Consider the following 265,673-nt stretch of genomic DNA (forward strand, 5'->3'; position numbering starts at 1 on the left):
CTGAGTTACTTAGTATAGTAAAAGAGTAGCTACACATTTGATAGAAACATATAAAAACTTTGGTTTGCAACGTTAGCGCCAGAACTGTTTTGACCATTGCATAAATCTGCCTGGTATAACTGGCCCACGTTCTGGCATCACAAGTCAAAACTCGGTCTACGCTGCAAACACGCTTTCTGAATATTTTCAACGCACCGCAGAAGGAGTTTTGCAAAAGTTTTCAGTGACCTAAAACTGAGGCCACAAATGGCAACAAAAGCCCACAACACATAGAAAGAAGCAAGGTTTTAAATCATAAACATGTACCTGTGGACAGGACTGAAGCATCAGTCGCTGTAGGGTCTTCTACATACTTGGAGGGGAGAGCGAACTGGTTGTAATCTGCTACTTTAACACTAGATGCCACTAAATCTCACATACTTGAGTAAAACAGTAAAAGTATGGAAATCCTGGCAACAAACTCATTAGATACATGTGTTCACTGCCCTGCAAACAAACATACAGTACATACATATTATTATTGTGTCACACATAAATATTCAACTACAAACACTGCAATAATAAAGTACACTCTATGTACATAAAGTATGCCACGTATACAGAGATCTTCCATTATACAGAGCAGACTTTTAGGTGCAGCAATGCTGGAACAACGCATGTTTACTGTATTTATCGGGACAACACAGTCCTATTTTAATCATACACTCACTAAGATCAGCTGATGATTTTGATGCAATAAACAGCAAATATTTTAACTTGAACATAAGCCGTGTTCACGGCGTTCCCCAACAATCAGTCCTCTCTGAGGCACTGAGTTCTCCACTTCCAGTTGCAGAAGCCGACATAATGAACAATTAGGAGTGCCAATCATTAGATAACCTTGATCATTACACCATGTTAACTGCTTGATTTCCTCGGGGGCTGCGTCTGTGTGGAAACACCTGCTATCAATCGACTTTGTATCTTAGTTTTTCAAGCATTTCCTTTGTTCTAATAGTCACCTGAGCTTACCAAGGATTCAGTTTTACTCCTCTTTGGTTTCTTTAATTAGTGTTGTAAATGTGCTCTATGATTATTTAAAAATACAGCCATTAGGCTATATCACTCAAATTTACAAGTGGGCTCGCACTATATAAAACCGTATCATCTCTACTGATGAAAATGTGCTCTTTTCAAGTGTCAGTTTGCTAGATGTGAAAGGATGAGAGGATCAGGACTTCAGAGGAAAATAGACAAATTTAAATCAATGGAGGTGCATTCACTAAAAACAGCGGCCAAGAAGAACAAATTATGGTCTGCAGCCTGTGTGGTTTAGAATCAAAGGGAATATCTGCATCTTTTAAACCTTTAACTTCTCAGTCTTTTATGTTTCCTTATCATTCACACCAAAGTGAGTAATCCAGATGCAGCTGTTGGAAACACAGTGACAGAGCAAGGAAATGGAGCTGAGCTGGACCGGCTACTGTGTACCAGAGTGATACAAAACATAATATGGGCATTGATTTTTTTTGGGGGGGGAGGTGGGACTTACATTAAACACATTGCTATTATTTTTCATAACAGTCCAACAACAGACACATAAAACATTTCACATCAATAAAAACACTTTATTGGGATGATTTGATTGATTAAAACAGACTGGAGGTTCGTTTTTACTGCAAACAGATGGCTGTTTCACAAACTCAGAGGAGGAGCGTGATTTGCTCTTAACTCAAGTGGATGATGTGTCAGTGCTGCTTTTCAAATGCTGCAATAAATTTAAACACGCTGTTGCACTTGTACACACACAGGCATGTAGACATGCAAACACACATAGTGAGGCCACACTTAGTCTTTCCATACACTGGTAGCAGCAAGGGATAATGAATAAAAATTATGTTCTGTCCTCATCAGCTGCTGTTTACAAGCCAGAGGATCTCAAAGATGAGGCTTAACAGGTAGGTTTGTGGTATATCAGGATGTGAACACCTTCTTCTGTCCCAGCAGGTAAGACGACTTAATTAGATTAATTTTGCACACAAATATGCAAATGCAGCATCTGCAGGACGAAAGGGTAAAATATCTGCTTTGAAGTTTTCATGTAACTTCATCTTACACACACTCATGTTCCTGTTGCTGACTGCCGATGTGCGCCACAGACCACATTCAGAAGGGGAATAAGCCCATCACAGGGAGTGAACAGTGAGCCCATTACAGACATCAGTGTGTGTCGAGTATGGATGCCCTCAAACTCAACTCACACTGAGCCCCTGTAACCAGCCAATTAGACTGATGTACAGTGTTTATATTTGTGTGCACACCCTCACTCATGCAAACACAGTCTGAAAGGGTGGTTTCTTATTTAGGATGTGAATCTGTGTGGAGCTGTAATCCCATCCACACAGTAAGGCGGTCTTTCCGAGGACTTTCATCGACATAATGCATTTTTTGGCCCCTTGAGTCTTGATTAGACTCCCATATGAACGCCATGGACACGTCACTGTTGTTTGGGCCAATTCCTGTTGTCTGCATTCGTGTGTCTGTAACGGTGATGGGAATTTTGTTATTCACCAAAGTCCATGAGAATTTGCGAGAACCCCTCTGTGGATGTTCATGTGTAGCCCAAAAAACTGGCCATTATGCATGTACCAGAAAATGTCACAGCAAGTCTTTCAGAAACAGTTTGTGTTTCTCTGAGTTTAACTTGAGGACTGACGCAACTGACAGACATGTGTCTATTGAAGTATGAATAGAGCTGCATGGCACGTTGGCTGTCAACTTTAAAAATCCGCAACACTCTCTACATAGGAATGTGGAAACCATGAACTGGCTTTGATTGCACTACTTTGTAGTCTGCTTGAAGTCTGGAGGGGTAGAGTCCATTCCTTACATGCTCACTAGGTCAGCATCTATATATTCTATGCATGAACACGACTGCAGAGCACATGCACTACTGCCCTTGTGAAGTAAGTTCCGCATGGACACAAATTTTGGTCGTGGACATCTGTAGGGTGTCCAAGCAGACTTTCATTGACTTGGCTGATCCCGAAATTTATGTATTGTGGACTGTTGTGTACTCACGGACACAGAAAATGTAGTACCGGCCTTACTGTACCCTTAACCATCAGAGTTAAATCCATCCATCCGTTATCTATACACCACCTAATCCTCACTAGGGTCGTGGGTCAGCTGGAGTCTATCCCAGTTGACAGGGGACACCCTGGACAGGTCACCAGTCTATCACACACTCACAATTTAGAATCACCAATTAACCTCAGTATGTTTTTGGACTGTTTGCATGTTCTCCCCGTGCAGTGTGGGTTCTCTCCGGGTTCTCCGGCTTCCTCCCACACAGTCCAAAAACATGTTGAGGTTAATTGGTGATCCTAAATTGTCCCTAGGTGTGAATGTGAGTGTGCTTGGTTGTCTGTCTCTAAGTGTGGCCCTGTGATAGACTGGTGACCTGTCCAGGGTGTCCCCTGCCTTCGCCCTGAGTCGGCTGGGATGGGCTCCAGCCCCCCCGCGACCCTAATGAGGATTGAGCGGTGTATAGATAATGGATGGATGGATGTTTTTGGACTGTGGGAGGAAGCTGGAGAACCCGGAGAGAACATGTAAACTCCATGCAGAAAGATCCCAAGGTGTCCTAACCCAGGACGTAAACTCTTCTAGCTCATCTAGCTGTGAGGCGACGATGCTAACCACCGAGCCACCGTGCAGCCCATCACAGCTAAATGCCTAATCTAAACCTAATTCTAACCTTAAACCGAAAACAAAGTCTTAACCCCTAAAAAGCCTTTTGAAGGGGTCTGAGAAAGGAAGGACTGGAGTGTGGGTGCTCATTCTTCCTGGTTTTCAATCAAATTAAAATCTAAACTGGTTTAAAGATAGCTGGACACATATACAGTTGCATAGTTGTGACTTCCAATTAATTCATCAATTTCCTGGAGAATGATTCTAATCTTAACCATCACTATTTCTTGTCTACCCCTTAAACATGCTTTCACCTTAAAATGTAATGACTTACACAATGGAGACTTGCTATTCATAACCATGATGTGTCTGTGTAAAGGGATTTAGGTCCCCACAACATGAGTAATCCCTGGACAACACACAGACACACAGCACATGGATGTGTGCAGACAAGAGGAAGCGACAACAACACAGGAGTAGAATATAGAAAGCACGCATACACTGAACGCACAAGTGCTCCTAATCTGAATTGCAGATGTTTTTTGTGGCCCCTCTGTCTGCCAGCGCCGTGATGATGAGCCGTCCTCGTTAGCATGGAGACTTTTAGCTGTAATTATCTGGTAATGGCACTTAGCCCATCAACTCCTCCTCTAGTGTGTCCCACTGCAGGCACAGTCCCTCTCTCCCTCTCACACATATCCAGACACAAACACACATGCCGCCATGCAGATAGGCAGACAGACATGTACACATACAGCTGGGAGGAAATCCATGAATACAGACAAGGAGAAGCACACTCAGACAAACAAACAGACAAATGCCGACAGACAAACATGAGTAGCCACGCTCAGTCAAACAGAAATCCATGAATACAAGCAGATATACCCAAACCCAGACAACATACACAAACACACATAAACACACGTGCGGAGCCGTTTCCCTGCTCCTCCGTCTGGCCCCCGTGGCTAATCTGTGCAACTTATTATCCAGGAGATAATAGGAACTGTCATCCATGAGGCAGAGGAAAGAGAGAGAAAGGGCAGAGGTTCACTGTGTCTTTAAACAGAAAGAGACTTTACTGCGATAACTTTATGAGGCCAGATGTGGCGTATTAACTGCTACCTTTACAAAGTTGAAACACCTTACCACTGCAACAAATGGTGCCACAATGGGAAAGTGTTAAGGAACAAAAGTGCTGATAGAAGTAAAAAGAAATGGACCGAGAGAGAGAGAGAGAAGGAGGGATGTGTGGGAAAAGCTGATGCAAATGGAAAAAAAAAAAAAAAAAAGGCTGAAATGTGAGACTTTTTACAATCACGTTTTATTGCAGCGGTTGTGAAACACTTCAATTGTTAATTTTGCAAAATCGTTCTCACACAGGAGCGCCATAAACCTGCTTCTCAGAGGCAGCGCAGATTCAACAACGGAGAGGGCGTTAATGAGAGAGAGGAGGAAATAATGGAAAGGGGGAAGAAGGAGACAATAACGGAGAGTGATTAAAAGGGAGTTACTACAGCAAAACGTAAGCACAGACTCTGCATTATGTCACAGTGTTTCACAGAAAAGTGCTGCGCTCTGAAAATAAAATGCCAGATAAAGGTTTCTTGGATGAAAAGAGGCAAGCAGATTAGCTGCCTGTTTGGGTTTTGGTGTGTTGCTGCAGTCACAGTTTTTGATGGTGGTAAGTGTAGTGGGGATGTGCAGCCAGCAGGGGCAGCAGAGCATGCAGCCGGTGTGAGGATGTAAAAGGGAACATGGATGTGGAGGAGGGCACATTGAAACTGAATCTACACAAATGATTTCTGGCCACTTTTTTGTTTGTGCAACCTGTTAACACAACCCACATCTAGTGTGATATAGAAGTTAAAGGCCCCCTCCAGTAAAAATCAAGGTTTTACCTCATCAACATGCCCGTATGGGTTTTTTTTATATGCTGGAAGACACATCATTAACAAAATAGGCAGTCAAAGCCAAGGCTGAGCATTTCCACCTTGAAACTGCAGCGTACTCAGAAAACATGGATTAAAACACAACAAACCTGAGAAACCAATTCTGTCAAAGTGGAGCTTTCTCTATCATTATTTTTCTCCTTTAATTGGTTTCCAGGTAGAACAGAACAAAATTCCTCCATTATTATAACTTGCTATGGTGTAGCATGGAGTAGTTTTATAGTGTTTGAGCAGAGTCGTTGGTGAGCGGGTACGCTCGAGCTGCAGTGAGTAGAGAAGGGTGAGTTGAGAGACGAGCAGGGACTTCGTAGATCTGCACATTCGAAAGGAGACACGTTGTACAGTAGCTACAGTTATGTCATTTTAAGACAGAAAAGGATTACTTTCATGGAAAAAATGAAAAATGTCACTTGAATACACAGAGATAAATTTAGGGGTTGAACTAATAATGCCGCGAGAGGAACTCTAATGTGGCAAATGTGTGAACAAACAGTTTTGTATGCACACATTCAGTAGACACATTCTGGCCACCTGATGAAGGCACATTTTGTGAGTGAGTATTTGTCAGCACCACCTTAAACAGCTGGTTCTATAGCTGCTAAATGCTAACGTTGTCTGTGTGATTTGGTGGATGCATATGGTGCACTTCATTTGAATGTGGACGTCTAAATTTCTGAGTTCTCAGTTGAAAATTTCATCAACATCACCTAAAGTCAGATTTCCAACTCAACAACCCCGAAACCTCAAAATCCAAGATGGCTGCTCAACTCATCAACTATAGCAAAAGCTGTAGTAATACACTGTTTGTACACATGCAACTCTCTGTGAAGATGTTGTTTTGGTGCTTTTATACACAAAATACAGCATTATGTGATATTATTAACAGCAACCTCTGAGTCTGAAATGAAGTTAGCGCAGGAATGCCAAGAAATGCAGTTCCTCAAATGGCCACTTGAGGCAGCTTCAAAAGTGAGTCAGTAGTTATAGCCTGTATGTAAAGGACTGATAGCTACTGTGATTAGAAACTATTGGTTGGTGGACTACTGTTTTGAAGCTTTGTGTTTGCTACTTCTTGGTCGCCATTTTTTGAGTTTTTCAAGCGAGAAGTGACCATATTTGGGGGGGAAAAAAAGGGCAGCTGTGAAGAGGAACACGGGGCGGGACGGATAACCTGATATGATCACTCCTGACCAGACATGTCAATCAAACTCAGCTTCAACTTCTGAGGTAAATGGAACACAGCAAAAGCACTGGATGCATTCACTGAAAATAGCTTGATGTGTTGAGAGTGAACTAAAACCAGGCCATAAAACCAAACAGTGAGCTGAAATGCTCCATAAAGTCTGAGAGAAAGTGGAGATTTGGGTGATAAATCTTTGTGGGTCCATCACCATGAGTCACCCCTTTTACAATGCTCGTGCTTTTAATCTTTTGTTAATACAGTTTAAACACCTTGATTGGAGCAGCTTCAACTGGGTGTGACATTATAAGCTTGTGCAGTGACAAATCTTGTGCCTATTTCAGTAATTAAAAAAAAAAAATGGTAGCATTTATTGTGCACACAATGCACAAGAATAAGCGAGGAAGCCAATTACAAATGCTTTGTGTGTAGGTGTAGCGTTCAGTGACTTTGAAAGAACAAAAAAAAGTAGTGGCATTATTGTTACTAATTACAATTATATATATATATAAATGCAACCTGATCAAAAGGCATAAGATCTTTTATGCTACATATAAAAAGAACAAACGGTAATGTGTGCCAAAAACTGTGGCACAATTCGAGACAGCACAGCCCTCTGAGGAGGATGAGATGAGCACACTGAGGTCAGCTCTGCTATTCCCAAATCATTTTCATAAGTAGAGTTGTCATGCCAGGCACCGCAAATATTTTATTCATTTTTAAATGACAGGTAGAGAGAGAAGATTTTTCTGCACTCAGCCACCTGGATGCCCTACTAACTCCAAATGTTCACTAATAGAGTCCGACATGAGCTCCGTTTAGTAGCAGAGGAGAGGAAAATAGTTGCCGAGAGAGAGAGAGAGAGAGGAGTGAGAGGGATGGAGTGCAGTCGTGGAGTGAGGCTGGATTGCCACCACAGGACTGTGAAAGTGGACCGTTAGAGGGACTTTAAAAAGGGTTGAACAGAAAAATTGATTATGCTGCTGTATGGTAATGTGAATAATGTGATTCTGGGTGTTTTCTCAGTGACGGCACGGCTTTTCAGACAGTTCCTCGGTCTCTTCCTACGATGCAGATACACGTCTGCTGTCAGGTGGATGGATACAAAACTCTAAATTTCCCAGAGGTACTGATGTGTCAGTCAGTGTTGGACCAGCTAATTGTTTGGAGCATCTTCCCACCTTCTGCCACTTTCTGGAATTGGCACCAGCCCCTGGTGACCATGAAAAGCTTTAGCTATATTCGTGATTGTGGAATGATTGGTTTGGTTTAGAAAGTCAAGCCTGAAATTGGATATAATGACCTCAACAATATCAGGCGACTTAGGAAAGAAACATCAGCAGAGACGTCCCGATCCTGTTCCTCTCTAACCTGAACCAGATTACATCAATTTATGTTCTTATTTAGGGACATGACTTTTATTCTCTGGGAGGAACTAAAGAAAAACTATCACACACTTCTGAGGTGCTTGAAAGAAAAACAGGGAGCTCTAGTTCTACAATTTAAAGTTTTAAAAGCATCACTTTCTTTAATATGACAGTGAACGGTCACCTGACATCCATCCATCCATTATCTATACACCGCTTAATCCTCTCTAGGGTCATGGGGGGCTGGAGTCTATCCCAGCCGACTCAGGGTGAAGGCAGATTCACCTGGACAGGTCACCAGTCTATCACAGGGCCACACTTAGAGACAGACAACCAAGCACACTCACATTCACACCTACGGACAATTTAGAATCACCAATTAACCTCAACATGTTTTTTGGACTGTGTGGGAGGAAGCCGGAGAACCTGGAGAGAACCCACGCTGCATGTTAAACCGGGGCGCGAACCGGGGATCTTCTAGCTGCGAGGCAACAGTGCTAACCACCGCGTCACCTCACAGCCCAGTCACCTGAATTAGAATTTGATTTACAGGTGTTTTAAATCACACTTCTTAACCTGAACATAGAACCAGAGCTCATAGAGGACACTAACAGCCTCTGTTGCATACTGGATGTTGGCCATGTTGTCATGTTGCCCTGTTGATGAGACCTTTCTTAACAATGAATGACTTCTCTATAAACTCTATTTCTCAACATATGATCGTCATCACTTGCCAGAGAAACTGGTTTGACATGTTTCCCTAATCTTGCCTGAAGTGGATGTAAACCTGACTCTATTTAACAAAGTTTAGACAGCAAAAGTGGCCCAATTCATTGTTTTTCTGTACTTATATGTCACTCAGATGTTCATAAACAGCACAAATCACATGGAATCTGACATTTTCAATTCTGATTCAGGCCACTTATGCAGTCCAAAGTCAGACACAACTCTGAACATTCATTGGAACTGACGTGACTTTTAAGTCACTTGCCTGAACTGAGTTTCTTGCCGGAAGAAGGGTGCTGACAGACGTTGCCTTCATCATCTTGAAATTTTGGATAAAAATCTGTTTCAGTGAATCCGAGTCACAGTCCCCCATCATTTCAGTACAGAGTTAGAAGCCACTGCTCCATATAAAGCCACAATTTAAAAATGTCTGGCTTTTACTGCACATCAACTTGCAAAGAAACCATAAACTATGAATTCAGTGGCCTCCGTGTTTAGTTCAGTACAACAGCATGACGTGTGGGACTTCTTTATTCGTGTTCTTTTGCACATGCAGGTTATTTCAAGATCAGTTTACATAGAATCTGATATTTACCACATTTAAGAAAAAGTAGTTTTGAGAGAAATGAGATCACAACAAAAACAAATCGGATCCGTACAATAAATCTGACACGAGCATTCAGACCTGCAGTGTGATCATAGTCTTTATTCCCATTAACTTTCTCGATGCTGTTGTTTTTATTTTTCTTGCTGCATGTGGTCATTTGCATTCCCTCTGTACCACAAAGCACTTGTTGTTTGGATAAGTGTGACACAAATAAAATAATAGTCATGACTATTCATCCCAAACCAGGCGATATACAGAAATATTGACTTCTACAACTTGAAATAAAGATGTCACAGCTTAAGTGCGCAACTCTCCCATTCTTCCTTTAATTCTCTTTCCAGTAAGAGTCGTCCTTATGAAGTATTATTCTACAGAGCCTCTGGTCAATTGTCGATTTAAATGGTATGCATGAACAAGTGTGCAAACATATATCAGATTAAATGCTGAATGCTTAAAAACTGCTCGCTGCATTAGAGGAATTCATCAAGTGTTAGTGATGAATTATCAGTTATGTAGCATCTCACAAACAGTTTCAGCAGAGTAGGACAAGGACCTTAGATTTGTGTGTCAGTTGTCAAATGTTTCAACTTTTCTATCAACTTTTTTTTTTTTTTTTTACCAATTATATATACAGATCATGATTAAGAGAGAAATTATATAAATTCCTCCACTGACACTTGTTCTGGAAAATAGAGCCAAGAGAACTTTTCCTACCAAGTTTAAGATGTAACCTCTAACACCGAAATCCCCTTCGGTTATCATGAATCTTCAATGAAACCCCTGAGCCGTCCTGACTCGTGTAATGCTCGGGGAGATGACAGTGCAGGGTGCAGGCAGGCTTGAATCTTCAATGAAGAGCAGCAGCAGCTCTGGAACAACACGTAGGCCAAAGAGCACCCACATCCTGAGCCAACTCTGCCTGCCAGCTCATCCATCAAACCCCCAGCAAACTGTCACTCCGCACAGCTCTCCAGGGACTACAGACGTCCCCCGTCTCCTGTCACTTTTTTTTTTCTCCCCTTGCCTACACACTGAGTCTCTTTCACCCTGTTTCTGCTAACCTTTACTGTTACTTGCCTTGTCTTTTTCTGTCAGGGCTTGAGCAGCATGAAGAGCAAATAAACAACGAGGGCACATGTCATCTTTATCCATCATCAAAGAGAGGAAAAAAATATGATGTTCGGAAGATTTGGGACACATGGGACACCGTGTCCCTGGACGATCACTCACGTGGATGCTTCAGGTGAGGACGTGCTGTAATAACTCATATCTTGAAGTTTAGCTTTAAAGGTCAAGCTGAAAGAGAAGTTGTCTTTGATTATATCAAATGCACAACAGGTGCACTTCCTCTGAGTGAGCTGATTAGACAACAAAAACACAACAAATGGCCATTTCAGTTGTCAGATGTCTTTTAAAGATCTGAAGCTCTGATCTGATGAAATCAAACACAGGACAGCTGTGCTTTTATGAGTGAGCCGCTCTGTTGAAGTCAACACAGCTACCAACTCCGGCAGTGGCACGGCAAAAACACATAAAATGTCATTATGGGCTCCGTTTACGTGCCATGAAAATGGTTCATGATGTGTTATTGTGGTGCAGGATCTTTTGTTTAGCATCATGAAATAGAGACAATCTGAGGATACTAACATGAAATTGTTCTAAAAAGGAACCTATAGTTATACTAATAACACTTCCTAAAAAAACTTCAGTTTTTTTTACTTAAAGTATGTTCTGTAAAATTATGTGAGAAAACTTAACGAGGTGAGAAAAGTCAGAAACCTATTCCGGGTGGGCGAGTTGGGGAATGTTGCACAAAGATGTAACCTTAAGGTCTTATCAACACATTACATTGAAATGGCACAGACGTCATTTGTACATAAATGCAGCCTTACCTTATGAAAACAGACACATCTTTGGCTTTTCATCCCCTGCAGAACAAATATCGATGACTCTATTGGGGCTACCACAGTGTCGATAAACTATGATGGTCCTGTGATACCTGGGGCTAACAATAACCTCTGACTGCTTCCTTCTGGATTATAAGCAGTTAGGACTGTGGCAAATTCTACCTCAGTCTGCAGGAAAGAAAGCTGATTTACTGGACATCCACAGACGAAGACTGAACTCTGTATTGATCTTCTTGTTAATAAATATATATAGAAAGTTCAAAACTGAATTGATCTGATAAACAAGTGTTTATGGAAATCAGCAGGAGCCATAGCAAAAGCAATCACAGCACAACAGTATTTGTTTTATGTATTCTATGGAAGAATAAAAGGAGTAACAAAGAATCATAAAGAAGAGAAATGCAGAGTGAACATTCAGCTGAAAGGCAGAGCTCCGACACCAGACTCGTGTTCAGACGTCTGACAAAAAACAAACAAGACTTAAAGTAGCATCTGTCCTTCAAACGGCACAGCTTCACCTTTCTCATGCAGATAGCAGGGACTCCTGAGATGAGGAGTGTAAATAACACGAAGCGAAGTCAAAACCAGAATGCAGTCAAAACCACACGATGACAACGGTGAGACCAAGGTTATGGTTGTTACGATACGGTCTCCACAAGGAAAGTTAACAGAAGGAAATGTTACTACAGCAAGGACTGTCTGCGTAACCAAAACCTAACGCAGGCTGTTGTCCAGAAGCTGTTAAAAACTTACCGATGTCCTTACAGTGGGGGATATCTTTCTTTATGACAATGAACGTGTCATTTTGGAGCTGGATGAATCCAAGAGCTCATGTTTCATCTGTTCAGGCAGAACGCCATCGTTCACATTTCTGCTTTTGTCTGCCGATGCCAGGATGACGAACACGGGAACTGTAGTTTATTTTGTGCTGCTCCTATAAATCCTATAAATAGTGCACCGTGTGTGTATGAATTAGCAGTAACATTTGCCAAAAGTTAAAGTTGCTTTTAAAAAGACTGAAGTTACACATTTCAGACTAAGTTTTTAAGATATGCATCCACAGTAGGAACAAAGTGAAAACAATGGTGATGCATTTTTGATTTTGATCTTCTCAGTGACAAAAATAGAGTCTTACCACGGTCATCCTTTCGGTCAGTGGAAAGCTTCCAGAACAAAATGTGTCGGCAAGTGAGATAGATAGCCCTCATGGAGTTTCTGTTTAAATGCTAGAAGATCTCATGAGTGGAAAATCTCCACCCTGCAACTGCAGCGTAGCGAGAACCATCTGAAAAAAACTGAATCAGACCTCTGAGGTTTCATATGTCACAACTTTAAGCAACCAATCCCGTCAACTTGCAGGGAGGGACTTTCTGTATCAGCATCTCCTTGTTCAGAATTAGTTTCCAGACATGTATGGCTGAGTTATTCCAACTTACCGTTATGTGGTGTCCAGGATTTTTAGTGTTTAAGCAGAGTGAAAGGTGAGCTGGAGTGCTCGATGTGCTGCAAGTGGGGAAAGGTGGATGAAGAAAGAAGTCATAGATCTGCACATTCTAGAGGAGGCAACAGTGAAGAGTTGCATCTAAGACATTTTAAGAAGCAAAAAACAAAAGTCATTGATACACAGTGTTATGACCCTGTGCGGGTCATCTGTGGTGTTTTGTGCTTTTGCTGCCTGTTTCTGTCCTCAGTGTGAGTGTGTGTGCATGTGTGTGGTGAACGAATGAATTAGGAGCAGGTGGTGACCCCGGGTTGGCTGTCTCACCTGCTGCCGCGCCGGATTCCAGCCACCCAATTGGTCAGAGGGCGGGCCAACCCACTATTTAAACAGCCCGCCAGCTGTACTCGTCCTCCTCACCACCTCCAGCCTCACCACCTCGGAGAAAGCCAGCAGACCCTCGCAACTGCACCGCAGGAGGATGCAGCAGTCGTGTGTTTGTTCCAGAATCGTTTGAAACAGATCCCGAGTCCTGTAGTGACTCTTTGTAAACTTGTAGTTAGAGAGCAGAGTAGGAGGTAGAGGTCTTTTTCTTTTGAACCTTTTCTCCTGTTTTTTTGTTCTTAGGTCGGTAGGTAAGATTGTTGTCTTTTATTTGCGTTTTCTTTTCTGATAGTCAGGGTTAAGGGAGAATAGGTTTTGTTTGTTGTTTTGGCCTATGTTTCCCCTCTTCATTATAAAAGTAACTGCTCGTTTTTGATACCTGACTTGTCTGATTGCTGGCCTTCTTTGAGGTGGAAAGTCTGGTGTGGAGCAATATCATGTTATGCTCAAGGTTCCCCTAGACCGGGGCATAACACACAGTTTTTAGGAGCTTAATGAAAAAGTTTAAGCTCCACGTTTCTTTGGTAAAAAAAAAAAGACAGATTGTGTGCGTATTGAATGTAAGGAGACACAAATGAGACGCCATCAACACGAGAACGTTGGACAGTTTTTATAAATTTAATATATCAATATATAGAGATATTTATCAACAGCTTGATTTCATAGAAACGTGAGTGAGACCATTTTGGCATACAGTACAGATATTCCATGTAAGTACAGAAGTTGCTAAGTTTTTAACTCCCCCCCTCCCCCCCATCCCACCCCTTCCCTCACCCCCAGTTAACCCTCCACCCCCCCACCAGCCCTCCCACAGACACAGAACACAGAGAAAACAGAAAGAGTAAAAGTATACAGGAGCACAAAACAAGGCACCAATAAATTAAAACCATAACCCCCTTCTTTCTTTCTTTTTTTTTCTTCTTTTCTTTTTTAAAAACACACGACAGCAAAATTAAATTCAACAGAATTAAATACAGTATGAACACTAAAATCCGCAATGCTGTTAAAAAGCAAAAAAAATAAACAAACAAACAAAAAAAAAACCCGACAACAAAACAAACGGAACAGACGGGAGAAAACGTAAAATAAAAACACTTTGGCAGATTATTAATTTTTAGTTACAATCAAGTAGTAAAGAAATCCAGTGCTCTTGTGTACAAATAAATTCATATATAGTCTACACTCCTTTTGACCCCAGAAGTTTATTTACATCGTTGTTTTTTTTTGTTGTTGTTTTTTTGTTTTTACAGATACATTTAAAACATTATCAAAAAGTTTTTGCTGTATGAAAACGTATTATTTACACGTCATGATTCAAAACCATTGGACTGTACCATTGGACACCCTCCCCTCCCTTCATCCCCCCCCGTTTTTTTTTTATTTTTTTATTTCCTCCCCTACTAAGAACGTTATCTCTTTACACAGTGCAGAAGGCTTCTTGAAAAGTTTTTGTGCAACAAACAGCGTAAAAAAATGCCTGTCATATGGCTGAGGAATGGACAGAGCCCCCGAATGGATTTTGAGATGTCCTTGCAGGCAATGACACATCAGCAACATTTTGAGAAAATGCAAGTGGACAGTTTTCTTTTGCAGCCAAATTGTATCTGATACTTGGAAGTGAGGTTTTTTTTTTTCCACCTCGATCATCTGGTGAAGTCAAACGTCCAAATCTGTGATGTGATTTATCAAAATGTTGCCCCTTGTTTATCATCATCCCAACCCATAAAAAGATTTACACAAAGTGATTTCACAACCTCCCGATCGCCGTTTTTCACCCCCCCCAACACAACAACCTTCGTTTTACACTGACTGGTAGAAAAATGTAGGCGACTGAACACTGCCCTTCAAGTAATCAAACATCAAGTAATATGAAACTGGGAATGGTTTGGCGAGGAGAGAGAGAGAGAGAAAGAGAGAAAGAGAGAGAGAGCAACATCTACAACTCACTTACAGACTCACAGTCCAAAAGAAAACACATGATAAAAAGAGGAACCAGTTGATCAAGGAAAGTCACTGGGTCAACGAGAGCTAAATGCCAGCCAAGTAGAGTCACTGAGGGTTCCTTCCACAAGTCCAAAACTGTAGCTCGAGGGGGAGGCTGCTTCTCCTGGATGAGTGTTCGCCGGTTTGCTGGTTCGGGAAGGGTTGTTTTGTTTTTTTTTATTCCCGCTCTGGGGGTTTCCTTGTTGTTTTTTGGGGTTCCAGGTTATCTCCTCCAGTGTTTTTCCTAATTCTTCCAGTGTGTGTGTGTGTGCGTCTGTCTACCCAAAGACCGAGAGCCCTTGCCAAAGGAAAAGATATCGATAGCTGAGATGAGGATGGGAGGGCGAGAGGATGAGAGCGCACAGAGACAACAACGCTGACGAGGCTCTCCCGAGCTAAAATTCAGTAGCGTAACAACCAAAGAAAGACTTGAAAGCTCACAGCTGGTGTTACGTTCGATAAAGCGCGAGGAGGTGAAGTGATGGGGTGATGTGAGTGATATTAGAAAGCGTTCTGGTTAAAGCAGCACATTTCTCTGCTCGGGGAAAACGTCGAAAAAACGATTGCAAGAGTGCAGAGAGGAAGGGAAGGACGAGCGACAGTAGAGTTAAAACGGAGCACAAATCAGGAGCAGTGTAATTATAGTTCTATTAGATAATGGGTTATCAGGGCTGTTAGTATTTAGCTATGATGAGCTAATAAAATTAACAGCTCCCTCATAAAACAGATGCCACAGATGGCATTTAGTTTGACCTATTTTCGTAGTAACATGTCCATTATGCATTAGGATTTGTTAGGAATTCATGTGTGACTTTAAATGAGGAGTTTAATATTTAGATGAATCGGTTTACACAAGGAATTAAACTGAGCATGTGTATTCAATACGCATCCTGCACTGTAAAAGCATTTTCTTTGCAACCCTGTCTCTTAGAAACTGCAATTTTTGTTACTAATTTGCCCCAGCAACTCCATTTTGTAAAAAATGTAACGCCCCACGGATCTCATTTTCTATCAGCTTAATGAAAAGTTCAATCACAACCTGTTTCATTTGTTTTCTGCCAAACCAGCCGGTGTTGTATGACCATACCTACTTGTACAGCATGAATAAATGTTATCATGGCTAAGTATTGGGGGGGAAAAAAAGGTCTGGTTTAATATAGCAAAAGTCTGCGGTGGCTTGAGACAGATGGCGTCCATTAGCATTTAACCAAAACCACCATCTATTCCTACCGCTAACCAGAGTGCCTAAAGCCACAACCACCTCACCACAGATCAATCCTATCTCCTGGAAATATGGCCTCTTTACAGCTAAACTCAATTCTCAATGGTGTTTTGAGTAAAATGTATTATATATATATCGGATGGGGTGGGACCTGTCGCCCAGGACAACCCAAGAAATAGAGGAGAATCTTCCAATATGTTGGGTTATATTTTCACGATATTTTCTTAAATCTAACCAAGCGTCAAGCATAACAATTTGAACCCAATGCATGATATTTTTGTAAACCTCGATTTGTAGGTGCCTAAACCTCACCAATCAGTGAAAATGAAAGAGACAACTAAACCTCAGCATGACCAAACCCCGGTCTGCTGGAGGAAAGTCCTGCTGCAGACTTGTCTCCACCTCCTGACTTGGACTTTGTGGCTTTTTCTTTCGAAGAGAAAATAAACTTCTTTCAAAAACATATATGAGAACTGTGTGGGAAAGTAATATTTATCAAACAACTGATTCAGAATGTAAATCCTGCACTCAATAGATGTCGAGGTTCTGTGGCTTTGTATACCCCAAATCCACCCTGAACTCTTCCCTGCAACTGTGGTGCAGTACTGAAAGTAAACACTAGAAGCTATGGTTTAACTCGACAACAGAACGTAATCGGGAATTTCTAGGAGACAGGATTGATTTTCTGACATCGAGTAAAATTCCAAGTTGTTGAGACTTAAGCACACATTTCCAAAACAAACCTCGTCTGTCTCTTACTTCACCAAAGAAAGTGAATCACAGTAACTCATGATCTCAGCTCATTACAAAGTGAGAACGTTCTGGCAACAAGTATTCTTCAGTTACAGAATCATTTCAGAGCTTGTACAATTCACAAACTGACTGTCGAACTGATCACTCATCAAGTTTTTCAGAAACATCAGAACTTTACCAGCACACTCTTGTAGTGTTCTGCTGTAAAACTGGCATTTCAGAGTCTGATCAATTGAACATCGGTGCACTTGAAATCCAATTCGAGAAACACCAGCGTATTACAAAAAGATAGTCGAGTGTTAAGTAACTGCAAGACATCACGTTGCATGTTGGTTCTCCAAAAGCAGCAATACTGACCCAGTTCCCTGTTTCTGGGTTAACAATGAAAACTTCACTGGAAAACACACACATGCATCTAGTAGCTGTTTTACAATAACTGAATAAGTCAACATGTGTACATTACCACGTGAGGCCTATAAACGACTCCTCGACATTTTCAGCATGAGTGCTCAAATTGATCCTTATAACTGCGGCCAGTTGTTTATGAGCCTGACCCACCGTAAAACTATAATGATGGTGACATTATAGTGGCTAAATGATCTCTGTAAATATGGAGCAGCGGTGCGGCAGGTGTCTAGAAAGCATACGGTCGCAGCATGCCCCGTACCACCACTACGATTACTACCTCGTAGAGTAAAATGATGAAATCCCACCGCTGGACTTTCTCCTTCAGTGTAGACTGCTGCTGTCGAGGTGGACCAGCCAATCTGCCTTCACACTGTAGCAATAATAACTTTCCTATAATGCCACGCTCAGGCACCTCAATAAATAAGCAATTTATTCTCCTAACTGCAAACCCTCAGCGTGGAACTCCATTAGACCTGAAGCAGGCACGGACATGAAGGAGTGCAGAGCTGAGTCAGCTCAGGGCTCAACCCAGCAGCGGCTCTGTCAGTTATTTCATCTTAAATCCACCAACATGTCTGACCTGTGGCATCTGTCTTGTAACGTTACATCACTATTTTTGTCTCTCTTTAACACACAAGAGGTTAGAAAATATGATCTTATAAGCATCATAATGATTCCAATGCAGTACAGACGGGTGACAAATTAAAGAAAAAACCTTGACCTCTGAATGGATCCAGTGGCTCTATTGTTCTGTGGGGGGCGTTTTTCTGGAATGGTTTGGGTTCACCAGTCCCCTAGAGGAAAGAGTAACTGCAAATCAATACAAATTTGTTGAGTGATCCCCCTATGATGAAACATTTTATCCTGATGGGAGTGGTCTCTTTCAGGATGTCTGTGCTCCCATCCATAGGGCATGAGGGGTCACTGAGTGGTTTGATGAAAATGAAAAGGATGTGAATCATATGACATGACCTTTCACAGTCACCAAATCTCCACCCAAATGAACATCTGTGGGAGATGTTGGGCCAACGCGTTAGACAGCTCCCTCCATCAACACCATCAAAACACCAAATGAGGGAACATCTTACGGAAGAATGGTGCTCATTTCTCCAGTAAAATCGATACACTGAAGCTGTTTTCACCTTACAAAGAGGTTTTTCCTTTATTTTGCCACTGTCCATGACAACCCTCAATCCTGCCTAAAAACCAAACACTGCAAGACGCTACCAAACCAGTCAGTCATGCTGAGATGAGTCACAGTCTTCCCCACACTGCAATGCATGTTATTTTGCTTCATCTCTACAAGGTCAAAATGAGGGGAGATGACCTCGCTCTCGTGCTCATACCTCCTATGTTGGCTAGACGAGGGGGAGTTCGCTGCAGGAGAGGACTAGAATTTACCTGTCTGGCCTGCCACTTGTCACATACAGTAAATACCAATCGCCCACGGTGCATCATAAACTGGGAAGCGAGAGCAGCACCGTCTTTCCGGGGGAGGCGAGAGGAGCGAGTCTCAAAATACCGCGACACAACATTGGCAGAAATCCGGCAAAACAAATGACCCACCATTCATCTTCCAAGCACAAACCTGCTCGCATATGGTGTCATATAAATCCTGGCAGTCGCGTCCTGCCTACCTTTGTCTTTGTCTATTCTCACCATCTCCCTCTCTTCTTCCCTTGTGGTTATCCGAGCTCCCACGCTGAGCAAACCTTTCCAAGAGAAAGCGAGATCCATGAATAATAACTATCATTAATCAACTGCGGTTGCATGAATGCATAATCTGAGACTAGACTGAGAGCATGTAAGAAGACTTCAGTGTTTGCATTATATCATTTTTTTTGCATGTTATTCAGCGATATTAGGATGAACGTAACAAAAGCACATCTGAAACGCAACACTGTTCAGATTTTTTACTCCAAGAATGGAAGACAGGTGTTGGATATGTTGTCTAGACTATGAAAAACCAGCATTATACCAAATATAAAGCGCTATATGTGTGCTTAACATTGCTAAAAATGCCCTAAATGACGTCCACAATATAAGTGCTGTTAATCGGTCACAACTTCTTGTAACAGCGATCATGCTATTCTGTCACAACGGCCTCTAGTAATTCACTATTCAACACAACATGAGCAATTACTGCAATATTCACTGGGCATAAATTCCATCTGATTCAATGGGCTGGAAGAATGTCTGAGGCAAGCCAATGGAAGATCACCTCTTCACGCTGGTTTACACGTTTCCTCTCCATCCAGCTTTCAAATCAAATCGACGCTCGACTCAGTCAGCCTTGGCGTATTACTCATGCGCTCATACAAAACAAGGCCGCTCGCTACCACAATGAACCGCCGGTGACAGCAGAAAGTCATTTCTCCACAAAATGTGGGCTCCTTTTTTACATCAGCTCATCCAGAAAACACACATTGTTAAAAAAAAAAAAAAAGAAAAAAAGGGGGGATGAAGGAGATGAAGTCATCATGCCAAAAAAGACCAAAACCAGGCCGATGAATTGATGTTTACTGGGTCGCTCAAGTTCCAATACTGCTGATATTGAGCAGCAGCTAAAAGATCATATATTTAAGTTATGTCACACCAAAGGAAAAGTGATGGATGAGGAGCTGTGCTGGCCCGAAATACAGCAATTACAGATGAAAACTCACACTTGACAGTTGTTGTGTCTATCAATACTTGTGTCAGTGTTTCAGTCTGTCAATAAAGGAACACCATATCCATTTGTTCAACTTTCTCTTGCTGTCCAAGACAGTATATGTGGAGTATATGTGAGCACATGTTCTCTTCTTGTCTACATCGACATCTGTTCAAAAACCTTTCATTAGGCTGCAACTTATTAAACTAATAGTCAAAAACGGCTGCTGATCTGCCTTTGTCTTCCTTCATTTTCTTACTTTTAATTTGTATGTGCAACTACGCATTTAGACGTATGCAGATCCGACCACTACATGAGACAAAACACCCCACTGACAGCCATGGTCCAATGTTTTCGAAACGTGATATAACAATGAATAATGAATGATTTCATTTGGTGTATTCTCAGCTCCATATCCACATCTCAAAACAGTCACAGGAGGGTGTTTTGTGGAACTCTCCGCCGTCTGTAAACGATGTTCTACCTTTGAAATTATCGATGCCCGCAGACGTGAACACAAGCAGATGTCAGAGGCTCCTAACACCCCCACTGTAAACAAGCAAACAATCCCAAGTTCATTATCGACTCTGCGCATACCTCTGATACCAGGAGAGAGGATTACCCATAATCCTTTGCCTTTTCTGCCCTGCTGCTTTTTTTTCTTTTCTTTTTGCCTTGAGGCACTACCCTCTGGTGGCACAAATCCCCCGCAAAAAAAAAAAAAAAAAAAAAGCATCCTCCCGTACTCTTTCACCCCAAAATCACCTCCAAGTGTGCAGACGACCCCATCATTTTCATCTGTCCTTTCCCCTTGGCTATATTTAGCTTTAGAGTATGTCAAGGGGCAAATCTGAGGGGCTGGCAGGGAAAAAAAAAAAAAAAAAAAGGATGACATTCCCCCTTTCAAAAAATATGTCTTGTCAACTTCAGGGCAACTATGAAGAAACATAGCGTCCTTGCCTTCCACTGCACTATACTGTATATCCTTGCAAACTTTGTCAAACCTGCCTTTAGTGCTGTGCACCCAGAGATGCTTATAGATATTTACAACAGCAAACACATACAAATAAATAAAAACTCAAGAAAAAGAGGACTTTAAAATTATGCATGCCGGCTTTTTCTGCTTGTACGGTGGCCAGAAAGCCTTCTATTTACAATGTGCACTGAGACAGCCGAATGAGGTTAGTGTGAACAATATCATCAAGCAGCATTTCACACACCACTACTGCTAAAGAAGGAGGCAGAGAGAAGAGAGGAGTGGAGCAGAGGCTACTAAACTAACACTAGCGGTGGTAGTAGTAGTAGTAGTAGTAGTAGTGGCTAGTGATGGTAGTACTGTTACTCCAGTGGAGAAAGTAGGAGGGGGATTTTACAAGATGTACATGTCATCCCTGCTCCTTATAAAGGAGGGGGGGGGGGAGGCAAATGAGGACTCCTTCTCTTTTCTCCTCTGCGTTGTACTGGCCTCACTGTAGTGGTGTAGAAGCTGTGGTGAGAGGAGGGGGCCGGGATGCATCCCACCCCCCCTCAGGGATAGCCATCATCCTCCAGACTGAGTGCCACGCGCTGCAAACAGCAGATAAAAAGACGGTTACCACAGCAGGCTGGTGAAGGAGACAGAAGTGAGATAGAACAGAGTACGGAAACAGAGCAGGACAGCGGAGGAAAGGAGATAGAATCAAGTCTAGGTGGAACCCGAAATAAAAACTGCAGCTTCACATGTTTAAACTCCTCTCCTGCTTTCCCTGACCTTCCTCTTCTCCTGTCTCGAATTCCCCTCCCCACTTGTTCGTCCCCTCCTTCTCTGGCTGTTCCTAGGCGAGGAATTCAGGTTGCTTGCCTACGGCTGCAAATGTCTGGCCCACATAATGCCAGCCTGATTTCTCTGGCTGCCTGGAGTTGCCACGCTGCTACAAAAGCATAGAAAAGTTAGGAGAGGAGAAGAAAGAAGAGGAGGAAAACAAGTAAAAACGATACAAGACAATGAGAGCAATTTGTACGGATGTAAATAATAAAAATGGTGAGACGAGAGTGCGGTCCCCTCTCTCCAGCCCTTCGCTGAGGGCGGCTGCTACTTCGACCTTGAATCTTAATATGACTCAGCCGTGCACCTGTTCCGTGTGTGTGTGTGTGTGTGCGCGCTTCTAGCCTGTCATTGTGCCAGTGATACCCAGAATTCTTTGCCTTCTTTCTCTCCGGAGCAACACAAAGAAATCTGTGTTACCATGCCAACCGATCAAAGCGCTAGACTCCCCTCCTCTTCCCCACCCACCCCTCGCTCCGTAATCCTTTTTGGCTGCCCTTCCCCGCTCGCTCTCCGACACCCAAAACAACAAATATATTCAATAAATGTCATAAGTGTCTGGATGATGCACTCTCTCTAGATTTAAGTGCATTTCACTGCGAGTTACAGCTGGTATTGATTTACGGCATTCGTAGAGAACGCGGCTTTAAGCGATCCTCCAAACTGCGTCTGAGTCAGTGTGAAATCAACAGGGTCGTCTGCAAGTCATGACGTGGAGATTCACGGTTTCTGCACCTGCACTCGAGATGGAAAACGAGATAAACTCGATTTTGGACTGTCCTTCGTCCTGATTTGTGCTCCCTTTTTTATCTCTTGTCTATTATTTATAATACAATAAAAAAAAACACTAGTGCAATGACGGGATGTAACTAGCAACTTAGAAACTTATTTCATTTGTAGAACAGTCTGCCTCTGTGCTTTGTTGTCCTTTTAGTCAGCTTTCAAAGTAAATCCTCTTTCTTCTCAAAAGAATCACAACACTTAAATCATTTTTGCATCAACACAGCAGTAATTATTCAAGACTTGCTGCCCCTGGTTTGGATAATATCTGGACAACCCTTTCTTATCAGTTTTCCGCAAACAAAAGTAATAAACATCACAAGATTCCTCTGTGACAGGTACGCTACCTCGTGGCACACACTTCCTGTTATCTACTGGAGACATCACGATGAAAAAAATGAACTTTCGCATCTGCTGCTTCTGTAAACAACACAAACCTTACGTGGGGAGTTTTGTCAGGAAACGGGTACAAACACGTCAACGACCAGAAACACTCACACAATGTACAATTTAATGGGATGGCAGGTCGGCAGCAGGGATGTGGTGTTGATCGATGTATGTGCTGTGTGAATATGGTCGGTGAAGGTGAGTGAAATGTGAACATGGTGGTGGAGGGCTTAGATGTGTGTCTGATTGGTGTTTTTACTGCAAAAATGATACGTGAACATGTGGACGTGTGCAAGCCTGTTCTTTCTTTCCACCAGGCCGACATGTACAACAAACGGGCTTTTCCAAACCCTTGCGCATCCTCCCATTTCCCAAATAAAACTCCTTTCTTTCCTCTCGCGGCTTCCCTCATTTGCCGCTGGAGAGCATCGGCGCCCCTGAGTACCAGTGAGAGTTGCTGTCTGTGATGCCGCCCCCTAGAGGAAGCGCTATGAAGGGCTGACTGTGGCTGCCACTCACAGCGGGGTAGACGTGACCGATGGACTCGCTGTGGCGGCCGATGTGGATCTCGTCGTCGTCGTCCTCCGTGGTTTTGCGATACACCGGGTTGTCGAAGTTCATGCTCTTGGTGTTCTTGCGTCGCCAGTTGCGCCAAACCAGATATCCGCCGGTGCAGAGTAATCCAATGACCACTGTGGCAAGGATAGGGACTGCATGTGTTTAACACACACACAACAACAACACACGGCGGGAGCGTTAACACAGCCCAGGGGACACAGAGCGGCGCTTTAAGCACTCACGCACACAAGCACACCTTGCACAGTTTCATCAAGTGAAGGCTCATTATTTTCTCTTTCATTATCAAAGTGACACCTCTAAGAGTTTTTTGGTGGACAAGAAATCAAGAGAAGAAGCGATAGTACTTAAAACCAAATAAATACAGGAATTTATCTTTGTATTTATTTTTTAAAGTGTTAAAATTTGTATTATAAAATATGTTTTTAATAAGAATTTGACTAAAAAGACATAATTTACAGAAGGCGTACTTTATAACTATACTTTTGATTTACATACCTGGACACAATTCACTGTAAATACATGTTGGTGATCAACAAATGAGAATTAGAGTCAGTTCTGACTTTAACATGTTAAAATTATTTTTTTCTTTTTTAATGCTGAGATTTAAATTTGGGAGATTTTTGACTTTAAACTCAGAAATCTGATTTTAAACTCTGGAATTTTGAGGAAAAAAAGTCAAAATTTTGATTCTTTTTTTTTTTTTTTAAATTAAAGCTGCAAGCCAGATTGGAGCATGTACAGGGTCGTTAGACACGCTTCCTTTTTGATGGCGAATCATCACAGTTCAGAAGGCCACCATTGCCACGCTCTCAGACTTTTGCGGAGCGTTTTGATCACTTTTGATCACCAAGCCCTGTTCTATGCGCTGGCCGAATTTGAGGTGTGTAGGAGTTAACCCCTAGGAGGAGATAGATTTTGAAAATGGCAAAAAATCACAAAAAATTGCACACTTGTTTCAAAATGGCAGACTTCCTGTTGAGTTTACGGTATGGGTTCAAGAGGCTTTATTGTGCGTCCTTATGTGTTACATATGCTTAACAAATTTTGTAAACATTGGCTAAATGTCCTGCGGGGGCTAATCGATAAATCGATTGGAGCATGTACTGTGTAGTTACACGGTACTTCCTCTTTCATGGCGAACATCAGAGGGCCGCCGTGGCCACACCCTTTGACCTTTGCAGATGATTTTGATAACATTTTACCTTCAAGGCGTATTCTACATGCTACCCACGTTTCAGCGCTCTGTGACTTACCCCCGAGGAGGAGTTTGCTCAGATTGGACAAATAATCAATCCAAAATGGCGGACTTCCTCTTGGGTTTAGGGTATGGCTGTCACTGACTTTTTTGTTCGTCCTGACCTCCTCCATATACCTACCAAATTGTGTAGGTCTGGGTCAGACATGCTTCCGATGGGACTCTGAAATTTTCTAGGTGGAGCTGTGGAGCCATTTTTCTATTGAGGTGTGTATTTCCCCCTATTTATAAAATTTTTCACCAGGTCTGATGCGTGTGCCAAATTTTGTGAGTTTTCGAGTACGTTTAGGACCTGAAAAACACGTTTATTTGTGACTAAGAAATAATGACGTAGCAGTTCCAATAGGGTCCTATGCACTGTAGTGAACTCATGCATATTTTTCACAGTCACCTAATCCTCTTCTGTTGTAATCAGTATCTTCCTGCAACAGAAAGCATTAAAATTTTGGATGCTTAAGAACATAAGATCCACAATCAGTATGTGTTATGGCCCCTGCAGTAGTTTGCATCACCCCGGCTGAAACAAAGACAACTTTAGCTAACATTTTGAAGCGTTCATTCACTTTTAAAACATCAAGCTTCAGGTACAAAGTGAAGAGGTGGCGTTTTGGTGTTGTAGCAAATTCCAAATCCTGTATGCACTGTACAGCTGATACGCAAAAAAAAAAAAAAAAAAATCATAATTTTTTGTTGTAAAAATCTACAAAAGCTAAAAACAATGAGCCTTCATTTGGTGTATAAGCACTTACTCCGTCACATTCCCTCTCAGTCTCAGAGAATGATCAAAACACATGTAAACATGCACAATGTGCAACAATGAATGCCTGCATTCACCATCATACACATGCTGTAAACCCCATTTCCTAGACATACACACTCACACAAATACATGCAAATACAAAGACTGAACTACACAGATTTTTTTTATTTTTATTTTTTATATTAAATCTTGTAGCATTCAGGCCCTGAAGCCACTGATTAAGCTCTTGTTTTTGAATAAAAGCCCAGCAAGGTTGCTCAACTGTCATCAGAGCATTATCCTGGTACTCCATTTGGACTATGATTTATAATTTTGCACTTGCCTAGGCTGAGAAATTAAACGCTATCTGCAGACGGCCTGAGTCTGGTGTTTTTTGGATGGGGTTATGAGAGGAGAATGGAGAGGGGAAGAGGCGGAGAGAAGGCGGAGAGAAGAAGGAGAGAGAGAGAGAGAGAGAGAGAGGGAGAGGGGGGTTTGGAGGATTTGAGATAAGCGCTGTCTCTCTCCTCTCATTACCATATCAGCACGGCTGCCTAACTGCCCTGTAGGACCTGCGTGTCTGCAGTGCATGTATGAGAGTGTATATGTATGTAGAGTGAGGGAGCACAAGCCGAACCCGAGGTGAGTCAAGGAGGAGAGATAAAACAAGTGTGGGTGTGATTATGTGCGCCTGCATCCACAGATGTGTTTCCATCCCCTACGGAAGCCCCATCTAATTGTGCTTTTGTTGGATAGACGCTTGAGAGCCCTGTGTGGCTGGGCTGGAAACCCCAGATCCTCCTTTCTTCTTCTCTAAATGCTCACTGGTTTAAAAAAAAAACAAAACATCAGCTTTTGTCTCATTTAGAAATTTTCATTCCAATTAGAGAGCAGCATAACAGCCTGACTTTGGCTAAATACTGATAATCATTGTTGGGCTGCTTCCCCTCGTGGAGCTGCGGGTGGGCGTGGTGCCGCGCTGGATGCGAGCGGAGAACCGGGGTGCACAAATCCGGCCCTTGTGGACCTCCGACAATAATTAAAGTTTCAAAGCTGCCAAAAAAATGCAGAATGAGGGGATTTGTGGCTGCAATGAATGGCAGAAGAACAGAATGAAGGATGAAGTGGGAAGGGTTAACAGTCTTGGGGGTTGTTTTAATGAGCTGATAGCTCAACTGTTGAGAATGAAAAGAGGAAAAAAAAAATTGCCTTACAATGTTTTAGCGCTCCCATATATTATCAAACTACTCCATATTAGGGATGAAAGAGATCTCAATTAGCGGCATATGCTGCCACTATAAGGTCATTTGCACATTCAGCTGATTTTTCAGTTAAGTTAAGCATGAAAGTCTTAAATATTTCCATAAAATTAGATTTTCATTTTAATCTGAACTAATAGAAAAGATTAACTTTACTAAGCGGACTTGATTGTAAGAAGTTGAATTCTCTTTGTGTGCCTGTATTAGTATGTATGGAAGCAAAGAGGCCTCGTAGTGATTTTATTTTTTATTTTTTTACCCTAAATAGACAATGATGTTATTTCCTAGGTCATAAATTGGATGCCTCTAGGTCAAAAACACAATTTTATCTTATTAATCCCTTTTTGAGTCCTTTCATATTTCCTCCTCTTTAAAAAAAAAAAAAAAAAAAAGATTCCAGAAACTGCTTAACCCATTCTCAGTACAGTTGGTCACAGAAATAGGTCAGAGCTGTGAATTGATTGCAGTGTGAGCATACTATATAATCACAGTGGGAACATGAGCTTAATGTTATAACAGCTGGTCAAGTGTGATGACAAAACACAAACTGAATTTCCCATTTGCTCGAATCTCATTAATAATGACATAATGTGCACATTACAAAGGCCTGGCCATTCTCTGACTGACGAGCTTACTTCCATATAATGGCTTTTTGTAGCCGCGGGCTACGAGGCTATTGTTGTATAATATCACAGCTCAGTACATTTTCTCAATTGCTAAAATATTATTTTGCGCTCTGACCTCACTGCTGAGCCTGATGCAGGCCTTACATGTTGAAAATACACAAATTGTTATTATTAAATTGAGTACATTTTAGACTTAATCAGCCAGGTGGGAGTACAAACGCTCTAAAAACCAGGCAGCACACACACGTGCTAATACATAACCACACTCATACGGCCACACACAGCGTGCAGGACTGAAGCAACAAGCAGAGATGGAGAGGCAAGGAGGGAGAAGCAGGCAGGCAGAAAGCAAAGACAACACAGCGAGGAAGTCCAGAGTACTCACCGATAGGAATGACTATCCCCAGAACAGCTACTGTGATGTTGTTACCTATGAGGTAGTGATCACTGGCGGCTGAGATGAACAGACAGACAGGGAGAAACAGAAAAGAATCAAACTAAGCCAAAAGTTTTGTCACTCCCCCATATAAAATAAGAAAAGTAGTTTTGCTGCAACAGAGGAGCATCAAGATGGAAAAGCATATTTGCATAATGTAACAGCAGAGAATCCATCTGATTCCAGTTGGGACTGTAGACTTTTTTTTCAACAGCATGTGTAAATGAAATGCGGATGAATCATAGCAGGATGCCATAAAAAAGCAATGAGATGCGTTTTAATACATGCAGAGACAAATGCAATTCCAGAAAGTAATGCATCAGAATTTCTGCTCCCATCAGTCAAAACAAAATTTGGATTTAGGACGCAATAAACAATTCACACCAGGTCTGAGACACGTTGGAAGACATCCACATGACCTTGAGCATGAACACATGGTCTTCTTTTTCTTTTTTTTTTAATCATGTGTCACAATACAATGCAACACAGTGTGCATTTATTCCAGACATGTTTTGTAACCTTGCTCCCCTTCAACTCTCACCCCAACAGGTCCGTGTGCAGCTTCGACATTAATCCTGCTCCCGACTCTCCTATTAGCAGCAGGCTAGCCATTAGCCAAACTGTGATCAGATGGCTATAATGAAGTCTAGTAAGGAAGATTAACAGAAGAGATCAAGCCACTGGGCCTGCATACTGATTGGCTCTGTCTAGAAAGAGACAGTGTTGCTCTTTGCATGGTAAAGGAGGCGCAGATGGCACGTGATGGATGGGACATACAATTAAGGCGGTCATTATTTCTCATAGATGCAGTCATATAGAACGCAAAATACCGATAAATGCACACATCATGGATAAAGTAAAACAAGCCACCACATGCACACGTTTGTACGGCTGTCTTTGTGAGGATCCTGCTTAACATAATGCATTCTCTAACCACTTAGCCCAACCTTATCTATCACATGTAAGTGCCTACCCCCAACTCTTCCTCCTCCCTAAATGTAACCCTGAATCTTCAAGCGGGTGTGAAAAAGTGAGAATCGGCCAAAGTCCTCTCTCTGATGGTGTAAAACTCAAACTGGTCCTCACAAAGACAGACAGTAAAGCACGCACACACTCATGCATACAGTGTCGACAATGCCGTAGAGAAAGAGACACAAGAAGGTGACGTGACTTCAGACTGAGCAGCGAAGCCGGTGAGCCTTGAGTCAGCAGAAGTGAATGTGGCTTTTCTTAAAGTATGAGTGACGTCCAATGGGCACTAAGACTCGAAAAGGCGGATTATTAGAATCTTATTAAAGGAGCTGTTATGAAAGAAGTAGTCCTGGAGAGCCAAGGGAGAGAGAGAGGAAGTGAGAAAGAGGAAGGAAAAAAAAAAGAGAGACAAAAGTCTCAATTTCATTACGACCATTACTGCCGGAGGGATTTTAATTTCAAAAAAGAATTTTCTGCCTCTAGAAGAAAACATTCCTATTTATTTCTCTATATTTGGCTTTGAATATGACGGAAACTGGAATTTTGTATGTTAGTTGTTAAAGTATACATAGTAAACAATAAAGTGTACAAGCACTAGGAGGGCAACAAACCTTGTAATCACTCCTCCTGCTTATTCTGGACATTAAAACATCCCTTTTGTGCCTCTAGTGTAAGTTTTGGGAAGCAAAATTCTCAGTCCAAGATCTCTGTATGTCTGTCTGAAGCTTCAATGAGCATGAACATGTTAGTCTTCTTCTTTATAATTGCAAAAGAGAAGCCTTTTGAAATGTTGCAAATTAGGTTTGTTTCCATTCACTGCTTTGGAACAAATAAACAAGGCAGCGTAGCATCAAGTCAGAAGATGTTGGTTTAAACTATGTATAAAAAACTAACAAAACTTTAGCCTCCAGAGTTTTAATCACCCACAATGTGTAGTAACTCTTCTCCCAAAAAAAAAAAACTACCTGAAGTGAGCGTAAAAAACTTCTTGCAAATGTTGTGGGTTCTATTAACTTCCTCTAATGCACTTCTTGCAAAGAACAAGGAATATGGAGTTTGGATTATACGGCAGGCACATTAGGAAGAGAGCTGTTTAAGGCAGGAATGAGCACAACAAGGAAAACCTGACTATTCCTTTAAGACAGATTTGAAAAATGATGATCCTATCCTTTAAGACAGCGTTTTCTAGCCTCGTCGAATGTTGCTGAAAGCCTGATGAATAATTGCTGATATCAAGAGAAAAGGTTTAAATTTATAAGAGGGGACTGTAGATGCATATGAACTTTGGGAACCAGCTGTTGTTTATCTTTCATCTCTCCCCCCCTCCTCCTCTCAAACTCCTGGTTCTCTCCCCGGCTCCACCATGGCAGCCCCAGTGCCGAACATGTTTAACAGCTGATGCCGGCAAACTTGACAGTGTGCACTGAGTTGAAAATGATAACACATGGCCCGTGGGTTTGGAGACACGTCTTGTTCCTGCCCCATTTTCTCATCCGTGTCTGCTCCACCTCTCATCTGGAGCAGTCGTTGGTGTGGTGAGGCGGCTGACAACTTCAGAGACCGGAGGAAACACGTTCTTGCTTCTTAGTAACTCTGAAGAAACCCAGGCCCCCCAAAGTGATGCAGCAGGCATTCTCTTTAATTCCCAGAAAATCACATTCTCTCCTGCCTCTCTTCCATCCTGTCGTTTCTTATCCTCGTAAATGCTGGTTTTCCTCTCCACTTATTTTGCAGCTCCCCCCCCTCCCTGTTCAAAAGCCGGACTGTCATGTTCTCCTCTGCTCTTTGTTCACTCGTCTTTCTCTGTTGCCTCTTTATTGTCGCTCACTGTACCTTTTCATTTAACAGTTTTTACTTTTACTCCTCGCTCATTTCCCCGTCCTCCCTTTGTCTCCAAATTCCTCCTCCTCCTCCAGCTCCCACAACCGCTTACAACTTCCATCGTCTTTCGCTACTTCACTCCCTTCGTGTAGCTTTTTTCTTTTACTCTCCTGGTTTCTCAATGAAATGTCTCTGATGCAAAGGCATTACTGTAAAATGATGTGTTTGAGAGTTCAAACACAGTACAGCAGCTCGCTGACTGCCTCACATGCCATGCAGTCTTTCGTTTTTACTTCCTTCTACTTTTCTATTCCATCTTTTATTCTCCGCTCAGCAGTGGCCTACATCATTCAAATAAATAATTCACACAAATTACTTGAATATGTGTTAAGTGTGTAAGTAACTGTCATGTTTTTTTTGTTAGTATTACACTGTTAGTCTTTCCTTCGTGCCGAAAAGGGTTTTAACAGTGCCTGCGTTCATTTTAATACATCTTCTCTCTATAAATAACACTGCAAATAACATTTTAAGAGCCTGAAAGGGAAACTTATTTGAATTAGTTTTTATCTTTCTACTGTTGTACGGAACAAAAGACATGAGGACAAGGTGCTGCTTTGGCAGTTTGACAGATACAACCATCCTGGGTTAAAGTCTCAATGTAGCAAAGGCTCAAGGAAAGCTGAAAACACTGATTTCTGCTACAAAAAAAAATAAAAAATCCCACATCATGTGGTGTGCAGCACGGCGGTTTATCAATTTTGTTTTGTGGTTGCTGTCAAGGATTCTTGTCCGCTTTCCCCAAATACAATTTAAGTCTTAGCGTGGCTTTGTAAACCATTGTTACTGCTGTTATATTCTGCTGTCATGGCTTGTCTGGGCTGTAAAGTGGTATTTTTCTTGCACGCCAGTTAAGCTTGATTGGTGTAAGAATGAAGAATGCTGCCAGTTTTAGAGAGTGAAAGAGAGAAGGAGGAGATAGAAGCAGCAGGATGGAGAGAGGGAGAGACGCTGTCAGAAAGTGAGGATGACTGAGAGGTGGAAGGAGAGAGTGGAGGGGACTGTCGTTTGTTAGCTCTGACACCTCCGCTGGACTCCGGCCGTGAGGGACCAACAGCAGACTGAGATGCACTACTGAGTGTGTGTGTGGGTGAGAAGAGGAGAGGGAGAGGTTGTACACTAAATAGATGATCAGACAAAGACAGGAGGTGAATAAAAGTCAGAGAAAGAAGGGAAACTGATGTAAGTAGTGTTTCTCGGCTCCCTGCTGCTTTAATGGCAGGTGACGGCAGCGGAGCGTTACACACACTTCACACACATTCCTATGCACGAACCTGCTCACAGCAATCCTTACCTCTGTGGGAGAGGTTGGCATTGCTCTCTCTCTGGATGCTGTTGGGAGCCACCGGGCCCAGCAGGGGAGTGTGCGTGGACGTGGACGTCTGGCCGGTGCTGCTGAAGCTGGTGGTCTCTGTGCTGGTGGCGGCGGGGGTCCGAGGGTGCTCTGTGCTTCTGCCGCTTCTGGTGGTCTGGGGAGGCGTCGGCGTCGTGAGGCGCCTGGTCGCGGGCCTCTGCGTGGTGGCGGTGGAGGTGGTGGCGCTGGTGGTGGTAGGAGGGGTCGTGGTGGTGGCCACGGTGGTGCTCCTCGTGGTGCTTGCCGTGGTGGTGGTGGTGGGAGCTGTGGTGGTGGTAGTGGTAGTGGTGGTGGTGGTGGTGGTGGTCGGGGCGGCTGTGGTGGTTGTTCTGGGTCGAACTGTGCAAGAGATAAAAGTACGTTAGTACTTGGGATTTTAATTCAAGTTGCTTACATGTGAAGAAGTTTGAAGCATGAGAAGATTTACATGTAATATTTGTGCGTATCCATATACAACTTGTACCCAAACTGAAACGTGATTGGAACATCTTCTAGACTCCCCAGAGTTTTAAACAGAATTTTAAACACAGCTGAAACTAGAAGGGCCCTCGGAGAGCACAGTCCTTCGGAAAGGCCAATGCCCTATCTTGCAATTTTAACGAAAGTGGATCTGCAAGGAAAATGTAATGGAGACTTCATGTGACCGTGTCCCACTTCTGCACCAAGTATCATGAACATCAGCCTGGTCGTTTTTGTGTAATCTTGGAGACAGACAGACTGATGAACGGAAACTGACATACCGTAATTTCCAGGCTACAAGCTGCTACTTTTTTCACACGCTTTGAAACACTGTGGCTTAAACAATGATGCGGCTAATTTATGGATTCTTAGGATTTTTACGAATTTGCCTCGAGACATAAGTGACATTGAGAGCGACAACGAAAGAGAGACTGAGGAAGTGTGTGACAAAGTCATTCTGAGGCTGTTCAATTCCAACACTGAAGAAGACGACTTTCGTCGTTTTAGTGCGCAGGAAGAAGATGAAGATATCGATCAATGACTTTTCCTGGTAGGCTATTGTATTTTTTATTTTTGTAACCTGCTGTGTTACAGGCACTGTTCTGAAAAAAAGCATTTATGGTACATATTTGTGTAAGTTATCGGTACATATTAAATTAAAAGTTACAAAAAAAAACTTTCTGTGTAAATATCTCATGTTACAATGTGGACACCTGCAGCTTATTGACAAGTGTGGCCTATATATGCGTAAAAAAAAAAAAATCTGTTTAAGGTTAATGGGTGCGGTTTATATTCAGGTGTGCTCAATAGTCCGAAAATTACGGTAATTAATACTTCTGTTCTCAGTTTACAGTAAATCATATGTGTTCTGATGCTTTTAAGTATTATTCTGCTTGGAATCATTAACTGGGACAGAAATTTAAGAAGAATGCCTTTATCTTATGTTAAGTTTCTATCACCCACCTCTGTGTGTTAACACTGCTTTTATCAAATGCACCACTGACCACCTTCCTGTTTGTGTAAAAACTGAATATAACAGCAGATTTGTTTGAGGGTCACAACATATGTTTCTTCAAGGTTTTTCAGCTGCTGCAAAAACTGACAGTTTTTTCCAAAATAGAAATAAAGTGCTGAGCAATAACGCCAAGCAGACGTTATTTATCATACTGAGCAAAATGCTCAGCAGAAATGTGTGTGTATTACATTAGGAAGTCCACAAGTTGGAGTGCCAATGTTCTCTCCCTCTCTGTGGATGTGTTTGTGCCTTCGGTGCCCATGCTCCCTCTCCTGTCCTCCCTCAGAGGGATTCTCTGAATGGTGGCCTACATACATCATCATCAGCTTTTTCTCCCCTCTCTCAGCATCAGCTGCTTTTGCCTCACCTGTATAAACATGAGGTGTAAAAAAAAAAAAAAAAGAGTGGGTCTATTAAGGATAACAACTTAACAAATGTAGTGACTCCGGAGAGGTTTGGGACAAGCTGAGCGGTGAAATAAGGACGGTAAAGTAATGGCGGTGTGTTGGGAGCACAGGCAGAATCCTTGACCCACTTCCTAAGACAGCGCTACGGTAAACACAGGTTTCAAACTCTCTGAAGGAGTTAGCTTTTGAATCCATCACAACCAACATAATTAGATGTGTGATAATTTACTATGCTTAGAGCCGACACTGGCCATTTCTGGATTTAGATAAAAGCTGCAATATTCAAGAGGTATTTTGTAATGATTTCAGACAATTATGAATGGGTATGCATATAAAAGCTGTATTGCGCAGAAGAGCATCATTTTCCCTCTAGCTAGAATATGTTGTCAGAATCATGTGCTTTTATACTTTAACACATTTAGCACTTTTTTTTGCATATATTTTACAATTTACAATTTTAAAGACGGCAAATAAAGATTCTTTTCACTGTAGATTAATCAATTAGTTGTTAGAAATCGGTGTAAAATGTACATCATTGTTTCCCAAAGCTCAAGATGACATCCTCAGATTTCTTGTTTTGTCCACAGCTCCATTATATTCAGTTTAAAGTCATAGAGGAGTAAAGAAATATGAGTTTAAGAAGCTGGAATGGGAGAGTTCGGACGTTTTCTTTTAAAAAAAATACTCCAACAGATGAACTAATTATTTAATTTGTTGGTAAAAAAAAAAAAAGCAAATCGTTGACAACTAAGCGATTAGTTGTTGCAGATCTAGAGATCAGCTACAACTCTAGCACTGAAACCTATAAAGAAATGCATGTCTTTGGAGAAGATGTAGTTACAGAAGAATCTACATTATAGCTGATGTGACAAAACCAAAAAGCCTAGATTTACTTTGTTTCAGCCTTTAATGGCATTGGATGTATTTCCCTTAACCATTAATGTATAAGATTGGAAAACTGAACTACGCTGAAGAGCTTAAAGATGAACACTTGTGTATAGAAATGCATGAATACGTCATTATGAGGTAGACTCCAAACCAGTTTAATATCCTCATGGTCTGGCACTCCATCTGCGATTACAGCAGTTTGGTATCTCGTGCGGTGTTCGTCAGCACAATTCTTGTAATTATGCGTGTCTCTGGACTGTGTGACTTATTGGTTTGGTTCGGAGCGTGGCTTACTCACCTATAGCACAGCGCCTCATGTCCGGGCCGAGCTCCATGCCGTCAGGACAGGCGCAGGTGTATTTGGGGGAGTGGTCTGTGATCTGAGGGGCCTTCAGGCAGAGATACTCGCAGCCACCGTTGGGCAGGCTGCCCATGTTACAGGTGTCGGGGGCTTGAGGGACACAAACAGAAACAAAAGGAGCATTACAAATCTAACACATGATTCATTTGCTTTAAAGATTGCAAAACCTTGTATCTGCATTAAAAAAAACCATAACCATCATTTTTGACATTTCTAAACATTTGGTGGTTTTCCCAAATGTGTGCAGCAAATTGAAGACCCATGTCAGTGCCAGGCTGATGAGCACAGAGGCTGACAGACCATGTACTGTAGACTGGAATAGCTAAGAGGAAAATAATATTAAGAAGTGGACTGAACCCCTGTTTAAGAAACAGCAAGTCAGAGCGAAGGAGCTTGAACATTTTTTAAAGCGAGTATCAAAGTCAGAAATGTAGCTGAAAGTATCTAACCAGCAGAAAGGTTTGCACTTCGGACTACCAATAAACCTTAATGTGTTCAGTGCAGCAAAACAACACAGATGCTAGATTTAGAGAGCTATATTTATTCCATGCCTTACTTTCTCGTGGAATTTAAAGATGCTTAGGTTAAGGCAAGGTGGTCGAAACTCTCGTCTTTTAAACTCTGCACCCAAATAAAAAATGTACATGTGGCATCTTAACCCCTAGATGCAGCCTCGTAGAAAACATTGCTCCACTTGTCATGCGGGGAAGCACCAGAATTAGGTCACGTTGTGGTCGATTCTGCCTCCTGATTTATTATGTAGTTTTAGAGAGCAGCACATTAAAGGAACCCTCGGCTGTCAGGAGAAGAAGCAACATCATTCACTGCACATAGTGAGTTTTTAATAAGCTGGGAATACGCTAATGCTTCATGTACAGTATCGCAGCATAACCAGTGTGTAATAAGAACAGCTGTCTAATTTTAATTCTTCAAAGCTACAGATGTCTTCTATACCTGCTTTGCATATTAAGAAGAAATGGAACTCTTTCTTTTTTTTGGGTTAAATCAAGTCTTGGTATGACATAGTATGACAATACAATTAAAATCCTCTGCTGGGAGAAGAAAGGGGAAGAAGGGTAGAAGAGGAGGAGGAGAAAACAGTGGATAGGAAAGAACAATGAAAAGGGAAAGCAGGGGAGGCAACAGAAAAATACACGAAAAAAAGATGAGAAGGAGGAAGATGAGGATAGAATTTAAAGGAAAAGAAAGCAGAAGATAGGAGAAGCACTGAGATAACAACAAAATGAATCTGTTCTAAAGTTCCTAAAGCTTCACTTTCTCTCTCCTTCTGTACTGCTTCCATTTGGTCTAGAATAAGAACTGAAAGTTGGAGCCTAAGCTTCAAAGCATTGCTGGAAGGACGAAAAAAAAGAAAAAAAAAAGATGGATAAATAGCCCAATGGAAAAGATGTAACTAAGAGAGGATTGGAGAAGAGGCTCTTTTGAGGAAATGTGTCAAAAAAAAAGAATACATGTTGAGTATCACAAGCTGTTAAAGACATTTTGCAAAGTGTGGAGGTGTATTAAAGTAAGCAGTGATTAGAGATGACATTCCCTTTGTGGGATTTTGTTGTTCACACGTTCATTGATGGAATAAAAACAATATGAAAAGCAAAGAGAGGAAATGACAAATTTGTGTAAGAAAGGAAAGAGAGAGCTGGTTGACCTTGGAAATTACGTCACTCAAGGACACATTTGATCAAATAATTCCCTTTTCAGCATCATTGGTATCTTTACAGGGCAGCTGGAGTTCATCCAGTGTGTCTTCATTTAGCCTAGTTGGGCCTGCTTGTTTTATGTCTTGCTTTTGTTGGCATTTTGAAGGAAACATGTTCAGTTCTGTGATATCTTTTTGAACAGAACTCTTGATTTATTAATGAGAGAATGCAATTAGCTCCCTACTGGCACACAGACAAGACTGCTTTGAGCGCTGAGTGGGGAGAGAAAACAAAGCATGAAAACACAGGCTCACACAAACAAATTGCTGGCACACATCGTCAAACACACTGAAGTACGCACACAGAGGCGTAAACTGGCACACACACACATACACACACACCTTGGGAATGCATCCATCCTGGGAAAAATAATAAACACATCATTTGACATGCCCAGCACAACCATCAATCTAATCACACACATCAGGTTATTTGTTTAGTGTTTTAGAGAGTTTTACTAAGTGGATCCTCTGGTCTGAATGCAGATCATTCCAGTCTTTGTTAGCAGGGAGGCTGATGTTGAAGGGATTCTTTTCTAAATATTTTCTTGTTTGGGTGTGCATATAGACTCACCGCTAATTATACTGACCGACACTGAGCAAACTCTAGCACAAGTTTTTTCACATATTCGGTCTGAACACACCTGAGGCCTGAACTACGAAGCAAGTTTAACATACCCAGGATGTGTTTTCGTTTTCTGGCTTCACTAAACCAAACCACACAGAGCTGGTTTGCAACTCGGCAGGTCAACCCAGGTTTTCTGAATCTAGCTATGAGCATGTTCCCGAGAGCTGCACATTTCTCACAAGAAGAACAAACTATAGTTCTAAAGCAATAAAGGTGTGGACAACCCACACCTGAATCAGCTGTGTATTCTATTAAATGTGTTGCAGATGCATTTTCATGGCATGTAAGACAGTATTAGCCTTATTCTTTCAGGTGCAACCCTGGCGGTGTTAAATGATCACTGAAGCGAGTAAAGAGCAAATATAAAAAAAACATCATTCAAACCGGGTAAGTAGGCTTACTGCAGATTTTATGAGGTCAACAAATACGAGGATTTAGTGGTTTGTCAGTGGGGTTATCTGCTTTGGGAGAGACCTATAGTAAAATAAAGTGGCTTTGAAATTTCTTACAGTCAACGGGAAAATAAAATAGTGGAGTGACCTCCATAGAGAATCTATATCTGTCATATCTGTAGTCAGTTGGGAAATAATAAGGGTTAGATCTTTAAAATTCTTGTCCTCTACAGAGATCCTCTCACTGAGCTCCGCAGGATCCTCCATGGATCTATTTTCCAAGACAACTGATTGATCACTATGTAGTGTTTTAATATGTGTTCACCTGTTATCTTGAGCATAACCTGTTCCAGAGCAGGTTCGCTATGCAGCATAAGCTACCTAGTAGCTGGGCAAGAAGTGAATTTTGTTGTAGGTGTAACAAACCCAAAGTTGAACCTGAAGTCACCTTGCTAACCCCAAACTATGTCTTGTAGTGCAGGCCTCAGCTCAAAGTGAAGTCGGTACAGCTCGACAATCAAAGCACGTCACCTGTAGCACCTCATCTGATGCTGTGGCTGCTTCGTCTTTTACTGTTCAGCTCGGGGAAAAACTGAATCATCCAACCTGCTGACTTTCTAGACACTTCCTTTGACTTGCTTTCATCTGTGTGTCTTACCCTTGGGCTGCCTCTGTTCATGAAACACCACCAGGTCCAGAGGGTTGTTGAGGTGCTCCGCTACCTTTGACACTTCATGTCCTGTCAGTCGGTTGGCGCTGTATATCGCTTCATCTTCCAAGTCTGTCCAGTATATGCGATCCTGGATTAAAAGAAAGGACGGAAAGATTAAAAAAACACCTAAGGAAAAGCCTCAGTAATTCATAAATACAAGAATAAACGGTCGAATGTAAAAAAAAACGGAGGATGGATGTGAAATCCAACAGACACCTCAAAAATGTGAGTCACTTGTTGTCATTGCGAACCTGCAGCATTGTTTATATTTGCAAGATTTGGGAAACCACAGCAGCAATCAAGGTTAATGAAAGAGGAATTTTTTGTAGAACATGTGAACTGCAGTTGTAAAAGCGTCTTCTGAAGCGAGCTAGCCCCCCGCCTGTTTTAAACAGAACCATCTGTCAAAGCCTTCTACAGAAATTGTCCCTTTAGTGTTTTATTAAAGAGCATCAGTGTTCAGAATTCAATATGCAGACAAATACGATCCAGTTTTGTTTTTGCTACACTGAATGAAAGTTTCCCTCCCTATATGTACTTGTGTAATTTAAACCCATGTGTCCTGCTCTCCTGCCATCATTTCCCAAGTGAACATTTAATATCAACTGCAATTCATTTATTTATAGTAAATGTCATTTATTAATGTGGTAAACTGTATTTGTTCACGGAAATCCTGCATTGCAAAGATTTTTGATGATAAAAGGGTATTTAAAAAAAACAAACAAAAACAAAACAGTGCAGTTTGTTGCAGAGAAATGTGCTCATCCCAACAAGGGCTGCTTGATTAAATTTACATGCACTTAAGCTTAGTTCTGTTTGTCTTATTACTGCTCGGATGGAAACACCGCCCTGGAGTGTAAAATGGTTACCCTAGTTTAACCCAGTTTACTGTGGTCAAAGTAGAAGTACAACTCTCAAAGTCTGATTACTTTTAGTTGTACTGATTTACAATTTACACAGCAGGAGAAAATCATTTGTAAAGATGTTAATCAGTGGTAAATTTAATTTAAGCATGTAAGAAATGAAGTAAAGCTGGATGATATAACTGAAAAATGTATCACAATAAAATGCTGAATTTTAGTGGATATCAACAATTACTGATCATTTAATCAGCTATGTTTAATAAACCAGGAGAAAAAAGGGATTCTCAGTAGGTGAAGCCACCAAACCACGTTTGAGGTTGAGGTACTGAGTGGCAGGCCAGGACCGGGTGTCTCTGGATGGGGGCTGCCACACAAGATTGTGTTGCTTAGACGTAGTTGGTGGAGGATGTGGGGTTATCTGGATGTGAGCAGGGCCCAGACTATAGGGTGCTTTAGTGGACCTGTCTTGCAAGGGCAACTGCTGGTCACCGGCAGCAGCAGCCTCCACCAGGGGAGGTCTGAACAAACAACACCTACACAGCAGGACGTCAAAAGCAGACCACACCCTGTGGTACTTACTTTCTTCACGCTGTTGTGTCGCATGTCAATACAACACAACACGAAATGGAGTACGCGTGCCACTCAAAGCACACTCCATTATCAGAAAACAGGCTGTTTATGATGCAGGGAGGGAGGACAGTTGGAGTTTGTTCATGCAACAGAATTTTGCATTTTTGTTCTTTTGTGCTTTCACAGCAGTTTCCATCTAACTTTCAATCCAATTATTTAAGTGAAACTACTGAATATTCTATTGAAGACTTTTCTTATTGCTATTGATGAAGTGTCTATTACTGGAACTATTGTTTCATTGCATAATTTGAAGACTATTTAAAACATACTTTGGTGAATGTAGTTAAATAGTGATGGGAAACTATTTTTTTATTTAATTATTTAGCTATATGTATCATCTGACACTTTCAGCATCCAGCACTCAACTACTACCAGACGAAGACATACCTATTTGTGATTTTATTTTTGTTTTTTTGGTTCTGTTCCTTCTTCTCAGAGAAATCTTAACAGAATGTAACATTTTTCTGGAGCAATAAGCATATGCAGTCTTAAAACACTGATGCATTATGCCATTTCAACTAATGAGGAAAGTGGAGGCGGCATTCTTTTCTATATGTATTTTAAGCTATCCTAGTTATAATGGCTATTTAACAAATTTAATGAGACAGAAGAGGTTTGGCATCTTTTGAAGTTGTCTCCTGCTGTAGTCAAAACAACTTGCCTTCTCAGTGCTCAGTGGATAAAAAAAAAGCAAAAAAAAGAAAAAGTGTTTACTACAAAAAAGTAGCTTTTATAGTAAAAGCATAGTTTTAATTCTGTGAGGAGGCTGTTCTCTTGAGAAAAACATCAGCCCTGGTTGTTTGATGTAAAAGCCTCTGTTCCTCTGATGGTAACTTCTGTTCTGCTCAGTGCCAAAGCAGGAAGTAGTGAGTCTTTTGGCTGAGCGTACAGTGTGTTTGCAGCCTGAGACGTAACCCAGGGCAAGTACTTTTAGCTGCCTGTGTTCAAACTGCTGGTACCACAGGGGTTGTAGCAAAAAAAAAATAAAAATACATAAGAGCTTTGTCGGAGGACGAACTGTATGCAGGAGGCTGCAGCTTTAATGATCTGAACAATCCGGTAGAAACTGTTACAACAAAACTAGAGCCATGACATCTATATGGCAACTGGACTGGAAGATTTAGTTAAATATTATTGTTTTGAATTGTGAAAACTAATTTTTTAACCTGCCGGGACAATTCCAGTAAATGCTGGCAAGCTTCAGGTGGACTAAGTGGCATCATTCTAGTCAACTGGGGGTATTTAATGATATAACTACCTCCACATTCAGTGCCTCTTTGCTTGACACCATAAAATGATTAAAAAAAAAAAAAACATACAAAGTCTCAGGAAAAAAAATGTAAATCTCTACAAGTCTGGCTCATCCATGGGAGTGATTTCTAAATGCCTGATAGTACCGCATGCATCAGTACAAACGATAGTACTGTGTGCAAGTATAAACTCCATGGGACCACGTAGCTGTCATACTGCTTTGTGTCCTAGAAACAAACATACTTTGGTGCAAAATGTGCAAATCAATCCCAGAGGAAAGCAAAGGAACTTGTGAAGAGGAAACAGGTATAAAAATATGTGCTGTATGCCCACAGTGAAATGAGTCCCACATCAACGAAACCTGCTCCAAAATCATCAACCAAACATGACTACAATTTCAACTATTTGGCCATCTTTGTATTTGGGGGAGAAAGGGTGAGCTTTGAAAGCTGAATCATTCCAACCATGAAGCATGGTGGTGGCAGTATCATGGTGTAGGGTTTGCTTCGCTGCATTTGGGGAACTTTACATAATAGCTGGTATCCTGGGGAAGGAGAAGTATATGGACATACTAACGCAACAGTTTAATCAGCATCAGCCAATATGTTAAAACTTGGTTGAAAATGGGTCTTACAACTGGACAATGACCTAGAAAGAACTGAAAAAGTGTGGAGGCCTACAAACCTGACTTTACCAATGTTGTCAAGAGGAATGGGCCAAAATTCCAGCAACTTAATGTGGAAGCTTGTGAAAGGCTTGACCCAGGTAAGTAATTTAAAGGCAATGTTGCCAAATACTAACAAAGTGTATGTAAACCTCTGATACAATGGGAATGTGACTAAAGAAGTAAAAGCTGACATAACTGACCCAAGACAGGAAATGCTTACGAGAATGATATGTCAGAAAAATGTGTGAGAGTAAATCAAGAGTAAATTTATTTGCCTAAGGTGCATGTAAACTTCCACTTTAAACTGTTTACACACAAACATAATGGAAATGAGGCTTTTGACATACTGTAAGCCTGAACCTGCTACATCTCTCTCTCTCGTCTTTCTTTTTATTATCTGTCTCAATTTCCTCTCTCCAACACCTCTCACAATTCCCTTTAGAGATACAACAGGATATAAGTGGTCATGGCACTTGGTTTCCACGGCAACCCCAGATTGCGCTGTCTACGCAGGCACGCATCAATTAAGAAAAACACAGAAAATGATGGCACGAGAAAACAGAGATGCTGGGATCATAGGAAGGTTAAAAACAAATGAAGAGACAATTTGAAAGGTGAGTGCGAGACAGAGAGATGAAACAGAAAAGCTACAGTAAGTCACGACGGCTCCTGTAAGATTTTTTTTTTTTTTCCATTACAGAGGCTGGGTTTTATGGTCTTTTTAAAAGCAAGAACCTGCAGGGGTCCATCTACGGATTTGCAGGATGTGAAGTGGGTATGTGTATCTGTGTGTGGGGTTCAGTCACAGCAGTTATTCTCGCCTTCCATTCGTGCTGGATTATCAGTGGACTTAACCTTTCTCGCATCTTCCCCTTTTCCATCGCTCACTGAGCTCTCTATCGCTCCATCTCTCCCTGAGATTCAGATAACCTTTACTCATACGACAGTAGAGCTGAAACAATGAAAGACAAATATCAGCCATGCTGATAAAATAATACTCAAATCTATTATTCCATCTCCCCCCTTGCCTTTCTCTCTCTGTGGATATCGTTCTTGATCTCTGGCAGTCTCTACCTCTGTTTTTGTCTCTCAGCTTCTCCACTGTCAATCTCAGCATATGTCACTTTTTCCGACCTTGAGAGCTTCAAACGGCAACGCACACCTGAGGAGGGCAGCGCTCATCATTGTAGGATCAAGGTGAATCTTTCATGTGTCGAAAGACAGGCTAGAACTTATACACAAGCTCCCCCGAACACATGGCATTGCATCACATCAGTCAGAGCTGTGTCTCTCGAGGGGATGGCAGTACATTTGAATGGATATGGAGCCATTTTGGGGTCGAGGGCAAAGCAGCCCTTGATGATTTTGTCATGATTTTGTCCCTGAAGAACAAATGTTGGGGCTGTCTGACTGACACATCTGTCTGATGAGCTTTAGGTGCCTCCTGCATACTTAGATGTCATGCCAGAAAACTACAAATAAAAGCTCAGACAAAGCCAGACGACTCAACTTTTGAAGCCTTTTGATTTTGGGGGAGATTTGATTTGTATTCTTTGTTACATCAAACCAAGTTATAAAAAATTAATATGGACTTGATATCTGCAGCCAATAAAGTTAGACAGTTTCTATTTAGCTCCAATAAGCTGCAAAGGAAACTTTTTGGTTAAATCCTTGTTACACTAACACAGATATTTCTAGTTATTGTTCTGATCTGTACTGTAGGTGTGGATGGATATTGCTTGATTGACATCACGCTCACGTTTTTAATAAAGCTGCAGTCACATACGCTCCAGACTCCACTAATATTCACATCACTTCTCATTTAATTGACCCTCTGTTAGTGCAGAGCCTTTAAAAGCTGTTAAAGTCCCCTTACACTTTTGAGTTCATGGCAGAAGGCCAAATACGTATCTGAGGACTATTATTTTCCTTCCTGGCAAATTAATTTCCAGTGTCTATTTTTTTTTTCAGTCACCACCCTGTGCTTCTTTCTTCCCAAACCCATCTCATCTTCTCTACTGTCCCCTCTAGTCAAACAAAGCAGGGATAAAAAGTAAGGCAATGATACTAAAGCTAGAGAAAGAGAAAACATTACTCTCTGCATGCCTCTGCGATCTACATTTCCTCAGGGCTTTCTGTGCAGGCAGGGGGTGGACACTGACTGGAAGGGTTTGTGTATATGTGTGTGTCTTTGTATGTGTGTTTGCTAGCGGTGGTGTGTTCTGACTTTGATATAAGAGCCCCGAGTCTTTCCTCTGCAAGTGTTAGGAAATATCCGTAAATCAGTATCGGTGTGAAGCTTGCACATGGTATGCTCAAGTGGTATAACTTGTAACGTTTACTGTGCATCACTCAGGAATATGAGGGGTTGCAATAAGCCATAAAACACGCTCGGGACAACTCATATCAAAAGGATCGCTCTATGGCGATGTATGTATGTGTTTTTATGCTTGTACACGATGAAGTGTGCACGAGAAACATTTTTGTGCATGTGAGTATATAACTGGTGATACAGGCTAAACATGGGGTTTTATAGCTACGCAACCCCCCAAACATTTCCTGTTCATAATAATATGATAATAATGGTCTACAAACAGCTACCAAACATGTTATTTTTGTGGTCTTCTAACTCACTAATAGACAGATTGTGGCTACACTATTATTAATTATAGTTAATCGTTAATAGTAATATCACTAAAAGGTTTAATGATTACAAAAGCTGTCTTGTTTTTACTTTTTTATGTCTGACTAATTAAGCTATGCTGAAATATTAAAGAACCAACTGCTTAAAAAGTGAGTATTCATTAATGAGACTCCATTCTTGTCATCATCTTCAACAACAGATTCAATCCTCCTGGGCATGGATGGTATCAGTTTCACACCGTGTATCTGTTTGAATCTACTCTGCCAGTCTTCACACATGATTCCTTTTTGCTCCTCTGTGCTGGAGGGCTTTATTGCTCCGCTGTCCACTTTAAAACATTCCAAATGTGTTCCATTGCAAGTCAGGGGACATACTTGGCCAAGTAACAGGGCTGGGTTGGGTTTGGGCTGTTTGTCATGTTGGAAAATCACTCTCCTGCAAAGCTTCCTGACACTGATAATTATCTCTTTATTCAATATTTGGTTCTACAAACTTGCATTCTGGTGCCATCTGTAACTGTCATCATCCTTATACTTCTTGCACCCATGTAACCTCATATCAGCACAATCCCACCTCCATGTTTCATGATCTACACTATACAGTCAACGTGGTTGTTCGGTTCAGGTCCATGTCGGTCCCCGTCTGAGCTGGAGAAGTGTATTTTGGACACAGACTTCTTTTCACTGTCCTTTGCACCAGAGCAGACCCTGAAACATCAGTCTCCACAAAGAGATGTGTTTTTTTTAATAAAAGGTTGAGTAAATAGCAAACTGAGCACGGTGTCTTTTTTTTAGAAGATTGGCAATGCACCTTTATTGGTGCTGTGTCTCACCCTATTGTTAAGATGTGGCATATGGACCTTCTGATAACACTGATTCTGGGATCTAAGCCTCTGCTGTGTTGACTGAGGCTGCCGTTCTGTGTCCCTTGTTGTTTGAATAAATCTGAATCCAAAAAAGCTATTCAATTGTCTTTCTCCTACCTTCCTTCGATGCATGCGTTCCACATCGGTGCGAGGAACAATTTTCCTACCCAAATCGACAAGGCGATATCATGCCACTTGTCTCTGCCAATTTGGACACTTGCAGGTTCTGACTGGCCGTCAGCTGCACAACTATGTTGAAAACAATTTCAGCCTCACCCTAAGACTTTCAAAGGCACTGCCAGTGATGTGTTTGTGTCAGAAACATAGCTGTGGTTTGTAGTGGTCTCAGAATACTTCTGTACCCGGCCAGCGGGTGTCATGTTAACTAGCCGAACTGAAACAACCCTTCAAAACCTGGATGGTACATATTTAGCGTTTCATCTTCATTAAAGTTAAGAGTTATTGCAGTCCTGTATGTTTTTGTGTACTTAGAAAAACCTCAGTGAGACCATGGTCTGTCATCTTTTTTTGTTTTTCTTAAGGTTATTATTTTTGGCCTTTGTGCCTTTATTGGATGGTGCAGTGAGAGAGAGAGACAGGAAAATAGGGGAGAAGAACAGGGGAGGCCATGTGGGAAAGGGCCATGAGCAGGATTCGAACTCATGACCTCCACATCGGGACTGCAGCCCTGCACATGGGCCGCCAGCACAACCAGGTGGGCTATAGCGGCGCCCCATGGCCTGTCATCTTTAAGCCCGCTACAGACTTTGCGATTTTTGGCCGTCCCAGATTAAAGATAACAATCGTGAGAGAATCGTGGCGATATCTTTGGTCCTGGCTCTAAATCGGTGGTCCTACGTCGCACTGTGAGACAGGTTCAAGGACGGCCGTCGTCATGGTCTTGTGACCAAAGACAACCTGCGTAAAAATACAGACAGTGTCAGAAATTTGGGGTGAGCATCTCACAGTTTGACTGCTGCTGCGACCTATGACGACTAACTACCCAATAGATATGCAATATGAAATGACGTACTGATCAATGCGAGACTAACAAAATTGGCATCCCAAGTTGCCCTCTCTTTCTGAGCCACTCCATATTCTCCTCCTCCTCCTCCTTTTGTTGGGATTTCACTCTAAACACATAAATTCCACAAGGGCGACGGCTCTGTTCATGCTTCGCTTGTTTCTTTTTCGTGGATGGATGGCGCACGCTTATAACGTTATATTCTTGCGCATTCATGTACATCGTAGGCTGCGATTCAGCTTGCGTTTTCATTGTGCAATCTGCACACAGCAAACTTCATGTTGTGCCCAAAGTTTATTAGATTCACGTCGTACAGTGTAGCTAGCTGTGAACTTACAAGATTGTTAAAATCGCACAGTTTGTAGTCGGCCTGAGACATCAACTAGCTAGCTAGCTACTAACTGCTAACTTCTATCTCACCTCAATCTTATTCCCTTTTTCAAGAATGCAAAGACTCTACCTGTGATTGTATCACTTGGGGGACCAGCTCCACTAATCATCCTTTATAACCTTCGATGGTGCCTCACAGTAGAAGGAGATGATTTGAAAAGGAAATCATGACGTTACGCATTATGTCAGACTTATTCGCCACTGTCGCAACTACGTTTTGGCTTAAGTTCAGTAGCACATTGATGCTGTTGCATTTTGAAAAGTCTCACATTTATTCCAGTAGTTTCATGATTATTCGCACATTTCTTTACTGTGATGAGCCAACATGATTTAAATGGAAAAAAAAATGGTTCAGTGGTTCAGTTCACAACTAGAATCAGCCAACTCTGAGGCAACAAACTTCCCATTATCAGTCTGCTGGGACCAGGACAACCTCCTGCAACGCTAAAGGATTTTTAATTTGGTTTGTATCATAACCAGAACAGAACAAAGACCAGAGGAGCTGAGGGCTATTAATCTCCAGGGTTGAACTTTCACTGCTGCCTGAAGCATGGGTTTTCTTCTTCTCTTTTACACACACGCACTCGTATATATCCAACACTAGCGCACGCTCTCAGCTGGACATGATGGATGTCCCTTCTTCCCTTTGCTTCTCATCATCACAGTGTGTGCAGCAAAGAGAGAACTGGAAGAAAGCGCTTCTCACTGATCACATTTCACCTCCTGCTTTCTCCACCTTCATCCTTGCTCGGCTCTTCTCGGCTTCTGTTTTTTCCACTTCCCACACCATCTACACCTGATTGGCTCCAACAGACTGACTCCCTTTCACCTCGATAAACACAACCACATTAGATTTATTGATTGCTGTGCTCTACTGTGACTCTACACTCATCGACGGGTGAAACGATAATTCCGGCTCTGGGTTTATCCTGCAACTTTGAAAACATCTGGATTTCTCTTCAGTCAATCTCTCAGTCGGTCAATGTTCCTCCACTGACTTATCTCTGTTCCTCTACTTCTTAAGCATCCAACACTCCCTGGTATACTTCAAAAATACCCGTATGTGCTTGATACAGTATACAAGCAATGACGTATAGCGCTCATCAAGAGCGTACATATGTTCATTATTTTTAGTCCCTGACAAGGAAGTTAGCTGAATATCAGCAAGCCTAGTTAAAAATAACATAATAAGACTGCAGCAAAAACTTATCTTTGGCTCACAGAAAGTCTAGAAATACACAATCGTGATGAAAATCAACAAACAAGATATGAGAGTGTCACCCTGGAGGCAGCGAGAACTGAGCACAAACCTATTTTCCTGTGTGTATCTACAGTATCTCCAGGAGTTCAAATAAGGACGTTAGCATCTTGTTTGCCTTTCAGGTAGAGACCTCCAATAAACACAGCCAGCAAATCCATGCCAAGTCCCAGAATGGAAAGATAAATGAAATATGCTGTGTATATGTGTGTATATGTATACTGTATTCCAAGGTTATCATTCCCCCAGTTTCTTTATAAATTTTGCACTCAGCTTTATTTGAGCTCTTCAGGCAATCTAATTTGCAATGAGGGTTTTTTTTTTTTTTTCATCTTTCATATTTTCTTGAATTAAGATAACCTTTTATCGAACCAAACAAGGGGGATTTTGATTACATTTTCATAAAGCAAAAAAAAACCCAGTGGTATATATTTCACATGCTTAAATGCCTGACTGTTCAAGGAGATTTGGATGCGTATCTTATCTAAAATACATGACCACATGATGATAATGTAATCTGATGAAAGACATAAATTATGTATAACCACATGCAACAGTCTCTGTGACTTGTCTATCACAATATTGACATGAACTAAAAGCATATGACAACTTAGAAGACAAAAAAAGGAAGAAAATCTATTTAGAAAATATCTGATATATGCTGTGGAAAATGTGCAAGATTGAAGAAACAGCACAAGCTATCTGTCTTTAATGGATTAATGCAGCAAAGTACGTTGTCGTATTTAAAGGTGAACACGTGTTGCTGCTTCATTTAACCCTCTGAAACCCAAAACCTGCCGGCAGGTTTGAAAGGAATGTTATCTTTAAAAACTAAAAAGACAAAATGATATAATTTATTAGAGCCAGAAACTCTACAAACAGAAAGAATCACCAGATTTTTAATGTTCCAGTCAACTATTAATGTGTTCCACTGCAATCTTAAAGTCCCATTTCATCCAAATCACTTTATTCTAAACGTCTCATTTTAAAATTGTCCAAAAAAAAAACTGGTTGCTCAAACAAGATTCTGTAAAAAAACAAAAAAAAGTCTTCACACCTCAGCTTAACCGTGAAGTCATTAGTGATTCAGCTGCAGCCAACAGTCACATGACAAAAAAAATCTGCAACTTTTTGGCTGAATTGGGCGAAACTGCAAGCTGTGAACTGCAAGCGTACACACACATAAATAATCAAATTCAGCTTAAATTTTTTTCTTTTATGATTTATGGCATTTCAATTTTGCTATACTGCACAAAACCTGCTTTGAGTTCTCTCTACTTATAACCATGAATTTGCTGTTTCCATAGAGGCGCAGTGAGAAACGAGACCAAAGTTCAGAGGGTTTACAAATCAGACTAAAGCTCTCTGGAACCGATGGTTTTACTGATTCCTCGAGTGTAATCGCGACTCAATCGTACCTCGAAGACAGTGAGGGCGAAGGGGTGTCCGAGGTGGTGGTGGGAGGACAGCAGCACTTTGCGGTTGTCTCCGTTCAGGTCCACACTGGACAGCAGGTGCAGCTTGGAGTCCACCCAGTAGAGACGCCTGTTGGACAAGTCTGAGAAAACGTAGAGGGGCGAGAAAAAAAGAACAAAACCGAATGGGAAAGGAGAAAAGAAGGAGGGAGAGGGAGGTGGATGGAGGGAGAGAGAGGTCACACGGAGAGAAAAGGCCTAGGGTGAGAGGTATATGAATGTAATGGCCCAGTAGCTACACCATCAATCTTCTTTGACATGACGGCTGAGGCCCTGCGCTGAGAAAACACAGATGTGATTGTAATATTGCCGCTTGACTTCTTTGCTGGGGGAAAATATATGTGCCCTTGAGCAAATTCATTAGTCTTGCTGGACCTATTCTAAAGGAACACTTTGCTGTTTTACAATTCTATAATTCCCCTTGTATCGGTCCCCAGTACTATTTACATTAGGCCTGCATCATCTCTGTGCCCTTGCTATGGGCGGCGGAGTGGAGCTCTGGGTAACTTGAAAGTTTACTGATTGCATTGAACTTGACAGCAAAGGACATAATCCTGCAGTGACTTCACTTTTACCCAGATTACATTCACAAATGAAGAAGTTTAGGCAAAGAATCAGCATGAATGAGGATTACAGGCAAGTATTTTATATATATATATTTATAATTCATACACGGGGGTAGGAATAATGGTTATTCAAATTAATTTAGCTTCTCAATTAAGAAAAAGAAACACTTAGCAGCTAGTTTGTGTTTGCCAACAAGTTCAACCACTTAACCCTCTTTTAAGCTGGACAAATTTGAAGAAAAAAAGGAAGAAAAGCATTTTTTTTCCTTTTGGCTGTCACTGGCTAAATTCAATTTTCTGTTTGCCTAAAAACATTCAGGCAACATTTTAAACTGGCAACGTAATGGAAATCTACAAGAATGCTGCCAATGAAAGCGGGCATTTTGTCACATGCTTTGACAAATCAGCAGAGTAAACGCGAAAACATTATCATGCCAAAGAGAAACAGAAAAAAAAAAAAACCCCAAAACAACACATAGTAATTTTCATTCACCTCTACTGACTCAGACAATCACCTGCTCTGTTTGCTTCTCTGTCTGAAATCAATGACCAGGGGAAAATAATCCACCCCTTCTCTCACAGCAGTGCGGCGCAAGTCTGACCAACTCTCTCATTCGCCTTATTCTAAAAAATAATTTGTTTTCATACAGATGCGGCGACACCTCAATTCCACAGAGTGTGGCAAGTGTGTGCTTCTATTTCTCCTCAGGCAAGGGCAGCTGAGAGAAATTGGCTGGTGCTGCAGAGGGAGTTGAAAGGGATGATGGGAGGTATCGACAGCACAAAGCGTCTGGCTTATTAATTCGTAGACCCATACTCGCTGGCTTGATTGATGAGAGCCAGACACAAACTGAGCTACAACAATAAGAGCTACTTGGGTTGCAGCACCTCCAGACTATTTTCTTCTCGCAACTCTTGCTGTTTGTCTCTCTTTGTTTCCCTCCATCTCCGTTGTTGCCTTTTTTCTTCGCGTTGAATTTACTCAAGCCGCTTTTTCAGACTTTCTAAAAGCAATGTCAGCATTATAACTTTGTTAGTTCAGAGCTGATTGACATATCTGTCTGTGTCTACTTTTGTCTGCCCTCTACAATGAGCCTTGTGTACTAAAAGTGAATTATTTGCCTTACCCAGAGTGATTCCATTGGGCCACTCGATGTGCTCATACACCAGAACTTGTCGGTCCACTCCGTTCATTCCAGCCTTTTCAATTTTGGCCTGACCTCCCCAGTCTGACCAGTACATGAACCTGTGGAAACATTCACAGAGGAGATAGTAACAAAAAATCAGTGCTAAGAATAAAAAATAGTCTCTTTTCAAAAACAGTGAGCAGCTTTTAAATTACAATTTTTCATCAATTTTCAGAGGATAAAGAAGAACTAATATCTCACTGAATACTCTATCACAAAATGTTCCCATCTGTCTCCGCTTTTATCACATATTTCTCTCCAAAATGATCTAGTTTCGCTACTGAAACAGGCTTTGAAGACACTAAAGGAAAAGCAGATACTGTGCAACACAGAAAGTACTGGAAACTTGGACCGCTTCTGAACGCGTCTGTTTATGAGAAACCTGCGAAAGCCTGGCTTCATTTGCATGCACTGAGCTGGGAAAAGACTCCTTTGGGGAACGCAAGACATCCGAGGCAGAAAGAGATGGGAAAGAGTCACATGGTATCTCTAAATAATTGTTAAACTGCCTAATCTAACAGATCGGTCCAGCACCACAAACAGTCTATAATAACACTGGCTCTACACTATACAAAGAACGACAATGACGGCCATGGGCTTATCAGGCCAGTCTCTTATTCCCTTCTTCCTGCCTTTTCACTCAGTTCCACTGCCATCCTCTCATGCTTTATCCATCTGGCAAACACTCCCCTCACCCTAAAACTCCTCCAACTCACCCTTGGTGTGGATCCACTGCGATGGCCCGTGGCTCGCTCAGCTCAGTGGCTATCAGCACTTTCCTCTTCCTGCCATCTCCTGTGGCCACAGAGATGCTCTTGTTGCCTGAATCCGTCCAGTAGATGTTCTTATGGACCCAGTCGACAGCCAGGCCCTCAGGGGAGTGGAGCGAGTCGATGAGCGTCACCTGCTGCGATGAATCACTGGCCTTGTTGATGTAAGCACTGGAGAAAAGCAGTGTGGCAGTAAGTAGACTGGATATTGTGAGATCTCCAATAACTCAGGAACAGGCAGAAGTAGGGAGAGAAAATCACAAAGGCTCTGTCTATTCTGTTTTTCTTTTTCTTTTGAAGAAGGATTTGATCATGTGGGGAGGGTACCTTAGACCTTGGTTGGGAATAGGCATTTTCTACCCTATTTGGGTGTGGTGAGGGGCAACTCAGATGGAGATCTCTATTTACCCTCTTAATCCAAAAAAACCTGCTAGTGGGTTCAAAAGGGACGTTATTTCTTAAAAGTCACCAAAATGACACCATCTACTAGAAGCATAAACTGTAAATACCAGAAAGAATTGTCAGATTTTCAACTTCCCGGTCGTCTTTAAAGTCATCCTCCGTGACATGGCGCTCCATTAGGAAAACTCAACCTAATCTTGAAACAAACTCATCTCATTCTACATATTTTATTTCAAGATTTTTCAAAAATAAACAGTTTGCTCAACTAAATTATGAATGAATGAATGAATGAGGGCTGCAGGGTGGCGCAGTTGGTAGCACTGTTGCCTCGCAAGGTTGCCGGTTCGCGTCCCGGTGGGGGCACCGGAATCTTTCTGCGTGGAGTTTGCATGTTCTCCCCGTGCAGCGTGGGTTCTCTCCAGGTTCTCCGGCTTCCTCCCACACAGTCCAAAAACATGTTGAGGTTAATTGGTGATTCTAAATTGTCCGTAGGTGTGAATGTGAGTGTGCTTGGTTGTCTGTCTCTAAGTGTAGCCCTGTGATAGACTGGTGACCTGTCCAGGGTGTCCCCTGCCTTCACCCTAAGTCGGCTGGGATAGACTCCAGCCCCCCCGCGACCCTAGTGAGGATTAAGCGGTGTAAAGATAATGGATGGATGGATGGATGAATGAATGAATGAATGAATGAATAAATCTGTGACTCATCTGCGGATTCTGGGTTGAACTATAGGATGAACTGCAGGCTGTGCTTACACACAGTAAATTGTCTATAGTATGTAGAGACACAAACCATTTTTTTTCCAGTATTGGCAACAAATGGGAGCCCTTGGAAAAATGCTCTACATGTTGAATTCCAGTAATTTTTTTCAAAATAAATATTCAAAGAAATGAAATTTTGTTTTGTGTTTAGGACTTATGGCATTATACCTGTGCACAAAACACATTTTGTAGACATTCTACTTCTAGCCATGGTTACGCGGGACTTTATATTGGAGTGAAAAATGAGCTCACAGTGAGTTAAAATGCAGCAGGAGGAAAAAAATATCGCCCTGGGGTTCAGAGGGTTAATGACCTCAGCCCTGCTTCCAAACAGCACCTCACAAAGAGAATGAGTCTGTCTTTATCTATCAGCAGCATACAAAACAACTTTCTCTGTTTGTGTCACTCTCCGTCTCGGTGTCTGTTCCTCTCTTGTCTCCTCAGTTTCTTTCATTTTCCTCTGGCTGTCACTCAATTTCTGTCTATTCCTCAGTCTCTTTTTTTCGTTTTCTTTCTCCCCCTTCTTCCCTCAATTCCTTCACCAGTAACACATGATGAGATGCAGGCACGTTATTATTTTCACTACATGACAAATCAGCCTCGTTAGAAGGCTGGGAAAAGCTACATTCCAATTCACACAATGCCGTCACATGTTAGCAAAGGGTACACAGGAATGAAGAGGACGAGTATGAACGGGAGGAGCATGTTAACTAAAGGAGAAGGCTGGCGACGGATCTGGAGCATGAGGTTCGGTAGAGATGGATGAGACTGGGACTTGGAAGCAGATTGTGTTGTTAATTGACTGTGTTACTGTTTGCCACCCCAGACGTCTTCATCGTTGTAGGCGGGGTGTGGTGATGGTGGAGACTGTGTTCCTGTGATAGATAATCTAAGGCTTCTCTCTTCTCTCTGGTGCCTCAGGGTTTATAACATAGATCCAACACCTGTCTCTCCCTCAGGGGGCAAATGAAGATGAGGGCTGAAGCAAAGTGGACGTGGATGAAATCCCACATGTTATTGATGCACGAGTGGTCTATTTAGGAGCTGAACTGTAGATTAGATGACAGTGGGACCAAAATCAGATTTTACACAAATTCTAAAAACTAAGACAGCGTTATCTTGTGTTACGATACTGTCTGTCCAAAGTAAAACACATCTCCATTAAATCCTACATGGATGACTTTTAAAACATTCTAGTGCGACACATTACGCACAAACTGTTCATGTAATTTCTCCAATATTTAATCGGTGCTTGTACAGACTACTGGTATGATCGTCGTTATTTTTAGTTAAAAATCTTCACTCAGACTGGGATAAACAGGTTGGAGGGATGAATGGAGGCCACAAGCTGCAGTGAAGAACAAGACAGAGACAGATGAGTCCAAGACCACTGAGCAGATTGCATCTTTAATTGGCTGTACTATTGTCTGCACTAGACATCTCCATCACGGGGAGAAGTTAACAAGTCATCGACCCGTAGCATGCTAATCACTGTGAATTAGCCTGGAAAACCACATCATCACGGTGAGGGCGAATGAGGAGGGCGCGCTTTAGAATGCCTAGCTATTTACATTACGATAAGACACATCTAATTGCTTGAATGTAGGGTCATTTGTTCGTATTAAACAGAACACCACAATGTGACAACACACAACAGATTTTGTTGCTAGAAGCATCTGAGTATGAAGAAATACGCTGATAAAGATAACTTTGGACTCTTCATGTGACCTAGTGAGCTCCAGCTGGTCAGTTGTCTCCCTAGTCAAAGTAGAGAACCATCAATAACCTGGCTTGTGTAGATAATGTGGATGGAGATCTATCTGGACATGATGGATCTGTTACAGAACAGCAGAAGACAAACACATAGTAATATCAAATAGACTGGATATTAGTGGTGTAATGGACCTTGGCTGGTCTGTGTTCCGCATAGAGTCACAATTCAGCATGCACAGATTTATTGTAAGGTTTAGCCATCAAGTGAAATACAATTTTATTGCCACTGTCATTTCTTAAAGTAACTAGCAGGGCCTTTGGAAAGCTTGGTCCCCTGCTTAGGCCCTTTCTTGAAATTTTAAAGAAAGTGTTTTAAATTTAATTGGCCGTGCGTCACCTCCCCACCAAGTGTCATGAATTATGACCCGGTAGAACAAACCGCACCGCAAATGATGCAGATTTGCAATGACAATATACAAAGCACATGAACAGGGCATGTTAAAGCAGCTGAGAGTGACAGTCACGGCAGTATTTGCCTTCCCCTCCTTTTTTTTGTTTTTTCTGCTTTAATCCGATCCATGACTTACAAGCCAGGAAGCCAAGGAGGTAAGCACAACCCCGAGTAAATTAAACTGTACAACTTCACTTGTTGCTAGAAGCTTAAAGTAACTGCGTACGCCTGAGTTTATTTACCGCTTCGAAAATAGACTTCATCATGAAGAATGAGTTCATTTGTCCTTTCTCTGTCACAAGCCCTTGAGTGTATCACCAAGTTTGTGTGGGAAAATGTGTGTGTATGCAGATGAGTAATGGCGGTGATTATTGAGGCAGTGAAATTAGAGCGAGCATATGGCTCAGCTGAGATGATAGAAGGCCCCTCCCACTACCTGCCAACCATCAGGGTGACACCGACACACACACACACCTCCATACGAAGCTGTGATACACCCACATAGCCGTGTGTAAACGTGTGCGTTCACATATGTGTGTGAAGGACAAACAGCTCCACCTTTTGCTGTCAGACAGATGACACAGCCCTCCAGGTGTGTCTGCCTCGCTCCCAGAAGGTGTGACAGGATGAAGCAGAGAAGATGGATGGATAGAGGGGAGAGATAATGACAGGCTGGCTGAAGAATGAGGAAAGACAGCTATCCAAACTTCTAAGGTCCTGGCACGATACGCCCCCTTTCCCGGATCTATCATCAACCTTTCACACACTCGCAACAAGATCAAGCGTAACTACTACAGAAAGGTATTCCCTTACACCTTTGCATTGTTCCTCATAATGGTCTTCTAATTACTGAGATGATAAGTGAAGCAGTAAAAGGTTACCAAGTTCTACTTTTCACCTCTCTGTAGCAGTACTTAAGGCTGTATGCACTCAGAAAATATGCAGCCAAAAAGTACATCTGATGAGTCACTGTGTGTGTGTGTGTGTGTATGCGTACCTGTATATTTTGCGATGATACAGATCACACCAGAACATCTTGTTGGTGGAAACGTCCACATCCAGGGCCACGGCATTCTTCAGCGTTGGAACCACTTGTGAGTATTCGCTCTTCAGCAGGTCAATGCGGCGGATTTCGTGACGGTTGGTGAACATCAGGTACGGGCTCTTTCCTGATGGAGAGGGCAAGACATCTGAGTCATGATCACCTACAAGCTGAAGAACATTTTCAGCCACTGATGTACTGTTTCACATTGAGACGACTGAACAGACGTCACAAAGCTCAGGATTTAAGTGGAGGCTCTATCTATGATTGTGACCCCAAAAGAAGGTTTTTATCATCTAGTGACACGGGGCATTATGATTACTGTTATTTGTCAACCTTGACAATGAATGATAAATTGCACAACACATCCCAAACCTGTACACGAGTGTTTCATTTGAATATCTTTACCACTGCTAATGTGTAATCCACACTATTCCTGAGGGTGAGGTACACATGGTCACAGTGACTGTCTGCCAGAACTTTTCATTGGCAGCACATAATGTTACCAGCAACAAGACCTTGAAATTGTTTGATATGAAAAATAATAATGATTAATTATGCAAAATTTGAGTATCACTGAACACAGAAACATTCTTTCTCTTCACTTAAACAGTGAAGCAAAGATGACAAGGGCATACTGACAGGGCAACTTCTGCCCTTGACTCCATTAGGCAATACATTTAAAATCAATTATAAAATAACAATTGTACAACTATGTCAGTTTGGCTAAATAGTGACCAGAATCAATAACTGTTTCAGTAATAAACTGTATATAAAAGATGGACATAGCCACTATAAAGTCACCAAGTAGATTGTGAACTGCTACGCTGAAGCCTTGAGCTTGGCATTTGGCTGTCGCCATCTTCGTCTTTTGACAACTGAATGTAACAAGCGAGGGTTGATCTGAATGAGAACCCTACATCAGTGACCTGTCGATCACAGGGTAGCTCTCATCTAAAGCATACACTGCTTTACTGTCTATTTAATTCTAAGTGGGAACATAATTTACAAAACAAACGCCATGCTGTATTTAGAAAGTCCCTGAACTAGCAATTGAGGCCGCAATCTAACAAAAAAAATGTTTACAGAGTTCACAAGTCCAGTGAGAAATAGGCTCATTTTCTCATAGACTTGTATACAATAAGCCTTATGTTCGTAACCAGAGAAATCACCCCCTGCTGGCTGTTAGAAAGAATGCAGGTTTAAGACACTTGTAATTCGGTTGTCGTGAAGTACTGGTAATAGCCTTCATACTGCTGTCTACAGAGATACCACGAGTAACGCTGAGTGTTGATTCTTATTCCCAGGATGGAACATAATGTAAGCCAACTTGTTGTGCACTTGTGCTATTTAGGTCCTTAAAGCATGTATTTTTGATGCTGTGAGCATAAATAAATCATCTTATGCAACCTTTAAAATGAAAATGTATTCTATCTACACTCGTTTTGGCACATCGTGTTATTCACCTAATTTTTCACTCAATTATGCGTCACCAGCGAGCAACACATGCATTATGTGATTTGGCCCAAACAAAAAGCAAAGACGAGGTAAAAAGGCCACATCCATTCAAAGAGAAGTGTCTCTGAATATTCATGTGAGTGTATATCTTGCTGCTGAATAACAAAAAACAGTATGCGTGTGAATAAAGTAGCCTAACGCACAGATGTGACAGATTCTATTTTTAGCCCAACTATGCGTCAGAAATGTATTTCTGGGTTCTCTTCTTCAGGTTCATACAATATGTGTTGTTCGCTGGCACACTGGTTTACCTGGGGCACATTTTTCAGCAGGCTGAAGGTGAGCATGACTCACACATTTGAATAATTCTCGTTTAGTCGACAAGGTCAACTTCATCTTTACACACAGATCCCCAAAATAGTTTGTGTGCATGCCAGCATATGGTAGCGACACCTGAATGCACACGTGAGGCTGCATTTTTTCCCCCCCAATGTCATTCATCAAACTACACTCCAACAATATCCTTTTAGTTTGGATGAAAAATGATGCTTTGTGCTACATTTGTATTTTTCTTTCTTTACCACAGATCCCTATCCATTTCATTTTCAAGCTCATTCTGCTTCATCTTCACTTTTCTCTCCTGTCTGTCATGAAACTCTTGACTCTCCACCGTCCAGAAAATACCACACACACACACACAAAAAAAGAAAAACACACTTAAACAAGAGACAAAGTTGGCCAGCAGTCACACTCATGTGCACGCACAAGCACAAACTCATGCTTTTCACACAGAGCCAGGCACGCCTCGGCAGGTTTCCTCAGCCCCAGTTTACTACGGGCCGCTGCACAGGGAGAAAATATTACATTTCCACTACTGTTTGGATACAATCATTTTCCTCTGACTACTGGGTTTGTAACCATCAATTTCACCTGCTGAGAGATGGAGATGGAGAGAGGAGAGAGGTGGAGAGAAAAGGAACGAAGCAAAGTAAGAGACAGGCAGAAGCGAATGTGATGGATGCAGGTACAGTCATGGAGAAATGAAGAGTAAGATGATGTAATTAGGAAGGGGGAAAGAATGAAGGAAAGACATCAACAGATCAAGTGACAGCAGGGGAAGGAATGTCAGGTGGGTGGAACCAGAGAGAGGGAAGCGAGAAACAGGATGAGCAAAAAAAAAAGAGCATGAATATTTTGAAGCATGTATAATGACAGAGACAGATCTAACTTCTCTTGCATCAATCCCCCTGACTCACTTCTTTTAGACAACATCTCTTATCCCTCATCACTGTTGGCGCAAAAAAAAAAAAAAAAAAGCTGAGTCACCGTTTTCCTCAGGCCCCGGCACTGGAGATGTCATCAAAAAAAAGAGCAACAGTCCCACAGAGCAACAGTCAGCTATCTTAACAAGAACACGGTCCCCCAGATACATTTTAATCTGTACCGCCAGTTCAGAGCTGCCCGGCCCTGTTAGCCAATTAAGATAAAGCTGTGAGAAGATAAATATGGGCCGGGGAGAACGCCATTAGGAGCTGCAGGAGCATTGATTTGATTCGCACCAAAGAAGATGTTGATGTTATGAGATTTGCAAAGTAATAAAAAAAAAAAAAAAAAAAAGTCCAACATAAAGCCAGTCGGAAAGGTCAGAAATAATGGTGAGAAATTTTGCAGGCTGATGGGGATGTTCAGTTTGCAGCCGGCGCGAATGAACCCCAGCCCGAGGAGGTTAATAGGATGATGTTATGTCTGGAAGAAGACACACGTGTCTAGGTCAGCTGTGCTTGTTAAGACACACAGACCATATCATATAATGATGAAGAGATGCAGCCAGCAGAGAACAGAAATGAACTTTCTGTCAACAACTTGTGTCAAAAGTCATCCAACTCGCTAACTTTCCTCATGACAAAGCAAGTTATATAAGACATCATTATCTCCGTGGTGAAAGGCCACCGTCTCCATGAGAAACCGTTGAAGTTCTTCTTCTAATAACGAAACAAAAAGAACGTTTCTGTGCACATACATTTTAAAGTTGTGACCGTTAAAAAGCTTAATAAATCACTGGAGGTATAAATACGAGAATGTAAATGACACAAGTAGAAATGTGTACCCTGGATTAATATCAGTAATATCCCTGCAGGCAGACACAATAAAATGGGTTACGACTTCTGAGATGAATTTTGACAGCATTCCACAACACGTCGGGTCCCATGGCAAAATCTTTTGACAATGGGGAAAATCTGACCACTGCTTTAAACCCATTTTGAAAAGTGTGTGCTCAAACTGTCAAGTGTTGCACAAACTGCTCTTGGCACTGTGGTTAAGCCTGCGGTGCACTGTAGATGAGGGAGAGGACAAGCAACAAGGGAAGGAGACGAGAGCTAAAGAAAAGAAAGCAGCACTTTGGTCCAGAGGCACTTTGTAAATTTCCTCTGCGTTGTTGCGACAGCGTGTCCTTCTTTCATCAAACAGTTAGCGTGTTCCTGTACCTGTGATGTCTTCCCACTGCTCTGTCACATCCGTCTTGTTCTTATCCTACCTGAGAATTTCATCAACTTGTATTAGATTCTTTTTCGTCCTGCACAGCCAGGCCGTTCGCTAGTGACACAGCGCTGTGTAGAATCATCTGTCTGCCACTCATTGCCATGCATGTTTGTATTTCTTTTTTTTTTTTACTATATTTTTTTTTTTTTAGCTTTTTGCCCTTTATTTTAGAGCAGTAGAAATAGGCAGGAAAGAGGGGAGAAGGATAGGGAGAGACCTGCAGCAAATGGTCGCGAGCAGGAGTCGAACCCACGACCGCTGCGTCGGGGAACTGGAGCCCCTGTTCATGGGTCGCCCACTCATGTTTGTATTTCTTTAAACCAATCACAGTGATCATGGGTGGGGCTGAGAACAGTATAACAATGATTTTAAAAAGTCTTGCTTTATTGCAAGACTCAAATATTTAGCAAAACTTTACATTTTCCGCGTGTAGGTCACTGTTTGTGTTTCCCATATTGAAAACGGTACTGTACAGATTGCTCAAGAGTGAGAGAAAGCTGTGTGAAATGCACAGCCAATAGCAGGCTTCTACTTGCAATGTACATCCAGTGAGTCAGACCAGATTATTTAAACCCTTATGCAACCGAGACATTCAGCATACAACGACTACCAAATGGGCTTCGTGAGCAACCCAAGAATAAACTACTGCATTATGAGACACAACTATCATAGTAAAATATTAACTGTTTCCTTCTCTATCTATTATCAGTTATGTATTTAATGTCATGTACAAATTATTTTTATTTCAGGAAAATTACACGACATAAGAAAGGACATAATATATGCTTTCCTTCAATACAAGCTTGCCATTTTTATCCCAAGTATAGTTCACATTTGTACTTAAAAGCTTATTTTCTGGTATAATTTTATTTTCAGTCATTTTATTAAACAATTATTTGTGTTGTGTTTTTACATCTCAAGAGCCCAGCAATGACAAATATGTTCAGTCTTAGACTCTCTTCCATTGTTTTCTTAAATAAAACAACACTCATCCAAAACAATATTATAGACATATATTGTACATTTATTACATAGACATGTTGAAGCTCTGACAAACTCCTAAGATCTTCCTCCGTCTAGCACTCTCCCTCTGCAGCCTCATAAACGGTTGCGTTTGTGCATTTCCCCCACACCGACACATGGCTTGGTGGTTATTTTTACACCCCGCCTCTCCATCCCTCTCACACATACACTAAATTCCCACTCTTTCTCTCTCTCTCTCTCTCTCACACACACACACACACCAATAATAATAACTCAACTTGACAACTCAGTGAGTGGCATCACATCATAAAGGTGTAAACACAAAAACAATGAATGCAATTAGTGTAGAGCAAAACTTTCTTCAGAGGACTTAATGGATGCTGCCATGTACTGATACAAACACTTGCGCGCGCACGCACACACACACACACATACACAAATACCAGCTTAGAAAAGCAAATGCAACCTGGGACTCTACTTTTAATTAGCATTGCTTGTGTAACAGTTGTGTATTACTCTGAAATTAATCTGCAGAGCCATGAACCACGTGCTAGGATTAGAATGGAATACACTTTAGTATACATTAGAGAGGTTTCACTGAGCTTTCAGGAACTCAACAATTATCTACATAGGCTGAACTCACAACAGCAGCAGCAGCAGCATATCTATATGTAGGATTAGCTTGAGACATGGCTTGAGGTTGACAGGGAGGCATTTTTACAGCCTGAACTTCAATATGTGATATTGGCACTTGGCACGTGTCACATCTCATCACAGAACGCGACATCCCTCCTGACCGGTCGGTCACGGGGGGAATTGCATCTGTACAGAAATTAGGATGTGACTCCAAAATAACAACATGTGTGAGCAGAATGTAAAGTGTAGACGTATGCTGATTCCCACGGGCGTGCATGTGTGTGAGATCGGGTGTGTTTAGAAATGAGTTTGTGGGCAAGTGCAGCTTCATTAAATCCACATTACCTCAGGTTCACAAAGCAGGCATCTCTCTATTTATGGCTCCGTCTCTATCTGCTACTCTGAATAAACAATAATCCTGTCACATTTCAGTCTCTTCCTCTGTCTGTCTCCTTTGGCGTGCTATAACATGTGTAATCGTGAACTGCACGGATACAACGCAGCGCCGCATTGACGAGCGGGGAGTTATTCATACAACCCATCCGTCCTTTCATCTATCTTTTTTTTCTTCTCAGCTTATCTATCCTCCTCTCTAATAAATGCCTTAGCCTCTGACAAGGACTGTTTGCTCTGCCTAACAGTAATAAAGATTCACACAGAGAGACATGAAGCAATCAATGGAGGTTTTTATGCCACTTAGCTTAGGAGTGAGGGTCTGTTTTCTGCTTAAAGCTCTCTCATTACCAGACCAGTTCACCCTGTAATGACTTAACCTAAGACCGTAATTACTAATAACGCTCTTTTCTCTCTCTTTTCTCGCCCCAAAAGTTAATTTTCTGCAGGAGTCAATCAGTTAAATGTTCCATTTCGAATTTATCTCTCTGGCTAGTTCTAAGGAATTAACACTGTCAGAACATGAAGCTGTTTTTTTCAGTAGAACCACAATGTATGGATAAAACACCGAGTATAGTTTCCAATAGAGTCTTGGTTAGCAGGTACAGCAGGTACCCGTCTGTTCTAGGGCACACTGTTGTGCATTGTACACACTTCTGACCGTCACTTCTCAGTACTGTTAGATGTCAAACATATATAAACACTACGCGCAGGTGCTTTAAAGTTGGCGAACAACAACACTGTTATCGGTAAAGCCAGCTGTAACGAAGTGAAATCTGGAGGGGGCTGATTAAAAACACCCAGAATTCACTTGGAACTTTTTCAAAAGGCAGTCTCCGGTGCAACTAATAAGCTACAATACAGTTGCATGTTCACTTCTGGATTAAAGAAGACCATTTTTCAATAACACTTTCGCCTAGTGCAGCTTGGAGGACAAGATTTTATTTTCATTCATAGCACTGCTCAGAGTGTTTGCCCTGGCCAACAAGGGGTAGAGACCCTGCCTGTAGCCTATAGTGCACCCTCCCTGCACAACATCCTTCTCTTGACACTCGAGGGAGCGCGGAGGCAGCTGGCTGCAAACTTTTCATTAGTGAGGACTGCAGAAAAAAGATGGCAAATATTTATCTTTGCACAGATTGCTGTGCAGAGCCTGCATACAAAGCGAGCCTCTCCTTTCACAGAGTCCCACTCTGTGAGAATAGCGTAGGATGTGAGGGGTAGTTAGGGCTGCTGGAATGGGAGAGTAATTTATAATGCGTATGTAAGAGCGGGTCTTGATGTGTGTTTCTTTTCAAGTAAATGTGTGCCCATGAATGTATTTTGGTGAGATCATCCATCTATGACAGCGAGCGTCCTCACCCATACATATATGTGTGAGCATGTGTGCGGCTTACCCACGGCTTTGCAGGTCTTAGAGGCGGGATCCATCTCGTAGCCTTCGTAGCACTCACACTTGTAATCTCCTTTGTAGTTGATGCAGATCTGACTGCAGGCGTCTGGGTTCTCACACTCGTCTATGTCTGGTGAGGGAAACAAGGCAAAACGACAGGAAGATTGAAACAATGTGCTACAGAGACGCACAAAGTCATTCTTGTGTTCGGAGTAAGAAGTTACACATGTACATCTTCAGATTTTAGCATGTTTCTCAAGAGAATCTTCAACTGAAAAAGCGTTTTTGATTCTTCAAAAGTCATTTCATTCATTGTAGAGTTTCAAAATAAATGATAAGATCTTAGTTGGAGAAATGTAAATGTAATCTTTTAAACCATCATTGCTTTTCTGAATATCACAAATCATTTTAAACAATTTGTAAACAATTCTGCCCCAAGAAATTCGCTTGTTCACCAGACAAACATCTATAAACATCTTGCAAATAACATAAATGTGAAACATAGCAATGTTTAAGAGTCCTTTAAACATTTCTTTTTTTAGTAAATAAATAAGAACAAATCTGCAGACCACACTAAACAGAATCTCCAGCTACAGCAGGTGTTCCTATAAACCCCTACTGATAATAGGGATTAGTCAAGGAACTGTAGTGAAGCAGTAAAAAGATATAACATAACAAGTACAGTGTACGCTGATCTGTTTAAGATCCATCCAACATTCTGGACTGGCAGCCTCACTATGACGACGGCTGCTATATGAAGACATAGCTGCTCTTGAATCCAAAGTCTCTGCATGTATTAATAAGATATAACCACTAAAGTAAATAAGACAGCTTCAGAATTGTTGAAGGAGGAGGTTTTCAGCAGAGTTCTTCTCCAATGCTTTGGTTAAGTTATTACAGACCTACAGTATTTTTGTTACTGTACACAGAAATTGCCAATAATCTTAAAGACCTTTGTTAACATTTCCATGTGGGGTTTTTATATGCTACAGACACACTGTGAGTGAAATAGGTTGTCATGGCTGAGAATTTCCACTTTTAAACTGCAGTGCACCAATAACAACCTTTAAAAAAACACAGATTCAGACAGCCTGGGTTTTCTTTGTAATATACGCAAGAACCAATCCAGCCAACTTGCAGTTTGAAGCTTTGGCTATCATCGGTCTTCAGAATTGGTTTCTGAGTTGACCATGTACTTCAACATATTACAACTTCCCATTCTATAGCGTAGAGCAGCTTTGCAACGTTGGAGCAAACTTGTAGCTGAGCAGGTGGCTCCGAATGTAGAAGAGTAGCAGAGGGTCGGCTGGAGGGAGAGGCGGGGACCAATTTGCATATTCATAGATGTGCACATAGTAAAGGAGGCAAACATGTAGAGGTACATCTAAACCATGTTCAGGCAACGAGACATTATTTTCATGAAAAAAACTTTTAAATGTTTAATTTTGATACGCACAGATGAGTTTTGAGGAGTTTAATCAATGACCAGAGAGGGACTTTAAATGGCGGTCTTGAGCAAATCATGTCAACCTTGTGGACAAGGTTAATAGTTCTGTGTCTGATTGAGCTCAAGGCAGAAAAGAGTTGATCAGGTTTTGTCGTTCCAGCCCTGATAAGATATGATTTCACTTTTCTTTATATGTTTAGGGCTGTAAATTTGTTGCATAACTTGTTTTTTTTTATTACCTCCACAAGTCTTTTTGTCCAGAAGTTTGTAGCCGGAGGGACAGTCACACTCATAACCAATTCTCCGGTCCCTGCAGATGTGAGAGCAGCCACCATTGTTGTCCGCACACTCATTCAGGCCTGCAGAGAGAGAGAGACGGAGAGAGAGAGGCAGCAGGATGAAGGACGGAGGAAGGGACAGGGATGGGATGGGAGGAATAGGAGGAAGTAAAGAGGAGTTGACTGCTGATGAAAAAACTCCTGCAGGTTTTTGGACGGAATAAATTCCGCCTGCATATGACACAAAGAAAGAGCTGGACAGAAAGACGAAACACCCCACATGGTCAAAAGTTTGTGTGTGTGGATAGTTTTCATCATCCTGCCAGTTAAGGTATTTTTGTCCTCTATAGCGTGTCTGTATACATCAACGTTTCAAAAAGCAAAGACAGTGAGCTTAAAAGCAGCGGGAGGAGAGAGACAGGGATTTGTGTGTGTGTGTGTGTGTGTGTGTGTAGGACATTCATCTTTGTGTGCGTTCGTGGCCCACAGGCTCCGTCGCAGCCAAACGCACCTGGAACTGATCCATTCTCCAACAGGGAGCTCGGCCTGTACCAGGTGCCACTCCACCATAATGCCTATTGTTACACAAGCACATGCTCTCCTTCATCCTCTCATGTCATTCTCCTCGTTCTCTCCTTGTTTTTTTTTTTTTCTTTCTTTTTTAGCAGAACAGATCGGCCTCCCTCTCAGTCATCCTTCCTTTCCTCTTTTGTATCTGTTCCTGCACCTCCATTTATCCCTTTGTCTTTCAACGACCCTCCTGGGAGCGAGGAGAGATCGCTGCAGAAAGCTAAAGCTGGTACTTCATTACCGGTTTACATTAAAGATTTAAGCTTCAAGGCTACAGGTACTGCTGAGAGACAGAGACTCTGGGAGAGAGAGACAAAGAGAAAGGGAGAGAACGACGGCGAGAATGGGAATCGAGGGGAATCTGACAGGGAGAGAAAGTGGGAAGTAAAGACTCTGACGGATGAGTATGGCATTCAACTAAAATTAAAGCTGTAATTTAAAGTGTGGCTGTTGTATTTTATCAGATAACAACACACCAGCTCAGTGTTAGCTTGGTCCTCGAACGCAGCTAATATAACAACATGTGTTAACCGACATACTGGAGGTCAAATGTGTCTTCTGTCCACATTTGTATACTGTTGGTCAGGGGTTATTTTTTTTATGGTTTAGTTCCAGGAAAAGGGAGCTCACATGCAATGACATTTAAGAAAACACCATGGACCCAATAAAACAACAGTTTAGGGAAGATTCTTTCTGATTTTAACAACAAACTCAGTCTAACTCCGTTGGGATGAACCAGAATGCATCCAGCGTTGGAGCCTGATTACAGAGTTTTGCACAACAACAACAAAAAAAAGCACAAAGGTACAGCAACTTCTTCATTCTCAAGATTTTTGGAATGAAATGTTTAATATGCTTTTATTATGTAACATTCATTAAGTGTTCAAATAGGTTTAAATGTGTTATTTTATTTGCATTTATAGATATTGACATGGGCAGCAAGAAGGTCGCTGGTTTGCATCCCAGTGAGGACGCCTGGGATCTTTCTGCGTGGAGTTTGCATGTTCTCTCCGTGCAGCGTGGGTTCTCTCCAGGTTCTCCGGTTCTCCGGCTTCCTCCCACAAGGTCCAAAAACATGTTGGGGTGATTCTAAATTATCCGTAGGTGTGAATGTGAGTGTGCTTGGTTGTCTGTCTCTAAGTGTAGCCCTGTGATAGACTGGTGACCTGTCCAGGGTGTCCTCTGTCTTCACCCTAAGTCAACTGGGATAGACTCCAGCCCCCCACGACCCTAGTGAGGTTTAAACGGTGTATAAGATAATGGATGGATGGATGGATATTGACAAACTGAGTTGTGTATTTTTTTTGCTTTTCTTCTTGTTCTAACTTTCCCCCTGCTGCGTGTAGCCTCACTGTGTGGCTTCATGTGGTTTTGTTGCCTTCTGGGTATCCTGCTTTGCTTTGTCTGTCAAAGAACTTTATAAACCCTTGTTTTATTTAAAGTGCTAAAAAACAAATGATTAATATTAACATGAAACAGTTGTGCAAATTTCAATCCTTCTGTTGTTGAGCTGTTATTGACAAATGCTGCATTTTTCTGTTGTTGGCTGGATCATGTTTCTGGTGTGTGAATAAAAGGCAGTTGCCAGTTACACAGAGGACGCCTTCAAATACACACAACATCACATTTACCATTAATGACATGGTTACAGGGGGACCTCATTACAGCATATATCCATCTGCTTGGAGAGCAGTGCCAGCTAAAAGGGCAGCTTGCTCACATATAATCTTATGCCCACGTGACCGATGCGAGAGCTCTCCACTTCAGAGTGAGGCCGCGGGTGAAGTGCAGTTCCTCCGAGTAACCTCAGAGACTTAAACTTGTACATGCACTTGAGCAAAAGCTCCCTGTTACTTCAATTGCAATTACATGAGCTTCATTAACCTTGATAGATTTTATTAAAAGGTGCTCTTTTTTTTTTTTCTTCCATCAACTGCCTCAGTCTGTTTGCAGAGGGATTGCATTGCTTGTGATGTTGAGATGTGTGACCGAAGCTCACTAAGTGGTAATTATCTATGGTGTGGGGATAATCTGTGTGGCTCCTTATGGGTAACGTAGTCCAGTCACGTTTTTCTGGCTAAGATCGCACTAGAGGGTAGAGTTGCTCGGCTCTTTGATCATAACAAGGGAGTTGAGAAATGTCCTAAATTTACACTGCCTTGATCAAATGAATCTGCTTTTACCGAAGAGAGCGACCACCCACATTTAAACAAGTTTATGATGCCTGAGAACAAGGGTGTGCATCAGTGATATTGCATTAGCATGTATATTCGTCTGTGTATACCTGAGGTGGTGAAAGAACTAATGAGCATCTGGGTATGTGGGTTTGTTCTTTTTTTTTTTTTTTTAAAGGAAAAGCAGAGAGAAGTCATCTTACCACACTCCTTCATTGGTTCATCAGACCAGTCCTTGCAGTCTTTCACATTGTCGCACACTTTGCTGCTGTCAATACACTCTCCGTTCTTGCAGCGGAACTTTCTCTGTCCGTCGCATTTCGTAACTGTGGTGAAGATGGAACAAAGTTAAAGATTAGATTTTCCTCATCATTTGGTAATGGGCCATGTTGTCAACCTATTATACAGTGAAAATTGAACTGAAGCAGGGATTACATGACAAATCAAACCTCTCAGATTAATCACAGTTTAACCATGAAACTTTCATCCCAAGTTACTATTGATTTGCATTCAAAATATTTAACTCGAAAAATACTATGTAACATGTATTTGATGCCATCCAAAAACAGAAAGAGATCTGAGTTGGAATCAGATGACACTGACACATTTCAGAGGAAAACAACAGTTTTGGGCTGATCAGGGTAAATGAACATGAACATCAGGGCTAAGATGCAAAGAATATTTTCACAATTATAACTTAATAGCAATTCTTTATTATTAAATGACTATTTTGCAGAATATTTGTATCGACTATGGATTATATCCACTCATATGGGGTGACATAAGCAGTAGATCTAGAAAATGAACCCTCAGTTGTTCTGCTGTTGCCTAAAACACTGAAATCCCTACAATTAGTTTTTTGTTCTGTGTTTGGGATAAGCTACAAACACACAATGGCTATGATCTATATGTGGGTATATATAGTATATTTATTTGAACTAAATCTGCAACACAATAATTTCATCCTAGCAGGACCCAAATTTCATTTCATTTTTGGTTATGACAAGATTTTGTTTCACACTTTTGTTAACAATACTAAACATTTGTTGTAGTTTGCGGAGCTACTGAGCCACTATTTCTCCTCAGTAAGAGGCGTTAGGCAGTGCTTGATAAACAAATTGATTAGCTCTATAAATATCATTGGGCTGGGGGGGGAGTAAGGCTAGAGATCGCTTGAGGTTTCCATTGGTCAAGCTGATTGAGGAGAAAGCACAGACAAGCCGATAATATGTAAATTCAAAACAATGATAGACAAGGAAAAAAATAACTGAGTATCATATATAAGGTAACTCACTGGACAGATAAGTCAAAATAGAGATACAGGCTGAACAGAAAATGTATGCATGGCATGGTTTGAACTACAGAGGAGTCAGGGGCAGATAAGCTCCCCAGACTTTAGCTCCCATGAAAGCAATGAAAATGTGAATATGGTAAAAAAAAAAAAAGAAAAAAGAAAAGGGTCACATAGTGTAGTAGACGTGACATCCTCTGCATGGTAATGTATGAAGCGATTTAACTGATATTGATTTCTATGATACTTATCTGTTCTGCGTGAGTGGTCATAGTAAATAAAAATACCTCCAGCTTCTTTACAAATGTGAATCATGCCTCCCTCATCCAGCACTCTGGAGAGTCAAGTGGAGTGCAATCAGCGGAGAAACATAACAAAACACTTTGGATACTTTGGCACTGCAACCTCTCGCAAACCTCTTTTGTCTTTCTTCCTTCCAGGGTGCTGAAATTTTCGATTAAAGTTTCTCACGGGGGCAGAATCAGCCGCCTGTGCTGCTGTCTAGCACGTCTCCGGCGAATCGCGTTGCAAGCTTTCGCTTACCTACGTTATCTGACAGAACGGCGTATTGTTCCGCCGACAGCCAGGAAGCTGTTTGTATTTCACACGCCCGTGCTCGTGTGATGCTCACCGTTGAGGCAGCCAGCTTCGTCGCTGTAGTCTGGACAGTCGTGAACTTTATTACACTGCTTGGTGCCGTGGATACAGGAGCCGTCGCCACACTGGAACTCATCGGGTCGACATGTGAGCAGGGCTGGGGGACACAAACCACACACACAGTAGAATTTGCTCTATTATTATTACAGTAGAAATATCACTGATTAGTCTCGTGTATGAAAAGATGCAATGCTGGAGGCTAAAAATGAAGATACAGAGCATGTTCAACAGCACACAGTCGAATTCAGCCCTTCATTTCTCTGCTGCTCTGTCATCATATGTGTGTACAATTTTTGTTTTGTTTCTCATCGAGGTAATTCCAATTCAATCCATCATTTACAACTCTCACCTTCTCACAAAATCCCATATTGAAATGGAAGCCATGCAGACACTCATACAGCATCTGAAGAAAACCCACATGCAGTGACCTATTGAGAATGCGAGTGTGTATGAAGACATTTGTTTGTGCTTGCTCTAACGGCGTAGGGCAGATTTATTTAACTCATTCGTCTTTTTAACTGGCTGTTTAATTATTCATGTGTTGTGTTTTGGGCTGCCTCTGCCAAGGGAACGGAGGCAGACATGATCAATGGCTGTGGCGCCTACAAAAACGCGTGGCACCACAATCACTGTATCAGGAAATATGGCATGAAAACACACGCCCTGTTTCAATAGGTGAGTGGTCACGTACGGGCACGTCAACAGACCAGACCTTTAATGCAGATGTGCGCGCATTTACATTAACTGAAAGGAATGCTGACTCAGACTTCTTATGCTCAAGCAAAAAAATAAAAAAAATAAAGACAAACATGCGCTAATGCTAAAATCAGCAAAGTGCGCGAGACATAATCCTGTGCCATCACAAAATGTGCTGATTCTTTCAGCCAAATGATTGGGATCTGAGCTCAGCTAATTATGATAAATCCCCAGGATGAATAGTAATAATAACGGATTGCCATCTGCAGAAATGTTGGCAAGAGGAAACGGACAAAACCAACTTAGATACGGTTTGACCATTTCTCATTTACATTAACCTGCTGTCACCCTCCTCACAGTCACTTGTCTCAGCGTGTCTGTGAAATAACGCCGGATTATTGAGACAGATGTTTCAAATAAGATAGGAGATAATAACTCAGGGACGGGTCTGTGGGAATGAGCAAAGCCTGACGGGATACAGGAGGAGGAGAGAACAAACCGGGTATGTGCAATGATTCTCATATTTCTCATTTACATTGAAATGTTGCACCTCCCTGAGCTGCGTTCTACACCCTCATTTACATTACACAGACATCCCAAACTATTACATCTTGTTGTACACAAACCTCCACCCGCCCACTTTTTTTTCCACTCTGTGATTAGCATGCACACAGTGAAATACGTACAGCACACACACACACACACACAAACAAACACAAACACACACTCACACTGCTCATGTCTCACCATGTAAAGAAACAGTAAGGATGCTTGAGATTGCATTAAGGTAAGACTGCTTCATCGGATAGCAGGTCTAATGGTATTCAATTATGTTACTGATCTATTTATTTTCATTTAACTTATTATTTCTAAAAAATATATATAATAGTCCTGGAAAATGGAATTCTTAACATATAGTTGAAACCAGAAGTTTACATAAAAAGACACAATATTTTTTTTTCTCAGTGTCTGACATTAAATCAGACTAAACTCTTCCTGTTGGTCAGTTAGGATTACCAAAATTATTTCTATCTGCTAAATGCCAGAATAATGAGAGAGAGATTTTTGTTTTGGATTTTTTTTTTCATTACTTTCTTCAAAGTCAGAAGTTTATATACATTTCCTTAGTATTTGGTAGCATTGCCTCTAAACTGTATGACTTGGGTCGAATATTTTGGGTATCCTTCCTCAAGCTTCTCACAATAGTTTGCTGGAATTCTGGCCCATTATATGTCTTTTTATACAGTGTATGTAAAATCTGGAAAATGGAACTCTTAACATATATCATACTATAGCCAGATAGCTAGGAGATAGAAGAGCAAGGAGACCTATAAGTAATATTTGGAACTAATACACCTTAGTAGTATTAAACAACAGAATTTTAAATAACAATGCATGTAGTTGAAATGCCTTTGTTTAGTTGTGTTTTCAAAAGTGAACTTTTACATTTATCCGTCATTGCTGATCTCTTGTGATGCTTAACAGTGGTAACTACAGACAGAGGAAGCCGCATCAGAGCCAGAGTAGCTTCTAATTAACTTTTATTGAACTGTTCTACTGACAAGGAGTTAAACATCCTCTTTGAAGGGTGAAAATCTAATGTTTTACCTTGTCAATATGCTGTTTTTTATTTGCTGGAAGATACATCACGAGCAATATAAAATACCATGACTGTGGAGTATCTTAATATTAATCAATGAGAAGACAGGCTTTAAAAAACACATAATGGTACCAATAATCAGGAAAATGTCAATTATTTCAGGTCTATCTACCAACAAGCAGTCAAAATAAAGGACTAATGACAAGAGCCTACTATACCGTCTGAAAACTAATTTTATGCCCTGCCTTCTACCCAGCATGAGACTCTGCTTTATTGTTTTTACTGTTCTTATTGTCCTTTTTAATGATTTCATTATACTTTTATTGTATTTTGCATTTTAAATGTTTTATAATTGTTTTATATTCTGTGTTCAGCACTTTGTTTCGACTTTTGTTGTGTTAAAGTGCTTTATAAATAAAGTTGAGTAGAGTTGAGTTGAGTTGAGTTGAGTATACCTAAAATTAGCTGCTAACATGTGTGAGTTCATTAAAGGTAGCATCATAAAAAAGGAAGTAGGGATGTACATTTTCTGTTACCTGGAAGCTTTGAGATTCTTTCCTTTGTCTGTGATGCTCATTTTGATATAGATTTTATTTTTTCTTAAACTTGTTGCTACAATATAATAATATCAAAAACCATCTCAAACCATCATGCAGTTTTTTAATCTTGTTTACAAGAGAACAAATGATCATCACTTACTGGTCTTTTAAAATTGTGTCAGAGGCACAATCACCATTTCGTGGAAAGACGGAGGGCTTTGAGGAGTATTAATATACAGACTGGGACATGATCTGTAACAGCATCCTTGTGGTTACACCTTTAAACCAACCTTCTGTGACTGTGTGATCATTTCAGCTCCTTTGAACGTGACGATTTCCATATCTGCGACTGTAGGAGCAGGTACACTCTCCATGAGTGTTTGCATCTGGCAGGAGTTTGTGAAAGTGTGCATGTGGCTGCGCAGTGTGCTTGTATCATGTCTTATGTGTGAGGCTGCTGTCATCTTACTGAGTGCTGTGTGGGAGTGTGAAGAGGAGACCAGATGGGGGTCTCGTTTGATGAAGGACCTTCACCTCCCACACATGCACGCACACGCACACACACACACACTCGCGAGCATGCTCACAAAAAACACATACGGTCAAAGTTACACTCAGAGTTTCTCCTTCTGCTTGTACTGATCACATGGTTGCTTGGCAACACACTCATGGATCATCACGATAAAGTTAGCATTGATCTTCCTTCAGTCATTTGGTGGCACGTTTGTCACATCGTCGCCGTAAACAGCATGCGAGCCTTCTGAAGTCGAGCCCCTAGTAGAGGGAAGCCACACACGTACTCATTGTTCCATAACACAACAGGCATTATTGTTGATAGCCGTTAATTCCCTTCATTAAAGGCTACGGCTGCTATTAACTTTTTATAATTACAACACCAACCAACAATGAATTTACCCTCCTAACAAGTTCTGTGCAAAGAGAGGATAGATTACATAAAATTGTAATTGGATGACATATTTCATAATTACAAATAACACAAATGTAATTCATTATTCTCAGTGTACAAAACTAGTGAAGCCGCATCCTTCAGCATGAGCAGTGACATCAGAGCCACCCTCCACACACTGAAAACACAGTCACATTGTTGAGAATAAACTACGCCAGGCTGTTTTTGTTTTAATTAAGGAACAAGTCAATGGTAACAACTCCATTTTTCTAATTGCTTTGAACAACGGTGATGTTGTGTGGCACTGGGGGAATGTTATATCACGCTGTGGCACAGACAGTTCCCGTTAGCAGGATAAATCTGTGAGGTTTGTTTGATAATAAGTAAAATCAAAGCGGCACTATCTTTTTACGAGTTCATTTAGTTTCACACTCGTTCGTAGCCTCATTTATCCACCCACTCATCAGTCAAACCGCATGAATACAACGCAGCTGACTTACGACAGTTTGCCTCGTCAGATTTATCCTTGCAGTCCGCGTCTCCGTCGCACTTCCAGTTCATGTGGACGCACTCTCCGCTCCCGCACTGGAACTCGCCCACCGGGCAGCGGGGTTTCTGGGGCTCCGTCCTCCGGCTGCAGCGCTCCATGGACTCGTCCGACTTGTCCTTGCAGTCCGGGTCGCCGTCGCAGCTCCACAGGGCGGGGATGCACTCGGAGTCGTTGCAGCGGAACTCGTGCTGGCCGCAGGTCGGGGCCGAGCACTTCTGCTCGTCGCTGGCGTCCCCGCAGTCGTCGTCGCCGTCGCACACGAAGATCGGCGCCACGCACTTCCCGTTGCGGCACTGGAAGTCTTTGGAGGGGCAGGCCTTGGCATCTGCATGGGACAGGTGGATAAAAATACAAGAGGTTGATTTTGTGTATATAGTGCATATACAGCATAATGTAGGATATAAATATAATTTTATATCATCACAGATTTGTAAATATTTTAATCCAAGAAACTCAAGTCAGCTGTTACATGAAGCAGAAATTCAGTCGAACTCATTTTGGAAGCTGTGTACGTAGGAGTAGATCAGAGCCAATCTGAATAAGAGGACAGATGCAGTTAACTTATCACAGATTTTCTTTAAACTCCTTCGGGGAGTAGAAATATATGCAGGAACGTCTTTCCCTGGTTTCTTTTTTTTTCTTTTTTTCTTGGAGATGGAATGAAAAAGCAGTGCTGGTGTTAAAATCTTAGACTTAATGAGCAGAAGGTGATTCCAGAGCTACTTCTTTTGCTCTTTTGGTGTCTGGAAAGAGCAAAAGAAACAGCTTGATCTAAAGTCAAACTGGTGCGACTGTTGCGTAGCGCTGAAGTGCACCTCTTTAAAGCACATATCCCTTGGAAGTCGTGACAGAACAAAGTGCGGCAGGTGCAGGAGCACAGAGAAGATACGCGGGAACTGTTGAATAACTGGGGATCAAGGAACGGGGAAGAAACACATCAGCCTTCCTCGTGGGAAAAGCATGAATGATTTAGAACGCGCAGAATCTAAACCCTTTCGCAAATATTATCACGCTGAAATGCAACAGACAAACACCACGCTGACCACGTTTAGCACAGGGGTTGAGAACACGTGTGCAGCAGGGGTGCAGTCTGGGAAAATGGGTGTATAATGAGCAGAGTTGGGTCACAGCTGCAGGTGCATGCCGCAGTGCAGAACCCCCCCTCCAGGAGCTTGTTTGCATACGTGTGAGAGCATTTGCACCAAAACACCCTCAGCGGCTGAATATTCATGTCCAAATCTGTCGTTTGATTTCTTCCACATTAGCTAAAGACATAAATTATCATTAAAAAAAGCGTGATAATTTGTCAGCTTTTAATGCCTGCCGTCTGATGGGGCGTGTTTGTGTTTTTTTACTTTCAAACTGCGTGTTTCCTCTTTGCCATATCAAAGCAGTGACATTATCAAATTCCAACCAGGCTGGACAAATCAATTTGAATCATGTGTACTGATATAAAATAACCAACAAGCAAACAGTTGCAACACTTTGATGCAACGCTCCTCTCTGGGCGACCGACATAACTGCTTCATCCTCTCTCTCTCTCTCTCTGTTACCTTCCCACACAGCGCGCCAAAGGGACTCATTATGATAATAGGCTATTGGATTCCCTGCTAGCTATTACAGCTAGCATGCTAATCATCCCCCACTCAGATCTAAGTAATTTAATTAACATGAGCACATAAACAACATCAGCAGCATCCCGGTAGAAACTCAGGTGGTTTGGGGGTCGTGCGAGGTGTTGTGTGCAAACAAACACTTGGGCAAAGTTGCAGCGTGATTATTTCCCAAACTTTATGTACAAACAGCATTAGGCATTTTGCTTATAAAAATCATACACGGATTGTACTTCATCCCAGGCGAGTCAGACTAAATACTTCAGTTTTTCATGCTTTAAAGAGTTTTTCATTAAAGCGAAGAGCCTGGTCAGCCAGGTGTGTTGGCTACAAACAGCAAGGCAGGGATAAAAAAGCTCGTTAGTATGCTCCCCACTGGGATACCCAACAACAAGAGAGATAGTTTGTTATCAAAAGCTTTATTTCCACTACAGAAACAGACAGAGGGGTTGGAATTCATCTATTTTCAGTGGAGTTTGAAACTCTCAGGCTGTATTAAAGCCATTCTTCAATACTTTAAGAGCAGCAGTGAGCTTGGGGGGGAGGGGGGATCTATTCTTATTCTCACAGTTGTTTCCCTTCATTCCTACACAAAATTGTCACAATTACACCATTTATCACAGCCAGAAAAAAACAGAGAGAATTATTGGATTTCAAACTTCCTGATGGTCTCTGAACTGTTTATCTCAGACGGAAAAAAATAATCTAAGCGTCAAATCGTGATATTTAATCAAAATCACTTTAATCAGCTTGTCTTCGTTTTTTAAAAAAAACCCCACAACAATGTATCGTAAACAAACTAAAAAAGACAAAAAGAAGCTGTCCACCTCGACATAATTTTACAGCCACTGATGATTCAGCTGTCAACAATAACCACGTTAGGAAAATTTAGGGACTTTTCAGCTGAACTTCAGACTGTGTTTACACTGAGCAGACAGGAAACAAGTACAGAAACTAAACTAAAATGTCAACACTAAAACCTCTACAGTATACAGATACATATTTTTTCAGTCTTCCTAACACCCGTCGGTACAAATTTTGTGCATGCTGATTTAGGTTTTTTCATTTTTTGCAGGGTAAATAATGGAAAAAAATTCAAATTTGTTTCAGTTTTCACTTTCAGTTCTCTCGCATCTTGTGGGGCGCTACCATGCAGCCCTGATGAATACATGCCAACAGTGGTCCAAACAGGAGCAAACCATGAATCAGCAGATTTATCCAGAGTGTTGCTGGAACATTCAAAGTTTTCTCTACATTATCAAAAAAAACTTTGAGAGTTTCATTTTAGTTTTACTAAACCAGGCTCAGGCTCTTTGGTAACTTAATTGAAAAAGATCTAAACCCTCCTAAACTTCTAAACATAATCCAAATAGGTAACTTAGTACTTTTTAAAAGAGACATTTTGATCTTGCATCTAAAAAGTTTTTGGTTGAATGCATGCATATCTAGTCTTTTCTCAAATTTAAACTAACCACTAGTACCTTACAAGAAGCAGATTCATTTCTTCAAATCTTCTCCAAGTATTACGACCAAATTTCCCATAAGTTCCTCCTTTATGACTCAGAGAGGATATTGTCTCCTCCAGCTCTATTTGTGCTTGTTGCTTTTACTGTGGTTTTACTTCACCAGCTTGCATCTGCAAAATGCAATGCAAAATCTTCTAGATGACAATATTTCCCTTAGTGACTGTCCACTTTCACATATTTATATAGACATTATAGATATTGTAATCACTTTGAGTTTGGCCAATTGTGTAGCTGCTTTTAGCATTCCTTTTTGCACTACATACACAATCTTCCATTTTCTTCTTACATTCATTATTGTATTTTTTGTGTTCCTTATATTTGTTGTAGTTTTTATTTATATTTTAATTTTGTCAGTATTTCTGCTGTTGTTAACATCCACATTTCCCCGAAGAGGAATCAGTTCATTACTTTATCACTTTGTAAATGGCAGTTAAACATAACATCCTTAAAATGAAAGCAAGTTACTGCTATTAGAATGCCACATTTGGTACCTTTCAGCACTAAAACATCACCACATACAATATGCAAATCTTTTAGACAGCTATTTTTACATTCTTATCCTTTATGTAATAGCACCAATAATGAATGTGACTGGCCATAAACTCATTATAGAGCATGAAAACAACTCCAAACATCTGTCTGGGTGTTCTTTTCTGTTTATTGCACTCTGAACAAAGTTCAATGATAAATAAAAAGCAGAACTTTTGAAACACAGAGTTAAGAACTTTTGCACAGTGCCGTATGATATCCTTGAGTAAAGGCCTGGTCTGCTCTGTGTTTGTTCAATCCCCTGATCCTGTCACTTGGCGTCGTCAAATCTGACACACAAGAAGAAGACTGATGGATCAGTCAGTGTCGCCGGTCTCTCGGTTAACGCCGGCCTAAACCAATCCTCAGGAACCAGGGGGGGACAGGAGAGGAGGCAGGTGCTCAGAGGACCACATGTGGTGGCAGATCTATTGACAGAGGGGTCAGTAGAAAAGCTTTCCCACCCATTCCCAGAACAGCATGAAAGCTTGATTTAATAGCGGATAAAAGCGGGCAGATACTCAGATGTGGAGGGATTACAGTCGATAAACTGTCACCTGTATGGTACAAAGAAAATCAAAATGAATATATTTCTGCTAAAATAAATTATGAATGGTTTGTGGATGTCTCAAAATACTGAAAAACTCAACGTATAAAAAGTCCTTCTCTCTGTAGGATTGAGCAGAAGACAAATGTAAAAAAAATAAGTCAGAGTCTAAAGGAATCAGATTGGAGGTGGACTCCTGACTGTTAATTAAACACATCCATCCAATGGATTATTCTACCAATTACAATTTTAAATAGGTAATCAGTAATCTCTACCTGATTACATCTTGACGGTAACCTCCTCCCTCGTAAGTGAATGTATTTAACTTGGGGTCAAAGCTTTCTATCCATCCATCCCCAGACCCACCACTGGACAGCTAATAGATGGAGCAGCGAGATAGGGCACAGCTTATTGACCTTGATCTGAAGGACAATTGAACTCTCTTCCAGCATAGACTCGTACATAGCAAGCAGCTATGGACACACACACAGTGGAAAAGATGTACAATCTCTACCAAAACACACTTGACCAGAGGCACAAATGTACAGATAGACAGTAAAAGACCCGAACGAATGGAAAGCGCAGATACGAGATAGACACACACATGCACGCACACACACTTCATCTCACTGCTTTTTCTCTACGAATCACTGACTTTAATGTTTCTGGAGCGAAGAATCCAATCAGACCCTGGTCCAACATGTCAGCCGCTGAGCCGTGGTGTGGGAGCATGTACATGTGTGCGCACACAAGCACCTAATCTCACCCACTTGTCTACAAACCTCAGTTCACCAGGTGTGCGAGCAGAAAAAAAGCAAGCTGAAGATCACGGATCAGCTCTTAACAACTAGAAACAGAGATAAAATATTTACTTCGCAGCCGCTGCGTAAAAAGCTGCATTTAGCTGAACAGAGCAGAAGCGCGCTCGCTCTAGAATCTAAAACAGACAGCAACACCTGAAGGCATTTGATTGGTGAGTAGACTTAATGGGCCGAACAGCCGACAAGCAACATGTTCATCTACTCCGTGGAATATCAATATGCATGCCTCATCTTTCACACGAGAGCATCGATAAAAAACAAATCCGTGTCGAGTCGGGCATGTACTGTCAGAAACATGAAGGTAATTGCAAACATATCATCTATATTCATGAGAATTGATGGAGGGAAAATACAAAATCAGAAAAAGGAGGAACATTTTCTGTTCAATTATTCAATATTCGTTAAAAAGTCAAAACTATTTTATGATTACCTCGTGTGCAAACAACATATCTGCAGCACTGTGCAGATTATTTGGATTTGTATGCAACATCCAGTACTCGCTAAAGGGCACTTTCAGACTGGCGTTGCATGACCTGTCACTTTGACCATCTCCATTCACCATTAAAAACCTAACTTGCTAAAGCAGGAGCCCCCTCACCTTAACAAAAGCAAATGCCACGGACTCAGAAAAAGTTAAATGCCCTTTTCAACAGAATGGTCCTTTAATATCAAATACAGAGAGAGACAACAGGGGAGTGTTTGTGTCATATATTTGTACAAATTGGTAAAGCGACAGAGCTCTCGGTCCAGGTTTCACTAACAATGTCTGGCCCTCTTCAGTGCTTTCCCTGGAAATATATATATATATATATATATATATTCAAAGTTATTTCTTTGGCCTTTTTGCCTTTATTTTGACACGACAGTAGAGCGAGAGACAGGAAAGTGGGGAGAAGAATGTGGGAGGGACCTGCAGCAAATGGCCATTGGCTGGATTCGAACTCACGACGGCTGCGTCGGGGACTAGAGCCCCAGCACATGGGTCGCCAGCTCAACCAGTTGAGCTATAGTGGCGGCCCCTGGAAATACATTATTAAAGGAAAAATGACACGATGAGACGCTTTTTTTGGGTCACCAAGGAGCAAAATTACAGGTTGCCAATTTGTGAATTGCATGAACGTGACATTAAAATGACTGGGCACATGATGAATAAAAAACCTGACTTCACAAAATGTGCGTTATTTTCTTGCATTTTCTTGCCACAACCCTCAAGACACCTCTTCCTGCATCGGATAAGTGTTTTTGGTCCAGGCAGCTAATGTAGCATTTGCTAGATATCAGGCACCATTACCCTTGAAATCACTGAAACAGCAAATCGTCAGAGGAAGAAGAGCGCCTGAGGCGATGGCGTCCCCGTATTACCTGTAACCAGGTGGCTGTGTGTTGCCCAGGTTTGGAAATGCTAACCTGCCACTTTGTTTGAGTCTAAACACTGAGGAGTAGAGGAGAAAGAGGAGGAGGACAAGAGGGAGGAGAGGCAGTCTTAGATCATCCTTTTGATGCAACCAGAGTGTGTGCGTGAAGACAGACAGACAACTTGACATGCAGTCCCTCTCCAGGGTTCTCACAAAGTGTTTATCAGTGCTTTGGCTACATTAGACCTTTGAAGCATCAGCAGAGAAGGATAGCATTCATGTGCACACACTCACACACACTCATACACACAGTCATGACCAGCAGACAGACAGGCCCCAGGCCCTCAGCGCTTCAACTTACTGTAACATAAAAGTGATCCTCTTTTCCTAATGGAATAGACAGTGAGGAGAGATGAAATTCCGAATAGATTTATCACTGACTGACAAACAGAAGGCAGCTTCAGAAGAAATTCACTTTCCACCAGCTCTGGCCAAATGGGGTTTAACAGGCACAGAGCTGACACACTACATGTTTGGAGTGCTGGTGGGGAAGCGCCATCACACATGTCAGTCATCTCGTTTGGATGGAAGGAAAAAAAAAAGAAAAAAAGGATGGTTCTAGAGAAGCAGTTTTGGATTTTCAGTAATCTTAAACTTTTGTAGTTGTGTAGTTGTGACTGATTACCGTAGCCGACTGTAGCTGTCTTCATCCGCTGCTGTCAGGGATAATGTGCTCATAAAAACACACTCCCTAAATAGTTTGGAGATACGGTGTCAATGTTTCACTTTTTGCATTTGAAGTTTTCCTTTAAGCTCCATTATTTGAACTGAGATTTGTAAATATCCATCCATCCATTATCTATACACTGCTTAATCCTCACTAGGGTCACGGGGGGCTGGAGCCTATCCCAGTTGACTCAGGGTGAAGGCAGGGGACACCCTGGACAGGTCACCAGTCTATCACAGGGCTACACTTAGAGACAGACAACCAAGCACACTCACATTCACACCTACGGACAATTTAGAATCACCAATTAACCTCAACATGTTTTTGGACTGTGGGAGGAAGTAGGAGAACCCAGAGAGAACCCACGCTGCACGGGGAGAACATGCAAACAGAAAGATCCCAGGTGTCCTAACCAGGACGCGAACCAGGGGTCTTCTAGCTGCGAGGCGATGGTGCTAACCACCGAGCCACCTTGCAGCCAGACTTCAAAGATAAACTTATTAAAAAATATTAAATTGTCAAACTCCTGCCCAAATCAGGTTTAGTCAAACCTAGTTTTATACCACCTTTGGCGCCCGTGTGCTTTCAGACCTCAGCATGATTGCAGCAGCTACTGCAACACCATAAACAATAAAGTGATACAGTGAAATAAATCTCATAAAGCACTGGAGAGGCATTCCAGCTTCCTGTCCATTATAAGATCTTCCAAATGGAAACCTTTTGTTCACCTGCACTGGTGAGACTGTCTTTAGCTCAGAATAAAAACATGTCAAACTGAGTGTGAAAAGCCAGTGAAAATAAGACCTCGATGCAGCGTGGCGGCACAGCCCGGGGAATCCAAGCGAAATGGCAGCTTAGATGAAGAGAAAAATGGCACAAAATTCAGTGAGAGACTGAAACTCTCGATGTAACCTGATTGGTATCCACCAGGGAAAGACTTCTCTTAACCACCTTCATGATGAGTGGAGACTGTGGGGACTGAACACACATACAATGAGCACAGACACACACACACACACACACCCCAACAGGGATGGTGTACTGAATAGAGCAGGCTATTTTAACAGCTCAATCACTATACCATCTGACAGCAGCTTAGAATTGAATATTAACTGCCTTACAAGCGCAATCACAGTAGACTGGATGTGTACGTGTGTGCAGCTGCTGTGTGATGAATGCCCTTGTGTGTCCCTATATACATTGACATAATGTGTATTGTGGCTGCCATTAGTCAAAATATTTCACAAGATTTCAGCCATTAAAATGTAAAATGTGTCATGGTCAACGCTCCATTCTCGTGGCTCCACACGGTTTTAAATCTTATCGGAGCGCTCGCCCCCTCCCGTACCCACACAACACACATGAACACATGTACATGGACGTGCCTGTCTGCATGCCTGTCTGGAAAATAATTGTGCTCCCACCCATAATTGTCAAGCAGTAAATCTATGAATACATTAAAAATAGGTCACTGTGATTAAGTGTGATGATTGCATCTCCACAATAAATATATAATCATGCATTTTACCATGCACGCTGCATAATAATGACATAATTACCATTTTAGATGGCCTCATCATGACAGAGATGTTGTCATGTGTAATCTCTCCACAGTTTTAAGCATGTTTCCTAATCCATGACACAAACTGTCGTATAACTATGTAACAGGCTTCATCTTCCCTAGAAATCCACAGTTACGCCCTGCTGCCAGAGCAGCCTCTGGTGCAGAAGGTTTGATAGTGTCTGTTATCAGTCTGTCTGAAAAGAAGGATTATTTTTAAGCTAAACGGTCATTATTCGTTCCACGACTCCAATGAATCTGAGGCTGTTGGGAAATTTTGTAGGCGGGACATAGCATGGTATAGAAGTGGATGTGAATGAATCGAGAGAAAACACATTTTGTTTTTTAAAATCCACGGTTATTGTAAAGCTGTAGGTCTCTTTCATGAATGAAGAAAAAGAAAAAAAAAAACAGGTCTAGATAAAGAAACACATAAAAATACTGAGATTTTGACATTTCTGGGTACAGTGAGTAGACAATTACTTAAACTCAATTGGTTGGTGGATACTAAGCAGTAACGACTGTGGCTGAAAATAAGGCCAACACACGATTGTCAAAACCTGCAGTTCCTTAAATGACCACTTGAGGCTGGCCTTCAAAAGTGAACCAATTTCCATAGACCCTCTAAAAGCTAAATGTCCAACTTTACAGCACAAATATACATGTTTACATCCTGGTACGAATGGTTTTGGTTTGTGTAGCTAATTTCCCCATTCATCATGGCTATATGAGGAGTGAACTGTGACATAACTCACCAATTTAAATTGTATTAAGGCTAAAAATTATGCATAGTGAAGGGCGCAGCCACAATGAGTGATGCGTGGGCTTTGTCATAGGAGACATTAGCAAGACTTGCTTGTTACCAGCAGCTGTCGCTTTAGTCGATAGTAGCCTGCAGTCGTTTAGGTAACACTATGGACAGGAAAGGCAGTGCATATCTCCAAACATTTCAGGGAAAGAAGTCAAACCATTACAGAGCCGATATGTTCCGTCTGAACATAGACAAATGCATGCCATGCCATCAAACTCTAAGGAGATTAGTAGTAACTGCGTAACAGTGAAGCAACCGCATTAGCTTTATACGCAGTCACACAATACCAGGTAGTACTTCAGAAGGCAGCAGCCATTTAGGGGATAATGTTGACACCGTGCACGTTTCTCATCTTTTCAAAGAGGCTGATACAACACTCTTGTAACACACAGATGTAATGGAAAGGGCTCTAAGTACACTTGATTGCTTGGGAAGTGAGGTGGGTCTGTGGCTGTCAATAGTTTAGTGGTCAGGGAAGCAGCAAAGTGAAAAGATCCTTCCTCTCTGACTCTTACATTCTGCTGCATCTCCCCGAGGCTGCAGCCAAGTTGTGTTTTCATGTTGGCCAACTTTAAGACAAGCTGGTTTTTAACCGTCATCCCCATTTGATACCGAGAGCGTGTCTGTATGTGCGCATGGAGAAGGACGGAGTTGGGGGTGAAGGAGGAATGAGTGATGTTCTGTAAGCCATCGCCGGAAGAAAACAGTCTGCTTGAGTCTGAAGTGCAACAGCCTCTGGGTGCCCACTGAGCCTGCTTGTGTGCCGGCGCTCCATTACATTACACCTACGCACACAGTGAGAGCAGTCAAAGGATTATAAATGAAGGAGAACATAATGGGAAGAAACTCTGAGACAAGAGGCTAGCACTCGATGTCTATGCAGTCACCTCTTCTCGCGGAAATGTGGGTGAAGCAAGATAAAAGCGGCAAAACGCACCACCACAACCGCACACTTTTTTCGATGGGTGAACTCCTCTTTGATCTGCTATCAAATAATAGAATCAAAGTTACATTTACTCTACAGCTACCTGTACTAAAGATGCTATATATTGCATGTGTGTAGGCTTAGAAGAGGGAACATGCAGGTTTTTTTATTTCCGTGTGTTATAGTTTGCATCTCACTCAGGGTGTTTACTCCATGTCGACAGCACTTGATAAACTTGTACATTAAGATGTGGAGCCGTATTAACTCCCCCTCCTGTTACCTCCTATGAGATTAACACACACATACAGCACACACACAATGCCTCCCTCTCCTCCGCCCCTCTCTGCCCTGCAATAAAACACCAGCTAACATATCCCTGGTGGGCATCGATTCGACTGCTGTAATGTAACATAGCAGCACAGGCGGACGTGAAAAGAGCAACAAGTCCCCAGAGCCTGCAGGAGCCTCTCTGACTACTGTCCATCCCCCCTCCTGTCTGTTTCTCTGCTTGTGTTCCCTTCCTGTCTGTCCAGGTCAACAGAGTGCTGACAATGTCTGTGGTGCGAGTGTCGGCAAGAGAAGAAACCAAACTTTTCCAAGTAAAGACAAAAAAAAAAAAAAGAAGCATATAAAATTGGCAAATAGGCAAACTTGCAATGGCTATTGTTTGTAGGTTTGCAGCAAAAAAAAATATGTCTTGACTGTACTGGCACAAAGTTGGTAAAACAACCGCAAGACAGTGTACCTGTTACAGTGACTTCACTTTCAGATAGTGGTGTGGCATGTCAGGACTCTGAAGCTTGGCCTAGTAGCTTTTGTATAAGTGGCCACAGCTCATGTTTTGGGTTTTTCCGTGGGCTTTGTTGTAGCTTCCTCTTTGTTGTGGGGCGTTTTGGTTGTCTGGTGAGCCTTTGTTTGGAGGAACCTTTGGGGATGCTTCTTTGGTTTAGTTCTCATGTGTTAATTCCAGGTTTTTTTTTTTTGTCTGGTTGTTTGAATTCTGTCAAAGCAGAGGGTGTGGTGATTTGTTTTTTTAGCTGCAGGGCATGCCTTGTTGGACAACTGTGATGAGCTCTGGTGCTTATTCTTGGATTAACATTTTAATTAAGCCTACTCGTTTTGTGAGGTCAGAGGGAGAACTCTATCTCCCGTTCACCATATTCCTTCATTGTGTTTCTGTGAAAAAAAATAGGATCTGCAGGTTGAGGTGGTGCTCCGTGTCTCTCTTTTTACCATCCACCTGGCATCAACTATCTGCCTTTTGTGTTTACAACTTCCACGTCCATCCACTGCTCGCTTTGCCGACTTCCATTGTTGTTGTGTTTTTATACATTTCCTGCCATTTTTATGTATTTTTGATATGCTATATTTAGAGAACTCAAGATGCTGCATTGTTACATCTTTCAAAAAGCAACAAAATACTGAACAGGGATACGGTAAAAACAAAAAAGTGAGTAGTAACGAAGATAATAAAGCAGCATTTTTAAAACCTAATAAAAGGAACATCTAGTCTACTTGTGACTAGATGTGTACGGTAAACTTTTGACATTAGCCAACGCACAAAGCAATATATTTTTTGTGTTGCAAGACTGATGCATCACTAATCAACATACTTCTGTTAAATGAACCTACAAGACTACAGTGGTTTGCTGTTTGCTATACCGGCCTTCTCCTGTGGATGGTTTGGGGGGCTGGAGTCCACTCCAGCCGACATTGGGCAAGAGGCTAGTTACACCCTGAACAGGTCACAAGAGAACACACGAGAACATGCAAACACCAGAAAGACCCCAAACAACCAGCAGGTTCAAACCCAGAACCTTTTCATGGCAACAATAGCACAGAATAATTCACAGTAAGTATGCAGTATGGTGATTCTGCTTTCCTGTACTGTGTTACGTGAGCCCAAATCTTACTTATGGAATTTTAACAGTAGGCTTAAGTGGGAGCTATGTAGCTGCAAGCTGATTTAAAAAAAAAAAAAAAGTAAATCCATTATAGCTCGTATATTAGCATGCTAGTCACATTGGCACGATTACAGTATTTTCATAGCTCTAAGGATCAAATAGCCTGGCTGACTGTGATACAGCTAAGCTGCTCCTGGTAGCGGGTTAGCACAGATGAAAGTACTAGAGAGAGGGAAAGGATGCAATGAGCGGCTAAGAAAGACAAGCAAAACTAAGAGGATTAAAACACATATAAAGACGAAGAAATTCCACTTTCTTTTTTCCCCAGGTAGTAATGACACGAGCGCAACACATTTAATTGATATTTGGAAGAATTCATTCGCTTGCTTGTGGACAGTTTAATTAACTCAACCTCTTAATTTTAATTCTGACACACATCTTTTTTTTCCTACTTAACAGGCATCCAGAATACATTGACAGGTAAAAGGGAAATTCTTCATTGTGGATGATCTTACCGGGTTTGTGGAAATGTAAACTCTGTGGTGATCATGCTTTAAGCAAGCTGGATCCTTCCTGTGCTCGCCAAATTAGTGCCTCAATAGGCCGCACACATGCATGTAGGCACACACATGCTGCATTAAGCTGCACTAACCAGTTTATTAAAATTACAAGCTGATTGTTGAGGAGGTAAATTACATTTTTTAACTATGCTTTGTTGTAAATTCTTCCCTAATGAGGAAAAAAAAAAGCAAAACTAGTATTCAACAAACAAAAGGGAGGTCATTCGTCTTGCAAACACCGACACTATTAAAACACAAAAACATGATGTTTTACCTACACACACAGACCCTGAAGCATGCAAATACACAGCTCACAGCGACTGTGGGCCTAAACAAATGCGATTTCATATTAACATAAATTAAAGGCTCATAAACTTTCTTCAGAGGCCTCCTCTAAATGTAATAAAGAACCTCTCTTCCTGGATCCATGTTTTATTCAACATTTGGATATGCTCAATTAGCAGCCCTAATTAACGTTAGCTGTACTCCAATTGTAGCCGCTCACGGAGGGAGGGAAGGAGAGCCAGGAGAGGAGATCAGAGGTGGAGGAAGGTGGCGACGGAGGTGGTGAGGATTATGGGATGGATGAAAGCAGCACATTTCAAAGGGAATGTATATTTTCACAAACACACATTGATGAGAATGACGATGTGTTTGTGGATGAACAGTGCTATTATGCACTTTTATGTATAATCTTATGTAGAATCTTTTTTTTCATGAAAACAGCATGACACTGTAAACCAATTTAACACGGACAACAAGCTCCCAACAAAACCTGTGCACCTGTTGTCTAGCAACTGTCTTGCTTTTTTATTTTTTTTTACGAAGGACCTTGATGAATGCGCTGCAGAAATGTTGGCATTATCAGAAAGCCAGTATGACGGTTCTATTAAAACATTATTCAGCAACCAGCTGTTATCAGACTGCTTTGTTATCAGCACATACTACACTCATTTGTTTTCTTCTTATAATTGTGTCTGGAAAATCATGTATAAATCAATCTTAGAGAGAATAATAAAGAAAACAGCAACGGCATGATTAGGTTTTCTGCTGCTCCAGATGATTGTTGGTCTGTTTTATCTTTAGAAATCTTCTTATTTAATACAAGTGACACGAGAGAAAGGAAGAGGATTTATACATCTGATAAAAAGTTTATGCATAACTTAAAATGATGAAACATTTGTTTATCGTTGGAAAACATTTGCATTACTCTTCTGTGCTGTCTAAGTGTTGCACATTTTGAAATATTTACTTTGGTGAAAAGTATTTGTTCGATATATTACAAATATTGTATGCATTCATAAGTTTGACATATAAAAAAAATGTAGGAATTGTTTTTACAGATATGTCGATAGTATTCTCTTCCTGTTCAATAATGTTTCAAGAAACGGATCAACTTATAACCTTTGAGAAATGTGAATACAAACTTTTAGACTTCCGACAAGAGTTGTATGCCAGAGGGAATCCACCATCCAGTCAAACAATCAGTCAATTTGCAGACAACTGACCTAGCAGTTACACTAAACAGAACAACTAAATCTCAAAACTCCAAGCATATACACGACTACACTCACAGTGCATATCACAGAGAAAACATTTCAAAGTCAGTTTCACAAAACTGTAAATGGTAGCCTTCTTTAAACATACAACATAAACGACAATCTTGATACAGGTCCCTAGAGCCAGTTGGCAGCTGGGGATTGGACAGTCCAGTCCTGTCGTCCAATTCACAATGCACCAGAACCCTATGGGCCCTCCTTCAGGTAGTAGGACCTCTGGAAAGCCCACAAAGGCCCCACCAGTAGGCTCTTGCCCTTCAGCGTCTCTAACCTAGGAAAGGTATGTCAGTTCTGTGATTTTCTCCTCATGGAAGTCTTTGAAATTACATTTCATCTGGGCTCTCAGCCATGGGACACCTTACCCTACACTCAGAACACAGCTCTTGGGGTCACTCAGGTCACAGTAAGGTGGTGATTCATGGAGGTTTCTAGGGATGAGTGCTGGAAGAGCCGAGGGGGAGGTCACTGGACTAGCCGATGTACTGGTCAGTCTACATTCCTATGGTCATGAGTTGAGGATAGTAACCGAAAGAATAAGACTGCAGATATAGTCAGAGGAAATTAGTTTCCTCCGACTGATGTCTACACCCACCCTCAGAGACAAGGTGAGGAGCTCAGTCAGTGAGAAGGACACTGAGTAGAACCGCTGCTCCTCCGCATCAAAAGGTGGTTCAGGCCTCTGTCTAGGATTTCTCCTATGTGAGCGGTTTCACACATGTCAAACCAGGAGGAGACCTCATGGCAGACCCAGGATGTACTGGAGAGGTTTTGTCTCTCAGCTGGCTTACGAACGCCTCGGTATCCTCCTGGAAGAACCGGAGGTGGCAGGGGGGGAGAGGAAGGTCTGGGCAGATATGTTTAAGCTGTGCCCCCCCGTGACACGGAAAAGCAATAGAAGTTGGATTCACGGATAGATACGGATCCTTTAGATTTGCTTTTGTATTTTTCTGTGAGGTCAGACAATACGGGTCTTTCTCCACAAAAGGTGAACTTCTTAATATTCATCACTTCTTCCTTCATCTCTAAATGATAAATCAAAAGCCGATCTCTGCAGGTTATTATAACAGCGGGACTCTCGTAACACCCCATCTACACTCAAACCACATCAGGCAGTAAATCAATTATCATAACCCCCTATGAAATATTTCACAGCCTGTATAAACCACTTTATTTTTCACTGCAGTAATGGATAGAGGCCCACACAGGTCAGACAAATGAAAGGCAATAGAAAGAATGTAAAGTCTCTGGTTGACCTTTGTGTCAATACGCGGAAATAAAAGAGAATAAAAAAAGTGCATGAGCTAAGCAAGGATGGAGTGAAGAGAGGAAGAAATCTTGTTTTTGCAGTTACACAGTTTACACGATACATCAGAGAGACAAAGATGGCATGTGAACAATACAGCGGCAGCTCGGGTTACATGACTAAGTCAACAGCGGCTGTTGTTTTCATTAGGTCATGGCCACCAACTCCCTAATGTGATCACTTTGTGTACCAGCAGTCTGCAACTCACAAACAGAACGGGAATGCATGAACGCGAGGAGAGACGCAGAGAGAAATTTTTAGACATACCGAGCAGTCGAAGAGAGTACACAGAAAATATGGAAAAGATAAGTGAAGACACATCCATCCGTCATAAAGTGTTTTTTTGAAATGCGGCAAGATTGTGACAAATTGTAGATTTCATGTGTTTGCATCAGTTGGGTTGCCGTAAATAAGATTTCTGAATGTCATAACATTTACTCTTGGAAAATATAACCTTTAAAGAGCAGATTATTAGGCAGCTTATGTTCCTAAGTTATAATGTTGATCATATTTTTTCAGAGATATTACCCTGTACATGTACAGCAAGGCCTTCACAAGTTGTGACAAATTGAAGATAATACCAAACCTGCATTATTTCTTCAATTTCAGTCAACATTCATTTAAAGGAAAGTGTTTCTGGCACATGTAAAACTAAATCTACTGCGCTACTCATATCTAACTGGTATGAAAACTAATTCCTTGGTGACTACAAAAAAACTGTGCATCAGAAGCTGATGTAATATGAAAGAAAAAGAGAAAGAAGAAGGATGAAGAAAATAAATATGGAAAACAGGAGACGGACAAGGAGGTTGAACTCTTGATGTTGCAAACCACAGGATCCCTCAGCGGAAAACAAAGATAATTGTAAAGTGAAAAATGACCTTTAACAATGCAGAGGAAGCATGCACCGTGCTTTCAGTGCACCCCTGTGACTGGTGTGGTGAGGCAGTACTCGTGATTTGAAAGTAGCATGTTACAGCGAACAGCAACAGCTTAATATTGGTATTTTGAATACATGTGGGTGTTTTTTTGTAGTTTTTTGCTGTTAGATTACTGTGCCACCCTGAGGGTTTGAAAGTGAGGAGATGGCACGACTCAAAATGAATTAAATTTGTAGTACCACTTTATTAGAAGGAATGCATAGGACTGTTATGGCACAACATAATTATTATATGACACCTGTTATGAGCATAGAGGAGGCTTTCTCAATGTTTATGATTCATCGTTAGTCATAAAGTAGCATTCAGCCCTTTATACAATTTGTAATGCCCAGCTGACAAATGTCTTTGCTGTGACAACTTGACAGTACCTTGGGGCTAGTAGGAGTTATGGCTAAGGCTGTATGACAGTGGTTTGGTGACTAGTCCAAACAGTTTCAGAGATGTCATAAGAGAGACTCAACACTTCAAGAATCCAGAGCAGAACTTTATGGGACAATCCCACAATGCCAGAGACATGGTTGTATGACACATGTCCCGCTCCCCTCAAAAAGCCGTTTTTACATCCCAGTGACCATTGAAAATGCACCTTTAGTTCTCGCACCGCATTCAGAGAGGGACCTCGTCCAAAATAAGTGCCCAGTGGTGTTACCAAGATGGCTGAAGCATGGCAAGACTTACCTGGAAGGACTTTCCTTGTACCACCGTGGTTGAGGTAAATATTGATGATAAAATGAAATATTAACGACAACCAATGTCAAACCAACCCCATATGACGTATTAATGTAATCATAGCTGTTTATTAAAAGAGGCCAGTAGCCTCCAGGTCTGAAGAGTAAGACCTTTGCTGAAGTGCTATAAACCTGCATTTTTTCTAACAGCCAATAGAGGGCAGCACCTCTAGTTACAAAAAAGACGTCTAAATGTATACAAGAATATGGGAAAATGTGCCTTCATTTGCTCCACTAGTAAGCATATTCCGGATGAGTTTATGTTCTCAGTCACAAGTGTCAAGTCTCCCTAAATATATACAGCATGATGTTCATTTGGAAAATCAGTCTCATTTAGAGTAAAACAGACAATAAAGCAGAACATGTTTTAGAGTTACTTTGTGATTGACACGTAGCTATTGTATCAGCATGCCAGATGTCCTTGAATTTTCAGTCACATCCACCACTTGGTTGTTACATCTGCTTTCAAAAGAGCAAGATGATGAAATGCCAAAGTTGAGGCTTCAAATAAAAATGGCAGTCCACAAATCAGTAGGTGACATTACCGTTGCTATGTCATTTGTTCATATACAGTCTATGAATGTAATGGATCTCACAGTTCAGTAGTTCCTTCAAGTTCGATCACTGGGCTTACTTTGTGGTGTTTATTATAGGTTTATAGCAGGTTATGTTGTCTTGGTTAATGGTAATTTGCATTTAAAAAATGACACAATTAGCCAAATAATGATAAATCAAATATTCATAGAGAATTCTCCATGTTTATGAAAGTCATGGCAAACTTGTGCACATGCCATTTAAATAAAGCGTTACCGGAATTGCCTCTGCACTCGATCAGGTTCATTAAAAACACTGAGAGACTTTAACAGTAACCGGCAGTCACCTCACACTACATGTTTGTGTAGTCATTAATTATACATGCATGCACACGTCCTCGCACTTCACTTTCATGAGAATGTATGAATGTCAAAGTGCCTGAAGGAAACATTATGGAAACAGTAAGATGCCTTACACACATTTACCGTAGTTCTATTTTTACGAGGACTGTTCCTTTGTTACATTTGCTCCTCACTTTAGCACACTGCACAAATACCAATAACTGGCCAAAATGTCTTCACCTTCACTCGATTAAAATGAAATGACTCTGACAGACCGACAGTCAATTTTGTTCTCACACAGACACCCCATATACAGAAGTTTGCACGGAAACTCAGAATACACACAGGTTGGGTAAAGGGCAACTCCTAAATCCAATCTATATTCTTTGGAAAAACGCTGCGTGTGCATGTGTAGCATTTGTTTCGGGTTTAGAAATCAATAATGCTATACGCCAGATGTTTACGCTGATGAAAATCAATGCCCCTTTTACAGCTTTGATACCAGCTGTAAGGATGTAGGTTAGGAAATGTGAAAAGAATGCATGTATGACGACACAAAAAACGTGATGGTGCCGACGGTTAAGCAATATGTGTGTGTGTGCAGTTTGCTGACAACACTGTTCTATAATTTTTCAATAAAGCTTCTTAAAAGCATTGTCTGTGCACATTAGAAGATTTCAAACTCCATGATCACAGAATGATTGTGTATTTGTGTGAAACTATGGCCTCTGTTTCCATGTGGATACATTGTGATTGAAAGTGGACGACAAGAGGAAATATAACTGGCTACAATTCAATTCTTTGGTTTCTAACCAAACCAATGATTTACACGAAATGATTCTTAATTGCAACCTGCTTGTGCACCGTGCATGCACCAAATGTTACATGTAAAGTGTGCCGCTGCCACCAGCACACCCTCCACATGATATATACTTTGTTTCTTAACTCACAAATCGACTAAATGTGTAAGACTGTGGAATGTATGTCAACCAAAGTAAACACCAGGGAAAAGTGGTGCATAGGACTCACCTTGAAACACTGACTTCTCCACATTCAGCTAATGGAGCAACAGCCAAGAACAAGGACAAGATCATAGGGAGCTATATATATATTTCACTGTTTGGCAGCTGGTTCTGGTTGCACTTTGACCCAGATTTTACCTGAATCTTCCCACATGCGACTACCCAAAGTGTAAAGAAAATTTCCATGCTTACTTTGCATCGCCACACGTCCCCAGATTTGACACTTTTTTAAAACATATTCTTTTAGACGTAAACTTAAAATTGATCTTCACCCCAGGATGTGAAACAAAAAAAACCTCAGCGAAAACACATCCGACAGTTACTGAAACAAGAGGTGCCATAACACGTTAGTAGAAATAATGTCACATGGGACCTACAGCTTTTTAAGTTACTTTTTTTTATTTCCTGCTTCTCACCTCTGACATCACCAATTTCCGTCTTTTCACTTGTTTTCTGTTGAACTTTGCTATTTCTGTCAACTTTGAAATCTTCACACATTTCCTGTCTTACAAAAAAAGCATATGCAGGGTTTTGGGTTTGCCAGAGACAAGTGCTTCGCAGTACAACTATTTGTTCAGTGCTATGTGTTGCTTTCTAGTTATTTAACATCTTCTTCTAAAAGTAAATTAAGTGATTACATTTAAAAAAAAAAAGAAGCTGAAGCTATGCGTCACAAGTCCAATTGTGATTAATTAAAACTTCTTCAGAAAATACTATGAGAACAAGCAGCACAAACAACAGCAGATGAAGCTCAGAATTGGACGCTGCACTCTGTCCTTTTATTTCCCCCTCCGTTCAGCATTTCCACCTTCCACCACAGACTTACCTGCTGCGCACTGCTCCTCATCTGCCCCGTTCTCACAGTCTCTCTCGCCGTCGCATCGCCATGACAACGAAACACATTTGCTGGCAGCGCCTCCGCAATCAAACTTCTCTGGTGGACAAGTCTGTCGGCCTGTTGCGAGAGGGCGGGGGTAAAAGACAGCGAGGGAGAAAGAGCCAGCGAGAGAGGGGAAGACAGGAAGAGGGGGGGGAAATGGATGGAAGAAAAGAAAGAGTCGGGGGGGGACGGGGACGCAAAATGGGACACGGAATAGGGAGGAGGCAAAAGATGGAGAGAGAAGGGACAGCCAGTCAATGAAACAGTTTGATAACTTGGTTATCTTGTAGCTCAAATCGATTCCCCCTCAAAGGCCTGCAATTAAACTAGACACACAGCGACAGTGGAACAAAGAACCAGAAACACTGTGAGGCGAGACACAAAGCCGAGAAAACACACACACAACAAAAAACCAAGAGGCACACAGGAAAAACAAGAAAGACAAGCACCACTTTGTGTGTAAATGTTGCTTTGTATAAACTAGTACTGTTTATCAAATAATAGATAAAATAATAAAAAAAAAGAAAGGTTAGGTCAAGATCCTATCTCCAAATAACTTCTAAATAGACTCATTTTTTTTCCCCAAACTGCTTTCCAATTAGCCTCTAATTCACTTATTTATAGAAACACACATAGCAGCAAACTGTCATGCTGAACCACCTGGAGCTAAGTGGTTTTATATCTTGCCCAAGGATACTTCAACATGTGGGATGAAGAAGTCAGGGATTTAAACATTCTACCTGCAATGACCTCCTGAGCCCAACTGAAATATTAATAAACCCTGAAAATAATCAGTAGCTGAGCTTCAAACACACAGCACATCTAAAGGGATCTTTAGATAGATGGATCACTTCAGATAGATAACCTGATTGTCAAGGACACATGCATAAAAAAACAGTGCACTAGAATGAAATTTCATTGCATAATGCTCTCAGCGACAGTAAACAAAAATACAATCATCGGCCATAAAAGTGCTTTTGAGTGCACACAATAAAAAAAGGTCTGTAATAAATATATATGAACAAATAGATCAATAAAAAATTGGAAGTAATAAAAAATAGTTCAACAAGGCAGCAATTTTGGGTTCGTTTTTTAGGAGTTCAGTAATCTTATGGCCAGGGGGATGAAACTGTTGCAGAATCTGGATGTTCTGCTCTTCACTCTGCGAAACCTCCTGTCGGAGTAGTTACAGGATGTGATGTCACATTGGTTAAAATAGTTGTTTTTGAGGGAAAATCTGTAAAAGTGAATGAAGTGGGGAAAGTACATGTTACAGATTGCCAAGCACACTCCCATATACACACTGTTTGTGAGTGAGAAAGTGGTCCCTGTAGGTAAAAGCCCATTACAGTAGAGACGGCCATTGTTCCTCCACGTGTAACCCATGGGGTTAGTGCAGGGAGGAAAAATACAGCATTCTAATACATCAAATTTACACTGAGTCCCCACAGCAAATCCCTGTCCCTTCTTTCTGCAAACCACGACACGCCCTCGCCCTGCCTCGCTCCTCAATGCCTCCCACACACACACACACACACACACACACACACAAACTCCTGAACACCACAGAGACTCGAGCCCCAGATTATATTACAGTGCTGTGTCAAACTCAACTCCATCAATTATACATATTTGACCACCAGCATGCTTCTTGGCAACAAGCCTGTATTTTTGCGTGTGTTGCAAGCCACAGATCAATAGCCCCTTTGGGATTTGCCCATTCTGGTCTCAATCTCTATTTTATTCATCTCGTATTTCTTTGTTCTCATTCTGATTTTGAACAGCGCTGTATAAATTGCTGCCATTCAAACGCTGCCCCTCGTGGAGGGAGGCTGGGACTTTCAGTGCTGTCGATACTGATTGCCAGAATTTTCTCCAACTGTGCAGTCTTGGTTGCCAGGTTCTATGCTGCTGGAAAAAAAAACAAAAAAAAACTGGCAACTTGCATTTTAGCTTTTCCTGTGGAACTGGATTTAGGTTCAGGGCTTGGATTCCACCCTTCTCCTGTTTTTTTTTTTTTTTTTTTTTTTGCTGGCGTTGATCTTTTGGATGACCACTTCCCCGCTCCCCTCCAGCTCTCTTCCTCCTCCTGAATATCAGGCCCTTGTGTGAGCATCTTTTCAATGTGTCCCCCCTAAATGAGGTTTCCCCTGTCCTTTAAAGAATAAAAGCCTTCTGCAAATCCCCTTTAAGAGCGCGAACGAGAGAGCACCATATCAGCACGGTCTGGTTATTACTGCCAAGGGGACTGAATGGACTGTGTGTACAATAAGTGTGTGTGCATGTGAGAGTGTGTGTCCATGTACTTTTGTCTTTGATGCACAAAATGCAGCTCCTCTGGCCAATGCGATGGTGTGAATACCAGTGGGGATTGTGTGTAGGCATGTTAATGGGCAGATTGTCTCACATCTGGCTCACTGCTCAATCAATTTAAATGTGCATCTTGGAGATACTGGACTATATAGATGATAGTGAATCTCATCCTTTACATTATCTACATTATTCTAAGTGTTAGTATGTATTTGGGTGAACCAGTGCAGTCCACGGGCTACTGTGGGAGACTTCCTTCTACAAATCCTCACACAGAAATACCCCCCCAAGGGCTTCAGTCCACTAAGTGTCTGAGTGACAGCTGGGTTAAAAGGATGTAATTTGTCTGACTGACCATTTCAGGCCCTGGGAGTAGGGAAGGCATAGTCATGGATCAGCTGCCAATCAAATGACTGAATGCAGATGAGCAAGAACAACAGAGAGTTCCACTGACATTGATTATGACAAAACAAATTAGATGATTTTCATCCCGAGGGTAATAATTTTCACTAAATGAAAAGGTCAATTTGAATTTCCACCCATTGTACGCGTTAAATAATAATCTGTAACTAATGAAAAGTCTGTTCAGCTGCTCTCTGTTGGCCTTTAATATAACACAATAGCAGCTCTAACAGTACCAATGCAGTCCACAAAAGCTTTTTCTATTTGCTGCCTCGGCCATTTTGCACACAATTCCCAGAAATAAATAGAAGTGGTAGTACATGGAGTAATTAGGATGGTCAACAACAGCCACCATCTCTGCACAGACAACAACGAACAAACAAAAACACTGCAACTAAGGTAAGTAAAACTAGTACGACTTCACCTCTACATCACGTAAACTGAGCGGAAAAGTACATCTAAAAAAACACCAGCGCGACACAAGCCAATCATTGTGGAATCAAAAGTGTGTATTTTTATCCAGCATGCTGTATGACAATGCCAGCACAGATGGAGACGCTTTTGATAATGCAGTTGCAATTAAGGTATTATTCACAGAGTTTTGAAAGTTCGTGCTGAGCACAAATTTGTCCTCTCTCTTTGTTCTCCTCTCACTAAACGCTGACAGGTGTAACCCACAGCAGAGCAGGGACTGTGGAGCATTGATGGGCTTATTGGCAGTACATTGGGGAAACATCCGTGACTCCAGAGACAGTGCACACTATGTTCATGTTCTAAGCCGAGTGCAATATCCAATTCTAGCACCTTACTCAGAACGGTATGTAAAGGTTGAATCTTTACAAAACCACAAACACAATGACATAAAGTGGTCACAGAGCATTCTGTACACATACCGTGAACACAAATGCACAGTGTCTATGGAGACAACGCACGCACATAAAACTACTTAGAGCTATAAATCTTCTTCTCAGCTGCCAGTCACAGGCCTTTAACTGAATATACTATTCTCAGGACTTTGAACTGAATGAATATTTCAAGAGCTATGAAACTCCTGGGGCACAGAGACAAACACTGGGCTGTTAGCAGCCAACTGGCCTGCTTACTGCCAAGGCTTACAGCAAATAACAGCTGAGGAACTGATACTAGCCATGCTCCAGTGGAGCTGCTTGGTGGTGGGCAGTAAAAGATGGTGGTTCAACACAGCAGCTCCCAGGTGGGTGTATGCATTATCGAAGGAGTATGAGGCTGGGTCAAAACGAGTGTGTGCAGTCAGTGAATACATCCAGGATGCATCAACGTAAAGCACCCTTGGCTATATGATCAGGTCACACCCTGCTCCTCAACTTTAATTTCTGTGACATATACAGGCATATAAACGTCAGAGGATTCCGCACTCAGACTGTAACCTGTTCGCATATTTATTCCACAATCGCTCTGAGTTAGCAGTAATTTTCCAGTCAGAAAGTGAGGCTGCTTTCTCGGTATGAAAATGCCATTAGAAAATAGCAGATGCTGGGGAAAATGCATGTAATCATCATTATAACATGAAAAACAGGGAATACGCTGCCAGCTCAATACTTTATTACCATGCTAATGCCCTTATGTTTGCGTCGAATATATTGGATCCCACAAACATCAATATCTAATGCTATCATTGCAGCAGCTGGAGGTATGCAATAGCTAAATGTGGCAAACAGTTAATTTTTCTGAGCAACCTCAATATCTTCTTGTGCATATTACATTAGCATCTTACATTACCAAGCTTGTGTTGCAGCGTGAAGGTGAACAAGCTCAATTTTCATTTGCTTCAGGAAGCATAGTATAGAGAAAAATATAACATTAATGTAGGACAGAGTTCAAACTTTGCCAGTTTGTTATCATAGCATAGTGCTACCTGTCATGATACTAATTAAATCTTCCAAATGTTACATCATCATTTTATATGGTAATGGAAAAATCTTTTATCCAAAGTTTAACATACATATAAATTCATAAAAAAACAATGTTAATATCCCTGCATATATCTAAGTTGTGGCAACACATCTCTATGTCTTAGTGTACATTTGAAGTTAAAACTGTCCTTCAAAACAGCCATTTTTTCCCCCCATTCTTGTTCTCAGTATTTTGCAAATTGTACGCTGGATGTTAAATAGGTTTTGCTGGTCCTGGGGTCAGAAAACTCATTTGGCACATAGGGTACTATGCAGTCTTTTAATTCAAACAAGTCCACAACCAGAAGTGGTACAGACTTGTTATTCCCCTCACATGCCCTGCCTAAGCGTCTATTATGAGCGGGGTATAGGGGTGGACTGAGCAAGGCGCTGTATGCTAATGAACTTTTGATTAACTACCTTCTTAATTTCCCTTCACAAGGAGGGAGGGACTGGAGCATTGTAGCACGGCACCATGTCCACTACCCAGCTGCCTAGCATCAAAGCTAGCCTCCCAGGTGATAGATTCAGAAGGCTTGAAGCCCTACAGGCTAATGGTAAGATAATTTATTTATTATGAGGTGTGTGTATGAGGCCGGCTAATATAACTCATCCTTAAGTCAATGTCTGTCACACTGAGGCACGACGACAAAACAAAGGCATAGGGGAGGGAATGTGATAATATGACACATGATAAATGGAGGGGAAGGGAGGCTTATGGATGTTTTACCCTGTACTGGCACTAAGGATTATAGTCGCATGGATTTAGAATGCTTAAAGGTACACTCAATTCCCCTGCAACTCGTGACAGCACCGCACTGATTGATGAGTTACCCTGATTCAACGTCTTTTTATGCAAACACCGAAGAAACATGTCTCATTACATCAGTGGGATATTATGAATGCCGGAATACTCAGCAACGCCGTGAATATCAATTAGTTCCACATGCATGAAACAAAATGTGTGCCTAATGTTAGGCATTTCAAATGTTTTGTGAATATGTGGTATAATTACAAAGTTCTGAGACTGTTTGCATTCTCAGACTGTTTGCTGTGTGCATTGTCACGGTCATGTGCGAGCAGTCACAAGTCAACAGACTGCAAGGCATTGTGCTATCAACAGCAAGACCTGTGTTACACACATTTCTGTGATCACTGGCAGGTGCCTATTTTTGATTTCTCCATAGACCGCAAACTGGAGCAGAGAAAAAAAAACCATCGAATTCTGTCAGTGGGCAGCCTGGGATGAGCAAACCTCCATATCAAGGATCATCACTGGTGATGAGAGGTGGGTCTGCAACTACCACCAAGAGAAGAAACAACAGTGGAAGGGCTGCAGTTTTCAAAATCGGACAAGGTCAGGAGTGCACCAGGAGCAGGCTCTGTGTTTTCTTCATATGGCTGTGCACCAGGAATTCATTCCCCAGGGTCACACTGTCATGTCAGTATTCCACTGTAACGTAATGAGATATTTGAGAGCGAGATTCTGGTGAAAACGTCCTGAACTGTAGAAGAATGGCAATTGGGTACTACTTTGTGCTGTTCTTTTAGGCACAACAACCCAATCACCACTCTCCAACTACTCTACATGCAGAATTTGGCTTCCTGTGACTTCCGTCTTTCTTCCTGAGCGGTCTGGGATGGGAGGAGGACAGAGAGTCTGGGGTTAGGGAGTTGTCGTCTCATATGATGCCTCCAAGGAGAGGGAGCTGGGCACTAACTATCCTTTGAGCAGTTTGAGCGAGGTGTGCTCTTTGGTCTAATAGGTGTTAACTGCCATGTTGTTATCCCTTCCTGCCTAATCCACCAATATTGTGGACAAGGCCTATCACCATGGTATTGTCTATGAACTTGATAATGACATTGCTGCCATGGACAGGTGTGCAGTCATGGGGAAAGAGGGAGTAGAGAAGAGGACTCAGTAAACAGCCTTGGTGGATGCCTGCACTCAGTACCAGTTTAGATGTGTGTGGGTTTAGTTTTAGAGGGAGGTGCTGATGCTATGGTCGCTGAGTTTGAAGGAGTGTCTCACATGTCCCCATAGTGTGTCATAAAGTTGTTTTTTATTTTTGGCTAAAAATAATGCAAAGATGGTTCGTTTAACAATGACTGTATAACCCCTGGTTTTAGGGCTGTTCTGTATGGGTAGTTTTGCTCTAAAAATGTATGAGCTACTGCTGGTCTTGCCTCCTACAGGCAGGATGACTGGGTGGCTGTTGGTTAGTTAAGTGTGACATAGCACCTGGGTCAAATTCTTTCTCACTTGTAAAGCTTGGGAGGCTAGCTGTGGGTGGATAGCTAGAGGAATGGCAGAATTACATATCCTAACAACCCTCATTTTACACATTCAAGGTTATAACAACAGCATACAATAAAAATTGATTTTTTTACCATGTGGGACCTTTAAATGCTGACCAGAAGTCTATAAACACCTTTGGGTGCCAGGGTGAGGTGCAGACAGTGTCCTCTGTCAACCTACTGCCATGTTAAGTGAACTGATGTGGTACTAGTGTGGACAGTGGGCACATTTTCAGGGTAGCTATGACTATCAAAACACTTAAAGAGGAGATGGTGTTAACACTATAGGATGGAAGTTGTTCAGACTCAAGGCAGAGGTGGTCTTGGACACCAGCAGCCTGGATCATCGACCGATTGTAGATGTGAAGAAAGGCGGCTGCTAGCTGCATGCCACAAAACTTCAGTATGGGGCCAGTGATGCCTCACATGTGTTCACCCAGCTCATTGCAGATGATGCATCTATTGGGGAATGTGTAAGGTTTATTGTTGGCAATTGACACTTGGTTGATGACGGCTCATGTTGAAATGAGATTAGAGGTTATCATTAGCTTGTCCAGGTACGAAAGTCAGTGATAGAAAGGAGTTGTTTTGTGGTTATAACCAGTGATAGATTGTATTCCTGCCACATGTGTCGTAGGTCAGAGTCGTTAACGTGAGAATCTCTACAAACTGTACCACAATATGAACATCTTACATACCAGAAATAAGCACAAAGAATGGGTTTGAAAATGTATGTAAGAATGTATGAAGGGAGAGAAAATAATCTAATTTCCTGCATGTGTTTGACAGACCATCAATTAAGTCTGACTAACAGGGGGTCCATAACACCTGATCATCTGTGAAATAGGATAATTAAAGTTTCAGTCATGAGGTTGCACCATAAATTGGTGAGTGCCTGCTTGAGAACAGTAAACTTTTATCGCTTGGCTACTCTGTGCAGTAAAAACAGGGCCACGGCATCTCCTGAATCAATACACAACCAGGTACTGGGGCTTCCTGGTTGGTCAGTCTGTTTATATAAAGGCTGTATAAAATTTGATCTATTTAATTTTGGACAATTAAGTATATGAAACTACTGGCGTTAACATATCGCAGTTTGGATTCATGGACAATGAATTAAATAGGGAGAAATGGGTGAGAAATATGAAATAAGGCAGAGCATAAAAAGGACAAGGAGTGAAACGTAGGAGGGAAAAATGAGGTCAAATGTTGGTCGCGGAATGGAGAATATCAATATGAGGATAAACAGGGACTACGGCAATTAGAGGGAGATACTGGAACGCCAGAGAGGAATTGGGTTGGAATCTGATCAAATTGGGGCTTTTGTGACTGGAGGGCCAAATGCACACAGATAAATCTAAAACCCTTGTTTGGTCGCTCACTTGTTCAGATGTGAAACAAACAGCCAAAATCAACTCATAAAGAGATAAATGTACACATTAATATGCAATCAAAAACATAAAATTGCATGCTAAAAATCTCCTAAGGTTATGCTGTAAAGTATTTAGAGATGTAGGCTGGATTGCATCTTAATTTAGAAAAGATTTAGAGAAGTGTTCCACAGTCAATATACTGTTCTAATTTTAGAGTCTGCAAATTAATTCAGATAAGTGGAAGGATTGTGGGGGAAGCACAGTCAATCTCTTTCAGGGATTGCACTGCATGCAGTATGAATGGAACACATTTCTTCTGGAGCTGCAACCTTTATTAAAGGAGCAGGAAACAGTGGGGTAGACAAAGGACAGGAGGCAAGCGAGCCTTAAGCTCACAGAGCATCAATGATTCATGAAAGACCAAGACATGTATGGATCAGCCAATTATTTGGCTTGTAAGGACTTTTCAAGTCCAACGGTTTGATCAGTTGCAGTGGGTCATCATCGCGGTGACGCTCATTAACCTTGTTCCCACCAGTGGTCATACTTTCAAAGGCTTGTTAAATAAGTTTAGTCTCACAATGCTTTGTATGCAAGTGTGTGTGTGTGTCCACCGGAAATGTGTATCTCAGGGTTAAGAGAGTGAGGGTGGCTCCAAGGGGCAGATATTTTGATATGCAGGTACACATTTCCTGGCCACTGACAGGGGTCTGTAATGTGGTCAGGTGACACCGAGTTTAAAAAGTAATACAAAACAGTTTATGCTCTCACTTCAGCAGTGATCTTTTATATACATATTAGAGCTGAAATGATTAGTTGATTGATCAGTGACCAGGTTAACATGACTGAAAAAAGTTTGGATAACTGATCAATTCATTAGTTTTAAGGAAACGCAGTAAAAGAAAAAGTAATATTCTCTGGTTGCAACATTTCAGATGAGGAGGCTTTTTCATTTTCTTTGTCATTTTTCACTGTGAACTGTTTTGTATTCTTGGTTGAACAAAACAAGACATCTGAAGACGTCACCTTTAGTTCTGGGAATAAGTTTTTCTCTACTTGTTTGGCAGTCCTTAAAAGAATTAATCAACAAATATCTGCAGACTAATAATAATTACACCTCAAAGTGTATTCTTGTGTTCAGTTCTTTGCCTCTCTTGTATTCTGTAGAGATACATTTTAACTGAAGGCTACTGTCTGCTGTATTTGGATAAGTTAGAAAAAATAAATATGACAACCACCATTGTCCTGCACACAGTTTCTAAAAAGGTCGATTTTTCTCCATGAAAGCTAAATACAACATATGATGCCCCACGGGGTTTGTGTGAGCTGTCAAGTTAGGAAAATACTTAAACGAGTTGATGAACCCAAATGATATGTAAATCAAACTTAAATCTTTATGGTGTTAAATCAGCCTAAAAAAAACAATGCATCACTCACAAAGGAAAAGAATGCCTTCTCCAGCATACGCTCGCTTCACGGACACAATTACTTCACATGAGTAATTCTGTGGACAGAGTAAGTGTGTGTGTGTGTGTGTGTGAGTAAGCATGTACAGTACGCGATTCCATGTGCATGTACTGTAAGTGTAGGGATGGTTACATGTATTTGTGTATGCATGAATGAGCGCGTGGTTGTTTGTAAGCATGGGTACATAATGAATGTGTGAACATACGTGTGTGTGTGTGTGTGTGTATTTTGCATATCCCCACATTGCCCACCGAGAACTGGAGCGTGATATTTTATGGCAAACACGACAAGGGAAAGACCACTTTGCTTGGTTGAAAAAAAGCCAATTTCATAATCAAGTTAAAGCTTTCACCCTAACTTGTCCCAGTTAACTGTTCTCATTTCCCTGACTAGCTGAGACATGTACAGTAATTGAACTTATTTCGGGTAGATTTGTATTTGCAGTGTAAGCTAGATGGTAACCTCATCAAAACGTTGTAAGCCTTGTAGAATTAACCTCCATTTGAATTCATCTTACTATAAAGGAAGGACAATCTGGATGTGTTCCAATATCCACACTACAATACTACAGAGCACAGCATATAACAATACATAGTATGTCAAATGTAGTGCTGCCGAAAATACCCCAATGTCGTACTGCATATTGTCAGATGTTGAACGATGCAAGCCAGTGTGGTTTTCTGGCTATTCTGACCCACAATAATATTGCACATTTACAGCCCATACACCGCCGTGTTGCACCAAGTACAACAAGTTGCTAACAGATGACAGCTCATTTCACACTACAAACTGTGACGGTCAAAGTTTAAGGCGCATTATTATGATTCTTACTAGTTAATGTCACATATCTGAACTGCAATGTTGTTGAATTACTGCAACCAAACCAATTGTGCATTTGCTGACATTCCCATTCCTTCTGCAAGTAAATGACTTCAATCGCTGCAATCAACCCATTCTTCACAGGCCAGCTGGTATCTAAGCCTAACTACTCAAACAGACTCTCAAAATTTAGAGATGTCTCCAAAGTAAACTGACGGTACATCGATACCCCTTCGCATTACTTTTTTGACTCTTCAGTTTCGGTGTATTTGGTTGACCCCTTGGCACTGAATGCAAATCAGGGTCAATTTTGACGTGGATTCCGAGGCCAGCTCACGAAATCTTGCCTGAAACTTTGCCGTATTGCCAACTCCACCCGCTGTTGTCCTTCAGATGTGAAATCCAATTTACGGTAAGGGCGTATGTGGTTAATATCAGATTACATTTTAAATGAAGGTTAGTGTTGATTAGTGGCTTTCATTGGAACGCTGATCTCCAATTACTGCAGCCCCGATGTGGAGAGAGGGGAGAGTGTGTTGGAGAGAGAACGATCAAAGTCAAGGGAAAGGGGAGGAAAAATGATGAGAGTTGACAGAAAGGAGGACCTAGTTGAATGGATTGGAACAAAACATCGGGGAAAATCTGAAAAAAAGTATGACCCTCTGAATGAGAGAGGCAGAAGTCCAGAGGTAAACTTTGAAAACCAAGCTGTGGGTATGGACATCCAGCACAGGAGCCTGTATGGATAGAAACCAACACCTCTGCAGCTATACATCCACCTTGAACTAAGTTCTTTCAGTTGTTTTTTTCTGAGCTGTCTGGAAGCATGTAGCAGTGAGTGGCAACATGACATGAAAGCTTATTATACAAACAGATGAAACAGAAGCAGGTACCACAACATTATTGTTTATTAGGGAAAAAATCAGTTTCCATCTGTCTTACTGCACAATTTTTTATACGCACAAATGAAAGTGGTAATAAAGGCAGGTGGCAGACTTTTCTTCGTCTGAAGCAGAAGCTGCCATAAAGTTAAACTACAGATGATGTCCTCCCTCCCTCTTGTTCTCTCCCTCTGTATCTTTCTCACTCCTTAGGCTGTGTAAAGGAGAGAGAACTGGCTTGTTAAATGTGGAACCATTAGCACAGTCTAGACTGGGTGTCTGGCAGTGCCATGGGGGGAAGAAATACAGCGCGACACCGGCGCTCTCATAGGAAATTGCCACTTTCTTCCAACAGGGTCCTCTAAATGGTTGTTTAGTAGACGACACATTGGGCATTAAAAATACCGCCAATGGCCAGTGCCACATCTCAACTAATGAGAGATTGTAGGATAGGGAGGCAGACAAAGGAAAGGAGAGGGACAGAGTCGTGGCTGGGTTTTGGGAAGGAGAGTGTGAGGCTGAATTTGACGGACGAACTTGAAGCTTATTTCATCCATGCCAGTTTATTTAAACCCTGGATCAGGGCACAGGGACAGGGGTACAAAGATTAAAACAGGCAACTAAATTATGAGCAGAGAGTAGCTGACTGCTTAAGGCTTCTAAATGGGCCTTTTTTTAATATTATGATATAACTCCTGGCTCTGTAGCGTTGTCATACAAAGCGCAAGGTGAGCTCAGTTAAATTATACGCTTCTGTGAGGTTAGTGGCTTCAAAAACAACAATTATGATTCAGTTTTGCAAAACAATTGCCTGCACAATTAGACTGAGTCATAGCAAATAGGAAAATGGAGCCCCGTGGAGAAGGTTTGAAAACAACAACTCTTTATAGGTGACATCCTTGAAGATGTCTGCACAAATAATACATTTATTAAATTCATCTACTGCAAAAGGAAGCTTTATCGTGATGCCTGTTTCCATTTGGCTGAACTTTACACACATAAAGTTGCTTTATATTTTACCACGCACATCTCTCAACACCTGTTAACTTATGTTGCACCAGCATTAGGATTACTGGTGGTACATTTGCTTTGATCGTGGAAACAGCTGCTCTTTTCTTTGTTCTTGTGCTTCTAGTTCAAATTTAATTTCTGGATCGCTCATATTGATCCGTACCGTTATTCAGCTCCTGCCATGGACATTTTGATGCATCGCACTTGGGTATAATTAACCCTATGAGCTCGAGGCTATTGTCAGGGTATACCTTTACTTTTAAGCTTTTATCTTGGTCATTAAAAAAAGAAAGCCATACAGGTTGTATATTGATTTTTTTTTCTTCAGTGCTGTCTAGGTTATTTAGGGCTTCCATGATTTAGTATGATAATTATTGCAGACTTTTTCTTTTTTTCGTTTTTTTATTAGCCATTATGTCGAGGACATAATATTTTTATTTTGTAGATATTTTATACAAATATTTATATATATATTATATCTCACCATAAAATGAAGGCAGGAGAGACATGTTCTCATAATTGTGTAGAGAAGATTTTCTGGAATCTGGCAATATCAGAATAATGACAGTGAGATACTGTATGATGTAGAAAACTGGGAATAGATGTACTTAGTACCTAACAGGTAGAACTGTGATTTAATGAAGTATTCACATATAGTAGGTCAGTAGAACCACCTCAAAATAAGGTGACCTGCACTTGTACATATAACATATTATAATAACATATCTAGATGCAAACAAATCAACGCAATGACGACTTCATGAGTGATTTAAACAAGAGTAATGGGTGTGGAGATGGACGCAGAGCTGTATGGAGGCTGTGGCCATGCCTACATTCGATGTAAAGCACAGACACGTAAGTAGGAAAGGTCTCACTGTGCAGTTTTATTTGATATGAGCTAGACCTTGCTGCACAAAATACTTCAAGAGTAATTCAACGTTGCTAAAAATTGACATGATTTTAGACAGATGCAGACAAATAGCTGCAATCCATTCACTGTAGGTGTGGCAGACTGTGTTCAGATGGACCAAATTGTTGTTATTAAAGGCTGAAGTTGTCTGTGCTTTTCCTGCTTAGACAATTCAAATGTCTTCTGTGAGAAAGGTCCATTTTGTCCTCACTGACTGTTTCTGCTCTGAAGACCATCTGCTGCCATCCTACTACTTCCCCCATGTCTTAGCCTACAGCAGTGGTCAGAGGTTGAATTCATAAAGTCTAGTTTTTTACAACACCTGTTCCGTCCCCTGAGTCTGCTTTTAAATGCCACATTTGTAATTCAGTGTTCCAGTTTAGGAAAAATTATATAAAGAGAATGTAACTCTTCCACAAAAAGCTGCATTTTAGCCCATTCTGGATGAACGAATAGGGAAAAAAAACATGATGAAAACATAAATGTAATTATGCATGGCTCTTTACAAACGTGACCGAGAACGCAAGCGAAAGCAATCCCATCAGGCTGCTCCAGCTCCACAAGACGCCCTCTGTGAGCAAAACATATTGACCACCAATCAATTGTAACCAGCCAAGAGCAAGGGTCACTAATTGAACGGAAGAATGGAATTGACAAATAAAATCACACGGTGGCGGTTGCTGCGTAGGTGGTTTTCTCTGTTTGATTGCCATGTACAGTGTAAACAAGAAAGCAAGTTTGCTGTAAACAGCTGTTTTCACTTTGCACAACCACAGCACTGTTCATCGATATCAGAAAATGCTGATTTGGGGAAAATGTGACATTTAACTGACTGGAAAACAGAATGATAGGTGATAAGATGCTGTTATGGGCTGTAACCTAACCTTAATGGTTCACTGTCCAGTATAATAGTAATATTCAATAATGAATGCCACCCCCATCATTTCCAGAAATCCGTTAAAAGCTCCTCCTCCAGCAGTTCAATGCTTCATTAAATGTACTACTGAAATTATATGCTACATTGATAATGACCACTTACAAGCTCTGACAAATTATTGTTTATTAAAGCTCCTTTATTTTACCTTTCAAGGCATTATTACTGCAGAATGTGGGCAGGTAAAATGCAATGTGCAGTTTCAAGTACAGGTTATTTCCTGATGTGCATGTTTCTTGTGCCGTGTGCGTTATGATTAGTTAGCTATTCTGAGTTTTCCTTCAGGGATAAATATGCTTTTATATAACACTGATACAAAGCGAGTAAATGACATTGCGCTTCCATAAAATGCTACAGGATACAGTAGGTGAAGCGGAACAGTGCAGGGCTGAGATGAAGAGCTTCCAATATGAGTAGTGAGACATTGAGGAAAAGAAAGAAGGAGCAGGAGACGACCTTTACATTTTTCTTTTTAAGTAACGTGAAAAGTGACATTGAATTCAATTTCTGTGTTGTATTCATAGGGCTGCAAGGTGGGTCAGTGGTTAGCACCAATGCCTCGCAGCAAGAAGGTCGCCGGTCATCCCAGTAAGGACACCCAGAATCTTTCTGCGTGGAGTTTGCATGTTCTCCCCGTGCAGCGTGGGTTCTCTCCAGGTTCTCCGGCTTCCTCCCACACAGTCCAAAAACATGTTGAGGTTAATTGGTGATTCTAAATTGTCTGTAGGTGTGAATGTGAGTGTGCTTGGTTGTCTGTCTCTAAGTGTAGCCCTGTGATAGACTGGTGACCTGTCCAGGGTGTCCCCTGCCTTCACCCTGAGTCAGCTGGGATAGACTCCAGCCCCCCGCGACCCTAGTGAGGATTAAGCGGTGTACAGATGATGGATGGAGAAATGGATGGATATTGTACTCATGTTGAAAATGCTAGTGGGTGGATCTGGAATGGTTGCTATTAAACTTTAGTCAATTTAATTTTCAAATGGACCATGACGTAGCCATGTTTGTTTTGAATCTACTGTATAAGGCAGTTGTGAGGCTTTGGTACTTATTGTGTATCCTGCATCCTGTGAAAACCTGTGATACCTTGATACCCAGTCACAACTCTGAAAACATGACGGTACTTTGTTTTTTTTAAGGTACCAAAAGTACTGAAGGTACTGAAGATACTTTAGATAACTTTGGTTCTTAAAAAATACTGTACAATAACAACAACACGGAATTGCAGCGGCAAGTGCAGGCACAGCAAGTTGTGGAGAAAAAAAACAGTGGAGTCATGTTTTGCAACTCCAAAATTGGAGTCAGCCAAAAGTCAGAATGTAAACCCTCTAACTTATCGAAGCAGCTCAGAGACAGATATTTGGATCTGCACACAGAATTAAAGGTAAGTATAACAAGTTCATATCCTGGAACGTCACCATTACTGAATTCTGAAAGCTGCCTTTGCTGTAGCTGGGGTACACAAATGACGTTCTAAAAGGCTAACGTGGTTTCTGACATCTGTCTTCCAGCAGGGCGTTCTAAATGTTTAGTGGAAGACACACGGGCCATTAAAACACTGCAGCATTTTTCAATGAAATATACACTTAGTTTTAAATGCATTAATTCATTTTCTTGTCACTTTGATATTGATATAAGCATTGAGAATCATGGAATCCAGTTGCATGGGTACAGACTATCTAACTCCTGCTATTGAAACATCCCTTAGTATCGCTGAATACACACTATGACTGGTCCAACGAGACAAGTCCAGAAATAGGCGCATATTTCATACGATCATCTCTGTATTATTGTACAAATGCAGAATATGTTGAGCAGAAATGATCAAAGCCTTTAGGGAGAAGCGTGTAATGCACACCTGAGGCATACTACAATTCACCACATCAGAAAATACACTGGGAGAAACCTTTATGTACAGACAGTCACAGCAATACTGAGCCAATATAATCAAACAGTTGGCACAGAGCCTTGATTTTGATGTTGGTCACACAAAGTCTGCTGCCTCAAGTTGGCGTGGCTCTCGGTGGTTGAGCCAGTATTTCATAAACCTTTGAAGTTACTTTTTTTTCCGACTTTACAAACATATATTCACCCTCTGATTGCAGTGACCATTGAAGCTGTTATGCGTCCTTTGATCATTCTGACGGTTCAAATCACACCAAACTAAGTAATGGACAAGAAGAAGAAAGTGAATGACTGAACTAAGGAAGGTCGGTATGTGGGTTTGCTATTGAGTAGTCGTGCTTGTGTGTGTGTGTCTGTGTGTGTTGTGGCCAGTGAATGAAATTCAGCTCAGGGCGACAGACGCTTTCCATTTAACAAGCACGTAGTAAGAGACTGGAGACAAATTAGACTTCTCTGCCTCTGAAGTAGATGACTGACCTCAGAATGCTCACTCATACACTTGCAGTCTCTGTAACTACATAAGAGCTTCTGAAATGTTTTGTACATCTCCTAAATGCGGGTGTGTTATTAGTGTGATGACAGGGTTACTGACTTTCTACCAGGCTGAAAGAGCGAGGGAGACAGACACAGGTAGAGACACAGAGAGAGAGAGAGGCCACCTGGGAAATTACGGCTGGCACTGCCGCTGCCTCAAGCATGAAATTGAAGGCGTCTGACAATGCAACTCACTGGATCCTTCCCGTCCATATTCCAAAATAATTCACTGGCACAACCTCCTGCCTCCATGCTATAATATGCTGACCTGCCTATTGTCTCAGCACACACAGACGGGGCCAAACAAACCTCAGTACACAAGAGCAGCTGGAACTGATGACAGCAGGGACGGGGGGGATGAAAAGGCAGTGATGCAAGTGCAAGTTTCAACTTTACTTGTCATGAAAGTCCACCTTGTTTCACAGTAGCGTTAGACTGACACCTTGCGCAACACCATTCGCCATTGTACAGCGATCGATTATGTCCAGATGCTTTTGGCCGTAGACCAAAACATTCCTCTGTAACCGAAGTAACACATCGATCAGCCACAACTTTAAAACTACTGGCAGGTGGAGTAAATTACATTGATCATCACATTACAGTGCAATGTTCTGCTGTATTACACTGACCTGTACCACATACCTACACGTTGCTCCAGACCAACACAACGTGCACACAAACTGCTCAGGAAGAGCTAAATGAACATAAAGAGGTGGCTTACGTAGCCTTCAAAGTCTCCAGGTTACAAGTCAACTGAGCATCCACATGGATGTGCCACAACAAGCTCGATCCATGGAGAGCCCAACCTGGAACCGATAGAATCTGCTGACAGTCAATGCCCCAATGGGTCAGTTCCATCAAACAATAAGAGGTAAGAGGTGGTGACCAGAGTAACTGACAAACTGACATTACCATACAGAGAACTACACAACTTGAGAAGCAAAAACAGCAGTATTACTTCCAGTCTCGTATCCCAAATAAACTTCACAGCATGTACTCCGTTATAAAAACCTGATGAGCAGGCACAACATACAACAGACACCAGTTCTGAAAATGTTGATTTTGATTGATCTTGAGTTACACCATGTAGTCAAACATGTGTCATTACCATCAGCCAGCTGCACGACCTTTATCAGCAATCTGCAGTCTGACTGACATATCCTGTGACCTTCCTCTTCACTGTATAAACATTTGTAATCGAGAAACTTCAATAGTTTGACTAAGCATCAGTGAGGAAAGTTGTGGTTGTTTCCCAGTTGCTTTTCTGTCAACTTTTAATATGTTTGCTTAAGTTTTCTCTTTAGTTGTGCGATGATTACCATATAAAAAAGAAGCTGAAGAAGTCAGTGCTGAGCATCAGCTCTATAAATCATGGCCAGTAAAAGTGGGAAAGGAGTCATGCTGTGATGAGAGGCTCCGCTTTGACAGTTTGTCTTCAGATGAAGTGGTTTCATCAGGTCCTGTTAATTTGGAGCCTCACTTTATAAAGTTAAGAGCAGATTTTATTGCACTATACCTTTGACACATCTTTTTAATCTCTGTCTGGACACGAACAAAGTTCCTCTTGTATGGAAACCGTCTTTGTTCTTCCCTTGTTTAAAGTGGACGACCCTGCAGTATTATTGGTCCATCTACAATGTGTCTGTCCTCGTTAAAAGGTACTTGAATCCTTCGTGAGTAAACAACTGTTAGTTTCTATGTACTAAAAGTGTCTTATTTGAGTTAATTCAGTATTTGGGGGGGGGACACACACAGCATAACTACAGTGGCCTTAGAAGTGGTGAATTATTTCACAGAATCTTTAGACATAAAGGAACTCTGAAGCTGTTTCTATGACTCATCCAAGGCTGTGATGCTGTGGATCATACAAAAGCAAAGACTTTTTAGCTGAAAATTACATATCAGCCATGCCGGCAGACTTCTAGCATCCTTAGTGTATCTCAGGGCGTGCCTCAGAGATTAGCACTGGGTCCCCTCCTTTTCATTTTCATGATATGCAAAATATATATACAGTCGTATGAAAAAGTTTGGGCACCCCTGATCATTTTCAAGTTTCTCCTTTATAAATCATTGGCTGTTCGGATTAGCAATTTCAGTTAAATATATCATATAGCAGACATACACAGTGATGTTTGAGAAGTGAAATGAAGTTTATAGGATTTACAGAAAGTGTGCAATAATTACTTAAACAAAAGTAGGCAGGTGCATAAATTTGGGCACCCCAAAAGAAAAATTACATCAACATTTAGTAGATCCTCCTTTTGCAGAAATAACAGCCTCTAAACGCTTCCTATAGCTTCTAATGAGGGTCTGGATTCTGGTTGAAGGTATTTTTGACCATTCTTCTTTACGAAACATCTCCAGTTCAGTCAGGTTTGATGGTTTCCGAGCATGGACAGCCCGCTTTAAATCACACCACAGATTTTCAATAATATTTAGGTCTGGGGACTGAGATGGCCATTCCAGAACGTTGTACTTGTTCCTCTGCATGAATGCCTTAGTAGAATTTGAGCAGTTTTTAGGGTCGTTGTCTTGTTGAAGTATCCAGCCCCGGGGCAACTTCAACTTTGTCACTGATTCTTGAACATTGTTCGCATGAATCTGCTGATACTGACTGGAATCCATGCGACCTTCAACTTTAACAAGATTGCCAGTAGCTGCACTGGCCACACAGCCCCACAGCATGATGGAACCACCACCAAATTTTACTGTGGGTAGCAAGTGTTTGTCTTGGAATGCTGTGTTCTTCTTCCGCCATGCATACCGCCCCTTGTTATGTCCAAATAACTCAATTTTAGTTTCATCAGTCCACAGCACTTGTCAAGTGGAGTCAAGGTTTGAGATCCCAGATGCGGCCACTAACAAAGAACTTAAGTAAGTAATATAAAAGACTTTATGATCTGAAATACTATATGCTGTGCTACAAGTATGGTGATTGTGTGATTAAATTGAATTAATGATTCTCAAACGGGTATTATATAACCAGATAATCAGTAGTGTTAAGGTTAAGCCGACGATTCTAAACATTATAGTGGATTTAAGATGATTCTGGTGGTTTCCAGTAAAGTTCATGATAAGGTTAAATGAGCAAGTGAGGACAGTGTCCTTAAAGACAGGGCATAACGGGACAAGTCATATGAGGCTGCTAGTTACAGGATGATCGCAGGATGAACTCATTGCTAAAGTTGCCCATGGCTCCTCTTTGGATAAACAGAGATTCCTCTTCTTGGAAACTGATGACTCTTGCACATCCTGTGTTTGCCAAACTGTGTGTAACGATGACTGTGTGTAACTAGTGTGTGTTACTGGTGTGTAACAATGAGTGTGCATTATTAGTGATCGGATAATGTGTGGGGGAGAGAGCCGTAGAAATACCATAAAAGCCACAGACAGAGAGATGTTTGTCAGAGATCGCTCTGGATGGAGAACACACTTGGATGTTGTTCTGACCAGGAGATTGAGGGATGCTTGAGGGACTCTTAGGGTTCTTAGAACATTTTTCGATCGACTGTGTGCGCGTTGAAGGAGCTGCGCCGGGACTGTAGTACAACTGAAGAGGAGCGGCAGAACCCCTTTCTGTGTTCTGCCAGAAGAAAAGGCCTCACTTCTTTACCCAATGGAATATAAAAACAAACTACAGTTCTAATCGGAGTTGCGACTCTTCATCTCCCCCTGGCTGGAGGACTTTGCCTGCGTATCAGTGCCCTGTACCGGGTTGCTGCTCTGCTTGAAGGGGGTCTCTCCTGGCTCAGGACAAGACAGAGCTGAGTTGATCAGTTCCGGCCGGGCTGTTAGGCTCTCTCCCTCTCCAAATTAAGTATTTTGTTATTAATTTTAGTTTTAGTTGAGCACAGATTATATTACTGTTTTCAAATTAATCGAGTTTAACTACATTGTGAGCAATTATGAGTGAACAATAAAGTGCTGTTGCTTTGCTCATGCTAAAAGAGTCGCAATAAATATATAATTTTGCATTTAAAGACAATGTGGTCTGAAATCTTATTGAGTCACTCCAAGTATCTGATGGTGGTAAAAAGTTAGACAATTGTGTGCACATGATCTTTCAGTGGTTCTTCATAGTTATTCTAAGTCACAGGTGAAATAGAGTGTCTAAACATATCCCTGGGATTAGTAGTGCCAAACCTCTAAAATCCAACCTAGCAACTTACCAAGTACTCGTTCCATTAAGAGGAAAGTTGCCACTAACAGGCGTGTCTGGTGGATGATTCAACTACTGAGGCTACTTAGTTGGGTTACCTATCAGAAAAAGAGGGGTAGACGTCTGGATTAAGGCAGTTAGAAGCTAGGCGAGTTTCCCCAACACCAGCTTAAGCAGTTCCATAGAATCCTATTAGGTCAAGGGCCTGTAGGGAGTTGGAACTTAACCCTAGTAACGGAGAGCTGGACCAGTAGTCCTGTATGGGGTAATACCGGTGTGGAATAACACACCTTATTCCAAAATGAAGCTGGCTTGTCTAAATGTGCTTTAGCATACCTCTAGCGACTCTGTTTGTGACATGTGCGCAGAAAAGGCTTCTGCCGCATTCCTCTCCCATACAGCATCTCCTTGTGCAAAGTGCGCTGAATAGTTGAACAACGCACAGTGACACCATCTGCAGCAAGATCATGTCGCAGGTCTTTGGAGTTGGTCTGTGGGTTGAGTTTGACTGTTCTCACCATCCTTCGCCTCTGCTCATCTGAGATTTTTCTTGGCCTACCACTCCAGGCCTTAACTAGAACTGTGCCTGTGGTCTTCCATTTCCTCACTATGTTCCTCACAGTGGAAACTGACAGCTGAAATCTCAGAGCTAGCTTGTTGTATCCTTCCCCTAAACCACGATGTTGAACAATCTTTGTTTTCAGGTCATTTGACAGGTGTTTTGAGGCTCCCATGTTGCCACTCTTCAGAGAAGATGCAAAGAGGAGAACAACTGGTCACCTTAAATACTCTTTCTCATGATTGGCTTCACCTGTGTATGTAGGTCAAGGGTCAATGAGCTTACCAAACAAATTTTGTGTTCTAATAATTAGCGCTAAAGGTATTCAAATCAATAAAACAACAAGGGTGCCCAAATTTATGCACCTGCCTACTTTTTTAAAGTAATTATTGCACACTGTCTGTAAATCCTACAAACTTCATTTCACTTCTCAAATATCACTGTGTTTGTCTGCTATATGATATATTTAACTGAAATTGCTGAACCGAACAACCAGTGATTTATAAAGGAAAATCTTGAAAATGATCAGGGGTTCCCAAACTTTTTCATACGACTGTATATACTGCTCTGCATCTCCATCAGAGTGACCTTCAACTAGCTTACACTGGACAGTGTACCTTGTGTGATTTAAACACATTCTGAATGCCCACAAAACTCAGAATGCTTTCAAAGGCAAAAGTTAAAACAAAATGAAACAATGTTATCTTCTTTCAAGGCTCTAAGATTGAGTCTGTACGTCAGCACAGATATCTGGGAACTACAGTTGATGAGTCTGTCTCTATTACGCCTCACATTCTGCAAAATGTAAGAAAAAAAAACCTGAAGTTGCAAATGGTTTTTATATCAGACTGAAGTCTTGCTTATCCTTTGAGGCCAAAAGGAGACTTGTTGCTACCAAATTTATGTCTGTGCCAGATCACAGTAATGTTATATACATGCAGGTATCCTTGAAATGCTTACATGCACTCGATACTGTCTAACATGGAGCTCTGAGGTTAATGCAGATTTTAAAGCATTTACTAACCATGGCTGTATGCTGGGGTCGCACACGTAGACTTAACCTTGGGCATGTTCTTATTTATAAGGCTATTCTTGGTCTGCTTCCACATCACCCGCAAAGTTCCATCCTTCAAAAACTATGGGGAGTTATTGCCTTTGCTTCCAGGACTTACTGTCCCTAAAGCCTGTATCTAATTGGGAAGGGTGTTTAATTATGCTGCTCCCTCTGCTTGGAAATTGTGGCAAAATTACCTGAATCCTACAGAGCCGGTCTCACTAAATGAATTCAAAGTCATTGAAAATGACTTGGAGTCTGGCTGTGGAGGTTTTGACTGATTCACATTGTTCCTTTTTAATCTGTGGCACTCATAACTTTTTAAGAATTTATGACAGAGTAACGCACTCTTTATTTTCAAGTAAATTGTTACATGTATGTATTCCTGTGCGGAAAAAAACTAAATTAAAGAAAAAGAAATCAGCATGCTGAAAATCATGGCAGTTTGAAAGCATTGTGGTGTTGAGTAAGGCAGTAAAAAAAAGGTCTAATGAGATGATCAATAAAAAGTACTTAACACATCAGTATTTATTGAGGTGTAATATCACACTTATTAGATTTAATTTGATTCTGTCTTACACTATAACAAAACACATTTTTAATGCAAATATGCTGAGTTCAGGAACATTTATTAGTTTGAAGCCAAATACTTACAAAAGAAAATACCATCCTTCCTATCAAAGAACCAAATGTTTGAAAAGCCTTATTTCTTTTGACTAAATTAAAAAAAAACAACTACATTGATATGAGAAGGACAAAGCCAAAGGCAAGATTAAAACTATTGTTTCTGTGTTATCTCTCTATGCTACTCTTCCATGAATGATTACTTGAGATTACTTGACTTCTAAAGTGTTTGTCTAATTTCTTCCCATTATGTTTCACAATGAGTTTAGGGGCTTTTCAGTACAGTCTTTATCAGCATGCTTCTGAGTATGAAATATGCCTGAGTTAGATGAGATTACTTACACTGATGATACAAGACTTTTGTGTTATGAATACAAAATATCCTCCACATCCTCCAAATAATACAAAGTTTAAGCACTCTTGAACAGTTGTTTTCAAGCATCATTCGGACTGCAAAGCAAATGTTACATGTTGGTCCAATACGTGGCTGGATGAGGGTGGCTGAGTGTCTCATGTTCAATAACCTTGATCTACGCAGGGACACTTGGACAGTGAGAAGGCACTTTCATCCCTCGAGTATAGATATGCACCAGCAGGGCCCAAAGAGTGTGCACTACACACATAAAGACGGAGTTGAAATAGCACTTGAGAGAGTCTAATCAGCACTGATTGTCAAACTGCAGGATCTTGCTGATGCCACTGAGAGTAAATGGATGCTGACTTCGTAATGTCTAGACCGCGGAAAATCAGAGCTTTGATGTCTGGTAAATGGATTATGGACATGGGACTCCCAGTAGTGTGATACTGTATGAAAATTCTAAAGTTATGTGAAAATATACAGATGACACAACTGTATTCGAGGGTTAGTCTTTTTAGTGTAGCAGAGCTTAACGCAGATAAAAACTTTCTTGATTATGAACAAGTACTTTTAAAATGGTGGTGAAACGACAATGAGTGCGTGCAAAGTATCATGAACATACATTTGCTTCACAAACGTTTCACGTGTACACAATTCTGTTCTAACACGGAAATTGAAATGTTTGTATATCTTTTACGTTACTGCTTGTAAAATTTTTACGTTTTTGAAAATGATTTAAACAAGTTCGTTCACTAAAAAATGATTTACAGTCCCTCTTTATACAAGGTTGCAACACTCAGTTAATTTGACTTGCACACTTGGAGAGATGAATTTTGAGTCTGATGTTGTCAAGTGCCACCTTGACTGAATTTTTGGAGTGGTTTAATCATCAACAAACCATAGCCAGTTCAGAGCCTGTATTTTGCATATTTAAGTTCCTGGTTTTATTCTCGGGTTCCTCTAGACAATGTTGGTAACGCTGATTGCTGCAGCACCACTTCTAACCCTCCATCTTAAAAGCTTCATACTGATTGCTCAACAAAGGTGAGGTAATCTGGTTATATATGATAACCCCAGATCTCTGAGTATGGCCAGACAGACCTAGCCCTAGCAGAAGTGCAACGAGTGAGGAAATATTGGTGGACTGCAAGGCAGTTGCTCATTCTTTGAGGGTTTGAGGGCATGCCAGACTAGCTGCTAAGTGGGTGTTTTGTAAATGTGTTACATGATGTCATGGGTAACAGAAGAAGAAGCCTGGACTTCAAAAGAGGCTTTTCAGGTAGCTAGGGACAAGTGTTTTCCCTTTCGGGTGGACTTTAGGCTTTGTATGCTTGCAGACCTTTCACATGCACAAAAAAACAGCTCTATAACACACTAAAGAAAAATGAAAAGCATAGAAGGCATATTATTGTCTCTTTAAGACCAGTGCACAACATTGTGTGCAGACATCCACACTCTTTCCTGCATCAACCAGCACTCGTCTGATTGAGCATTTTCTCAAGAAGCCCCTCCAGGCCCAGATTCATTTTCAGATGTGTAATTACAGACGGCCACAGAGGGGCCTGTGTGTGTGTGTATGTGTGTGTGGTCTCAGAGGTGTCATCCGAGGTCCATAGTTAATCAGCAGTCGACCACAAGTCTCGGGGATCAGCCCATCGATTACCTCCCAGGGCAATCAATTCTATCAAAGGCATTACTTAAACTGAACTGAGATCAGAAAGCGGAGGACACACAGCTCAGTAGAGACCAAGATGACAGAGAAGAGTATGTGATACAAGATGGTAGAGCTCAGAAGCTCGGAGGACATAACGAGGGGTAGGTACGGAAGATAGGACCAAAGTCAAGTGTGATTTTAAGTGGAAGAAAGTAGATGATGAAATAGAAAAGAAATAAGAAATGAAAGACAAGGAAAGCTGAGACGATGGTAACAACTCCCATTGGGTGATATAATGCTACACAGATAACGAACAAAACATTTGAGTGGAAAAAATGAATGGAGATGCTTCCATAGAGGGCATCAATCATCGAATGGAACGCCATATATGGGAGATACTGTGCCGACGTGTTACACAGTCCTCTCCATCACCATCATCAGAACAAAAATGACAGAGTGTCTTTTGGAAGTGATTCAAAGCAGGTATGCCAAAAACCAGGGAGTCTGCTGTGATGGCTTGTGGTTGCCAAACACTTACTACAAAATGTATGTTGGACTTTTACATCAATCTGATGAAGCGACTTCACTTCTATAAACAATTTCTCTATTGAATTTCCAGAAAATGTGATTTAATACGACATCAACGATACCAGTATATATCTCAAGAGATGTCTGCTCAATTCTAGTGATTACTTTTCTCAGCTTCACCTTATGCACATACACTCTACTGTATATTGATGTCAGATATCATATGGATGGATAAAACATGCACACAGTGTGTTGCATGCGCGCAAACACGCTTGTACATGCATAAACGTGAGGATCAATGTGGCTGAGAAAGTTAGAAGCTCTCAGTGTCTGACCTTGATTAGATGTAATGAGACTTAACCACAAGTCCACTAATCTGATGAAATGACTTACTGATTCACCTTGTGATGAATACTAAACACAAGCATTGACTCTGGTTTTACACACTTATGCCGGTGCACACGCTTGGACCATTTGCAGGCATGTGCACATAAACCCACACACCCACACATGTCCTTGGCCTATCCCAATCAAACTTATTACTTTGAGAATCTTCAAAGGGCCCTTTGATCACCTCTTTGAAAATCATCTTAATAAAAATTGCAAATGGGAGCTGGCCTGTAGTTACAGCCATATGGAAAGTTTTATGATAAGGCAGATGTAGAAAGACTGACCTCTGGTAGTTCTTGCTCTGTGACTGATCTCTAGAGGCTACGTCTAAGATTACTTTGTGAATCTGCTGTTAAATGAGTGTGATTTCTGTGGTAAGTCTGGATTACACTCTAAATCTGCTGATAAGCAACTTGCTCGTGATGTTTACAAAGCATCATACAACGTTGTGTAGTGGGAGAATTTCCAGATTCTGCTTCCCTAGTCATTGTGATATGTAAATTATAGTTAAGCCCCGTTCAGATCAACTGCAACACTCAAACAGTGACTTGGAACAGTTTGGAAATAGAAGATTTAAAAACAAAAAAAAAACAACAAAAAAACAAGCTTAAAGTTCATCAGTAGTGGCAACAAACAACACTTCCAGTACTTCTTAGAGTGCCTCAAGGCAGGATTTTACAACTCAACAATTCTACCTCTGTGGCAATGCTTCAAAGTTTAACAGCAGAATTTACACAATTCTGGCTGAACTACAAACTGGTGGTTTACACATATGAGCCATAATATTAAAACCAGAAGTGTGTAACATCTTGTTATAGTGCATTGTTTTACTGGATAAACGCTGAATCCTGTCACTCATGTGGATGAACATCCTAGACATTGATCGAGACCAAGCACATCCCTTCATGAACACAGCCGTCTCAAACATCAGCAGCCTCACCTGGTGGGACAATGTACCCCACCAAACCACAAAACTGCCCAGGAACGGCTTGGGTAACATGACAAAGAGCCCAAGGCATTGACCTGTCCTGTAACTGCCCTATATCTCAATCTGTATAAGCACCTGTGGGTTCCATCGCCAAAGTCCTGCTGCCAAACACCACAGGCCATCCCAGAGGTCTTGCGTCTATTCCCCACTGGTCAGAACAGTGTTGGTGGCCCAAGGGGGCTCTACACTGTATTAACCAGGTGGTCTTAATGTTGAGGCTGATGGTTGTATGTTCCTCTACCAAGTAGCAAAAGCTGAGCAACTTTTTTTGTCAGGTATCTTCTTTTTTTTTTCTGCACAGCAGCCTGGCTGTAATAACAGTAATCCGAATGAGGACACTGTGTTTTGTGATGAAGTGCTACCGTCAGTTGGAACACAAGCTCCACACAAGCTGTGTTTCTCTATTTTTTTACGCTAATTCAAAAAGGTAATGGGAGGATGTTAGTAGTAAAAAATAATGAAAAATGCAGCTCTGGCAAATTGGATATGGATCCCCTTCACCAAATAGTCTCTTACTTTGAGAGATTTAATGATATTCAAAACATAATCTTCCCTAAAATCATCCAATAACTCATTCAAACAGATCGACACCTAAACCTCTTTACTCTTCTCTCCAAATTAAGGCATGCTTATACACACAGTACACAGTCTATAAAATCATTTCTCAAGTCTTTTCTTACCCAGTTATTGGCCGATATACTAAAAGCCAGACTCCTTGACTCCATGAGTCCAGTCTTGGAAAACTAAAAGACACAGTTCATAACTTGCAAAGCTATTACATAGTCCCCTAAAAGCCTCCTTGTGTCATAGAAGTAATTTAACCTCTATCATTTGCTTCTTGCAGCCAGTTAATCACCTTCCATTCAAAAAGAAAAAGCGTCTAAAAATACTAACCAGCCCTTAAACACTGCTTAACACCTACACACCCACACTAAGTCTCTGACCTCACTCCCTTTCCTACTTTTCTGAGTTTTTAGCTCTCCTATACAAACACACAGGCACTATATGATCCCTCCCCACGCCATACTATACTGATCACACCGCTTTATAGACCAGTCCTCTACCTGTGAATCTGTTAAAAACCCAGTAATCATAGTGGGCAGTATTGCATTTTTCATAATCACAGCACTTGAGTGACCTCCCCACCTGCCAGCCTTTGAAATGAGAGTGTAATAGGGAAGGTCTGTTTTCAGGCTTTGTAACGGGATTTCATAACTACTATGCTGAGAACACAGGATTACATCTTCTTTTAAATCACAAAAGCTGATGTTTTTGAGCACTAATGGACATATGGTCTAACATACGCAATTGCATAGATGTGAATAATAGTCTCCTCTGCAGTTTGATTAGATTAAATTAGAAAGTCTTTATTGTCCCAATTTGGGCAATTTGATTTGCAACAGCAGTTGACAATGAAATTCATGCCATAAAACAGTACGGTACAATCCATAGAAACATAGATAGAAATAATAAATGTCATCAGGTGAGTTATCATGACCATATATGTAGCCTACGGTGCAAGGACACAAGCCTAAAGCTTATTTAGAAATCCTACAGCTGAGGGAACAAATGATCTGAGGTATCCATTTGATTTGGCCCTCTTGGGGAAGGTATACCTGGTTGTGGTGGTGTGGGTTGGCTAAGATGACCTCTGCCCTCTGAATGGCTCTTACTTGATAAACATTGTCAAGCTGCTGCAGGCTACTGCCAGTGGCAAAGTTTGACAATGCTCCCCAAGAGATTTTTATTAGTGATGCTAAGGTTTCCGTACCAGCAAATCACTGCAAAAAAAACTCAATAAAGGATGAATAAAACATTTTTAAAAGCAAACTGTCAACATTAAAATCTCTTAGCTTCCTTCAAAAAGAACAGTCTCTGGTCGGCTTTCATGCAGATGATGTCCGCGTTGGCCTCGAAGGTCAGTTTGTCATCCAAGATGGTGCCCAAATACTCATACTGGCTTATAATCTCCACAGCTGTACCATTAATGAAAGTGGGTGGTTTTTTCGAGAATCGAACAGCATATATTTATTACAGATCTTTTTTATTGTATGCACTCGAAAGCACTGTTATGGCCGATGATTGTATTTTTTTTTTAACTGTCGCAGAGAGCATTAGGCAATGAAATTTGACTCTAGTTCACTGTTTTTTATGCATGTGTGCTGGAATGACATTAAAGTTATCTCTGTCTATCTATCTATCTATCTATCTATCTATCTATGAGAAATTTTTACCATATTAACCTTAATGCTGAATGCATTTTTTTTTATGTACAAGCATTATTTGTGATAGCATGGCATCAGTAGTTTGGAAGCCAATTGTGATCCAGAATGCAACTTAGGTTTAAACTGGTGACAAATCAAAAACCAACATAAAGTGTTTTTGTCATGTGTTGGGCCACCACATGCTGCTGGAACTGCTTCAGTGGATCTTGGAATCTGTGGGACACCATTCTTCTAACATATACAGTCGTGACTTGATAATTCAACACGAAATGTAAAACCTTCTTTTATGTCGGATAGCAAGGCTGTCGGATTGTCAAGATGGAGGTCTCGATACAAGGAGGGCTTGACGCTTGAAGGGTCATTTGTTGTTAATATTCATTGTTTATAGTTGTTATAATTATCTACGTATAGGATATTGTTATGATTTATATGAAACAAAATAAACTTGGTAGATGTAATTTTACGTATGATGTGTGGCGTGTAACAGTATCGAAGCAATTTGTTTCTATGATTGATAAGCCTGATACATCCGCAGTATTTATAGGTTCAAAGAATTGTTCAGGTGTCCAAACATGTCACATTGTTTAATACTTCAAAGAGCTTCAAAGCACCAAACCTGTCCTTTCTGTGTTCCACACATGTAGAGTTGTTCACTAACAAACTGATGCAAATCTTGCAAAACTTAATTTGATGGGCAAACTCACTCAATGAGTAGGACTAGTGTGTTGTTAGAACATTATGCGTCGCTGGATTTCACGCTTAACTGACTGGTGCGCTTGTGCACGGGTCTGTCAATTAACATCAAAGGTAAGTAAATCTGTCAGATTGTTCAGTCAGATAATACACCGTCATCCTTATTTGTGACATAAAACGTCACGTCGGAGTTGGAATCCAAGGCTGTCGGTATGTTAAGGCTATTTTTTATGAGGGCCGTTGGTTTTTCCTAAAAACCTGTCGGATAGCAAGGTTTTCGGATTGTTAAGGGTCAGATTGTCAAGTCATGACTGTATTTCCTCATTTGATATTTTGATTATGGTGGTGGAGAGCACTGTCTGACACACCAGTCAAAAATCAGCCATTAGTGCACAACTAGTGACTGCAAATCCACAGCACATGATTCAAATCGCTTTTATACTCATCACACCATTTAGAGACCCCTCTTCCCCTTTGGATGGAGGCATTGTCATCCTGAAAGAGATCCCTCCCATCTAATAGAAACGTTTCAGCAGAGGATAAAGGTGATCACTCAGAACAACTTTGTATTGATCTGCAGCGACCCTTTACTTTAGGGGGTTAAGTGGACCCAAACCAACGGCAAAATGCCTCCTACATCATAAGAGACAGTGGATCCCGTCACATTAGCGGTTAAGAATTTAGGTTTGCACCTTAATTCGTCACCCGTCTTTATACGTGATGTGGAAATCTGAAACCACTAGTAAGAAGCACTGAGAAATTATATTTAGCGGGATGTCGAAGACATCTAGTGTCCAGCATATTCATGGATTCCTTTTTCAATGCAGGAGGAAGAATACAGGCTTAATGAATTCATTGATAATTAGAGCTGTCACCTGCACTGCTGCATTTCCATTTTCCAAAGTTGCCTCAAATGTATAATTCATCATCGCTCACTTTATATGATAAAAGGACAGTCAAATAAAGGTTTTTTATCTGCCCATTAAAACACATCCAAGATACCGATAAACAGACACGGAACACTGCAATTTTACCTAAATTGGCTGCGGTGCACCATTACAATAAAGTAATACCCTTTTATTAGAGTCTAAGAGATAATATATGATATTTTAAAATGCACTGCGTAACTGACCTAAACATGTAATTTATAGAATAGATTTTCTTGTGTCATGAGCTGCTTAATGAGAAAGTGATGAATTCAGGGTTGGGTAAACATTTCTAATTTTCACTTTTTACTCCTCTGGTAGTGTGCTCTGTGGAAATAACATTAAAGAAGTCCACATCTCATCCACTCTTCCGCCCTCTGTGGCCTTGATCTAACCAGGTAAGGAGGCCCTGTGTGTGATGGTGCAGCCAACACCCGAAAGCAACTAAAAGCAATTTTCTGAGGCAATGTGCAAGAAATAGAAGGTTGGCACAGCGGCTGGAGCGCAGAAAAATGTGACACGCTGAGAATGAGCGACCTTGGGAGTGCTTTATGCTGAAGGAAATGTGTGTGTGCATGTAATTGTGTGGAGGTCAACTACTTTATACGCGAGTACATGACTGTAAAAGAGACAAAAACACTGACTTCACGCTGGTGTATATGCAGTTCAGGAAATGCATGTACTATTGTAGACTTTCATTTCATTAGAACACGTACATGCATGCACAAACACTCACACAAACACACATGCAAACAGGTATGTTTGTAGCTGCTAACATGTGAGACCAGTTAAATGTGTGTGTGGACCCACCTGAGTGTGTGTGTTGAAGAACTCGTGACCTTTTTGACTGTATTTACTTTTGTGGTACTGTTTGTATACGTGCATAGTTGTGTCTCCCTGTCCATCAGAGTGTCTGTTCTGCTACTTACTGCAGATTGCGTCAGCCTCGTCTGAACCGTCTGCACACTCTGGTTCTCCATCGCAGCGCCACCTAGCAGGAACACACTGTCCATTCTTGCAGGCGAAGTCTGTGGTTGCACACGTCTTCTTTGCTGTAGACAGAGAGGAAACGCTCAACATTACCACAAAGTCACGCGCGTTTTAAACAGTTTTCTTTCTTCTGCCGCAATATCAATCAGTAATCGATTAATCACCAAAACAAATGATAATGTAAGTTTTCACCATGGACACTTAACATTCGCTGCAGAACTGGGTAAATTACATAAACCATTTGGCAATAAAAATGCCATCCCGGTAACTTTTGGCTCATTTTCACTGAATAAGCACTGGTCGGGAGACATTAACCACTACGGAAGTCTCTGTTATGGTGATTCGTTGCACGCAAACTCCCCCACAATGGTCTCTGCTTACCAACACAAAACTGCCCATAGTTAAAGTGACCACCTTCCCTTGCTGCTACAGTATTAACCCTATTCAGGACTTGACCAATGTCCCTCTTTTTATATTTAAAAAAAAAAAAAAAACAACTTTAAAAATTAAAAAAAACAAAAAACAATACCTGTCACCTAAATCAAATAACCTGGGGTCCAAAAGACCCCAAAAGTCCTGAATAGGGTTAAACACAAACAAACTGCGACCCTCTAGGCTCCACCTGGTGGCACAACCAGGTACTACAGTTAATGTACATTACAGTTTCTGACATGTACACCCCTCATCTTCAGTTAATGTCATTTCAGTTGGTTTAATTATAAACCACAATTAATAGACAGATATTTAATCTTTAATATCTCTTTCACCATATGTCTCAAAGCAAGCTAATGCAGCATCACGTCTGCTGCTGCTCTCTGCCAGTCGTTGCTATACGCTACAGTAAATAAGACAGTGACTGTCAATTACAGATTATATCTGACATGTAATGGAACAAATTCTCTGCACACAGCAAGTGATGTTTAATTAGAGATAAGAAAAAGCACATCGTAAGCACACACACTATCAACTGACCCCTGAAAAACATATGGTAAAACAGTTGGGGGAAAGGAAATATGTCAAAAGTTTTATAATTCACTTGGCAAGACAGCAAGGTTAGGAAATTAAATTAAAATAAAGTTTTGCCTACACAGGCTTTCAGGCTGGAGCCCCAGTGGTGTGTTTAAATGCATCTTGTAACAGAAGACAGGAGAGGGCCTTTCTATTAGCCCTTGTCATTTTGTTGGTGCCACTTTGAGACTGACTTAGTGGATCAAGGGTACAAGTCTGGTTAGAGCTTTTTAAAATGTCTTGGCTACACTGCATGGCCCATCTTTGTGTATGCATTAAACTATATTTAACAATTGTTTTTCAAATGACATGCATGAAAAGTGTAAAGTCTAAATCCAGTGTGAGGTTTCCACATTTTGAAATATATTGTCTTAATTTCCTGAGGACCGATTTGCTACATAACGTCAGACTCATTAGGAATTAGACATAGAACAATAGAAATAGAGTTGATTAGAGCTTTGCAGTATATTACACTGACCAACCCAGAACAGGTTTACAGAAGTAAAAGACTCAGAGTCAGAGTTAACCAGTGAGTGCTGCAGTGGAGCAGTATTTGTAATCTGAGCAGTTTGCTTTGGGCAGAGTGAATGAGAAGTGCACTGACAGCTTAATTAGACCCCTTCTATGTAAGGTTGTGTTAGATTTGGTGGCAAATAAAGTACATTGCATCCAAACAGTGCATCACTGTTCAACTGCTTGCCTGGACTGACTTCAATCTTTTCCTCTATTTTAACCACCCCATGATCCACCTTCCAGCCCAGTCTTAGCAGAACCAACTCTGGCTCTGTGTAGCACTCTTCTGATAGCCTATGGACTCCAAAGGTTTTGTGCAGTCACTTTCTCCAAGCAAGGGGAAAATTGAAGCACTTGGGTCTGTCACGGGGAGAGGCAAAAAAATCCCTCTCCTTGACAGCGAGAGCCAGTGAACAAGAGAAAGCACTCGCTTGGCGTGTTAGCAATGCCTCGCCTCGCCATGATGAAATATATAGAGCGGGGGGGGCTGACAAATGGCAAGAAAGTGTGAGTGCGTGAACAACTCTGTGTGTGTGCGCGGCGGTGGTGTTTGTGTCGGAGTGACTTTCTTCTGACAAGCAGAGTGACTGATTGCTGCAGTCGTTTTCATTCACGTGAGCCACTGACCAGAGTTCAGCTGCAAATATAAGTTGGATGATGACACTGTATGGACATACAGTAAATTAATCATATTTGACTCACCAAAGCTCACCGGAGCCATAGGAGAGGATCCATACTGCACTTGTGTCTGTACGCCAAATACAGCCAAACACCCAGAAGACAGCAATGGCTTAGTTTAATGTGACAGAAATGAGATGGAAATAGGTCGTTTTGTTTGGTCCAAAAGTAAAAAAAAACAACCAACCACCAACTTTAAGTTTGGCTAATTAAAACATTACATCTTGTTTGTTTAATCCGTACAAAAACCAGAGCGTAAAACAGACAAGTCAGGGTTTTATGGGGGGTTATGCGGCCCTATGTCTTGGCTGCATGCATTGAGTAAGCAAGCTGTTTCTTGGATGAGCGTCATATCTGCCACACAGACATGAGAATGGTATCAGCTTTCTTATCTTTGTACGTGGTTTTCCAAAAACACATTAAACCTTATGTGCAATATGCTTTGCATTCACAACAAAACTGCAGAGCTACTGAACTACACAATGATTTGGCACAACCCTCGCAGTGTGTTCCACACAGTTAGCAAGAGAGGAGCTTATTAGCTTGTTGTTTATGTGTGAGTAGCCTTGGATGTCTTAGGGTGTGTGGTAAAAGGCAGAGTAATGACGGATGGCACAACTGGGAGCCATAATAATGAAGTACACGCTAGAAAAACTGACAGCATCTCAGCGGTGGGGACCGATGCTTCTTATACGTATAATTTTATTCATATGGATGATAGATAGAAGTACGGTGAACTGAAGAAAAGACAGAGACAAGTGCACATTCACACACTCACCAGCACCACAGTATTGATTCCGCGAAGAGAGAAAAAGAAAAGGGGAGTCCTAAAGACATGAGAGAGATAGAATTGAAGAAAGTGTGGGCCTAGAATAAATGAAAAGCATGTCCCAAGGGATAACCCAGTAGTCAGAGGCAGAGACAAAAGGTAAATAGAAAGAGGAGAGAGGGGTACAAAAACCAAAGACAAGAGGGGAAGCTGCTGTTGAGGTGGGGTCTGGTGTAATGGCATCAGTTGCCACAAAGGACCACATAAATCCCCTTTCCTTCCTACCAGTATGTTAGCATAAACCCAATCTCTCCCTCTCCGCCCTCCCTGTTTTTCATCTTTCCCTCCATCTCTGCCTGAAGTCCGATAACACACACAGCTGTAGCACACCCAGAATATGCAGCGAAATCCACAGTGCTGCTGTAGATCACAATAAACCTGATGCCAGATATCCACAAATAAGGATTTGCCTTCACCTTCGTATTATATCTCCTGTCACGGGTCATCTTAATCCGCTCCAAAACCAGCTTGCTTAATTCCAAAGGGGGTGCAAAATGGTGCAGGCACCAGGCTGGCTTACAACATATCACACTCACAAGGATTAATTAAAATGCAGAAGCTAGTAAACGTAAGCCTATCAATTTCCTACAACCCTTTCCTTAACTCATATTTTTTCTTATCTTAGCTACAGAATGGAAAATAATACCATTCACCTTGGCCCCTTCTTATTCTGGGGGGTAGAAAGCATTGAATAGCTTTTCCGCTGTGGGCAAATAAAATATGCGTTTAATTAACCTTAGAATAGATGATGGTACTCACACACATATATTTAAAAGTGGCACTGGACACAGATAAAAAAAAAAAGAAAACACAATAGGAAAAACATTCAGGGCGTGAGTTTAAGCAGCTGCAGGACAGGTTTTGTACGATACGGTGGACATTTTTATTCATCTCAAGAAAAAAAAGACAGAAAATTATATCCTCGCTGCAAGTGAAAGTGTTATTTTAATACATTATGGATCGTTATTATCATCTGTCTTGAAATCACCACATTTATAAAAGTGCAGTCATTTGGGGTTTTGAATACTGAATCCCACGGACGTGTACTCAGTCCAACAGTTCGGAAAGAAATCTTCCGTGTAATGAAATAAGCATTCAAATAAAACTCATTTTTCACTGCAACAGGCGCAGCAAGTGACACCAGGAATAAAAAAATAAAAAATACTCCAGAGAGAAAGAGGAGAACAACTACACCTGTACATTTCCCTTATTCCACTTTACAGATATACTCTAACTGCTGGAGGAACATAAACAGAGATAGATAATTAGAAAATCAGACACCTAATGCAAAATCTTATATGTTCAAAAACCGAGGCACATCTTCCCAGGCCTCTCAAGACTTGCTGATGCACACACAAACAGCTGCTTACATTTACATTCTGATGCACCGAGACCTGTCAAATATGCGTGTCATCCATATGGAACAGCGCAAACTTGCCTTAAGAGGTGAAAGAGTGAGTGTGGAGGAGAAAGAAGCTGTATTCATACTATACAATCCTCATTCCTTCCAACCACACCTCCACCTACAGCTGAAACACAACATTTAGTTTTAGTCCTTGGGCCCTAGATAGAAAAATCCATGAATATTTATGTGAAACAGGAGACGGACCAGAGGAGGCCGAGCTTGCTTGCTTGCTTGCTAGCTGATTTTATTTACATTCTTGAGTCATCACTAACTTCGTGCACTTCTAAATTGCGCCATCCATTTCTCATATCTTACCCGTCCTTCCGCTTCACTTGCACAAAACTCGTGGATCTCGCAGGCTTCACCGGCTACAGTACTACTTGCTGAGCAACATATGGCCAAAGACATTTATCTTTTGTTGAGATGTGTTTTGTTGCTCACTGGAGAATGCTAATTCACTGTAATATATTCTACTTCATTCATTTATTTGTCAAGAAAGATGCATGTTATTTTAAGACCCCTCTGGTGAAAATCTAATTTTTTACCTTGTTAACATGTCCATATGGTGTTTTTTTTTTTTATTATGCTGAAAGACATAAGCAGTCAGTACCATGTCTGAGCATTTCCACCTTAAAACTGCAGTGTAGTAGCATTTTCAAAAACATGAATTTAGACTTCCAGGGTGTCAAACAACACAAGATTATGGGACCGATCCTGTAAGTTTGATTAATCTTACTCAGAATTGCTTTCTGTATGTAACATGTATGGCTGAATTACTCACAACTGTGTAGCGTAGGGTAGTTTCATAGTGTTTGAGCAGAGCAGTAGGTGAGCTGGTGTGCTCGAGCGACAGCAAGTGGGGAAATGTGGGTGGAGAAAGAGGTTGGTAGTTGATGTATTTATTCTCAGGGAAGCAATGAATTAGAGTTACATCTATGTCATTTTAATACACTGAGGAATGCCAGTTCACTGCTATTTATCGTATTTATTTGTTTATCTATCACGGACAATGTATGTTAATTAATGTACGTAAATATATGAGATTTAACCATAACTGTAATATACAGCTGCAGTCCCTGGGCAGGTTTATTTTTGAGTATTTATTTGATACTCTACGGTACATGTTTACATACACGTATGTATACATGTGCTGCCTTTGGTGATTTCTGTATAACTGAATGGTGAACTCCATATACTGGCAATACACACTTTAACTTAAGCAACCCGGCTTCAACGCTTCAAACTTCAACACCTCAACTCTAGCACTTAAAATCATGCACTTTGTATTACTGATTGATTGATTGATTGATTGATTGATTGATTGATTGATTGATTGATTGACTGATTGATTGATTGACTGTATTTGTGTATTTTGAAGCCTTGTGAGTTAATTTTTTTAGTCTATGACCCACCAAGGGACAACAGATGCAAACTAGCATTTATGCTAACTCTGGCACATTTACAGTATGTAATTTTATTCATTATGTGCACTGTCCCTTTTAAATTGAAAAAAAAGAAAAAAAAGATGTACACAAAACAGACATTACACCCAAACAAATCACACAGAACAGGTTTTGATCTAATTCTTCAAATATGTTATTCTTATTTAATTTATCCTTGCTGGTAATAGGAATAACTTTATGATACACTGAAATCCTGGTGTATATTAGTATCAGTGCTACACTGAACACCTTTTAATTTTTTTGGAAACCATAGACACTAAGACACAAGTGCACTTTAAACTGTAGCGTGGATGACCAGATCAAGGAGGCTCGCTAAATAAGCATTACACAGTAATAGGGTCCCGTGAAGCCAAACCGCTGAAATATTGCCAATCACATCGATGCATTGAAGCGACCATGTAGGCGGTGCCACAAAACATGTTCGGGACATGCTTATGAGGTGCTGCCACTGTGTTAATCTTCTGCTGACATTCAACTAAGGTCACACGCTGGACATCCTCATAATCAATGGCCCACTACGTTGACCTACTGATGCTCTTGTGTCCGCCGCATCCAGACAACACACACTTCTTAGGATTCTTCGCCACATACTCCTGACAACATGATTTGGGACGCTGTGGTTCGACCTGAGAACAGGTAAAGGTCAGCTCCTGCCTTGAAGTCATTCAATTTACCCACTCCATTACACACACACACACACACACACACACACACGCATGCACACACGGAGCGAAAGGGAAATGGAAATAAAACATCCAACAGCCCAATAATAGCTAGGGGAACACAGTGTCACCTCTAATTAGGATCTGTAGACTCCAGTCCCTGAAATGTTGATTTGCTCGAATAACAATGGCTCGAAACAGACAACCGGCGCTATAGTGAGATCATTTAGCATGCTTCATTCTGAGGCAGTGACATCTTTTAATCTGCTTCCAAGCACAAGTGAACAAAGCGAGCTTCCTCAGTCGACTGGCTTTTGATCTGGCAAAAGAGGACTGTTTATGACATGCAAATATGCATAACAAAAGACTTCTTCAACTTGATTTTAGGACATTTTGGTTTCTCTGCTTGTTTTTCATTTTGACGGTCTAAGGGTTAATTCAGATGCAAACAGGCTTTTTATTCAAGCACATTAACTGCTGTTTATACAGTCTGTGGTTGGCCACTGACAGTAGGTATGGGTGGAGCGTGCTACTAAACAGTATTATGCATGCAAATCCTCTGTAGTCAGTAGTTCCACTACCTAGCAGGGGGTTCTGCCATAGTCTGTATGTAAAACATGGACGTAGTCTCTGGGAATGGAAAGTGAAGGCAACGTGAAAGTACCTTAAAAATGCATTCTTTCTAACAGCCAGTAGGGGGCGACTCATCTGGTTGCAAAAACAAGTCACAATGTACGAAAGTCATTTAGAAAACGACAATACTTCTCACTTCATATGCTACCTCACTGCACATTTTGCTGATGAATTCATGGTCTCTATTTCCAAGACTTACTAGATACAACAGGATCGGTAGGTCCTTTATTAAATGATGGTCTCCTTCAGAGTACAAAAGACGATAAAGCAAAGTATATTTGACACCGAGCCTACTTTGTGATTGGCAGGTAGCTACCGTACCAGTGAGCACCATGTCCTTAAGTTCCCAGTCAGATCAACCCTAACTCGTCACGTCCAGTTTGAAAAATATAAGATGGCAACTACCAAATTCCAATCCCGAGGCTTTAAAACGGTAGTCCATGATCAAAGAGTAGCACATCACTTAACACGTCATCCATCTTTTATATAAAGTCTAAACCACATTAAATCCTGTCCTGTCCTTCACTTTGTATCTTTTTGTTTTTCGTCTCTGCTTAAACCAAGAGGTGCCTGAATGTTGGTGCTTAACTATCCGGGAAAAATGAAACTTTAAATTTACTTTGCTGCCTTCAGATAAATGTGTTTTAAAATAACCCAGTCTTAATCGATCACACTCCCAAGAAGGAGAATTTAGAAAAGCCCAAACCGACCCAGCGTGTTTATCTGGAGAGATGCTACAATGAATACCGTGTTAACCGTCTCAGATATTCCATTACAGTAGAGAATATAATCAAATGTGGTAGAGCTAAATAGCACATACTGGAAAATCCCATTTGAAAAACTAAATCAACAAAAATCAGGCAACAGAAGTAGACGCAGAACTCCACCACCGAGTGTTTGAAACCATCCCGGCAGTCATCGCTGCAGTGTAAAGATGAAAAGCCAGGTTAACGCTGAACAAAGAAAGTCTGTGTAAACTGACGATTATGAAAATTAACTTTGCTCTGCCTTTTCAGTGGGAGATAACTTCTTGCTCATTACATTTAATTCCCACGTTATTCTAACAATTACATGAAAATCCCATAAAACTTTAAATAGTACACCAAGGATGCTTTGTTCTGTTTATTTTTCTTTTCAAAGAGCACAGGGCTGCCCTGGAGTTAATCTGAAAGCACAACCTGTATGCCCTGCACAGCCATATGTAACACAAACACATCTTTCTTGAAGCATCGCAAACTGCAAAGAAGTCGAAAAAATGGTGGAGTATGTCTTTGGCTGTAAACAAGTCACCCAGGAAAGAGCGAGCGAGCAAAAGCAGCGAAGAGAGAAAAATGAGGCGAAAAGTAAAGAGGGCAGGAGGGAACGGAGGGAAGTGAATGTGGGAGAGAGAGGAGAGGAAATGGATGGTCCTCCACATTGTTGTGATCAGCTAAAGAGCTAAAGAACGGAGCGTGTCAGTGGAGGGAAAGAGGCCGTTAATCAGCGAGCAGAGGTGGAACCGCAAACCAACACGAGGAGGGGACGGGGAATACTCCGAGAAATATGTGTGTGTGTGTCTGTGTGTGTGTGTGTGTGTTTGCGAGAAACACAGAGAGCGATGGAGTAAAGTAGACAAGTGTAATATTAATCTGTAGAGGAGATCAAAGGCCTGTCCGGTTTCCCAATAATCAGCTGGAGACAGAGAGAACAACACAGCTGAACAACATAATGGACAACAGGAAATGATTGGAAGAATCATTTTGTCTTCCTGTAATACGTTTGAACTTTTGATTTCATGTAACTTTTTCAGTCAAACACCAACTTCAACATGCACAGCATAATCCACTCACAGAGATTACAATCGACACATGATCCACCCACCGACTGATTAAAAAATAAAAGGGCAAGTTACTACTAAACTTTCATAAGTCTCCAAAACTCTTCAAAGCTAAGTCAACCCAACTGTACTTTCAAAATGTGGTTGGAATTGGTATTATTAAGCATGTACATGAGTAACTAGTCTACATCAAGGTGAGTATAAAGTGTAGGCCAATAATCTAAGAAGTTGTAGCGCTTCTTTGGTGCACATAGCAGTGAGACTCTGATGCTCACACTACAAAGGCAGGAGATGTGAAGAGAACTCATGGACTGGCAATCCAGACAGCTGGCCAGATCAAATGCAGCATATATTATGCTCACAACACATCAAATACCACCTACCAGTTCAAAGAAGCTTGTTACCATTTTATGATCTCCCTCTCCGGACACAGGAGAGCCAGGTCTACAGGGCAAGACTTGGGCTCCAGGTTTTTTTGAGACAAAAACAAATGAATCATTAATATGGTGTATCAGAGGGTGGGATGGAGTTGGGCAGAAGTCAGAGCGACACTTGCATGGTGGGGCAAAGGAGGAAGCTGAAGGTGGAAAAGATAAAAGGGATGGCTGAAGACTTTATGAATGTACATGTTTAACGAGCTGAAGGAGATGTGGTAATCCAGAAGGTAACCAAAAAACTAACGGAAGGAACTGAGGTGTTTGGAGGAAACTCATAATCTTGATTGAGGTGACTGACGTGGTATAGGTCATATGGAGGAGGGAATGCAGATGGGACAACTTATAGATGATGCTGGCTTTGTCCACTAAGTACTTCACTGAATTACACTTGACCTGTCAAAACCTGTCAAGTGAGGTGAGTAACACTGATCATCTTGTTGCAACACAATGTTCTGCTGGGAAACTTTGGGTTCTGTCATCCATGTGGATGCTACTTACACACATCACACCCACCTACCTTGTCCCAGAAAAACACGCTTCCCCATGGCAACGGTAACTCCCCAACCTCAGCATCCTCCCCCAGCAGGACAATGCACCCTGCCGCACCGCAAAAACTCTTCAGGAGCAGCTTGAGAAGCACAAGAAAGATTTCAATATGTTGACCTGGCCTTTAAACCCCCTCAGATTCTAAAGTGATCCGTAGGATGCGCCACAACAAGCCCGATCTATGCGAGCCCCACACCATAACCCACAGGAGCCAAAGGAACCTCTGCCAACATCCCGGTGCCAGACACCACAAGACACAGCCGGAGTTCTCGTGTCCACATTAAACAGACATTAACACTTTTGTCTCAAACTACATATTCAATGACTCAACCACAGGGAAGCTACTTTACGACGCGACCGTGTTATAGCTACCTACTCTGAGTGGCCTTCTGTTCCACAATGGAGCTGGAACCAAAACCTTTTAGACCAATGAAAGAATCGTATCTTGGACTGCACTTTGTCCCTCCATTCGTCCAAACTGATTCAGTACATAGACTGTCATAGATGGTTATAACTGTTGTACTGTACTGTAGAAAGTTAACACTTAAGAAGCATTCTGAACTCCCCAACACAGCATCCTCTGCTGGTGGATTAGTTTATCTCAATCAACTTGACAGTCGTGATTTAAAAAGGCCGCGACTTTGAAATGACACTAACTTTCCCGTGTTTTTCGTGTGCTGAGGCTGTGACGTGTACCTGCTGGGACATTCTGGCTACTAAACCAACACGTAAGTGCAAGTCTGTGCTCTTTCCAAAGAGGGCAAAATTTATGGCTTGAGCTCAGCCAACTTCAGTCTCAGACTTGTTGTGAATGACAAGAGGTGGGCACAAACACTGATATTCTACAGGTTTGTAAGGTGCTGGAAGGGTCCAAAACACATTTACAATCTGCTGCTCTGCTATGAACTCAGGTGTTTTCTTATGCAACACATAAAAAACTCCAAGAAAACTTGGAATCTGGTTTCAGTTCTGGAAAAACAAGGCGAAGGAGCTTTTCTAGCACTGCCTTTTATTAAATTCAATTTAGGACTAATTATTTATATCTTGCTCTGCCCTGTAGCTGCATAGTCATTATTCTACTGTTTAATTTGTCTTATTCTATTTTCATTTATTTTTTTATCTTCTATATTTTAGTCTTTTTAAATCCTATTTACGGGTGACTGTTACGCTGTCTTTTAATATTAAACAGTTTCTTTCAAGTCTTGTCTTAATGCCCTTCGTCTTTTATGGAAAGTCTGTTGCTTTAGTTTTAGAAAGGTACTCTACAAATACTTTATGCTGTACACACCCCAAGTGTAACCGTTTTATAATATTTGTACTAGTTTTTTAATGTTATGTTATAACTTTGTATACTTTATAGTCGCACAAGTCGTATTTTGGAACCATATGTTATGACTTTTAACCACATTTTATGGTTGCAATATGCTTCATATTAACCCACATCATGTGCATTATATATCAACATCTTTTCAATTATATTATTACTAATTATTCTTTTATAAAGTGTTTAAAAACAGCAGCACACAGTGAAGTATTTAACTTAGTCAACCGCTTTAACATCGCCTCTTTCTCTCAATGCAGCACTCAATCAACAGCGAAATCCTTTACTTTTCAACTAGTTGAGGAAATCTTTGTTAACCAGGTGTCGTCACGCTTTGGAGGAAGAAATAGCTCCCTTTAATCTAACAAATGAAGACGGATTGCACAAAAACAAAGTGGAACACAATAAACACATCACGCAGCAGTCACATGCAGAGGATTTCAAAAGGACAAATTCCTAAACAGGATGAATTAATCAAGGCGACTACGACGCTTTGTGGAAGCAACGCCTGTGCGGCTCCAGCTACTTCTCAGAGGTTAATCTCTCTTCTGTGTGTGTGTGTGTGTGTGTGTGTGCGAGTGTGCGCTCATGAATCTGTTTATACCTCTGCTTAAGTCTGCATCTGTTTACTTATTTTAAGAAGACAGATTGCACCACTTTCTCTGCGTTCCAAGCTTCCCGAGAAATATGAAGAGCCTTTATGTGACTCACTCTGCTGTGATGGGGATTAACATTAAGAGGAGCTCATGGGAGAAGCTGTGGTGCTGAATAATAATACAAATGACACTATTAAGTTTTGAGACATTGTGAAAACAGCATTACCTAACCGCAACAAATAAATGCACGCGGGCAAAAGAATCGTCGCAAGAAACCGCACACATCCTGTCCGTCCTGCTGCCAGCTGTCTCTTTGCTCACACGTGCATCTGGAAGTAAAGGCACGCCCTTGGAGTTAACCGTGTATGCCTAACACCCTGGTCAAATATTAGCACTTCCTGGTGGATGTTTCCATTTGTGCTTGTTTGAAAATGTCAAATTTGAAGAATTAAGCTAAAACTTCTCTTGTAAAAACTCAAAAATTACACTATTTAGGCAGAAACTGATCATCAGATTATCAACTTTCCATCAGTCTTTGAACTAATCACAAGTCATGAGCAGGTGTGTTGAGAAAATGAATTATCAAAATTCCTTTATTATGCATGAACACGATGAACTATTCGCTCCAGATCCTGAAAAATAAAAGATAAAAAGCAAACCACACTGCCTGTCTCTAAAACACTACACACAGGAGCAAGTTATTAGAATAAAAGAAAATATTGTTGTAAAATGCCTATAGCATGCAGAGCCACCTTTTTAAAGTATTGGTAACACCTTGAAAAATGGTGTACATGTTGATTCCATTTTTTTCCCCCTCTTTTTGTAAATAATGAGCAAATTCAAGTTTAGTCTTTCATTTATTTTTTTGTGATTTCTGGCCTTACAACTTTGCTATATTACATTAAATAGATTTTTGAGTTCCCTCTACTTCTAGCCATGGTTGTTCTGTTTCCATAGAGGTGCAGAACTTTCTATTGGAAGGAAAATTGAGCCCACAGCAAGTAAAAATATGACTGGAGTAAAAAAGTGACCAGAAACTGCTTGGAGTTAAAAGAACACTGAACAAGTTTTACTTAGACTTCCTTGCATGGACAATTGCACGAATAACTTGCAATCGTGAGTGAAAGGATCATTGCTGATCTTTTTCCCAGCATCAATGCCTCTCTAAAAAAGCAGCACTTTTATCATATTCGGTCCCCAGACTGACACCTCTCAGCTACTTTACCGAGGCTAGCTCTGCGCTACAGCATCATGCATAATGGTGTGTGGTGCACTTTACTCTTCAATCATGCAAAATCCTCATGAGACCACTCCAGATTGATGATGTCCCTCCCAATTTTTTGCTCATTCTGCATTTTAAAATTCATATTCCTGTACTTTGACACTCAGTGAAGCTTAGGTTAACCCTGCAGTTTTGACAATTAGCAATGATCTGGTCCATTTTCGCATTTGTTATTTTTATATTTTTTTCTCCCTTTCATTAATTTAGCCGGATGAAGAGGAAAAATCACTCTGGGAATGTTATCCCATTATCATCGCGGGTTCTGTGTTGTTCCCAGATCCCTGGATTTAACTCCCAGAGCGACGGTGTCTGCATCAGCCACATGCCAAAGCCTAAGACCTCCCAAATCCCGTCACATCCTGGGTCCCGGATCCTCGCTCCCACTTACATAAGTGGAGCATTACAGCTCCACAAAGCAGCTTAGAAGTGAAGGGGAACAAGCAGGACACAAAGGGAAAAAAAGGAAAAGAGAAGAAAGGAGATACCGGGACACGGCGATGATCAAAGACAGAATCACAAACAAATCAGATATAATGGGATGAAATTGCAAGAAATGGAACATATCAGCCGTACATTCCCCTTTTATGTTACAGTTCTCTATACACGTCATTTTTCCTTACTAATGTCCCTGACTCTTTCTTTACTTTGTCAATCAAATGCATGAACAACAAGGACATAAAACTCATACAGACAACGTTGGAGCAAAAATGGCCCTGAGTACGTCCATGCGTATTCCAGAGATTCATCTCAGCTTTGAACACAAATGTGCAGCAAACTGATCGCCCTCCCCTCCCGCCACCTCTTCACAGCTCCTTTTCTTTTCTTTTATTCTCCATTTTCCTTCCTAACATTCTTCTGTTTTGAATGTCAGGTGGCCCAGAAGACTTTTAGCTTGCTCAAACGTGAGTGTTTTGCTTGTTGTGACGGTGAGTGGATACCTCGTCAAAAGGGATGCGAGAGCGGCGGCTTTGTGCGCGGCGCTGTTTCAGCCTCAGAGACTGCTAATTAAGTAGCAGGCACAAAAGAGGCCATTGTGAAAGCACGTGGTGAGGGAGAAACCAACAGGACCGGGCTTGTTTTTGTTTTTATACCGCCAAGCCGATCAGTCTTTCAAATGATTATGTCGGGGGAATTCTCTCGAGCGCCGCTGCAGTCCGGGGTCGTCGCGTCGCACTGATTCTGTCCATCACAAGGAAACAGATCAAAGAAAAAGGGACATGTGCGAGTGGGGGCATTTTAATAGGTGTGTGTGTGTGTGTGTTGGAGAGAGGAAGATGGTGTTCTTCTCCAGGGGACTCTATGAGGTCATATCTTTCTGCTTGAGTACTACTCATTAGAAGTGACATATGCACAGAGGAATCTCGCTGCTCCTGTACTGCCTACAACTACACACACAGTAAAAAAAAAATCCCCCCAACAACAGGCCATCTGGGTGACATCCGGCTCTCAGACTTGACCTGCATTGATTTATTAAACACTCAGACACTGATACCAGCCCTGTTACTCACATACATAGTTGCACACACACACACACACACACACACATGATGCCCTCCCCCATTGACCCACCCCAACAGTCCAATCTCATCAGACTATCAGACGCTCACTTTCCTAGACGGGGTCATCGTTTTAATGATATCGGCTATCAATCCTTTATCCCACACCTCCTCCTGCACTCACCAGGGATCTGTGGAAAAGCTCCGGACTGATCATGAAGCAGCTTCATGTAGCTGAGGAGTTTAAGGGGCAGAATCTGTCTGTTAATTAAGAAAATGTCTTTTTGCTTTTATTGGAGACTGGACATGCTACTGACATGGACAACACCAGTACAACATGCTCTTTGCTTTCATCATTTTGTCTTTGTTGCAGGGCTGAAAGATTTGAGGAAAATATCTCATTGTGATTGACATTGTGGTATTTAATGTCCCGCCTCTGTTTGATATTCGCCGTGATGGAGCACGACCACTTGAGATGCCGTCGTAAGTGCGACTGTCACAAAAGGAAGATGGCAAGAATTCGTAAAACCACTGACACGACAGTTTAAAGCCTTGGTCAGACGTGCTGCGGGACATATATTCATAATTGCAACCTTTGCAATTTGCTAATTGCACTATTTTACTATTGCAATTTCCATTAGAAGCCGATTCACAGCTCAGGCCTCTTGTGTCGTTAATGAATTTTTCTTAAAGCAGTTCGGAATTTGTGTGAAGATGCTAAAAACGCGTTGGCAAAAACTCAACACAATAAGCGAAAAATCCTCTTTTAACACATGGAGTGTAAATGTGGTGAGCTACCAGTTTTGTCTCCAGATATACGGAGACATCTTGCATACACACAGACACACACACACACACACACACACACACACACACACACAAATGGTCACCTACTCACTTGTTCACTCACACATATAACATAATTGTCCCACTGGGGCCATAAAGCCTTCGAGATGCCTGGGAGGAGGGGATATACAGTACTATATGAAACCTCCGTTTGGCCAACCCCTTTGTGACTACACAGATGCAGACACACACACACACACACACACAAAATGCACAATAAAGCGTGCTCTGTGTGTGGCTGCCAACACTGAATACCTTTTGTGGACTGCAACACGAAGAGAGGTAAACACCGAATCCTGCTTTTCAATCCTAGAAATACGCGTCGACATGCTGCTGCTCAAATATTCATCTTAAAAGGATTTATCGGGCCTCTTTATCAATGCACAATCGCTAAATGATTAATAACCTTGATGACTATCGCAATTAAATTTTCTATTACAAATCTGTCGCCAATCACACGTTCTACCACCAAATTGCCGGGCGCACGGCAGCGACGTTCAAGTGGCAAAATAAAAATTCATAAACTGCGCGCTGTAATTACTCTTCTGGCAAGTGAGTGACTGACAAGCAGAAACGGGCGACGTTTCAGCATCACCCCCCCCCACTCCCTGAAACATAAAGAAAAAAGCCTTGTACTAGCAAACAACGTTCCCGCTGGCCGCATGAATCGACGCTCGCTGTGAGCCTCGTAATTCCCCTCTCGTGGCCCTGCACTTCCACCATCGCCATTCAAGTCCCACACCGCTCACATGCCGCGCCGCACTGCTGCTTGGGCCACATGACAAATTACTACTGGGCTTATTATCAAAAATCAGCACTCGCCAGAGGGAGTGGTTGGGGAGGAGGCGGCGGCGAGCGGGGTGGGGAAGAGGGAGCGGGGGTACGGTGGGGATTCCAATAAAGCCTGCCGAGCATTCACAGACAAAAGAGAGGGACAAATTTCTCCTGCTGTTGACAAGCAAAAAGAATTCATTTCAATTACAAATGGCTGCCGCTCGGAAGAAACAAAGAGCCTCACAAAGGTCACCGGGAGTCGGAGCATGTGTGTCTTGTACGACTTCTGCTTTCTTATTTCTTTTTAAAATAAAAAAAAAAAAAAAGGTAAAGGAGCAGGATGCCAACCTGCTGCTTCGGAAGGCTTAGAGCTCGGAGAAGCAGCGGCGGAACACAAATGTTTTCTGTGACACACTGACCCCGCCTCTCTCCGCGTTCTGCTGCGCTCTCAGCAAAACAAAACGCTGTACACAGCCTCCTGTCTTTTGTCTTTCCTGCCACATGCGTTCGTTCTACGTTACTTCTCCGCTCCCGTTCTCCACCCTTCGCCTCCGTCACACGCTTTCCCGAGCTCCCTCCCATTCTCCAACCCCCTCTATTTTTTTTTCTTTCCTTTGGCAAACAGCCAGTTGTCCTTTTCCTTTTGTCTGCTTTGTTTGTGATCACTGATTAGAAAAATAAATATATATATATAAAAAAAAACACATATTGGATGAAGGGATTGTGGCTTCAGTTCAGAGAGAATAACACGCTCCCCCTCTGGGAGAAGCCTCAATGTGACAAAACCATCTGAGTTTGAGGCTGTGATAGAATATCTCAAGATTGACATGGGGTGTGTATCCACTGACCAGTGAAGATCTTCCCTCAGTGCACCTTCCCAAAATGACAATGACTCTAAAACTCAAAAAAACCCCAAAAAAACTCATGATCGACACTGCTCCCCCTAAAACTAATGCATTTGGTTCCTTTACAGTAACAACGACTGTTTTGATTGCTACTTTTTTTATATTCCTGGATGCATCACGCACCATGTCAGCGAGCCTAGAGGTCTATTTCAAACCAGTTGTTGCCGTTGGGTTTCGTGTTGTAACATTTCTACATAGTAAGATTAACGGTTACATTATGCACTGATCAGCCACAGCATCTGTTGGGGGATGGACACTGGAAGTCTAAGGGGTGTCTTGTGGTTTCTGGCACCAAAATGTTGGCAGTGATCCTTTCGGTATGTGGATCAGGGCTGTTGCAGCAAATAACACGGATGCTTGATCAGATTGGGATCTGGGGAGTTTTCTTGGTTCAATGAGTTGGGCTCTTGGTCGTGTTCCTCGAACCATTTCTGTGCGAGAGTTACACTGCCATGGAGGGGGGATGTGCTTGGTAGGTAAGTGTCAAAGTAACATCCACACCAGGACCCAAGGTTTCCCAGCAGAACATTGCATTCATTGTTATTCCCGTCACCTATCAGTGGTTTTAATATTCTGGCTGATTGTCGCATGCATAGAGTTCATTCCAGTTTGTTTAAGACTCTGCTTTAGTATGAGCATCACGTCACTCTCTGCTTCCTGCCAATCGCCAGAAATCAACTTGAAGAAATGTACGTCTCCGCCAGGGAATAAATGATGAGCATGTCACCGAACAAACTTATCACTGTGTCTGTTTACTTCCAGATTAATTTTAATGTTCCCTTTCAAACAGAAGATAAATTATTACTAGAGTGGTCAAGGGAAATACAAAAGCAGCAGCAATCAGGCGTTGAAGTGTAAATTGCATCATTTTTAAAAATGAGAATCCAGTCAGCGTGGCTCTGCATCAGGGTCAAAGGTAGCTCGGTCAGTGCTGTGACTCACTAATGCAACCGCTTCCTCTTCAGGGCTCCACCACTGTCTCAAGCAGGTTTACACTGTCAAAGCAATCATGTTTTCCCAGCTAATCCCTTTAATGTCCCTTCATCGTCGACTGCATGAATAAAATTACACAATGACTAAGCTCTTTTCATTGGCCCTCGAAGCTATTTGATTTGCGAACATTACCAGGGAAGAAAGAAAGGGATGTGGTGGGTAACCATTTGACACCGCCTTTGTTGGAGCTTATGAATCATCACACTCTGTAAACCAGCCAAATGAGCTCGCCTGTCTGCTGTAATCTTGAGACATCTTAACTTTAAATGCAGAGGCCTGCTGGGAGCGCTCAGCGGTTACTTGAATCAAAATAACGTACTTTCAAAGACCAACAAATGATAAACCACTGTGTTGACGCGTTCGAGTGACAATAACTGATCACTCTGATTGATCTTCATTTAAGCTTGTTAAGGTGTAACCCTTTTATTAATCTTGCAATAAGTGTTAAGTCACACTACAGGTTTTAACTGGCCTTCCTGAACAGCCCAAACCTGCGACTTCTCTTCTTACACTGCACGGGCTGACTGAGCGGCCGCCTTGTGCTGAATGGAAGCGTCAAGCCTCCCAAATCTGATCAAGTACCTTCAGACAAGATGCTTCCTCAATGTTGTCAAAAAGAGAGAAGAACAGGATTATTTCAAGGTTTCAAAACTGCAATCGCACTCTTGGTTTAATTTAAATATCAGTTTGCTGCACTTAATTGCCATTTTATACAAATTAAGACTATTTTGTGCAATTGATTTGATTGTTTTGTTTTGTTTTTCTTATTGAAAGTATGTCAATCATAGTAACATTTCTATAAGTTTGAAAATAGATCCTGTATCTCTTGAGTTTACTGAAAACCATGACCCCATAATCGAGGTACAAAAGTGTGAATTCTGTGTAACATCACACCCCTAACTGTAACGGAGCCAAATATATTCCTCAAAAAAACACCAAAACACACACTCCAGAAACTAATTACTACCATGATAAAAAATCAACCAGTGTAAAAGTTACAACAACAAAAAAAACAACAACACTTAAACTTAAAATCGAGCAAAAAAGATGCAGTTGATTTCTGGTGTTTGCTGTGAGATGATCAGCAAATCTTAAATAGTTACGTATTCAGCCAAAACAAGCTACATCCCCTGGCCCTTACCTGTTCAGCAAATAAAGAGCCAACTCTGCATCAGTATTACATTTTTCATCGTGGTACAAAACTAACTACGCCTTTTAAATCCCACAGCTGAGGCTTCGGAAGACTGAAACGTGCAGAGCATTTAGCAGGTACAACTTTTAATCTCTTTCAGGAGATCCGTAAAGTTCAAACTTGTATCCTACTTCAAAACGTATCTGTAACAGATGCGCGGTTACAGTCTGATGCAACTGCAGATGAGCATGTTTTGGACAGAAATGACCTAAAGTTACCTCACACTGTGTGGCTCTTTTTAATCATCGTGGGTATCAGAGGCACGTTAGAGAAATAACTGCTCTCCCACTTCCTCCTTCTGCATGCTTCCCAGTCACCTAGGTGTATCCACGGATACCCCGGGCCAACAGAATACAAATACAACCCAGACACTTGCCTCTCAGCCCCATTACCACACGCACACACACACAAATCCCAAACCAGCCTGTCTTCTCTCCTGTTCCACTGTCTCTCACACCATCCCCCTTCATTAACCGTTTTCCTGTTTCAAGACAGTCACAGGGGACTATTTGTTCAGTTTTAATAAACGCGACAGTGGGGAACCTTCCTTTCATTTGCTGTCCAGAGATTATGCAAAATTTAAAGTGGGGGGCATTACGTACCTTTGAACTAACAAAACGAGGTTACCTTAAACCTTCTCTGCACTTCTGCAATCCGAAAGACTGATCATGTGATCTGTGTCGCTCCACAGACTCCCTCATTTTCATGTGGCTGTACATTTGCATCTGTATCTGCGCCGATCTGTCTGATTTTAGGCATGTGTGCGTACAGAGGTTGCGGGGGCGCCCTCGGTTCACTTTGAAAAACCCCAGGGAGGCTTGATGAAAGGACTCCCAGCAGGTGCTCCTGGCCACACAACACAATACTAGAATAGCCACTGGCCGAAGTTGCCGCAAAGTGATGCCAGGAGGGCGGAGGGTGAAGGGCAGAGGGTGGGTGGCTGTTGGTGATGGGGTGGGCAGGTTCTGGAGCCAGCAGTGTGCGGGCACGGCTTTGCGGTGGCACCGAACAAAGCCAACCTCTTCATAGCCATCCAGAGATGCAAATTGCTCTTCATCAAAGTTTCACACTCGGCTTCCAGCGAACAAAATGGAAATGCCGGCTCCTTGGCTAGAACTGTCGGTAACTCCCCCGTCCTCTGTCCTCTTTCACTGTTTGTAACTGGCAGTTCTTAGACAAACAGCAAGGTGAGCACACACATCCACTCACATACTCACTACACAGTCACATTTGGACACATACACACACTCTGGCCATCCACAACAACACTCTCTCTCTCTCTCTCTCACACACACACACACACACACACCCCTCCAGGCCCAGCTTTCTTTCCACTGGCTGTTTTTTGATCCAGTATCCCACAGGGAAGCTTGCGATGAGCCCTGCTTCAAATTAGGCTGGGCAACGGCCATCAAAGGCATCCCTGCCGGAGGGGTATTTAGACCTGATCAGCCTCATCCCAGAGGCCCCTACAGGTAAGGCAGAAGGGTGTGTCTGTGTGGGAAAGAGAGACAAAGCGAGGATGCATGGCCACATGTGCATTTATTTATGCACGAGAGGCACCTTTAATATTTCAGGTATTGCTTGCTTGTTTTCTTTTTTTTTCTTTTTTTCCTTCCTCTCCTTTTCCCTTTTTGCCGCCAGCTACAGACGGGCTAAAATGGCCTGAACTCCTGGCTTAGTGCGATAACAGCAGAGCTTTAACCTTATACGGGACCGACTTGCCTTTCAATATTCTGGGAAAGTCTGAATGCTTATAAAAATTTAGGCTGAACAAACAGGTCAAATACACCAAATTAGCATTTTTGGAGAGCGTCCCTGGATGGCGATGATGTTTTCTAATTCCTCTGTGTGCTTGCGCGAGGATGTGTGTGTTCTGTACAGCTTGTGCCAGGCACCAGGGGGGTTTTGTTGATCCCGTTTGACCACCCAAAACCCTGGCTATGGCTAGTAAGCTGATCTAAGCTGTACACATGGTTTCTTTCTGGGGTGAAGGAGGAGCGAGCGAGCAGAACAGCATTTAACTTGTAGTGCAGATTTACATGTATTTGAACTGCAGAATGAAGATGTTAAAGCTTATCACATATCAGCATAAATCTAAGAATAAGGACTAGTCCACCTGTAAACAAGTATTTTTTTTTCCTCCTTTGCAAAAAATAAAAAAATCTCTGCTCGCATGAAAACACAAAAACACAATTGAAGCTCTGTCAAGAGGATGGCAGAACAACAGGCGGTGGTGCAACCCTTCCCCTAAAGCCATGATATAAAAATCTAAAACAATTTTTTTTTTTAAAAGCTGTTGCCGGTTGGAGGCTACCAACAAACGCTGCATCGAGGAAAAGGGAATCATATATGCGGACTGATCCTGATGCCTCAGTTCTTCAACATAGTGGAAGGGTAACTGTGCATTTCTGTGTAAACATGGAACAAAGTCCTGTTAGGAAGGTTAGCACTGGCACTGTTTTGGCCACGTCCGCCATTGCACACAATCGCCTCATGTAAACAAAGCACATAGCGACACACACTCACCGCAAGCCAAAAAAAAAAAAAAAAAAAAAAAGTCCCCTCTCCTCTCTCTGCACTGCAAACACTGCTTCTGAATATCTTCACTCTGGATGGAGATTTTCAAAAACTCTATTTACAGTGCTCTAAAAAAAAACCAACAACTCAGACTTAAATAATGCTAATATGAGCTTCCACTGACAATCGCACTGCATCAGCCAATGCAACATATCGGACTGGGAGCTAAAGCTCGGCCACTCACATGGGACTGAGAGGTTGTTTCAGAAATGGACAAAGCGGCGGACAAAAAGAGAGGTGAAAGATGCTCAGAGGCCAGCGGCGTAGAGCCCCGCCGTTCTTCACGGAAGCTCAATGCTCGGAACTAAAAGAGTTTTTTTTTTTCAAGCAAACAGTCGCAGCTGGTATTTTGCACGTGACTGAACAGCAACACAGTAAACAAAAAGAATGCTTAAGTCACCCCGTGTTCTTTGGAACGGGCTTCAGTTCGGCTGCGCTGTTCGAGCTGATGTTAGAAAGCAGAAGTTTAACAGTCGAAAACCAGAAAACGTCACCAGTGAAGGAAAGAAACATTTAATCCCAGAGTCTTTTGTTGCGTCTAGTTGTTTTTATGCTTTCGTATGTAAAGTGCACTGAAAGAATTTGCACAGGAAGTCAAATTTCAGTCAAGTCTCTCTCTGCTTCCTGGTTCTCTTTGTCATTGATCATTAGCAACTTTGTCTTTTTATCCATCTCTTTTGGGACTGCTTGGGTCGTCTTTTATGGAACCGTTACATACAAGGCACTACCATTAAAGTCCCTCTCTGGTCATTGATTTAACCTCTAAACACTAATCTCTGTGTATCAAAATTACATATTTAAAGGTTCTATCTGTGACAATAGTCCTTTCCTGCCTTAAAATGGCTTTGATGTGGCTACATTTTACTTCCTTGAGAGTGTGTCGATCTGTTAAGACCTCGTCTCCATCTCAACCCATCACCCCCCCATCTGCCATTCACTGCAGCTCGAGCTCTCCTGCTCGCCTCAACTCTGCTCAAGCTCTGCAAAACCACAGTACACAATGACAAGTTGTACTTTTAGAGTAATTCAGCTATACACGTTTCAACTGGAAGCCGATTCTGAAGAACCAAGCTGCAAGTTCACAGGATTGGTTCTGAAGTCTGAAGCCATGATTTTGAAACTGTCATCAGTACACTCAGAGAAAATGCTCCACACGGCGCTGCCTGCTTTCCCTCTTAATGTGTCTCCTAGCATATACACAAAAAAAAATTACAACTTCATTTTCACCAGAGAGGGCTTTTAAACAGAATTCTCAGAGCTAGTTAGATACACAATGATAGAATAACTGCTTGTCTGCAGGACAAATGCACCTTTGTGACCTCTGCGTATTCAAAATTTTGCCAAATTTAGCTAAATATGTATCGTCTTTGTTGTCCAGTTTTGACAAAGCGCCGTGTGTGCTTTGTAAAATCCTCAACTGTGTACTTCACACAAGAGGTGCATTATAAATTGTGGCTTCAAACACATGCAGTGTACACTCACCTCGTCACTATAAGAGCATGGGGAGTCATGTTTTCACTTGTAAATAAGTAGGAGCAGTATGAGACTGAGCATTTATCATACGTCTCCTGTTATTTTCTACCATCCATGACTGAATCGAGTCGCATATGGAGGAGGCCTTACTGATTAGTATTCTTTAGAGTCCGTACGAACAGACAGGCCCGCAATCAGAATGCAAGGAAGTCCTCTTTCAGCCGGTGAAGGAGTGAGGGTGAGGGGACGAGACAGCAGAGGCCTGTCTACCATGTAAACAAAGCTTTAAAGATCGCATTTACAATGCTGCACAGTCTTAAACTAAGAGACAGCAAAGCACAGAGGAAAATCTTCCCTTCATTCTCTTTAAGATCTTTTTTCAATGCTTCTCTGGAATAGAAATTTGCTCATGGATGTCCATTGTGTATGGAGTCAACATATGTTGGAAATACCAATATTCCAGAGAGTATAGAGCTGTGAAGTGTTGCATCTGAACATGTCAAAACAGAAGAAAATCGATGAGAGGAGACTGGACTGACAGTAGGAACAAAGCATGGAAGCCATGAAAAAGGGAGTTTTTCCTAAGAGCAAAGAAAAGCAGCGAAAGTCCTTGTAACGAGAAGTCGAACAATCACTGCAGCATCAATAGGAGTTGAAGGTGACATCTTCATCTTTTATATTTGTCTTACAACAGTCCAAAATATGGATTCAATTCATAATAACCTCAAAAAGAGAAGAAAAAAAAACATGTAACTTAAATGATCAATCATCAAATTGCCGAAATTTTCCTCCAAATTGATGATCTGACTAAGCTTTAGTTAACTTCTTCTCTTATTCTGACGTTCAACTCAAACCCTAAGTTTACAATTTGACTTGTAGTAGTGAATTTATTCACTTCTATAAACATACTTGAGTTCAAACACTGCATCCTATTTGTCTTTTTTAACAGCCCAACTCACTCTAGTCTAATTCAATCCAATTAGTAGTCGTATGATATCATCAAATATGGTGGACCATGTTTTGAAAAAAGGTTCATATTTCAAAGAACAAAATACAAAGACACCATTGTTAACCGATTTCATTTAACTGTTCCAATGAAAATGTAAAAATGGACAAGACATTTCCACATCCTTAATTTTATTTAACACATAATGGCTCTGCCATATTCCCAACAGGATCTCACTCCTCCCCCTCCCTTTCCTTCCTCTCCCTTTGTCTCTCTCTCCTTCTGTCCATCTTCTCTCTCTCTCCCTGCACACTAAACAACCTCTTTTTGTGGCCCATGTCATTGATATTGCTTGGCTGGGGCCTTTCAGGCCTGATGGATAAGGGGCCCATAGGAGCCGACTGAGCCCTGATAAAGGTATGGCGAACGGGAGCGAGTGTGGGCTCCGGCCCCTTTAGACCTCCAGAGGAATAATTTACAGCTCTGCCACAGCTGATTTCCCTCACTACAACCAAAGGCACTCAGAGTCTGGCAATAGCACCATAGCTCACTGGCAGAGAGTAGAGCATAGCGACATACAATCATACACAAAGGAGCTGAGAGGCAGAGAAGAGGGGAGGCAATGGTTTGAATTATTGAACATTTATCATAAAGAGAGGAGAAAACAACCTTAATGGGAGAGATGGGGGTTGTTGTAGTGTGCGAGGGTGTGAAAAACCAAATGGCAGCATTACTGTGTGTTCCAATGGGGCTAATAATTCATTCTTATAATTAATTTCAATTAACCGTCTGGTGAAAATTTCTTGATTTTGTTGCATGTTTTCACCAACCATCAATACAAAACCCCTGCTTACAGAGACAAATCAGGAAAAAGCAGCAACCTCTTTAAGAAATTATTGATATTTTAGCTAAATCAATCACTTTAAATGACTAAGATGTTGTGGTTTTTATTTTGTGTTCATTAATCCACTCCATGTTTCAGCAAACATCTGTAGGAATGTGTAACTAGATTTGAGGTCACTAGCTTTTTGTGCCTGTTGACATTGTGCAGGTGATGAGGTGATGGGACGTGTACATTCAAGCTGTTTGTGTGTGTCTGTGTGTGTGTGTGTGTGTGTGTGTGTGTGGCCACAACGTACTCAACATCCCCCGACCCAACCCCATTTGTTCCAAGTAAAAGAGGATCTAGCTCTCTCTACACAAACCTCCGAGCCGCACAGACTCACATTCCCTCCGGTTAGGCTAAAAGAAAAAGATTGGCTTTGACATCTGCCTCAGTGTGTATTGTCCTGTTCTCATTTGTATGGGGCCTAATATCGCCCTAACCTTTACGCCGCGCACTGGTTCAATTGCATCAGCATAAAACTGCTTCAGTGAAAAGCCAATTATCTTCTCAATCGCACCACAATACCGCTTAGGCACTGCCCATGCCGTCGTTGAAACGAACAAAACATCCAACAATGCTGGCAAAGTGACAAAACTGGGGCAGAGCGTGCAACGACGACAACAAGGAGGAAAATTCAATTGCATCTCTAATCAAAAAACTCTTACACATGGCGCGAGTGGCCGTATTTTCAACACATTTTTAACAAACCCTTAACTCTATTAAATTGTGACCTATGAGGCAAAAGGCTGTTGTTTTACTTGTTTTTCTAGTAGTAGGAGGCTGAGCAGCACGATGACAAACATGCAGCGAAATGAAGGGGAATCCGGTTTGCTTTAGGTGAGACGGAGGGGCGGTGAATGCTGTCTGTTATATAACATAAACAATGTCTATTCGCTGCCACTTCCTGCTTCTCTTTTTGTGTAGCGACAAGAGTTTCTGTCATTCTGCTGCACTGTCAAACGCTGACTTCTTTACACATACACTTTGTATGTGCTTGATTCTGTTTTCGTCAAAAAAGCAACAAAAAAAAAACACAGGCACTATGACTAAAAAAAAAAAAAGTACGATGGCCAGAAACTTGAGCTGCACTATACTGCAAGAAACTGGCATTGCAAGGTTTTGTTTTCCTTCAATACATATGACAATATGAAAAACACAGGAATTGGACCAGCCCCAGATGACCTGAATATCCCAAAATATAAATGACATTGCACCCAAACCCAAAATATCTTACTTTCTGAACATTTCCTCGTTGACATGCACTGCAATTTAACGTTCCCTCAATACCTCACAGGCTACGACTGGAATAAGGCATTCTAATGTCTTCTTTATCCAAGCTGAAATCAAGTGATTATATCTGCACGGACTGTTTTCTATGCTTGTAGTATTTTAAAGTGTAATACTGCAGTCAATCATGATCATTTTATAGAGTCAAAATCTTGATTGGTGACTAATATTCCATTAAATGTGCAGCTCCACAACTGACATTGTGTTTTTTTTCTTTGCAACAAAAGCCTTCTTTTCTGTTCCTTGCTCATTTTGCTGTGCACACATAAAGCCTGCATGTCAACAAAATCTGTGTCTTGTAAATAAAGCCAAAAAAGAACCCCTAAATCTGAATAAACCATGTTATGTCGGCCAAATGTCTCCTGTATGTCTCCGGGCAAGTTTTCTTTTTGTATGGAGCAGCAAAAAAGCAACAGCATGATTTGTTTGGGTTCTGGCTCAGTTTACATCTCACTTTCTGCAATGTTACTATTGCGCACGTTGCAATAGTGATGCTCAAATGATATGACATGCAGCCGTATCAAAAATGGAAATTCACCTGCAGTACTTGAACGTGGAAAAGCATCAACTGCATGACTTCATTTCAGGAAGCAGTTGACATGAATTGTCTCCTGTGGGAAAGTGGTATTTAGCTTTGGCAAAGATGAAATGTAGAAAAAAAACCTAAATATTGTCTCACTCTAAACTCAGGTGAGGCGTGAATCTGAATGACCCTTAAACGAGATTGGATTCCTCATCCTATTGCTCTGCTATCTCTAAACTTTCTTCATGATCTGAGGAAATGTGGCTCATTAGAGCCCACTGCCTACCCATTCGCTTTCAATTACCAAGACATCAGTCATCAAAAACTGCGGCGGACTTCTCAGCTTAGCAGGAAACACAAGCAGACAGCACGCAACGGATCTGCGGCAAACAAAGCAAAGTCGCAACATGCTTAACTCGCTTAATGGAGTTTCTGGTTTTAGGAAAGTAACACGCAATCTGCTACACTGGCAGCAACGACGACTTTGAGTTGGCGGAGAGAGAGAGAAGCCTGAATGGTTGAAGTTTTGTTCAGAAAGTCACGCTGACACTATGGCAACACAATAGCATTTCAGTAGGAATGGAGGTGGCAGAGAGAGAGAAACGACTGCATGTGTGTGTGTGTGTGTGTGTTCGATGTGGGAGAATACAACGCAAACCTTTTCTTCATGTGAGGGATGCTTGAATGGAGGGGAGCAGGGAGACAACTGTTATTACCTTCCTTGGCTCCACCCCTCTATCAATCCATCTTCTCTCACACACACACACACGAGAACACACAGATTTTCCCAACTTCAGTGAAGCATGGAACAATCAGTCTTTCAGCCCCTTTATTCCTGGGAAAAGCTTATAGATCTTAATTGCATTACTGGGAGGCGTGAGGGGCCAGAGGGAGAGTCCAAACCTGGTGAAGGCGAAACAGAAAATGGAATTTTGATTTAACTGGAAGGAGAATAATCCCTCGCTGACAGTCTGGAAGTGATCTCTCCCTCCCGTCTTCCCTCACGCATTCATTAACCGTCTCTCCTCTCTCACGTCCACAACAGCACTGGTGTGCAAATTGTATCAAATTATAACGGTTTGATGTAAACAGCAAATCTGACCAAATTGCGCCCCCCACGCTGACATGTTTGTGCTCTCTCAAAGTAGAAAAATCGTTCAGTCAATGAAGAAATTATGCAATAAATGGAAATGGAAATGGAAACGCATCTTTTGAATATTTAATGAGCCGAAAGGCATGACCAGGTCAATGAATGATTTAATTTCATTATGAAGAACAAGTGAAAAGAATCGTTCCTCTTGTCTGCATTTGTTCAGTTACAATCCCCAGAAAAGTCAAACCTGCAGTTAGCCAAAAGCCTAAGGAATGCTTTGTAGAGCAACTTTAATGTGTATTTTCACATATACTGTATTTCCTTCTTATATTTAAGAGCATTTTAGGGCTGAACCCGAATAGCAGGATATCATTGGGATATTAATTTTGATCTCCCCCAAATATTCGGGATATTCGTCAGTAATTGAGGCCGAATATCCGGAGAACAGAAATTGCTATTCGGACCAGCCCTAGTGCATTTATTTGTTTTCACATGAAATAAACCACATATGAACCAGACACAAGGCTAATTCTTATTGTTTACTTCAAAACGTCAGGTTCATGTGACTTTTGTCGCGCTTGTTGGCTGCTTAGTCGCTGATCTCTTGCTATTTTTGTGTCTTTAGTTCCTTGGAATTGGGGTGAAAAAAATGTTTATAAGAAGTTACTATTTGGGTTAACTGTGAAGTTTTAAGTTTAAAAATGGTAAATGGTCTGCACTTATATAGCGCTTTTCTACCTTAGCAGCACTCAAAGCGCTTCACAATGTGTTTCTCATTCACCCATTCACACACACATTCTTACACCAGTGATGACAGAGCTGCCATGCAAGGTGCTGCCGGCCATTGGGAGCAACTTCAGGTTCAGTGTCTTGCCCAAGGACACTTTGACTGTGGAGGGGCGGGGGATCGAACTGCCAACCTTGCGATCAGAGGACAACCGCTCTACTACCTGAGCCACAGCAGCCCTATAGGTTACTATTTATTTAGATTTTACTCATCAATTCAGAATCTGTTCCTGATATTTGTACATTTTTTCCATACAAACACACAGTTTAAGGCTTTTCAATCTGAAGCTGAATACTCTTTTCAGTAACGTGGTGCATGTGTTACATAAGTTGGGTCAAAAATAGAGACCTCAGGACCTTGTGATGACGAGGTTCTGCTGTGAGGAAGTTCCTTTCTTGACATGTGGAATGTAGTCTTAGAGTTTCTGATAATGTTCAAGAAGAAATCCACAGGTTAAAGTTTATCAAACCATTAGAAGAGTTTTGCGCTGACTGCCTTAGTAAGCTCAGCTGTCACTCTTGTTCCGCTCTTTGAGAGAGATGCTTGACAAACTCTGGCATTCTCCCTAATAGACTAAAAGAAATGCTTTGTTTTTAAGGTCACAGGAGTCACAGCAGTTTTTCCACGACACCAGTCAGTAAGAAGTCATGTGTTTGACTCTCATGGTATTGAGTCCACCTAATAGAATCCTATAAACATGAGTCCTGCGTTACACAAACTTCCTTTAAGCTAGAAGTCTATACATGATTCCTCTCTAGAGATGCACCAATACCATTTTCTGTAAGTACAAGTGCTTAATTTTGGGTACTTGCTTACACTCCTACTAGCAACATTACATGAACATCATCAAACGCACCTTCTATGGCTTGGCTGGTGTACAAACCCCAAAACGCCTTTGCATTTAGAACAGAGCAAAATCCTGCACAGTTAAACTGATGAGAGACGTTCCACTGAAACTGCTTGTCCAAACATAAGTGGTGAAGCTAAAGCTCACAATGTCCTGCAAAAGGCTGCTGATGTGCTTTTTCCTGACTGTGCGCAGCTTTGACAGGTTCCTGTGATGAGATGATGGCGTGTTATTTGCCTTTCATGTCTGTTATTTTGACAGATAGTGGGTTGACTTTGAACATTTTCTGTCAGAGCGTGCTACAAAGTTGCCGTTTCCCGTTGCTAGCATTATTAAAAATGCTTGAAGTCTGCACTGTTGGTTTATAAGTAGTTGAACAGATTTGCTTGTATTCTTTAAACTGTTCCATTCCTACCTGCTAATAAGATGTTGCCGTAAAGTGGTATCCAGTATGAGTACATTATCAGCCAATACTAGGAGCGGTGCTTATCTATTCCTAAACATTTAGTGAATTTTACCTTCAAGGCACAGCTTTGATGGTTTTTCATGGACATTTTCACAAATGAAACTTATTAAATCTGATCATTCAGCTCACGCCGCTGGGATGCTCAAAAACTGGTCCCGTGTGTTTGAGCTACAAATGTCATATTTCTTCTGATTGATTTTTCTCAGCAACGTTACATAGAGCTGTCAGGCTGCCAGGGTAGATTTTGCCTGCGTGTTGAGGCGGCGGATTCTGACATGACATCCAAAACACCAAACTGCTGCTTCCAACACAGAAGAGGCCGCATGTGTGAAAATGTGTTTTGTCTCACCGTCTTTGTGTACAACTCTGAAAGAGGACATACCACAGCTCATCCTATCAGAAGGATGGCTCCCGTTAAAAGGAGCATGAAAAGCAGATTGTGCTTGTGGAAATGTGTGAGGAAACAAGGTGAATGGAAGCGATAATGGGTTGAAAGTGGACGCTTGGGGACAAAAACATTTGAGAGGAGTCAAAGACAAGGATGTGGTGGGTTGAACTGTGAACTCCTCGCTTTATTTTTCCAACACAGGGTAGCCATTGTTCGGACGAAAGGCCTTTAAGTCGGTGTCTCGGCCCTCCTCACCCCCTCCCAACCAGCACAGGGTGACAACTATAGGCTTGAACTCTTAGATTAATGCTGTCCCCCTTTCTGTCCCTTAACATGGGCCCTGGACTTTATAAAGGCCTCCTCCCCATCATTTAGACCAGACATCCACACATACACAACCCCCAACCACTCTTTGGCAGGCGAGCACAAACAAGGCGTGAGCAATGTAGCTTCAAATGCCGGACAAGCCAGGAAAGGGTAGTAATGGCCGAACAAAAGCAGGCAGCAGAAGTTACGAGTCTTGTGCTGCCTTCCAGGCGTCTCAGAAATGTCCGTCCTCGTACTTGATAGAGTATGATGGAACGGCTTTGACGTCAGAGCTCCGACTGGGAAACTCTGGTAAGTTTGACGCAGCTGAAGGCATGCGTACTGTTTGGTCCTAATGTTCAGATTACTCTGAAACTCAGTTCAGCTAGAACAATGTCAAAGCCATTTACTTTCATGTAACAATATAGGACACTCCTCCGGAAGTTTAACCCCCAGGGTTAGTGGTGCATAGAGAAGCTTAGGGTTTGGCAATTTGTCGAGGCCTAAACCTCTACAGAGGAGCAGGATTAGCTGGGGGAGAAGGTAAGGCTTGACGGGAGTGATGAGCACAGCAAAAAATCTAAAGTTCTTTGTGAAAAGGTTAGGAGGTCCCTTAGTTAAGGAACTATCCAATTATCTGCCGATCAGATGTGAACAGCGACAGTGCAATTTGCACAGCGGGAGGAGAAGATAATGAATCTCTCCATCCATGAAGGGCCTTTTCTTTCTGCTGATCTGGACCACTGGAGGAGAGGGGCAATGATAACAAACGACGGAAGAGAGGACGCAAGCGAAAGAGGAAGAAGAAGAAAATGAGAGCAAAAGGGTGTTGGTGAAGTAGATCAGACATGAACATCAATTCCAGATCCCGCTGGTGGAGGGGAGGGGGGGTGCCAGTATATCCTTCTGAAGCCCTGAGAGATATAAAATATTGAAAGGCTTCTCGAAACAAATTAAAGAAATTACAAATGAATGAGGAGCGAGCAAAGTGGCCAGCAGGTCTATAAATTTGTTTCTGAACCGCGACGTAAGGACAAAGAGCTGGAAGAGCGGTTAAGAACTCAGGGTTAACAAGCAGTTAGTAAAACTTTGTATAGTTGTTCGACAGGTATTAATGACAATGAGCTGTTCTTGGGGCAATAAGCACCTCTAATGGCAAACACAGAGATAAGCTCTGTTCTTATGCAGCGCTGTGAGACAAATGGTCTCATTAGTCGTGATTGAAACTTGGAAGAGCAGTTTATCCAGAGAAGCCAGCGAGAACTATCCTGTCTCCGTAAAATAAAGAAAAAAAAATCTCCCTTTGTTCATCTTTGGAATAGAACAGGGGAGAAAACTGCAAGACTATATGAGCCACACAAGGAGAAAAGATTCAACTGAGGCAACATTTTGACACAGTTTCCTTCTAATTTACTAGATACACAGCAGTCATTTCTGTCCTTTCTGGATTACAGCGATTTATAGTGTCTCATCATTGTATGTTGCTCTTCAAATATACTTAGTCTGTGTGTATATATTACTTATGGAAAGAACACTGACTGCAGCTAAGTAGCTTTGAATGTTTTGGTATAGCTGCCTGTTTTACTTTGTAAATACACTTCTGCAATTAAATCGATTGAGGAGCAAACAGAGACGCAGAAACGTGAATGCACAGTGGCGTTGGAGAAGTCTCTACAAATACTGTACACAAACAAAATAGATAGCGCACAGAAGCTGGGAGACGACGGCAAACACGCTAACCCCTCTGCAAACACGCACGAGAGAAACACATACTAATGGACGTGAGAAACATTCATGTGGAAAATTGATTTAATTAGAAAGATTAAAATCAATCGATTGCATATACATTGGCGTAATTTAGACCAATCAGGTGTCATCTGAAGACCTGAGCTACACTGTATGGTCCATCATGCGTGTTTCTAGGCGATGGCCCCATGCTGTTAGCCGTTTTACAAGAGGCGGACATATTGTACCGCGCTGACATCTTGACACGTTGCAACAAAGAGACAGGAAATGCAGTAGATTGGTTCCATCTCAAAGATGATAGTTTAAACATCAGTGAGACGATGCAAGGAGGATTGTTTCAATTCACGCTGCCCTGAAAATTACTGAGTTAAACTCCTGTCAAACTCCTGTCAACTAGGCTATGATATTCCTCAGAGTGACAGAGAAGGTTGCTGACACTGATAGTGTCAGTCAGAGAGCTGGAGAGCGAGACGGGGAGGAAGAAACATTTATGTTGTTGGAAAGGTACTGCCATTAAATGATCATCCTGTGTCACGGGCAGCAACATATGACTATTTTGTCGGTTTAAGTAAGAAAATAAGCACCAGAAGATACAAAATACTGATTATGTGATGACGGCTAGGACTACATTTACTTGCAAGTCAGCCCATTAACTTCAGAAAGATGAAAACTGAATTGAATTTCAAAGCAGTTAAAAGAATTCTTTGTCAGTTCAATGAGCGTTTTGAAGCATCACATGAGAAAAAGTTGGAAAAACTTTTGATGTAGCAAACATTTTACCTACGTGACTGATTCCATCTTCTTCTCCTGACTAGATCCTTGCTTGTGTTGCATCTCCTCTCAGATGTACGATGCTCTGGATAAAAGCTACATGAAACTGTAGAATTGTAGAATCTTTTTTCCGTTTTGCTTGATTTTTTACATTTATTTTAAAAATTGACTTCAAATTCACATAAAAATTATAGATGTGCCACTACAGTCAGCTTACAGATTTTTTTCATCATTACCTGTAGAACACCTAAAATCAGTGGAAACGGCTATTCTTTTTTTGTTTTTTGATCTGTAATAAAATTATGGAAACATCCAACTCATATTCCCATTTAGCATACTCCTAAATATTTTAGAGAATCCTTTGTCCAAAGCGACTGTCAAATGACTGTGAAGTAAACACAGTATTATCAAACAAATCTAACAAAGGAAATTGACTCTGCATTTGTATATCCATCCATCCATTATCTATACACCGCTTAATCCTCACTAGGGATGCAGGGGGGCTGGAGTCTATCCCAGCTGATTTAGGGTGAAGGCAGGGGACACCCTGGACAGGTCACCAGTCTATCACAGGGCTACACTTAGAGACAGACAACCAAGCACACTCACATTCACACCTACAGACAATTTAGAATCACTAATTAACCTCCACATGTTTTTGGACTGTGTGGGAGGAAGCCGGAGAACCCGGAGAGAACCCACGCTGCACGGGGAGAACATGGAGACTCCACGCAGAAAGATCTCAGGTGTCCTCACCGGGACGCGAACTTCTTGCTGCGAGGCAACAGTGCTAACCACCGAGCCACCTTGCAGCCCCACTTGTATATCAAATCTATAAAATGTGATTTTCAAAGCCAATCTCTGATAACAAAGGAGTGTCAGCCATGAATGAGTGAACAGTGTAAAGTTTGTTGGAGTCAAATGACACAGCTTATGGCAAAAGACACAAACATTTAGCTCAGTCAAAAGCTGTCTTTACACTGTTAACCTTTGGAAAGCCAAATTCATACAAAGCCCCATGTAAATAAATATGCCTTTCCAAAAAAGCTCCTCTTAATTACACAAAGACTGATCCACAATGGATGATCATCCTCAGGCAGAAATAGGGGAAACTCAGGGGAGTTTAGCAGGTCAGAGGGAACAGCGTGGTGTAGCTCTGGCATGGCACCACCACCTGTTATCCTGCAGGAGCAACAGGAGGCATCTGGCACCACCCGGACAATGGCTGCACCGACCTCTACAGCAGCCAAGACGGTATCAATGCTGTGAAAATGCAAACACCTTCAGGGGATGGAGGGATTTAAACAGGAAGACACTTTTGTTTTTGTGTTTTTGATTCATTATGTAAATGAAACAAGTAGAAGAATCATGCACAATGAGCGTTAAAGCAAAAGGCTCGTACTCGTGTATAAAAACTGAAGACGTAATGCTTCTTTTCATGCGAAGAAAAGAATCAATGGGTTTTCACTGATTAAAAGCAAGTCTACTCCAAAGCAGACTGCATGGCCTTTATAGACCTTGGATAGTTAGAAAAGTGCCAAACTGTCTCCGAATGTTAGACTCAATCTTTGATCAAGTCTTGGAAGTCATTCAATATACAGTCATCTGCCATCACTATAAACCCTTCAAGGCTGACAGCTGGCCCTTTGAAGTCAAAACATGCCCTTTGGCAAATATTCGAGTATATGGGGAACACTGCTAAATTATCCAAAATGTTTTTTTTTTTTTTCTTCCACGCACTTTCATCCTCCTCAAAAAAGACAAGCAAGGTGAGGATGATTGGTTCAAAGATCTCCGCTGATGCTCTGATGTGATGTCGAGTTGATTGAGATTTGGCTTCAAACGAATCTCTACCCGTAGCAAAACAGTGGTTTTAACCATTTCACACGGGGATCCAACGGAATCATTTATAACTTTTCAATACAGAACGTCGAGCAAACAACTCTCCTTTAACAGCATTCTGCATCCGAGAGAGGAAAAAAAAAACAACAAAAAATGTACAAGCGCAGAAAACTTAAAACCAGCTCGCTTTGAAAAACGCTGAGAAAACAATGCTGTAGATTGATTTCTCTGTACGAAACAATTCTGTGATTTTATTTAACGTATTTTTCTTAAAGAAAGAAGAATCAATCACACAGTGTGGAAACAATGGAGCTCAATACCTCGCTGGCTGCGCTGTCAGATCAGCAGAAATCTTGGGAACCCTCAGCTCCCAGAACATTACAGGAGGGAGAGATACCGTCTCTTACGCCTTTATTCTGCCTTAAAGCCCCTTAAGGAGATCAAAGGCTCTCATGTTTTAAAACTTATGCAAACACAAGCGTTTTTATGATGCTAATCACGTTCTACTACTGCTTAGCTAAAACCATCCTCTTTAACTGCTTAATATCCCCCGTCTCATTACAGCGTACAGTATTTCCTGTATTGGCGGCAGGCAGCTTACAGAGCTCAGCCCTATCGATCCGTCTTAGTGATGGTTAGACATGCCTGCGCTGAGAAGAGGCAAAGGGGAGAAGCAGCGAGGCATTCACTCAGACTGAGATGTGGCTTTCTTTCTCGGTTCGGTAATGATAGCAGAGAAATCTCATTTCACGACTCACTGCCGTGTTTGCAAAACTGCATCGGTGTAGGCACATCCCGAACAAAGCTCTGAGGAGGCTCCGGTGTTAAGTTCAACCTGTCTGGGTCCGGGACACATCCACGCGAGAGGTGAGAGAGTTAACAAAATGGAAACGTGACGGGCGGGGTGAGCGTGAGGACAAATACTGACGACATCTGCTCCTCTGTTTGCTAATGGCTTATTGATTGAAGTGGCGACGCAGCTGCCTGGTGAATATCATCCCCATCCACGTTGGTGAAGCACGGCGCAATCAAAACACTCAACCTGAGAAGCAGTTGTTCTTTCTAGTCAAGCCTGCCGGACGAGGACCAATAACAACTCTGTGGCCACTGTTCTGTTTTTTTTCCTCTTTTGAGTCTCTTAAAGTGAGCAAAGAAATTGCAACAAGGACGAAAAGAGATCCAGACATTTAGAACACTTTGACTTTTAGGTCCCCCCCATAAAATTACATTCCGATAACAACTTAGCTGCATTCTCGGTTACATTTTGAGTGAAACAAACTTTCAGCCAGATTAGGTTCCTTTGTAAAGTATCATAAATATGTTTCTAATCAACATATCTTTGCCATCCACTTCACTGCTTTACTGTTGTTCCAACTCAGCCAACCAATCATGAATCAATGGGGCGGGACTTATCACCCTGGTAACCCAGAAAATGGATGAAGAAGCTTCAGACATGCAGTAAAAGGGTCGTGTTTTGCCTTAAGCCAGATAAGTCTTCCACTCATGAGACTGGAGTTCAAGTCCTGTGTGGTTCCATTAATTTGGGGCGTTTTCACTCACTGTTATTGTCACTGTTTTTAGTTGTTTACGCTAAAATTGTTGGTTAAGTTGAGCTGTTTTCTAAATCGCTACAGAGTCTCGCTCCATGAATATAGTTTAAAAAACGTAATCCTTTCACCATTTTACAACCTTTCTGAGACATTACGTTTCTTCCAGTGGATCATAGTGGCTATTACTATTACTTTTTATATTACTGGGCTGATTTTGGAGGAAGCGTTTCTGGCGGTCATGTCAAGTTTTAACATTGTTAAATTTAGCTTACACTTAGTTCTACAGTACTGCTGGTGCCCAGTGGTTAAAACCCTCGAGCTATCAATTAGTCTCACTTTTATTTAAATCAATGGCAGAGGGCTGCATTGGGACTGGGATCCTGCGGGTTTCCACGGGACCCAGCACAAATCACATGGGAGCAGGCAGTTTTAACTTTGCTGCAGGTAGGACGGTCAAAAAATAAACTGTGGGTTCTGGGATTTAAACCTGACCAGAAAGATGGAATCCATAAATCAATTTAAAGACTGATTAAAGCGGGTTTTTAATAATACGAAAGCAAGACAAGTCTGATATTTGGACAAGTAAATACTTACAAAAATGGAAAAAACTAAGCTTTGATGGTGGGATGTACTGATATAGCCTTCAGAAGGAACTGATGTACAGATAAAGTAGTTCTTCCTGCACAAATCAAACAAAACACTACTGAGAAACACAGGCTACGAAATGCATATACTTACTACGCTAGAAAAACTATACTTGCATGAATATAGTGGCATTTTTTTTCTCTTTGTTTAAAGTACAAAGTAAGACAATGTGTTCTCCCTGAGAAAACCAAAATCTGCAAAATTCTATATTCTCTGGACGTGAACAGTCAGAATGTTTGCAGGAGCAGGTGGTAATGGTCAGAAATCCAGCGAGATTGAGAAAAGAGTCCCGCACAGGGCACTAATCCACAGTATAATGAGAACACAGTTGTGCCTTAACCTGCTCAGACACCAGGACACGCAGCGGTAATACCCTTCCTCTGTGAAGATTTAATAGCTACTGTTAAGTGTGCCGTCCTTGGTAGTTCTGAGCGCTTTGTTCGCCCGTGGAGTGAGATTAGTGCGAGCTCACCAGTGGAGAATGAATTCATGAATGAATTGGTTGAATCTCATCAGCCGTCACGCTGATGTCACATATCTTTGCTTTGGACAAATTTTCCGGCCACTTTGCATCAATCTGGTACAAAACAAAACGCTGAAAAATGAATTTTGCCAAATTCTGATCAACAGAAAAGGCTCCCTTTTGTTTTGTTTTAATCAGGAAACAGAATTTGCTTTAACAGCAGCACATATTCAGACTTTCTGCACTGAGTTTGTGTGTGTATGAAGAATGAGGGACAAAAACTTCCATATGCTTAGAGTATGGAAATCCACTGGGGCAAACAAAAAGGTTGCGTCCGCCTACAATTCCCAACGAAGCGCATATTGCACGTCTCGCGGACATGCATGCGTACATGCACAGTTTGCGTCTCGGTCATTTTGGCCAGTTACAATGGGAGTCCTGAAGGCTTCAATTTCCACAGTGACTACAGCCAGGAACCAGGCTCAGGAGTCCAATCTGTGTGCGAGCAGATTTACAGAGCGGAGAGGTTATTAGGGGGCATGACTGTGTTTGCATGTGTGTGAGTGTGTGCATGGAAGTGTGTGGTGCCTTCTGTTCTTGGCAGTACTGGGCCACGGATGGATGGAAGCCCACCATAACAGCTTCTCCTCCCTCTGTACTATATATGTATATATATGCATGTGTGTGTGTGTGTGTGTGTGTGTTTGGGCGTGGGTATTAACCTCCACCTTCTCCTCTCCTTCCCCTGGGCCAATGCTGTGCTTCTTTCCATTTTTCACCATTTAATATGCAGCATTCTGTTTTCTGATGACTATCTCCATCTAGGTTGCAGAGATCATTGCAGATCTGAAAGGCAATTTCGACACCATTTTACAACTAATACTAGAATGTAACTGCAAATCGAAAACATTTGATCTTCCTCTAACGTACAAAAATAAATCAAAGTATTTGCAAAGGTAGCAGGTGCATTAAGATTTACGTCTGTGTAACCTTAACTATTACATTTTATTGTGTAATGAACCAGAATGATTGCTGCTATTGGCAGACATGATTTTGAATGCAGAACTGTCAGTGAAAAGCTGTAACTGCGCCTACGAAGGGAGACATGGTGACAATATTTCCAAATTACACGGTGCAGATGATGCAGAAAATACATTTCATCTATATTACACTTCACCTGGATTAAATACACCGGGGAGCCTTTTGGAAAATTGCCTTTCTCAAACAGCCTAAGCCATACCGCAATGAAGGTGTAAATAAAACTTTAAAGCACTCTTTTAAAAAGATGCCCATAGGTGCCTCTCCTTGCTTTTGCTGACGGCACTGAGGGAATCAAGAGGCAATTTCAGATCAGTCAGAACTGAGACACATCACTCCTTTATACCTGTGCACAATCAAACTTCAAAGTCGAGGGCACTTGAGAAATTCTTCGGCGATACATGCGCCGTCTCCACCGAACGACGTCTATTCAATAAAAAAGTTCAGCCAAAAAGGTTCAAACTATCTAAGTTTGCAGCCTATTTCTAACATCACAAACGCCTCTTTTGATTTTCCAGATTTAGATTGTCTACTACTACTACTGCTACAACCACGGCTGATATCCTCAGTGTTTTGATTTGTGAGAATTAGAGCAACTCGGTTTCAGCTTATTTCATAAGGAACAGCATTTAAACCTAAAATTCTGCAGCTTTTCTTGAAATAACGGGTTAACGTCTTTGAAAGATCTTTGTAGCCGAGGACTAATCTCTCTGTCCGTCAAAGTGCCTTGTTAGAAGATTCCCAGTGTTCCTTCCAATCCCTCATTCACTTCCCATTTCTGTCTACAGTGAATGGTAATCTCCCTACATCTCTGATGGGATGATCTCAAGGTGGAAGTCCAATTATTTCAGAGGTGAAGAGATTAGATGTGTAATGCAAATCCCCCTTTCCATTCCTGTGACAAGGCACATTATGGGATAATTCCTCTATTATTTCCCTTAATGCGATATTTAGATGGTTCTCGAGCCTGACAGCGCTCTGGATATGGCTGGAGGTCTTAGCTTGAGGGGATTCTTGAGTGAAAAGGACTGATTTCTGAGGTTTTGGACACATGTAGCTTAAACATCATACATGCCGAAAACATACATAGAGGGAAATGTACACAATGTTTATGCAAAAGGAAAAAAAAAAGCGATGTATGGGCTACAGGGGTTTATCACCACACATATATTCAAACGCTTGTCACAGCCGTAAATGCAAGAAAAAAAAAGGTGTTCCGACACACTGCAGCCTGTGGCAACCAAGATTAAGGTCAGAACAGCTGTGTGATATATTGGTGTAACAGAAAGGGATTTTTTCTTTATTTTATTTTTTTTGCATGACTGTGTTTAGATACACACGCGTCTAAATGTATGTGTGCGTAGGCAGCCGTTAGTAGGCCACGAGGTCCCTCAGGACTAGTTGGAGTCATCGCCATCCTCATCCCTTTTTTTTTGATAAAAACACAACCTGGAATAAATTCAGACAGAAGAGCTTACAATAGCCTGGTTTCTACTGCGTAGTTAAATCACTTAGTCATTAGCCTGGTTTCTGCTACAGGTCCTAATAGAGATGAGTCAGCATTTAATCACCTGTTCATCTGGCACTACTGTCAAACTACATATTCTTAATGCACAAAAGGAAGATTTGTTTTTGTATATATTTGCACCAGAAAGTGCTCAAAAAGAAGGACAGATACAGTAGAAAGCGAGCCAGCAAAAGGGACAGACAGTGAGAGAAGCCTTTGAACTCTGCGTGCCCAGGAGGCTGACGGCAGGACAGAGAGCTGCCGTGACCTTGCCTTGGCATCGTGGTGGCCGTCAGCAGAGATCAGTGTCAGTGTAAATATAAAGTGTGTGTGTGTGTGTGTGTGTGCGTCCACCAACAGTAACCACAAAATCCATCTCACCAACGTTTGTTGCTCAGAGATACCGAGTGGCAATGGCAGCTGTTCTAACTGCAAAGTGAACAAACACTCAAAACAGCTGTACATTCATTCATCCTGTAAACCCAAAGTTATTTTCACAACCTTGACTTTTAAGCTCTTATCTTGGTAAATAAGAGGACTAGCCATACGTGATGTATTTAGGCTATCCAGATTTTCCATCATTTGGTATGAAAGTACTTCCATATGTTGAAATCACAATGTTGTTACATGCATCTGGTGGTAGAGACATCTTTTCAAAATTATGTTGTAAACTGGAATCTGGCAATGTCAGAACCACGATGGTGAGATACTGTAAAACAGAAATGTCATTACTGCATTATTCAATTCAGTTCACATCCACAAATGTCTGGCAACAGCTACAAAACATGGGGCCCCCAATGGCCACTTTGCCATGGGTCCCCCAGAGTCTAAGATCACCACTGTTTACCTGCATACAAGAGACTCGTACTCGTCTTTCGTCCACAACGTTCATGGCAATACAAAGCAAATCCAGTATATTGTGGCACACAGAGAGGCAACTAGTATCATATGTGGTTGGTCTATAATATGAGACAATAAAGATTTAGCGACTGAAAATATCACTCTACAGAAGCTTGATCTGTCTCAATTACTTCGATATGGAGTAAAACAAGTATAGAAGTGCAGTTCCCCTTCTTTAGCAATGGCAAGTTCATACATAATGTACACAAGCGTATTGGGTGTAGAAAGGCTGTAACTCCGCTTGAAATTGATGTACATTAAAGTTATTTTCTCATTGATACAGACAAGACACTGTGTTTGTTAAAAAAGGTTGAGTCATACACCTGACTGTAATGAATACTTCAAGAGCAATCCAGTGAAAGAGAGATGTGAAATTGGACACTAAGTGAGTCCCTTTAAGGGTTAACCCGGTTTATAAATATTCGCTTTTTATTTGAAGCATGGGTGAAGATACTACATGAAACAAGTCGTCCAAAGTGACCAACCTACAGCAAACTACCACCACAGTCTGCAGATCCTCTCAGCTTTACACACAATGTTAGCCTCTTTCAGCTCATTTTGTTCAGTGCTACATCCACAACTTCGCTGCTTAGATTCATTTACATACTGCTCCCATCGATCTAGTTTGTAGCACGAGTTGGCATCACCAGACCTTCCATGCTATACAAGGTAGGATGGCAAAGTTTACAACCATCTGGTGAACATTGTGAAGCCTTTAGTAGCTAAAAGTGGCAGGCATTTTCTTTAGGAGTTGACGAAGACATGAATACATATCCAGAGGTGTATTCATGATATTCTGTGCCTACAGAAAATAAGTCATTGTTCGCGAATATGTTCTTGATACCTTTGTAATACCTCTATAAGGAGATAATGTCATAGTGTTTATTAACAGCTTGTTCAATTACCCCCAAGTAGCTGAAAATCATTTAATGCAGATTGGAAGGACATATGTACCACTCTAGAAATGTGTTTAAAAAGGAAATGTAACTCTATTTTCTTCTTTAGCTACGTGGTGGAGCATTTTTATATCGACAAGGTCAGGCAACAGCTCCCGGTTGCAGAAGCAGACGAAATACTAGTGGAAAGTGGCGGAATAGAGAACATTTAGTTGCGGATTGAAAAGGTGATGACTTCTTCCTCAATTTAGATTCATTGCTGAAAACAAAATGCACCGCATTACTGGTCATACATAATAATGTAAGCTGTGACTGAGGGATTTTTTTTTTTTTTGCTTGCGCCAACAGTAGATATGTGTGAAAATGCATAAACAGATATCAAACAGGTTCCACTGCAGCACTGAAAGTGTTTAACGAACAACACGTCTTCATTGGGATGTTTCATCACAGACACAAACAAATCAAAATAAAAATAGATGCTGTGCTTTGTCATGTTTAAGCAACTTTGGTGCAGGCTGCTGTAAAAAATGTTCAGATGCGTGTACAGTAAACGCACAAAACATTGTTTTTTCTGCCTCTTGCTTGTGGGAGTCTAGCTGTTTATCCATCTTAATCTGTCACACTCCTTGTCCCTTCCACCTCACAATGTTAATGTGGCGTCGTTTTAACAATCAAATGTGTAGAAAAACAGGCAGCCAGTAATACACGTGTTTCCTGCAGGTAGAAATGAACAAAGACAACATTATCTGGCAGGGAAATGGATGAGCCATCAGCGTGTTTTATGGGTGGGTGAAGAAATGAGCAGCGACAGCAATAGATGCTCTCTGTTTATGGATGTCTCCAGGGAGAGGGGTGAAAAAGAGGAAGGAGGTGGACGGAGGGGGGAAGGAGAGGAAAAGAAGAGGAAGGAAGAGAGGTGATTAGAGATACAATACAAAAAGAGAGGCAATCATGTGACGGTGGAAAGGGAAGAGAGGCAGGTGGTATATTGGAGGTGTCCTAGCAAAACCAATTTGTATTGTATCAAGATCAGTAGGTGATAACGTCTCTTCATTTCCCTTCTGCCAGATTTTTACTGTACACCTCAATGTCTCCGTTCCTCCTGCGCAACAACCGAGAATGAAGAGCAGAAAAGATGAGTGGAGAGGCAAACGAAGAGATGCCTCTGATCTCTTCTCTGATTCCTCTGGCGAGATTACAGCTAATAACAGGAAAACATGTCAGACTTGGAAGGCGAGGATAGCCTCACCGAGGTCTGGAATAATATCAGAGTGCCAAAAATAAAGGATGGGAGCCATGAAGGTACCAGCAAGAAGAAAGTCAGGTGTACAAGCTTGCATTCGTGCCCACATGAAACATAAATAAGCGTGAGTAACATGCATAAACAACAAGCACACATCCATAGATTCTCGCCGTAAATACATCGTTAAAACATGATAAGTGAGACATCAAACTTTTATGACAACTGGAAAATAGGTCAGTGGAGCAGCACGTATTAATGGAAGACAGAAAAACACGGGAAATAAACATAAGGCAATGATTTCTGTAAAGGATCCCCAAGTGCAAAGACGTCATCACTAACATGGAGTAGCACAGTAACCCAGTGACACACAAAGAAATGTAAGTGGTACAAAAAGACACTAATAACACAAATGTGTGTAGTAATTAAGAGATAATACAACCAAGATGTCCATCATCCACACACAGCCACATTTACAAGCAAAATGTTCAAATTTGGACAATCTACAAGTGTGTAGACAGAAGTTTACATGAACACACACATGCTAATACCCTATCTGCACATGTGAACTCAAACAATGCACACAGTCCCTGCATAATCAAGCGAGCATTCCCCCGGTGCGTTGCCTCTGCCTAAGGGCACTTTACTTTACTCTAGTGGAAATTAAAGTGCATAAACACATTCCTCATTACAACACAGGGGGCGTCTGGCAAAAAAATATTCCAATGCAAAGGAGAGTGCTCAAGGCACGGCACAAGTCTTTCACGTATGCTAATGCAACATCATTAAATATCATCAATAATGCATTTACCTGGAGTTGCCATTCCAATGAATTTCATAACTGTTGTGCGTAGCGGAGATGAATAATGCATGCACGTGATGGGCTGCAATGGTATTTTATTGGTAAGGACATGAAATGACACAGTAACTGAAAAGTCAGTTTTTACTGTCTCATAACAAAAGGTCATGTTTTTCCACACAATTAACATATATGTATGATGATGCAAACCTCCATGGAAACGACCTTGCTTCATTGTTGTGATGATACAAGAGAAACTGCATATGTAGACTAAGATATCATGATCACGGTTATATGTATAAAAAAAGAATTCAAATGTACACATACATATACAGACATAGATGTGTGCTGGATGTCATTGTTCATGATATATTCAAATACTGCTTTTGAGACAGTGCTTCACTCGTAATAGCTGGTTTACAATGTGTCTTGACGACTGACTCACTGTATACTATACTGTACGTTAAGAAGATGTCTAAAATTCATCAAACTTAGTTGCTGTTCCTGAAAGATTGTATGCATGCATGGTGACCTCTACTTTCAAGTTGAATTCAAATAAAGCTTTAAAAAGGTTCTCTATAAAGCTTGAATGAGACACACATAAGAAAAGAAATAGTCATAACTGATGCAGCAGAGGGCAACAGAACCTGACTTTTCAGTCCCTCAGTCACACTTCACGTGCCTCTTTCAGTAGAGCAAAGGCAAATTATTACTTATTAACAAGTTGAGAAATTGCTCCTCCCTACTGTCTAACAGCAGCTTTGCACTGTGTTCAGTCTTGTTTTGGCTGCAGGTGCTTGTTCAAAGCTATTTGGCTCATCCAAATGCTAAAAAACCCGTTTACTTGCAGAAAATAGAAGTTAAGGATAGAGCACTGCCTCTTAGAAGACTAATTCCGAATAGACAAATCAATACCGGGGAGCTTTTGTCTTGTTCTTGAGGCTTGTCCCACAGAGTCACAGGGCTCAGCCCCACATGTAGCTGTCTGTCAGTGCCATGCCTCTGTGTCATAGCTCTACACTGTGGCTGGGATGCAGTAATCCTGTTTTTATTAAAAGGGAATATAAAAGGAAACCATCTGAAACAGGTCTAAGCCCTTCTGACAGCGAAGCATTTCATTACTGCAGCTCACGGTTTGTGTGCGACACACAGCACATTACAAATACTGCTTTAAGTTGCTATTAATGCACAAAAGCAATTTCTTTTAACCACCAAAATCAAAAAATATGGTATTTTATCATCATTTTCCATCATGATAATTCAGTTATTTTGACAGTTTTTGTCTTTTCTCATCACTAAAAATGTGAAGCTGTTTACTCACTCTGCCGAGCACAAAGCCGACGGTTTGCAGCTCGACTCTTTGTCCTTCTGTAGCTCAATTTAGAATCACGTTTCTTCCTGCGCTTTCAGAACTTGCTTAGCATACTTTGATCTTTTCAGGTATCACAACACCACCCACACTCATTCTCAAAGTGTGCACGTGGGAGTGAGATTAAAGCCACAGAGTGGGGCTGTGGGTTGTAGGTGACTGCTCACGTAGAAGTTAGTACACGATAGAGCCTCAGCTAACCAGCGTAACAACCGATGTCGGGGTGCACGTTGATGACCCTGATATCCAACACAAAACTATTCTTCTCAGAGGAGAGGCGAAGGAGGATAAAGGTGGATTTAGATCTGATTTTCTCAAACTAACCAGGTTGTGAAAAGTGTTTAAGACTCCCATTGAGCTTGAAAACAAAAGTGCTGCGCATGCACCAGCTGAACAAAAAAGGAACAGTCTCTCATATGCACAAAAATGCCCACACACACACACACACACACACAGAGGCATCTGTTTTTACACACATACCAATGCCTGAGTGACAAACACACACTCTCACATACAAAAAACTGTGAGTGAAAATAGGCGCAAATGGGCACACATGCTTTTAAAAGAGGACCACAGGTGTGCTAGAAGATGTAAGGGCGATTGTCTGAGAGTTCATCTTGTGTGCTCCAGCGTGAGGTTCCAGCAGGGCAGGGAGCTTCTTTGTGTTTCATTTGCTGCCATTCATCTCTTCATCCCAGGCGAACTGGTATTGGGGTCATTGCCTTCATAAGCCTCCATTCCCAGTTAAAAAGGAGAAGGGGAAAAAAAAAAAAGAGGAGGTGGAGGGGGAGAGTGGCCGAACGTAACTAGAAAGCAAGAAAGACATTCAGGGAAGAGAGAGAAAGAAGGGAACCCTCCACTGTCCTGTGTGCCAGAGTCATTGTGGACTGCCCATTGACCAGCAGGACTGCCCACCACTTCAGCTGCTCTCGCACTGTTTACAGATCCTTGTCTTGTAAAGGCCTGGGAAAAGCCATCAGCTAGGAAGAATTTCTAGTAGAAGCACATGAAAGCCTGCCCCTAAAAAAAAAAAAAAAAAATCAACTTCAGAAATAACACATGACAGGCTTTTGTGGCAGTACTGGAGAGACAAACACTGGGATTTTTTTTTCCCCCCCTCCAGTGGAGGAGGAAGCAGTCCACAGTGATGAAAATGCAGAAAGCTGAAAAAGAATAATGAAGCAAGAAAGCCATGAGTCAGCACTCTTGCCAGAAAAGGAGATCAGGTTGAGGTGTATGTGGGAGGGAGAAGAAATGATAATTTCATCAGCTCCCACTCAAGCAGAAAAGACCCTGACAGACAGAGCTGGGCAATCTTGAGATGTCACGGCTAAATTACAGTTGTGCCACATTTGCACACAAGAGAAGGCGGCTCGGGTTTGTTGTTTTTATTATTTTGCAGTCAAAGGTCACATACAAGTCACCCCTAAGGGAATGGAAAAACCCCAACAGGTATATCAAGCCTGCACTTTAAACCATCAGAGGTCATAGTATTGTAATGCACAACCCGCTCCATGTGGCATATGGGATGTTTTTTCATATTTATTTTTACTTTTTATTATGTGACTGACATGCACCCATTAGCCACAACATTAAAACCACCTGCCTGATATTGTGTAGGTGGCCCTCATTCTGCCAACACAGTCTCTGTTACTGTCAGTGTGTGGCACAGCTAGGTTGGATGCTACGGATGCTCAATTAGATTGGTATTCGGCAAGTCTCAAGGCCAGTCATTCCTGAGCAATGGTGGCAGTGCGGGGAATATGCTGGGGGAAGTCGCTTCCATCTGGGATTACCCTTCCTCGTTACCTAACAGGGACAGGTTAGCCGTTTCTGTCCTGTGACCGAAAATCAGAGGTTATCTTTGACCTTGATCGCCTCTGTCGTCCCTCTCTTTCTTTAATCAGCCAACATGAGAAAGATTAATGGTACATTCCACTCATTTTCTACACTCGCTTGTTCAGAGCTGCATCCACTTGGAGCCTTTCCCGGCATGCATAGGCCAAAGAAAGCATGGCACGCTCTGGAAATGTGGCCAGAAAACACGCACAAACTAGCCAACAAATTGACACCCATGCATAATATGAAAGAAGTTGTGAAAGAACACGTAACCTTGAGACAGATCCAGATCAGGGTTGAGCTCATTTCTGTCCATGAGGCGACACTGAGGCAGCCGTGGTGGTTGTAAAATTCAGGGGCGGTATTAGAGACCAGATGCTAGATGATAGAAGACCTCTGAATCAGCCCTGTATTAGTGCTTCACTCACCCTTAATAATTGGATATTAATGATGCGGTAAAGATCTCCTATTACTATTAGCCAACCTTTTGTCGACTGGGTGACGAAACAGAGTTTTATCTCAGACTGATATATTACAAATGAAAAGGCGCTGAATATTATTATTCAAAATCACTTAAAAAATGCAATTTAGCCTTTAGCATCCATACATAATACATGTATACACTGAAATCTTGGGAAATGGTTTTCAAACTAGAGCAAACCTTCAATCCGTTCGATAAAAAAAAGCAAAAGCAAAACACCTTAGACTTTAAAGCATCAGAACCAGTATGTGAGGCAAGTAATTTGTTGCTCACTCCTGCCCACCCAACAAGCACTTTCAGGCATGAATCACAAAAAATGACTAAACCCTCTGTTTCATGGCCACACAGCAGGGCAAATATATGCAAATACTTTAACACAGCCACTCTGCAAATAAATGAATCTATGCATGGATGAGTGCAGACTGACACCCTGAATATCATCACATCAGATAGCAAGGGGCTAAGTGACATCCTCATGCGGGAATATGCAGACGCCGTTGGGTGTGCGCAATAATAAAGACTGAAAGGCCGGTTTAGGTGCATCGTTCATCATTATTACAGCGGCGTCTCGTCCAGCTCCGTCTTGGAGTGACAGCTCTCTTTAACGTGTTTCTAAAGAGCTATTCTTCCAAGGTGGTAATGTTCAGGCACCCAATAAGTGCTGCTATTAAGCGGCCAGGAGCACTCTTGTCACATCTATAAACACGCTGATGTTACTCCAAAATGTTCACAGACTGCCAGTGGGAAGGCAGAAGCCAGCTTGGCAAACAAAGCCACTTTACAGCCAATGAAATTATGTACCTGTAATCTAATGTAATAGCCTCACACTGCATTTCACAAATCCACTTCTGTGCAGCTAATAAACCTACCTGAAGTCATAATGTATGTCAGAGCGATAAAAAGAACAACAAAAAAACAGGCTCTGCCCATATACAGTGTATCTGTCACTGCGCTACTCCTATCCTAAACTGCAGCTTTAGCACAGGCACAAATCAACAGGCATATATTTTCTGTGTGATTCGTACAAGTTAAGGTGAAATGTAAATATGTTTTCAGCCAGTTCAATGGAACTTAACATGTTGTAAAAATGTCAAATCATATCTCCAGACTGACTCTTTCACTGGTAGCACAGGTGCGACCAACTTTCCCACTTGGTTGCACCTCCCACCTGGCCACAGGCAAAACATATGATTTGCAGAACATTTTCTTATTGAGAGACACTACAATTTGCCAATGTTCCCTAAACGCCTCACATTGCAGCCTGCGGTAGCTGCTGTTCGGTGGCTGCAGTGTGCTCAGACAGGTGCGCGACCGAAGATGAAGTGAAAAAGATTAAACTCGGGTGTTCTAATGTCAGATTTGTCCAAGATGAAACTATGGGATTTTTTTGACATGCAGTCTTTTCTATTAGCGGGAATGCAGGTGTGCTCCGTTTTTTTACGAGAAAACCACATTTTCAAGCGTAAATACCAAAGTACTACTGTCCACCAATGTGATGAACACAGCAGCTTCCTGTGCCGATTACAGCGACACAAATACAGCTTAATGATCATCATGCACTCACACCAATGCGACCATTTTAACTTGCACACTCTCAAAAAAGGGTCGCAAATGCTCGAGCCCTGCAAATTGTTTGTGGCAGTGCACTGCTAGAAATGCTGGTATGAGCATCTTTGGAGACTCTACCCAGGGTAAGATATACACACATGTTGGACGTTTTGTCATCCACCCAAATCTATGTCAGGTGCCAGCATGTGCCAAGAAAAGACTGTGCAAGGAGATAGTTGTTCATGCTACAGGACTTAGATTTGTGCATTCTTTCCATCAACAGCGTCCAAACACAGCAGGAAGTTCTAAATTCTCCAGAGATCCTGTGCTATGTGGTGTCAACAGTTTAATCTTCTCTATCCAGTACAAATCATTCAGAAGCATCCACGAGAACCTACATTTTTTTTCTCCTTGTGGTCGATATCAGGGGTAATGCAACTGACCGACACATACTGTCACTGCAGAAATAATCAACTGGCCTTAATGCAGACAGCTGTGAGTATGTGTTTTATATACAGACTATACAATCTGACCACTCAAATCCAATTAACAGATTAAAATCAGTTTACAAGTCACGGGGAATGTCCAGTGTGTGGAAACAGTTGTATAATGTGTTCTGCAGCTCTGGAGGGAGCTTTCTTTCCAAAAGTCTAACAAATAAACAGAGTGAAGTCACCGAGGTTATCTGGGCTCGGAGGCTACGAACCTTTTAACACAAAGCTTGTGTTACACAGAAGGGAAGCTGAGTTTTACCAGGCTGGTAGGGTCGAAGGAAGAGATGCTATCAAGTTGCATTATGGTGAGCTTAAGAGCTAGGGTTTTATGGAGCTTGACAAACAGCAGCAACTGAATGTCAGGATTTTGACTATTCAGCTCGGCAAATTGTCTCTCGTGAATCAGTCCTCAGCACTATACCATCAAAGACATGAAAAAAACATACAGAAAATAACAACATTTTCCAGGACAAGACAAAATCCAATACGTACCCCCCCCCCCCATCGCATGAGGCATGCCTTCCCGTTTCTACTGAGAAGAGCCAAACAATTCAATTGATCCTGTTTTATAATTAATTGCTGCTGAACAAAGGAGCACTTACACAACAAATGGCAGCAATCCACAGGAGACAAGGACTTAAAAGTATAGCCTACGAGTGCACGCACAAGTGTGTTTACGTGCTTAAAGCGCGCGTCTTTAACATACCAGTGAGATGCTTTTGTCACATCGGTGACTTCATTCACCAGACGGACGACCTAATTCTGCTCAGCAAATTCTATTTAAAAAATAGCGTCGCATCCATTTAAAGACATTGAATACTGTCAATAATAGATTTTGTCAGATGAAAAGGGAGTATGAAAAAGAAAAAGAGGGAGAGGAAGACACCAAATGAGATCTAGGGGCTGGGGGAAAAGAAAGAAAAAAAAAAAAAGGAAAAGTAGAACGAGGTTGAGAAGAAAGACAAGAAAAATGAGCGAGTTGTGATGTGCACCCAAAGCCTAGAGGGCAAAAAGGGAAGACAGGGGTAACAGCGGGGCAGGAGGTGAGCGCTCCCATTGGATCTGGGAAAGCCGCGGTGGCAGCTCCCGCAATTCAACTAATACCGAGTCTATAGATGCTTTACATCTCAAGACGCAAACAGGGGCCTCAAGCAGTGAATATAAACCCCCCACTGAGCACAGGCACGCAGTGTGGAGGAAAAGTGGGTGAGAGGTAGGATGAGAAACAAGCAACGCAGCGGTGAGATAGAGATCATTTACACCTAATCACCCTCTCATGCCTTCTCCCTACGTCACTCCCCCTTTTCCCACACGCCCTCCCTCTCTACAGGATCGACGATATGTCATTATGGCGCACCACTATTTGGGTAATTGGGGCAAGAACAGGAGAGGAATCCTCAGGAAGGGAGGGGTTGCACTGACCTGCATTTCTTTACATCACTGGAAGCCCGCGAGCCACCGAAAGATTTTAATTGCCTGCTGTATTCGCTGCAATTATATTTAGATTTTAGAAATGCAGATATTTCATATCATAATGACTATTATTCTGCCAGCAAGCAATCCTCAGGGAATTGGATTCTCACTTTGTACACGCTGCGTACGAATTATACAATACCACTGTGGGGTGTCATTACTGCATTACATTTCAGAAGCAAATCCCACGTTTTAGACATTTTTGCTCTAGTGGATGTTATTCAGGAGAAGAAAGAATGAAGTAATTAATTCCAAAACACTATTAATTCATTTAAAAAAACACAAACAAAAAAAACAAGACATGCCATCCATCTACAGTACAATACTGTCAACTGTTGGACTTTAAAGGTCATCCTGCCTCATTTTGACGCAATCTGAGGTTTATTTCAATTTCAGATTTTTTATTTTTTAGAACCACATTGTTTGGCGGTCAAACAGAAAGTGAATACACCTGAAATATCTATCATCATTTCTAACTGCACAACTAAGCTGTATGTGTGCGACCACCACAGGCCAAACTTGGACCAGGAAGTCGGTCTGTTTACAACAGTTTGGGTAATAGATGATCACGTTGGCTGTGTTCCCTTTCAAAAAAAAAAAAAAAGTGGAAACGCACCAATCCAATATGTTGGAGCTGTATTGGCATGAATGACGATTTTTTGTTTGTTTGTTTTTTAAGCCACGTTAATTAAAAAGTCTTTGTCAGTGTAATCATTTTTATTTATTTAACCTTTATTTAACCAGGAAAAACTCATTGAGATTAAAAACCTCTTTTACAAGGGCGTCCTGGCCAAGAGGCAGCAAAAGTTACAATTTAGAAGACATACGTAAAATTACACACACATTACGAAAAACAATGACGTCTCCAGTGCTCTCAGTTTGGATTTAAAGTTGCTTAATGAAATGAGTTCAGTCAGTTTCCAATCTTTTTGCATCATGGTCCATGTTGTAGGAGCAGAGTAAACAAAAGCCCCTTTTTCCCAGTTCAGTGCGGCTAAATGGAACAGCGAGCAACAAATTATCATTTGAACGCAAGGAATACGAGTCAACACTTCTCTGTGTGATCATGTTACAGATGTAGGAGGGCAAAAGTCCAAGCATGGCCATAAATAAAAGTGTACCAGTGAACCAACCACCTGGTGGACAAGGAAGGCCATCCCACTCGGGAATACAGTTCACAATGATCAGTCTAGGCTCTACAGTTAGTAATAAACCTCAAAGAAGCATGATAAACAGTGTCAATCTTATGAAGACACTGAGCTGAAGCATTCATATACAACAAGTCTCCACAATCCAAAACTGCTAAAAACGTTGCAGTGACAAGCCGTTTTTTTCGATTCAAGCGAAAAACAAGATTTATTTCGAAAGAAGAAGCCCAATTTCAGTTTGAGCTTTTTAACAAGATTATCAATAAGAGGCTTGAAGGTGAGAGAGTCGTCAGTTAGGACTCCAAGGTATTTGTACACATGCACCACCTCGATGACGTTTCCCTTTAAAGGAGACACTGTGGGTGGAGCTTGAGGGATTTTCTTGGTGTTTGAGAACAGCATCAATTTTGTCTTGTCAGCGTTTAAGAACAGTTTTAGCTGCAGAAGTGTGTTTTGGACCACATTAAAAGCATCATAAAAAATAAACAGAGTTTTAAGTGCCAGCCAATCCCTGGCTTCATGTTACACTGTGATTACGCCGTGATACCATGATTACAATATGTTTTCAGCAGCGAGGTCTCCAGATTTGTCATTTTGGAAAACAAAGTACTATTGGATCACTTTGGTGCTGCTAAATACTCTGAGCTCAGGGACTGGAACGAATTTGAGGAAAGAAAAAGTTGAACTGGTTTGTTGCCTGCAAACCAGTTTAGAGACGAGCTAAACGCCTGGTAATTGTTTCACCACAATCACATTAGGAAGTGGGCATCACTGTTGCATTGTTGGTTTTCTAAGTGCCTATCTGAGGCTATCAGACCATCCAACAGGAAACATACAGGGTTACTTTGGTGATGCTGGTGCACTAATAGAACTCAGCAATTAACTCGTGGGGTGTGACTGCCTAAAACTTAGACGCAAGTTTAACGAACCAGAATTGGTCTTTAAAATGTACTTCTCTGTTTCTCCTCATATCACACAACATTGGTTAGCTAACAGACAGTGACAGAGAAGCACCGCCGGCGATGACAAGGAGAGGAGGGATGAAGCGATAAAGAGAAAGAGGGTGAGCGCAAATAAGCCCGCAGAATGTCACAACTCCAGGGCATCCCTTTACACACACACACAACTACTGTAACAGTGGCTAACAAAGGCCATGATGCATAAAGCTCTGTCACTGCTCTGGCCTGCAGCTTCCAAGGATTGGAGTTTCTGTCGCTTCTAAACTGCCGGGGGAATCTTTGCCTCAAGAGAAAAAATAGGGGACACAAAGGGACGCCAGAGGCTCAGCAGACCAGATGGGTATATATTACTTCTAGTTATAATGTGGGAGTTTAAGTCTGGTTCACGGTCCATTATGCCATCACCTAGCCCATTTCTCTCTGTATTTTCTGTTACACTCGGCTGTCCGACGGTCCCCGCTGTGACTGACATTAAGTGAAAACTGATCTAAAATCTAGACAGAACATCAGACATCATCAGGTCAGAAGAGCCCTGGGGGTTACTAGATGGAAAAAACTGCGCTGCTCATATTTGGTTTCAATTTATTACACAAATTTGTGTGTTGGAGGAAGACGTTTTCAGAGCTCGTTTTGAAAGACAGGTTTGAGGTTTCATTTCTTTGTAATTTAGGTGTCCTTTAGGGTAAACGTGTCCGGTTGATATGACATCAGAGGGCAAAAAAAATGACTCAAAATGTTGGAGTGTTCCTTTTGATTATCCTACATCATGAGATTACGAGGTAGTTTGCGATCGTTCATGCTAAACTGGATCAAATTTGATTTATAAAGGGGATTATTTGGAGATTTTTTCTTTCTCTGCAGTCACTTTAAGCTTTCTTAAAATATTGGATTTACTATAATGGGCTCACAATCAAAATACTGCAACCTAATTTACAATAAACCCAGTGCTACATCCTACTTACACTTTGTTAGTCAGGTGGATTCCTTCTCTTAAAAAAAATAAAATGTAAATAGTGATGCCGCCTTTTGATTTTTTTTTTTACACCTTGTAATAAAAAGTGCATTATCTTATCAATTCATGCAGTTGTTAAAATATGCCTTGAATCTCTTGATCCGTCTTCCACATTCATGATATCACATTTCTTCTGCCAGAATTCTGTGCCGCTGAATTTTTTCTCACATCTAATTAATTCAGATTTATTGCACATGCATGCATGCAGACTGTCGAGGGAATAAAAATGCTTACAAACACAATCTCTCACTCTGCCCCGCCCCATCCCAACTCACACACACACATGCATACAGTACATGTATATCATCCCAGCTTAATCTAATCCATTAGTCATATTAAGCAGATGTAGTAGTTTGTATGGACCAGACTTCTCTATCTACCAGCAGCAGATGTTGAGCACCCCGACCGAAACTGAAACCTAAATGCACATTATTACACTGTTACATATTATTTATCATTACGACTCCGCTTACTGTCGATGGGGGGGGGGGAATATCGGCATAACATCTTATTAAGAATCCTCCCACGATGCGGCTTGGTGTCGTTTTGTGTGTGAGTGTCCAAGTGTGTTTCCGCGAGTTTCCGCAGCCAGTTGAGTGGCTGTGGTGGGCATCGGGCCTGAGACAGCTGGTGTAATGACATTTTCACAGCAAGCAACAGAACAGCATGTTATTTTCTTCCATGGATGGCGAGCCCGCAGATTTAGAAAGGCTCGAACAGGCATTCCCATTCAAATCAATATTCTCAACAGAGGTCATTTGGCCGGTACACTCGAAATGAGATGGAGGGAAAGAAGGGATTATCAGCGAGTTATAAAACTGAGTGTCGGCAAAGTGTTTGAGACTGATGTTTAATGTGTTACTGAGGAAAAGTTGCATTTCAATTCACTTCATTCTTCTGACCCTGCCTGGGGCAATCTGGGCTTAAAACATTCCATCTTTATCGTAGTTTATTTTTTCCCTGACAATAAGCCATTTCCAGTCTTGTTCTGAAGATTATGTTCTCCAACACAAACTTCAAATGCACCATAGAGCAGATTCCATCGGGGGGGGGTGGGGGAAGTTTCTGCTGATTTTAGCAGTGTGAAGGTGGCACGAGCACGTCCTGTGGTGTTGTTTCCATGGGTGAGCGCGCAGAGATTTAGCAACCCACTGTCTCCGCTGTGTTTGGCTGCACCTGGGCCACATTTCAGACTTGCAAAAAAAAACATTTAATTCAACACGGTCTGATGCAAGCCTCGGCAACATATTCACACATTCAATATAAAGTTAATGCCAGAGAAGCCAAATATGTACCACATAATAAGGTAGCTGACCTCTCTCATCCTTTACAGTATAGATGGATTCCAAGCCATGTGGGGAAACTATGAGGCTGCATAGCTTATAGCAATGTATCATATCGACAGCATTCACCGGATCAGTGAAGTGGAAGGATATGGATTTGATGGATATGCAATACCTTGCGTTCGGACCCTAGCTGTGACCTTTGCGTCCACATTCAGTCTTCGACTGTCATATCCATTATATGTGCAAACTGATATAGATAGATATATAGGAGGGACAGATCATTATAGTCATTTCTATGATAATCAGATTGATCAAAACTACAGCGGCTACATGACGTGTACCCTAAAACACAGCAGACTATCTGCATTCACTACGACTGGCTTGTCAGTTGCTCGTCACAGCTACTCAGTTAGTGTTCACAAAAAGAAACTGCCAAAACATTATTGATTATTCTGGAACTTTAAAAAGAAATAAAAGCTTCAAAGTGGCTCAACTGGCTTATTTTTGATCGACCGGCAGCCAAACACTGATGCTGAAAATTGAGCGACGATGAAGAAACGAGGGTAAGAGCAACCGCATCGTCACATTAGAAGAGCTGTGTTCAGAAAGTTTGGATAACTGTGCTTAACTCGCAACATTAAGCCATCATCAAAACAGCCACATTAATTTCTCTTTTGATGGTGGAATCAATGAATCATTTTAGCTCATTTATGGTCAGTTTACACCAGTGCTGTACTTTTGTATTGACAAGCTTTTTCTCTGGAGCTTGTTTGTGCTTTTTTCTCCCCTGCTGTTGTAAATGGAGACGAGAGTAAGCCATGTGGATAAATGTTGTCTTTAGACAGTAAAACTATATAATTACATTTAACTGCAGGGAATAATACATGAATAAATGGTCTTTGGGGAACCACCAACTGTTAAAGACATAGTTTTGTTGTAAAAGACACACGATTGTGACAAAATAATAACCTGACCCTGAGCCACACTCAGTAGACAAAACAGTACTTGTCGTATTTCTTATTATCAATTTTTTCCCAGTTTGTATGGAGTATAACATTCCAGCAACATTTGTGTAGCATTTCCAAGCTACTCGAGTCAAATGATCACAACAACAGATGTGCAGGTGCTCTTGAAGATGGATACAGGTCACAGTAAAGTTTACCTTTAGAACTGAAACCTCTGTTTTTAATCTCTCATCCATGAAGTCGTTGTAAGACAGACATCACAGGTAAATTTCTGTTTCATTGACGGTGTTTACATGTTCACAAACATCCTGGTTATGATTCTTATCTAGGTTTTGATCACATTCAGGGTACAGTAAATACTTGTATCCCATTACTGACTACTGCATGCTGGGATTTTGACAACACAAACCAGCAATTTAATCTGACGTTACTGTAACTATTAGCCTCACATTTAATTAATTTAATTGTGTGGCTATTGAAAATTAGGCCACTTTAGCTTATCGCAGGCTTAGCACCATTAAAAACCAACATCACGTTGCAGATTTGGCTTATCCACATTGTTGCCAGCAATGAGAAGTGAAACGACAGGAAATATTAAACATGTACTCCACTTTGGCAAATTATGCCACCATGTAGGACAGAGGAGCTGGATTATTTCTCATGAAACCAGTAAAAACAAGAACCAATTTCAGCTACCAATAAGATCGGCTGTAGTGTTGTAGAACTGGGTAATTGTGGTGATCACTGCATAGCTGTTTTGTGATCACAGTCTAACACATGTTGTCTGTCCAGGTGATGGTGATACCAAGAGCTTCAGTTTGGCGCAACTGGACTTCCCCTCTTGGTTGTTGCAGATGTTTCACCTGCCATCAAAGAGGACTCTTCAGTTCTAACTGACTGATGGGGAGTCTCAGATGTACATAGTTAATTGCAAACCAATGGAAAATGGCCCATTTATGACCCAAGACTCAAAGGTGTGAATGGCTGCGAGGCCACTCAAGATGTTAAAGGTGATGAATCTTTGTGGTGAGAGATCTCAACAGTGCGTTATAAGTACATGATAATTGGTGTTGTAAAAACCTTCTCTCTCTCCGCCCGCGATGGCTATTCCAGTTTAACATAGATGGGCTCCTTCACTCCTCTCTCAAACCATGTACAGTATGTCCTGTCGCAGTATGGTGGACAAAGCTATGAGCCACTTCATGAAGTTCCAAGCCAGGAGGAAGCCATCCAGATAGACTGGTCAATAAGTTGAAGCTGTGCCTGTACAGGTAGTCCGACCAGAAACTGAAAGAAATATTCCAGTTTCTTTCAAAGGACTAATCGAGATTTTCAAAACCAGGACAAGGGCTTGTTCAGGTTTCTAAGACCAGGAAATGATGTTTACACTCCCAAACACAAAAACAGTAAGCTTCAAAAACCACATCACAACGTGTAGACATGATTATTAATAGAGAGCTACAGTCTCATCTTTGTTCCACTTGTGCCCAAGCCGTAACTTTGATTTAAAAAAAACAAACTCAGAGCTTCATGTGAGTATCTGCGTTCTTTTCTGAGAGACTTTCATGTTATGAAATCAAGATATTTCCTTCATTTTGCTTTTTCTTCTCTTCACTGCACACATCTGAAGTACTAAATCTTCAAGGCCGAATCAGAACAGCCTTGACCCCAGAAGAAGAAGAGGAAGTGGAGAAATAAAAAAGCCTGAGCGAGGAACACTTTTTTTTTCTCTCTCTCCCTCTCGCCAACTTGTAGAACGGTGGTTCAACAACACACTGTACGCACTAACATAGCTGACATTTTCACTTGACGCACAAAAGCTCCGTCGCCCTTCGCCTCGGTCGCATATATAAAATTTAAAGGCAGATTGTCTCACCCTCCCTCGGGAGGATTCCATCAACACGTCCCAGCAGCGTCATTAGCAGCTTCTGAGGATACACAGAGGCCCGGTTTGCCTATAGGTGCACATCACCACCTGTGTGTAATGGTGTGTGTCTGTCTGCTGTCTCTCTCCCCGGTTCTCCAGCTGACATTTTAGCAGCTGGTACCTGTTTTCCAATTCTTACAGGAGAAACCCTCACTTAATCACAATTCACATTTTTTTCTACAGTTATCTCTCAGTGAAAACCGAGTGCTGTCGAGCTGAAATAAAAAGGAGAGGTTTGTAGAGTCAACTGGCCTTTCAGTGGGAAGAAATGTCTTCTTCATATAAATAGGCCAGTTCATTCCAGGGCATAGTAAATACACCCACAAAGCAGATTTTGACAGATGTAATGAAAAACTGTTAATTAAGCCGATTAAGTTTACAATATTTACGCTTTAAGGGTTAGTTTCCTTGAAACAAGAGTGTTGTTGTGCAAGGATGTGGTGGTCATAACTTACTGAATTTGAATTTCAGGTGGATCTCTCTGCCCCAAGTCCTCTATCCATTCATCAAGGATACGAATAATTGGATTTTGTAGAGACAGGGGACAAATATGAGCCAAACAGAGAAGGCCTGGGTGTTTAGCCATGCAGGAGAGGTAGAGGAGCTCACACTCTGACCTTGACTGATCACCTCCTCTGAGCAGCAGAGCTGGAGCACAGGTTGGTTCTGCAGGAGTCAGCACTGCAGACCATGCAGGTGCAAGACTTTAAAGAAGATTCTCCGGAATAACATTTGTATTAACTGCTTATTGGCGAAATCTTTTTTATCTTTTAAATTTTTTATTTATTTTTTTTATTTTAGCTATGCTCAGCACAGTCTATTTCTGACTTATTGCATTGTGTGGTGGAGGAGGGCTGTTTCAGAGGAGTCAGCACTACAAACCAGGGGCGAGCAAATAACAAGGAGCAGAGAGGAGCAACTGCAGTAATCAGGGGTCCAAGTGCAAATGCTATGAGGTAGTTTTTCACCCAAACAGTGGATGAACCATAACTTAAGATTCGCAAGCATTTGTAATGGCAATTACACATCGATCAGCCACTGATTAGCTCAATAAAATCCAGTGTTCTGCTGGGAAAACCTGGGGCTCTGGCATTCATGTGGATGTCATTTTGCTATGTACCACTCACATAGACAAGGCTTCAGTGCTGCTGCCCCTTCGGCAACGACACTCCCCAAGGCCTAGTACCTCCCCCCAGCAGGACAACATAACCTGGCACATCACAAAATCAGGAACGCGACAAACCGCCCAACACACTGACCCGACCTGCAAACTCCCCAGATCCCAATCCAATCCAGCATCCTCAGGTTGTGTTAGAACCAGAGGGGCCGCGCGCCTCCATTCCACAGGACCCAAAGGATCCACTGTCAACACCCAGAAATCCCACGTCCATGCTTCGACAGGTCATTGCTGCTGTGGTAGCATGAGGGAAAGGCAGGTGGTATAAATGTTGAGGCAGATTGGTGCATAAGGCCCTGCTCGTGTATCCCATACATTTAATGTGGGGAATAAATAATCTATTTATGCATTCACCTCATCAGTCTGTGTCAAGGAAAATGCAATATTTTGTACATACGGAGCATGCTAATAGACAAGGAGTCACTTCAGCCTAAATATCCATCATCATCACACCACAGTGTCCAGGGATTGCATACTGAAACGATCAAGCAGGCATGTGCAACCTTTCTGCTGAGCCCTGAAGGGTATCTATAATAAGTAGCATCATAAATTGGCAACTATTGTGCTACTACTGAGCAGGTAAAGAGACGTGTGTGCAGCAGCAGGAAAAGGAAAGGAGAAACAAAGATGAAGATACGAGCCACCCGGGGGGTTAAAGGATAAAAAAGTTGCTGAGTGGTGCATCAGACGTTATAATAGAGGTCAGAATGTATTAACTTGATGAGCGGATCATCAAAAGGTACAGGGCAGGGAAGGGATGTGATGCCACACTGGAGGTGTAAAGGGCAATAAAGCATTCAGAACAACCTCACTTTTAATATCTCACAGAAGTCTAACGCCGGATCCCTCGTGAACCAGAAAAACTCATCAGAAATGAGGCAATCCTCCGACAAAGCCGGCCTCGTCGTGATGATTATCGCTGTCTTTTTTTGTCACTGTCGTCTCAACTCGTCCCCCAATCATTTGCAGATCATCTCCGCGGATGTTTGAAAATGATCGAACCCAAAACCTATGGTGACTCATCCGCTGACTGACAGCTGAGGATTAGAGAGGGAGGGAGATAGAGAGTGAAAGAGCGGGGGAGAGAGAGAGGGAGAGACCCCATGTAGACCATCTGACACCCCGTGATTAGTGTGTGTGAGTGTCCTAATCTCTACAGACTGATACCCCGTGATTAAACACGGGGGGGATGAATGAAAAGTGTGAGCGTGTGCATGTGTGTGTGTGTGTGTGTAAGTGTGTTGGGGATGGGGGCAGCGGGGTGAAGATTAACAATCATCATTAACACAACACATGTCCATTAATCCTCATCATAAAGCCTGCTATTATTGCACTGAAAAGTTCAGCTGTTTGTCAGTGCCTCAGCTGCAGTGTGCCGCTCCTGTTGCACACTGCAGGAAACACGCTGTGTTGTGCATATGAATGTTAACGGACACATTGATGCACATTTGATTTGGGTCCAATGCAAAAATGACTCACGCAGCCTGCTGAGTGTCATTCAACTCACTGTCATTTAAGTGGCGAGCCGAGACCTTGCACACGCGCTGTTGAGTCATCTGGTGGCTTCATCTACATTGCACAAAACGTAGAAAAACACAAGCGCTTTATAATTTTAATTTAACGGCATTTCTATGTTGCCGCGCTGCCACGTTACTAAACGCATGATCAATCTAAGGGACCACTAAGATGCATTACTGTAGTGATTCATGAGTTGATGAATTGATTTCATTTCCTTGCTTGGGCTGCGCTCAGCCAGCACAATACGTGTGAACATGAAAGATACCAACACAAATTCAGGTAACACAACATACAGTCCATCACTGAAACAACTGGTCAATTAAGTGAGTACTCATTCCAAAGAAAGAGAATCTATTAATCACATAGACCATTTGTGAAGCATAAATGCCAAGCGTTAGTTGGTTCCAGTTTTCTCAACGTGATGATTTGTTGCTTGGGTTTGTCTCCATAAGAAAGCCCTTCCACATTCTAGACACTGGTAATATTACATTATTGATTCATGCAGCTTTTCAAAATTAAAACACATTATTACAGAGGGGGAATCAGATATTTTCCCCAAAGCATATCAACTCTTTCCCTATCCTCTGGCCAAAACATAATTTAGATGAATTAGATTTTCTATAAAGCACAACACTGAAAACTTCATCTTCTAGCAAAAGCAGAGGTGAGCGACCAAGTAACCAAAATGTTAAGATTCAAGTTCAGACTCTATACATACTTTAAATGATACATATTCCACAAAAGCCCAGAGATACATCTCAGCAGTGATGCACATGAAGGCTGAACAGAGCTGCTATTCAGTCGATGCCCTTCACTCTGCCACAATCACTTTTCCACTTCTATACATTTGCTATATTCGTCTGTCAAACATGCAGCTCGAACTCTTTGTCTTGTCGTATTTTCTACCTCGTTTTTATTTCTGTCCTCCTGTCCTTGCTTTCTTCATCTCTCTCATCCATCCCTTCATAACTCCATTGCCCACTCATGGCATTTATGTGACCCAGAGTTACACTTATAGAGCACTTTCTTCCTGCTGATTCACTTGAAAACACCTTTGATTGAGATGTGACTGTACTCTGTCCTCAAGAGTTGTTGTTATTTTCAAGTTCTTAAAGCCATCATCATTACATATCATTTTCATTAATATACAGATGATTATCACTCATCATCTTCATCATTAATGTGCCAAATTGTTGTAAAATATAAAAACGTCACACAGAGTTTCTGTAGCCAACAATGACAACTTTGATTTGCTTGTTTTGTCTGATCAACAGTCCAAGACCAAAAGATAGTCAGCCTGTAATGATGTAAAACAGCAAATCATCTCAACTGAAGAGCAGGAATGATTGAATGTTTTGCTTGTTTTCTTGGAAAATTGCAGAAATTAATAGTCAATTATGGAAAAGGTTGCGGATTTTCAGTTGATCGACAAAGCAGTTAATCAGCTAATCATTTCAACAATTACATTTTTTGGGCGGGGAAATGCTAATCTGCAACTTTGACTGACAAATCAGTCAAATGTAAATCCTGACTTGCGCACAGACATGAGGTACATCGCACTTTTTCAAGTCCTGCTCACTTCAAACCACTGATGAAGCAGAAACAAAACTACAGACATCTCACTAACCACACCGTTCCACATGCCAGTTGGTAGTACTTTATGTCCTGCAACGGCACTCAAGTTTGGAGGAGAATGTGTGCACTAGTCACCGAATGTATTTAAGTCAAGTTCATACACGTTGTTCCCACATAGATAGGGCATGTTCTCCGTTATAACACACCTCCAGAAAATGTCTTATGAGGCTGTATTTCTTTCCTTATCTATCCTGCACTTGTTCAATAACTATCAGTCTGGAAATACAAAAGTTCTTATAGAAATTAAAAGCAACATTTTATTACAAATATGTCTGTGTAGATCCAGGTCATAGTAATCCTAGGAGCTTCAGTAAAATTCATATTCTTCAAACCATCCAGTAACTGCTCGTACCCAGGATAGAAGTGTTTCATCATAGGATAAAGGCGATCACTCAGAACAACGTTGTACTGATTTGCAGTGACCCTTCCCTCTAAGAGGACAAGTGGACCCAATCGCTGCCAGCAAAATACCCCTCACAACCTAATAAAAGCTGGATCCCCTCAACGTAGAGGTCAAGCGTTCAGGTTTTTCCCTTCCATTTATCACCCGTCTGTCACTCAAAAGTTATTTTAGCTAACACCCTTACTAATGATCTGCTCTTTAGCATCAATACACGACAGTCCTAAGCAATTAAATGCTGCCTAGAGCATCTCAAGGACACAGGAGGATGCCTTCAGGGTACACCTTGACATTTTCGGTTTTCGCCATTTAAATTTGCGCCGGCTAGATTTCATCACATTCCGAGAGTTTTTTTCTCAAGTCGTCTAAAGTAATGTCTTGTTAGCGATATGAGCGAAGCCACTCTACAACCTGACGCACCTTTTTCCTCCCTCGGTCCGAGCGCCTCATTTAGTTGGATGGCAGACAATGAGTCGAATTCCAAAAGGCTGTAGCTGGCGTTGAATTAGCATGGAAAGAAGGGCGGCCTTCATTAGGGGCCTTGTGGTTTGTCTGGGCTGATAAGGGCCCAGCCGGGAAGGAGACGAGCGACACATCGATCCTACACAATGAGCACTGTGTGACACGCTGGAGCCCCAACGTAGATTAAGACTTAATGAAAACCAAATCAGACGAGGAACAGGGAGAGAGCGAGAGACAGAGACGGAGAGAGAGACAGAGGAGAAGAGATAACATGAGTCGGATGAGGAGGACGGTCAGACAAGGAGTCCCGTCTGAACGAGGGGCAAAGTTAGACGGGATAAGCAGAACCATGGGGGTTAAGTGCACAAGATAGAGGGGGTTTGTGTGCCTATATGTGTGTGTGGAATAGGGGTTAAGTAAATGGAAAAAAAGGAAGTGAATCCTTAAGTTTCAAAGAGAAGCTAAAAAAAGGACACAGTCTCCTTTAAGTCAGGTTTTCACTAAGTTTACTGAAACGAGCATTAAAGGAATTGTTCAACTTCCATTTCAATACTTATATGCTTTCCATCGAGGAGACAAAATCATTGTCAACATCATGTTGGAAACCAACGGAAATAGTTCAACAGTTTGGTAAATATGCTTCGTTTTCTGTCCAACGTCAAAATAAATCATCAATATGCTGCCTGGACAGTAAACAGGATCTCACAGTAAAAAAGCGATGAGTAGCAGGAGTAGTGTTAGTATTATTTATTAGCATTAAGCACTGGAAACCACTATTTTATAGCCTTTATGTCCATCCATCATGATCTTTTGAGGTTTGAAGAAAGCAGGCTAGTTTCCCTCAACTTCCAAAATGCTGAACTATTCCTTTAAGTCAAGATTTGTTTGGCCCTACATTAAGTAAAGGTGTGTGTCTGGCTCAAACACAGTATTTGTTTTGAACACAAAAATGGAATAAGAACATTTGTAAATTTAAAATGGAGTTTTGGAGCTACAAGCATATTTTGCGTTAAAGGGTTACATTAAAGAACTACACCCAAACCAGAAAATTGTTCATTTTTACTTTTTGTGGACAACTACACATACACATCACATGCCTTAATAACACACTGAAAGCACAGTGCCAGATAAATAATTATACAAATCTTAATATATGTCATCTATTGAGCTGTTTTAAAAAGGAGAAAGGTTTGACAACCCCTTGATGTATAAGTATTAGGGTCAACTTGTACCTCTTCTGCTCAGTGTGACGGACACTGCCACCATGTAATGACCTGCAGGCCTGGATTGTGCCCACATGTGGCACCATCATAACCCAGATATGCACACACTGGCTGCCAAAGTGGGACGTAACAAGCTGAGAGGTGCCGGAGAGAAAGGTAGACAGGTGACGCTGGCTGGTGGGTGAGCATGAATAGCGAGATGGTGAAGGTGGTGAGGGAGAGGATGACTCAGTGTGTGAGTCTACGAGTGACACACACATAAACCTAAAGGAGGATTAAACAAATATATGTGTCCTACTGCAACAGCACAGTTTTACCTTCTACTCATTTATGGCCATTTTTCTATACGCGTGTTAACTGCTAACTGACCTTTTCAAGACACACATAAATGCCTTGTGGTTCCATGGACATGTGTGCTTTGATTGGACAAAACTACTGTACGCTCAATTTTAAGATTCTCTCGAAAAGAACATCAGCATTTGTTCAAAATGTTGACAATTTTTTCCTGACATTCTCCTGAGAAATACAGCCGTGAGAATAATGAAAGCTCTCTCTAAAGGCCAACTCAGGGTTTGTGTGTTTTCTGATGGCTCAGGCCGTCCTAAAATGGTGGGCGAGTTCCTACGGTGGGGAAAAAAAAAAACCATGTTGTTATTATTCCTGAGGCGTGCCAAGGGTTTCTGGAGAATCTGGAGCTTCCCACCTTGTTTGCGCACCGTCATTGGAAAGCATATGACCACAAATCAAAACCGCCTCGTAAGTCCTGCAGCGCTGCTCCAATTACAACTCTGTAAACAAGGAATTATAAAGGTGCAGATGCTGGAGGATCTTCTCGTATGGTCTCTCCTCATGACAAACATCCTAGACCATGTGCTTGGCGTGCGCTCGGTCGCAAATTTTGGGAGCTTGCTGATGTCCACGGAGCCGTTGTGTGATTAAGTGTGAACTGGCCAGTTCACATACCCAACACTCCACATTAGTTTCAGTTTCAGCCATAGACTGTATAAAAGATGGACGTAGCAACCGGCCCTGAAAAATGAAGCCAACCCAGAAGTGTCAAAAACCTGCAATATCACTACGTCCGCTAGTCCTGGTTCCAAAAAGCCCTGGCTCCCATAGAAATGAACTGGAAAAGAAGTGATCACATACTGCATTCCTACGGCTCAGGATTTTTTTTTTTTATTAGTTTTCATGGTCAAGTCCAGAGATCAGGTGGCCAATCTGAAAATAAATCAATACTGAATTTTTAAAAAATCGTCAACATTTTGCGGGGCAAGGGGCGTGGCTGGCTTGATTGACAGTCGGCAGCGACGATGCAGAGGAAGCGAGCAGAAGGGCGGTCAGAGAGGGCCCGCCTCTCAATCCGTCTGACCAATCGCTGCTCCTATGGCTCCGCCCCCCTCCGACGATTTTTGCGTCACTGGCTCCAAAAATCCAAGATGTCAACCAGGAAGTAGCAAAACCCTGGCTTCATTTTCTCAGCGCAGAAACCGACGGCTGACGTCGCGGTAGCTACGTCCATCTTTTATGCAGTCTATGGTTTCAGCCAGTACCCACACTTTAGGTATCAGATTCAACCCTGTCTCTATCCTTTCCCTTAATATCATGACATGTCACTACACAATACTGGATGAGGAGAGGTGTATGAAGCTTCAGAGACGAAGAGAGGAGCTGATTGGGATCTCTTCTTGTTTAATGAGGTGACAACCACACAGTGAAGGATGAGTGTTTTCTCATCAGCAGTATAATTCAGATTTAGGCCTGTTTAGATGGAGGTCACCGGGCTTTTAATAATGGGCTACATGGTCTGCTGGCTTTAGTGTGCGCTGAGGAGGCGGACGGGAGCTGTGAGCGCTCTGCGTGTGACAGGAAGACGCGGGGATGAATCGGGGGAGGAGGGGTTGCTGGGAATCCTGATATCTTCACTGATTAACGTGTTTCGTTGTGTCATACTCGCTCACCACTCCCTCACAGATTTGTACCATACTTGTAAAGACCTTAAAAACATACGATTCTTTTTCAGATGTATACGCTAAGGCAAGACAAAGCCGAGAGGGGTCAGTGTCCAGCCAAACCATCAGGCTAAGCACAAGCAAACCCCTCTGACTGACAAAGAAAGGAAGAACAGGATCGTGTGCCTGTGTGTAGATAAAATCTGCTTGTGTGTGCATGTTTACTGTTCATTTTCTTTGTCTTTAAAAAATCCTGCTTAGGTGTTCAAACTGGCATGTCTTTCTATACACTGTCTATACAGTATGTGTGTATGTGTGTGTGTGTGTGCATCTGATGACATTTGGTACGCTACTTTTTCTCAATTCAGACAAAGCTGGAGTCTCAGGCGCATGCTATGCCCTTGCATTGCTTCACTGCATACACACTCACACTCACAGAGGGGATAATCAGCCATTTCCCCTACCTCAGCACGACACTGTGTGTATGTGCACGTTACTTTGTGTGTTTAAACGGTGCCTCCTCTCCATGTGACAGATGGGCTCCCACAGTAGCGGTTCACATGGGGGTGGCAGAAAGTCACTTTTGGATGCGATAACCTTCACACCTCCCAAGAATTTTTTGGATGGTGGGGCATTCCTGTTGAACGGGACAGACTCAAGATCTGTGCATTGGCAGGATCTGTCTGTGTGTTAGAAGACCCAACTGAGCCAAATAAGGCCAAGGCGAGCCAAAGCTTCACACCAAAAAGCCTGTGCCGACAATTAGGTTTTAATATTATGTAAATTGCTTTAGTAAATATGGCCTCAAATGCAAGAGCCAGACCTATAAAGTGCAGAATTAACAATGAATGTAAATTACAAATTGAATTGTAAATCGTGAAGGAAAGGAAGGAGAAACAGATGGCAGCTACAGAAGGTAAGGACAGAGCAAACGGACACCCTCGTCTGTGCCGTTTCTGCTCGCACTTCTGCTGCTCGGCAGTTATCTTTGTCAGATTTTGGGAAAGTCAGTCGAAGCTGTGCTGTAGCTGTTCCCAAAGCCGCTCTGATGAGTGTCAAAAATGGAGCCTGCTATTGTGAGTTACACTATTTATATTATATTTTGTCATTGAAATTTGATCACCAAATTATTGTATTTTACTGATTACTGTGTTTTGTTTTGTTTTGTACTTTTAGATTGAGATCTACTGCTCCTAACTGAGACAGGGAGACCTCTGGTTTAAGGCTGCCTTTACTCTAACCTGGCTCGAAGCTGATAACCAGACTTCTCTGGCCAACTCTGCAATGGTGAGGAAAGGCTGATGTGAAATTGTCATAACGTCGCCACAAAAAATGGGCCTTTCCTTCCTTCCACAACATTTGGAAGGCTGCTACAATTAAACTTTAGCCAACCTACATGTTTTATGGCTGATGACAGTGATGCTAATTACTCACACACAACTACAACTGCCCGTTGTTATTAGAAGATGCTTTAAATTTATCTTTACAGGTTAATTATTTACCAAGATAAATTCTCAAGGAGGTAAACCTTCATTTTGTTGCTCAAAAATTTAAAAATTTGGTACCAAAAAAACCTCCAGCGACGGACTGAACCATCCAATGGTAAAACTCTAGTGAATATATATCATCTTTACAAAAGTGATGAAACCACCAGGTATGCAGCACTTTTCTATACATATGGTTATATTTACTTTATAAACTGTATATACAGATTTCAGCTGTATGTGATGCTTTTTCTGCCCCTCAACAACAAACAAAAGCATTGTAGATGAAGAAACATGCCATATGTAGCACACTTCTTTGTTATTATTCCATCTCCATTTTAATTTTACGATCCTATTAGCATTATTGTATAAAGACCTTCATCACAAACCACTAAAATATTAACATCTGTCGAAGTAAAAGAGCTAAACCGATTTTGCTGCTTCCTCCAACACAAACAATATGTATAATTTATGGGTACATGCTGCAGTGTGTGGGGGCATCAACAGCACAAAGGGATAATGTGCGTTTATTTGCTTAACCACACAACAAGTCGTTCTAAACTGTCCTTTTTAGTGTTAAAATGTCCTTTGAACATGTAATCTCAGATCCATGGACGGCTTCTAGCATCAAAGGGAAGGTCAGAATAGCACTAAACAACAACGAAGACGGCAGCTAGTCGGAGCACATGGTGCCTGGAACACGTGCCCGAAGCCTACACTGTGAAACAGCAGGAAAGGAAGGGGAACAGCTAGAGGATGTTTAGAATGATAATTAGCATTACATAAAGGGCTCCAGGTTTATTAAACACTCTCCTGGGTGATGTCGTCCTGTCTCCATCACTTTGCCATGAACTTCAGATTATCCTTCTCCTCCCTCACTATCTTTTTTGTCCCTTCGCTGTTACTCACTCTGGAATGATTTCAACTTCCTTATTTTACAGTATTTCTGTGTTCCCTCAGTCTGATCAATTCTTTATATGCAGGACACCACAAGTGACGATTGCATAAGCACTCAGGTGTATTTTCATGAAGTGTCCTTACAGTAACCCCCCCGTACTCGGGTTCTTTTACACTTCCTCTCTTTTTTTAATATCAATCCAGATTCAACGCTTTCTCCCGTCGCCCATTCTCATTTGGCTTCCCTTCCTCTCTCTCTCTCTCTTTCATCTCTCCTTTTCCTGTCACTCCCTCCTTCTGATGTTACGCCACTCTTCCAATGAGGAGGAGCAGAAGGAGAAAAGAGGAATGAATCTGGGTCACAGGAGGCCATGCATCTCAAGTCTCCACTCTGCCACAATAAAAAAGGAAATTGATCTGTGGCTCGCCTGCTCTCCCACTCCCTTAGCCTTGAGCCTAGAGGCACATGCAGCTGAGTCAGTCCGTGGAAACAGTGTTCATCCGCCTTTTGGATCCATCATGCCTTTTTTCCGAAGCAGCAGGTGCACTCACACTGAGAGCGCAGCGTCGCGCAGACACACACTGGGTCTCTTCCATCCACACCACCACCCCGTGTGCACGAGTTTGTGTGTGACTGCGTAATTTAGTTTCTCATTTCAATATCATGCGGCGGTATGAAAGCAATTTAGCAGAGACTTTAAAGTACAAGCTGCGGTTTACATAAACATCCTTTAAACTTCTGTTTGCCTCTCTGTCTTCCTGTTTTACACCCTGTCATTCATCGTTCTCTGTTTATGTCATTTGTACATGTGCATAAGCTGTACAAATCCAGTAAAAGAGAGGAGAGTAGTAGCAGAGCCTGAGTCAAGACTTCCATTATCAATAGATCTATATACAGCTTACAAACACCCACACAGTATGCTAGGGTTATACCAAAAGGGGAAAATAATGAGGTCATTGTGTTTTCAGATTGCAGCAAAGCTTTTCACAAACTAGTCCGAAGCTGGCACAAGACACAACTTCACTCAGTTCATTCTCTGCTACATGTGCTGCAGGCAGCGACTGATGGTATTGCAAACAATGGCGGTGGAGCTGCTCTGCTGGGCAAAGTCTGTCATGACACATTTTTAAATTATCTCAAGCATCTTCTTCTGCGGGCTGCAAGGTGGCGCAGTTGGTAGCACTGTCGCCTCGCAGCAAGAAGGTCGCCAGTATGCGTCCCGGTGAGGACACCTGGGATCTTTCTACATGGAGTTTGCATGTTCTCCCCGTGCAGCGTGGGTTCTCTCCGGGTTCTCCGGCTTCCTCCCACAGTCCAAAAACATATTGAGGTTAATTGATGATTCTAAATTGTCCGTAGGTGTGAATGTGAGTGTGCTTGGTTGTCTGTCTCTAAGTGTAGTCCTGTGATAGACTGGTGACCTGTTCAGGGTGTCCCCTGCCTTCACCCTAAGTCAGATGGGATAGGCTCCAGTCGTCCACGACCCCAGTGAGCATTAAGTGGTGTATAGATAATGGATGGATGGACCTTCTTCTGCATTCTGTTCAGAAACAAAGCTTGCATATTGGACAACACATACCCCAATTACTGATATATCTGTTATAGGCCAATATCTGTTAATAAAAATCTGTTATATTGGCAGCACTTTAGAAATAAGGTTGTTATGTATAAACTCAAATCATTATCATGAGTCGTCAAAATAAACAAAACAAGACAAACAAAACTAGAACTTGAGTCGATGATTGTAATTTTATTTTTTTCCAATATGATTTGGTTTATAGTCCGTATATAGGTTTTACAGTCCACAGTAAGGCCCTCAAGTTTGGATGTTTTGTGCATAAGTCAGATATTTTTTTTAAATTAAGCTGAAAACACCCTCATTTGAGAAGCTGAACGTAGATGTTAAGGTGAAAAGAAAAAAAAACACCCAAAAATGTAGCAGAGGAGCGAATGAGGGATAAAAAGGAGACGGTGTAACAATGAGAATTAGAATTCAAGGAACTCAAGCGAGAGGTAAACAAACTGTTTAACAAATCCACAGTGGCCACAGGCATGATGGGGAGTGTGAAAAAGAGGCCGAGAGATGGAGAGATCTTCCGTATCCATGCAGCAAAAAAAAAGAAAGAAAGAAAGAAAGAAAATCTAATCATTTTCTCATTACCATGCTTCCTCGGTTAGTTGGGCTGATTTGGAGAAAACAGATTATGTTCTTCGATCGCTCCCTGCATGTCCCGGTCAACTTTCCCCGAAGCGTACGCCATCCATTAGAATGTTTTAGATTACGCCTGGCGTTACCTGCGCGTACGCACTCCGCTTATTACAACCTAAGAGACTTCAGTTAATTTAGCTGTCACGGCAACGGCCCAGCCTTCTTGCAGTCGTCAAAATACAGCTCGCAGAGGAAGCCGATTACTGATCGTTCTGTGAAGTCTGGGGAAACGAAGACAGTTTGTCAATATAAATATTTCAGCGGAGATGCACAGAAAAGCTGCTGCAGAGCAAATTACATGTGTCTTCGTGTGTAATTATGTACGCGTTTATTTTTTGCTATTACACCCTTATTTTAAGACTCAGACGAGTAGCTAGACAACATTCAGTAACGCACAAACACACACATTCATGTACACTTTCTATGCCTCAGTGTCCACAGCCAAAGAAAGCTTCCTATATCTGGGTGGATGTGAATAGGGGGGGTTGAGTGTGTGTGTGTGTGTGTCTCCGTGTATGTGTGTCTCCCTCATCAATAGTTGCTTTAATCAATTAGTACAGAAGTCTGGGGTCTGTGGGCTGAACAGGGACTGGTCTGGCTTTTCCATTTCTGACTGTGGGGTCAGTGGCTTCACAGTCCCTCAAAGCTAATGACCATCTCTGGGAGCACACATTGCAATGTGCTCTTCATCATACATGCACACACACACATGCACACAGAGGGCAGGAAGCTCTTTATCACTGGGACACCTCAGAAGCATATGCAGGGACACACACACGGAGAAACTCATTAACCGACACCCCAATCCATGGTCTCTTCATCATGGTGACACTAACAGTAGGAAGCAGTCGCACACAGGCACAGTCATCCCACAGTCACACACGCAAACACAACCATGTCAGCAGTACAGTATTAAAAGGCTCTCAAGAGATGCACAGAGTATTAGCCTGTGACTCTATTTACAGCATTTAAAACAGCAAATATTACAAAATAAAGCCAGTAACATGATGACTCTATAGATAGACTAATAGCTGTAGAACTAAAAAAATATGGCAATACTATAAATTGATACCTCATTCAGGCTACGTAGTGTCATCAAAAAGTTGTGGGACTTTTCATGGTGCATGTGCACACCCAGATTCTGCTGCAAGTGGCAACACTCCCAAGTCCACATGACATCCCACTGGCAGCTATCCATTTGCAGAAAACCTGACATTCTGTATCAGTCATCAGCTTGGTTGAGCCTGAATTCATGTGGAAGAACATCACTAGTGAGCAGAGATGGGTCTGCAGCTACCACAAGAGAAGAAACAGCAGCTTTCATCGTGGAACAGCTGCAGTTTCCAAACTCAAACAATGCTATGATCGTACCAGGAGAACGCTTGTTGTTTTCTTAACACAGTTTGCCACCAGGCATTAGTCCCTCAGGGTCACACTGTCAAAACAAAGTTCCACTGTAACGCCCTGAGGTGTCTAAGGGAGAACATTTGGTGCAAACGGCTTGAACTGTGGCGCGGTGGCATGTGGATGCTCCAATGCACTGTGCACCCTGTCATAGCACAGCAACTGCACAGTTTTTTTTGGCCAAAACAACTAATTTGTCACTCCCCTCCCACCCTACTCGCCAGACTTGGCTCCCCGTGACGTCTTCCTCTTCCCCAAAATGAAACTCAAGTTGAAGGGTTGCCACTTTGACACAGTGGAGGAGATTCGGTGCCCATCTCAGATGGTGCTTGACATGCTGACGTAACAGGACATCCAGGGAGCATTACTAGTGTTGCAGAAGTGTTGAAGTGCTGTATCGCTACAAGGACTTTCAACAGGAAAGGCAACCGAATTTAAATCAGGTATGATATTTGATTTTGATAGTCACTGCTTCTGAACTTTTGGATCACACTACTACTGGTTCACATTAAAAAATGAAGTTTATAAACTGCTCACAGTGGTCAGTGCGTACAGAAAGTGACAGTTGAAGGTACTTCTGTATGTAGAAGTTACAGAACAAGAACAGGAAGAACTCTTCCATCTATTTAAAAACCTGCTAAAGTCATACGTAAACTTTGCAAACTGTGCAAAGTGAAAAAAGACACCTTCTTACTACTAGAGAACATTTAATCTACTACTGTTTCAGAAACAGTGGTGATAAAGTTTCCACAGGCGATCAATGATTATAATCTTGAAAGGAAAAATACCAGTCACTCAATTAATTCCAAAATAGTCCAATATTACAGACATAACGCTCTAAAAATGCTATTTCATGCTTCTTCAAAACTCCTCACACTCCTTCCCACACAGCTCCCCCTGGACGCTACCTTGTGGTTACCGTGAACATCTGTGCCACAAAATTAAAACTTAGGAAGCAAGCTTAGCCGTAAGTCATGTATCTGATATGACTAATTGTTTTTTATCAAAGCACACAGCGAGCTGGAAAGAGAAACAGACAGAAATGGTCTCTCACACACATAGAGTTTATGTCGTTACTGAGCGATGCAAACGGCCCCTTTTATCAGTTTAATCAATCAATGGATCTATTTCCGTCACCGCGCAAATGTTAGATTGATTTTTTTTTTGCAGTTGTGTGTAAGTGCTGGAGCTGCTGAAAACAAGAAAAATAATTCAAAGGCAGACACACACACGTGGGTATACGTTTAGCCAAATCTCTACTAACAAATACGTCTCTCACTCTCTCCTTAACCCAAAAGAAACAATGCAATCATTGCGTTTCCACACATGAACAGCTCTACCTCCTCTGCACAGTTCTTGCTGTTGATTAAAAACCATGCACCAGGGAGACAGGGATGAGACAGAGAAGGATTTAAAATGAAGGAGAGAGGAAGGAAGAGGGAGGGCGAGAAAATAAAAAAAAAACAACTTCTCAAGGAAGTCTTGTGTCTCACTGGTGTCAGATGCAGGAAAAACAACTACAGTCAGGTATTTAGCGTCCCTCCCACACATGTACATGTACACACATAAAGGATGATGGTGGAATTGGCAAAGATTTTAAAATGACAAAATATAATGCATATGTAGAAGCTGAAATTATGAAACACACACAAACAATGGGAAAGAAAATAGAGCAGGTCATGAAAACAGGAGTTTTGCATTAAATATAGGGAACGTGTAGGAAACTGCAAAAAGACACAGGACAGTGGATCAGGTATGAAAGAGATTTCCAGGGATTTTCCAAAGCAGATATGCGATCAGAGTGTACGAGATAAATTTTCATGGTTTTGCATCGGTGCATATTGATCATTCGGCTGATTTGGAACCAGGCACACTCAGCAGCTACGTTAGCCATCGTGGTCATAAGAAGTGCTTTCTCTTCTTCACTTGTTCAGTCAGTCTCTCCCTGCCGGACGCCTGAACAATCCAATTCACTGTCACCGTGTACAAACAATGAAAAGATCTATCGTTGATTATTTTAAAATGTAAAATGAGTAGGCAGAGAAGGAGGCTGATGGAGAGGGAGAAGTCTCAACTCAGACACACCTGATGATGTGAGTGCATGTGCAGGCAGGAAGATACTGATTGAGCCAGTGAGGAACAAGAAGGAATCCAATACATTTAATCACTGTGGCTAAACCGATGGTGATTTTTGGTTTTCCTCTAATGACATGAACCTGACTGACTGCGGTATTAATGGTTAAAATACACTACGCTCATGGAAAAACCATCCATGTTGATAAAATCACTTGATTTCAGCTGGGTAAATCTGATATCACAACCTTATATTCCACTCTTTTCCAACACATTTGAGGTTAGATGAGTATATTTTCAAATTATGTTATTTTGCAAATATCAACTCTCGAGCCACTGTTGATCTTGCAAAACTTGGTTACGCGACGACAACTATTCTTCATCCTGCGAGGTTGATTTATTAGAGCAGGGGAAAATGACATGTAATGCTTCCTACCATATGTGCAAGAACAAACACAAAGCAGCTACCACATATGGACTCATTGTGCTGTAACACAAATATAATCACATCTCTGTTGCTGCTTACGGAAGCCACATAAAAACACACCCGCTGTGTGTTTCTGAACCACAATGTCGTCATCCTTTTATGGATTTAGGGGGGGGGGCAATTAAATGAAACATGAGAGCAAGCACATGATTAAAGATTTATCTGCCCAAGGTCCCCGCAGCCCCTTCCCTTTTCACCCACACAAACACACACACACACACACACTGAAATACACACCCATACACACACCTTCTAGCATTGCGACCATCTGGGGATGCAGGAAGGAAAGCATTGATCTCATTAAAAAACTCTGACTTTACAGATTGCTGCTGAACAACCCCTCCAACACCCATACCGGCACACAGACACACACATATGGAGACGAACATACACACACGCATTTGCATGTTGGTGTAATTTACTAAGTGGAGTATAAATGTGCCATTCATTGAAATCAATTAGCCGAGGGGTTGCTAACTTTGAACACATCTCCGTAGGTCCTCTGGAGATTTGGCGCTCATGTGATAAATTAAGGTCAACGCCACAGAGTTAAACTTGCATGCGTACACACACACACACACACAAACATGCACGTGCACGCCATGGGATTTGTCACTATTGCTTTTCACATTAGCAACTTATAGATCTCACCTATTTTTGCATTATTTACCTCTAGCAGACATAGCTAGCAACAGTCCCCGTGTGAAACAGACAGATTACAAATACGAGTGGCTGTTAGTGGAGCAGCATGTTGTGATTTTGCCAACTGACCTGAGATCAGCTTTTTGTATGACTGCCATTGGCCAAAAACAGCCTCATCCAAGTAACATCGCAGAATACTGCCAACTGCAGTTTCGGCTTGTGCCAAACGATGAAAAGCCTTCACATGTAAGACATTCCTATACAAAATACGTTCACATTTCTTTTTACGCTGTGACAGATGCAGAACTAGAGCTGGAGAAAAAATAGTCACTTGAGAGAGAGATTTGTAATCAACTGATTATCAACTGTTAATTTTCCAGTTATTGTAAGTATTATTTTTATATTGTATTAGGTTGATGGGATCTAGCCTCTCAAATGTGAACATTTTCTGCTTTTCCCTATCTAATATCACAGTATCTTTAGATGTTGGATTCTTTGATGTATGAAACCAGCAATTTTAAGACATTACAGTGAGTTCTGATAAACCTTGATAGTAGCGCTGGGCCATATCATACTGTGCACGGTAATACAGGTGTAATGTTAGGGGATGATATGAAATTGAAATATCGCGATATAATTTGAGTGAAACGCGCATGTGCAGTGCCGTTGTTTTCGTCTGGTCTGATGGAGTAAGAAGCATGGCGGCAACCGAGGAGGCGTGTGAATGCAGTGCATCGACCCGACACAGTAGGGCTGGACCCAAATATGGGAATGTTCGGTCATTGTGGTGGTGTCTGCACAGCAATTTTGAGATCCGAATATTCGCCCGCCACCTGCCGCTACTCCCCGCCGCCACCCGATGGTGGAAGCAGAATTGTGACTGCTGTCCTAAAGTATTTTGTCTAGCTTCAGTTATATCGTCAGTTATATAGTTATTGCAAATTTTCTCATTTATATCATGACAAATATTTCTGGCCATATCACCCTGCCCCACTTGATAGTCTTTTTTTCCCACTTATTTGAATATTTTACCCATGAACCAAATTTTTAAAATGATTGATAGATTCACTGATAATTAAAAGAATCATTCCTTGCAGCCATCTCCACTACATACTGGCTGATGCCCAAAGCCCAGGTATCGGGACTGAAAAAGTCAGACTAATGCATCTCTTGCAACAACAACCCACGAGTCCATCTTCTTATCTTGAAGCCGATATCCCCACAGATGTCTCCGTCTTCCACAGTCCTTTTTCATTCCTTCGAAAAAAAATCAAATATATCCTCCAATCACCTCCAAAACCTCCTGTTTCTTTTCCCTTAGCGCCATCTACTTCAACTTGTGTTACACCTTTGCCATCCAACTTTCAAGTTTGAAGCATAGAAAAAACGTAAACAGTTGGTCTTCCCTCTGGATTCTTTAACAGGTGCAAGGTGCGAGTCGTTTGATTAGGAATGAGTCGATGCGCCTGGAGTGCGCTCAGATGAAAACATTCGGAGGGTCTTTGAAGTTCGGGGGGAAAAAACACACATGCTCAGCGTGTGCACCCATAATCGTCCTCTCAGTGTTTCTTTACGTCGCAAAAACTATTCCAATGGGTAAAAAAAGAGAAACTTTTTCTAACATCTAACAAATTGAATTCTAGGTGAATGAGGTCTGGGCCTTTTGTCGGGATGTCATTGTGGCATTTCAATATTCCTGACTCTAGAAGAAGCTATGGATGAATAGAATTAATCAGAGAAACTGTGAGGGGGTCTTAATTATAAAAAGAAACCTGAGACTGTTTCTTTCCCCTCTCAGCCCCATCACTGGCAGAACTAAAAGAAAAATGGCTATGAATGACTGATTATTCAGCACTTACAGTGAGATCTGAACTCCTGCAGAGTTAAGTCGAAAGACAGGGACAGTGCTGGTTAGAAAGAAATTAAGATTTTGAAAAACCACTTGAGGAAGAGGGTTTCAAAAGGAGATTACTTTTGTTGCACTTGATATGGGGAGGAAAATGCATGCTATTGGTATTTATTGTCATTATTTTTTGCAGGATTCTTCTCTTCAACTGTCAGAGCCTAACATACGTCACCTTTTCTAAAGTCTTTGTGTTCTACTTGTTCTGCTCAGTGTCACAAAATCAGATACCTGTGCAGCCTCTCCACTGGAAAAAAAAAAGTGTTTGAGCTCTGTGGAAAAAGTAAGACTTGTGGGCATCTTATAAAATAACATGCTTCCCGCTTTGACTGACTCACCTTCACTCACCTCTTTCCTTCGCAGCCTTTTGGATCAATACCTTTACCTGAACAAAAGCTATATTGTCTTTGCCCCCAAAATAGCCTTTCGTTTTATGTTTTTTGAGGAACGCGGCTGGTTTACAATGAGAAAAATATCTGTGCTGAGAGTCTGGAGTCCTTTTAACAATGTACAGACCATGTATTTTGATACTTTAAACATAATTCCACAATAGTTGGATAATCAGCAGCAACACCGGTGAGCGTTATGATGTTCCCCTTCCAAAAATAAATGTACAGGTAAAAAATCAAAAGGAACTTCCTCCAGATAGTGTCACAGTTTAATTAAGCTGTCAGATGATTTATGAACGCACAAAAAAAAAATGGACGAAAACAGCCTCGTCTGGGCCAAAAGAGGTGGAATAAAGCCAATGAAGACGTCACTGTAACAACACTACGGGCCAGTTACACTTTCTGTCACAACTGGGTCACTGGGTCTTCTCCACGCACACACGAATATGTGGATGTTGTAATGGGTCTGGTTTGCACACGTGCCATTATTTAATAAAACGCTTCCACATTAATTTTGCAAGCTTCGGTTCAAAGCACAAGAGACGTTTCAAAAGACTTTTCCTGTTTTAAATGAGATTTGAAGTTGTTTGCTTGTCTGTATTGAGCTTACCGTTTTATTTCTTTAGATTCTTAAGAGATTTATAAGTCATTGGATGGAACAGTTTGCACAGCTTGGAAGAAAATAGTCAACTACAGAAAACAAGGAAAAAACCAACTCATACTTCCAAGCTCAAAATCTTTTATGTTTTGCTTTGTTTCTATGGAAATCCTTCCATCACCTTTTTTTCGCTGAAACAAAGACGCTGTGTAGTCCCAGTTTCTGTGGTCGCTTTAGACGCAGTATCAACCCACATGACATGTTCTTGGCTTCCTGGTCTGTTACTTTTGAATGTACTCGGAATTTGGCTTGGCTGGTTTCTTTTGGATGTTCACTTGTGGGGATTAAATGTTGGCTTTTTTTAAAAATAGTTGTGGGATTTAGCGATGCTTGCACCTGAGCGCAGCAGGCACAGCAAAGTGGAAATTCACAGGCAACAAGGCATGAAAACTTGCAGATGGGTCATGTCAGGCGGGGAGCCACCCCCTCACTGGCATGTCTGGTTAAACACACCCATCTCACTGTCCTTGTTGCCTTTCTGGTCAGTGCTTCACTGTTCATGCCAACCAAACACAACCTTGTCTTGTTAGCGTATTCATCGTAACTTGATCCGCAGGATATGCTTAAAGTGAAAACCGATCAAACTCTTATTCAGCGGGTTTTGTCACAATTATGTGACTCGCCAATTGACCTCAAGTACTTTGGTTGTGCCCAGGCCCAGTACTAACTTCATGAAAAGAACTCCTGTTTACAGAGGAGAAAAAGCATGGAATTCACTTTCTTTACAGATCAGAGACACTAAAACATAGGCTCTTTTAGGAGGAAAATAAAAGAACAATTGGCAAAGAATACTTGAGTATTCTTCTTCTGTATTAGTGTTATATTAACAGTGTTGTGTCAACTTGCCTTTATTGTAATCCATTTACAATGTTTGCTATTTGTAAATTGTCATTTTTATTTTTACCCTGGGATCCCAGGAAGACTCGTAACCACTTTGTGGGAGCTAATGGGGATCCTAGTAAAGAATAAAGATGTGGTTCTTCTTTACCTAAATTCGGAGCATTTCTTAGAGGTAAAATGAGAATTAAATTGCACCTAAAACGATTCACATGCTGAACATCTACTTATCAAAACACACGAGCTAAGCGCTGTGCACAGAGAAGCCTCTAGTCGCTCAGTTACAGCAGCACAGCAACTCAGACAGGTGTGTGAGCAAAAAAGAATAAAAAAAGCATGAAATAAGGCTTTTATATGTCAGATTTACTCGTGGTTATATCTACGTGGGTTTTCTATCAGCTGAGCTACATTTTAAACATCAAAGGGTGATCGTGTTTATCTAAATATGGAAAGGCGGAATCATAATCATGATTAATATTTGATTAATTGAGCAGCCCTAATCATAACTTAAACTTTTAAGGATCTAACTCAGAAAACTTCTGGCTAAAAGTAGACTTAGATACAATTTCAAATTACCTGCAGAGCGTATTCGGTAGCACTTTATAATAACTATCCGTTATAACTAGTTAATAGATCATTTGTAAACTGTTAATTAGTGAGTTATTAACCACTTGTTAAATGTTTGTTAATAGTTTGTTGATGATTTATAACGATGCCTTATAGATAGTTAATAAACCATTTACAAACTGTTAGTTAATGAGTTCTAAATGACTTGTTAACTGTATATTAATGATTTACAGCCATACCTTACAAACCAGTCATAGATCATGAACAAGCCATTAGTGAATTACTAATGACTTGTTAAGTATCAGTTAATAGTTTATATATGTTATTGGGACGTTATTCTAAAGTTGCAACTAAGTGTTACCGCGTATTCTATTCAGGTATTCAGGGGATTTTCTCAGTATGTATTTGGCTTGTAGTGCATGTACGCTAAACCAAGGCAGAAATTGAAGAGAAGTTCACAAGGCAGGCAGGAAAGTAAACAGAAATCAGATGAAATCGTAAATCCACACATTATACAAAGTGAGAAAGTGAAGAGGCGGGACAGGCAATACACAGCAGAGAAGAAGAAGCATGAAGCCCGTCACAGACCTGCTCATCAGCAGGCCTAACAGCACTTAAACTCCACAAAGAAAACCTTTTCTAAAATGATGGAAACACATGAAAAGAAAGTTCATACATCAAAAGACATCAAACACACAGGTCAGGTTTGAATCGATACTGCTGGTAAGAAGCGCAGCATTAGCCAGCCCGGGCCGCGCAGCCGACATCAAGCAACACTGAGAAACTCGGAAACCAAACAACGAGAAAATCACTTTCATACAAAGCTGGTTATTCTGCATTGAGTATGTCAAAGAAAAGGTCATAGTATTCAGTCTTTCCACCGCAGCCAAGACGGTGATGCTAAAGTGCATGTGTGTGTGTGTATGAGAGAAAGGAATAGATAGAACACAGAGGCTGCAGGTACACAGTAGGTTTCTGCATAACAGCGTGTGCAGGCCTCCTCCTGTCGATACGGCTGTTTGTGTGTGTGTGTGTGTGTGTGTGTGTGTGTGTGTGTGTGCCCAGCAGTAGCTTTTCCTCCTTCAATCCAGTGTAAAATGCTTAGGTCGATCATCTTGCTACTTGATTTAATTACGCTAAACCTCTGAGACCAGTCCAATGCAAACAAACACCAACAACAGCAGGAGGAGGCAAATAAAGAGGCTTCGGGACTCACGTTTTACTCTAACAGTATATGTAAACACATGCTTATGTAAATGCAAAAAAGAAAAAAACCTAATGAAAACACAAGGAGCTCTGAAAGAAACAAGATGCGTATAAAGATTCCCGCGATGGGTATTGGACACAGCGGGATAATGCAGATGTTGAATGCGGGGTCACAGCACTATTCATTATGCACGCTCAAACACAAAACCGCTCATCAATGCATCTTTTTAAAGTGTGTGACTTTGTGCGAGTGTGTGAGCGAAAGAGAGGGGGGCCTCTCAGGTTTCCATTGATAGAGTGTCACCCTGCTTCCAAACATTCAAGCACTGCTTCCAATGATGCATAATAGGACGTAAGGGGGTGGAGGGCACGGGGAGCGAGAGAGAGTCGTCACTGGTTAAACACACTGTGAACACATGCCAGGGGGAAAAGGGACGACAGAAAGCAGGGGAGATCTGATCCAAACCATCGCAACACACTTGTCAGATGCCTCTTTTCTAGAATCTGCTTTCCCATTTTACATCTTTTAACGGAGTTGAAATCCTTGCAAAACATCCGGCTTCCCAAATAGCTCAAGTGCAGTTTGTATGTCAACGCATCCTAAGAGATTCCTGATGCTGCTCCAGCATCTACAGCACTTTTTTATATTTTCCTTCAAACACACTTCTAATAATCCCCCCATCGTAGCTCCTAGAGGAAGCACTTTTTATCAGAATCTTCAGCGGACGATCAGAAAAGGTTTTCATCTTTTTTCTCCTCAATCAGCGGAGGAAAAAAAAAAAAAAAAACCTGGTCCTTGCCGTCGATTCCCTCACGATTTCCTCACCCTTTAATCTCCCCTCAGCCCCTTCATGTTGACACTGTGTCAGCGCGGTGTGATAATGAAGCGCCGCTGCAGGTAAAAGCGTTACATTAGTAATGTGTGTATCCCCAAAACATAGCCTCTGTGTGTGTGTGTGATTTTGTGTCGCGCACCAGTCATTTTTTTTCTGATAACCAGTATTACTGAGCAGCAGCTATATCATCAAAGAGCGCCTCACCCCCTCCGCCACCTCACCCCCCCAACATCCTGCAAAAAATGACAAGCCAAAATCCCCTCGAGGTAAAAGAACGGTTCCCAGGCTTAGGAGCTGGCGAGGCATGTGTATGAAGGAGATACGTTGTGTGCGTGTAATCTACATAAACAGCTTCATTCAAAAGCGAGATGGAGGGACGACGACAAACAGAGAGAGAGAGAGAAAAGCAAACAAAGTGGAAAAATAAGTCAGAAAACCTGTTTGAAGCCTCAGTGCCGTTCTCAAGTTGGTGAGTTCCTAAAGTGTACTTCTTAGTGGTTACTGATCAGTGGTCAGCTATATGGACTGTGACATTTCTGTTGAGTGGAAGGAAAACAATACTTCTGGTTTACCACCTTCGTATGGCTTCATGTGGCTCATAAGTATGTTTTAGCATCAATAAAATAATTATATGGACTAGAAAGTGTGGGAGAATATTTTTTAAAAAGGCCCCTCCTACTATCCAGCGCCTGAGGTGGCACATCTACAAATGACTTGTTTTGTCACACCAAGAGTAATTATACAACGACATGAAAGAGAGGAAAGAACAAAATAAAAAAGAACATTTGGGAGGCTTGGATTACCAGCTGCTGTTTTCAATATGAGTCGTTCAAACAATGACGAGACAATCAAAAATATTGATGGGAATTATTGTGCCATTCCCATGATTTAGAATTTTCTAAACAGGCAGAGTGGGCTGGATTTTGTGTGTTCCTGTTTTAGACTCACAGGCATCTTGAACTAACCACCATGTGCTGTGCACGCCCAATTCAGCCATTATCAGCCCATTAAATGTCCTGTTATCAGTGCATATCATTCACAAACATATGGGCCAGTAGGAACTCCGTTAACTCCCACAATGTTCAGTGGGCGCATTATCAATCATTCTGATTATTGATAAACAGACACTAACACTGATAATGTAGGCACTCCTACATTTGTGTGAGTGAGTGCAAATAAATCATTTAGTTATCCTACAAGCATACAGAAAGGAGATTTGTAGCATGTGGTAAACGTAGAAACTGAGGGTGTTTGTCTAAATAAAGGCAGCATGTAAAAGCCAAAGTCAAAAAATAATACGAATAGCATGGTCAGGAACAGGACGTGGGGTTTAGTCTCCTGGGTAAGGGGCCTGCTGACTTACACCTCCTCTGTCCCCTCCAGCCATATTATGGATTTTGGTGCCTTTTGAAAGTGCAACATCGCAGCTACACCATTACATGAGGTAATAACAGATCACCCTTAAACGGGGTAACAACGTCCTACTGAGTCTGCTGTCGTGGATCCCTACCAGCCTGTATGCATGGGAAGGACTTGCTCTGAAAACAGGCCATCCAATGGGCCCTTAATGTTCAAATTAGGTGCTCTGCAACCAGTTCAAAATCTAGAGTGAACATTTTCCAATTCTCATGCACAGTAACTGACATTTAGATGTAGCCAACACCTGGAAATACTGTACAATCTGTCAACACTACTGGCGTCACGGCAGTATGTCTGGATTTGTTGTTTTCAAGCAAATAGGAGTGACTGACAAAGCTGATTTGTAAGAAAATTCCGTCATAAAGAGTGCATAAATTGCCACAATTAACAGTAAAAGTGTCATAGAAAATGAGCAACAAATCACACTCCAATTGCTCTTTAATTAAGAGGAAAACACTGACTTCTCGCTGAAAGCAGCTGATGTTTTATAGATCCTAATACAACATGATTAAAAACTGCTCTTATACTCCTATGACAGCTTTCATTTACTACACAACTGATAGAAATTCTAACACTGAGATTGAGAATAAACCACTTTGGTATATCCGATTCTTATCACCTCAAACTGTATCAGGATCATCAGGTGTTTACTGCTTTCCAGTGATGCAGAGATTTATTGCTGAGGTGGAGATCTGATTTAAAATACTCTTTCTACGACCTTCTCTTTTTTTTGATACCTTCAAAGCCTCTTTCCATCTGCTTTCTGTCAGCATGTGTTGGGCCAGAAAATCTAGTTTCACACACACAGAAGACACAGTTCTTACCATCATGCACAGACACACAGCGAATCCACTACACCAACATGTCCGGCTTTAACCAAAGCGATATCCCATTTCACCAGCACAGAGGGTGGAAAATTTCCTGTTTTATTTGACAGCAGACAATGGAAAAGGGTGGGATGTAATGAATCAAATGGAACAACTGACTTTTTATTGTAAAGCCAAGAACAGAGAGAAGAGGGGTAGAGGGGAGGTTAACGCCATGCACAGGCATAGGGCAGAGCTGATTGGTTGAAAAGTGATTCTCGTAGCTGACCAATCATGCTTTAGGCCAAGGTTAGACACGCCTACCTCATTAGCATACACTTGAGGGGAAAATAGGTGAGGAAAAGTGAAAATGGGAAACAGTGGGAAAATAAATATGTTAAAAGCAAAAATAAATGCACAAATAAATAAATGTGGAAATAAAAAAACAAGTGTAAAAAAAAAAAGTGGAAATAAATATAAATGTGGGAATGAAAATAAAGTAGGTTAAAAAAATTGGTGAAAAAATGGATAAATGAAAGGAAAATGTAAAAAAAAAAAAAAAAAGACACATTTAATTATTTATTTCCTCATTTATTCATTTCTTTATTTATTTTTAATCATGACAGGTTTGGCCCTCCGTATAGAACAGATGGAAAGTGGAGAACATGACAGAAACTCAAAAAACTTTTAAGTAAATTCAAGTTTTAAGAAACAGAACGGAGAAAGAAGAGAAACAGAAACCAGCGTGATGGAGCTTCAAGCAATGTCATCTGAGTCAGACTAAAACTCATCTTCCCGCCACTTTGTAACTTCCGCGCAAAAACTTCCCGTGAAAACTTTTGACGCGCCGCACTCAAAGGCCCTATCTCGGTGTCAGCCCAGCAGACTGGTATTAGCAGCCATGTTTTATTCATCAGCGTTCTTAGTTGTCATTTCATATGCCGCTCCCTGACTGCATGTACCAGGCAACAGAGCACAAGGTGAAAAACAGGATTACAGCAAATGTAAATAATAAAATGGAAGCACATGAAGATATTCGGTTAATCTCGGTTGGGGATTAATGCCATGATACCCTGTCAGACACGGCTGGGTTGGGGACGGGGGGGGCATAATAACAGCACAACACAACAACACATAGCAAAGTAAGCACACATCCGCACGGTGGGGAAATAGGATTGTAGCGTTATCGGAGTTTGACTTTCAACAATAAGTGACTTTGCAGCGCAGCGCCGGAAAAAAAAAAAACAAACCTGTCGAAAACGGACAAGCTAATTCTGACAGAATAGACGCAGGTGAGTGGGGGGCTGTATACGGAGAGGAGGGGAGATAACATGAACAGAAGAGAAAAAAGAAGAATTAGCAAACTACCGAGTTACTTTACAGACTTGCAGCTTTTCCGAGTATTTTTAGCTTTTCTTTGTGTCTTCTCTGTGTCACCTTGAATCATTTTTTAGCCGTCCATTACTTTTCTGTGCCGTTCATCAGCCCTGAAGCAGCTATGTTATGTTCAGGGTCGGTCTCATTGTTCCTCGGGTGAAAGTAAGAGGCCGCGAACGCAGCTTTATGAAAAATAAATAAATAACACTTTGACTGTCTGCAACTGCGGGAGTACGTTGCAGGCCCTGATGTCTGTCAGCTGAAATCCTGCCGTTATGGCGTGCGCTGCAAAGTGGAAGTGAGCGTGGGTGGGATATTCAGTTTCTCCAATAGCTTACAAGAGATCGTGCAACATTCTCCAACGTTTCACTGATTGACAAGTAAACACTTTATTTCATACTGCAGCCTTGCAATCTTTAACATTTACTTTTCCAGACAGTTGGTATTGATGCTTTGTCAGAAATCATGTGAGAGGAACGAAATAGATCTGTGATTCGTGATTATTTTTATTGTTGATTCATCTGTCGATTGTTTTCTCAATTAATCGATTTGTTGTTTGGCAGAAAATGCTTAGAAAATGTTCATCAGTGTTCCCTGAAGCCAAACATTCTCAAATTTCCTGTTTTGTCCACAACTAAAACGTGAGCAGTTTACCACACAAAGGAGGAAAGAGAACAGAAAATAAAAAGATGGAATCAGAGAACTTGTGCTGTATTTTTTTCCTGAGAAAACCAAATAATCCATTATTAAAGTAGCTGGCGATTAATTTAATAGCTGAGTACTGATCAGATAACTGATGAAATTGCAGCTGTAGAAGAAAATGGGCAGGTTTGGTACGTGTTACCATCATAAACAGAAATGAACACTCACTCACTTTTCACTCTTTTGGGGGGTTCCAGAAAGTTTTCGGTGAAATATGAGGTTCTTTTGCAGCTTAACACTTCATTATGTTCAACATTTTGTTATTAAGTGTTTGGAGATGGGAAGGGTTTATCAGAACTGGAAACAAGTTCTGCTGTTCCTGAAACTGATGTGGACGAGAGTGGACCGAAACAGTGAAGTTGCAGGCCACAAAAACCTAAACAATGAGCTGAATTAATATTTTAGAAATGCTCTTATGCTCCTTCAGTTTCAGATTGTCTATTTTGGTTTTATACGTGCCAGTTCGCCCGCGCTCGCACCAAAAATAACCCATTACGTGGGAAAGGAAAGTGAAATCCAAGAAGTAAACCGAAAGCGAAACGTATAGTTTTAAGACAACCTTTACCTGCTGGTAAATTAACCCTCATTTTAGAGGAAGCACTAAAAGGAGATGGACCAAGAAGGAAGCAGATTGTGCTGCTTTTTATGTGTATCAACCAAACTCTTTAGCTCTTTCTATCAATGCTTTTTCTGTCACACAGTTGTAGCAGCACAGATCCTCACCCGCTGAGACACTCACTAATTGGATTAGAGGTATGTAGATGGACAGTGCAGACTCACTTTCTCTCTCTTGAGCACAAACTCGCAATCATCAGATCTTCATTATTCCTCTAAGTTTCCTTGTAGTATTTCACACTCCTATCCTTGTCGATACAAACAGAGAGAGAAGGACGGACTGAGAGCTACACGCAGAACGAGTAAGAAAGCAAGGAAATGAGAGGTGGGAAGTGGTCAGAAATGAGTAAGAGAGACAGATGGACACAGAGGGAGAGGCCAGGAAAAAGAGAGAGCAAAAGCCTCAGGCCAGCACCGACCTCAGCTAAAATTACCCCGCTGCTGTTTTGCGCCGCTGCACCCAACACCTAGTCAGCGCACCAGGTATTGTTAGCTTGTACAGCACGATACACTGTCTGGAAAAGGTGGCGCCCCGGCACATTCTGGGCTTGTCATCCGTCTGGGTAGCCATGCTGCATGTGACAACTTGTCAACTTGATTATGTTTAATATGCAGATCTTAAAGGAATACATCTTGTTTAGAGAAGATTGGCCAGTTGGTAGTTTCACCCTTTCATGTGTCAGCAGAGCAACAGAAGGACAGAAGAGGCCAGCATCATCTAAAATTAAGAGGCATGATGTTTAATTAATAGTACATTTTATTCAATGTTTTATTAGATATTGGAGTTTAAATTTATTGGCGAGCAGGAAGAATTAAACAGTGTGAATATAGGCTAAATATAGATATTCGAATGGAGCCAAATTCATTTTTGATACTCTTGTTGGAACTATGCAACAGGCAAGATTTCACAAATTTCATTAATTACCCACCATGTTCCATTTCCATATGTGATGTTTTACAAAACTCCTACACACTGAGCTTCAGAGCTGCCAGAAGTTCTCTTTGGAGATCTCAATCTGCCGCTGACATCCAACACACGACAGCGTAAGACAAAGGCTCACCATCTGGCACTGAAGAAAATGATCTATCGGGGTCATCTGCATGGTGTTTGTCATGTTACACACACAAACACACACAAATAAGCCCCTTTTAAGACATGCGCTCCCTTAATTAACTTGAAGCCATCTGAATATTCATGCTTCATGTCTGAATGGACACTCTGGGAACTTTTCCACAGAAGCTGCATTAGCAAACTTATCAGATCAGACCTTGTGATATTTACATATCACTTTCAACAAGGCAGAAGCCGTGCATGCAGTCGCATTAACAGATAGGCAAATATCGAACGCGCGCCGTGTCTCTCTCTGTCACTGTCATGGGCTCGTCTGAATGAAGTTGTGAGGAACATGGTGTTAAAGTGGCCGACAGAGTGACGTCACTACTTTAACAGACTGATGAAGCCAGCAGTGTTACGTATTCCACGTCTGGAGAGGTTCTCCCACAGGGCCTCACTAGTCGTGGAGTGCAGCAGTGGGTCTGCCCCTCTGGAGATTAGAGCGCTGCAGCTGTACACTTCTCACATATACACATATACACATGTATGCACGTGCACACTGTGTCCTGAGTTCAATACAGAAAATCAGATGATGAAGTAGGGATGTCACTGAGAGACTGCGTGTGTTTGATGGAGTTCCACAAGCTTAGAAACGTGACTATAAATACAGCATGTAGTGTTGGTGTTGACCCTCATTTCAAATCAGAGTGTATGCGTGTGTTTTGTCCTGTCAAAAAAACTGTGAGTTTCTCTCATTTTAAACAGCTCAAGTGTATAATATGTGTTTGTATGTTATTTTGTTAAGCTGCTGGTCCCCTTTAACTCACATTCCCATTAAAAGTCTGACCCCAGCTGTGAGAGAAAAGCAATACGTGTGTGTGTGTGTGTGTGTGTGTGTGTGTGTGTGTGTGTGTGTGTGTGTCAGCAGGTGACCAAATTGTGTTTTTGTGAGCCTATCAGTACAATGCCTTTTATGCCTGAAGCGCTTCTCTGCAGTCTCTTATTACAGTGACATATGTGTGTGTGTGTGTGTGTGTGTGTGTGGTAGTGGGTGTGAGAGCGAGGCTGATCTCACACACACCCACAGCAGCAGCGTGAAATGTGTTGTGATGTCTCCTCTATGGGAAGCTGGTCTCAGACTGCAGAGGAGACGCTCCCCTTCTCCGACCTGCTCAGACTCATTGTCCTGCTGCGACACACAAACACACACATGCACACAGACATGCGTACACTGAGTACAATAACAACTTTCTTCCCACCCTTACATATTCTGTTTCTATCCCCTAACTTGTAACCATTTGGAAACACTAGGTATTCAGAGTTCACTGAGGGAATCAGTTCCAATTCTTGGAAAAAGGGGAACCAAAATCACCCAGAAACAGCTTGTGTGATCTAACAAATGATTGCAGACGATCAAAATTGTCAGACTTTTTTTCGCTCCGTAATAAAATCTTACTGATCATATTTTTACAGTGCGGCATGATCAAGGCCATTTGGAGGAGAAGACTCTACAGCAATGTGAGGGAGCGAGAACAATTGAAAGCTAACATGAGGTTGAGATACGTGATGATTATGCAGTGGCACTTTGGATTAGGCGTGTTTAAATCCACTTAAAGCCACTGGAAAAATGATAAGGCCTTTTTTCTGTATATCCTACAACCAAAATATAGGTCATACAGAGCCGTGCGGAGATGGAGAGTTGCTGCGTGTAGGCACACACATGTGCAGGAGTGTTGTGTTCACTACAAAGAAATCACACACATGCACAAAATCCAACCACCGCCACCATCACCACTTTACCGTCTCCCAGGGCAACAAGACCGGAATCTACCAAGAGGCATGTTGAGAATGAAGGAGAGGAGAGGAGAGGAGAGGAGAGGAGAGGAGAGGAGAGGAGAGGAGAGAATGAAAGGACGCAGAGATAGACAGGCACAAAAGATAACCCAATCTGCCAAGACTTATTCTAATACAGCTGCTAGAAGGAGGATACTATAGGAATAATATCCCTGCTGTGAGACGTACGTGTGTGTGTGTGTGTGTGTGTGTGTACAAAGAGAAGGATGACATGACTATTGACTGGCTGGCATTAATACTGAGAGTTATATCTAGGCATTACAGGCAAGAAATTGAGAAACGTTCACAACTACATCGAGTATTTCCTGCGTCAGATTTGTTCAGAAACCAGTTTCTGTGTTTCTGGGATGTTTTAGATCTCATAAATGACCTAAATTCGCTTAAAAATAAGCTGTCTCAATTTTATACTGCAAGAAATTGGTATCTAACTTTAACAAAGTCTAACTAACCAATCACGTCACAATCTAGTCCATGCTTTCACAGTCTTTATCGACAGTTCCTGTAATTAGGATAAACATCAAAAGTGAGCAAACTCAAGACATGCATATAATGCTCAGATGTATTAAAAATCAATACATCTATCCTTATCAAGTTAAATGTGACAGCTAATGATGACATGGATAGAAGCTATAAGCTCACAGTCTCCAGTCTGATCTAGAAGTATTTGACAGTTTCTGCATAATCAACATTATGTTAATTAATTTTGAAAATCAGAAGAGCAGCGACAGGCAAAGGACTGTCACAGGAGCCTCGAGTGCTGGTCGGGTCATCGATGAATAAAAGAAATGTCACATAGAAGGACTACTGCTCCCTGTCAATTTATCCTGCTGGGAACCAATACTTTAGTCGCGTAAACATGCCACAATTCTGAAATCATGCCGATACTTTTCTTCTATTGTAATGAAAATACCAAAGGTACTATGGTGCTGTATTATGTCGAGAAAATCAACAACACCAACAACGTGCGAAATTGCGGTAACAGGTGCAGAAACCCACTTAGAAAAAAACAAACAACAACAAAAAAAACACCATGTACGGAGACGGTTAGCCTTTGAGTCAGACGTTAACGGACAAGTAACAGACAAGCAGAAGCTTAGCGGTAGATGGAACGATGGAAATACCTGCAGCTTATACACGCAACTCAAAGACAGACAGCCAGATCTGTACACAAAATTCAAGGCGAGCAAGTGTCAGTTGTTTTGAACATTACATTAGCAACACTTAGTGAAAATGTTGATCTCCTGAAATGTTACCGCTGCATCTGTTGTACCAAGGCTCCGCGTGCAACACTCACAAGGGTTAATGTTAGCTGGTTTAATGTGGCTACAACTCTAAGTCCGTCTAGTTCATGCCATCTGTCAAACTGCTTTACGGTTATTACTGCCATCCTCGGAATTGAGGTGCGAATACGAATGGGTACCATGCTACATGCTCTGTTCTCCTGGTAAGACTGGTCTTTGTAAAAAAAAATGAAATATCACCATATGTCCCACATGGCCTGAGCTCAGCTGCAGCAGTTGTTTTAGTTATAGCTCATAACTTGAGCTGGATTGTGCCCATGATGTTGTAGGCTACTGTCATTTCTGTTCAATCAGTCAATTGCTAATTTTTAAAATGCATTAAATCGACTTATTATTTTGGTATCAAAATGGTTATCGGCAACCACGGAAAGTCAGCGGTACCAAGGTTTTGGTATGAAAACATCCTCTGCCTACCATGCCATGATGAGTTTGCTCGGCAAACCTTCACTTTATTCTTCTCGCTGTTACATTCTAGCTCTTCTCCATGCTGTGCCCCCCTGCCTATTCTCCAAAATTACATGTTCCTCTTCATCCTGCTCCTCTTAATCAAATCTGTCCCATCTTTTCTCCTCCTCCTTCTCCTCGGCTCCTTGGTGATATTTGGTTTTGGGGAGGGGACACAGTGGCAGAGTTGGCATCTGCCGGAATGGATGGCGTGTTGCCAGCCACTGAGCCTCACTCCAGCAGCCAGAGTCACGCTGTTGGATTTATCTCCAACCAACCTGTCAGCTGATGCTCTACGTGGGCGTGAGACGAGTGGGCACAACCTTTCTGCCATTCGCACTGCCAAGGTGCCCACAGGAGATTTTAAAAAATAGGGGGAGGAAAGCCCCTTAGTGAGTGTTACAATGCTGAAGAAGTGAGACAGCTTTTTAGAAAGAAGCACTTCCAACACAGGCTGAGGGCAGAAGCTCTCACAGAACAGAGAGCGCAAGGCGGGTAGGAAGGCAGAGAGGGAGCAAGAGATGGAAGAGCGTATGAGGCACAGCAAGAAGGAAAAACAGTAGATAAAGGTTGAGAGTGAGCAGGAGGAGAGATGGGAGAGAGTGACGGAGAGCCCAGGAGGAAAGCATACCCACATCTGAAGCTTACAGGGTATGTAGCAAAGAGAGTGAGGAGGGGGGGGAAAAAAGAAGTGGAGCACATTTCTACCAGAGACAAAGTGGCTCGCTCAGAAGAACAGCCTGTCACCTGGTGGCTTAAGTAACATTTTCAAATTCTCTTTGAGCAACACTTCCACCAAAACAACAAAGTAAACCCCACCTGTTAGAGAGAAGGGGAGCTCATTAAAATCTAGCTCTGCTTTCATCAAGCATTGCCCACTAAATGTCCAATAATCCCAATCAGGCTCTGCAGTCAATGAGACGCGCTTGGAAATGTCACGGCATTCATGCTGGGAACTCCCAGGATATTCAGCGGCAGCCACCATGGTAGGCATGCGTGATGAGAGGATCGTGTCTTTGGTGCGCTGGTCCCCGAGATAAGTGATGAATCAATTGGCCAGTAATATAACCATTCAAGCAATTAGTACCGTGACAAATTTATAAGCGATGATTACTTGGCTAGTTGTCCATGCAATTTCTAGCGAGGAATAGATTGAGCCGTAGTTTAACCACAGTCATATACTGACAGTGTCATTCACACATAATCCAGGATATGATATACGCAATTCTGAATTTAAACTGTAATTACAAAAAAAAAAACCTGCCCACAGAAGCAGAGGCACCCTAGACACTGGAAAAGCAGCCAATTTGTGATCAGCCATATCTGACAGCCACAGTATTTGCATTAGGACAGCCTAGCATTACTCAGCATTTAGATGTCATGACATGTAACGATGCAATTTTATCACCCTATTTCAGAAATGACACAATCGGTGATGCCATTATATATGCAAAGCATCATGAGACGATACAGCAGGGGGAAGGGTCTCGCTGATAACAGGACTGACATTATCTCTACACAGCCACAGGAAGATAAGGGTAATAGTAATAATAATATGAAAAGACCCCGCTCTGACCGAGAAGGGCCACGGCTCTGCTGGTGCCTGTGCTTCGGATGGGAAATTGGTAAGAAATTAGGAAAATTCCTGCAGCCATGTGACTTTGATCCAGGATCAGCATTTACTGCTCTGACGTCTGTAGACTGAACGGGAGATTCCAGAGGGGCCCCCAAACAACAACGATAAGGAGCTTATTCTCAGTATATCTTCACTCGTTTAGAAGTTACGGACGTGGATATAATGAACTATCTGCTAGCTCAAATCAAACAGCGCGTGGAAATGTTTGGGAGTCCCTTTGATTTAGGGAGCCCCGTTCGTAACACACACACACACACACACACACACACAACAGCAGGTACGTTCAAGCTCCGTGAGGCAGGAAGAAAAGACAGCGTTGTGTTTATCAGCCAGCGTGACAGACTCTGGGCTACTTACGACAGTTCTCCTCATCACTGCTGTCTGAGCAATCGTCGTCATCATCGCATCTCCACAGGGTCGGGATGCACCGTCCGTTCTTGCACTGAAACTGCCCGGTTTCACACTCCGACTCCGTATGAGTTCCTGCGTTTGCAGAGAATAACAAAGCGCTGCTGAGTTATGTGGTTCACCTACTGATGAGAACATGAAGTATAGAAGAATGTTGATATCAGAGATGGAGAATTACATGCTGAATTATGATAGTAGTCGATTTATAACCACAGGACACTGTCAACACTGAGCAGGCAAACACGTGTTTCTTAGTATTAAAGCTTGTAAACAGGGCTGCCACTGACAATCACCTAACTGTTGATAAATCGATAAATTGTTTGGTCTACAAAGTGTCAAAATTGTGACACAGTGTTTCCCAACATCCCAGATGACATCCTGAAATGTCTTGTTTTAACCTTAACAGATTAAGTTCCAGAGGAGTCAAGAAATCTGATATATTCAGATCATAGAAGTTGGAATCTGAGGGGTTTCCTTTAAAAAAAAAAACACAAAAACTGAGTAATCAATTATCAGAATAGTTTGCAATTAATGTAACCGCTGCTAACAATGAATTGTCTAATTGTAAATTGTGAAATTGCTCTTCTAAATTACACATATTTTTTAGCTTGTTGTCATAATCACTGCCTAAAACTGAGCTTTTCACTCACATCTACCAGTTTTACAATCTGACTGACACTTGTGCATTCACTGGCTTGTGTGTTGTTGATGTGTCAATATGCTGCCACAGTGGCTGCTACCACCACTGTTCAGATCTGTTCAGGGCAAAATCTATTTAACGGTAACAAAGCTGGAGCTGCAAGAGAAAAAAAAAACACACATCAAACCACTACAGCCCTACACTTTGTGCTCACAGCACCACACCATGCGTTTTCTCTTTCCCTTCTGTCAGCTGCTGCATGTGCGATCCTTTCTTCCGTGTATTGTCACCACATGTCACCGGTGATCGCGTTCAAAGCGCGGACTAAAAGTGGTGATCCAGGTGTGAGCCTTTTGCATGCCTGCGATGACAGAGGTCCCTGATGATAGGCACGTTAGCGCTGCTGCACTTAGAGGGAAAAAAAGCCCCACATTGTCAGACAAGTCGTTTCTCCGCACGATCCCCGGAGCGGCGTCTGTGTCCGCGATGCCACGCAAATTCACCCTCCTCGCGCCGACACAAGTGTTGTCTTACCTTTAGCGCAGTGGAGCTCCATGAGTAGCAAATGTAATAGCACAAGCTTCCCGACTTCTGTCCACATCGTTAGATCCTTGGGCGGTCTACGGTTTGTGTGTTCATGCAAGTGAAATAAAAAAAAAATACCAGTGAAGGATCTCCAGCCTCTCTCTCACTCACTCCGTGCTGCTCCCGGTGCCTCTGCTCGGGAGTGTGTGAGTGTGATCAGCCTGGCTCGCTGCTTTCTCTCCCTCTGCCTCGGCTGCAATTTGAATCGGTGACGCTTATGGGCGGGATAGCTGGAGCTGGTTCCTGCGGTTAGTGTAGTAGTCAGACACACTACACACTGTGTCGATGCGAGCGAGGCGAGTCACATCTGCAGAAACAGCTGAGTCACATACTGTCACGTCTCTAAAGCACACACCGAGCACTTTAGTTTCACTTCAGAAAGTCAGAAATGAAACTTTAAAGAAATAATTTACATCTGCGACATTTTTTTAACCGAGAGTTAGATGAAAAGTACATGTTTGCTAGTTAACAGGTGGTGTACACATGATCTGTTTGGTAACATAAAACCTTAGTATCACTTCAACAAAGATTCAGAAAGTCAGGAAATAAACTTCGTTCACATTCTGACATTTTGTGGCTTGGATGAAAAGACAGATGCCAGCTAACGCGTGCAGTATCCATTAGCTAAAGGATAACAGGCGCCTTAGTTTCACTTCAACTGAGGTTCACACAGTCAGAAAATAAACTTTATTATTTAAAAAAAAAATGTTACTTTATAGCTACAATTTCTGACATTTTGGGTATTTCTTGCCAAGAGTTAGATGGAAAGATAGATGCCAGCTGTACATGTTTGCTAGCTAACAGCTAAACATGAAGCTAGGTTAGCTGTTACAGCTAAGTTGTTAGCTTATACACACACAGCTAACATATAGAGTATCCATTAGCTAAAGCAGGGGTTCTCAACTGGTGGGTCGCGACCCAAAAGTGGGTCACGGACCTGTTCTGAGTGGGTCGCGGACAGCTGGTCAAAATTAAATAATATATAATGTGCGTCTCAGGTTGGACTTAATTTTTATTTTGAAAAAACTTTTATTTTGACAGGCAAGGTAACCATAGTTTGTTTGAAGTTCATTTTAAGTTTGTGTTGATATTGGGAAGCAAAATGGCAAAGGGCAAATATGACCCAGAGTATTTAAAATGTTGATTTTCATACTAGAGCTGGTTCATTCGCTGTGCTGGTATCGGGATATTCCTCCTCCAAAACAAATATGTTGTTTTGTGCCTTTTTGTGCAGTCTTGTACATGCAGTGGTCATGGTCCAGTTACTATGCATGGTTATGTGCTCTGAAATGCATGTTGCACAGGAAACTATATTGAATATTGAATTCTAAAAAAAAAAAGGGTCGCGACTTAATGACCATGGGAAAATGTGGGTCCCAGGGTGAGACCAGTTGAGAACCCCTGAGCTAAAGGATACCAGGCTCCTTAGTTTCATTTCAGCTGAGTGTCCCACAGTCAGAAAATAAACTTTGTTATAATAAATGGTTACTTTATAGTTACAATTTGTGACATTTGGGTATTTTTTGGCAAGAGTTAGACTGAAAGATAGATGCCAGCTGTACATGTTTGCTAGCTAACAGCTAATATATAGAGTATCCACAAGCTAACAGATACCAAGTACATTAGTATCATTTTAACAGAGGTTAAGAAAGTCAGAAAATACACTTTTGAAAAGGAATATTTCACTTCTATGACAATTTGTGGCTTTCTTACCAAGCGTTGGATGGAAAGATAGATGCCAGCTAGGTATGTTAGCTAGCTAACAGCTAACGATGAAGCTAGGACAGCTGTTACAGCTAAGTTGTTAGCTTATATACACATATACACACAGCTCACATATACAGTATCTATTAGCTAAAGCAGTGGTTCTTAAACTTGTTGAGCCACAAACCCCGATATAAGTTTAGGTTTGTGACCCCAAAACTCAATTTTTAATATGGCATGAGTAATAACTTTGTTGTTCATGCATTAATGCGTTAAAAAATAATGTGTTAATGTTTTCAAGTCCAAAAAAGGAATGGGAAGAAAAATACACTTTTAATTTTGACAGCCATAATACAAATTTATTTGCTAAATGTAGGCTTTATTTTATTTTTATTTTTTTAACAGTGATCTGGTGACCCCCTGAAATTATCTTGGGACCCCCATGGGGGTCCCCACCCCCAGTTTGAGAACCACTGAGCTAAAGGATACTGGACTCCTTTGTTTCACTTCAGCCAAGATTCACACAGTCAGAAATTAAACTTTGTTATAAAAAATAGTTCACAGTTCATGACATTTTGGATATTTGTTATCAAGAGTCAGAAGAAAAAATAGATGCCAATGTTACATGTTAGCTGGTTACCAAACAGTATCCATGAGCAAACTGATACCAGGTACCAAAGTTTCACTTCAACATAGGTTCAGAAAGTCAGAAAAGAAACTTTTCAAAATGAATAGTTCACATTCTGTGGCATTTTGTGGCTTTCTTACCAAGAGTTAGATGGAAAGATAGATGCCTGCTATGTGTGTTAGCTAGTTAACAGCTAAACAGTAAGCTAGAATAGCTGCTCGTGCTAAGTTGTTAGTTTATACACAAAAGGAGGAGAAACAACCAGTCTGGCTCTGCCAAAAGTTAACAAACACATTACCATTAATGGAACTGGAAGCCTAATAATTAACTGTTATATTTCCTCTGTTTAAACTCTAATAAAATATTGATGCGTAAAAATGACAACTTGTGGTTTTAACTGGTTGTATTATAGCCTGTTAGTGAGGACTCCAGTATATCACTACACCCAGTCACAAAGGACCCCTGCATGTGACATAAAACCATCAAAGCACAACCGGTCATTGTCAGACGTTTTTGTTTTTTGGGTCTGACTTGCACTGTGATTAAAGAACCCCTCTAGAAAATCATGTTTTTACCTTGTAAACATGTCCATATGGTTTTTTTTTTTCCCTGTATGCTGGAAGAAATGACAAAATTAGGCAGTCAACGCTATGACAGCATTTCCATCTTGAAGATGCCGTGTACCCACAGTAGTCCTAAAAACATGGAACCTGTTATGTAGAGCAAGTTTACCAAATATGCCAGGCCTAGTTCATTTAGGCTGACTTACTTTCAGGTTCCATTAAGCATGGGTTCGGTTATACTGGCAGCTTATACTGGGCACCCAACTTGTTCCTGGGCAGGCTACCTGTCAGGCTAACCCTGAGTTGCTGAACCAGAGTTAAGTTACCGTGACACTGACGTGACAGGAAAGCTCAGATTTACCAAAAATTGGGGTTTACTTAAACTGACATCGCTTTTCCATATGACGCTCTATGAAGGCTCGTCTTCAGCAAAGAGTTCCATCGTAGCTGAGTTTGAACTATGTTGAATTTTCTTAACGAAGCTGAAACAACCTGAAAATAAGCGAGACTGACTGAAAGAAGTCTGGTTTATCTTGTAAACTCTCTTTATTAAATAGGCCCATGAATTTTGACTTCTGGGGTGTCATACACGACAAACTTAGGAAACCATTCCTGTCAACAAACAGATTCTTCTTTAGAATTCATTTCCAGTTCAAACATGAATAGCTGAATGAGTCCAGTACTGCAGTTTTCCATTGTGTAGCATAAAATACACATACAGTGCTTAAGCAGCATCATGGGTAAGCTGGTGTGCTCCAGCTGCAACCAATAGCATTGAGGTATGTAGAGACAGTGGTGGAGACTTTACAGATGTGTACACTCCAGAGGAAGCAACAATGTGAAGTTGCATGTAAGGCATTTTAAGGCAGAAAGGGATTATTTTCTTGGCAAAAAATACATCAAGGTGAGATTTTAGGGGTTTAATCAATGACTGGAAAATGGACTTTAATACACTGAATATAAACAAACTACATTTGTCATGTGTTTTGCTTGTGCTGGTGGGTAGTTTGTAATCTTCTTTATTTATTCAAATGAAGGCTGAAGTTTTCTGAGAGATACCCAGATGTTCTTTCATAATTTTGCCCTCTATAGAGCAGGTGTGACGGAACCTCGGCTGACTTCCTGTTGGCTCCCTGCACACACAAATACATCAACTTATACTGAGTGTCTGAAACTTTTTCAGATTTTCCCTCATTTCAGTTTCTTACATAAGTATACATACAATCATAAAGATTGTTTTTAAAAAAATCAGCATCAGGGAATGTGTTTTAAACGTTCGATCAGGTGGTACGCTACAGTTGTTAGCAAATTGTATTGTGTGATGAAGTTGCAAAACCTAACTTTAGCCTTCAGTGCATTTGCTGGGGCATCATCACCTGTGGCTGATTCTCGCTCTAATGGTCAGTTTCCATTTAAAATCTTCCCTTGCACTGCTACTTTCTAATAATCTTTGAACGGGCTGATGTGTATGTGAATGGGGGAAATTTCAGAAATTGTGATAAGAAGAGTAATTTCACCCAGTTGTCAAGTTAGTACATTTTACATTAGCTGATTTTCCAATGATTGTGTGTGGAGAAAAAATGCCCTTTTGGCCAGTGTATATTACATTATGAATGTAAAAGTTGATGGGTTGTATGTTGTTTGGCTGCTAAAATTGCTGCACAGCTCAGGGTCCCAGTTCCTAATGGCTTGGTGGAGAAATTGGGGGCAGACTTAAACTGCAGGTTTCGCTCTACTCCCAGTCTTTATGCTAAGTTACCCACCTCCTGACAGCAGTTTAATATGTAGTGGACAGACACAAGTGGTGTCATGATGGTATACATCTTTGCACTTAACTTGTGACAAGAAAGGAGATCAGTATATTGCAAAAAAAAAAAAAGCCAAACTCTTCTTTTAAGCCTGTTTTGAACTCCTTTGCCGGGGACTTTGTGTACAAGGGAGGACAGAAACATGAACATAACAGATGATTTGAGTATACAAGAGGATTTGTGTCCATTTGAGCCAGCAATGAGGATTCCAACGCTGAGTGCAAACTCAGATTGAGGGCAGAGCATCAGCTGTTCGATTTCATCTGTGAGTCAAGGGTCACCCTGTTAGATCCTTCCTTCTACGTTCAAAATAAACTCCGGGGTAGTGGTGTTTTAACCATCAAACCGAGACAAAGAACAACATTTGGTGTCTGTATTGTCCTAAAAATCAAAATGCACCACTGTAGCTAAAATGGCAATGACTTTGTTGAGGCATTTTGGTAATTTTAGGTATTGAAAAAATAGTTTCTATACATTATGAGCTTCATGTTAAATTCTACTCTAGTGTGATTTCATGAGGAAGGGATTATCTCATATTGTCTTAGAACTATTCTAAGACAAACATAGGGTCAGTCGGATATGGAGTGATTGGGTTTACTGGGATCTGAGCCAACCTCATGTGGGATTAAAAAATGCTAGCGTTTTAAATTATTATTAATAAAAATCATACCAATAGAATTATTGTTTAATTGACAGCTTCTTCGGAAGAGATGCATACCAGTGTAAATATAGACGACAACAAGAGGATCAGTTGTGTTGCTGGAATCTGAATGAACTTGAGTCTACAGTGCAGATCGACTTACTGACAACACAAAAATGTAGTAGAGCCTTAAGGCTGAAGGATAAAGCATGTAGGGAATATAAATCAGACATTGTGCTAAATGATTATAAGGTTATTTTTTTTAAAAGCAGTCTTTTATTTATTCGTGCCAACTTTTTGGAAGACGTTGAAGTCCAGATGTTGGTGTCTGCTGTTGCAGATTGTGGTCAAAAACTGTTGCCAAACGACCTCTTGATAGTTCAGCCGCCAAAACAGCTGGAGAAAAATTGAGTGAGCTGATTCAGAAATGAACACTGCATGGCTGAAAGTGCATTTTCCAGTATTATTTTTGTTATGTCTTAAATACCAAGTAGTACTTTGTATTTATCTTTTCTTCTTTCTATACCCTTCCTCATCCAGCATTCTCTCATTCTTTCTTCTTCCTGCTGTCTTTTAAAACAAGTCATTTAATATTCTATATACATTTCACTTTAATGCCAGTAACATTAGAAATTACAGTGAAGTAAATTGCAATCTAATTAAATCCATTCATCCATCCATTATCTATACACCGCTTAATCCTCACTAGGGTCATGGGGGGCTGGAGCCTATCCCAGCTGACTCAGGGTGAAGGCAGGGGACACCCTGGACAGGTCACCAGTCTATCACAGGGCTACACATGGAGACAGACAACCAAGCACACTCACATTCACACCTACGGACAATTTAGAATTAACCTCAACTTGTTTTGAGGGAACCCACGCTGCACGGGGAGAACATACAAACTCCACGCAGAAAGATCCTGGGTGTCCTCACCAGGATGAAAACCGGCGACCTTGCTGCGAGGCAACAGTGCTAACCACCGCTCCACCGTGCAGCCCCTAATTAAATCATGCATGTAAATAATAGCATTCATATTGCTGGCCTAATTTTTCAGCATCTGTTCATTCAGTTGCTATGGGAAACCACGTAAACTATCAAAGAAATCGGTACATTACTAACTATATAATGTTTTACCAGAGACTGGATGTGTTTTTATCTTCTTTTTCATTGCAAATGCCCAAAGCTGTAGCTGTTTCTTTATATTTTCAAAGATATTTAACAATGGTTATTTTCAGTCCACCTCTTCTAAACAGTTGAGTAACTGTTAAAACATTTCTGGAAATGAAAAATGTCCACGAGTGCTACATGTGCCTCATGTTCATTGCAACATAAGGCTGAGAATGTTTCAGTTGACTAGAATAATCACAACCTTGGAAGGAACTAATAACCATCATTTAACAAGTAACAAAGGTAGGGGCATGTACAGTCATATCTGCAGAGATACTTAGAGGCAGTGAAGTGACCAGACAGACAGAGAGAATAAAGGCTAGAATTTAAACTGAATAAAAAGTGTGTGCAATGAAAGGAAACAGGCAGGTCTGTACTGCTGTACTATGCAGCTTGAGTTCAGTTTTGATTTGCTGCAGTTCAGCATGGCTCATGTGCATGAAATGACTTTAACACATGAATCAACACATGAATAATGAATAAAACTACTGTATAAATAGAGGGAAAAAAACACAATTCTTGCCTCTTATACATTATTCAATAAAAAAAGAGCGTGAATGAAACATTAAAAGGCTGGCACAGGTGCAGAAAATGGTCAAAATAAGGTTCTGCATCACTTTCACATTAACTGCTGCTACCTACCTGTGTTTGTTGTTGCAAAGTTGTCCCAAGGGAAAATACACCTAAAAAGGAAAGTCAGGGTTTTGCTGTGGAATTCATACCAGTTCAGCTCCTACCGAAAGAGTCTTACTGGTGCCGCAATGAAATCACCTTTATTAATACAGTTACATATTATGTTGTTACTGTATATATTAAACGTATGTAACTGCTGGCACTATGTTCAGTCTGTCTGTGACCTGAACCAGAGGAAATAATACCTGCCCAGCTTGTGTTACATCCTCAGAGTTCATCGTACTCGTTTGACTCGTACACAATATGTTTCATGTATGTACAACTAATACATGTATGTCGTGTCATCTTGCATCCATCAAGCCCAGAGGATTCCACCATGTGTGTTGTACCTACAGTGCAGCCCCGCAGTAATGATGAGCTAAAGGATGTGCACGAATTAGAGCAGAAGAGCGAGTTTTCTGCCCAGACTCACTAGACAGCTGCCAGCAGCAACGTCCTGAAAAATGCTGGAAAAAAAAAAAAAAACACTCAAATATATGTCAATGGATAAAAATACTACATGCATAAAATCACTGGCTTCCTGAATTACAGCAAGCAAGCAGCAGTTTAAGAAGAGAGGTGGAAAGATAAATGGGCTGCACAAGGTGCAACACGCTGAGAGTGAGCCTGTTTAGATCGCTTATATACATCGAAGAGTATAAGGAGAGACATTTTCTGTTCTGTTTCTGCAACTTCCATCCAATCGCAGTGCATTAAATCACGTTTTGTGCACTGCCAACAGTGAGCCCAAGCTAATAATTATAAATGACTGCATTCAGTCGACTGCACCGTGAAAAGTGTCACCAGTAGTGTAAAACCCACAGATAATTATTGCTCGACTCTACGGTTCCCTTCACCTCGACAAAGCCTTTTGGCATCTTTCTGCTAATAATTTTAATTTTATGGTTTCGCTGTTTTGAGTCAGTCTCACCACTGTCGTCATTTTCTTTTTTTTTTTGATGTAGCAGGCAGCTGTTTGCCTCATAAAAACCCTGATGAATGTGTTCACAACCTGTCCAGAACTAAACGGCAGACAGGTAATAACTGACTGGTGAAAGTAATGCAGCATTTAGCATCAAAAGGTTTCTGGTGAGTTGAAACAAAAGCTGCGTGAATATTGGTTATTTTTCAGATTAGAAATGATTGAACTTGTGGTCTTAACAGAAGTAGCAGGTAGCATTTTTTTTTTAGTTTTTCAGGCGCTGCTGAGGCATTTCTGTGTTGTAGAAACTTTAAAAAAAAAACCCTACAAGACAGGGAAATAAATGTGAGTTTACAGTGTTAAAAAAAAATCCTACTCTACTGGGATAAACAGTGATTATTGAAAACATTTCTCCCCTGGTGTATCCTCCTGTACACTTGTGTCAAAATTCAGTTTTCAGCACACAGACGTGGAGAAAACTCTGAATTCATCAGTTAGGAAAAAAACCCTCAGCAGTTCCACAAAGTACAGAGAATGTACAACAGGGAGGATGTGTGTGCGGCCTGCCATTGAATGTCTGAGGTGAGGCTGAACAGCAGGGCAGTCCCACAGCAGCGCCATGCTGTCACCGTGCTTCTGCACACTCACATTCAACTGTTTCTGATTTTTACCCCTTGAGGTCAATGCTGAAATTGTGTTCATCTTTCATCCCTGCACACACAGCTGGAGCTAAGTCTTGCATTCATCTTTGCCGTAGGACAGTGAGTGAGTCCGACTGAGACCCTCAGACCTTTAAGATGATTACTTTCCTCTTCTGTCTCTTTATCTTTCCCTCTGCCTGTCTTTGTCTGTGCCCACTCTAACCAGACTTCCCTTCTCTGCCTTTTCTCCTCTACTTACTTTCATTCCCTCGTCACCCCTTTCTCCCTCCCGTCTTCCATTATCCGTCTTTCTCTCTTTGTCTCTCTGGCCTGTGACCGACCGTGCTGTCGGGAAAAAAAAAAAAAAAAAAAGGCAACAGAGCCGGTGGTCAGCAAATCTTCTGTCTTTCCCGCAGAGCATCACTGTGTGCGAGCGGGCCTGTGTGGCACAGTGCTGGATACAGGACAGGAGAGTCATCTGTTTTCCTGTCACAGCTTGTGACCTAAAAACCATGAGTGAGGTCCGCTCGATAGCTGGCCAGGTGCCTACTGCAGGCACAGAGGCGGCGGATGAGATTTGGACATCATTGCATCATCAGACAGTGGCACGAGAGGTGGGACAGAGTTAGGAGGCTGACTGTCACATGTGCTCCATTAAAGAGGATTCGCTTTTAATTATGATTTCAATTTGAATGCAAATCGTGTCGCTTATATTGTTTGTATTAAAAATTAAATTAAAATCACATCCTTAAATTAACTTTAGTTTAATAGATATTATTTGAAACCTTAATCAAGCATCTAACCCTTATTATTTTAAACTAGTATGAGCTTTATCACCTTAGTATTCAACATAAATGCAGGAGTAATAAGACAATACATTTCTTGAAGTGATGTATGGTCATGACCACAGTCTATCCATCCATCCATTATCTATACACCACTTAATCCTCACTAGGGTCGTGGGGGGCTGGAGCCTATCCCAGCTGACTAAAGGCGAAGGCAGGAGACACCCTGGACAGGTCACCAGTCTATCACAGGGCTACACTTAGAGACAGACAACCAAGCACACTCACATTCACACCTACGGACAATTTAGAATCACCAATTAACCTCAACATGTTTTTGGACCGTGTGGGAGGAAGCCGGAGAACCCGGAGAGAACCCACGCTGCACGGGGAGAACATGCAAACTCCACGTAGAAAGATCCCGAGTGTGTTCACCGGCGACCTTCTTGCTGTGAGGCAACAATGCTACCCACTGCTCCACCTTCCAGCCCATGACCACAGTCTGGCAACAAAAAATGTATTTGAAATCTGATATGTAATCAGTCCACATTTTGTAGTCAGATTATTTTTGCACCATTAAAAAATCTGTTGTATTTGTTGTGTCATTGTCAAGGTCTTTAAACTGGTGTAAGTGGTTTTTGATCACACCTATTGATTATAGAGTGAGGATCAGTACTGAACATTGGTACCTGAGCAACAAAGCAAGAGGAGCAAATGCATCCACATTATTTAGTTAGTTAGCTAATTTACAAGTTTACTACCCAATTTTTGTCTTTAAAAAAATAAACCTATTATCATACAGTCCTGGCAATCAGATGATTACATTTACTCCATTACACGACTATATTTGGCTATTTTCAGCAAGTGTTGAAAACCTGTAAAACCCTTTGAATTGGTTAAATTGATTGATTGCAACAACAAGCTTTGGCTCTCAATCACATCTGTCGATCCACACAGGAGTCTGACAAATATGTTGTTTAGCTAAATCATTGACTGGAAACAGAACACAGGACAAGATAGTCTGGTGCATGTTTAATGAACCTCCATGGCTCTCTGACGAGTAGGATTGTGCTGCTGATGCACGGATGAAACGGACAGGTAACACGACACAGCAGCAGCAAGTTATTCAGCCCAGTCAGGGGAAATTAATATATTACTTCCTACTCAGCTTGAAGAACACAAACCATAAACAAAGGTGGCTACGAATTCAACGCATGCACACTGTTTCTGAGCAGGTGGATTACTGCCGATGTAGCGTAGTGGCCGTGCAGATACAGATGTTGGGCTGCATGCAGGCATCCCCAGACATGAGCACATGACAACATTTATGTCACTAAGACCCTGTCAGACCCTCACATACAGCACGTAATAATGTGCTTTGCTGTTTTGTAGTTTTTATTTTAAAACAGTCAATCAGAAATTTCATAGATAACAATAATTATATTTTAGCATTAAAAACATCATTTTGGTTAAAGAGTTTGTACATACTGGTGTATCAACCATTACAAAAACATAAGAGATGATTCTGGGAATTACCAATGCTGTTAATTTAGGGCAGCTGTGGCATAAACCATACAGTGGGTGTTGGTCTAATAAAATTGTTGAGCACTACATCAACTGATAAAGCAAATGAACATGCTTGTCAGACTCAAGATTAGCTGTAACTGTCTAAGAGACAGGTTGTGGTGTGTGTTTAATTTGTGTTTGATTGTCAATTCATTGTTTTACTGTTCATAGATTTAAATTAAAAACTGATATAAAAAAAATGTAATAAGTTGAAAAGGGTACAACTGTAACAGATTGTTAAAAAATAGGTCGCTTTAAAATCCAGTTTAGCTAAAAAGTTAGGTACGCTGTATCAGAATTTTATTTTGACAAGTCAGGTCACATGACTAACTTTTAGTAAGGTTAAGAGAGCAGCATTGTGGGTCAGAATCGGCATGAGCAGGCAACAGAGACACTTAGTACAAGTTATCGCCATTCTGCATGTGGTTTAAGAGGCGCAAACGGTAATTATCTTTGGTTTATATTTCATGTATAATGTGCTATGATTTAGAGACTGAAAGATCCACAAATGTCTGTTTTTTAATGTGCATTTGTTTATTGTGTCTAGTTTTCACGGTGTTACGCGGTGTTTGCCGAAGAGACAGGCAGAGAAGAATTAAGAATAAACCTCCGTTGACATCAGTACGAAGCGTGGCCTTTCTTGTTAGACCTGTGCAGCTACATTAGCTGCTGATTATCTGTCACTTGTAGCTCTGTGTTGGCAAACAAAAAGGCATAGAAGGAGTTGAGCTAGTTAAGTGCCAACATGAGAAAGTCTCCTGTGATGCTTCATGCCTGAGAGCTGAAGTGTTGCAGGTGAAATGAGGTGAACTATGACAGCATGAGCAAGTGACTGTTTATGCTTGTAGAGTGGCCAGTGCCATGTGACGTATGTTGTTCAACGTAATTTCATCAGAACATGGAGTAATGTCCACTAAGCTTATGTTGTGTTATTGATTAATAATTGGAAAGGCTGCCAATTTGTCTGTGCAGAAGTTTCTTCAAAATGTACCTCTCTACATGGCACCCTAAACCCAAGACTAGAGCAGGTGGCTGTTTTTTTGTCTTCATCCAGGAGGTGAGGTGGTGAAACAAATGCAGGAAATATGATTTAAATTAAAATGTTTCTTCTGGAAACCCTCGTGAGGATTAAGCGGTGTATAGATAATGGATGGATGGATGGATGGATGTTTCTTCTGGGGAAGGACCTCTACATAATTACGTATGTGTCCAAGCATTTTAAAGCCTAACTCTGCTTATGACAATGAACATCACGGTAAAAGGTCTCCACTTATACAGTGGTTTTAAACCTTAGCTGGATTCTAAAAAGCATTTTGTCATGTGTTGCCCATTTGCTCATTAACACAACGCTGGCAGCAGAGCGTCCGTACAAAGTGCTCACCTGCCATCGAGTGCAACGCTGGGTTCAGTGTTTTGATCAAGCGCACTTCAGCATGTGGAGGAGATTAAACCACCAACCTTGTCATTAGTTAGACACCTCCTCTACCACCTGAGCCATGGCAACCCAATCCTTTTCAAGTTCCAGCTTCCAATTAAGGCTAATACCAGTGACCTTTCTGGCCGTTCTTTTGATCACATCACACGACTGTCCTCTGCTGACCCAACCCTAAAAAGCAGTGTGGCTTGTGTGTGCCAGTAGATGAATTTCAACTGTCTTGAGTTTTGTTTTCTAGTCAGATCACTGTCATCCCCTGACATGTGATGTAATTCTTTCTCACACTAGATGTGGATGGCAGGACAGTGGAAAGGTACAGTATGTGCTGACCTAATAGGATGAGCAGGTTCACTTAGCCAAGGCTCTGCTGGAGCTGTCAAAACTAGCATCTTAATGTACGCTGTCAGCAGCTACAGTCACTGCAATCAAGTGGTTTCTGTAACTCTCAATCAGACTTCTGCACCTGCTGACAGGTATTTTGATTTTGACCCACTGCTCATCAGCAAAGGGCTCTAATTTGACCGGGACAGATTTCCTTTCTTTTCTTTTTTAAATTATTCTTTTCAACCACAATTCAAAAGCAATGTCTTTTTTCACTAAACTACAATTTAGCAAATTTTTATTTATTATTACTTTTTTCAGTTTCTAGTTATTTGAGTGACTGTTGTGAATTTTGCCTTTTCATTAATGGAAGGGTATGAATACATTTGAGAATGACTGTATATGTAGTCACAGAAAACAGAAAAGAGGAAAGTTTTAAGCTAAGCATAACCAAATAAACAGAATCTCAAATTTGGCAAGAGTGGTCCCAAATTTCAAAGTGGCTGCCACATAACCAGGGTGGGTGTTATTTTTGTTTGTTTTATGAGCAAATCCAATGCACTTTTTTTTTCAGTTGTATTCTTTAGATTGTAGAAACCTTCATTTGGCAGGTAGATTCATGTGAGTCCAACCCAATTGAGCTATTTCTTGCCAAACACTGTTATGTTTCAAACATGAGCAGGGTTGAATGGACCTTGCCGCCAAAAAGCCTTTATTTTTCTGGCAGTGTGATTTTTGTTTTGGACTAAAATTGCCAGAATATTCTTTGTCCGTGAGGTTTGTATTTGCCAAGTATAGATCTTATTCCAAACTGTTTTTTTTTTTCTCCTTTCTTGCTTTTCATTTTATCCACTGCTTTTGCCATGCTGAATCTGAGGTAAGGTGGTTAGGCTTTCATTTAGCTTTAATAAAAATGGATGTCACGCTGCTTCAAAGACGTCATGAGCCCATGCAGACAGAAACATTCTATGCATACGTGTGCCTTCTCGTCCTTCACCTGTACACTGATAACATTTGCTGACCATCTCCCACTGCAAAAAAAAAAGCATCCGCCTCTAACGTGGCATAATCATGCTGACGCCGGAACTCATATCTCACCACATAAACCCCCCCATACATTATTCAAAGGCAGAATTTTTCTCATGCTCTAGTAATCTGGTTAAATAATTTGGGATTACATTGCCTCAGCTGCACACCAGTAAGGGGATCAGCGCTCTGCCCATGAAATGCCCTCTGTTGTATGGTACAAAGGGCATCTCAGTCGCCCATGTATTTGCAGTCTGGATAATCTCCCACTGGCTTTAGCACCAAACGTAGGCACGGTTTCATATCTGGGAAGCTTTGTTAACAGCTAATAGGGCTGTTTACTCCACCCCTCCCCAAGCTTGAGCTATGACTTTGACGCAGACAATTTAATCAGGAGCAATCACGCTGCGATGCAAACGTAGGTTGGTCGTTGAGGACGTGCATTCTTTGGATTTCAATATGTGACTTCAAAAAAGAAAATAATAAACAAGAAATTTTTCATTTACGAGGTGAACTGAATAATGTAAAAAAATTGCTGTTAGAATCATACAGAATAGATCCTGTTCTCCTCTATCTTTGGTGCATCTGAACCAATTTCACACTCAGGCTCCTGGCTGTTTGAATTAAATACGGTCTGCTTTCCTTTTCCCTATTGTCCCTCTGCCAGATGCCTGTATGTGACTAGTTTAGCTCTCTCCCTCAACTGCCATCAGTATTCCTCCAACATGACCTGCTCCACTGGGTCCCAACCTACACATTAGGCTAAAGAGTGGGAGACACTGCTTATTCATTCAGATTGGACTCTTTGGGAGACGAAGATAAAAGGATGCAAAAAGGACAGGAGTGACCAAGAGATGGAGGGAAGACAGTCAGGCGAAGAGAGAGGGAATGGGAGAGAGGGGGCAGCGATGGGAGAAGGCAGACAGAGGTGAAGGTGAAAGGAGACAAAGCAGCCGGAAATAAAAGACCCAGTCTGGCCTTTTCCCTCTGAGTCCTCGCTCACATGATCCCCGGGGAGACAAGAGAGGAGGATGAAGAGATGGTACGCAGGAAGGCAAAAGGAGAGGTCACATCATTAGGCAGGCAGAGGTGAAAGGTCACAAAACCAGCGACCCCGAAAAGGAGAGGAGAGGAGAGGAGAGGAGAGGAGAGGAGCCAGTGATCAGTCAAAACGTTCTCACAGCTTGAGCTGGCTTAACAAATATTGATTAGTACATCCTCATGTCATGTCTAACAGGACTTTAAAACTCTTAATCTCAGAGATACAAGTGCATGATTAGGATTTCGGGAGAAGAAATTCAGCGTGGAATTCAGGCGACTGCTTTGATGACTCAAGTTTTACTGAAGCAAACAAACCAACAGATTTTCCTCTGAGCAGCATTTGCAATGTGGGGGAAATATTCGTTTGCTGCTCAGGAGAGCTTCTTGACGTGACTTCAGTACCGACAATTGTGTTTATTTCTTCAGGTCTTTCGCCCTGTGATGGTTATTATAATAAGAATAAATTCTACAACAAGCAACTTTTAATTAATAAATTTCACTTGATATTATGTGAGAATGAATTTTTTTATCCAGCCAATAGCTACACCTGCATTTTCCTGTGGAGGGATTGTGGAGGCCTGCAGTCTGTCCCAGTTCACAGCGGGCGAAAAACTACATCATGGCCGGGTCGCTAGTCCATCACTGGGCTGACACGAAGAGGCACACTCACACCTATGACGACTTTAAGGCTTATCTTATCTCAGTGTTCTGAGCCTCCAGGTCTGCTCTCTCCTCCGTCCTCCTGTCTGTGTCCCGGAAATGTCACGTTGAAGGTGGCTGGATTCCTAATTTTGGAGGCTCGTGTTATGATTGAGGATGCACACTGTAAAAAAAAAAAAAAAAAATATCCCTAAAAAAACGTGTAAATCTGGTGGTAGGGGATACAGAAAAACATGTGCTAACAAATGATGGAATGCTACAATAAATAACTGTGAAAAAGACAAATATCTGTAATGATGATATATTTAGCTGATTTAAATAAACTGTTTAATTTTATGGAAACATGTAAAGAATGAGTTAGTGCTTGTTCAAATACAGATTTTTGATGTGGACATTATGATAAAATGTATAAAATAGAAGTTCATTTTCCAAAAAATGACAGACAGGTTAAAAAAAAAAGCAAATAAACCCTAAAAACTTCTATGCAGTGTAAAGGTGTATCCTCACTGTATCCTTTGCAGAACTCTTTGAAGCACCTGCAGCATGTAACAGAGGCGTGAAACACAGCTGGAATACTTCATAAAATATGTCACTGGTTTTGTTTAGTACTCATTTATACTTAATGACGTGTCTGTGCACCATAAATAATAAAGAAATACCATGCATGACATCTGTACATTCTTGTCTTGTTGTGAATTTGATTAAAAGTAAACATACATGCTAAGCTATCATTAACACTGTTCTGTTCATTTGACAGAGATCGTAGTAAACAGCAGCAGGCTGACAGACGACGCAGATGATCCACATTGAACTGACATTGCTTTGAAACTCTTCTGTCCTCGTGCCTCCACCTTGCATCTCTGGTTGGGGGGACGGAGATATGAGGAGAGGAGTCAAGGAAAGGAATCGAGGATGTGCAAACTGAGAAACGAGAAGAAGGGTTAAAATCACCAATTAACCTGCACTGCATGTCGTTGGGCTGTGAGCTCAAGCGAGAGCACCCAGACAAAAGGTTTTTGAGGTGTTGCTACAAGCTGTGCATTCACATATTAACCTTAATTCACTTCCAAACTTTTTTTTTCCCCCAACAAAAGCAGCAGCAAAAAAACCCCATTCCTAACTTATGACAGCACAGGATGTGCATGAATGGATGAGGTGTTGTTTATGTTGCACTGAGCATTGCTCAGTCAGCACTGCTGACTATCTCTCACCTACACTGTTATGTCCCACAGGACTGCACATAATAGTATCGGTACAAAATGAAAATCTGCTCATCTAAATGCAAATTGTAAATTTCAATCCCAATTATTTTCTTACTGTGTCTAATTTCCATGTATGTAGATGAAACAGTTTCCATCCAAGTCGGTGCAGGTACTGGTTTGTAATTTCCAACTCAGATTTTAGTTTGTACTTTTCCTTTCTTGTCTAACAGTATCATTAAAACAGATCATATTGATACAGAGGTTGCTCAAGAATGCTTCTGCTGCATGATGCATTATGAAAAGTCCTATATGTCAAGGTTTTTCTGTAAAATGTCTTATATCTCATCTATTGAACATCAACAACACACAAACACAATAAACACAAAATCTCTGGAAATATCCTCTTAAGATTAACAAACGCAATGCTGAAACAGAACTGGATTCTTCTTTACCCTCTGTTTCCTCATTTTATCAAGAAAAAAGAGAAAAGGTTTGCACATTTAAATTCAGTATCACAAAAAAAACCCTTCTCCACATGTTGATTCCTTCATAGTAAGACAAAGGAGGTGACCGTGCAGCAGAGGCCGTGACGCAACGAGCGTACGGTCAGTCATTACCCACAAAAACACCAGGGACGTCCAATTATTTGTTATTCAGCAGGGATTTAACTGGAGAGCTGTTGGAGCTCTCTGACAGTGTTAATGAAGTGAGATGGAAAGTAGGCTATAGGGATGACCTGGCTTGTGTTCAGACACGCATTTAAATGGAATTTAAATGGAATTAAGAACAAGGGGATGAAGACGGAAAATTAAGATCAGTCCTAATCCTTCTGTCCGAGCTGTAAACAGTGTCAGTAGGAGCGCAATAAACAAGAAAGTAGTTGTCCCGTTTCTCTCTATAGTACGCCAAACGAACAATGTGACACAAGAAGCAAATACTTTCTCTCTTTTGATATCATGTAATTACAGTTAACTATTTTTGTATCTTTTGCTCGAGTTGAAAGTTTTCCATATGAGCCCCAGTCTCTAGAAATCTTGAAAAAAAAATGTAAATAACTACATTTCTTGACTGTACAGGAAGGCTGTTGTTTAAGCCCCCGTTCTGGCACGCTACTGTCCTTCTGAAGTATCCTTAAGAAAAACAAAAAACCCAGCAAGAGATGCTGTTCATTGTTTGGCCCTTGACCATGTATAGCTGGTTTAATAACATTGACAACTACTAAAGACACATTAGATAAGAAGTAAAGGACTGTAGGAAAAGTATTAGAGGTGGAGGTGGAGGCAGAAAGGGGGAGGCTTATGTCCTTTTTGTTAAAGAGAGGGTAAACTACATTTTTGGTTATTAGATCTTTAACTTGTGAGATTTGAAAGACTGAACAGTTAAAACCTAATCGTTGCCCTATAAGTGTTTCATTTATTATCTAAGTGTGTTTGCAGTTTGGAGAAGAAAACAACCCTGCCTCTTAAAGAGAGCTTTATTTTCTACTAGAACTAGAACAGCCAGACTCACCAACAGCACTGAATCAACACTAGAGAATGGTCTTACTACACCTGATTATCACTCGCGCAGGAAAAAATCACATGGCGCTCCTGTGGATGTTTCTGAAAGGACGCGACTTTGCACTTTTTTACAAGATATGGCACCTACTTACAGATCGGATTGCAGCACTGTGCCGATGTGATTATCTCTGAGGTGTGCTGAGCATAGTGGGCAGACGCAGCACAGGATTTCTGGAGAATTTAGAACTTTCTTGGGCACTGGTAATAGAAAGTGAAATACCTAAATTACAACTCTTTTAATGATGAATTACAAAGGACGACAAAGCTTCTCCTAGCACAGTCTCTTCTTATAACAAGCATTTGTCTTATTTGGCGTTGTTTTGCTGGGATATGTGCAGGAAATCCACACATTTCAAAAAAAAAAAACAATTGGAGCTGCACAATGATGTCTGCAGAGGCATCTACAGGGACTCTTGTCAGCATGGATGGATGGTGAAATTTATGTCATTGCAGACTTGTAGATGCGGAATGCATGATTTAACCTTAAATCACTTACAAATAGAGCTTTGCGTTTGTCCAGACAGGCACAGAGCAAAGACTGTATAAAAGATGGATGTAGCAACCGGCCCCGAAAAATGAAGGAAACCCGGAAGTGTCAAAAACCTGCAATATCACTACGTCCGCTAGTCCTGGCTCCAAAAAGCCCTGGCTCCCATAGAAATGAATGGGAAAAGAAGTGATCACAGATCATGAAATACTGCATTCCTCCAGCTCAGGATTTTTTAAAATTAGTTTTCATGGTCAAATCCAGAGATCAGGTGGCCAATCGGAAAATAAATCAATACTGAATTTTTAAAAAATCGTCAACATTTTGCGGGGCAAGGGGCGTGGCTGGCTTGATTGACAGTCGGCATCGACCATACAGATGAAGCGAGCAGAAGGGCGGGCAGAGAGGGCCCGCCTCTCAATCCGTCTGACCAATCGCTGCTCCTATGGCTCCGCCCCCCTCCAACGATTTTTGCGTCACTGGTTGCAAAAATCCAAGATGTCAACCAGGAAGTAGCAAAACCCTGGCTTCATTGTCTCAGTGCAGAAACCGTGACGTCACGGAGGCTACGTCCATCTTTTATACAGTCTATGGCACAGAGTCAGGGCGTCACAAGGCCCTTTCTGTCTGTTCATTGCTTAAGTCCAGCCCACCCACTTGGTGTGCTTTACATCTGAGGCAGTGTTCATTCATTCTGCCCTCTCCAGGCTCACCACATCACTGCTACACCAGTCTCTGCAGATTGACAAATCTCCTCCTCCTCCCCAACCACCCCCCTTTTTTAAAACAATTCAATTTCATAGCCATCTATTAAATAACCAATCTTTCTCACCCAACTGCTTGAGGCAGATGAGACAGTTCATTTTTGTGCCTTAGAACTATGTAATCTGGATTTTGTAAAGTGAGGACCATCTAGTTGGTCTCCTTGTGTTTATACTGTATACTGTATTTGAATATTGTAAATTTAAGACTTTGCCGGGGTGTTTGTGATCTCAGGGACTATCTGTGTCATGCTTTCTCAGATTGTTCCAGAGCATCACTCGAGCAGAGTCACCGCCAAACTCAAATGCATGTGATCCCAAATAAATGGGTAAATCTGACAAAGTGTCCTGTCTGAAACACTTTCTCGCACAATCCAAATCATAGGCAAAACGTGAAGTTAGCAACGTGTAGGTTGCTTTTCTGAGGTTGTTGTTTCCCAAAGTGTTGGGGATTTTGAAAACACTACCATGTAGATAGTGGATTATGCCTGAAGTCTACATCCAGGGAGTCAGACTAGGAAACAGTAGACAACTTTATCTCTATTAAGCACAACAATTTTGTTTTTTTACTGGCCAGCAGTCACCTTGACTGTATTCTGCATTATAACACAACTACAGTGGCTTACTGAAGGTAAATGTGTCATAATGAGTTACATATGATAATTGCTCACCATCAGGGGACCTGATGCACTAATGGGTTAAGAGAAAATGTTACTGTACGGAAACCCCTATTAATTTATTCAGTGCCGGTGGTAATAACTGTTCATTATGCAGCTCTTGGATCATAAATGAAGAGTAGAACTGGACTTACCAGTAAAAACAAAGCACCATATGTAATGTTTATTTTAGTTAAATTAACCCTTCCAGGTCATTCATTGTTGTCCTCAATATTTGGGTTAAATGATATTATAGACGTTTAAATCCTGGTTGACCACAGAAGAATGATTGATGTGGAGATAAACTGAGACAGGAAATCACAGACAGGCTCTGGTCAGACACTGCAGAGTGAAAAGAGCTGCTGACTCAGCTGCTCATATAAAAGTGAGTGATGCCACTTAGCAGGTTTTGGCAGGTGTCAGTGTGTGCATGTGCCTCATTACATGTACCGCTAAGTTGCCTTTATGAGTCAGATATAACGACTACATAAAGGAACATGGATTTGTACTAATGGCGGTTGAGAGCGCATATGTTCAAGCACTGCATTTGTGATATAATAAGCGAGAGGCATGTGAGAAGAGGAAGATTAGATTGCACTTTCAGTCGGCACCGAAGAAAGAGAGACTCTGCTACTCCGAGAAAAAGGAGAAGCAGGAGCGCAGTGAAGCACTGGCGACACACATTGCATTGGGGTTTCTCCACAGGGGGTTTTGCTATACTCTTGTAGTGATATTGCTCACAAACAACCTCTCTGGGGGATTAAGTGTAAGGACTTAGACAGCGAGAAAAGGGATCTGGTCTGTTCTTCTGCTGAGTCCCTCCTGTGCTCTATGATAGGGGTCAGCTTAGACCACCACGTGCTGGCAACATGGTGCCTAAGCCCAACAAGAGGCGATTAAAATAGGTCAAGTGAAGCTTTGTGGAGATGCCCTTTGTCAACCTCAAAACCCAGACAGAATCCCTTAAGGAAATAAGATTTGTGGGAAAAGAACATGGCAAACATCCACTTGTTTGCCACAGCTAAAAGGTTTTTTTTTTTTTTCTTTTCGCCCAGACATTCTACGTATATATCTGAGGATATGATAAGTTCACAGATGAAAAACCTCACACAATTTAGAAACAAATCAGGCGTTCCATTTCTGCTAATTTGCAGCAGAAGTATCTGTTTTGGTGTTAATAGCAAAAATCACATGTTCCGGCTTGTCCTTGCATTATCAGTAATTTGTCGAGACAACAGGAGAGAATGGTGGTTGGCTGATTTCACTCAGGGATCTGTTGCTCCGGGCTACATAATACCAACACACATCTGCCTCTAAACAAAACCATTTAACTCAATCTCCTTTTTCCCAGCCCAAACACAAAATGCTCCCTACAACCAACACCATATGCCCAGATTTCTTAAACTAATGGTCTTGAGCAAAAAATGGGTCAGAGGCGTATTCCTCCTGGGCCACCCACATGACAGCACAGCTATTTGTTTCATTAGATTGGTTCCCAGGATGACTGACTAAATTTCTTTTGGTTTGAAAAATCCTCGCCATATGGTGTTTGTAGAGCGCAGAGGATTCAAAAACACACAAAGTGTGGCAAGGTGTAGGGAGAGCTGCTGCCTGCATGTGCTTCCCATCATAAACAAGTAGTGTAATATTAATTGCATTTACAAAGACAATATGATGCTTGTTCACTGTAGCAGCTCTTCATTTTCAGCATCAATCATAACAGCAGGAGGGGTGCATAAATATTTTACCTCAACCTAAAAAAAAAAAAAAACGACGCAGACATGAGATGGAAGAGGTTGGGTGTTAAAAGACAGACAGAATCCACAATCTGTTGCAGTGATGTTTGGCCAGTTTAACACAAGATCTTGATACTCTTGGAGCTGGCAGTTTCAGTATATGTGAGAGACTTTGCCCTCTTTAATTTTCACCAAGTGCTGCAGAACAGATACTCCTAACAAGTGTGCCTGCAGGGCACTGTGTCCTAAGTGTGCTTTTAAAGTCTTTACTTTAAAGGGGAACTATCATGCTTTTCCTTTTTTTTTCTTTGCATATAATGCTACAATGTCGGGTGTTCCTGTTAAACATGTCAAGAGTCCCAAATAATGAGAAAAACATACATTAAAGAGATAACCTCAGGCTTTGGACTGCTCTAAAGGTTCCTATGTTTTTTCTTCTTCTCTGATTGGCAAGCTTCCTCAAAGCCTGCCAATCAGAACAAAGGAGCCTTTTAAGGATGGAGGGGCCCTAAAGACCCAGAACGAAACGGCTTGTTTGTGGATGAACTGAAGGGCTGCATAAAGGTCAAATATAAGATAGAATTTATTTAGTTAGTTAGTTATTTTTATGCTGGGAATCATGCAAAGCTATATTAGTGGAGTTCCAGAATGACATTATAGAACTGGGAATCAGCACAGTAGGTTCACTTTGAGTTCAGAAAATTGTTTTGGTATTTTAAAACTATGTATTAAATGAGCTATTTTGTGAACAAAAAGAATTTGTGACCCATTTCAGCAACTCATTGTGTGCTCTTTGACTCCATTGTGATTATGCGGTGCCTTTATTATGGAACATTTCCAGACAATCAATATTTTTGTGAGCTCTATTCTTGGCAATCGATATCTGGATGTGCTGCCTTGCACTTTCATGTGAGTAACAGTGTGCATGAGTACCAAAAACAATGGGTGCTACGTGGAGCGGTTTAGAAACATGGACTGCCACTAGCTGGCCGTTGTGACCTTAGAACAGTTCTCCCACTGTCCATACACCACTCATTCATTTATTCAATAAAATAATCAATCAGCCTGTACATAGTTCATGTATCATGTAAGTGAAGCAGATTTGAAGAATTATTTTGCTAAAAATATTAGCACTGTGCAGTGCTTAAGTTTGAAAAGTGAACAACAGAACAAACTAATTTTTATTTAAAAAAATGCTTTTATCAAAAATATCAAAAGATTAAAGATTGTAGTGCAGTTCCTCAAATGGCCACTTGAGGCTGGCTCCAAAATCCTCATAGATACTCATGTTAAAATGCCTACTTTTACAGATAAAATATATATGTATGTTTATCACAAAATGATTTTGGTCCCTATAGTTAATTGCTTTGTTCATGACAACTGTACAGGTAGTGGATTTTTATATAATGCACCCATTTAAATTGTATTCAGACTTAAAGTTGTACATAATCAAGGGTGTAGCCACTTTGAGTGACAGGTGGGTACCATCATAGGAGAGTCCATGGCCCAGAGATGTTAGCATGGCCCACCTCTGCTCCTGTCACGCACCACATCTCAGTTTTGGATTAGCTGGGACTCAGGAGGAAGATTGAAGGACTCAGAAGACTGCAAAGATGGTTTCTGCTGTTCATGAAACCAATGGGTGATGTGGGTTCATCTGTTTTTATACTCAGCTTAAGGTATAGTGGTGTGGCAGTGGCAAATGGTTTAGATCAGCGGTCCCCAACCTTTTTGCACCACAGACCGGTTTCAGGCAAGGCAATTTTCTACGGACCGGTCGTTGCACACGTAACAAATAGTAATTGTTTTTTCTATTAGAAAAATTGTCATGAACAAAAAAAAACAACAAAAAAAAAGACTTCTAGTTGCTAAATATGCATTTACTTTTCCTTCTGTCTCAGCATTGAGGCTCTCACTCCTTTCAAAGAAGCTCGCCAGAGAAGTTTGTTTTTTCCTTCATTTCGGCAGCAGTTAGACTGAGGGCTTTGCTTAACGGCCGGGCATGAAAACTGACAGAGTCAAGTGCTGGAAACAAGCACAGGCGGAAGTGACGGAAGACAAGCTCATCATTTTTCAATATAAAACATCCTGCAGACTCTGCCAGAAATAAAATAAACCAATTAAACGTTTTTAGTCTTTCTGTGCGGCCTAGTACCAAATGACCCACGGCCCAGTGCGGGTCCACGACCCAGTGGTTGGGGATAGCTGATTTAGATGGCTCATGGGTCAGGTATTATGGTCCCTTACCAGAATCTTGCGTACAGGCCCCTGAAGGGTCAGGATGGCTCTGGGGAAACCCAATTATATGTTATCACACTGCAGCTGTTTACATTTTCCATCAAATTTTCACTCATGCATATTGGCTGATGGACTGCAGTACAGGGCTGTGTTGACTTTGTCATCGTAATGGACCGGCTCAGTGAGCATCCAGGAAATGTTTGCTGAGATTAATGGAAAGACTGTGACAATTTCTAGGCCATACTGGAATGACAAGGCAACGCAATGTAAATGACAGACAAGGCAGATCAAATACAGAATCACTGCAGGATGCTTTGACCTGCGACTGGCTGGTCTGTACCTGCTCCTCTCAGTATAAGCTGAGCGTCTTTGAAAGCTCATTCATCTCAGAGGAAAAAGTCTGTTAATGAAAATTCAATTGGAGACAAATCAGTTTAGTTTATGAATACATTACTACTACAGCAACTGTTGTCTTCTCTCATTTTTGCAAGTTGTCTGGGATATTGCAGTTAATTACCTTGTCAAAGTAGTTTTATCTCAGTCTGTGAGCAGCGTGGGACCGTTCCAACGCTACACCCAGTGCTAGCAGTAAGTGAATGACACATCAGGCATGGCGGCGTGAGCATGAATGGAGGTTATAATAAGTGTACAGAACACAGGAAGGCCTGACAGGGATGACATGGAGCTGCAGTTTATATTGTGCACAACCTGGAATATGTTATGTGGCTTTGTCTCCTCTCTCTCTCTCTGTCTCTCTGCATCTCTCACTCTCAATAACAAGTATGATTACAAACCTGTTAGACAGCTGTAACGACATCCATCAGGCTTATCTCGTGTTTTAAGTCAAGCAGACAGACAAGAATCATGCACAACGGGGCATATAAAAGCAAACCATCTCGTCCTCTTCCTCTCTGTTTCCGTCTCTTACCCACACACACACACACACACACACAGTGAGAGGGTCTAACACATCACACTGTTCCCTGTCCTCCTCCAGCTCCTTTTATAACCGTCCTGTTCATGCACAGGGAGGCACTGCTTCCAAATGATGTCACTCACAGTTCCAGCCAACTCTGTCCATGTCGCTGCTAAATCCCACTTGACAGAGGCTTTGTCTTTAGTTTGGAGCTCCCAAGTAAATAGGTAGCAGTTTGTGAGAGAGCGAGCAAGCGAAAGGAAGAGATGGCGAGAGTTTAATGGGAAACATGTCAGGCTTGCTCAACTTGTTCTGCTCTCCCCCCCCCCCATTTCTCAACAGTGAATTAAAAGCTGCTATCTAAATTCATATGAAGATGCTTGTTGCTGCACCGTAACTGAAGAGGACTCCTTGAACTATCTTTAACAAGCCCGAAAAGTATGCTTGCTGACTGCTCCTCTCATCCAGTAAAACAAAAAGAAACTTTCCTTTTTCCATTTGTCCAGCTGTTGAAAGAGATTAAGTTATATGTAATGTGAACTTATTGCAGTCCAACCTCCACAAGATGATAGGATTATGAGGAGGAGAGTATCCTCTGGCAGCTGTACAACTGCAAACAGATACAGGTCCAAAGAGGAGAACCTGCATTTTGTAAAGATTATATTTAGGTTTGCTGATCTTGCATCATAAACTAGTAAAAATTTCGGCAAAATCATGCACCAAAAAACCCAGTCGTGCCACAGAAGGCTGCAGTCATGTCATGACATAGAGCTTAATATTTGGGTTATGCAGCCAGCAGGCTTGTTAAGAGAAAGAAGCAGAGAGAGAAAAAAAAAGTCTATAAATATCACTGTCACCTGAAAATCTAAATTCTCGGTCTACAGCGCAGATGTCAGATACATCTGCATGTGCATCCCTACTGAGCGTGATGCAAATGATTGAAGTGGGGCAATGTTTTTATTGGTTCAGACGACTGTATTTATTGTGCAGATGTACAGTATGTGTGCAGGCTGGATGGTTGTGGAGGAGAAAAGGCTGGCAGCTTGGTACATCCACCCCAGTCACTTGACTACTGATAATGTATTTGTTGGGTCTGTTTTCCTTAAAGCGATGTCACTCACAGTCAGTCTTAAAGATAATATTTCCATGGAACAATATTCCCAGCTAGAAAGTTTCTGAAGTTTCTGCAGTCGTGCATTGTTGATCTCTACAGCGAATGATAAGAAAAACTAGCAATTCTAACGTATTGTATTGCATTATGATGTAATGCAGCGCAATGGCATTGCAATAAATGCTACGTGTCTAAACTTGTGCTGCAATGTAAGATGTTTTTGTGTTGACTCAATTTTTATGGTACATTTTGAGGCTGTGTTGTGGTGCAGTTGAATTGGACTGTGTTTCTAATTTTTTTCCCCCCTCCAACCAATTTACATACACAGAGAAAGAAATAGCAGAAATATCTTGCAACTAACTAAACCAGAAACTACAGAGCAGAATCACAACAGCGCAGATACATAACACCGGACTTTCATGCTGAGTAGATGTACAGAATAAATTAATACTGACATGCAGATTTCTACATGCAGTCAAGCAACTATTACGCTTCTTGAATGCTAACAAACCTGACTCTAGGTTGATAAAACTATTTTAGATGGTTTGTCATTTGATTCTCTTTAAATAGGGATTATTTCAAACCATGATCTGTTTATGGGACTGAGGGGAGCTACCACTATAGCACAATGTGAGCTCCTGCATCACTCTAAATCTCCTCATACTGCTTTATTTATTTATACCCCAGTGCATCTATGCAATGTAATGAGATGTCAAAGAAAAAAAGAAAAAGAAATCAGCATCAGATATCAGGTGAGAAATCACTGAAAATAATACCACGGGATTTCCACAGTCCTCTGCTCCACATGGATGATAAAGCACCATTTAATCTGTCTCTGTCACACTTTGTTTTGGCCTCCACTTGCCTGAATCGAGCCAAATAAAGCTGCTTTAACTGATATATGGCCCAGATATGGGTGCAGATCCATTTTGCATGTTCTGCTTTGGTATTTTCATCATGCAGCTGTGGCATGAAAACCTCACAAGTCCAGCTCAGTTATTTATTTTTTCTTCTTTTTTTTGCAGAATGTGTTGATTCAAGAACATCGTGAAGGCTCTGGTTCTTTAATTGAAAAAGGAGCATCTTCTGCTAAGATACAGATTTTTTTTTCTGTTATTAGTAATGCATATTGGCTGTACATTTTTGTATTATCTCAATAATCGGAATCTGGTAACCGGTAATATCACCCGGTGCAATTTCACAAATCCCAGTGATTAAAAAAGGGGCACAGTAGAGGGAAGGGAATGTCAGCTCATAATATTGGAAATAGATGAGGAGAGGAGAAGAGGGAAGGAGGGGAGGGCGGGGTGGTTAGAGCCGATACATGTGGCTATGTGAGACTAAAAATGGAGGGAAAAGAAAAAGGAAAAAAAGTGAGGGTGCAGTGACATGGAGATAGAGAACAAATTAGGGATTACAGTCAGGTAAAAGAAAGGGACGGTCCGTGATTTTGTGATCTGAGCCACCTGCAGTGTGTTGAATGAAAAGCTGCTGAGATACAGGGTCACAGGATGGCATCAAGTTGCCATGGGCAACCAGAGCACATCTGCTAATGAGACCGATATGAGAAGAGAAGCGTGTAAAGAGAGGGGGGCAGACAAACAGAGAGTTCGAGATGAATCGTGCAAAAGATGAGAAAACTGACGAAGAAAAAAACTGAAAGACAGAGAGAATCAAGTGAGATTGACCAGATGGTAGATATATATCCAAATATCTGTCTATTTAAAGCCTGAGCAGCATATAGGGGGGCTTGGGTCCACGCCGGCTCACAGCTCTCAGACGGTGGGAAAGAGAAAACTGTGATGTGTAGATTGGAGTCACAGATCAAGCTGGTGTTTAAATTCACCCCTGTAGCATGCAGCTGCTCTACTGCAACCAACCCCCCTCTGTCAAACACAGTGTCAATGTGAATGCACCTGAAAATATCTGTGTTGCGGTGGTTCATTAATTTGCAGATGATACCTTTAACTCTCAGGTTGTCTGGCGTGAGGGCTAAAGACCGGCTCTCATCTCTTCCATGCTGATAGGGATGAGCGATGGGATTTAGCACTGAGCCAGGGCACTGATCCAGGTATCTACCCTCGTGCCCTCTCCCAGCCCAAATCCTGCCCCTACACCACCATAACATCAGGCCCAGAATTGGAGCTTAATAATGTGACATTGGATTCAATCTATTTTTATTCATAGTTGGCCTCAGTATCCACTCTGCAATGTGGTGGCGCTTGTCTGGTGAGGATATGAGGCGGAGTGAGGAGAATATTACATCCAAACTTGAAAACACGGTTGCATGCTCCACTTTATACACTTCATACACTGTAAATGATCTCCTCAATTCAAACTGACTGTGGTTGTTGCTTGTATAGCTCGGTTCCCCAGAGAAAGTCAGTTAAATTACCGAACCTGTTGATGAGGTACCCAGTGAGACAGTAGGGGATTTGTGAGCAAAGTGTAACCAGAGTGAGAGATTAGTTTGGTTCATCAAAAACATCAAAGCCTTCCTGTCTGAGTGAGATTGTGTGCTTGCTTAAATTCAAACACTAATCTGACAGATGACACAGAACACACAGACTTTTTCAGTACATTACCAAAACCACATTTCCCTCCATAATTGAATCAAAAAGTTTTAGAAATGTTCTAAATTCTTACACACATGCTCACCACCTATCCATGCCACCGTCCGACAGTGGGATTGTGTTCCGATTGCCTCGTGGCACCCTCATTTTTGATAGTATTACTCAAGCGGCAACCTCCTAAGTGAGTGAAAACCACAGCTCCTTGACTGTCCACTTGGGACTGGCTCCAAAAGCCTGTCAGTCCGCATTGACCCCCATGTTAAAATGTCCAATTTTACAGCTACAGCAGAAATAAACATGTTTCCATCCATCCATCCATTATGACTGCTATTAGCCAAATGCTGCCTGTGTGTCCCGCCCACTTCTAGCCCCCCCCCAAAAAAATTCGGGATATTCGTCACTAATTGGGCAGAATATCGGGAGAACAGAAATTGCTATTTGGACCAGCCCTACTATCAACCGCATCATCATAATATTGCACCTTCGTCGTACAACCATCGTAGCCAATAATGCGATACAAGCTGTCATCTGTTTGTGGGTATGTGATGTAGCTGCGCAGAGGACTGTTGATCAGAATGGCCACAAAAGCATGTTGACATACAGACTGCAAAGTCTGCCTGGATGTAGTGGGACATCCTGGTATTTTTGTTATACTTGATTCACTATGTACGGTGGTCGACGAGGGCAAATGACGTGCAAATACACAAATGAGCTGCATATACATTTATGCGCTGCATAAACAGAAATGCACTGCAAAAGGAAAACGCTGCACATACAGACGGGCTGCATAAAAACTGCCTCTAGGTCTTTAGGTTTTCAGTTATTGGATTATATGGGTGCTGAAGAGGTGTTTTACTACTGTCTCGCTGTGTTCTCTGTTATTTATGTTTATCCATAGAGACGAGAGAATAGATACCTTTTCATACAGCTTTTCCCTCAACTAACGTTACTTGTCTCGCTCACTGTTGTCTGCCTCTCAGGTGAAAAGCTCACTACTGCCCCTAGAGGCCTGTGGCACTTCTGTTGTGTGACTGGATATGCAGCTATTTGCTTTTGCAGCGTGTTTTCTTTTCGCAGTGCGTTTCTGTTTATGCAACGCATTCGTGTATATGCAGCTCGTTTGTGTATATGCACATCATTTGCCCCCATCGGCCAGCGTAACTATGAATTGGAACAAACTCAATCTTTTTCTGGCACACTATATAGTATGGTAGAATGGATATTAGAATTCACCCTGACTAAAAAACTACTCTTATGGTGTTTACATTATCATAATAATGCACTGATTAAACAATGTCTGCGTCAGGGACAAATGTTCTGAACGTGCAAACTAGGTCCAGTATTTGGACGTCTAACCATGACCCCACTTGGACGTCAATATATAGTTCAACATTTGGATGCCGGACGAGGTAACTTTTTTGATGTCATGTGGACGTCTACGACAGGTGGGAAATTGATATGATTAATGAATGTATTTTTTTGTTTGTTTTCACGACAAATATCAACGTTGTTGTTATCAACATGATGAATATGAGTAAAAAAAAAAAAAATAGCAAGTTCAGCTCACTTGAATAAAAGGTGGTAAGTCATTGCCTTAAACCAGACACAACTTTTTCTTAACTCATAGACAGCTCTGGATCTCAGTTATCATGTGAGTATAGTTGAAAACTGGGGCACTGTCAAGTATTGGTAAAATAAAGTAAACTTTCACCTATTTAACAATTACATATTTAAAATCAGATTACACATAATAACATAATTATATAATTATATAATTATTAAATTGATATAATTATATAATTATACAATTAGCCACATAATTATGTATGAAACAGCATTTTCTAATTAAAACCCTATAAATCAATGTAACATTAAAATCTTTAATCTACAACATTTCACTTTATGTAATTACTATGTGCAGATTCAAATTTGCTGCCCGTTTCCAGTCAGCTTCGTCAATCAACGATGACATCAGTGATTGGTCAGTTGTTTGACGAGGCTGACAGGCTGACCAATGGCTGTGAGTGCTGACCAATCAGATCCATGCTGTGATGTCACTGTTCATCCATTGTAAACATGGGCTGTGTTACCTGGTCTGTGTTATACTGCGCATGTCATGTTTTGAAAAAGTTTATCATGAAGTGTTGCTTCTGTCCAAGCAGTAGAACAGGAGGAGGCTCTCCAGTGTTACTTTGTGCTAAAAGAGTTCATTACTCAAATATTGCATTTTGGCCCATGGTTCAAAATTTTAAAATATTCATTTGAGCATTTCTAAACTCTTTCTTGTTCTTTTTCTCTGCAAAATTCACCAGAAGTCAAAAGCTTTATTAAAGGTTCACTAAGTCCTGCCATCCCTGCAGCAAGATGACGTGTTTGTGCCAGTGATTAACAAAAATAAAGATGTAAATAAATGAGTGGGGACTGAGTTGTGATTTATTTGTAAACCTCTATGTATGACTGTAGTCCTGTGTTTCAAGAGGTGGAGGACCTGTTTCCTGTATCAGTTCATTTTCCTGTAGCTTCATTTGGCTCAGCAGCAGGTTTGAACTGGAAATGCAGTACACCTTTGCATTTTGAGTTATCTGCTGCTGAGACAATCAAATGAAGCTATAGGGAAAATTAACTGGAACAGCATCCCACTGCGCAAAGACACGTCCCAGTGACGTCTTTTCTTAGTCATTTTTGGACGTCCAATTTTGGTCACATGCAGGTGCAGACTGTAGCGCCAGAAGACGTCTTTTTCCGATGTCTACTGAACGTCTAGTATTGATGTCCACAGGACCTCTATGTAAAGGCTAATTGTAGTCCAAATGTGGTCGTTATGGACGTCTTTTCCACGTCAAATTTAATCTCAGACTACGCACAGAGCTATAAGACGTTAATAACGACCACATTTGGAGTACAATTAGCCTTTATATCGAGGTCCTTTACCATCTGAAATAAACTCGGAGAAACACGATTCTTTCTTTTTCTCTTGTGTGTATGTAAACATAGCATTATATTCAGACCAGTGTAAAAATGTTCTGGATGGCAAAGTGTCATTTCGCCTTTTTGTCTTTCGTCATAATGGGTGCAACTATTTGAATTCACAGGAAAGAGGAAGCCATCAGCAATTCTTCTAACTCCACTTCCATTAAAAGCATCATCAGGCAAGACAAAGAACAGAAGGTGAGGACAGAGAGCATCGGGTGGCTGGTGGAAAGAAAGACAGGCTGAAATAGAGAGTGAAGGCATGAAAAAAGAAACGCTTGTAAAGCTTACAAAGAAGACACGGAGTGAGAACAGACAGAGGAATAATAGAGGTTGGCAGAAAAAAGTTGGCAGAAAGAAGAAAAAGGTGAGTAGATGTGTGTAATCATTACTGCAACCAAAATGCTGTAAAACTCCCAATTATGCCTGAAGAGCAGACAGAGGGAATGTGGGGGAGTGTGACACTGAGAAAGTGAGAATTTACTGGGAAGAGAGGGGAAGAAAAACTGAAGAGATAAATAAATTGAACAGAAAGACGGATGGAAACAAGGACAGAAATTGGGATGGAGGGAGATAAGTAAGCATTCTGAGAAACCCAAAGGGAGGAAGCTTCGGCAGGGAAACAAGTTTTCGAGGAAACAATTACTCTGCAGGCAAACAGCTGCAGTCTAAAGGTTATCTTCTTATAATGATTGAATTCTTTCTTCTTCCTGCCTACTGAAATCTAGATAGACGAGTGCAAATTAGCGTTTTTTTTTTTCCCCCCTTCCATTTTTTACTTTGTTTCTGTACATCCCATTTGACGGCAAGATGAAAAGAGATGGACTGAAAAATTGCCGGGAGGAAATTTCTCAAAGGCGATGAATTTTGATGATATCCAATCTTCATGTGAAAATAAGAGCTCGGAGGAAATGGAAGCATGACCACTGCCAAATCACCCAGGCCTTGCCAAAAAAACTTGCATCGTTCAAATGTCAACCTTTCGTGTCTGTTGAAAAGATTCATTTTTCTTTTACTGATGAAGCCCCATTTTCTTGACACTTGGCATTCTTTTGGGTAGGACTGGGTTTGTTTATGGGGTTATGAAATAGTACGTCGGCTATTAAAACAGCATCAGGACGAAAAGGAAAAATTTGAGCTTCATGCAACAGTTTTAAAAATGGCTGAGATATGGCAGCCTAACAATATACACATAAAAGACGAGAAGAGGCTGTGCTGTGTTCTAAATAAGTCATTCCACGTCTGTAAATGTGTTACTGCTTTTTTTTAAAATCATGCTTTGTCACTAAACTAACAGCCAAAAACTCGGGGCTCATGTATTTAGCTGTTCAGTGCATGTTTGAAATTCATGTGATAGGTTTATTTGAACCTGGTTACGCCCTGAACCATCTGTGGGAGAGCATAATAAGCTCATCGTGTTCTACAAGCAGTAATCCTAGTTGGGGGCCAATGACGGTTAAAAGCAAGTGCAGACATGAAGCATGACTAACAGTGGCTGCTCTGCTGTTTCACTAGATGATTAAGGCAGAGTTTAATGTCAAGATGAGAATGCAGAATAACTTGTGCGGCAAAGACTCGTGCGTATAGGCGAGCATGCACAAACATTTCATGCACACGCTGCTAACGTGTCTTTGCACACACGCATGACACATACTTTCCCACACCAACCATCTGCCCATGTCTCATCCTTCCTTGCCAGTGTTTCAGAACAGGCTGAGGCACAGATATAATCCATGTCTTAGATACCGTGTGGGGAATAGAATTCACAAGATTAAGATAACAAACCTACACGTACAAGTGCATTTGTGTTTCCCTTATAGCATTTTTGGCTGCGCAGCAGTGCCACGGTTGGCGCTTTAGCCTCTTCTGTGTGGAGTTTGCATGTTCTCCCTGGGCCTGCGTGGGTTTTCTCCACGTGCCTCCTCCCACGGTCCAAAGACATTCATAGAACTTGGCAATTCTAAACTGGTTGTCAGCGTGAGTGCGAAGGATTGTCTGTTTGTTTGTGTTTGCCCTGTGACGGACGAGCAATCTGTCGAGAGCTCACCCTGCCTCTCACCCCACATCAGCTGCAACCTCTCCATTGGATAAAGCAGGTGTAATTAATGGATATATGGACATCCAGCTATTCTGTTTTTCTTTAGCTGGACTGTCAAGCATCTGCTATGTCCCCACCCTATGAAAAAATAAAACTTTCTACAAACAAACAAAATGTATGTCACACTCACAAGGTCATTTACAAAAATGTCACATCCCTACAAAGATGTTTCAGTGTTTTGGGAAAGATGCTTCTTTGAGAGAATCATTACCGTCTCTACGAGGTGTGTCAGAAAAGTTTCAGGACTGGTGTCATGAAAGATCTATTTCAAATCCAAACTACAAACTACAAGTTTTCCTCTTTCAAGTAATCCCCCTGCAGTCTAACACACTTCCTCAGCCTTCTCTGCCACCATGCACTCCTGGAAGGATTCTTCTGGGATCCTCTGCAGCTCTGTCGTCACAGTCACCTTGATGTCGTCCACGTCTTCACAACGTGTTCCCTTGATGACCCCCTTGAGCTTGGGGAAGAGGAAAAAATCCCACGGAGCCAGGTGGGGTGAGGAGGGAGGTTGCTCCAGCATGATGATGTTCTTCTCAGCTACAAACTGTGGGATGCTCAGGGCATTGTGAGCAGGCGCGTTGTCATGGGGAAGCAGCCACCACTTGTCCTGCAACAACTCCCGCCTCTTCTGGAGCACTGAACGAAGCAAATGCTGCAGGATCTCTTTGTAGACGTGCTGGTCGTCTGAAGGGGAAAACTTGTAGTTTGTAGTTTGGGTTTGAAATATGTCTTTTGTGACACCAGTCCTGGAACTTTTTTGACACACCTCGTATATCTGTAGGCTATAAACATTAAGCTACAATCAGCAACAGGCATGGGGAAGCACCCACCTTCAAATCTCACCACTTAAAGTGCTTCTCTTGTCATTAATTAAACCCCTAAAAAACTCATCTATACATATAAAAGTTATGTATTTAGAAGTTTATTCTATATAATGTGCAGATCTATGTGGTCCTCACCTCAGTTTACAAGGAACACCCCACTACTTTCTGCAGCTGGAGCACACCAGCTCACCTATGACTCTGCTCAAGCACTGTAAAACTACTTAGATGCAAGCTGCACTATTGGAGTAGATAAGCTGTAGATGTTTGAAGCTGAAACCGACTCAGAAGAAGAAAAATGATGTAGAAACTCCCACCTTGAAAGTTGACAGAATTGGTTCCATAGATTTGTTATGTACAAAACTCCAGAAGTTTGAATCCGTGTTGTTGAGGCTGTCATTGGTACACTGCAGTTTTAAAGTGGAAATGCTCAGTCATGGTGTTGACTGCTTATTTTGCTTCTAGCATCCATGTGATGTTCTATATAAAAAAAAAAACATGCAGGTGGTTTTTAATATGCTGACATTTTTTAAACTTTTGATCAGGACCAGGCTTGTTGTTTCCACCTTTGTCTAGTCTATATGTTCGACAAAGCTGACAATCGCATCACTATAGGTGATTCTATATCTATAACTGTAGCTTCATGCAATATTTATTGTACTACACCAGTCTCGTCCTCTCAGTCATGACAAAAGTGCAAATAAGGATCATTTTCACGCTATTTCTTTATAATGGAAATAACATAATTATAGTTTAAAATATACTGAAAATTGTTTCAGGATAATTTCTTCTTCTCTCTGCAGGTAAATCAAGGACATGTGCCCGACTGCACTTACTTAAGAATAATAATGGTTGATAGAGCGAGAGAGGGAGGGGGGGGAGGAGTGACAAAGAAAAAAATAGAACAGGCAGTGTGACCTGGAGACGATTAATGGAAAGTGGAGAACAAAGGTGGATCTAGAACAGAAATAAAAATGACACACCTGAGGGAACTGAACGGGCAGCTTACAGAAGACAAGCCGCTGCAAGGCGTCGTAATTGGACAAGGTGTTGGTCAGGGACAGGAACAGAAAGAACCACTTTGACACAATGACAAGCTGGCGCAGAGATTCACTGACGGACATGTGAAGGCACAGGTGTGTTCACACACACAGAGATGCTCCAGTGCACTGACAAAAATATTAGAGGATATAGATGGTACAAGACTTCGACATGTGGAGGCTGCTGTGCACCAAAATGCCATGTGGCTGTCTAAGACATGGGCTGCAAATCAGTTACAACATTATTCATTTTGCACTTAAATTTAGCTGTCATCTGCATCACTTGTTTTTTTTTTTTTCCCCTGTTCCACATACTGTTTCTTTGGTTAGTGGGCTGCTTTGACACACTGGCCTCCTCGGGTATATTTACTTGCTATTTTTGTTGTTTTATGAACATTATGTCTTCCTACAGTTTGCACTGGAAGAACAAAGTAACATCTCCCATCTTTAGTCCTCTGGCTTCTTTTTCTCACACATGCACATTGCCGTCTCAGAAGTTACACTGGAACACCTAATCATGTAGCCTATTACAAGCCCACACAACCGTGCATAGACACTCACACTGGAGGCCTCATTAGCAGTACGGGCGTGCTGCAAACCAGCTGCTTTGACTCTTCTATAAATAATCCTTCGCCTGTCTGACCATGATGTCCAGAAACCTGAAAGAGGCTGCACATGTACAAATCACTGTAAAAAATATCACATTTTCTCAATACACGTCACTCTGATGCACATCTTTTTCAATAATGCAAACACAAACACAAACACACAAAAACACATTGTAAAGCGCTTTGAGTAGCACTAAGGTAGAAAAGCGCTATGTCAGTACAGACCATTTGCCGTTTACAAACTGTAAAAATAGCTGTTAAAATGCTGATAAAACTGTCTGGTAGTTAAACATTACATTATTGTTATATAATGTTAATGATTAAATACATATGTAGCCTCAAAATGAAGATCAGGCTCATTACACATTAAACTTCTGCCAACATCTTCACTCCAACATCAACTAAAATCCAAACACGAATACAAATTTTCTTGACCTTTGACACCTGACAGAGTTTTTTCTTTCTCCCACACAGATCTGTGGGGTCCTTCATCCCTCACAGAAAACAATGGATCTGTCACCTTTCCAACAGTTTACCATTAACCAGGACAACAGGCTTAGCTTAGTTTAGACTTCACTGATGATGCAGTTCCAAGGCCAATCAGTGTCATCAGCAGGAAGATCTTTGATTTTCAGAATTGAATTGAGATCATTTATGTATTAAGTTATATCACATATTTGATACATCCATCCATCCATCCATTATCTATACACCGCTTAATCCTCATTAGGGTCGCGGGGGGCTGGAGTCTATCCCAGCTGACTTAGGGCGAAGACAGGGGACACCCTGGACAGGTCGCCAGTCCATCGCAGGGCCACACTTAGAGACAGACAACCAAGCACACTCACATTCACACCTATGGGCAATTTAGAATCATCAATTAACCTCAACATGTTTTCGGACCTTGTGGGAGGAAGCCGGAGAACCCGGAGAGAACCCACGCTGCACGGGGAGAACATGCAAACTCCACGCAGAAGGATCCCGGTGCCCCCGCCTTCTTGCTGCGAGGCAACAGTGCTACCAGCTGCGCCACCTTGCAGCCCATATTTGATATACTATATAATATTATATTTAAGGTGCATTTAAATAAGTTATGATTTAAAAAATTAAGCAGCTTCTGCAGATTAAAGGTGCATGAATACAGCATTATTATAGCAGCAAACGACTATCTTCTATGTAAAACTATAGTGGATCAATGGCATCCTTAGCCATAAATGAAGTCACACTTCCTCTGTGTGTGTTGTAATCTGAGCCTCTCTGTTTTATTTATTGGTAGTTGGCTGATTGTTAGTGCATGTGAGTCCCTCCTTTTGAAACTGTTGGTCCTCCCCATTGTTTATAAGTGACCTCTCACATCACACTGGAAAAGTGCAGCCCAGTACTCAGGCAGTGTCCTAAAAATCCAGACAATTTGTATTTTAATCATATAATTGATGTGCACAGGTTTAATTTCAGTTCAGTGTGAGAGTCTCTAAAGCTGTTTTGCCACTCCTCCATTTGTGTCTATTCTGCTCCAGTCTTTGTGTGTCTGTCTATACAGACAGTTAATGTTGCCCAAGTTGACATTATTTTACTAAGACTACTCTATGTATATTAAAATGTTAGTCTGTACTAATGGTTGTAGCTTGATTACTTTTAATGTCTCTCGTGTACAAAACCTTCTGTGGAATTGAAAGTGAAGGGAGGGGGAGATGTGGCCACCCTACCTGTTTGTTCCGGTCTAAGGTGATGGTGTTGGTGCAGCACAAGTAATTCTGCATATTGCACACAGAACCCTTCAGGAAATCCCAGCAGCTAACCTTATGATGGGGCGACATATCACTGAGAAGGAATCACTGACTTTATAACTCTGAACCAATCTTTATGGTCACTTTGCCCCTGGAGGTATCAACCCAATTGCCTGCCAAGACCTGAGAGAGTGTGACATTTTATTTATTTTATTGTTGGACAGTGTTTTGAGCCAGACCATTTGAGTGTGACAGTGTTTTGAGTGTCACAATATTTTGGGTGTGATGAGGGTGACAGTGGTTTGAGCACCGCCCTGTCAGCTCATTAGAGTCCACTGTCAAAGTCACTGTGTAATCAGTCCACACTGATCAACCAACTGACTACATGAGCCGACACCGAGTTTTCCATCCAACCAGCACCAGCACATACAGACCAACTTTCCTTGTACACTCTGGTGCTTTTAGATCTACTGTAAATTGGCCAATTTGCTGTATTCACAGAGTTTTGGTTTCCCAGGAAAAAGCCAGCATTGCAGGGGATCCTGGTCAATATTTATTTAACATTTAGCTGTTTCCTCTGTCAGTGATATCGCTCTAGTTTCTCCATTGATGTACATGTGTGTTTTTGGTTGGTTCTAGTTTGTCTATTAGCTGGGATTGGCTTCAGCTCTCTCGTGATCCTCTACAGGATAAAGCACTGTATAGAAAATGGATGGTGTTTGTATAAGTTGTAGTCAGTGGTTAGTAATGTATGTATGTAAATAATGTCAATATCTTTTTTTTTCTTTTTTGCTTGATATTCAAAACACATTATAAGCCCGTTGCTAAAGCTGGAGGAAAAGAAAAGTAATGTAAAAGAAGGAAAGAGTAAAACCTGTCACTGTGTGATGCTGTAGTACAGTTAAGGCCTAAGCAATGTCCAGCATGTAAGGCCCTTTAAACACAAACAACACAGTCCAAAGACTTAAAGCATCCTGCTGAAGTGTACAATGATGTCTGATTATAGCTTTGGTTTAACTGTTTTTGGACTGCAGCCCATGTGAACACATTTTTGGCTTGTGCAACTATAATCACAATTGCTCTTATGTGGGCGGAAGGAACAGAGCGAGCACAAATATCAAAAGAAAATATCACACATTTTGGGCAAATAGTCAACCTTACATCTGTAAGTATATGAGGAGAATACAATTTCAAACTCAAACATGGAGGTCATCAGACATTTGATGGTTCTCTTGACTTTGCCAAAGTCCAGTGTTACTGTCAGATTGTCTGGCCCACTGTTGTATCACAGTATTATGTGGATGGTAGTATCATTGCTGAAAATTTCTGGTGAATCTGTGAAAATCGTTGCGCAAAGCCAGGAGGCCAAATTCTCTGAAATCTGTAAAACAATGTATGGTGTGCATCCATGTGATGAATAATATTTTTTAAAAATTATGAATGTCAGAAAACAATCTACATTAAAACATGTTTAAGTTTATTATAAATAGTTCATTCTGAAGTCTGTTAGAAGCAGTTTGGTAACTGTGATCAGAACAACAGATTTAATGATAGCTACAGTTTTTCTCAGTGGCTTTGTTGCCTTCCTCAGATCTGAATTTAAAATATCATTGAATCTTTTGTGCAAATCATAAAAGCAGATTTCTTTTTTTGAACAAATTGCAAATGCTTTGGTACTTTTGAAAAAAAAAAAACCCAACTGTCATCTGTCTTCTATATTTTTTATGATTTCATCTTGATTGCACTCGGTGAGTGACACAGTAGCCACATAATGTGGGTGCATATAGTCTCACATTCTGCCGTACATAATGGCATGGCTGCACTTCATCACCATTCTGCTATGGGGAGGAAACACATTTCTGGCTTCTTTGTATTTCTTTAAGCCAGTCATAATCATGGCGGTGGTGCTCCTGCAAAATAGTGTTGGCTACTGCTTTGGTGGAACATTTCCACACAGAGAGGCAGGTAGTGTGATGGAAGTAGCAGGACTGCTTTACAGTACCATCCAAATCCTGTAATTTTAGCATGATAGGTTACTGCTCAGACGTTGTTGCTGTTTCCTGTAATGAAGGGCCACACAGATAGCGGTGGGGGAGGAGAAAGCTGCGTTGCCAATGACAAGCTTATACCGTCAATCTACAGCCGGTGAGTCGGACAAGGGTGCATGGGCACAAATGGCATCAAGCAGTGAGTCTGTGGTCTTGGATCTTCGTGTTATCGTGAAAACACCTAGGAAATTATTAATTTAGTTCAAAATTGACGAAACAGTTGTCATAATCTGTCGAGCATTTTTTTCTGTTACACATTTTTTGGAGATGTGTCATGACATTACTGCATCTGTGAGACTGATTGCAAAAGATTGCACAGCATTCACAGTTACACCTTTACTGTTTGCGCTGTAATGTGTTTACAGACCGTATCACTGTGTTACAGAAAACAAAGCCATACATGGCAGAAAGGGAAAAAAAAACAACTAAATTAGAAATGTAAACATACAGCAGCGCTGTATGGCGAATTACAGAATATAAAGCATTTGTATGCACCTCCAGATGTTCTTCTGTGTCGGGCCACAGAGTTTTAGATTCTCATCCACATCACAACGGATGTCTTCCCTTGAAATGCAGCACAGTAAGAATATTTTGAGGTGTCTTATCCAACCTCTGCAGACGTCTGCTGTGATGCTTTTTTTTTTTTTTCTTTTGTGCTATGCAGTGCTGTAAAACAGTCTGGTCTCTCTCTTTACTGTATTGCAACGACATAATCTGTCAACAAACTACAGTAGAAACAGTGAAGATGCACAAGTGAACCCTGTCCATTCTTTTGCAATCCATCCTGCACATACAGTAACGTGTTTCTTTGTACTGCTGAACATGATGCAGCCATGTGCGTGTTCAATCACTGATATCAAAACCTCATTCACAGACAACAAGACAAAGCACTTAGACTATATACTGTGTAGGCAATGACTCAAGGTCCACGTAATCAGTTTTGTGTTGTTTATAGAAACTGTTTTAGAAAAGTGCTCACTGTTTTGCAAAGCATGATTCAAGAAATGCACCAAAAAAACTACATTCTAACTACAAATCAGAAAAAGACAAGACACCATCAGTTAGTCCAAGGATGTTATTGGAGTGAATTAGCATAAGAGAACACAAATGTATAGAGAAGCTGTTCAATTAGTCAAATCCTGCCAGGAAGTACAACAACAACAAAAAATCCCCTTTGGAGGTACAACATAGTAAATCATCTCGTACACACAGAGTCCACTAGAGACCACCTGGTGATGGGATCACAGCAGCTGTGAAGCCTGTCAACGTGCTGACGTTCTGTCCCATGGGTGTTGTGTGAGTGCTTGGATCTTGCCCATCTTCCAGTTCTGCCTTCGTTTCGATCCTAACTGCACGCCTGTAAAGTTTTGTGACTGCATCTTGCATTGTTGTGATGTTGTTGTGTTGACAAAATCTGTCCACAGGCAGAGAGACAAGTGTAAACATCTGCCAAACTACTCAAACCCAACCTTTGAGGTAGTTCCTGCTACAGTAGGTGAATCGCATTTTCCCATGATGACACACACACACACACACACACACACACACACAGACTCACAAGTGAAAACAATACCGGCTACACTATTGTGTCTGGTAACAAGAGTAAATGTGGAAAAGATAAACTGCATAATGCGTAGCCCAGTATTGAATAACACTTGCTTTGAAAGCCTTATTTGAATCTCCAGTTTCATAACAGGAAATTGACAGTGCCCTCAAAAAGGCCTACAATGTACTGAAGAAAGTGATACTATACCTGTGAGAGATGACACAAAAAAGATGATTATTTAGTGTCTAAAAAGTGTCTGCTCTAGATATGTTTATCTGTAACTCTGCGAGTAGGGGTTGCTGCTAGTGGTATCATAATTAGCTGGTCACACCGCCAGGTTCCCATAAGGCTAAAGCAAGTCACATCCGAAAGGCACCACACAGATGATATGTGTATTGTTACGCATGTTTTTTGTGGGAGTAAATTGTAGTATGCCTCTCATAACAATGACATAATAATACGTCACTTCCTGAAAAGCCTCATTTCCAGTTGGAGGCATGTTACCGTGGTAACACATCGACATCATCCCTCTAACCATCTGTTTGCCTGATATCAGGCAGAACTGTCAACTCAGGACACACCGTTTCCATCTGGGTGGGAAGTGAAACCTTAGACTTAAACTAAAGAACTGATTATGTCAGAGTTGAGCTGCTTTGGTCTCTGTATGCACTGTTGATTATATGCACCACTAGTGCATTGCATTGTGGGATGTTTATGCCAGAGTAGTGTCCAGTGCGGGCTGCAAGGTGGAGCGGTGATTAGCACCATTGCCTTGCAGCAAAAAGGTCCCCGGCTCACGTCCTGGTGAGGACACCCGGGATCTTTCTGCGTGGAGTTTGCATGTTCTCCCTGTGCAGTGTGGGTTCTGTCCGGGTTCTCCAGCTTCCCCCTACAGTCCAAAAACATGCTGAGGTTAATTGGTGACTCTAAACTGTCCATGGGTCTGAATGTGAGTGTGCTTGGTTGTCTGTCTCTAATTGTAGCCCTGTGATAGACTGGTGACCTGTCCAGGGTGTCCCCTGTCTTCACTCTAATTCAGATGGGATAGACTCCAGCCCCCCATGACCCTAGTGAGGATTAAGCAGTGTATAGATAATGGATGGATGGATGGATGGATGGATGGATGGATAAATGAATGAATGAATGGATGGATGGATGAATGGATGAATGGATGAATGAATGAATGAATGAATGAATGGATGGATGGATGGATGGATGGATGGATGGATGGATGGATGGATGGAT

At 41.5% G+C, this 265,673-nt stretch overlaps 1 protein-coding gene across 1 annotated transcript; it reads right to left on the bottom strand.

Moving 5' to 3' along the window:
- Window positions 1–21,633: 21,633 nt before the first annotated feature.
- On the bottom strand, window positions 21,634–222,775 carry lrp8 (low density lipoprotein receptor-related protein 8, apolipoprotein e receptor). The gene is made up of 19 exons (XM_008279416.1): window positions 222,696–222,775; window positions 221,471–221,596; window positions 127,010–127,132; window positions 95,097–95,225; window positions 74,915–75,289; window positions 70,647–70,769; window positions 68,928–69,050; window positions 65,942–66,061; window positions 64,260–64,385; window positions 56,806–56,977; window positions 52,431–52,655; window positions 51,655–51,773; window positions 49,905–50,044; window positions 38,841–38,982; window positions 35,383–35,535; window positions 32,256–32,654; window positions 28,061–28,129; window positions 23,737–23,909; window positions 21,634–21,812 (listed from the first exon to the last, which is right to left on the bottom strand). The coding sequence occupies exons 1-19, from the start codon at window positions 222,760–222,762 to the stop codon at window positions 21,774–21,776; spliced, it is 2,943 nt and encodes a 980-aa protein (XP_008277638.1). The 5' UTR covers window positions 222,763–222,775; the 3' UTR covers window positions 21,634–21,773.
- Between the last annotated feature and the right edge of the window lie 42,898 nt (window positions 222,776–265,673).

Source organism: Stegastes partitus, unplaced genomic scaffold (assembly GCF_000690725.1).
Source record: "Stegastes partitus isolate 25-593 unplaced genomic scaffold, Stegastes_partitus-1.0.2 Scaffold158, whole genome shotgun sequence".
Classification (NCBI taxonomy): domain Eukaryota; kingdom Metazoa; phylum Chordata; class Actinopteri; family Pomacentridae; genus Stegastes; species Stegastes partitus.

What these genes read in the sequence shown, in the direction of transcription:
- lrp8 (XM_008279416.1), bottom strand. Translation starts at nt 222,762, where the DNA reads ATGTGGACAGAAGTCGGGAAGCTTGTGCTATTACATTTGCTACTCATG. An exon ending in GGACAAAAAGACTTGTGGAG is followed by an intron (nt 64,386 to 65,941) that starts GTAATAAAAAAA and finishes TTCCCTCACCAG; the next exon opens with ACATAGACGAGTGTGAGAAC. An exon ending in TATCATCGCAAAATATACAG is followed by an intron (nt 52,656 to 56,805) that starts GTACGCATACAC and finishes GCTTTTCTCCAG; the next exon opens with TGCTTACATCAACAAGGCCA.